The sequence below is a fragment of the Sinohyriopsis cumingii genome, chromosome 18 (genome assembly GCF_028554795.1).
Source record: "Sinohyriopsis cumingii isolate HCF-2022 chromosome 18, ASM2855479v2, whole genome shotgun sequence".
Taxonomy (NCBI): Eukaryota; Metazoa; Mollusca; class Bivalvia; order Unionida; family Unionidae; genus Sinohyriopsis; species Sinohyriopsis cumingii.
Window position 1 is genome coordinate 31330939 of NC_142978.1, and position 228954 is coordinate 31559892.

The 228954-nt window shown below is 35.3% G+C and overlaps 3 protein-coding genes across 4 annotated transcripts; 2 read left to right on the forward strand and 1 right to left on the reverse strand.

Annotated features, from left to right (window-relative positions):
* Positions 1–19449: 19449 nt before the first annotated feature.
* LOC149776322 (SWI/SNF-related matrix-associated actin-dependent regulator of chromatin subfamily D member 1-like) lies at positions 19450–154643 on the reverse strand. Of its 2 annotated transcripts, XM_089942816.1 has the most exons (17): positions 154485–154643; positions 106574–106697; positions 103457–103483; positions 64534–64663; positions 63318–63360; positions 61660–61782; positions 58920–58982; positions 46754–46813; positions 44322–44441; positions 41960–42061; positions 41075–41236; positions 38756–38853; positions 37407–37461; positions 34774–34854; positions 24470–24592; positions 22395–22496; positions 19450–20926 (listed from the first exon to the last, which is right to left on the reverse strand). In XM_089942816.1, exons 1-17 carry the CDS (start codon positions 154554–154556, stop codon positions 20873–20875), a joined length of 1539 nt encoding a protein of 512 aa, XP_089798942.1. In that variant the 5' UTR covers positions 154557–154643; the 3' UTR covers positions 19450–20872. The 2 variants fall into 2 exon arrangements, with proteins under 2 accessions (XP_089798942.1, XP_089798943.1); XM_089942817.1 differs by lacking the exon at positions 103457–103483.
* Positions 116318–141100, forward strand: LOC149776323 (steroid 17-alpha-hydroxylase/17,20 lyase-like). The gene is made up of 8 exons (XM_089942815.1): positions 116318–116454; positions 126865–127116; positions 128769–128971; positions 131177–131423; positions 132694–132868; positions 135232–135381; positions 135712–135816; positions 138194–141100. The coding sequence occupies exons 1-8, from the start codon at positions 116368–116370 to the stop codon at positions 138535–138537; spliced, it is 1563 nt and encodes a 520-aa protein (XP_089798941.1). The 5' UTR covers positions 116318–116367; the 3' UTR covers positions 138538–141100.
* A 37-nt stretch (positions 154644–154680) lies between the features above and the next one.
* On the forward strand, positions 154681–208287 carry LOC149776324 (cyclin-dependent kinase 5-like). The gene is made up of 11 exons (XM_089942818.1): positions 154681–154809; positions 162848–162936; positions 170698–170765; positions 173880–173997; positions 178395–178490; positions 180394–180468; positions 186880–186976; positions 193063–193132; positions 197398–197458; positions 199260–199340; positions 201451–208287. The coding sequence occupies exons 1-11, from the start codon at positions 154773–154775 to the stop codon at positions 201574–201576; spliced, it is 918 nt and encodes a 305-aa protein (XP_089798944.1). The 5' UTR covers positions 154681–154772; the 3' UTR covers positions 201577–208287.
* Positions 208288–228954: the final 20667 nt, after the last annotated feature.

The following is a 228954-nucleotide window of genomic DNA, read 5'->3' on the forward strand; positions in this document are numbered from 1 at the left end:
TCTCACAAACTGTTCCTCTTCGTTTGTTTATTACACATGTAAATCTCACAAACTGTTCCTCTTCGTTTGTTTCTTTTCTACACATGTAAATCTCACAAATTGTTCCTCTTCCTTTGTTTCTTTATTACACATGTAAATCTCACAAACTGTTCCTCTTCGTTTGTTTATTACACATGTAAATCTCACAAACTGTTCCTCTTCGTTTGTTTCTTTATTACACATGTAAATCTCACAAACTGTTCCTCTTCGTTTGTTTCTTTTCTACATATGTAAATCTCACAAACTGTTCCTCTTCGTTTGTTTCTTTTCTACACATGTAAATCTCACAAATTGTTCCTCTTCCTTTGTTTCTTTATTACACATGTAAATCTCACAAATTGTTCCTCTTCCTTTGTTTCTTTATTACACATGTAAATCTCACAAACTGTTCCTCTTCGTTTCTTTATTACACATGTAAATCTCACAAACTGTTCCTCTTCGTTTCTTTATTACACATGTAAATCTCACAAACTGTTCCTCTTCATTTGTTTCTTTTCTACATATGTAAATCTCACAAACTGTTCCTCTTCGTTTGTTTCTTTTCTACACATGTAAATCTCACAAATTGTTCCTCTTCCTTTGTTTCTTTATTACACATGTAAATCTCACAAACTGTTCCTCTTCGTTTGTTTATTACACATGTAAATCTAACAAACTGTTCCTCTTCGTTTGTTTCTTTATTACACATGTAAATCTCACAAACTGTTCCTCTTCGTTTGTTTCTTTATTACACATGTAAATCTCACAAACTGTTCCTCTTCGTTTGTTTCTTTATTACACATGTAAATCTCACAAACTGTTCCTCTTCGTTTGTTTCTTTATTACACATGTAAATCTCACAAACTGTTCCTCTTCGTTTGTTTCTTTTCTACACATGTAAATCTCACAAACTGTTCCTCTTCGTTTGTTTCTTTTCTACACATGTAAATCTCACAAACTGTTCCTCTTCGTTTGTTTCTTTTCTACACATGTAAATCTCACAAACTGTTCCTCTTCGTTTGTTTCTTTTCTACACATGTAAATCTCACAAACTGTTCCTCTTCGTTTGTTTCTTTTCTACACATGTAAATCTCACAAACTGTTCCTCTTCGTTTGTTTCTTTTCTACACATGTAAATCTCACAAACTGTTCCTCTTCGTTTGTTTCTTTTCTACACATGTAAATCTCACAAACTGTTCCTCTTCGTTTGTTTCTTTTCTACACATGTAAATCTCACAAACTGTTCCTCTTCGTTTGTTTCTTTTCTACACATGTAAATCTCACAAACTGTTCCTCTTCGTTTGTTTCTTTTCTACACATGTAAATCTCACAAACTGTTCCTCTTCGTTTGTTTCTTTTCTACACATGTAAATCTCACAAACTGTTCCTCTTCGTTTGTTTCTTTTCTACACATGTAAATCTCACAAACTGTTCCTCTTCGTTTGTTTCTTTATTACACATGTAAATCTCACAAACTGTTCCTCTTCGTTTGTTTCTTTTCTACACATGTAAATCTCACAAACTGTTCCTCTTCGTTTGTTTCTTTTCTACACATGTAAATCTCACAAATTGTTCCTCTTCCTTTGTTTCTTTATTAGACATGTAAATCTCACAAACTGTTCCTCTTCGTTTGTTTATTACACATGTAAATCTCACAAACTGTTCCTCTTCGTTTGTTTATTACACATGTAAATCTCACAAACTGTTCCTCTTCGTTTGTTTCTTTTCTACACATGTAAATCTCACAAATTGTTCCTCTTCCTTTGTTTCTTTATTACACATGTAAATCTCACAAACTGTTCCTCTTCGTTTGTTTATTACACATGTAAATCTCACAAACTGTTCCTCTTCGTTTGTTTCTTTATTACACATGTAAATCTCACAAACTGTTCCTCTTCATTTGTTTCTTTTCTACATATGTAAATCTCACAAACTGTTCCTCTTCGTTTGTTTCTTTTCTACACATGTAAATCTCACAAATTGTTCCTCTTCCTTTGTTTCTTTATTACACATGTAAATCTCACAAATTGTTCCTCTTCCTTTGTTTCTTTATTACACATGTAAATCTCACAAACTGTTCCTCTTCGTTTGTTTATTACACATGTAAATCTCACAAACTGTTCCTCTTCGTTTCTTTATTACACATGTAAATCTCACAAACTGTTCCTCTTCATTTGTTTCTTTTCTACATATGTAAATCTCACAAACTGTTCCTCTTCGTTTGTTTCTTTTCTACACATGTAAATCTCACAAATTGTTCCTCTTCCTTTGTTTCTTTATTACACATGTAAATCTCACAAACTGTTCCTCTTCGTTTGTTTATTACACATGTAAATCTAACAAACTGTTCCTCTTCGTTTGTTTCTTTATTACACATGTAAATCTCACAAACTGTTCCTCTTCGTTTGTTTCTTTATTACACATGTAAATCTCACAAACTGTTCCTCTTCGTTTGTTTCTTTATTACACATGTAAATCTCACAAACTGTTCCTCTTCGTTTGTTTCTTTATTACACATGTAAATCTCACAAACTGTTCCTCTTCGTTTGTTTCTTTATTACACATGTAAATCTCACAAATTGTTCCTCTTCGTTTGTTTCTTTTCTACATATGTAAATCTCACAAACTGTTCCTCTTCGTTTGTTTCTTTTCTACACATGTAAATCTCACAAATTGTTCCTCTTCCTTTGTTTCTTTATTACACATGTAAATCTCACAAACTGTTCCTCTTCGTTTGTTTATTACACATGTAAATCTCACAAACTGTTCCTCTTCGTTTGTTTCTTTATTACACATGTAAATCTCACAAACTGTTCCTCTTCATTTGTTTCTTTTCTACATATGTAAATCTCACAAACTGTTCCTCTTCGTTTGTTTCTTTTCTACACATGTAAATCTCACAAATTGTTCCTCTTCCTTTGTTTCTTTATTACACATGTAAATCTCACAAATTGTTCCTCTTCCTTTGTTTCTTTATTACACATGTAAATCTCTCAAACTGTTCCTCTTCGTTTGTTTATTACACATGTAAATCTCACAAACTGTTCCTCTTCGTTTCTTTATTACACATGTAAATCTCACAAACTGTTCCTCTTCATTTGTTTCTTTTCTACATATGTAAATCTCACAAACTGTTCCTCTTCGTTTGTTTCTTTTCTACACATGTAAATCTCACAAACTGTTCCTCTTCGTTTGTTTCTTTTCTACACATGTAAATCTCACAAATTGTTCCTCTTCGTTTGTTTCTTTTCTACACATGTAAATCTCACAAACTGTTCCTCTTCATTTGTTTCTTTTCTACACATGTAAATCTCACAAACTGTTCCTCTTCGTTTGTTTCTTTTCTACACATGTAAATCTCACAAACTGTTCCTCTTCGTTTGTTTCTTTATTACACATGTAAATCTCACAAACTGTTCCTCTTCGTTTGTTTCTTTTCTACACATGTAAATCTCACAAACTGTTCCTCTTCGTTTGTTTCTTTTCTACACATGTAAATCTCACAAATTGTTCCTCTTCCTTTGTTTCTTTATTAGACATGTAAATCTCACAAACTGTTCCTCTTCGTTTGTTTATTACACATGTAAATCTCACAAACTGTTCCTCTTCGTTTGTTTATTACACATGTAAATCTCACAAACTGTTCCTCTTCGTTTGTTTCTTTTCTACACATGTAAATCTCACAAATTGTTCCTCTTCCTTTGTTTCTTTATTACACATGTAAATCTCACAAACTGTTCCTCTTCGTTTGTTTATTACACATGTAAATCTCACAAACTGTTCCTCTTCGTTTGTTTCTTTATTACACATGTAAATCTCACAAACTGTTCCTCTTCAATTGTTTCTTTTCTACATATGTAAATCTCACAAACTGTTCCTCTTCGTTTGTTTCTTTTCTACACATGTAAATCTCACAAATTGTTCCTCTTCCTTTGTTTCTTTATTACACATGTAAATCTCACAAATTGTTCCTCTTCCTTTGTTTCTTTATTACACATGTAAATCTCACAAACTGTTCCTCTTCGTTTGTTTATTACACATGTAAATCTAACAAACTGTTCCTCTTCGTTTGTTTCTTTATTACACATGTAAATCTCACAAACTGTTCCTCTTCGTTTGTTTCTTTATTACACATGTAAATCTCACAAACTGTTCCTCTTCGTTTGTTTCTTTATTACACATGTAAATCTCACAAACTGTTCCTCTTCGTTTGTTTCTTTATTACACATGTAAATCTCACAAACTGTTCCTCTTCGTTTGTTTCTTTATTACACATGTAAATCTCACAAATTGTTCCTCTTCATTTGTTTCTTTTCTACATATGTAAATCTCACAAACTGTTCCTCTTCGTTTGTTTCTTTTCTACACATGTAAATCTCACAAATTGTTCCTCTTCCTTTATTTCTTTATTACACATGTAAATCTCACAAACTGTTCCTCTTCGTTTGTTTATTACACATGTAAATCTCACAAACTGTTCCTCTTCGTTTGTTTCTTTATTACACATGTAAATCTCACAAACTGTTCCTCTTCATTTGTTTCTTTTCTACATATGTAAATCTCACAAACTGTTCCTCTTCGTTTGTTTCTTTTCTACACATGTAAATCTCACAAATTGTTCCTCTTCCTTTGTTTCTTCATTACACATGTAAATCTCACAAATTGTTCCTCTTCCTTTGTTTCTTTATTACACATGTAAATCTCACAAACTGTTCCTCTTCGTTTGTTTATTACACATGTAAATCTCACAAACTGTTCCTCTTCGTTTCTTTATTACACATGTAAATCTCACAAACTGTTCCTCTTCATTTGTTTCTTTTCTACATATGTAAATCTCACAAACTGTTCCTCTTCGTTTGTTTCTTTTCTACACATGTAAATCTCACAAACTGTTCCTCTTCGTTTGTTTCTTTTCTACACATGTAAATCTCACAAATTGTTCCTCTTCGTTTGTTTCTTTTCTACACATGTAAATCTCACAAACTGTTCCTCTTCATTTGTTTCTTTTCTACACGTAAATCTCACAAACTGTTCCTCTTCGTTTGTTTCTTTTCTACACATGTAAATCTCACAAACTGTTCCTCTTCGTTTGTTTCTTTATTACACATGTAAATCTCACAAACTGTTCCTCTTCGTTTGTTTCTTTTCTACACATGTAAATCTCACAAACTGTTCCTCTTCGTTTGTTTCTTTTCTACACATGTAAATCTCACAAATTGTTCCTCTTCCTTTGTTTCTTTATTAGACATGTAAATCTCACAAACTGTTCCTCTTCGTTTGTTTATTACACATGTAAATCTCACAAACTGTTCCTCTTCGTTTGTTTATTACACATGTAAATCTCACAAACTGTTCCTCTTCGTTTGTTTCTTTTCTATACATGTAAATCTCACAAATTGTTCCTCTTCCTTTGTTTCTTTATTACACATGTAAATCTCACAAACTGTTCCTCTTCGTTTGTTTATTACACATGTAAATCTCACAAACTGTTCCTCTTCGTTTGTTTCTTTATTACACATGTAAATCTCACAAACTGTTCCTCTTCATTTGTTTCTTTTCTACATATGTAAATCTCACAAACTGTTCCTCTTCGTTTGTTTCTTTTCTACACATGTAAATCTCACAAATTGTTCCTCTTCCTTTGTTTCTTTATTACACATGTAAATCTCACAAATTGTTCCTCTTCCTTTGTTTCTTTATTACACATGTAAATCTCACAAACTGTTCCTCTTCGTTTGTTTATTACACATGTAAATCTCACAAACTGTTCCTCTTCGTTTCTTTATTACACATGTAAATCTCACAAACTGTTCCTCTTCATTTGTTTCTTTTCTACATATGTAAATCTCACAAACTGTTCCTCTTCGTTTGTTTCTTTTCTACACATGTAAATCTCACAAATTGTTCCTCTTCCTTTGTTTCTTTATTACACATGTAAATCTCACAAACTGTTCCTCTTCGTTTGTTTATTACACATGTAAATCTCACAAACTGTTCCTCTTCGTTTGTTTATTACACATGTAAATCTCACAAACTGTTCCTCTTCGTTTGTTTCTTTATTACACATGTAAATCTCACAAACTGTTCCTCTTCATTTGTTTCTTTTCCACATATGTAAATCTCACAAACTGTTCCTCTTCGTTTGTTTCTTTTCTACACATGTAAATCTCACAAATTGTTCCTCTTCCTTTGTTTCTTTATTACACATGTAAATCTCACAAACTGTTCCTCTTCCTTTGTTTCTTTATTACACATGTAAATCTCACAAACTGTTCCTCTTCGTTTGTTTATTACACATGTAAATCTCACAAACTGTTCCTCTTCGTTTCTTTATTACACATGTAAATCTCACAAACTGTTCCTCTTCATTTGTTTCTTTTCTACATATGTAAATCTCACAAACTGTTCCTCTTCGTTTGTTTCTTTTCTACACATGTAAATCTCACAAACTGTTCCTCTTCGTTTGTTTCTTTTCTACACATGTAAATCTCACAAATTGTTCCTCTTCATTTGTTTCTTTTCTACACATGTAAATCTCACAAACTGTTCCTCTTCATTTGCTTCTTTTCTACACATGTAAATCTCACAAACTGTTCCTCTTCGTTTGTTTCTTTTCTACACATGTAAATCTCACAAACTGTTCCTCTTCGTTTGTTTCTTTATTACACATGTAAATCTCACAAACTGTTCCTCTTCGTTTGTTTCTTTTCTACACATGTAAATCTCACAAACTGTTCCTCTTCGTTTGTTTCTTTTCTACACATGTAAATCTCACAAATTGTTCCTCTTCCTTTGTTTCTTTATTACACATGTAAATCTCACAAATTGTTCCTCTTCCTTTGTTTCTTTATTACACATGTAAATCTCACAAACTGTTCCTCTTCGTTTGTTTATTACACATGTAAATCTCACAAACTGTTCCTCTTCGTTTCTTTATTACACATGTAAATCTCACAAACTGTTCCTCTTCATTTGTTTCTTTTCTACATATGTAAATCTCACAAACTGTTCCTCTTCGTTTGTTTCTTTTCTACACATGTAAATCTCACAAATTGTTCCTCTTCCTTTGTTTCTTTATTACACATGTAAATCTCACAAACTGTTCCTCTTCGTTTGTTTATTACACATGTAAATCTCACAAACTGTTCCTCTTCGTTTGTTTCTTTATTACACATGTAAATCTCACAAACTGTTCCTCTTCATTTGTTTCTTTTCTACATATGTAAATCTCACAAACTGTTCCTCTTCGTTTGTTTCTTTTCTACACATGTAAATCTCACAAATTGTTCCTCTTCCTTTGTTTCTTTATTACACATGTAAATCTCACAAATTGTTCCTCTTCCTTTGTTTCTTTATTACACATGTAAATCTCACAAACTGTTCCTCTTCGTTTGTTTATTACACATGTAAATCTCAAAAACTGTTCCTCTTCGTTTCTTTATTACACATGTAAATCTCACAAACTGTTCCTCTTCATTTGTTTCTTTTCTACATATGTAAATCTCACAAACTGTTCCTCTTCGTTTGTTTCTTTTCTACACATGTAAATCTCACAAATTGTTCCTCTTCCTTTGTTTCTTTATTACACATGTAAATCTCACAAACTGTTCCTCTTCGTTTGTTTATTACACATGTAAATCTAACAAACTGTTCCTCTTCGTTTGTTTCTTTATTACACATGTAAATCTCACAAACTGTTCCTCTTCGTTTGTTTCTTTATTACACATGTAAATCTCACAAACTGTTCCTCTTCGTTTGTTTCTTTATTACACATGTAAATCTCACAAACTGTTCCTCTTCGTTTGTTTCTTTATTACACATGTAAATCTCACAAACTGTTCCTCTTCGTTTGTTTCTTTATTACACATGTAAATCTCACAAATTGTTCCTCTTCATTTGTTTCTTTTCTACATATGTAAATCTCACAAACTGTTCCTCTTCGTTTGTTTCTTTTCTACACATGTAAATCTCACAAATTGTTCCTCTTCCTTTGTTTCTTTATTACACATGTAAATCTCACAAACTGTTCCTCTTCGTTTGTTTATTACACATGTAAATCTCACAAACTGTTCCTCTTCGTTTGTTTCTTTATTACACATGTAAATCTCACAAACTGTTCCTCTTCATTTGTTTCTTTTCTACATATGTAAATCTCACAAACTGTTCCTCTTCGTTTGTTTCTTTTCTACACATGTAAATCTCACAAATTGTTCCTCTTCCTTTGTTTCTTTATTACACATGTAAATCTCACAAATTGTTCCTCTTCCTTTGTTTCTTTATTACACATGTAAATCTCACAAACTGTTCCTCTTCGTTTGTTTATTACACATGTAAATCTCACAAACTGTTCCTCTTCGTTTCTTTATTACACATGTAAATCTCACAAACTGTTCCTCTTCATTTGTTTCTTTTCTACATATGTAAATCTCACAAACTGTTCCTCTTCGTTTGTTTCTTTTCTACACATGTAAATCTCACAAACTGTTCCTCTTCGTTTGTTTCTTTTCTACACATGTAAATCTCACAAATTGTTCCTCTTCGTTTGTTTCTTTTCTACACATGTAAATCTCACAAACTGTTCCTCTTCATTTGTTTCTTTTCTACACATGTAAATCTCACAAACTGTTCCTCTTCGTTTGTTTCTTTTCTACACATGTAAATCTCACAAACTGTTCCTCTTCGTTTGTTTCTTTATTACACATGTAAATCTCACAAACTGTTCCTCTTCGTTTGTTTCTTTTCTACACATGTAAATCTCACAAACTGTTCCTCTTCATTTGTTTCTTTTCTACACATGTAAATCTCACAAATTGTTCCTCTTCCTTTGTTTCTTTATTAGACATGTAAATCTCACAAACTGTTCCTCTTCGTTTGTTTATTACACATGTAAATCTCACAAACTGTTCCTCTTCGTTTGTTTATTACACATGTAAATCTCACAAACTGTTCCTCTTCGTTTGTTTCTTTTCTATACATGTAAATCTCACAAATTGTTCCTCTTCCTTTGTTTCTTTATTACACATGTAAATCTCACAAACTGTTCCTCTTCGTTTGTTTATTACACATGTAAATCTCACAAACTGTTCCTCTTCGTTTGTTTCTTTATTACACATGTAAATCTCACAAACTGTTCCTCTTCATTTGTTTCTTTTCTACATATGTAAATCTCACAAACTGTTCCTCTTCGTTTGTTTCTTTTCTACACATGTAAATCTCACAAATTGTTCCTCTTCCTTTGTTTCTTTATTACACATGTAAATCTCACAAATTGTTCCTCTTCCTTTGTTTCTTTATTACACATGTAAATCTCACAAACTGTTCCTCTTCGTTTGTTTATTACACATGTAAATCTCACAAACTGTTCCTCTTCGTTTCTTTATTACACATGTAAATCTCACAAACTGTTCCTCTTCATTTGTTTCTTTTCTACATATGTAAATCTCACAAACTGTTCCTCTTCGTTTGTTTCTTTTCTACACATGTAAATCTCACAAATTGTTCCTCTTCCTTTGTTTCTTTATTACACATGTAAATCTCACAAACTGTTCCTCTTCGTTTGTTTATTACACATGTAAATCTAACAAACTGTTCCTCTTCGTTTGTTTCTTTATTACACATGTAAATCTCACAAACTGTTCCTCTTCGTTTGTTTCTTTATTACACATGTAAATCTCACAAACTGTTCCTCTTCGTTTGTTTCTTTATTACACATGTAAATCTCACAAACTGTTCCTCTTCGTTTGTTTCTTTATTACACATGTAAATCTCACAAACTGTTCCTCTTCGTTTGTTTCTTTATTACACATGTAAATCTCACAAATTGTTCCTCTTCATTTGTTTCTTTTCTACATATGTAAATCTCACAAACTGTTCCTCTTCGTTTGTTTCTTTTCTACACATGTAAATCTCACAAATTGTTCCTCTTCCTTTGTTTCTTTATTACACATGTAAATCTCACAAACTGTTCCTCTTCGTTTGTTTATTACACATGTAAATCTCACAAACTGTTCCTCTTCGTTTGTTTCTTTATTACACATGTAAATCTCACAAACTGTTCCTCTTCATTTGTTTCTTTTCTACATATGTAAATCTCACAAACTGTTCCTCTTCGTTTGTTTCTTTTCTACACATGTAAATCTCACAAATTGTTCCTCTTCCTTTGTTTCTTTATTACACATGTAAATCTCACAAATTGTTCCTCTTCCTTTGTTTCTTTATTACACATGTAAATCTCACAAACTGTTCCTCTTCGTTTGTTTATTACACATGTAAATCTCACAAAGTGTTCCTCTTCGTTTCTTTATTACACATGTAAATCTCACAAACTGTTCCTCTTCATTTGTTTCTTTTCTACATATGTAAATCTCACAAACTGTTCCTCTTCGTTTGTTTCTTTTCTACACATGTAAATCTCACAAATTGTTCCTCTTCCTTTGTTTCTTTATTACACATGTAAATCTCACAAACTGTTCCTCTTCGTTTGTTTATTACACATGTAAATCTAACAAACTGTTCCTCTTCGTTTGTTTCTTTATTACACATGTAAATCTCACAAACTGTTCCTCTTCGTTTGTTTCTTTATTACACATGTAAATCTCACAAACTGTTCCTCTTCGTTTGTTTCTTTATTACACATGTAAATCTCACAAATTGTTCCTCTTCATTTGTTTCTTTTCTACATATGTAAATCTCACAAACTGTTCCTCTTCGTTTGTTTCTTTTCTACACATGTAAATCTCACAAAGTGTTCCTCTTCGTTTGTTTCTTTATCACACATGTAAATCTCACAAACTGTTCCTCTTCGTTTGTTTCTTTTCTACACATGTAAATCTCACAAACTGTTCCTCTTCGTTTGTTTCTTTTCTACACATGTAAATCTCACAAACTGTTCCTCTTCGTTTGTTTCTTTTCTACACATGTAAATCTCACAAACTGTTCCTCTTCGTTTGTTTCTTTTCTACACATGTAAATCTCACAAACTGTTCCTCTTCGTTTGTTTCTTTTCTACACATGTAAATCTCACAAACTGTTCCTCTTCGTTTGTTTCTTTTCTACACATGTAAATCTCACAAACTGTTCCTCTTCGTTTGTTTCTTTTCTACACATGTAAATCTCACAAACTGTTCCTCTTCGTTTGTTTCTTTTCTACACATGTAAATCTCACAAACTGTTCCTCTTCGTTTGTTTCTTTTCTACACATGTAAATCTCACAAACTGTTCCTCTTCGTTTGTTTCTTTTCTACACATGTAAATCTCACAAACTGTTCCTCTTCGTTTGTTTCTTTTCTACACATGTAAATCTCACAAACTGTTCCTCTTCGTTTGTTTCTTTTCTACACATGTAAATCTCACAAACTGTTCCTCTTCGTTTGTTTCTTTTCTACACATGTAAATCTCACAAACTGTTCTTCTTCATTTGTTTCTTTTCTACACATGTAAATCTCACAAACTGTTCCTCTTCGTTTGTCTATTTTCTACACATGTAAATCTCACAAACTGTTCCTCTTCGTTTGTCTATTTTCTACACATGTAAATCTCACAAACTGTTCCTCTTCGTTTGTTTCTTTTCTACACATGTAAATCTCACAAACTGTTCCTCTTCGTTTGTTTCTTTTCTACACATGTAAATCTCACAAACTGTTCCTCTTCGTTTGTTTCTTTTCTACACATGTAAATCTCACAAACTGTTCCTCTTCGTTTGTTTCTTTTCTACACATGTAAATCTCACAAATTGTTCCTCTTCGTTTGTTTCTTTTCTACACATGTAAATCTCACAAACTGTTCCTCTTCATTTGTTTCTTTTCTACACATGTAAATCTCACAAACTGTTCCTCTTCGTTTGTTTCTTTTCTACACATGTAAATCTCACAAACTGTTCCTCTTCGTTTGTTTCTTTTCTACACATGTAAATCTCACAAATTGTTCCTCTTCCTTTGTTTCTTTATTAGACATGTAAATCTCACAAACTGTTCCTCTTCATTTGTTTATTACACATGTAAATCTCACAAACTGTTCCTCTTCGTTTGTTTATTACACATGTAAATCTCACAAACTGTTCCTCTTCGTTTGTTTCTTTTCTACACATGTAAATCTCACAAATTGTTCCTCTTCCTTTGTTTCTTTATTACACATGTAAATCTCACAAACTGTTCCTCTTCGTTTGTTTATTACACATGTAAATCTCACAAACTGTTCCTCTTTGTTTGTTTCTTTATTACACATGTAAATCTCACAAACTGTTCCTCTTCATTTGTTTCTTTTCTACATATGTAAATCTCACAAACTGTTCCTCTTCATTTGTTTCTTTTCTACACATGTAAATCTCACAAATTGTTCCTCTTCGTTTGTTTCTTTATCACACATGTAAATCTCACAAACTGTTCCTCTTCGTTTGTTTCTTTTCTACACATGTAAATCTCACAAACTGTTCCTCTTCGTTTGTTTCTTTTCTACACATGTAAATCTCACAAACTGTTCCTCTTCGTTTGTTTCTTTTCTACACATGTAAATCTCACAAACTGTTCCTCTTCGTTTGTTTCTTTTCTACACATGTAAATCTCACAAACTGTTCCTCTTCGTTTGTTTCTTTTCTACACATGTAAATCTCACAAACTGTTCCTCTTCGTTTGTTTCTTTTCTACACATGTAAATCTCACAAACTGTTCCTCTTCGTTTGTTTCTTTTCTACACATGTAAATCTCACAAACTGTTCCTCTTCGTTTGTTTCTTTTCTACACATGTAAATCTCACAAACTGTTCCTCTTCGTTTGTTTCTTTTCTACACATGTAAATCTCACAAACTGTTCTTCTTCATTTGTTTCTTTTCTACACATGTAAATCTCACAAACTGTTCCTCTTCGTTTGTCTATTTTCTACACATGTAAATCTCACAAACTGTTCCTCTTCGTTTGTCTATTTTCTACACATGTAAATCTCACAAACTGTTCCTCTTCGTTTGTTTCTTTTCTACACATGTAAATCTCACAAACTGTTCCTCTTCGTTTGTTTCTTTTCTACACATGTAAATCTCACAAACTGTTCCTCTTCGTTTGTTTCTTTTCTACACATGTAAATCTCACAAACTGTTCCTCTTCGTTTGTTTCTTTTCTACACATGTAAATCTCACAAACTGTTCCTCTTCGTTTGTTTCTTTTCTACACATGTAAATCTCACAAACTGTTCCTCTTCGTTTGTTTCTTTTCTACACATGTAAATCTCACAAATTGTTCCTCTTCGTTTGTTTCTTTTCTACACATGTAAATCTCACAAACTGTTCCTCTTCATTTGTTTCTTTTCTACACATGTAAATCTCACAAACTGTTCCTCTTCGTTTGTTTCTTTTCTACACATGTAAATCTCACAAACTGTTCCTCTTCGTTTGTTTCTTTTCTACACATGTAAATCTCACAAATTGTTCCTCTTCCTTTGTTTCTTTATTAGACATGTAAATCTCACAAACTGTTCCTCTTCATTTGTTTATTACACATGTAAATCTCACAAACTGTTCCTCTTCGTTTGTTTATTACACATGTAAATCTCACAAACTGTTCCTCTTCGTTTGTTTCTTTTCTACACATGTAAATCTCACAAATTGTTCCTCTTCCTTTTTTTCTTTATTACACATGTAAATCTCACAAACTGTTCCTCTTCGTTTGTTTATTACACATGTAAATCTCACAAACTGTTCCTCTTCGTTTGTTTCTTTATTACACATGTAAATCTCACAAACTGTTCCTCTTCATTTGTTTCTTTTCTACATATGTAAATCTCACAAACTGTTCCTCTTCATTTGTTTCTTTTCTACACATGTAAATCTCACAAATTGTTCCTCTTCCTTTGTTTCTTTATTACACATGTAAATCTCACAAATTGTTCCTCTTCCTTTGTTTCTTTATTACACATGTAAATCTCACAAACTGTTCCTCTTCGTTTGTTTATTACACATGTAAATCTCACAAACTGTTCCTCTTCGTTTCTTTATTACACATGTAAATCTCACAAACTGTTCCTCTTCATTTGTTTCTTTTCTACATATGTAAATCTCACAAACTGTTCCTCTTCGTTTGTTTCTTTTCTACACATGTAAATCTCACAAATTGTTCCTCTTCCTTTGTTTCTTTATTACACATGTAAATCTCACAAACTGTTCCTCTTCGTTTGTTTATTACACATGTAAATCTAACAAACTGTTCCTCTTCGTTTGTTTCTTTATTACACATGTAAATCTCACAAACTGTTCCTCTTCGTTTGTTTCTTTATTACACATGTAAATCTCACAAACTGTTCTCTTCGTTTGTTTCTTTATTACACATGTAAATCTCACAAACTGTTCCTCTTCGTTTGTTTCTTTATTACACATGTAAATCTCACAAATTGTTCCTCTTCATTTGTTTCTTTTCTACATATGTAAATCTCACAAACTGTTCCTCTTCGTTTCTTTTCTACACATGTAAATCTCACAAACTGTTCCTCTTCGTTTGTTTCTTTATCACACATGTAAATCTCACAAACTGTTCCTCTTCGTTTGTTTCTTTATTACACATGTAAATCTCACAAACTGTTCCTCTTCGTTTGTTTCTTTATTACACATGTAAATCTCACAAACTGTTCCTCTTCGTTTGTTTCTTTATTACACATGCAAATCTCACAAACTGTTCCTCTTCGTTTGTTTTTTTATTACACATGTAAATCTCACAAATTGTTCCTCTTTGTTTCTTTATTACACATGTAAATCTCACTGTTCCTCTTTGCTTGTTTCTTTATTACACATGTAAATCTCACAAACTGCTCCTCTTCGTTTGTTTCTTCATTACACATGTAAATCTCACAAACTGTTCCTCTTTGTTTGTTTCTTTATTACACATGCAAATCTCACAAACTGTTCCTCTTCGTTTGTTTTTTTATTACACATGTAAATCTCACAAATTGTTCCTCTTCCTTTGTTTCTTTATTACACATGTAAATCTCACTGTTCCTCTTCGTTTGTTTCTTTATTACACATGTAAATCTCACAAACTGCTCCTCTTCGTTTGTTTCTTTATTACACATGTAAATCTCACAAACTTCTCCTCTTCATTTGTTTCTTTTCTACACATGTAAATCTCACAAATTGTTCTTCTTCATTTGTTTCTTTATTACACGTGTAAATCTCACAAATTGTTCCTCTTCTTTTGTTTCTTTATTACACATGTAAATCTCACAAACTTTTCCTCTTCATTTGTTTTTTTTATACACATGTAAATCTCAAAACCTGTTCCTCTTCATTTGTTTCTTTTCTACACAAGTAAATCCCACAAACTGTTCCTCTTCGTTTGTTTCTTTATTACACATGTAAATCTCACAAATTGTTCCTCTTTGTTTGTTTCTTTATTACACATGTAAATCTCACAAACTGTTCCTCTTTGTTTGTTTCTTTATTACACATGTAAATCTCACAAACTGTTCCTCTTCATTTGTTTCTTTTCTACACATGTAAATCTCACAAACTGTTCCTCTTCATTTGTTTCTTTATTACACATGTAGATCTCACAAATTGTTCCTCTTCATTTGTTTCTTTATTACAAATGTAAATCTCACAAATTGTTCCTCTTCATTTGTTTCTTTATTACACATGTAAATCTCACAAACTGTTCCTCTTCATTTGTTTCTTTATTACACATGTAAATCTTACAAATTGTTCCTCTTTGTTTCTTTATTACACATGTAAATCTCACAAACTGCTCCTCTTTGTTTGTTTCTTTATTACACCTGTAAATCTCACAAACTGTAACTCTTAATTTGTTTCTTTTCTACACATGTAAATCTCACAAATTGTTCCTCTTCATTTCTTTTCTACACATGTAAATCTCACAAATTGTTCCTCTTCATTTGTTTTGTAATCTACAGTAAGGTTCCAAAAATATAGTAGATCATGAAATTGCCATCAGTACAATCAATGCAACTTCTGCATACTCTGGTAGACTTAATAAAGTATGAAAACTTGACATGATTTCATTTTAAAGCTGTAATTTTTTCTAGTTACTATACGCCGAGCAAGTTCTTATAGCAAATAGACCCTTGTGCAAGAGGAACACCTATGCCCCTTTTTTAAAGTGAATGTATGATATAATTATCATTATAAACTCATAGACTGGTGAAGCTGTTCTGTGGTTTCAATGGAAGGATAATTATTCATTGGTTTTTTAAATCTGTCATTTTCAGCAACCACAAAAATTAGTACTCGATGATAAATTGTGAATTCTATTAGTAAAAGCAAGTACATGGGTTGAAATTTACCAGTTCTTGAGAATACATGGTTCGCTGTGTGCAAACATTGGCCAATGCATAATACGAGTCCGTCTTTTCCGAGTACCTCAGCAAATGCTTCCTCTCAGTAAGCCATGTATTATATTTTTATTCTTACATGATCAGTTGCTAGGTACATAAATTAGAAACCAGATAATTACAAAATTTATTTGAAAAGGAACAAGAGTCCCTCAAAGGAAATATGATCTAACTATCCAAAAATAATATTCTGGAATTCAAGATGTGACCATTTCTACTTTTAGGTGCCAAGTTTGAAACCATCTCGGCTATTCTTGAATAACAAGATTTTCAAATTTGCTACTAAGAGATAAAGTGGATGTAAGATCAATATTTTCCTTTAAAACAAACTAGACACCATTAGAATACTTGAGGGTGACAACACCATATCGATATGGCCATCCATTCAGGAAAATAACGACAAAATAAAAATATTTTCATTGTGGCAGCTTTATTTGAGGTAAAATCAATGCCATCTTCTATCGGGGCCAAGTAGACCTCATAATTAGTCATCTGGTGAAACTCGATATTCATAAGACTTTGCATTTAAGAGCGGTGATAGCAACGTTTTCAAGATGACTGTAGAGGTGGCCATACTGTATATCAGATTGGCACAATTTTTATTCAAAATCACTTAGACACCATAAAAGTTTCCTGGTGACAACCGCATGGTGACATGACTTTCCATTCAGGAGGAATAGCCATAAGAAGATTTTCGAGATGGCTACTTTGGTGGCCATACTGGATTTCATAATGGTACCAATTTCATTTAGGACCAAGTAGACATCTCAGTGAAAACCCCATTTTATATGACCATCAAGGAGAAGTAGCAATAACAAGATTTTCAAGATGTATGCTGTGGTCACCATCCTGGATGTACAAGCAGAACAGATCTGAACTGCAACCAACTGGGCATCATAACACTTCTGGTGAAAACCCATATCAATCTGTGTTCAGGAGAAGTGATGACAAGATTTTCAGGGTAAGTGCTGTGGGAGCCATATTAGATGTAAGATCAGCACCATTTTCTTTTGGGATCAGCTAGACATTTTTAAGTGGCAATACCATTTTATTGTGACCAACTCTTCAGGAGTAGCAGCATAAGATTTTCAAGATTGCTGCTGTGGCTTTTGGATGTCTGAGCAGTGCTATTTTCAGTTATAACCAACTAGGCCATCACACCAGCCAAATCCTGCAATAATAATGACCTACAAAAAAATCCTGCTCATTAATATTTTATTTTGACAGTAAATCTGTAACAAATTTGTCATATCCTAGTCATGTTATATTTTATGAAATATACCAAGCAGGTGACCATACAAATTACAAATAAAATCTTTACTTTCATCTATTTAAGGAATAAGTTCTGAAAATTACTGAGAAAATCTGTACAAGTGGCACACAAAAAATGTTACTTGTATTTTTCTGTAATTCATCCCTCTGGCTTGAATAAAGTGCCCCCCCCCCTTTTAAAAAACAAGCAGTGGCCTGATAGAAAGGGTGGGAAAACTGAGACATTTTTTAAATATATTATTTTGGTGTCATGTGAGGTGGGCTAATGAATGGGGTGGCCAGTCTTTAGATGTATGTATGTATCTAATACTGTTTTATAACACCTCGGTACAAAAGTGGCTAAGTAGCACCAAAAGTAAGGTTCAACAAATGTAAAAATAAATGGTACAAAAATACTTCCTTCATTTAATGAAGAAAATATTGTTGTGCCATGTATTAATATAAAATTAGATGTAAGATGTTATAAAAACTCTGAAATTTTCCTTCTCTGGCTGAAAGTGTCAAGTCTGTAAATGTTTTACAAGATTACATACACTAGAAAAAAATGAAGGGCTTAAAAAAGCCAATTTTACAAAAGTTACCTTTGTCAAATAAGAGCTTTGAAGGATGTTTGCAATATATTAGAATACAGCATTTGAAGGATGTTTGCATTATATTAGAATACAGCATTTGAAGGATGTTTGCAATATATTAGAATACAGCATTTGAAGGATGTTTGCGATATATTAGAATACAACAAAGTATTGATACAAAAAAATTGGCATATTTCTTTGCATAGCTTTTAATCCTGGTCTGTAACGAGGCTTGATTGTCCTTTTGGTTTTCCAGCACATCAACAATTTGTAGATCATACCTTGCCAAGGTAAGTGAAGTGAAGTGCCATACCAATACAATGGTGAAAATCAACCTGTTTCCTTCTGACCAGGAGTCCTGCACTTTACATCGAGCCACCTGTACAACCAAGGCTGTTTATTTTCACAAACATGTCTTCTCATTAAATCATGTATCCATAATAACCTTAGGTTCAATCCTAGGTTTGTGTATGTGTGTGTGTGATTTGGATTTTTATGGCAGCTTTAACAATTTTTCATTCATACTGCTACAATGTCTGCAGTGTCGCAGTTTAGTGTGATGTCTAGCACTGGGGCATCATGCCCCACCCAGTCACGTTATCCTGACAACAGACCAACCAGTACTAACACTAATCTTTTAATGCTAAGCACCAAGCAAGGCAGCTGCTTGTACCATTTCCATAAGTCTTTGGTATGACTGTGCGGCTTCAAACCTGCAACCTGCCACATCCGAAGTGGACACTTTAACACTTAGGCACTGGAGAAGCCCAATCTTAGGTTCCAGCTGCTGCAATAATGCCTGGTGAATTATCTCAGGGTGATGATTTCATACAGTTTTTCAAGTTTATTCCACCTCAATTTCATGAATTGTTAGTATAATCAACTCTCGCTACAATGACATTCATTACAACAAAATCAAATTCTAACACCAAAATTATTGGTACAAATGCGGTCAACTGTAAATTTGGTCTTCAAAGAATATTCAGCTTTGAACTTTGACAACAATTTCCCAACAACAAACTGTTACCTTTATATACTCCTTGCAAACACATCATTCCTTGGGATTTGAAGTCACAGGATAGAAAATGTTGATGTTGATGTGGGGTTTAACGCCATTTTTCAGCACACGATAGGCTATACATGGCAGCCAGAATTAATGGTGGAGGAAGAACCCACAGGATAGATAATATGTTTATTATTTTAGTACTAGATGTCTTTTTAATGTAGGACAATCTGCACGAGATTTAAATGACAATTTTAGATCTGAAGTACAGATTTTTATTTCTCATTCTTCTCGCATGCTAACAACAATAAAACAATGCAGATTCTTCAAATTTAAGGAATGAATTTTTAATGACAGATTCATGACAAAATGGCTGGTAACAAAGCTTGGTTATCAGAATGAAAGTAGCTGTACAAGGTTTGCATAATAACCTCTGAATTTTCAACTTTCACCACTGAAAAATCTTACATTAACCCATGGATGTGTGTGCATGTGACATGCCCTGGAAAAAATCATTTCAATTAAACTTTTTATAGAAATTTCTGTAATTAAATAAAATATCTTTAAAGCACATTGGTTTGTTTTAATTACTGAATTTTAACCAATATTCTGTTCCAACATATGAAGATTTTACAAAATGGTTCCATTCTGGGTGTGCAATATGGAAACTGAATGCTATCAAAAATGTATGACTAAATGAGTATGATATAAAATTAAATACCAAACAATTCTTTCATTTGTTGAATGACAATGACATAATAACAACAAAATGATGACAATGTTGATCTAACAACATAACTTCCTGTCCTGACTTGTGTTTTAATGTAATTTATGCACAATTTGGACAATGAAAAATAAGAAGACCTTTCTTGATAAAAAATATTCTATAATTCATTCATGAACACAGCCTTACATCAACACAGCCTTACATCAACACACTGTGCACCAATAACAAAGATGGGGAAAAATCTAATAAATTTGTAGAGAACTGGAATTCTACTGACTTCCTCTCCTTAATAAAAATTTTAAAAACCAATACTGGTTTTGTTCACTAGTGACAAACTTCAATTTTTATACAGCTGCAAAAGTATAACTAGCCTGAAATTGCAAAAGTATAACAGGCTTAAAATGAGAGTGATTTTAGAATAAAGAAAGGTTTAAACACATCAGATTAAAATCATGATATCTGACACGAAAGATCTGAAAGGCACAGAAGTTCATATTTTGCTGACTCTGCAACATTCATTTATTTTTAGCAGCCTTTCAGATAGAGCTTGCAATTTGGTGTCAAAACAAGTTATCATAAGTAATGACAAGTTACCAGTGATGTTTTTTATTTTCATAAATATGAAAGCTTTATTTTGATTGGTGATCATATGCTAAACAGAACATGACCTCGTATTGGTACCAATCAGACCTTGACCGAATCAGATTGTATTTCCATGAAAAAGGGAATAAAATTAAAGATAAACATAGCTTATTGTCTGTTTTAAAAACAACCTCAAAGAAATGGTATGCACATTACCGGCTGGTTTTGTTTTGCTTGTAAGATTAAATGGACAAAGACGAAATGCAAACGCTCATTGTACTGTCGAAGTTCTTAAGTAAAAAATGTGTACAATTAAAGTTACAAACTCCTTGATCTAATTCATCCTTAATGCGATAAGAATCGGATAACAGCAAATCATGTGTTCCGTATTCCAAGTGCTTGTTCAAGCTCCATCCTTCTCTGCTGAACCTGGAGAATAAAAAAGAGAAAATATTAAACCGGCATTTACTGCCAAAATCAATTTCAGTCTGATAAACCATACATACTTGATTAAGAGTCAAGTCCAATGGAAAAAAATCAGACCATGATCTGCCATCGCACAAGATGCTGGCAGATCAGTCTAGTGATTATTCTACTGATTATTCCTATTACACTGCACAGATCTGGGTCTACTGATTATTCCTATTACACTGCACATATCTGGGTCTACTGATTATTCCTATTACACTGCACAGATCTGGGTCTACTGATTATTTCTATTACACTGCATAGATCTGGGTCTACTGATTATTCCTATTACACTGCACAGATCTGGGTCTACTGATTATTCCTATTACCTTGCACAGTTCTGGGTCTACTGATTATTCCTATTACACTGCACAGATCTGGGTCTGTGCAGTTTGTAGTTGGACTCGACATATAAGCAAGTATATATAGTAATAAACCTGTTCATCAATACAGTTCTTCAAATGATATTCTAAATACTAAAATCCTCTAAGAGTGTCCATTGGAGTCCATGTTGTAGATCAAAAATTAGTGTATTTTCGTTGATTACATAACTCAACTTTAACTAGTCTCCAATAGCCACTGTAAGCATTACCATGAAGAAAATTAATTCAAACCAAAGTGATCTTGGCCCGTTTTTGGTGCTAAACCACCTAACTACATAACTACCCACTCACCCACATACCTATTGTGACTGGGGATAAATAACATGAAACAAAAAAAAAAATGACAGAAACATTTCTTTCTATGATATCAAAGGAGAGGTAATATAACGAGCTGATAAAAAAAAATTATTTTTGCACTATTCTGTTAAAAATCATTGTTCTTAAAATATAAAAATTTTAAAAGGTGAAAGTCATAGACTTGAAATAACCTTGGAGTGACAGCCAACAGACAAACATAGTTCTTGTCATTAAATGCAGGAGATGGACATAAAATAACACGTATTGTGACTGTGCTTTCTGTAGACTTAGTTATCCTTTGTGTATATCCAATCCAGCAATCTGTGCTTCTGTAGTTTTTGGTATTATTAATGTGTGTCTAACCCAGCAAATCTGTGCTTCTGTAGTTTTTGGTATCCTTTATGTCTATTCAATCCAGCAATCTGTACTTCTGTAGTTTATGGTATTCTTTATGTATATTCAATCCAGCAATCTGTGCTTCCTGTAGTTTTTGGTATTCTTTACGTATATTGAACCCAGCAATCTGTGCTTTATCTAGTTTTTTTTAGTTTACTTATGTCTGTTCAATCCAGCAATCTGTGCTTCTGTAGTTATTGGTATTATTTGTATTATTTATGTGTATCCAACCCAGCAATATGTGCTTTCTGTAGCTGCAGGTATACTTTATGCATGTCCAATCTAGTAATCTGCACATTAAAATGTATGTCAACTACACCTTTATTTAAAAATTCAAATTATTTAAATCTTACCTTCCCATAGAAATATCGACACACTGCCTCCTGTGACCATGGCTGATAATAGTAATTGGCAAGCCTCTCTTCTTCTGGGTTTCCTGCCACATCAGTCATTGTCTGAAATACAAAACGTGAACACATAATAGAAATATATTTTTACTAGCAAATCTCCACGATTTATTACCATTTTCCTTCCTTTGTAGAGAAGTGGCTCCCTTGATGTTGTTGTAGTTTCTGCGAGCATACAGTATGGTAAGATAGTGTCATAATGGAATCTACTGACTGATCTGATAGTACTGATCTGATATATCTACATCACTGATGGTGATATCAGGTGTACAACTATGATAAAATTAAGTCCCTGATGTTTTCAGCAAGAAAATTAAGTTCAAACTCTGGACCTTAAAATCAGAAATTAGAGTACAGCTAAAACAATGAAATTTAGCAAAGATGAAGCAGGACCCAAGTGAAGAAAATCCTGCAAGTTTTATGATGCTATGTTTTTCCAAGTAAAGTCACAGACCATCCAAGTTTTCAAAGCTTTAGTTTCTTGCTCAAAAAACTTCATGAGCACAAGAATACAGATCAGGCCCTGAAGTCATATAACTGTCTGACAGTATTAGGCCCAAGAGTCACATACTGTCTGACAAGAATACAGGATTAGGCCCAAGAGCCACATTTCTGTCTGACAAGAATACAGGATTAGGCCCTGAAGTAACAGAATGTCTTACAAGAATACATGATTAGGCCCATGAGTCACACAGCTGTCTGACAAGAAAATAGGATCAGACCCTTCAGACACCTAACCATCTCACAAGAATACAGATCTGAACCTTGAGTCACCTGTCTGACAAGAATACAGGATCAGGCCATGGAGTCACCTGTCTGACAAGAATGATCAGGCCATGGAGTCACCTAACTGTCTGACAAGAATACAGGATCAGGCCATGGAGTCACCTGTCTGACAAGAATACAGGATCAGGCCATGGAGTCACCTAACTGTCAGACAAGAATACAGGATCAGGCCATGGAGTCACCTAACTGTCAGACAAGAATACAGGATCAGGCCATGGAGTCACCTAACTGTCTGACAAGAATGATCAGGCCATGGAGTCACCCAACTGTCTGACAAGAATACAGGATCAGGCCATGGAGTCACATAACTGTCTGACAAGAATACAGGATCAGGCCATGGAGTCACCTAACTGCCTGACAAGAATGATCAGGCCATGGAGTCACATAATTGTCTGACAAGAAAAAAAAAGGATCAGGCTCAAGAATCAAATAAGTGATTTCACATATCAAACTTGAGAATCAACATTAAAAATTGTTTTAGCGTTTAATTACAAACTCAGACTTCAACATTTAAAATTGTTTTAGAGTTTATCATTATCCTTGTCATTTTGCTGAATATACAAAGAATATATGGAGAGTTTCATGGCACACAGAAGACTAAAGTTTTGAAATATGAGTATGAGTTTATTTAATCTTCACATTCAGATAGTTTTAGGACAATGGGGACCAGAGCAGTTGCTGAATCCACCAATCTTTGATACTTGTGCTGGTGCAGGTATTGGGACTAAAACCAGGCTACATTATATAACGGATACAGTTTTGACACTATTATGGCAGATGGTAGTGGCTTCTACTGTACAACCTGTTCCATGCTGGAATTTTCAACATGGCTGATACAAGCACTATATCCATATTGCAAAGAAGATTTCTTGTAAAACCGCCGTCTTCCAAACATACAAAATACTTGGCTTTTAAAATACGTACATTTAGTGAGCAACAAGCAAAGAGTATATTCTAAATAAATTTCAGTAAAAGAAAGAAATTCTATGTCCATAAACTATAGATCTAAAACTCTGTAAAATTATCTGCCCTGGCTACTCTATGAATAAAATCATGGATGCATGATTTTCTTGCAATTAGCTATTTTGACTGACATCTTTTTTCCTGTTCACAGCTTTATTAATTGAGCTAATGACCATCCTCTGAAAATATGCCTCATGTTTTTTTAACCTGGTCATGATGCCTACATAGTTGTAAGGGAATGTCTCAATTACAGCATCAATCAGTCTCAATACCTTGAGATCTCGAGTCTGTGAAATGAGCCAGTTGTTGATGAACTCCTGTGGATCTTTGGCAAAGCTGAGGAAGAACTCCCTGTTGGTTTTCAACTGGTTGATGGTTTCCACAGTGTCATGAATCTGGAAGGAAACAAAAATGGATAATTCAGGTCTCTCTTGCATGATGCACTTAAAATTGTCTTCCTCAAATTTTTTTCTTAAACAGGTTTATGACTGCCTAAGCTGTCATGACATTTGCCAAAACATTCAGGTGACACACAATATTAAATATACTTCTAAATCTTAGATTCTTCTCAGGAAATTAAAATAATTAATTCTCTAAAATAAATTAATAGCACTGTAATCAGTACAAAATATGAGCACTGGTAGGGCCCCAACATGGACTCTCTGTTAAGTACTGGACTTGGATTGACAACAAAAATGCATCAACTTGTCACACATTTATGTATAGCATTGTTTTGCTTAACACTCCAATTTGTCTGAAACCTTCACTAAGGAATTGAGTCAGAAAAATACATTTTTAAGAAGTCATGGCCGTCTATAATGAGATATCTGAATTGGACTGCACCTCAAGCATGTGACAGCAAGATGAGAGACTTGTTGTTGTTGTTGGGTTTAACGCCATTTTTCAGCACAAGATAGGCTATACATGGTGGCCAGTGTAACTGGTGGAGGAAGAACCCTGGAAAACCCTGGAAAGAACCACTGACCTATGAAAAGCTACTGGAAGGCTTTCTCATGTACCCATGTTAGCCTAGCCTGAGACTCAAACTCACACAGACAGGTGAGATGGCAGAAATCCATAATGATGAGCACTTTGGACCACTTGGGTCCTCAAGATGAGAGAGTGCAGTACACTTTTATTAGCTGCAGTTGTGGAAAGCCAGTCAACATGGTAAACTTATAATGGGGTCAGTTTTGTGTTGTCCATTAGATCCTGCCAGAATTTTAGAGCTGATGAGTGCATTGTTGATTTTTTGAATATACTTGCAAGGAATACTTTTTTAGTAACTAATTTATGGGCTATCCTTGCTGCATCCATGCAAGCAAGTGCATGATGGTGAGCTAAAGAGTGCATCTCATGCAAGTATGATGATGAAGTCTTCACAGAATTTGTTATGCTATTATTCTTCCCTATTGTAACAGAAGCTCTATACCATACACATTTTCCAGGGAAATCCTATTCAAATCTAACTTGGCAAGGAGTAGTACAGTTATATTGGATGCAGATACACTGATTAGTTTCCCCAAAATAAATCTTAGTATCCCAAAAAGAATTCTTCAATTCACCATGTTTCAAATATAAAACAAAGAATAAAGTATTTCTGCATTTATATATCAGTGGCCTCATCTGGCATAATCCCAACAGCCAACCATCCTTCAGTTATCATGTTAAATTCAGCAAGCTCAGTTCATTCAAAGACTGAACAGTTTGATAGTGTAAGTATTAAAAAAGGGTTTCATCTGCTTTTTTGCAGCATGGTTGAAAATTTCCAGTGTTTTTCCATATGCAATATAGCTAGCCAACACATCATTTCCTAAAATTCACATTGTCTATGCTACTGGCATGCATTACCATGGCTGATTTCCTGAAATTCACATTATTCATGCTACTGGCATGCATTACCATGGCTGATTTCCTGAAATTCACATTGTCCATGCTACTGGCATGCATTACCATCACTGATTTCCTGAAATTCACATTGTCCATGCTACTGGCATGCATTACCATGGCTGATTTCCTGAAAATTCACATTGTCCATGCTACTGGCTGGCATTACCATGGCCGATTTCCTGAAATTCACATTGTCCATGCTACTGGCAGGCATTACCATCACTGATTTCCTGAAATTCACATTGTCCATGCTACTGGCATGCATTACCATGGCTGATTTCCTGAAATTCACATTGTCCATGCTACTGGCATGCATTACCATCACTGATTTCCTGAAATTCACATTGTCCATGCTACTGGCTGGCATTACCATGGCTGATTTCCTGAAATTCACATTGTCCATGCTACTGGCATGCATTACCATCACTGATTTCCTGAAATTCACATTGTCCATGCTACTGGCATGCATTACCATGGCTGATTTCCTGAAATTCACATTATTCATGCTAGTGGCATGCATTACCATGGCTGATTTCCTGAAATTCACATTATTCATGCTACTGGCATGCATTACCATGGCTGATTTCCTGAAATTCACATTGTCCATGCTACTGGCATGCATTACCATCACTGATTTCCTGAAATTCACATTGTCCATGCTACTGGCATGCATTACCATCACTGATTTCCTGAAATTCACATTGTCCATGCTACTGGCAGGCATTACCATGGCTGATTTCCTGAAATTCACATTGTCCATGCTACTGGCATGCATTACCATCACTGATTTCCTGAAATTCACATTGTCCATGCTACTGGCAGGCATTACCATGGCTGATTTCCTGAAATTCACATTATTCATGCTACTGGCATGCATTACCATGGCTGATTTCCTGAAATTCACATTATTCATGCTACTGGCATGCATTACCATAGCTGATTTCCTGAAATTCACATTGTCCATGCTACTGGCATGCATTACCATCACTGATTTCCTGAAATTCACATTGTCCATGCTAATGGCATGCATTACCATGGCTGATTTCCTGAAATTCACATTATTCATGCTATTGGCATGCATTACCATGGCTGATTACCTAAAATTCACATTGTCCATGCTATTGGCATGCATTACCATGGCTAATTTCCTGAAATTCACATTGTCCATGCTACTGGCAGGCATTACCATGGCTGATTTCCTGAAATTCACATTGTCCATGCTACTGGCAGGCATTACCATGGCTGATTTCCTGAAATTCACATTATTCATGCTACTGGCATGCATTACCATGGCTGATTTCCTGAAATTCACATTATTCATGCTACTGGCATGCATTACCATAGCTGATTTCCTGAAATTCACATTGTCCATGCTACTGGCATGCATTACCATCACTGATTTCCTGAAATTCACATTGTCCATGCTAATGGCATGCATTACCATGGCTGATTTCCTGAAATTCACATTATTCATGCTATTGGCATGCATTACCATGGCTGATTACCTAAAATTCACATTGTCCATGCTATTGGCATGCATTACCATGGCTAATTTCCTGAAATTCACATTGTCCATGCTACTGGCAGGCATTACCATGGCTGATTTCCTGAAATTCACATTGTCCATGCTACTGGCAGGCATTACCATGGATGATTTCCTGAAATTCACATTGTCCATGCTTCTGGCATGCATTACCATGGCTGACTTCCTGAAATTCACATTGTCCATGCTACTGGCATGCATTACCATAGCTGATTTCCTGAAATTCACATTGTCCATGCTTCTGGCATGCATTGCCATGGCTGATGTGATTTCCTGAAATTCACATTGTCCATGCTTCTGGCAGGCATGCATTGCCATGGCTGATTTCCTGAAATTCACATTGTCCATGCTTCTGGCATGCATTGCCATGGCTGATTTCCTGAAATTCATATTGTCCATGCTTCTGGCAGGCATGCATTGCCATGGCTGATTTCCTGAAATTCACATTGTCCATGTTTCTGGCATGCATAACCATGGCTGATTTCCTGAAATTCACATTGTCCATGCTTCTGGCAGGCATTATCATGGCTGATTTCCTGAAATTCACATTGTCCATGCTTCTGGCAGGCATTACCATGGCTGATTTCCTGAAATTCACATTGTCCATGCTACTGGCAGGCATTACCATGGCTGATTTCCTGAAATTCACATTGTCCATGCATCTGACAGGCATGCATTGCCATGGCTGATTTCCTGAAATTCACGTTGTCCATGCTACTGGCATGCATTACCATCGCTGATTTCCCGAAATTCACATTGTCCATGCTACTGGCATGCATTACCATGGCTGATTTCCTGAAATTCACATTGTCCATGCTACTGGCATGCATTACCATGGCTGATTTACTGAAATTCACATTGTCCATGCTACTGGCAGGCATTACCATGGCTGATTTCCTGAAATTCACATTGTCCATGCTACTGGCATGCATTACCATGGCTGATTTCCTGAAATTCACATTGTCCATGCTACTGGCATGCATTACCATGGCTGATTTCCTGAAATTCACATTGTCCATGCTACTGGCATGCATTACCATGGCTGATTTCCTGAAATTCACATTGTCCATGCTACTGGCATGCATTACCATGGCTGATTTCCTGAAATTCACATTATTCATGCTACTGGCATGCATTACCATGGCTGATTTCCTGAAATTCACATTGTCCACGCTACTGGCAGGCATTACCATCACTAATTTCCTGAACTTCACATTGTCCATGCTAATGGCATGCATTACCATGGCTGATTTCCTGAAATTCACATTATTCATGCTACTAGCATGCATTACCATGGCTGATTTCCTGAAATTCACATTATTCATGCTACTGGCATGCATTACCATGGCTGATTTCCTGAAATTCACATTGTCCATGCTACTGGCCGGCATTACCATGGCTGATTTCCTAAAATTCACATTGTCCATGCTATTGGCATGCATTACCATGGCTGATTTCCTGAAATTCACATTGTCCATGCTTCTGGCAGGCATTACCATGGCTGATTTCCTGAAATTCACATTGTCCATGCTACTGGCAGGCATTACCATGGCTGATTTCCTGAAATTCACGTTGTCCATGCTTCTGGCATGCATTGCCATGGCTGATTTCCTGAAATTCACATTGTCCATGCTACTGGCAGGCATTACCATGGATGATTTCCTGAAATTCACGTTGTCCATGCTTCTGACATGCATTACCATGGCTGATGTGATTTCCTGAAATTCACATTGTCCATGCTTCTGGCAGGCATGCATTGCCATGGCTGATTTCCTGAAATTCACATTGTCCATGCTTCTGGCATGTATTACCATGGCTGATTTCCTGAAATTCACATTGTCCATGCTTCTGGCATGCATTGCCATGGCTGATTTCCTGAAATTCACATTGTCCATGCTTCTGGCAGGCATGCATTGCCATGGCTGATTTCCTGAAATTCACACTGTCCATGCTTCTGGCATGCATAACCATGGCTGATTTCCTGAAATTCACATTGTCCATGTTTCTGGCATGCATAACCATAGCTGATTTCCTGAAATTCACATTGTCCATACTTCTGGCATGCATTACCATGGCTGATTTCCTGAAATTCACATTGTCCATGCATCTGGCAGGCATGCATTGCCATGGCTGATTTCCTGAAATTCACATTGTCCATGCTTCTGGCATGCATTACCATGGCTGATTTCCTGAAATTCACATTGTCCATCTCCTGGCATGCATTGCCATGGCTGATTTCCTGAAATTCACATTGTCCATGCATCTGGCAGGCATGCATTGCCATGGCTGATTTCCTGAAATTCACATTGTCCATGCTTCTGGCATGCATTACCATGGCTGATTTCCTGAAATTCACATTGTCCATGCTTCTGGCATGCATAACCATGGCTGATTTCCTGAAATTCACATTGTCCATGCTACTGGCATGCATTATCTTGGCTGATTTCCTGAAATTCACTGATCCCAGGGTACAAAAATTGTTCTTGGAAGAACATGGCATGTAGTTTACCATTATAGTGGAACCAGAATAAATTCATGCCATGTTTTCTTATAAAGGTTAATCCATTTTTGGTTAGCATTTTCATCAGCTATGTCCACCCTATATTTTCTTTTGGACATTATACAAATTGTACTGTTTACACTACAATAAATGCTTATCTGAGAAACTCTTATCAAATGATTACATTTTATCATGGCCTAGCTGATTTAGATGATTGTTTTGTGAATAATACCTTTTTTAAAAATCTCAAATCAAAACTTAGTCAGGAGATGTGTGTGTTATTGTTGTTGTTGTAGTGTTTAACGCCATTTTTCAGCGCACGATTGGCTATACATGGCAGCCAGTATTAATGGTGGCGGAAGAACCCGGGAAATCTCTGGAAAGAACCACCGACCCACAAGAAGCTACTGGCAAGCTTTTTGACATACCCACATTGGCTGAATTCGAGACTCAAACCCATGCAGACAGAGGTGAGATGGCAGTGATCTGTAACGGAAAGCGCTTTAGTGTGTGTGTGTGTATGTGTAAGGAAATAAGGTCAGATATACAAAAGAGGGGAAAATAGTTGCCATATGTACAGCAGCATGAGCTTGGCTATTTTGGTGTATGTGTGTGTGTGATTTGGATTTTAAATGTAGCTTTTTTAAAAATTCAGTCATATCGCTATGATGTCTGCAGTGTGGCAGTTTAAAATGTCTAGCACTGAGGTGGGCATCATGCTGCAGACATGTAGCATCATGTCCCGCCCAGTCATATTATCCTGACACCAGACCGACCAGTCCTAACACTAACCTCTTAATGCTGAGTGCCATGTGAGGCAGCTGTTAGTACCATTTTTATCAGTCTGTAATATGACTTACTTGGCTGGGGTTCAAACCCACAACCTCCTGCATCCAAAGTGGGTGCTCTAACCACTAGGCCACCAGAACAGTCCTTAGGAGATAATAAAGTGTGCATGTATTTTTGCAGGCAAGTCAGGTTTTTTATTGACTGTTGCTTTCTGTTAGTGTTGTCTTTAAAAAACTTTCATGCAGGGAGGAACAATAATCTCCCGATTTGTGGGGTCGCTCCACGTCTACCTCCCAATTTCATAATATCTTCCAATTTTTGCAGAGAACTCCCGATTATTATACTGTCTTTGATTTTCATTTCTTCTAAACAAGAAACGTCCTACATGTTCTGTTGTATCACCTGTGAATTATTATTGTGATGAAATAATTATTTTACTATGAAGAATTCGCTTCTTCACTAAATAGAAGGTTAAGTTTAAACATTATTCATGTAAATTTAATGATTTTTTTACCTCTACAATATCACAAAAATTAAAAAAATAAACCAGAACAAAAACTAAAACAATAAAATTGTCCACAATAAATTTCAATTCCAAGAATGATCACTACGAATGCTGTAACTCCATCTGCTATAGTGCCAATCCCACAAAAGAATCTTACGCACGCGAACACCTGGAATTTCTATAATGTATATATCAATGATAATTACCATCATTAAATTAAAAGAAGGAATGAAAATACATACCATGCAGCAAATGTGTCCTCAAAAAACTAATTCAGAATACACGTTTTATAATAAACAATACTAAATACTTTACAAGTTGACAATAAGGGAATAAGATCGGATATAAAAAGAGGGGAAAATAGTTGCCACATGTACGGTACCATGAGGTTGGCTATTTTGATACCTTTAGTTCAACAAAATTGGGAATCCTTTATTTGACAATTAATTGATGGTGCTTGCATAATACACAATAGTGTAGAACATGCTTTCTTTGAATTAAGGCAGAGGGCCAATTGTTTTCACAAAATAGTTGCAGGATAAGGATTAACTTTTAATTAGTCACTCTGGCTTTCTTGCTTGTTTATTTAAGACTAATCTTTAGCTATTGTGCAGTTTGACCACAGCTGACCAGAATATGAAAATAGGGCATGTCCTGAGGGGAAATAGGGCAAATCACAGGGAGAAACGGCAAGTCTTTTTGCAAATTTCACACATATTGGACCAGGAAGATCAATCAATATTTAGTGAAAACTAGGTCTTAAAAATGCCTCCTGATTTTAGGTCCCAGTCTCTATTTTTTTATTCAGCCTCCCTACTTGGCTTTTGAAAAGTTCATAGGTATGCCTTTGACCCTGTTTTACACAACTATGGTAATCACACTAAGATTAAAGAATAAAAGGCAATTACACATCATTGTACTTGTCTAGTTACCGGTCAAAATTCCCTCTTACCACATGCCATTTTCAGGGTTTTAATGATTATCTGGCCCGTACTTCTGTTACAAAACAAAAGAAATTTGCCGACAATTAACATAGGAGATGCCAAAACATCAAGCTTTACATTGTGTGGAAAGTCATGTTTGTTCAGCTAAAACACAAAACTAAAACTGACTGATGTTGATCTTGGTTGATCTCTATGAGAATTTTAGCCTTTATTATTACCACTCTTTGTGAACATGTAAATTACTATGGTAATGTGCCTTGTACAATTAAACATGCATACCGTTTAAAAAAAATTACCTCAATTTGTAGGATTGCTTATATCATTGAAAATGAGTAATTTGTGAGTGCGCGATTCAACATAAATAAAACAGCTATTAAGGACTTTGAAATGTTTTCTGGAAGAATGCAATTTGATGGAAACAATGAATAAAGCAAAATCTGCATTTAATATGTTTGGGAATATGTAAGGATTTAAGTGATGCAATGCACACTTTGCACTGTGCAAGTACTGTACATTATAGTTCAGCATGGTCTCCCTAGTAAAATCAACCGGCCCGCAAATTATGAAGTCTGTATTTACTGTTATTTAACTTATTGTTGGAGAAATCAGAAAATATACACATGCAAAATAATAACAGAATCAATCATGGTACTTTATAACTTTATAATAATTGTTGGGTCAGCGAAAGTTACTCTTTTTTACATGCCTATGTCTTAGGACATGGAAAAAATTATTGCTTTTACAAGATAATATATCTCTTCACCCCCACAGTGATGTTAGAATCCTGAAATTGGGGATTGTCTTGTTTGGTGATATCTCTACACACATACGAAATACAGTATCAGAAGATTCTAAATGATGTTTAAGTTTAGTGTGTGTTGTGCAAGTTTAATTTGACTGAGAGACCTGGCCCCCTATTCTCAAAACATTTTGAGTAAAAAACTAGAATAAAAAATCCCCAGGGGTCAAGCAATATATGCCAATGCTGCATATCAATAGACATTACAAAGCACAACCTAAAATGTGGTACATACTGAGTCATGTAAGAATAAAGCTGTAAATTAAGAATTATTTATAACCATTAAACAGAAAAAGTAACTTTTAAAACTTAAATATCATTTTGAATTTATATTTAGTATCGATGTGTGCATAAAAACAGCAGAATTATTGATGCACTGATACGTCTGTGAATGGTTTCAACCCAATAAACCAGAGCCAGCTGGGTACAAAATTGGGCACAAAACTCCAGCTTAAAGTTTAAAGTTTTTAGCATGTTAAATAACTTCACCCAGCGTGGTTCGAGTTATCTAATTTCAGTATCACATAATGATTTGTAACCTACATATGTCCATTTCAATGATATTGAATTAACTGAAATAAAATCATTAATTTCAATATTAAATTAACTGAAATATAAGCATTAATTTCAATGATATTAGATTAATTGAAATAAAAGCATTAATTTCAATGGTATTAATTAAATTAATTGAAATAAAAGCATTAATTTCAATGGTATTATTTAAATTAATTGAAATAAAAGCATTAATTTCAATGGTATTAATTAAATTAATTGAAATAAAAGCATTAATTTCAATATTAAATAATTTTAAGTAATACTAATCAATTTCAATGAAAGTAAATTATTCTCAATATAATTTGTTGATTTGGCATCAGAATTCAGTTTCTGAGTATGTGACCCGTTATGATGCTCAGAGGACATCTATGTTCATCACATTTAGAAAGCCATTAAAAGATCACAACTTTAGACTATCTTGAAAGTTCAGTGATCTAACCTTCTTTCTGAATAAACATTGGAGACTATCAAAACTGTGAGTGTGAATTTGAGATTTTTGCTCAGTAAGTTTCGAGATTACCAATCTGAACACTCATGACACTGTTCAGGAAGTTTCATGAACATTAAATCTGAACATTCACTGCATTGCTCATGATGTTTAAGGAGTACTAAATTTTAATATTAATGAAATTGCACAGGAAGTTTCATGAGTACTAAATGTGAACATTCATGACCTTGTTCATGAAGTTTCATGAGTATTAAATTTTAATATTAATGAAATTGCACAGGAAGTTTCATGAGTACTAAATGTGAACATTCATGACCTTGTTCAGGAAGTTTCATGAGTATTAAATTTGAATATTCATGACATTGCTCATCATGTTTAATGATTACTAAATGTAAATATTAATGAAATTGCACAGGAAGTTTCATGAGTACTAAATGTGAATGTTCATGACACTGCTCAGGAAGTTTGGAGGAAACTAAATTTCAATATTTGACAGGAAGTTCTGAAAATACTAATTAAAATCTGACCATTCACAATGTTGAATTAACTGTTAGATAAATAATCAAAGTCTGGTGAAGAAAACAACAATAAATAGTTGCTCACCTTATTATCAAGAGCTGTGATCTCCTGTTGACTCTGCGTGGACAGAAGGAAAGAGTTCATCTGCTGCTTCAATGTGTCATCCTGGAAATATCAATATAACAAAAGATTACCATCATTCATCAATTTAGTAGCTGAAGTTAGGAAAAAGTTATCAGGAAAAAAATGACAGAATTCTGTTAGTAAATATGTACTCATAGAATACCCTGCACAAGATATTAATATAATTCTCAAAATATGGAGAGATAACTCTAAAAGTATTATTCTGACAGTCGAATTTCATATTGGGCACATACTCTTGTCAGGATTTTCTATTGGACTTGCACTCTTGTCAGGATTTTCTACTGGACACACTCTTGTTAGGATCTTTTTTGGGACAAATACTTTTGTGCTGATCTTCTAAGGGACACATCCTGTTGTCAGGATCTTCTATGGGACACACTCTTCTATGGGATACATGCTTATCAGGATCTTCTATAGGATACATACTGCTGTCCGGATCTTCTATGGGACACATACTCTTATTAGGATCTTCTATGGGACACATACAGTTGTCAGGGATCTTCTATGGGACACATACTCGTCAGGGATATTCAATGGGACACATACTCTTTTACAGGATACAAATAATATCTAACAAATTTCATGAAGATATCTAAAACAACTCTGTTTATATAAACCTGACAAGTTCATGACGGATGGATGAATTGAGGGACAAACTTTTAAATACATGGTTCCCATGCTTTTCTAAGATCAATTTCCAGGTCATTTCCAGTGTTTTTCCAGGATGAAATTAATTTTTTTCAAGGTTCACATATGACCATTACTGAATGGAATAAAAGAACATTTTAGATTGTAAAACATGCATTTTCTAAATCTAAAGATGTTTCTCTTTCAAGACTCTCTAAAACACCTAAGTTGGAAAAGATGATCATGTACAAAACCACAAAACAAGTTTGATTATATTCCTATAAACTGTCATGTAAAGTCATTTCAATGTACAGAATAAAAATTCAAACAATATTTTGCTGACCTGGCAACCATTGTGGTTATGATGCGGGTCAGAATGTTATTTAGTAGCAAATAGACATATGAAGTCTTTCAGTGGTAATATAATCTCAGTTGTATAATCTGTTCTGGAGGAATGGTGATAATAAGATTTTCAGCAGGTCAGATTGGCAGAATTTTCATGTGGGACCAACTAGACATTGTAATACAGTATAGATTATTTATTACATTCTTGGATACAACATTTCCTTTGTTACAATATTAATTTCCCTGGCCTAATTCCTAATTCCTGTATATTCTAATGACTTGGTTATAATGTTCCTTTGTTACAATATTAATTTCCCTGGCCTAATTCCTAATTCCTGTATACTCTAATGACTTGGTTATAATGTTCCTTTGTTACAAATGTTAATTGGCTATAGTGTTTAATTAGTTTGGTTCACCTGAGAAAATTACCTAAATTATAACATTTTTATCACCTGATGTGCTGAAGACAGATAAACAATGTTAGTTAAGCAACAGTTGGAGCATTTGGGTAGTGAGCAAATAAAGAAAAAAACCTTAAACAAAAAAATGTGCAAACTAATTTCTTTGAATAGTTTTTGCCATGTTTTTTTGTGTGGTATACTGCTTTGTAGTTTGTTACTGTGGTCGAGTGAATAAAGTGTGATACCACATCATTTTTTCATTTAATTCATTATCAGATTAATTAGGATCAATTACCAAACTTCCATTGTTAATGACGGGATCATAATTTGCGCTGTTAAGTGAAATGCACAAAATGGATGGATTCTTGTCATAAAAACACACCTTTCAGAGGCAGAAATTGACTTCATCTTCTCATGCTAATATTTTATGTCTGTGTTTACAATGGCCACTGCTTTGATTCTACAGAACATCTGCTAAGTCAAGTCTTTAATAGGGAATGGCATAAACAAACGCTCACTATTGATAACTGAAACTTACTAGCCCATCGGACTATTAACATTATGAAAGTTACTAGTCCGACAGAAAATCTGCTAGCCTTGGGCTAGCGGACTACCGCTAATTTCGAGCCCTGCTACTATGCTTTCACACAAACGTCACATTCAATGACTAGGAGATTCCATGTTACACACCTACTATACTTTCGCACAAACGTCACACTCAGTGACTAGTATTGTCCATGTTACCCACCTACTATGCTTTCACACAAATGTCACACTCAATGACTAGGAGAGTCCATGTTACCCACCTGCTATGCTTTCACACAAATGTCATACTCAATGACTAGGAGAGTCCATGTTACCCACCTGCTATGTTTTCACACAAATGTCACACTCAAGCTCAAAGTTTTATGTTCTTAAGTCTAGTTTTCAGTGTAAAGCACAATTACTCCAAGAGTCACTTTAGAGCTGATGCTAGTGTACTACCCATTTGCATAAAAAGATTGGAATGCAGCTTATCTAATGTGTGAAAGGCATTAACATGTATATCTTGTCATGAATCAATGAAATAGAAGATTAGAAACAAGTCAGATATGCTTGAGAAATTCAAGTTCATTTGTGGTCATCGTTGTGACCAGCAGACTTTCTACACTTTGTATTTTACTTCTATAATGTATAAGAAATGGATCTATATCTACTTACGACTTCAACATCGATGTCATAACAAGCCGTCTTTCTAGCATCAGGCCCCTCAACACTGAAAAAAATGATCTTAATATTATTAAAAAGACAATTAAAGGTATTACTATTTATTAAAAAGGCCATTAAAGGTATTCCTATTTATTAAAAAGGCATTTAAAGGTATTTCCTATTTATTAAAAAGGCAATTAAAGGTATTACTATTTTTTAAAAAGGCAAATAAAGGTATTCCTATTTATTAAAAAGGCAATTAAAGGTATTTCTTATTCTTTAAAAAGGCAATTAAAGGTATTCCTATTTATCAAAAAGGCAATTAAAAATATTCCTATTTATTAAAAAGGCAATTAAAGGTATTCCTATTTATTAAAAAGGCAATTAAAGGTATTACTATTTATTAAGCTCTAATGCTCTAGAGTAGACAAACAATGTACTTGCGTATTTCTTGCAGAATAATGAACTAAAATTGCACAAATATATTTTTTGTAATGCATTTGACTTATCCAAAGCAATTTTATTTTAACATTTAATCCAAACATGTCAACATACTGATCTCAATGCGAACACTGACCATGTTTTATAACTGCAATTGATCACACAAACTACTCTGTATGTTTCAAATGTGTACTCTATTGCTGTGAGAACTTGCACTCAAACAGAGCTATATAACTGAATGCACCCTGAATCAGTCTAGTCACTAAACCATTTGAAAGGGAATGATTCATGTTTTTATGATTAATATCCATCTGGTATTTCAAGTTTGAGCATTTGTTTCTCAAAAAATTCTCCATTTATTACATTCTTATCTACAGCTCTGAGTAAGAGATTTGGACTTTTAACATAGCATTAACAATTTTTAAGCCATATCGCTACCATGTCTGCAGTGAGGCAGTGTAAAATGATGTCTAGCACTGGGGCATCATGTCGCAGACATGTAGCATGATGTGCCACCCAGTAACATTATCCTGACACATATGACCTCCCACATCCGAGGCGGATGCTCTAACCACATCTACAGCCCTGAAATTTATACTTTTTTTGTTTAAACTAAAAATTACAAACTCATTTCATGGAGAATGGTAAAACTGTCATTAACATAATTTGCAGTTTTCCTTACACTAATGCTAGCCCATTTTATTCATCAACAAGCAAGGTGTCCCTGTGATGTCTATAAAGTCTGAACTCAAAACCATCAACATAATGAAGGGTAGTTTTGAATCTAGGGTGAATAATCCTGGAAATAAACATTACCGTATTTACCATATATGTTGAGACACGATAAAATAATTTTAAAAAATTCTGTCCTGTTACATGCACACATCTGCTACACAGGTTTGCATATGGGTCTGACTTACGTGATGATGTGATTGATGACAATTGGGTCCGGTGGCATTAGAAGGTTGTGTAATTTCCCAGGAATCTCCGCAAACTTCATCCTCTTGCATTCAAATATCTAAAAATATGAAACAATATGACTGAATATAGAAATTTGCTTAAACAAATGTAGGTGATCATGACGCAAGTGATTACTGAATTTATCTATATATCAAATACAATTTCAAACAGCATATACACAAAATGTTGTTTAATACATTTAAATATTTTAGCTATAAAGTGTTCATGGAAATTAAAGACAAATTGGCCATTTTAACACCCAGACATCAGTGAGAGCAGCTCAATAATTCTATTTGATTTCTGACAAACAGTACAGACCTTGATTTATAGGTATCTTTTTTGAGAGTAGACCCCAATTTAACTAACATAGGTCTTCAAGTTATGACTGGAATTTAAGGCAACCAGATTCAGCACTCCAAAGCTCAGTCCATACTTTTGATGAAATCTAGCCCCAATATAGGTTCATTCTACACTATGCACTTGATTCTAATTTTGCATATTGGCGAGATGGCAGATGATCTGTAATAGTGAGTGCTTTAGACTACTGGGGACCCCTGTTTAGTAATTAAGGTGCAACTGTGGAGGCAAGAATCAATGAACTTAATGATGATTATTCGTATTTTTTATCATAGCATTTCAACAGAACCAACCGTTTGATATTAATTATTATTATTGAATTTTATCACTTATCAGATAAAAATGTTTAGTTAATAGTTAAAATTTCATGCATTCTGGATAAAAAATAATAAAGACAAACCAGATCATCTCTTAGCTATAACACAAATGAGGTCACTAAACAACAGTCTGCACACGGCCCAGACCAAAACTGTCTAGTAACAAGATCATATTTCCAATATACAAAAACTGACTGGCAGCAAGTGAAGAATAGGTGGAGTTTAGGGATAAAATCCAAGATATATGACTGATACAGAGACACACAATACACCCTAAGGGTCTTGAAGCCAGATACATGACTGATACAGAGACACACAATACAAACTAAGGGTCTTGAAGCCAGATACATGACTGATACAGAGACACACAATACACTCTAAGGGTCCTGAAGCCAGATACATGACTGATACAGAGACAAACAATACACCCTAAGGGTCTTGAAGCCAGATACATGACTGATACAGAGACACACAATACACCCTAAGGGTCTTGAAGCCAGATACATGACTGATACAGAGACACACAATACACTCTAAGGGTCTTGAAGCCAGATACATGACTGATAGAAACACACAATACACCCTAAGGGTCTTGAAGCCAGAGATATGACTGATAGAGAGACACACAATACACCCTAAGGGTCTTGAAGCCAGATAAATGACTGATAAAGAGACACACAATACACCCTAAGGGTCTTGAAGCCAGATAAATGACTGATATAGAGACACACAATACACCCTAAGGGTCTTGAAGCTGGATACGTGACTGATACAGAGACACACAATACAGCCTAAGAGTCTTGAAACCAGAAACATGACTGATACAGAGACACACAATACACCCTAAGGGTCTTGAAACCAGATACATGACTGATACAGAGACACACTATACACCCTAAGGGTCTTGAAGCCAGACACATGACTGATAGAGATACAATACACCCTAAGGGTCTTGAAGCCAGATACATGACTGATACAGAGACACACATACACCCTAAGGGTCTTGAAGCCAGATACATGACTGATACAGAGACACATGATACACCCTAAGGGTCTTGAAGCCAGATAAATGATTGATACAGAGACACACAATACACCCTAAGGGTCTTGAAGCCAGATAAATAACTGATACAGAGACACACAATACACCCTAAGGGTCTTGAAGCCAGATAAATGATTGATACTGGGACACAACAATACACCCTAAAGGTCTTGAAGCCAGATACATGACTGATAGAGACACACAATACACTCTAAGGGTCTTGAAGCCAGACACATGACTGATAGAGATACAATAAACCCTAAGGGTCTAGAAGCCAGATACATGACTGATAGAGACACACAATACACCCTAAGGGTCTTGAAGCCAGATACATGACTGATACATAGACACACAATACACCCTAAGGTTTTTTTTAAGCCAGATACATGACTGATAGAGACACACAATACACCCTAAGGGTCTTGAAGCCAGATACATGACTGATACATAGACACACAATACACCCTAAGGGTCTTGAAGCCAGGTTTGCAAAATACATGTTTAGGACCAGATTGTGACTACAAAATCAAGCTTTTGGTGACATTTCTACAAGGCTTATTTACCTGCTCCAGATACTTGTCACAATTAATGTATTCTCTCTCATTAGGATCCTGAAGTTTATTGGTTTTGACGTACTGCCAAAGTGCATTGATGATGACAGGACGTGTCTGCGTGTGCACACCCAGCAATCTGGCAAGACGTGGGTCCAGTTTGAACTGAGGGGGCTGAAAAAAAGAATTTAACAGCAACAGGTTATCAATCATGAATACAAGGAATGAGAGCTATTTTCGTTCAGAACCAACTAAATATCTAAATAAATATGGGAAAAATTCCATGTTGATATGAAGAAGAGTAGTAATGGCATGATTTTCCAGATGGCCACAATGGTGGCTCTACTGTAAGGTACAGCGGGAATTATCAAATTTTTTTAAATGATCGAATTTTTAAATTAAAATAAAGATTTAAAACTAATTTTCATGCTTTTTTCCTTGAAACACATGTAATACATTATGCCTTTGGCGACAGGGTCCATAGTGGTACTGCATTATACATAGAACTGTATTACAACAAAGCCTGTTATAATGACAGAGCTGTACAACCATCACATCACATAATGTTGTGCATGTAGAAATGTGTACATATTATTGGGTTTAGCATCACCAAAGCACCATCCTGGTCAATAGTGCCAAGCAAACATAGAAACTTAAGGCAGTTTTAAAAATTGGGAAAGAAACACCTCTAAAATCTTCAGAAAATTAACCCTTCCTGGTACAAATAAACACGAATACCTGTAATACGGAAGTTAGTGGGAAAGATATAAAATACTTTAACAACGTAAAAGAGAAGGTAAAATGGCAGAAACCTTACAATATAGTCAACGTTTTGTTACAAAAAATATAAATAAAAGATAGGAGGGAAGGCTCTATTGAAACAACCCAAAATTCAACCTGATAATCCAGCATCAGCAAGACTGTACATCGTACATTCTGGTCCCCTGGTCTCTTCACTTGAAAGCCATCTGTCTCCTGGGTGCTGGGCGTACGATGCCACTACAATGAGAAAGAGAGTATGTTGATTCCCAACATCTGGTTAAGATGCTACAGACTGATATGCATTCTATTGTTGTAGAGAAATCAAGGCTCTAAAAACAAAGATGGTTTCCAGGGTTAAACTGATATGAAATTATATAGATCAGATGGAACAACAGTGATATTGTCATTCATGGTCATTTCTGCTACTATAAACAGGCTGCTCATACTCAATAAACTTAATTTTTTATTTATATCCTTTTTTGTTCTTTTAACTTTTTCCCCTTATATGCCATTAGAGAATTTATTTTAACAACTGAAACATTATTTAAGGAATTACTGTGGCAATTTCCTAATTTAAAAGAATGTTCTACTGTTGGTTTCAAATAATATCCACAACAGAATACGCATGGGAGATAACTACTCTAACAGCTCGTTTACCACTATCCGAGTTGCCCCCCTTACATGAAAAAATTACCTGAAAAGAACATTGGCTTTGAGCTGTTAACAATTTTAGGAAACCATAGTTTTTAATTATAATTGGTAATACAGCCTAGATTTGGTAAAAGAGAATAGACAGGTCAAAAATACAATCTCACCATGTAGGTAAGATATGACAATCTAAACTTTGGTGAGATTTTGTGGAACTGGTAAAGGTAATGCCTTGTTCAAATTTTAATAATGACTTTTTGAGTGAAACCAAAGATCGTGCACAAATCCACACTCAGCAAACGTTTTACATGTAAAAGACTCCAGTCTAATGGGAATAAAAAAGAACTTATTTTTGTTCCCAAAAGCACTTTTTGCTGCATATGACTAAATAGTGTGTCTTCACACACTGACAAATGAGAGAGAAAAACAATGTATGATTTCTGGAACTGATATAGGGCAATTTGTCCAGCAGAGTGATGTCAGCTTAGTTATGATTTCATCATCCATGACTTCAAGGAATAACATGATGTAATTCATACTATGTATGATGCAATACCAGCTTCAGGTTGCATCATTCATTGTTTTGCCTCAAAAGCAAGTACTGTCCAAACCCAGGCTTAGATTTATTCATAGTTCTAGTCAAAAAAGTATTTCAGTCATTTCTTTTTTAAATTGGAATCCATTCCCTTTATAACTAATTTATCCACTGCCATTCCCAAGTTAAAGGTTGTATATACTGACGCAGTATCATATCTTTAAAACTAAAACCAATCAACAATTTTAAGCATCATTTTTGTTCTCAATGACCCAGAATTATTCAAGTTTGACTACATTTATTTTGGAGGCATTTGGCTGTAGACCAGTGTAATTTATCAATTTCATTTGTGTCTACTACTAATACACATGGATTTAGCTGATTTGTGACAAAAATTGTAAATGCAGATCCAGGCAAGTAGCCAAAATAAATGTACATTAAATACAATAAATATGTACCTTTTGCATACAGTTTTCTGTAATTATAGTATGTAAATACAGATTGCTCTTTTTATGCTCAGATTACACTTTTTTGGCACTTATTTTACTAATAATTACGTTTATGCCTCTCTTGGAGGTTGGCATGTGTTAACCTACAACAAAGCAGTTCAGGTTCACATTTAATACAATTTCTCTTTGACCGGGTACTCTGGTAACCAATCATTAGAATTGATGGGTACCTTGTAGAAATTTCCCCAAATTTTGACATCTTTATTTCATGTATCAAGTTCAGCAGTGTTGGAACATATTACATTCATATACAGACATGGACAGAGTATGTAAAATATCCACCCCCACGTTTTTAAAGTTGCATGGATGACTTGAAATTTTGTACTGTTAAGTGGCTACAAATATTGTAAAGATTGTGTGCAGTTTATACTTGATGTTAAGAAAAGCTCACAGGAATAAGAAGAGATCATTCAAATGTTTTCAAAAATTTCAAAGAAAAAATATGAGATGGATCTATAAAGAGTCACGTTATTGAGAACAATACACTAGCTTACATATAGCAATCTTGTCACAGTGACAACTAGCATATAATGGACACCAGTGTACAAGTACCATCCTCCATAGGCCCTTTTTAAATATAAATCATAAAATTTTACCTATACACTGAAACCACCTGCCAATAAAAATCATTTCTGTATTCCCTTCTGAGTGGTCATTATACACAGGCTTGATTACATGTACTAGAAATCTTCAGAGACACTTTACATACTTAAGAACAAATATTTCATTTTCTTGAAAATCGTTTATATAGAGTCTTCACTGTATCTTGTTACAACACAAAGGGAAGAATGAGGATGTTACTAACCTCCACCAGATGGTTGTCAGGCCCATACAAGTCCTTATCCAGTTCAATGACCAGGCTCTTGAAGAAGGATGAGAACTTCCTCTTCATTTTGCTTGTATCACTCAACTTGGCTGTGAACGACTAAAACAAACAAAAAACACCATTGGGAATGTTCCAAACAAAACTATGTCCAATTTGATTTCAAAATTATTGTACAAAAGAAATACACTGATTTATTTGTTCTTTTTTAAAAAAAAAACGATGAATGGACCTATTTTTGGAACTTTGGAGAATACCTAAAGATTATCATAATTTCCAAGGCAACATTGTCCAAAAGTACAAGAAATTTAAAATTTTACATTTTTTAAATTATTTTTATTTACAATAAAATTGTAGCCTCTTCTGTCATGTAAAGGCATAAACCTTCCCAATGCAATTAAAGTCTGATCCATCAGTATTTATTCTGGACTGAATCTATATACAGAAATACAGACAGAAAGACAACCGTCGGACTGCAATTTCCTTGTTTTTATTGCACACAAAGCTATAAAACAGGATTTATGCAGAACGTGATGACATGCATGCAACTCTAGATGCTCTAACTGTCACATGCTCAAAATAGTCCTCAGATGTAAAGTAGCATTTTAAACTGCAGTCAAGTAAAAAGTAGTTACTCATGTCATAATAACTAATGGACATCAAAACAGTTTGTATTATCAAAAATAGCAATATAAGCCAAAAATGTACCAGTCTGGGAAGAAGATATCCATCCACTAGAAATGTACCACTTTGAAAAGGGGGCCCCGAGTGGCCGAGTGGTCTAAAGCGCTCTCCGTTACGGATCACTGCCATCTCACCTCTGTCTGCGTGGGTTCGAGTCTTGGATTCAGCCAATGTTGGTATGTGAGAAAGCTTGCCAGTAGCTTCTCGTGGGTCGGTGGTTCTTTCCGGGGTTTTCCCGGGTTCTTTATCCACCATTAATACTGGCCGCCATGTATAGCCTATTGTGTGTTGAAAAATGGCGTTAAACCCCACAACAACAACAACAACAACCACTTTGAAAAGAAAAGTGATATTTATCTGCCAAAAAATTTGGGCAGGAAAGGTATTCATCCACAAAATATGTATAAATTTGGGAAAGAGATTATCTCACCAAAAATGTACCAATCTGGGAAGGAGAGGGATACTTATGCTCCAAAAATGTACACATCTGGGAATGAGATATTAACTCACCAAAAATGCACCGCTTTGGGAATGAAATATTTATCCACCGAAAATGTACCACTTTGAAGAGGAAAATGATATTTATCTGCAAAAAATGTACCAATTTGGGAGGAAAAGGTATTCATCCACTAAAAATGTACCAATCTGGGAAGGAGAGGGATACTGATCCACCAAAAATGTACAAATTCAGAAGGAGAGGGATATTCATCTCACCAAAAATGTACCAATTTGGGAATGAGATACTGATCCACCAAAAATGTACCAATTTGGGAATGAGATACTGATCCACCAAAAATGTACCAATTTGGGAATGAGATATTGATCCACCAAAAATGTACCAATTTGGGAATGAGATATTCATCCACCAAAAATGTACCAATTTGGGAATGAGATATTGATCCACCAAAAATGTACCAATTTGGGAATGAGATATTGATCCACCAAAAATGTACCAATTTGGGAATGAGATATTCATCCACCAAAAATGTACTAATTGGGGAAGGGTTACTGTGATTAACTCATAGTCTCTTTCTGAGATGCAAAGCCCTTCAACTCACATAAAAAAGAGATGATGATATTCTGACCTAGTAGTTAATCAGATAGGACTTAGCAATTTTACATATTTACTTCACAACTGGATTAGTCAGCATCCCATGGGACTTTGCAGATAATGAGTTACCTAACCCACAGTAATTGTTTGGTAAATTACAAGCTGTCAATGGATCAATTTTGAATGGTTAATGGATCAATTACAAGTTGCTGATGGATCAATTACACATTGTCAATTGGTCAATTATAAGATGTGAATAGTTCAATTACAAGTTGTCAATGGGTCAATTATAAGTTGTCATTGGATCAATTACAAGTTGCCAATTGCTCAAATACAAGTTGCTGGTGTTGGTGTTGTGGGGTTTAACACTTTTTTCAGCACACGATAGGCTATACATGGTGGCCAGTATTAATGGTGGAGGAAGAACCCGGAAAACCCCGGAAAGAACCACCAACCCATGAGAAGCTACTGGCAAGCTTTCTCACATACCCACATTTGCCGAATCCGAGACTCAAACCCATGTAGACAGAGGTGAGATGGCAGTGATCCATAATGGAGAGCGTTTTAGACCACTTGCCCACTCGGGGCCCCTACAAGTTGTTAATGGGTCAATTACAATCTGTCAATAGGTCAGTTACAAGTTGACAAGTATAATGTAATATATCAGTCCTTTGCTTACATCTTCCAGCAGTCTTCCTTCCACTCGAAGTTCCCAGGATGGCACTGACTCTTCTCCATCCTGTGTTAAAAAACATAATCTGACATAAAAATCTAATAGAAAAACAAATCAGTTTATACAATATGTAGAATGCTGTACATATGTATGCATAGGGTTAAATATGCATGTCAGCACTATAATAGCTATATAATAAAATTAAGTTCTAAAAATATAAGATAAACAAGTGGTTCAAGTGAGTCCAAGATTGCTCACTTGGTTCACACCTGCCTCATAGCCAAATGCAAGAGCATGTTGGCCAAGAAACCTGGATAAGTAGAATGCTTTCTGTTCCAATTTCTCCAGTGCTTTTGATTCCATGATGTTATGAAACAAATGAATCAAGGTTTTTCTAGCTTTTGTTTCTTCATATCTGATTGTATGTCAACAAAGACTCAACATAATTTGTCCCATACAGAAATGCCCTTACATTCAGGATGCTTGATGTCAAAATTGCTCAAATTCTTTAAAGCAATATTTTTTTTTTTTTTGGGGGGGGTAATACAGTTATGTAAATGTCTTCGAACTTCAGTAACAGCAGCCATATTTTATGGCAGAATGACATTTTTTGTATAAATCTCAATGGCATTCAAGATAGGAAACTTTCTATAAAATTTGGCAATAAACGGTTTTCATGCCAGGATGCCTTCTGTCAAGTTTGGTCAAAATCTATTTATTGGTTTTGGAGGTTTGTTGTATTTTTTTATTTTTAGTACTAGTAGCCATATATAATCGGGTCTGTACAAAAAAGAATATAAAAGATCTTCATGCCCAGAAGCTTTCTATTTAGTGGTTTTATCAGATTTTAATTGGAATCATTCAAACAAACTTGAAAGGATTTCATGACTGGCTGCTTTATGTCTAATTTGATCAATTTCTATTCAGCAGTTTTGGAGAAGTCACTTAAAGATTTTTGCATCTCCTCTATTCACGTAAGGTCCAATATTAATTATTTAATTTTTTTTCACCACAATTAAGATGTTGGCCAGATGTGTGAAATTTAATATAAAAACATTCAAGGAGGCATAAAAAGTTAAAATACATTACAAGCTATCAATATACTCGAGTATTAAATGTAACAGTAAATGTGTCATATCAATATATTAAGTATTAAATGTAACAGTAAATGTGTCATATCAATATATTAAGTATTAAATGTAACAGTAAATATGTCATATCAATATATTAAGTATTAAATGTAACAGTAAATGTGTCATATCAAAATATTTAAGTATAAATTAACAGTAAATGTATCATATCAATATATTAAGGTATTAAATGTAACAGTAAATGTGTCATATTAATATATTAAAGTATTAAATGTAACAGTAAATGTGTCATATCAATATACTAAATAAAGTATTAAATGTAACAGTAAATGTGTCTTATCAATATATTTAATTATTAAATTAGCAGTAAATGTGTCATATCAATATATTTAAGTATTAAATGTAACAGTAAATGGGTCATATCAATATATTTAAGTATTAAATGTAACAGTAAATGTGTCATATCAATATATTTAAGTATTAAATGTAACAGTAAATGTGTCATATCAATATATTTAAGTATTAAATGTAACAGTAAATGTGTCATATCAATATATTTAAGTATTAAATTAACAGTAAATGTGTCATATCAATATATTTAAGTATTAAATGTAACAGTAAATGTGTCATATCAATATATTTAAGTATTAAATGTAACAGTAAATGGGTCATCAATACTCAGGTATTGAATGTAACAGGAATGTGTCCTCTCAATATACTCAGGTATTAAATGTAACAAAATCTGTTGCATCATGTACCAGATGAATGAATAGCAAATCTGGTACATCATCATGATACAATGATGATGTACCAGATTTGCTGTTCAACCATCTCATTTTCTCTCTCTCTATTCATTTAGATACATAGTGACTCGTATTTGCTTTTAGAAAACAATGTAACTGAATTTCACCCAACAACAACATTTTATAAAAATCTGCTATTTTAAACCCTAATTATTAACTGACAATAAGCAAACTTCCTACCTAAAAAATATGAAACACTTAAATGACAGGCATTTCCAATTAAGCCAAACAATAACGTTTAATTTGACAAGGCCCTCATTGATGATGTTGCAAGAAAGTCTGATTGGAGAAAACAGATTTCAATTTCAACAAGTGGCTTTTTTTTTCCTTTCAAGCTTTTCCTTGTATTGTCTACATGTAGTCTGCATATTCTAAAACTGGGTTGCATTTACCCTCTCATGTAGGAAATCTTTCATAAAATACTGTTCCCACATTTCCGAATACCTTCAAACCATATTTTGATGTTCTGTTGTTATTGTTGTTGTTATAGGGTTTAATGCCATTTTCAGCACAAGATAGGCTATACATCGCGGCCAGTATTAATGGTGGAGGAAGAACCCGGGAAAACCCCGGAACGAACCACCGACCCATGAGAAGCTACCAGCAAGCTTTCTCACATATCCACATTTGCCGAGCCCGAGACTCGAACCCACGCAGACAGAGGTGAGATGGCAGTGATCCGTGACAGAGAGCGCTTTAGACCACTCGGCCACTCAGGGCCCCGTTTGATATTCTGTACCAAATTGTAGGTTTCTATAGTTCATGACAATGAATGATGACTGTACATGTGAGTTATGAAAAGGTCTCAGTTAAGTATTACCATCTCTGATAGACAAGGGTATCTGATTTCGGTGCTGATGTGCATTAAGATTTATTCAGTGGAGGTTATAAAACAACATAGTACAAATTAAAACTGCAATACACCATCACATAAAATATATTAAGGATATGTGAATGAATAAACATTTAATCATTTCCACTGTGGTCCTTACTGCATTCAGCATAGTTCAATGACATATGTTGATTTAATCTTTGAATATTGTGCACTGTATACACTCAATAGATTTGGGCATTATGACAACTGCATGGTCTTTTAAATCTGAATCTGTCCGTAAAATGACCTTTTATAAATTAATTACCTTAATATTCCAAAGCAAATTACAGTATTAAGCTAGGTTACACCTTAACACCTGGATATTACATAGTGTAGTGGGTGTGAAATCAGTGGCTTCTAAACACAGATAAAAAAAAAATGGATACATGTGTGTGCTGCAACTGTTTTCTAGTAGAGTCTTTGCTCAAAATTTTTTTAATGCTTAAATGTATGAAAAAATATATGCTGAGACAACCTTTGCTCCTTGCTAACATGCACAAGGTCAAACCTGGGTATATTGAGTCTATACAGGCATGCACACAAGTACATACTTCTGATCTAGAGATCACACATTGTCCACATTAAATCTACCTGAATCTCACCTGAACATCCTGTCATATATGTATCTTAATTCTTGCACTGATGATAGTGGAATAACAATTCTGTAGTGCTTATTTCTGGACAACAGAATGAAAACAATATTATCCAAGGTCAAGAAAATACAGTGAACCCAGTTCAGAAAATGTGTACCTACCCCAGTCAAGATTTAAAGTTCATTCACTTGGCTGAGACAAACAAGGTAACCCTGAATGTAGATCTATTTTTAACTAGCTATGTCCTTGCACTAGTAACACAAATTAGGTGTAGAATTATCTAGTACAGACAGTCCTAAACCAAACAGTTGTGACCGAATTTGACAAACCAGGCGACCCTGGCATTCACGTTCACATTACTAGTTAGTATAGGATTCACATACTAATTCAGTTTCCGTAGTAAACCTATGCAAACACCATGATATTAAAAATTCAATAACTTTAAATTTTTGAGTGCTCATGATTAACCTAAATTTATCAGTATAGATGAAACCTGGATGTTAACTTCTTTGTGGAGGAAAGGATATGAGCCATGGCATTTTTTGGACCTGCATGTGTTTGAATCATGTGCTTTCAACTCTGCACCAAAGAGTCAGGTACTAATTTTAGTAATGAGTGTTCCAAATTCAAAACTCTTAAAGAACAGAAATTCCATCAATAAAACAATATCTTTATTTTTTTTTTCTTCTTTTCACTTGCAACTACGATAAGCTCTCAAAAGATTCTTTTTCCTAAAACATAACTTACATTATTAACCAATTCTGGTCAGCCAAACCCATATATACTCTATTTTATGTTCACTCATTTCCAGGCTGGTTCCCATTGTTCCATATCATTAGTACCATGTGTTCAAACCACTAACCTTATTTTTACCAATTTATACACAACCTGTAACCACAACAGTTTTGAGTAGGTAGGTAGGTATAAGTACATGTATAGGTAGGTAGGTAAGTAGGTAAGACAAAATCCCAAGTTTCCTGAAGAGGGCCCTAGTATTTTCCTTCCCCTATCTGGGAAGACTAAAACTTTTTTCCTGAAATAAAGAGTAGCCATCCCCAAAAAAGAATGCCTACAAGCTCCATGGCCTATATTCTCTGGTACATTTAAGACTGTAATGTCTATAATTTGTCGGTAGGCTTTTCATACCACTTGCAGAAATAATTAAACCCATTATTAAAAATATTCATTATTACTGTCTTTATATTAGTTGCTTAAATTTGAACACTTTTTTGTTGGGAAAAAACGTTTTTGTACAAAAAGAATCTGAGGACTATATGTGTTATTTTTGGAAATTCATTATCTATCAAAATTACATTATATTGTTAGTCACATGTTAGTTTACAGGGATGTATGGAGTTTTATGACCATTTTGATCCTCAGGATGAACTGTATTCTGGATTGTAATGTCATACCATACATCCAGTTAAACTAACATTTAAAGAATTCATTACCTCATAAATATTACATAAAAATGATAAAATTTAGATAGCTGCCATTGTTGGCTATGCAGATGGTTGTTACAAACATCTCATTAGTTCTAGCAGTTAATTCCCATGGGCCAAAAAAATGCTCTCCTAATGAATGACACATCAGCAAAGTCTAGCCTCCCTTTTGGTGGATAATATCCATGGGTAAATAAACCACACAGTAACTTGTTTCTATATATATTAAAATCATTTATCATTGAATACATTTCACTCATTTATCCAATATTTGCATTTTAACTTCTGTAGCTGCAATTATCTGGTATTTTCTTTTACCAGCTGTCATGTGATTTATTTACACCCTGCTTGGAGCCGCATGATCTAGTCATGTCCTTCTTGGAGCTCTTACACTCTGCTAGAATACATTTAAATAGAAATACTGTTTTTTTTTACATCTTGATATGCCTAAAATTTTGTTTATGAGGTGATACAAAAAATAAAGATGATATAAAGGTACATAAACGCCTTAAATATTCTCAGCATGTTTTTTTTTTTGTTTCTAATTTCATGGTGTTTGTTTTTGTAATCATATCATTATGTTTTTTATCTTATAGGTGTTGTCTAATGTTGTAAAGCGCTTAGAGCTTTTAAAGATTAGGCGCTATACAAAGACCTCCTTATTATTATTACAGTATCTGAGTAAATACTTTTCAAGCTATTACAAAGGAACAATGTGTCCAGCTTGGCTTTTATTAACTTTGCTAATTTTTACCTGAAATTTTTTAAAGTCTTTATTGTCTCTTTCTTCTTTGTTGAAAACCTTTTCTTACAATGATTTTTGACATTAACCTACAAAGAATTAACTTTCAAGTTTCTAACTACAGAAATTTGGTCGCTTAAGAGATTTTAAATACAATTATATGTCATTCTGAGAAAACTGGCAGGTATGGAATGAAAGATCATATCAAGATTAAAAATTTCTAAATTTAGTAACTTGTCCAAAAACCAGTAAACAACCTAATGTAGATTACCTTGCCCTTACCTTTCCAAAACTACTGAACCCATACAAAGAGAATTTGAAGTGGGTGGAGTCTGGGAAGTACAAATTACCCAATCATTTTCGTATGTGAAGGGCACATTTATCAAATATCATCAAACAATTATACTGTCAAGGCAGCACTCGGTCAATGAACAAACTAACCCTATCTAGGGCAACTATGAAGAGATAAAATAGAAACAGAATTCCTGACCTGAGCGAGCTATTAAACTATTTTGGGCAAGTTCATGGTAAAATTCTTAATTAACTTTGTACTGTCATAATCATCACCTCAAGCCTCTGAAAACCTCAAAGTAGATTAGTTCTTCAGCTAACTGTGTTACCCTCATATAAACAAAGTCATTAGTATTGTTATTATTATTATTATTATTATTATTATCATTATTATTATTAAGACCTAATACCCATATAATCAGATTCATAATTACAACAAAATGATGTAGCAGTCTAAGTTGACGACATTGTTACAATGTATCTATAAATGTATACATTACTGAAGTAACAGGCAAACAAGCAGTGTTAAAGATGATGCAATAGCTCAGCAACAAATTCAGAGACTTTACCAGTCCTATTTCAACCTGCAGCTGAGAGGGAAAATGTGTTTACTGACTGTTTATTTAAACTGTGCTGATATTTACAATGACTGAAAAACCACCCCCCTGTAAAAATGGTAATTATAAGAACAAAAGAAAAGAACAACTTTAGCTTTCATGATTGTGCTTTAATAAACACTCCCCATCTGGAAAATGTAATGCCAACCTCCCTTGGGCATTAATTACAAAATATATGGTTACTCAAGCCTGTCTTAACTGCAGACATGCCAACACTCCTGTTTTTTGCAGGAGACTCCCTGAGTTCAACCACACACCCTGCACTATTATTTTTTTTCTCCTAGAAAAATTTGTTTCATCAACAACAAAAATTTGGGATAAATTCATTTCATTTAATGAAAAATGTTTTGGAAATTCCCAAATGTGTAAGACTGGAAGTGTGCAGTTCTTTGAAAAGCATGCAAACTTGAATCCATATGTTTAGTGACAGCTTCTACAATGTCTAAAAGAAAGGGAGATTTGGATGAAGTTGGAAAGTGAAAAAATATAAAACTTCTTTCCAAGCTTCTTATAGCCTGGAATTTCCATGCCTGACTCACGGAAGGGATAAATGTACAATGTTTTGCAAGATGTGCAATTCATGTTTCAGTGTTGCCAGTGGCAGGCACGATGATTGTGGTCGACATCTCCATTCACAAAAGTAAGTTTTTAATCTTACTGTTTATTTTTATGGCCTTAATTGTATGCTGCAAATTTTAATTTGAGTGCCAGCATTAAAATTATGATTATATTTAGCGAAATCTAGGATACAATGATAGATCGGTTAAATCAGGTACAGCTGAATAAAGAACAATTGAATTCATCTGCATATAATAAAAATACTAAGACTTCATTATTATTATTATTTAGCCATAAACCTGAAAATGTACTTTAACAATATGGATTATCAGCTCTTTCCTAAGAACGTACTTGCCTACGATATATAGTAAGATTGGGAAGAGAAACAAATACTTAACTGTGCCTGAAGTTTTAATAAAAAGTAAGAAACATTAAATGAATTCAATTTATATTCTGTTATCTTTTGTTTCTCAGCCATGATTTTAAATTTCATGTATTTTACTTCACAGGCACTTAACATCTGCACAGACAAAGAGAAACACCCAGGATGTGTCAAATTTTTTCAAACTTGTGGATTCATCCCTTAAAGAAGCTGTGACCAAAGCTGATCACTTTTTACTGGGTTTCTCGTTGAACATAATATCCCTCTATCTGCAGCCGATCGTGCAGGTGCCCTTTTCAAGGCTATGTTCCTGCATCCATCCCATTCAGCATACGACATCATTAAAAAAATATCAGTGTGGACAAAGACAACAAGTATTGTTAAGGAATTGGCAGCAGCTTCTACAGAAACTTTAGTTCAGACAATGAAAAGTGGGTCATTTAGCATTGTTACAGATGGCAGAAATGACAGGGGAGACAAGTTATACCCACCTGTTGTTCACTATAGTGAAAATGGAAATGTGGGAACAAAACTTCTAACATTATTGGAGTGCACAGAAATGGAAACTGGGGAAAACATCGCAAAAATGATTGACAACAAATTTGAGGAAAAAGGCATCCCTTAGAAGAATTGCACTGCATTCAATACAGACAGTGCCAATGTTATGATAGGAATGAAGAGTAGTGCCTATGGATTTCTGCTGCAAAAGCAGCCAGAGTTATATGCAACTGGTTGCATTTGTCATCGACTCCACTTGGCTTGTGAATGGGCTTACAATGAGCTTACTGTTAATGTAGAATCATTCTTCATGACATTTATTACTACATGGAAAAGAGCACCAATAGGATGCATGCATTCATACACAGTGAAGAAGAAGGAGGTGTTAATATCACTAAGGTGTGCAAGCATGGCAGTACTAGCTGGCTGTCTCTTGGAAAAATGACAAAATAGGTACTCAAGCAGTGGGATCCACTTACAGCCTTCTTTAAGGCAGAGTGCAAAGAGAAGTCTGCCAGTAAAGAAGTCAAAACAAGATAAAGTACGGAAGCCAGCCACTCTAGGAAGCAGAGACTTCTGGAAAATTTAAGGTCCAGGACGTTTAAGTTGAACCTCCTCTTCTTGGACTTCATCATTCCCTTTTTTGACAGGTTGAATCTTGAGCTGCAGTCAGAAGAACCAATGATCCACAAACACGCTGCCCAGATAAAAGAGCTTATCAAGCAGATTATGGCAATGTTTGTGAAACCTTCTGCCATGATCTTCAAGGATACAGAATCTGTCAACTTCCAGATTGGATACAACATCAAGAAGGATGAAGAAATAATGATTGGTCAAGCAGCTTCGAGCTTCATGCAGGAATGTAAACTTTCTAAAAAGAAGGCTGACTCGTTCTTTACCTCTATAAAAGCCTTCTTTACAAAAGCATGTAACTATCTAATTAAGCATGGAAATATTTCAGAGCCTCATCATAAAAATGCACTTGTAGCAGATGTGACAAAGAGGCCCTTCACTGGCTTCACAATGTTGGATTTCTTTGTGAAGTGGTTTCCAGCAATCATGACAGCAGGAGTTTGACTGTATCTGCTGCAGATACAGTTTTCTCAGAACAGGTTTAAGAACCACCTCCTGGAATGCTGGAGTCTAATTCAGCAGCTTTCTTGGACCAAACTTGGGTGAAGACTGGTGAGATTAGAGGTAACATGGGTCATGCAAAATTTGGACTTCTTGCCAAAGTGATGAGCCATGTCCTTGCCATCCCTTACAGCAATGCAACCTGTGAAAGAATATTTAGTTTTGTGAGGAAAAATAGGACTGACTTCAGGAGCAGTATGAAAACTGAGACACTAGAAAGTCTTCCTCTTGTTAAACAAGAAGGTATTGTTTGCTCAGAGAGACAGTTTGACGAAGTTATGTTTAAAAGATGCAATAAAGCAACAACCATGTTTCTCCATAAGGTAACTTCACATAACCATATATTTAGAGTTATTTCAAATGTAACAAAAACTGCACAGTTAACTGTGACATATATATCTTATTCTATGCACTTAATCATTTTCCTTTAAGAAATCCATTATACTTCTTTATTGACATTTTTTACTCAGTTGTTCGGTCTGACATTTATCTCCATTTCTGAGAAAAGAAGCAAAAGTTTGAGATTGCCATGTTGCAAAACATATTCTTTAATCTCCTTTAAATGTTCTATGTTTGCAGAATGTGAAATAACCCAAGGCAGAATTTCACCAACAGATGACTCATTGTCACTATCAGTCTGCTGTTGAAGAAGTACCCGATTTACCTGGATGCTATTTTGCAAGCGGTCTCCTCTTTTTCACTTCTTTCAATTACATAATTCTTTCTTCCAGTGTTAGAATTATTCTTAACTAATTGGAGGTTCTGCCATTGTTATTAGTGTTAATGTAATAATGACTAGATGTATTTCGTTTTTTATCAGGTTTTGGGGAAATGTGGAATAAATATATATTAAGTACCAATGAATGAAATCAAAAGACATAATTAACTCATCAAGAAACAATACATTTATTCTGAGACGAAGTTTAAATCACCAGCTTTATACCTCGATAAACAAAGGTTGCGACCATCTGCACCCAGGTAAACATATAGTGGCTTGATCAAACACCATAACAAAAGAAATTATTTTTAAAATAAGAACCCAGAAATGATTCTCACTTACTAGTATTAAAGACAAAGACCTCATTCACCCCCACCCCCCTTTAGGCATTATGGATTAACTGGAAAGACAAACAATGTACTCAACCATATAGTGAAGCCCTTTTAAAAGATTTCTTACTGCGACATCAGGACTACCGGCGTTGTGTGGGTTTTCACAAAGATAAAGAAAAAATACAAACCTCTAAATTGTCTGCATATGTCCAATCATTACTCCCTTTGATGAAAAAATGGTTAATCTTACTGGCTATTCACTTGACTTTGGCACTATAATGGCAGTTAGTGACATATACTTTAGTCTGGTTTACTGTAGTTTACAAGTGACACCATACGCTGACCTGTAAATTTCACAAAACTGGTAGCTAGCCAATGTTTTTTTAAATACCTTATTAGAACAGTCTTCACTATTTATGCAGTTGTTGTTAAAAAGGATTAAAGATGGTTAGTGGTGTTTATCTCGCTATATGGTTGTTCAACTGTAGTGTAATTTAATGTGCACTTTGTCTGCATACTACAATATCCTGAGCTCTTGTGTTAATAATGGATTAAGTCAAGGTCAGTGGTGTCGATTTGTTTTTTGCCGATGCAATCATTCATAGCAGTGTCAAAATGCATATTTTGCCAAGACATCATGGTTGCTGGTTGCATTCAGCAGGTAGACGCTCATAACAGAGCATTTATATTGTAAAATCAATCCGTGCATCATGATTGTGGTCAGAAATGACAGGTGGTCACTCATAGCAGAGGTCACTCAAGACAGTTTTTACTGTACTTTTCAATTCCTAAAGCCCAAAACATTCAACAAAAAAATAAAATAAAAATGCATTACACAGTAAACTGTAGCCATATTAAATGTAGCTTTTGTCATCAAAGATGCCAACCCATGAGCATGTTTATCAGGAATTTTAGTGTCAGTTATTTGGAATGCAGGCAGTCCACCAAGAATGGAAACAAATTTATAAAAAACTATACAATCATATTTCATTTTCCTAGGAGTTTAGCATACTTAGACACAGTAATAAAAAGTTCCAATGAGACAAAAGGTATATCCATTTCTTTCATTCCTGTAGCGTGAATTCCTTCAACCTTATGAGCAAAAAGCAACAACCATAAAGACAAGTTTTCCTCATTAATTTTTCTGCATCCTTGTCACCATTCTGCACCTTTTCACAGCACAAGTAACTGGTTTCTTGTTATGTACATTCTGCCTTTTACACTATAAAATTATGTTCTGTTTACCATTCTATGACTTGTGCTGAAGTAATTATTTTTACTTCTACCTGTGTCCACAATGAAAACTACTGTTCAAAATTATATCCAATCAAATTTCTGCAATTTTGTTGACATAATTCAGAACGCTGAATTTTCACAAAACATTTGTGTGTGTGTGTGTGTGTGTGTGTGTGTGTGTGTGTAGGATTTTTAACATAGCTTTAAAAGATTTTCAGTCATTTTGCTATGACGTCTGCAATGTGGATGTTTATAGTGATGTCTAGCACTAAGGCATCATGCCGCAGACATGTAGCATGATGTCCCACCCAGTCATATTATCCTGACACCAGGCCGACCAGTCCTAACACTAATTTTCTTATTGCTGAGTGCCAAGCAAGGCAGCTGTTAGTACCATTTTTGTATGTCTTTGGTATGACTAGGCTGGGGTTTGAACCCACAACCTCCCGCTTCCAAGTCAGACACTCTGACCACTAGGCCACCGGAGCAGTCCACAAAACATTTGTAATAATTCTACAAAATCTGGAATGGTTGGCATCTCTTGAATGCCTAAAACTAGTGACCATGACAAACTGAAGGTATATTCAAGTATAGGATTCTGAGTGAGTGTTCCCCCAGATATAAAAGTACCATAATTTGAAATGTAAATGCAACAGCAGAGTTGATTTTGATCAAATGAACATACATAAAAAAGAATGGGCTTATAGCAGGAACTATATGCCGAAAACTTGGGAATAAGTTTTCAAAACTAATTCATTTTCATTTAGTAGCCAATGTGCATGGATAAAATACACAAATACACTGCTTATCAAATCTCTCATTAAAATAAGGAAAGATATCATTAAGAAAAAGCTAACTCACCTCTCCCTCTGGTTTAGCTGGATAAAATGTGTTTGAAATGAAAATCCTCAGTTTCCTTTTTTGCTGTAACGAAGAAAAAACATAACTTTTATATAAGCTGAGAATCAAATTTTCGTAAATCATATATTTTTGCAAAATGTAGTTTATGTGGCATATTAACAACACTAAACTTTTGCTAATTAATGATCTTCTACATTTATACAGTATTACCCAGGATAAGACCTACAGGGTAACCTATATAATTTTGTCAAAAAGTAGGGGTATGCTTATTATCAGATGAATACAGTACTACAGAGTACAATTCAACCAATCTTAAGCAACCAGCTGTGGGATACAACAATTTTGGCTGTTTTATTGGAGGTAGCTATGAGAGGCAATGTATTATTAATTCATTTATTTTGAGTCTCGGTCTTGGAAGTTTTTTAAAAAAATATTATATTTATTCAGTCTTTGCATATATGAAATGGAAAATGAGTTTCACTGTTTCCATACAAGGATTTTTTGTTTTTAAGGGAGCATGCACTGGAATTTCTTGTGTAGACAAGGGTACCATAAATTGTATATATGCATGCCCTGTATTTAACAGTCAATTAGGAGGCACTAAATGTAATGTGCAGTAACCATTATTGTCTCATTAGACATAGCATGACTGTGAGCTGTGAAAATGTCACCCTAGAATCTATAGGTTTCTTTACTGCAGTAAATCAAGCCATCCACAAAGTTTTGTCAATGTTAAATAAAAGATATAATGTTGTTGTACAGAAACCATTTTTCTTCCTGCAATTGCCTTTTACTTTTTGAGCCCAAAACCAATAGGGTGTTTCCTTGCTGCAATTGCAAGCTATCCACAAAATTCAGCAATTATTTGATGTAGAACTAAAGTTACTGTGCAGAAACCATTTGTTTTTTCCCCACAATGACCCTGACCTTGGACCTTCTGACCCTAAAATATACAGGTCTCATACTAGGATGGTGGAATATCATGTCTATCTTGCCGAATCATTGAAACTCCGAGAAGGACTTTTGCTAACTCAAAAAATATGAGGCAAATACCCCAGATTATTCCAGGTGCATGGGCAGTAGTTCCAATTATCACTGATAATCAATTAACAACAGCAGCAGAAAGAATCAGAATCAGTTAATGGTGTGTGTGATTTAGATTTTTCACAGAGCTTTAAAAAAATTTCAGTCAATTAATGGGAACAGTTATGTTTATTTATTTATGTTTATTTAATTTATATTTTGTGTTGGCTTTTGTACTTTTCTATTGACTGACCTTTTTCCATAATTCAAGAATAGGTGTTTAGGCCTGCATGCTAATGTGCTAATGTCTTGTACAGTAAACAAGTTTACTAGGTTTGAGTTCTATACAGCCTTGATTCTGACTTTAGAATTTTCCAGAAATGAATTTTGTTGACAGTTTGATGGAAATTTCCATTAAGATGACCCTAATTCTGGTTCTGTTATCGTGCCTTAGGTTTTTATATCACGGTTGATTAAATTAGAATTACTCATTCCATATCTTAACAACAGTCTTAGTGGAATCAATTTAAGTTGTGTTTCAGTTAATATTTGAGATGATTTATTTATTTAAACTATTTACTGAAATTACAAAGTGCTCAATAATAAAAATTTTGGACTAAATCATTATTGTGAGATTTTTGTGAATTCATTCAAGGAGATTTTGGATTATATCATTTTGATACATCAAGACTGTTAGCACATAAATACTATTCCAGGCTATTAGCACATAAACACATTCAATATTGGAATTCATTCCAAACACCACTGGAATTCATTCAGAATACTTGATATATCTGGACTTATGATAGAACTTTAAGGACTATTTCAGATTTAAATCACAATACTGTAAAAGTTCTTTATAAATGTTCACTTTTATATTCTTGGGAAATAAATTATTCGTTAAAGTTTATAAAACTTGTTTCTTTTTGCTCTTTTCTGTTACTCTGTTTAAGACAACAGAGTCATACCACTGTACATATCTTTTCTAACCTAAGGACAACCAAAGATGAAACAAAAACAGTTGGAAGGTAAAAGTGGAAGTGTTGTACATTAAATTTCACTTTAAGGGGAAAACATTTTTGTCACAGAAGCCACTGTTAACATATATACTTGCTTATAAGTAGGGTCCAACTGCAAACAACACTGATCTGCCACTGTATGATGTGCTGACAGATTGTTCTACTAGGTCCATACAGTTTGCAGATGGATCTGAATTATATACAAGTATATACAGTATTGGTTGTATTAGATGAAGAAGCAGAATGAATAATATAGTTCATTAGTATTAGTAAACAATTTGTGGGATTACCATAAAAACGGTAAATACTAAATAATCTGGGGTTTTATAAGACAACTCAGGTAAGTAATATTATCTAACTTTGCCTTTAGCACTTTTGAAGTTTAAGAACTGTCAAATTAAGAATTTAGTAATATGTTTTTTTTTCTTCAAAGTTATTATTTTATGCCACTCTTGCACACAATGATGTTAAACTGGGAAGGGAAGTAAAAAAACCCCCACATATCTAGTACTTTAATGTTAAGAACCAGGCCTCTGAATCTGCATTTCTTGGCTTACTGGAAAATTCTTACACTCCAGTCTTGATCAGATGACAAATAAAAAGAGAAAACCAACAGACTATAGAAAACTTTACTCATGATAATAAGTGTCATAAAATATGAATTTCATATTACAAAAGTTACAACAAATAAATTCTACCTTTAATGGCCGTTTGAGAGCTTCCTGAATGTCCAGGCGTTTTCTCATGATTGTAGCATCTAATTTGCGTTCGAAGGCAAGCAGATCCATGTATGCCTGAGATTCTGGTACCAAGTCTCGAACCTACAACATAAAGACATTATATCTAACAAGGGGTCTGGCATACTTTGTGCTACCCAGAGTCTACCAACATGCCAATGCTGGGGTACTATTATGTCAAACTGATAGCTCACTGGGCTACTACCCTGATTCTTGTTCTATGTTTGTTTTTAAAATATAGCTTTAAAAATATTTCATCACTAAAACAGATTAGTGTAATCAACAAGCATATACCAAACAAGTACAAAGCTTTCAGTAATCCGCAGTTGCAACTGTAAACACTAATTATCATGCAGTAAATAAATTCAGACTGAAGTGATCCACACATAAAAATGTTGACCCTTTTTACAAAATAATGTTTGCAGTTATAACTGGCACTATATAGTCAGTAATGTGCTGATGTTCCATGAAACTACATACATACATACATACATACAGGGCATAAAAGATGAAACAATGAAAAAGAACATTCTTTTATATGATATAAAAGTAGAGGTACAAATAATGAGTTGCTAAAGATCTGAGATTAATGCTTTTTCTTTCTTATAAACAATGTTCTTAAAATCTGCTCAAGAACTATTATCACTTTTTCACCCTGAGGCCTTGGGTGTCTGAGTGATCTAAGGTGTTCGCCTTTAAAGACCCCTCAAACATCTCACTTTTGTCTGCACGAGTTCGAGCCTTGGCTACCAGTAGCTTCCCTTGGGTCGGTGGTTCTTCCGCCACGAAAATATTCTGGCCGCCATGTATAGCCTATCATGAGCTGAAAAAATTCACCAAAACATTGTCCACCCCTAGAAGTCGATTTTACGAGGTGAAAGTCACAGGCTCTGAGCAACCTTGTAGTAAAAGCTAGTATCTTATCTGAAGCATACATAGTTCATGCATCAGTAATGATCTCAATTAGCCACTAAACCTAAGGCCTGTAATCCACTCATTTCATTGTTTATCTGTTCACATATATGATTAATCTGCTGATGGAATGATAATGTTAATACAGAAAGTTTACCAATGAATACATGTATTTATTCCCAATTTACTGGTCAGAAAGGTCCTTTTGTGTTAGGCTTAGGATATATATTGCATGGAAGAATCTATGTGGTCATAAGATAAAAACAGGAACACTGGACCCATGTTAGACATGCACAAAATATAGGTCACAGTGACCTTTGGTTGTAAAACTAGTACTAACAGATATGCATTCAAGTATCAAGTTTTACTGCTAGGACACAAGCAGCACATAGTAAATGAACCTTAAACAAAAAAAAGAAAATTTGCTAAAGTAACTAAGGCATGGAATATTATATACATCACAGAAAACTCTTTTTGAAGTCAGCAAAGAGTAAAAAATTAACATAAATGCAAATCTTCACCAAGAATGTACAAATAATGAACATGTCTGTACAAAGATAGCCACAATGGCCCTATCCTAAAAGGGTCGGTGCTAAGAAAACCCCTTTAAACTGCTGCCATATATAAATGCTTTTATATATGTGGAGAACTGATGCTGGAGGCAGTAGAACTGCTTGTATCTACAACTTTAAAAATGGTTTGCATACCCTCTGAGGCAAAATTTTGTCTGCCACTTTTTTCTTTTTCTTCCTGAAAAGAAAAAGTGAATAAATGTAATACCAAAGAAATGTGTAAATATTTCAGAACCAGTGCAATAATTCTATGTTACTTAATTAAAAAAATGCTCTTGTATTAAATATGTTATGCATTCAAGAAACATACTAACATGTTGATACATACCATTACTATGGTCTGCAATATAGGTCACTGCATCTACCATCAATATTACATGCATATATTCTGATAATACTTGTAAACTGACTTCAAGGAATGTGCAATAGTCTTCTACGCTGGTAAATGAAATTTGTATGCAAAGCCTTCAGTATGAGTGAGTATGACCTTGGACCTTTTGCCCCCAAATGAACAGGCTTCTTCCCTCAAGTAATCTACATAGTCTGAGTGAGTATGACCTTGGACCTTTTGCCCCCAAATGAACAGGCTTTTCCCTCAAGTAATCTACACAGCCTGAGTGAATATGACCTTGGACCTTTTGCCCCCAAATGAACAGGCTTCTTCTCTAAAGTAATCTACATAGTCTGAGTGAGTATGACCTTGGACCTTTTTGCCCGCAAATGAACAGGCTTCTTCCCTCAAGTAATCTACATAGTCTGAGTGAGGCCTATGATGTAGAACTAATTCCATTGTGCGGAAACCATTTTCTTCTTTCAGTCAGTGACCTTCAATTGTGACATTTTGATCTAAAATGCTACTTGGTTCCTCCCTAACCCTACTGTAGTTAATACACAAAGCTTGGATGAGGTATGTCATATAAAACTAATGTTATCATGCAGAAACTAAGAAATGTTCTATTTGTCATCTTTGACTGCATAGCTTTCCATATATATATATATATATATATATATATATATATATATATATATATATACAGAATATCCCATTCAACACATAATTATCTATTTGTCATCTTTGACTAAATAACTTTCCATAATGTCTCATTCAACCCATAAATGTTCTATTTGTGATATAGACTAAATAACTTTCCATGATGTCTCATTCAACCCATAAATGTTGTATTTGTGATATAGACTAAATAACTTTCCATAATGTCTCATTCAACACATAAATGTTATATTTGTGATCTTAGACTGAAAAACTTTTCCATAATATCTGATTCAACACATAAATGTTATATTTGTGATCTTGGATTGAAAAACTTTTCAAAATGTCTCATTCAACACATACGCTTTCATTTGCTGCTGCTGTTGTTGTGCTGCCCTTGGGTCTGGAGGTCGCTTGCGGTCCATGGGGGTCTGCATTCCAGGGTGGGGTGGAGGAGGCATCCCTGCTGACATTCCAGGGCGGGGTGGCATGCCTATTAAATATAATAAAAATAATAATAAATATAATAGAAAGGATTCAGGTCATGACAATAACCAGAATTTAAATTAAACTGATCTATTTGTAATCTTCTTTCCTTTCGTTTTCACCAATAATTTAGAACAAAGTTATGCAAGCCACTCTTAAATTTAAACTTTAAAATTGTGCATCTGCCATTTTTTTTAAAAACTGTCTCTGTTATGACAAGTTTATGTTTACAGAAATCACTGCCTACAATTCCAGAATTTTTAAAAAGTTCATTTTGGAAGTGCCTCCATGAAATGCTATTTAATCTCCATCCAAGTGAACGATAACTGTTTACTTTCCTTACTGACCGTGGTCAGGTCTGGTAATCAAATACCGACAATGAAGCTAGACTGTTACTGTGGTTCAATGTCATCAATATCCTTAAATCTGATGATTCTGTTAGACATTTTTTCCTAAGGATGAACTCCATAAGATCATAACAAAACCCAGGGATAAGAATTATGAATACTATAAGAATGGTACCAACAGCTGCCTTGCTAGGTGATCAGCTTTAAGAGGTTATTGTCTTAGGACTGGTCAGCTTTGTGTCAGGATAATGTGACTAGGTGGGACATTATGCTACATGTCCCAGTGCTAGACATCACTATAAACTGTCACACTGCAGACATCATAGTGATATGACTGAATTTAAAAAAAAAAACTAAGTTAAAAATCAAAATCACACACACAAACTCCCACATTAAATACATCATGTCAGACACTTGATATTGTGCTGACAGAGGTGAGTTTTATGAGTGATCTGTAAAGGTTAGGGTCTTCGGCCACTCAGCTTCATGGAGCACCTGCATTTTAATGAAGTACATAATAGATATAATTCTGCTATGAATAATGAAATGTGATTCATGACCATACATGTCTTATAACAGGAACCATGTTGCAATGAGGGGCATTAAAGTGAGGGAGTCCTGTATTTAGAAGAATTCTTACCATAGTAAAACATTAGTTTTACAAAGAAAGACCTAAAAAAAAAATCACCTTTCTTGCAATTTTTGTTGCTGTGGGTGATAACAATTTTAATCATGGATATGGGTTAGTAAGTAAGGATGAAACACAAAAGTGGTCTGTGGAACCCGGTGCATTGATTTTTCTTCCCTTGCAAGTAAGTTGATACAAAATTTTAACGATGATGATTACAGAAAAGTGACTCATATATGTGACTCCATGCTAATGATTTGATTAGGTACTGCATGAAAGACAACAGCATCAAAGTCATGAAACTTGAAAATCAATCAGACACTAACTGAAGAGCTGTAGATAAGCAATGGCCATTTATGTTTACTGACGTCATGAACAGTGCAAAAATATGAAGCAAAATTCTATTTATTACAAACTGTTAAGAAATAATTCTGAATCTATAAATAACAGCTCTATTTTAACTGTTGTTTATAACTAATGGCAAGGCATACAAAACAGGTGTATTAATACACAACTAGTTCTTTTCTTGCATCTTAAATTAATAACTTTCACTTTTCTGTTACACAAAATAATTTTAACACATTAAACCCTGGAGGTTTTTGTCGTTTTCGTCTGAAATTTAAGTAGGAAACACATTTTGAAAGCTATTTCTAAATACATCCTAAAACACCAACTTCCAGGTGATCTTCCAATAACATACTGCATAGTTGTGTTAGAAACATAATTTTTCATTGGCTATTTGGCTAGCGCATGAGCAGAAGGGTGAATATTGGTGTTCCTCAAATATTTTTTTTTGCTTAATAGACCCATTATTTTCGTATCGAGACCACTCTTTATTCCAAATGCCCATCTTATCCTATTTTTTGCAAAGGTTCATCTGTCTGTTTGCAGTTCATATCGGTCTGCCTTAGATCTGAGACCAAAATGTCTAAAATCCAGACACAAAATCCGGACACAAAACTGGATTCCAAACAAGGACGAATTTTGGGTAGAAAAAAGTCGGGTCCAAAAAATAGTTTTTTTCATCTGTATTTTGTAGTGCAACTAGATATTCCAGATTATTTGGTATCATTGTTGAGCTACATCTGTCTACCTTTCTATAATACCATCCACTTTATTGTATCATGCATGACCTTGACGCTACAGAGCTCGGCAGTAGGCTACTACCTCGTGCCCCGTTAAGTCGTCGCTGGGGGTTAATGTGTTAAAGGAATAATATTAATGCATGAATGTTAGTAAAATCCCTAAACAGTCCCAATATGGATAGCACATCTGAATCAAGGGTCAGCTCAATCATATAAAATTAATAGGCATGTAATAAAGAGTATTAAACAGGTATATACTAAAGTTTTAAATAGGCATTTAATAAAGAGTATTAAACAAGTATGTAATAAAGTATTAAATAGGTATGTAATAAAGAATATTAAATAGGTATGTACTAAAGAGTATTCAAATTTTCTGACATTATTATTTTGTTACAAATTTAAAGAAGTTCATTAATTACTCATAATCTGAAACACCTGTTCAGGAAGATCATTTGCAAGATCATTATTGAATTTCAGGATCTGAGAACTGTTCAGAAAGATCATTTGCAAGTTCATTATTGGATTTCAGGATCTGAGAACTGTTCAGAAAGATCATTTGCAAGATCATTATTGGATTTCAGGATCTGAGAACTGTTCAGAAAGATCATTTGCAAGATCATTATTGGATTTCAGGATCTGAGAACTGTTCAGAAAGATCATTTGCAAGATCATTATTGGATTTCAGGATCTGAGAACTGTTCACAAAGATCATTTGCAAGTTCATTATTGGATTTCAGGATCTGAGAACTGTTCAGAAAGATCATTTGCAAGTTCATTACTGGATTTCAGGATCTGAGAACTGTTCAGGAAGATCATTTGCAGGATCATTATTGGATTTCAGGATCTGAGAACTTCAGGAAGATCATTTGCAAGTTCATTACTGGATTTCAGGATCTGAGAACTGTTCAGAAAGATCATTTGCAAGTTCATTATTGGATTTCAGGATCTGAGAACTGTTCAGAAAGATCATTTGCAAGTTCATTATTGGATTTCAGGATGTGAGAACTGTTCAGAAAGATCATTTGCAAGATCATTATTGGATTTCAGGATCTGAGAACTGTTCTGGAAGATCATTTGCAAGTTCATTATTGGATTTCAGGATGTGAGAACTGTTCAGGAAGATCATTTGCAAGTTCATTATTGGATTTCAGGATCTGAGAACTGTTCAGAAAGATCATTTGCAAGATCATTATTGGATTTCAGGATCTGAGAACTATTCAGAAAGATCATCTGCAAGTTCATTATTGGATTTCAGGATCTGAGAACTGTTCAGAAAGATCATTTGCATGTTCATTATTGGATTTCAGGATCTGAGAACTGTTCAGAAAGATCATTTGCAAGTTCATTATTGGATTTCAGGATCTGAGAACTGTTCAGGAAGATCATTTGCAGGATCATTATTGGATTTCAGGATCTGAGAACTTCAGGAAGATCATTTGCAAGTTCATTACTGGATTTCAGGATCTGAGAACTGTTCAGAAAGATCATTTGCAAGTTCATTATTGGATTTCAGGATCTAAGAACTGTTCAGAAAGATCATTTGCAAGTTCATTATTGGATTTCAGGATCTGAGAACTGTTCAGAAAGATCATTTGCAAGATCATTTTGGATTTCAGGATCTGAGAACTGTTCAGGAAGATCATTTGCAAGTTCATTATTGGATTTCAGGATCTGAGAACTGTTCAGAAAGATCATCTGCAAGATCATTATTGGATTTCAGGATCTGAGAACTGTTCAGAAAGATCATTTGCAAGTTCATTATTGGATTTCAAGATCTGAGAACCGTTCAGGAAGATCAGTCTCAAGTTCATTATTGGATTTCAGGATCTGATAATTGTTCTAAAGATATAATTTTTGTTCAAAATTTAAATTTAGAAAAAGAGTAGAGAAATCTGCAGACTCAGGACAAATCAACTAATTCAAAAGTTCATATAGAGAATGAAAAACATCCATAAAAATAATCTGACCTAATTAATGTTATTTGTGAAAAGCAATATGATAAGTTTAAATGTTCCACTCCCCTCCCCCAGCCAAGTTCAATATCCTTCACATTAACCATTCTAATTTTGCACCAGATGAAATTTTAAAAAAATTGTTGAAGAACTATATTTTCCCAACTATATTACTTGAAGCCATATGCCTGTAGGCTTTCATCCTGTTTTGCACACACGTTTTTGACAAAGATGTCTGTGATAGATACATAATTCAGTATGTTACTTTACTGAAATCAGGAGGTTAGGATCATGTGTCAAAATTCAATTCTGTGTATCATGTGTAAGATGAAACAAACAAAAAAATACAAATATGTGCATAACATACACAAACCCCCTTCCAAATATATAGCTGGTATAATAATTGAAGTAACCTTGATTCAAGATGCAGGAAGCTTAGGTCAAGCATCTAAGTAAAGCAAGGGCCATAATTAAGGCTAACTCCAGGTGCCAAAAAAAAGGGGTGAAAATCAAAGTTAGGTTAGGTCTTCTTGAAATTAAAACTGTGATCAAATTTGGTTTAATTCCATGTAGTTCTTCAAAGTTCTCATATGGAAACAAAAAACATGCTTTCCATGCTGCAAGAGACGAAATCTAAATAAAAACGAGACTTAACAAAGTCAAATTTTGATGGATACTAGTGAAAATAAAAGCTGACTCAGTTTTTTTTGTATATTAAGCCTCATATTAAATATATTTAATTTCATGTAGTCCTTAAAAAGTTTTGATTGGATACAAAAAGTAAAAGTAAACACATTTGGGAAGGATGTACATACTGACATACATGGGTAACACTGTACAATTACCGTTTTTCTTGGGCACTAAACATTCAGAATACTCAACCTAATGAGGGAGGATGGAGGATTTTTTCCCCCTGAGGGATTTAACTTAAGGGAAAAGATTTACCTCTGAAGAAGTAGCACTTCTAGATGTTTACCTCCTAAGAATGTATATCCCAGTATGACACTATGTAAAATATAAAACTTGACCTTTAATAACTGCAACATTCCTTACTTAATATTCATGAAATTTTCTCCAAAGCCTTGTCATCAATCATTACTTTTTTTTCAAGAAAAAAAAAACTTTTAAAATAAAATAGCTATGTAATTCAGAAGGCAGACTGTTATTTTGCTGTTGGTAAAGGTTGACTACATAACCTGGAGCCTGAACTTCATCCTATCCCCAAACCGTGCTACCCATCTGCCATGTAGTGAATCAAAATGTTCACAAGCAAATGACCAAGATTAAGCTGCCTCAAAGGCTAAAAGTTTTTTATTTGTGCCCAGATAATGCTAGATCAGTTACGATGGCATATCCCTAGGCAAGGCACTTTACTCAACTTCCTTGGTACAATATAACCTAAGTACTGATATGCTGTTAAAAGCAACCAAACAAATATACTCATGGATACAGGGGTTAATTAGGGATTTTGTTCATATGGGTTCAATTCTCAATATAGTTTTGCTTAAAAAGATCAACTCTGCAAATTTGCAAATTAAAAATGTGCCATTTTAACTGGAAAAGGTGAGATGAGTTGACTGAATCCCAAATCCCCTCTTGATCCACCACTGGGATACCTTCCCATGCTAACATCTGAGCTGCGGAAAGTTCAGTAAACTCCCAATTCATGTGTATTCAACTTACCCTCATATCGCATTTACATGAAATCAATATTCATAGCAGAAAAATAAACCCCAAGACGCATGTCATTAGCATATATGCGCTAACATGCAGCAATGGGTTCCAAAGCAGGAACCACCATTTTTTATGTGTTCAGATGGGATCAAGCTTCAGCTTCCCAATAATGGATGAATTTGAGTCACACACGAATTCGAGATAAGTGAGATTTTTCTGGAACACTGGGTATATTGTACACAGAATCTAATGTTAGATAACTGAGGTAAAATATATAAAAGTTTAATGTCTGACAGTAAGAAATATAGCACAAATCTTCAAACAATTTCTACTCAAATTTTTTGTGTGCCATCTTCATCTGACGCAAAACATCTCCAACACCATGCACACATGCAGCAGCATATGTATGTATAAGCAAAAGTCTTGAATCACTTAGTTTCTATCCTTTCTAACTTTTAATGAATTTTAGAATCTTTACATTGTATTTATTTTGTAGTACTTCATGTTGATATTTACTGTATGGGTTTATCTTCTTAACCTAAATTTGTTTGTACAATTCTTTATCTTTACACCAAAGAGAAGGTAGATAACCATATCACAATCGTTTCACGTGATCATTACCTTATGACCACACCTTGTTAACTAAATCTTTCAGCTTTCAGTGTATATAGTGAACTGTATGAATTTCCACTATTAGCAAAGTTAAATGTACTTGGAAATACAATTAAGGTGTAGATTTACCCCTGTGGTTTCATCTTTTGGGTTGGGGTATATTTATTTTGTGGCTATTGAATTTCTTGTAAAAAGTTCCAAAAGGATAAACTGGTCAATGTTTGTGCATGTGCATGCACACATTAAAGTGTGTGTATGTGTGTGTGTATTATAGTAAGCAATACCACAGACACATATTTGTATTGCCTAATCAACGGCAGTGCTTCAAAATTCTTAAGGGGCCCCAGGTGGCTGAGTGGTCTAAAGCTCCCTCCATTACGGATCACTGCCTTCTCACCTCTGTCTGCATGGGTTTGAGTCTCAGATTCGGCCAATGTGGGTATCTGAAAAAGCTTTTGCCAGTAGCTTCTCGTAGGTCATGGTTCTTTCCGGAGTTTTCCCGGGTTCTTCCTCCACCATTAATACTAGCCACCATGTATAGCCTATCTTTTGCTGAAAAATGTCGTTAAACCCTACAACAACAAAATTCATAAAATGCTGAATATCACAAAATATCATTGTATAGATAGAAATCTGAAAATAAACACTCCAAGTAATAAAGAACAAAGGGTGTGCTGGGTTGCCTAGGTAATAATGTGACAACTGTATATTAATAATCTCTAAATAACATTTACTATCAACAAATGCATTATGTACTGTAAAAAGAACAACATTGTAGAAGAATTTCACCAAGCTGCACCTTATTTATCTCCATGCTTTTGTGCAGGGATATTGTTATTGTAGGGTTTAATGCCATTTTTCAGCAGAAGATAGGCTATATACGTGGCGGCCAGTATTAATGGTGGAGGAAGAACCTGGGAAAACCCCAGAAAGAACCATCGACCCATGAGAAGCTACTGGCAAGCTTTCTCACATATCCACATAGGCCGAAACCACTACTCAAACCCACGCAGACAGAGGCAGGGATACTGTAATATCATTCACTGGTTCACCGTACAGACTCTTAATTTGACTCCAACTGCTAACTGCACAAACCCAGATCTGCTGTCACAATTTTAATACACTGGTAGATCTGGGTATGAGCAGTGTGTTAGGAATAATCAGTAGAACAAACAACATAGACTCTGATCTGCAGGCGCATTATGCTGTGGCAGATCAGGATCTATGTTGTTTCCAGTTTGACTCAACTTATAAGCAAGTAAATATGGTATACACCCATCAGACTGTAGGCAATGATACTCCTAAACTGTTGGTAGAAGATGATACAGACACCTCTTGTCACACACAAAGAAAATTATGTTGGTAAGAATTTTTTTCTGAACAGCACAATAATTGAGATCACATCAGTTTTTCCGCAACTGAAAATCTGCATGCCAATTTCCCCCCAGTCATAAATTGCTAACAAATTCCAAACATCTTGTGTACTTTTTTATTGACTTTATCAGTTTCTTTCACAGGACTGATTCCTTTCAAAAAATAACTGTATAACAACTTTTCTTTTTAATTACTGCAAAAGAGGCAGATGATGTGATTACATAATTTTACACTCAATCTCTACCGAGTTCATTGAACCAAAATACACCTAAGTACAAAACGATGTTATATTGATGATGTTATAATGTGATAATCACATAATTCTGAAATGCATAGAAAGTGTTGATTTTATAACAGTGAATAACCTTAAATAGAATATGAAGGAAAAACACAGATTTACTTTTAACAATTTCACTAAAATCTCACTAGCTGTGGAAAGTATTCCATAAGGAAATTTTCCAACAATATCAATTTTAAAAAGCAAAGGGACAAATAGCACAAGGTAAATTTCCTGATTAATTCCATCAAATAATCATACATAGCTCTTCAGAAACTAGGTGAACTAGTGATCAGATTTCTTGAAAAGATGTCCTCATTTATGGATATGTCAGTACACTAGAGATTATACAACCTTGCCCATGTAATACCTTGATGACAAACCAAAAAAACAAACATGTTACATTTAATTCAAGTCACAAGTGCAAGATAATTTTCATGCATTAAATGCTCTTTTTAATATAAAAAAGCCATCTTTCAGAAATAAATTATTATGAGAACTGTTCTTTAGATTAGGCCACGTGTGTGTGATCTGACGTGCAACAAACTGCTGAACCACTTATTTAACCTTGGGAAAGCCCATTCAGCTCAACATCTAGGACTAGGTCATTGAAAATTCCTACAGCTTTGACTCGGTGAATACATGTTGCTGATCAGTTTGGTATTTTTCGACACAGCAAGACAAAAAGGTTTTTTACTGCCGAGGCAAATAGAGTGAAGTGCCTTGCATATGTACATACCATAGTAGCTGAACTGAGCTCATCCAGTGGTAGGAATTTGAACCTGTACCCTTTACGTTGTGGGTCTTGCATGCTACCCACTCTGCCACTGTAGCTGCTTTGAGTGAAAACCGGTACAAAATACTGATATTCTGATGTAACTTTCACTGTGATGGTGGCTGCCAGTGTAGTTTTAGGAAAAGCTGTGGCAGAGCAACTATACGACAGTGGAGAGTTCCTCACAATCTGATAATGGGCTCATTTTCTAAAGAGAAACATTTTAAAAAATAATGCTTCATTTCTAATTTTAGCAAACTATTCCTAAACATTTAATTCACAATTTATCTAACTTTTTGTCAAACATGATGGATGTAGACCCTAAGTCACTGCGACATTGGCCTTTATCCATCTGACCCCCAAATCAAATGGTGTCTTTCTTATTTCAAATGTAAGCTATTTACAAACTTTGGTCATGGTATTTGATATCAAAAACAAGATTCTTCCTTCGTTCCATCATGTGATCTTGACCTCTGACCTTTAAATCCTGACATCAGTTGGTTTTTTCCTTGCCTCAAGTTTAAGCTATTCATTCTCCCTCTCTCCCTCCCTCTCTCTCTCTCTCTCTCTCTGTCTGTCATTCTGTGGACTGTTAATCAGCCTCTAAAGAGGGATCAGCCACATGGGTTCTCCTTCTCCATTCAGCAGTTACTAGTATTTTTTGCAGTGAGTCTGAATTTCTTCAGATCCTGTTGTACCACATCCACCCATCTTTTCTTCTGCCATCATCACCTCCATTGTCCATACACTTCGGCCTTCATGATTCTTCCAATGCAACTGGGTTTTACTCCATTGCACATGCCATACCACTGTAGTCTGGCTTCACAAACCTTTTCTGTGATACAAGTTACTCCAACTATTCGGCAGATGTATTCATTTCTTTTCCTCTCATTAAGTGAGATCCCAAGTATCCAGTGTTTTATCTACCCATGCGTCATGCATCAAATACGCAGACTTTTCCAATCTGATGCACAAAAATCATCGCTGGTGTGTAAATTGACGCACCCCAATGTGATGTTTTGCTGATTAACAAAAAACAAAGGTTCGGTCTAAATAGCATCGCTGGTACGTAAACTGACACACCCCAATAATATGTGTTGCTGATTAACACAAAATTAAGGTTTGGTCTAACTACTTTAATTGCTAGATTCCAACTCTCTCAAACAAAGAAAACATATGTACATGTATTTCTTATACTAATGTTATCATGAACAACTTAGTGTGGATCATGGAGCTTAAACCTTATGTGACCTGTCACTGTCACATCATTTGTAGCAATGGGATGTTAGAACAGTATAATCAAGCCTCATAAGAATGAGGCGGAAAATAAACACATTATTTTAAAGTGATTCTCACGAGAAACTATTATTTAATGCGCAGCTTTGTCATGCAATGAAGCAACAATTTCCATTCGCTCAACTGTATGCCTTGTGTTGTTCCAAGATACTGTTAGCGGTCGAGTGAAAATGGCACCCAAGGCAAAAAGTTAAAATAGATCCAAAACAAATAAAATTATCTTTTGGACCGTGTTTATGACCGACTGATGATAATATTATTGTTATCAACCCAGTGGAGCCTTCATCATCCAAAGATGAGGCAATGGTTATTCGGAAGATAAAATGTAATTGATGCAGCAATAGTTGAAAACACAACTGGCTATGTTTTTCAAAAAGAAGGCAACAGTGAAGATGCCTTTATGTTTTGCCATATATGTACAAAGGCTAAAAAAAATCCTGCATGACTAAATGTGCAAAAAACAATAACTTTCAGAACAGTACACTGCCAAGGCATGCTGGGTTGCCAGAATACAAACTGCTGATTGAAGGTCCAAAACACCAGGCAGATTTGAATGCAGGTTTACAAAAACATTCTTCTAAACAAGACATATATAAAGAAGCAGTGAAAGTGCAACTTAAGTGTGTACACTGGCTGAGTGTAGAAGACATCCCTTCTTTAAAATACAAATATCTTCTTAATTTAATACAGGACTTAGCGACTGAAGAAACAGATGTCACTGGCATTTTGAAGAATTTTGCCAATCAGTATGACTCAGCTACTACCTGTTCAGAGTTAATGGAGAGCCCTATTAAACATTGTTGAGGACAGTCTTTACACAGCCAACAATAAAAGCCTTGTCATATATGCTGAGATTATTTCTGATAACAAGAAACCATCAACAAGATTTTTTACAAATAAAGATCTGTTCAGATGCTTCTAGCAAGGGAATTGCCTTTGTGGCTTTAGTCACATTATATAACTAATATTTTTGTTGTGTATTTAAACAATATAATTAACGTTTAAAAACTACTGAAACCTGATCATTAGTTTGAATAAGACTCATGGGTTTGGATTCTGACACAGTTTTTTTGCCTTGATGAGTCAAATGATTTACATAAAGCCATTTGTAGATAAAACACTGAGTATCCAATATAGCATTCTCATTTCCGTTCTCTCTAGGAGTTCATTTCCTCTTTTGTGACCATGCTTCTGCTCCATATATCAACACGGGTCTTGTCATTTTTTTGTGATGTGTGATGTGATGTGATTTTGATTTTTAACGTAGCTTTAACAATTTTTCAGTCATATCGCTACGATGTCTGCAGTGTGGCAGTTTATAGTGATGTCTAGCACTGGGGCATCATGCCGCAGACATGTAGCATGATGTCCCACCCAGTCACATTATCCTGACACCAGGCCGACCAGTCCTAACACTAACCTCTTAATGCTGAATGCCAAACGAGGCAGCTGTTAGTACCATTTTTTAAGTCTCTGGTATGACTTGGCCGGGAATTGAACCCACGATCTCCCGCATCTGAGGCGGACGCTCTAACCATTAGGCCACCGGAGCCTTTCCTTTAACTCAAACTGGCATCTTCAGATCACAGACTCCATCTATTAAAATCTTTCCTCTTTTGCCAGGCTGTCTTGATCTTCTGCTTGACATCCTGCTTGCATCTTCCCTTAGCTTTTACCACTGATCCCAGATACCTGAAGGTCTCTACTTACCTCAATACATTTCCTTTGCTGTCAGTGATTACCATGGGTTCTTCAATCTTTGAGCATACCATGGTTAGCTAGCACTGATTCTAAGGTGTTTACTTTCTGAATCACTTTGCCATCTGGAGAACCTTGTCTGAAGGTTCACCACAGAATCTTCTGCCACAATCAGATCATCAGCGTATAGCATGTCCCATAGTACCTTTCACCTGGCAATTTCACTGATGGCATCCATTATAATTATGAACAGTAATGGATTTAGGCAAGATCCTTGATGAACACCAACTCAGATTTCCAATCCAACAATAAATCCACATTGCTTCACACTTGTTCTTGTTCCTTCATACAGTACATGGATTTAATGACTTGATTAATCATTTCTGTAACTCCCTTTTTCCTTAAACTCCAATAAAAATCTCTTGGCACTCAAAAAAAAAGTCCTTTCCAAATCCATGAAATTCCAGTATCTCTCATTGTTTCCTTCCAGAATCTTTTTTTGCGCCTTCATGATAATGAAAATTGCCTCAACTGTGTCCCTGCCAGGCAAGAAATCAAATTGTCATAAATATTTACCCTTCCTCTGATATGTCTTTCAACCACTCTTTCATACACCTTCAACACAATTTACTAAAGCCTGATCTCTCTGTAGTTTCCACATTCAAGTGCATTTCCTTTCTGCTTGCAGTTTGTCACCACCTCACTCTCTTTCATATCATCTGGTAACTTTTCCTGCCAAAGGGAGTCATTCAGGATTATGGGCAACCAATCTACACCATCTTGCCCAAGAGCTTTCAGCATCTCCACTTTAATTCCAGTTGGCTCCAGTGCCTTATTATTCTTCATCTGTTTTACAGCAGACTCAATCTCTCTAAGAATGATTTATTCTCTGGATGTTCCACCGGATCAATGTTCCCTGGCATTTTCTACATTAAGCAGTTCCTCAAAGTATAATTTCCATCTAGCCTGAATGGCATCCTCATTTGTCAATTTTTTTTGTCTTCTTAATCTTTGATCATGTTTACTTAATTATTTATCTCACCTGCTCTTTCGCCTGGCCTTTGCTATCTTGTATACCTTTGTCTCCCCTTCCCTGGTGTTCAGCTCCTTGTATATGAGCTTCACTGCATCACTCTAGGTGCTTGTTATTGCTCTCTTTGCTTCTTTGTATGTTGATTTATATGCCACTCTCAGGTCAACATCTACATGACTTTCCTACCACTTCTTAACTCATTCGGCAGATCCCATCTGTAGGCGTGATCCGGTTTCTGCATTCAATGGCTGATCCCATCTGTAGTCATGGTTTGTTTACTGCATTCAAAGGCCGATCCCATCTCCAGTCATGATGAATGTGTGTTTGATACAATGTCCCTGATTGGTTACAAATGTTTTTTTCTTTCTTCAAGAACTAAACAACTATTAAACCAATCCCAAATGATTTTACTTTGATTTGTTGCTTCTGAGGCATAGCAGCAGAGATACTGATAACTGGGGCTGAATGAGTTAAAGGCAACCTTATTGGTTATTGAATACTTAATCTCCTCTGCCCACAACCATATTTCTCATCCCTTTGTCATCTGCCTTCTTGTCATTCCACATATCTTCTTTGCTGAATCAACAACACTAAGTCTTGACTTTAATTTCTCCCGTGTCACCTCTCAGAACTTCCCTCATCCACATCTCCACTTCTTGTATAAATAAAGCCAGGTTATCTCCTTTCCATTTATAGTCCTTATACATTCTTTCTGCTTGGTCCTCTTTTCTGTCCATTTCACATGCAGCTGCATGTTCATGACCAGCTCACAGTGTCTTGTAGCAGCTGGCTCACCTGGTAAGCTACTGTAATTTATTAGGTCTGGTAAAGACACATGATGGAGAACTCAAGTTGCCAGCATTGTGCAGAAAAGAAATAGGGAACACATGGATGTGCATACAGACAGACAGACAACTTCATAACACAACATCCTGAAAGACTTTTGGCAGGTGCTTAGTAATTAAAAAAAACAACACTGATTTACATAATATTCCAGATACCGAGATCACCGTGTGCTGAATTCACGATATGAATATGTGTTATTCTTACGGATGGTGGCTGTAAAATGTAGGAAAACTGACCTTACTGATATCTGCACATACTGTATACAACAGGTTATATATGTCAATCCAGCCACAAACCCAGACCTGCGATCTATAATACACCAGCAGATCTGAGTCTATGCAGCTGTTCAGAGTAATCAGACAACAAACAAAGACCTTAATCTGCAAGCATATGCAATGGCAGATTAGAGTATGTGTTGTTTGAAGTTGAACATCACTTATAATCAAGTCTATATAGTTCCTAATTGTCCAAGCATTCCAAAACCATGAGAATTTTTTTTTTTGACATGATTTTTAGTTCAATACCTCTTCACCTCTAAGGGTCAGGATATATGAAAGCATATGAAACAGTATTCTATCCCCAACGGTCCATAAAACAGTACTGGAATGAGTACTTCAATAGAATTACTTTGTATTGGCTGTAGATCAGTATTCCTTGTATCAAATACTAAAAGAAAAGTCAATGTTGGCAAGTGATTTTGTATTCCACTATGATAAAATTATTTAAGCCACTACAATTTTCAAAAGATAATTAAAATGCCCAAAAGGCTGATTTATGGCAGGTTGTCAATCGCCACTGTTCTTTCAAGGTGTCATACATTCTTTTAGCAACTTCATTTTCTTTCACAGTAGTGTTAGTGCATTTATTAAAACAGCATACCTTTCATTTTTCAACATGCGTTAAGAAACACTGGTTAAATTGCTTCATAGTACATTTATTTTCTCAGATTTCATAGAAAAACAACACACTTGTAACAAATGACATCATACTGATAACACAATGATGTAGTGCTGATGTCATTTCTAGCTCCGTACTGGAGTTTTCTTTTTGCAACAGCAAACATCCACAATGCCATAAGCTGGCAGTACATGTTTGTACTGTACTTTGTTTACTTGGCTGATAAACTATTTCCAATCTGATTAACTGATTATTAAATGAATATTCTAACTGTATAGTTTATGTTTGCCATGAAGTAACTGTACAATGCCCTATTTGATTAATACTGAAAAAAAATACTGTCATATTTAATTGATGCTGAAAAAATACATCATATTTACTTGAAAAAATCCAACAAAACTCAGATTACCTTTGTTAGAAATTGCTGTTCATGTACTTGATATATGATATATGTTTTAGACTGGGTTCTGCTCATCTCAGTACTGTTGAACATGTAGAGATGAGCCAACAGTGAACCAGAGAAGAGATCTCAGTGCTTTAATCTCACCAAAGAAATTTCTTCCATAACATTGCATTACATTGGCCAGTCCATAAAAAACTTACTGTCAATTTAGAAAAATAATGAAATACCTGGCAATCATGATATATATGTAAACTGTTACAAGTTGGAATACTGCTGTCTTTGCTCATTAAAATGCTGTTTGTGGAAGTCTTTAAAAAGTATTCCATTATACCAGTAAGACCACTTTATACGCTGCTCTCTGCCAGCTAGCTAAACCACTTATAATGCAAAGGCAGGTGTGGATCCCATTTTATTTATAGAAATGGCAACAAGCTCCTATTTGTTTAACATTTTAAAATTGTGATGAAAACTGGCAAATGAAAACTTTATATACTGCTCAATGTATCAATGAAACATTAGTGTGTGCTATTTCAAAACGACACCATGAAACTTGCACATTTTAATAAGAAATCATATATTTTGAAATACTGTCTTTAACACAAATATTTTCTCAACAAATTACACAAGTACAACAAAATATTTGATCCATAAAAGATTGGGAAATGCCAACTGGTGGCAACACTTAAAAATAATAGCCAATTCAAAATAAAGGTCTTGTCAAGTTAAATTCATGTTTCAATTTTATTTTTTAATTTGGTTTCATTGTAAATATTATAAATGTGACATGTCCTCTAATAGTGAAATCTAATTAAGAGCTTAACTTGATGGTACTCTGGCATAATAACACGTGCTGGTTAATGGATCAGTTATCTCACCCTATCATAATAGTCTTGGCATCCGTCCATCTATGGGAGACAATGGCATAGCTCCAAAGTATGCTTTTGCTTATCCTTTTTTCTAGCTCTCTTTTCAGCTTGTTTTATTCTTCTCTCTTCCTCTGCGTTTTGAACTCCCTGCCTGACAGCTAGATGCCAACCTTAACGGTTGTTTGCACAGCTCTCCCAGTCGTTGACATTGATGTTTGCCGTCTTCATATCCTTCTTGCAAACATCTTTGTAGCGCAGATGTGGTCTTCCAGTTGGTCATGCACCTTCTGCTAACTCCCCATACAATAGGTCCTTGGGAATGCGACCTGGGTCCATTCTCTTGACATGGCCAAGCCAGCGAAGGTGCCTCTCGCTGAGAATGGAGAACATGCTGTTCATGTTGGCGCATTCTAGAACCTCTGTGTTGGGTACTTTGTCCTGCCACTGGATGTACAGAATGTGCCGCAGACATCTCAGGTGGAAGCTGTTGAGTTTCCTCTCGTGTCTTGCATAGGTGGTCCATGTTTCGCTGCTGTAGAGAAGTGAGCTGAGTATGCAGGCTTGGTAGACACGCAGTTTGGTCTTCTCTGTGAGGTTGGGGTTGTGCCAGACTCTCTGGTTAAGTCTGGCCATCACTGCTGCCGCCTTGGCAATCCTGCCGTTCACCTCAGAATCAAGGGAGAGTGAGCTGGAGATGTTAGACCCGAGGTATGTGAAGTTCTCGATAACTTCCAAGTTGTACCCATCGATGGTGACAGAGGGAGGGGAGTTTGTGTCCTGCGCCATTATGTTCGTTTTCTTCAAACTGATGGTCAGTCCAAATTCCTTACAAGCATGGGAGAGGCGGCATACCAGCTGCTGCAGTCCATCTTCCGTGTGTGATGTCAAGGCTGCATCATCGGCAAAGAGCAATTCACGGATGAGTACCTCTGTGACTTTAGTCTTAGCACGGAGACGGGCGATGCTGAACAGCTTGCTGTCAGCCCTGGTATGGATGTACACTCCCTCGCTGCAGTCCTTGAATGCGTACTGGAGATGCATGGAGAAGAGGATGGCAAAGAGCGTCGGCGCAAGGACACAGCCTTGTTAGACTCCGCTGATGACTGGGAATGCTTCATATGTTGCGCCACTGAAGCACACTGTGCTGTGCATGTTCTCATGGAACGACATAATGACAGCAAGCAGACGTGGGGGGGGGCAGCCGATCTTCTGCAGGAGTCTGAAGAGTCCACTCCGACTAACCAGGTCAAACGCCTTCATTAGGTCTATGAAGGCAATGTAGAGGGGCATCTGCTGCTCGCGACACTTCTCCTGCAGCTGATGTAGTGAGAAGATCATGTCTACAGTTGACCTGCCGGCTCGAAATCCACACTGGGACTCTGGGTAGACGTGGGAGGCTAGGATCTGCAAGCGCGCCAAGGCAACACAGGCGAAAGCCTTTCCGACGATGCTGAGGAGGGAGATGCCCCGATAGTTGTTGCAGTCGCTACAGTCTCCTTTGTTTTTGTACAAAGTGACGATGTTGGCGTCACACATGTCCTGTGGGATGTATCCCTGTTCCCAGCAAAGGCAGAGGAGTGTGTAGGGGCTGGAGCAGTGCTGGTTTTCCGCTCTTGAGGACTTCAGGCGAAATGCCGTTGCTTCCAGGCGCCTTCCCACAGGCAAGGAAGTCTTTAAAAAACATATGAAATAGTATTCTATCCCCAACGGTCCATAAAACAACAAATAACAGCAAATAACAGTTCCCCAAACCACCTATCATAATACATCACAGTAATATTACATCTGTGTGTAGGTCGGCCTAATTTCTTCTTCAAGTCAAAACACAGATAATCATGCTACTGTTTTTATTATTACAACCATATAGGACTGTACAGTCACTGCCATGTGTTTATTGATGCAGTGCCATTCAGAATAACTATTCATGATGAATTAACCAATGCAAACAATTCAATGGGTTTGACAATGGCAGATTATGAATGGAATTCCAGCTACGAAGCTGGCCTTTACTTGTAATGGATACACATGTTCTAATTATAAACTCCTGCATTACTGAAACATGAACTTCGAACTTCATCAGATTCAATAATATATAATTTAGCATGTAACATAATATAACATAATATACAATTCAATTAGATGAATATATGTGTAGGACAATGGAGGTATTTACTCTTGTGTATCATCATATATATGTGTAGGACAATGGAGGTATTTACTCTTGTGTATCATCATATATATATGTGTAGGACAATGGAGGTATTTACTCTTGTGTATCATCATATATATGTGTAGGACAATGGAGGTATTTACTCTTGTGTATCATCATATATATGTGTAGGACTTTGGAGGTATTTACTCTTGTGTATCATCATATATATGTGTAGGACAATGGAGATATTAACTCTTGTGTATCATCATATACATGTGAAGGACAATGGAGGTATTTACTCTTGTGTATCAGCATAAGTTGCTAAGCTTAAGAACCCACCCCACTTGTGCCTTCCCACCAAAATTTTGTCTCCTCCTTGCCTGAGTCATGGTCCATGTTTATGGACCCTGTTCCTCACAAGTTATCAAGGAAGAGCTGTACTGAGATACATCAGAATCAAGACTGTCCTTAGTAACTGGGGAATGATGTACACAAACACTCAAGCAAATAACAGTTCCCCAAACCATTTATAGGAATGATGCTTGTATAAGATATAAGATTTGATAAAACGTGCTTGCATGTAGATTTTAAATAAAATACAATACTCTCCTCAAACAATATGCATCTGCAAATAGTTGGATTGATAGAACATTGCACTAGTACTGGCTGACTCGATGGTAAATTTCTACATGCATGCATAGTAAGTCACTGTGACCTAATTTTGTGTACAGTAGTTCACAATAATGAAACAATGTTTCATATTCATGCCACGTGTAGACCTCAATAATTAAATTGAACACAGCAAGAAATCCTTTACCTTACCATGAGAAAATCACTTACACTAAAAAGTATACAACAAGCGTACATAAAGTAGTTTACTGTCTCATATTTGCAAACCTCAAAATAATAACATTTTTAAACACCAAAAAATTAAAACAATAAAGCTGCTGAGTTATGACAGGAAACTAAGAATTGCATGAAGACCTAAATATGTGGAAAGTATAATCCTCCTTGCCAATCTGTGGAAAATACAATCCTCCTTGCCAATCTATGGAAAGCACATTACATTTTTTGTGTCAATCTGTGGAAGCACAACCCTCCCTGCCAATATGTGGAAAGCACAATCTTTCTTGCCAATCTATGGAAAGCATAATCCTTCTTGCAAATCCGTGGAAAGCACACTTATTGCATTAAGCACAATCCTTGCCAATCTGTGGAAAAAACAATACTCTTTTGCCAATCTGTCAAGTACCATTCTTCTTGCCAATCTGTTTTATGTACAATGCCTGCCAATCTGTGGAAAGTACAATCCTTCTTGACAATATGTAGAAAGTGTAATCTTTGTTGCCAATCTGTGGAAAGCACAATCCTTCTTGCCCATCAATGGAAAGCGCAATTCTTCTTGCAAATCTGTGGAAAGCACAATTCTCTATGCCAATCTGTGCAAAGGACAATCCTTCTTCTTGCCAATCTGTGCAAAGCACAATCCTTCTTGATAATCTGTACAAAGCACAATCCTTCTTTCCAATCTGTGCAAAGCTCAGTCCTTCTTGCCAATATGTGCAAAGCACAATACTTCTTGCCAATCTGTGCAAATTTCAATCCTTCTTGCCAAAATGTGTAAAGCACAATCCTTCTTACAAATTAAAGCAGCATTTTAAGTTAGCCAGCTGAGCATTCAAAATAAACCTTGAAGCCCAGGTTAAATTCAGTAGTCAAAGTATGAAACTGCCTATATTAAGAACTTTTTCATTGTTATGAGTCATTAACAATTATTCTACCTGGTGAAATATATTTAGTCTTTTGGTGAAAAATTCAAGTCAATATGGCTTTCCATTCATCAGAAGTAACAACGAGACTTTCAAGGTCACTGTGGTGGCCATATTGGCCACCAGATCAGCACCATTTTCATTCAATACCAAAAAGACATTATGAGAAATCTTTAGTGAAATCTCTATGTTGATATGACCAGTCATCAAGAGTAGTTACAAGATTTTCAATATGGCATTTAGTGTGTGTGTGTGTGTAATGTTTCATGGCAATCCTCCAAGTAGTTTAACTGTGCCATGTTTACACGTCATGAGGTTATATTCTATTTTTGAGCTCCGTACTGTCAACATCATTCAAGAGACACCAAAGTTGATGGTATCACAGAAAAGTAGACGGATGTTGCTCTACAATGATACCAAATAATGTAGACTTTCTACTCGCCGAATACAGGGGCCCCCGAGTGACCTAGTGGTCTAAAGCGCTCACATTTACGGATCAATGCCATCTCACCCCCGTCTGTATGGGTTTGAGTCTCGGGCTCAGCCAATGTGGGTACGTGAGAATGCTTGCCAGTAACTTCTCGTGGGTCGGTGGTTCTTTCCAGGTTTTTCCATAGGTTCTTCCCCCACCATTTATACTGGCCACCGTATATAGCCTATCTTGTGCTGAAAAATGGTGTTAAACCCTACAACAACAACTACTTGCCTTACAAAATACAGCAGAATAAAATCCCCAATTTTTTTAGTATAAATTTACTGGTTGTCAGAACCACAGTTGCTGTCTCGATTTTAGACATTTTGGCATTTTATCTAAAGCAGACTGGTCCAAACTGCACATGGGCAGGTTAACCTTTGCAAACAGTTGGATAAGTTTGAGATTTGGAGTAAAATAAAAATGGCCAGGACATAAAAATGATGTGTCCTTAAGGAAAAAAAAAAGAAGTCCAATATAAGTTACCCATCTGCAAAGGACTGAGCAAAATAACCAATTCGAAACATCTTTAACACAACAAGGCAAATAAGAATCCAGCTAAATGAAAATCTCTTGTAACCAGATGTAACTGGATGTATTCAGAAGTAACCCAAACAGGTTTCCTAGCACCATTTCAGGTGAAAATCTCCAGTAACCAGATGTAACTGGATGTATTTAGAAGTAACCCCAAACAGGTTTCCTAGCACCATTTCAGGTGAAAATCTCCAGTAACCAGATGTATCTGGATGTATTTAAAAGTAACCCCAAACAGGTTTCCTAGCACCATTTCAGGTGAAAATCTCCAGTAACCAGATGTATCTGGATGTATTTAAAAGTAACCCCAAATAGGTTTCCTAGCACCATTTCAGGTGAAAATCTCCAGTAACCAGATGTATCTGGACGTATTCAGAAGTAACCCCAAACAGGTTTCCTAGCACCATTTCAGGTGAAAATCTCCAGTAACCAGATGTATCTGGATACATTCAGAAGTAATCCCAAACAGGTTTCCTAGCACCATTTCAGGTGAAAATCTCCAGTAACCAGATGTATCTGGATGTATTTAGAAGTAACCCCAAACAGGTTTCCTAGCACCATTTCAGGTGAAAATCTCCAGGGGTTAATGAGTTAAGAGGAGTTGTGATAATAAATATGTGTTAAAGGACTGGGTTAAAAAGAAGTAAAATAACTCACCACTAACTCCCTCCCACCCCCAAGCCTGAAAATCTACTAACAAATAATCTATTATAAAACCAGATGTAAAGGTGATGCAATACAGGCACAGGATAGGTATCTGAAATCTAGTCCAACCCTATGTTTCAGGCAGGCATTAAAAATTCAGAACAATTTTATTAAAAACTCGGTCAGGGGTGCAAACATGTGCCCTTGACAGAAACCAAACAACAAAAGAACTGAACTTTTGAGTACAAAAATAGAAACAAGTTGTTGTACACACATACTGATCTAGGTAGATACATTTTAAATTGATGCCTTGGTTTCCAGTTATTTCACAATTACATTCCAAATTGAATCTTGTATTGCCTTGAGGTTCTTTCTGTTCTTTTCCATATCAGAAGTGACTTAACTGTGTAAAAATAAACGTGCTTTAGTATACCATGTGTCTCACACACAACAAGTCTGGGAGGGTTATTTTTATATCAGCAATTTTCACTTTGTAAATATATCAGGACAGATCATGACCATCCTTCCTCACTGTGTCCATGCATCTTTCACTCAGAAGGGGAATGGGTGGAAATAAGCCTATGATTTTCTTTTACCTCAAGATATATAACAAGTTCTTTTTCAATGAATCTGAGCAAAACTATTTTTTTCCAGCTTTTTGAAAGCTGAAAATATTTATGAAGAGAATTTCCAGGAATTCAATATCAGGCCATTTATTCCTTTCAACTACTGAAACCATCTATGATACTCTTCAGCGATAACACACTTTTCAATAAGCTTCTGCAGTCAAGATACTGGACTCCAGATTGGTACTATTTTCATTTTAAATCAAGAACAAGTCATAAAAAAGTATTTTGTGGTCTACACTGATATGACTTTCTGTCTTGGAGGAATAATGATAACAAGATTTTAAAGATGGGTGCCATGGTGACCACACTGGTAATTAAACTAGCAACACTTTAATTTAATACCAACTAGACATCATAGGAATTCTTGGTGAAACCATGTCAATATAACCAGCCATCTATAAGTAGTATTAACAAGATTTTCAACATGGCCATCCTCAAAGCCTTATTAGGAGTTGTACTTGGGAACCATTTCCATTTATAACCAACCAGGCATTATAAATTGTGTTTCAGTGAAAACCCTGGGCTCATTATGACAAGAAATCGATCATAACAAGAATGTCAAGACAGCTACTGTGGTGGTCATATTGGATATCTATCTCACTCAGCAGCATGATTTCCACTTCGGACCAACTAGACATCATAAGAAGTTTAGTAAAAACTAAATGCTGATATGACTCTCCAGCCAAAAGTTAAAGTGATACTATTTTCAAGATGTATGTAGTAAGGTCATCATATATGGACACCAGATTGGCACCATTTTCATTTAGGACCAACTAGACATCACAAAATGTCTTCAGCTGATCAATTCATGTCAATATGACTTTCTGTTCAGAAGCAGTGATTACAAAACTCAAGACAGTCAGTGTGTTCGATATCAGATTAGCTACATTTTCATTTAGGACCAAATAGACATTACAATAAGTCTTCTAGTGAAAACCCTATGTTAATATGACCAGCCATTCAGGAGTAGTTAAACAACATTTCCAAGATGGCCACTAAGGTGGTCATTGTTAATGTCCATGCATCACCATTTTGATTTAGGACCAACTAGACCAAGCTGTATCCTGTGACCCGAAAAATGTTTGACATCACAAGGTGTCATGAGAGATAACAAAGGAGGTACGACCCTTGGGCCATCAAAAATTCCCTCATGGTGGTTTGAATTTGAGACCCCTGAACTAGACCATGATGTGTGTGCATGCTAAATTTCATGGCAATCGTACATGTAGTTTAAGAGTAGTGATAAAAAATGCTAATGTCTGATGTTAAAAATTTGTCAAATAACCCATCACTAAAAAAGATCCCCCCAACCCAAAGCCCTATAATCTACTTATAGAATTCAATCAACCTATTACAGAACCATGGGATATAAGGGTGATGCAATATTGACAATCAAGTGCTGATTACATAGATATGTGAATACATAGATATGTGAATGCAGTCTATAAAGAGTTCACAGGCACAAACTGATTTAAATCTAGTCCAACCCTATGTTTGAGGCAACCAATCAAAATTTGTGTCAATGCACCATAAACTCAGTCAGGGGTGCAAAAGATCCTGAACTAGGCCTTGACTGGGAAATCACATTACCAAACAAACGAACATAACTGCCTTCAGAGAACTAAAACAGAAACACAATGCTGTACACACATATTGATCTAGGTACATACATTCTGAACTCCTGGCTTGATAGCTATTTCAAAACTGTCTTACGAACTGAAGTTTTGTATTGCCTTGAGGTTCTTTTATTCGAGATAACAGTAATGACTAAACTGCGTAAAAATAAACCTGTTTCACCATGTATCTCACACACGTCTGGGAGGGTTATTTTTATATCAGCACTTTTCACTTAGGCAAATACAGGTATATCGGGACAGGTCATGACCTTCATTCAGCCCATCCCTCATTTTGCCAATGCATCCTTCATTCAGAAGGGGAATGGGTGGAAATAAGCCTGTGATTTATTTTTACCTCAAGATATATAACAAGTTCCTTTTCAATAAATCTGAGCTAAACTATTTTTCCAGCTTTTTGGAAGTTGAAAATATGAAGAAAAAAATTACAGTGCTCTCCTGCACTCTTTCCAACCCCAAATATAGATAGCTACTTCTTGTAGTCCACATTACATCTACACCGATTGTGGGTGGGAGATCATAGGTGGTAAGATGTATCAAATTCTGAATGGAGCAGGATGGGGGTTTTAGGGCTGGAAATATAAACTAATGAAGCAAAATGGTTTTCATTTGTCCTAGATGTCCTTAATGAACCAAGTAACCAGCTAGGACTCTGGTCCTAGAGGTCCTTAACAAACTGTGTAATTGACTAGGACTCCGGTCTCTTGCTAAATAAAGTATAAATAACATTCAATCTCTAAAAACATTAATAAATAAAAAACTTACAGAGGCAACATCTAAAAACTTATAAAAAACATAACGTAGGAGTGACCCTAAACATCTCGACTAGTAATACACCGCTCCCTCGATAACTCGCGCCCGGATAACTCGCGATCCCGCTTATAACGCGGTGTCCGTCTTGGCTCCCGATTTTTTTCCAGAGAAAATGTATTTAAAATATCTTTAAAATATGCTGAACATGAAAAAAGTTACGATAAGAATTGATAAATTAAACCTTGATACATTGCTCGTTTTATCATCGAAAATGGTGATTAATGCCCATAAAAATATAATCCATATTTTGAAATTTGCAAGTTCTAGAGAAGAATTAATTTCAGAGATCTCGAAAACGCTTAATTACGCGTATTTGGACGCCAATTTTTGATCTGGGACGCAGAAAAGGCGGGAGTCCTCCGCACGCATGTAATAGGTGCGCGGGAAAATTCAAAGATTTGCCGGTCCTGTTTCAGCCACCTGCTTTGTGGGAAAATGTGTTGATCAGTTTACTGTGCTGATATTTACAATGACAGAATTCAGTGACTGAAAGACTCTTTGATGTACTGTTGCTATTTCGTAAGAGTACATTAAAAAAAAAAAAGAACATGATGCAACAGCTAGGCGGCTAGTTCAAAGACTTTGACTTGGCGGCCGAGTGAAAAAATATACTGATATTTAGTGATTGAATTCAGAGGCAGAAAGACCCAGTTTTAAAATCCTAGCGAGACCTCTGTTTAAAGATATCATATATTATGTAAGTTTTTAGGATAAATAGTTGACATTATACTGTAAATAAACAGTCTGGTGAAATAGCGATCAATGAAAACTTCTGGTAAATGTTAACAGGTGGCAACAGAGAATGAAATAAACACCAATTAAACGACTTCCTGTGTGAAAGTCACGTTCTAATCCTTTAATTCCGTTTCAGTGTAAACATTATAATTACAACATAGTCTGTTCATTGAAAACATGAAAAGAGTCAATCGACCGTCACATCGAAACTCGTGAGTACTTCTGTGAGAACCTAATTACATGTACATGCCGGCTTTGTTTTGATCAACAACTTGGGGAAGTGTTTGTTGCATTAAAAAAAAAAATCGATTACAAGAGACCTCGGGTGCTGGATTAAGGGTCTTGGAGCTGCCTTTGACGTAAAGCAAAACAGTAACAGAGACAACGACGACGATAGTGACTTCGAATGTTTCAGTGAAACTGATGTCATTAATGCCGAGGCTGTTTGGGAGAAATTAGTACAGACTCATGGTCCTGAGATGGGCGTTTCTCTTGATGGAGGAGTGGATTTGTTCTGACAATGATTGCCCTACAGCCGCATACATGTCAGATGAAACTATAATTATTTCTATAGAGAACAAATTTGCAGCAGAAGACGATTCTAACTGGAATAACACAAGTGTTGAAAGTGATGCAGACACAGATGTTCACCCCCACCCCTCTGCACAGGAAGCAAATATTTTGATATTGCCATAAGGTGGCTGGAGACCCAAAATGTTGACTACGTAAAGCTCATGCAGTTGAGAAATCTGAGGGATTTTGCTCGGCGGCAGAGAAACCAAGGAGTAACACACAAAAAAAATTAACTGATTTTTTCAAAAAGTGAATTGATATTTGTCAAGCGTGGCACAAACGGCAAGTATTAACTTGTTCTAATTTACGTTGTTTTAAATTTGAGACCAATTAAATATGTTAGTACTGATTAACTCTTGTTTTTTTTTGTTTTTTTTCCATTTTACTTCTATCGCATTCAAATCTATCTATCTATCTATCGTTCGATCGACACTGTTTCTCGAAAAGAGTCGATCTTTTGTGTAAAAAAAAAATATAATTTGGCTCAAACAATAAAACTAGAATGTATACAATTCAACATAAAAATTAGTGACGTAGTACACAATGTGTTAAGTGGTACACATGTTCAGCGAACGGAAACCACGTGGAATAATGTTTTCGATGATCGCCTCAATATACTGTAATTTATCCTGAAATTTTTAATGTTGTCCTATGAGAAAATAATAAAGTACACCGTTATGAAGAGATATTTATTAACAGTTAATCTCAGAACGATTATAAAGTGAATATTCAACAGTATAAGCTGCCTACCCCCCCCCCCCCATTTTTCCGTTATGTCGTCAATCACTTTATTGGTTTTGGGCTTATTTTATAGGTCCCTCGATAACTCGCCCCTCGCTTATAGTGCGGTCGATGTTTCTGGACCCCGATGTGCGCGAGTTATCGAGGGAGTGGTGTACCATAATAACCTTGAAAATCTCTCTTCATACATGATTTCTACTAACAACCTCTATAAACAGCACAGAACACACACCCCCATTTTAGAATATTTTGAAAGAAAAAAATTGGCAAATGCAGCAAGAAACCAGCGATGTGAAGCACCAGGACTGTTCCCGAGCTCTCCTTCCCACTAATGACAGCCAACCATTCAACTGTAAGGGACCTTTATGGACCCACAGATTGAGGCCAAACTATCAGGGTTCCTTGAACCCATAAAAGCCTGGGGGAGGTGGCAAAATTTCCTTCCCCAGGAACAACTAGCAGGCTGAGTGCAGTCAGAAAAAAAGTGGCACATGCACAATTGTGCGCACGTCACTATAATTAAACTCAACAACAACAACAAGTTGAGCATGGCTATGCTGCGTCTATCTATAATTTTTGTAAACTGTAATTATTATATATAGCTGGATTTGGGGTATGTTCATATCGTCTATTTTAAGAAATTAAGAACGTAACATTTTATAGGATCTATGAATATATACTTAATTATGTGTTTATAAATTGTAGTTTCTAATGATAAAAATATTAGTAAATATGTTAACATGTTTTGCGCTCTTTTCCTACTGGACAGGTTGGTCAGGTGGTACTTTAGAATTAAGTTAATTCCCACTGGATGGGTTAAATCATGTTATATCAATGGTGGAGATTTGCGATTTGGCATGTTGGAGTTATAGTTACAATATGTGTGTTTTAGTCTTCTGCCTATATACAAGAAGCTGGACAATTTTCTCATTCTTGTTTCTTATGTTCTTGTTGAAACATCTAGTCTGCAGACATATCTTATGTTGCATTTATATATTATTTAAGAGGAAAAATATTTGTTTCAATCGAAACAGAAAGTGCTCTTTGGACTATAGTGTTATTTTAGAACCAGTGTGAATGATTCAAAGGAGCTGAAAATATCTAATATAAAAAATTCCCAGCCCCTTCCTCCACTCTTTGAAAGAATAAATGGTTGGCTCCTTATTGTAACTAGATACATGTATACACCACTCAAGGATGGATGATCGTAAGTGGCAAGATGTATCAAATTCTGAATGCAGCTGGATTGGTTGTTGTTGTTATTGTTGTTCTAGGGTTTAACGCCATTTTTCAGCACAAGATAGGCTATACATGGCGGCCAGTATAACTGGTGGAGGAAGAACCCTGGAATACCCAGGAAAGAACCACCGACACACGAGAAGCTACTGGCAGGCCTTCCCACATACCCATGCTAGCCGAGCCTTGGACTCAAACCCAAGCAGACAGAGGTGAGATGGCAGTGATCCGTAACGGTGAGCGCTTTAGACCACTCGGCCACTCGGGGCCCTAGCAGGATTGGTGTTGGGGTTTGGAAACATAAAATAAACAGATGTTTGCAAAATGGTTTTCATCTCCATCTGTTGTGTTGTTCATTTGCTTCATTTAAATTCTGGCTTGTTTTCTTCCTTTGGCAATTATGAAGGTGATTAATTTTCTTGACGGACTAACATCATGGACAGTAAATACATACATGTATATATAAAAAAAATTTAACTGCAAAGTTTTATATTCAACAGCATACATGGTAATTGGTTTTGCTCCAGCTTTAAATGAAAATGTAATTTAGGTATAGTTTTGGATACAGAATTGAGAATGGATGTTTTGTATATCTGTAATTTTTGTAATTTATATTCACGAACGCAAACCATAGTGATTATCTATAGCAATTTAGGTTTTGAGATACAGAGATGAACATGGCTACAAAATATACAAATTCTATACTTGCGCTAAGTCTAAATGTTCATAAACTACCTGAGGAATTTGTGTTTTTATATATATATATATATATATATATATATATATATATATATATATATATATATATATATACACACACACACACACACACACATTTAGTGCACACATAATAAAATTTTGCCAATTCAGCACAAACTGTAAACTTGTCCTACACTTCTGATCATTCTGCAAAACTGAAAGCTTGTACTGGGCCTCAAACTATGGCATTTTTTAGTTAGTCCAACATTATTTTCTTTTAACATAAAGTAAAAAAAACTCCAAAATAAGCAAATTAAAAAATGGTGACATGACCAAGTACTGAATTGTTAACACATTAACCCCTAGCGATGAGTTAATGTGGCAGGAGGTAGTAGCCTACTGCCAAGCGTTGTAGCGTCATGGTCATGCATGATACACTAAAGTAGGTGGTATTATAGAAAGGTAGACAGCTGTAGCTCTACAATGATACCAAATAATCTGGAATATCTAGTTGCACTATAAAATACAGATGAAAAAAACCTCATTTTTTGGACCCAACCTTTTTTAAACCCAAAATTCGCCCTGTGGTTGGAATCCGATATTGCGTCCGGATTTCAGACTTTTTGGTCTCAGATCTAAGGCAAACTGGTATGAACTGCAAACAGACAGATGAGCCTTTGCAAAAAGTAGGATAAGATGTGCATTTGGAATAAAGAGTGGACTCCATACAAAAATAATGGGAAGAATTTTTTTATTTTTAAAAATCCAACTTTTACCCTTCTGCTCATGCGCAAGTCAAATAGCCAATGAAAAACAATGTTTCTAACTCAACTAGGAAGTATGTTATTGAAAGATGACCGGGGATTTGGTGTTTTCGAGTCTATTCATAAATAGCTTTCAAAATGTGTTCCTACTCGATTTTCAGGTGAAAATGACAAAAAGCTCCAGGGGTTAATGTGTTAAACACATATGTTATATTTCTGAAATCCTGGTTTGATTCTTGCGACATAAAGTGACATACAAGGAATCAAGACCACATCATCCTTGTCCAAGTGTATTGCATCCTTGTCCAAGTTTACTGTGACACACAAGGAATCAAGACCACATTAATGTCCAAGTGTATTGAGATACACAAGGAATCAAGACCACATTAATGTCCAAATGTATTGAGACACACAAGGAATCAAGACCACATTAATGTCCAAGTGTATTGAGACACACAAGGAATCAAGACCACATTAATGTCCAAGTGTATTGCGACACACAAGGAATCAAGACCACATTAATGTCCAAGTGTATTGTGTTGCTGAGTGTAATTCATCTGACAGGGTGATATAATTGTGGCTTTGTTTTCATGACACAATAAATAAAAAAGCATATGTTTTAAACTGATTAACTGAACTTTAACACATTAGCCCCTAGTGATGAGTTAACATGGCAGGAGGTAGTAGGTTACTGCCAAGTTCTGTAGCGTCATGGTCATGTATGATACACTAAAGTGGATTGTATTATAGAAAGGTAGACAGATATAGCTCTACAATGATACCAAAAAATCTGGAATTTCTAGTTGCATTACAAAATACAGAGGGAAAAACATTTTTGGACCTGATTTTTTCTACCCAAAATTGGCCGATGGTCAGGATCCAATTTTGTGTCCGGATTTTAGACTTTTTGGTCTCAGAGCTAAGGTATGAATTGCAAACAGACAGATGAACCTTTGTAAAATGTAGGGCATTTGGAATAAAGAGTGGTCTTGATACAAAAATAATGGCTCCGTTTAGCAAAAACAAAACAACAACCGTTTACCCTTCTGCTCATGCGCGAGCATAATAGCCAAATAGCCAATGAAAAACAATGTTTCTAACACAACTATGCAGTGAAAGATCACCTGGGATTTTGTGTTTTCTTATCTATTTAGAAATAGCTTTCAAGATGTTTCCTACTCAAATTTCAGGTGAAAACAAAAACCTCCAGGGGTTAAGGTGTTAAAGTTCCACTACCTCAATTAGCTGTTACCTGTCAGTGATCCCAGTGAACTTATAGTCAAACACCTGCCAGTCATTGCAACATCCACTGATCAGATAAGGACAACAGGCCTTCCCATTAGCTCTTCTGACCTATGACCAGTAGATTAACCTGAACCCTTAACCTGCATTTAATAAATAGTCTATGATCTTCAACCAGTGCAAGAATTTATGTACAAATTAAGCTATTATTTGGGAGGGGGTGGAAATTAATCATAATTTACTTTCATTATAAGTTTATATGCATTAACCTCTACATGGGGATACATATTCAACTTAGAATAACCCAAGTAAATGCAGTCAACCAACTTACCATTTAGTTATTCTTAATTGCTTGGATCTGAACAATGTAAAACAAGATAAACCTTTTTAAAACATTAAATACATGTGCTCAAAGATTTCAATAGCAATCACCCTTCATTCTTTAAACCTTCAAAAGTATTAGTAAGCATAAGCAAGTACAAGTAAAACCCATTATAACGTGATACTTCAGGTCCAAAAAATAACATCGTGATATCAGTGGGATTGCATTAAAAATTTTTTTGAAAAACTTTTCAATAGAAAATGTGCATTGAAATTTCAATGTCATCAGTTTTAACTAACCTCTTGACCATGTATCATTTCCTTTCTTCGCCAGGTTTTATCAAACATCAAATATACTACAGTTCTGAATTGTATACATGCCAATATGGTGGAAGCAGCACATGGTGAAGTTAAGACAACATTAAACGCAGTGCTGGGGTTAAAAATCTGCTAGGGATATGAATAATCAGTTTTCCGAGTGCATGTATTTAGGATGTTAAAAATATTAGGGCAACTTGAATAAAAAAATGAAAGCCAAGCTGCCATCACATTATAAGCAGTATCACATTATAACGGATTTTACCTGTACGATGACAGCTGTTCAAATGAAGATAAGCAAGAGCATCATTTGACACGTACTTTCAAATTTTCTATAAATTCGGCAAAGTATAAAGATAAAATGGCAACACATGAATATTATAATCGTAAAAAATGAGCTGGTCCTAATGCTTGATGACACTCCAACTGATGGATGATACACAAGTATTTTTTATATTGTAAAATAAACCATGAAATGCAATCCAAAATGACCTATATAGTTTGCAGCATAATGCAGAAAGATGCATCTTTTCACATAATTTCAGCATTTCATTATAAACATTCCAAAACAGCCAATCTTTAAAACAATCAAAGTGAAAACATATCATAGTGACCTACTTCTGGTACTGATCATAATAACCCACTTCTGGTACTAAAGCATGCACGTCTCCTAAAAAAAGTTTCATGAGAGGTGGACTGGGCCTTGTATAATTGAGAAATATAAGTTACAATTACCTGATTTTTGTTTCATGTGGCATTCCAAAAGAAATGCATTGTTCCTTTTCCATTACCCTCCAAGGAATAATGCTTGAGAAACTAACTTAATAACTGTCAGCAAACTGGTCAGAGAAGCCTAGAATGTAGGTCACAGTATCATGCATTATTTGCATTTGATCCAGTTGCATATTAGCTGTATCTGATACAGCATTAGTCTCAGATATGCACATGTAATTCCTTTAATCAATGACTTTACCCTGAAAAAGTCCTGAGAAATAAAATTAACTGCTAGAATGAGTGTAAACTGAAAAACTTTCTGTTGTTTACAACTGTATAAAAACCTGTGTGATGTGTAATAGAAATGATGACATCAACCCAGATGGACAGTTCTGAAAGAGCTACATTATACTGAGGTAGTGGACATGTGAAACTTACTTTAAAAACAAAAATATTGTAATTGCTGTTATCTGTATCATTTTATTTCAACATCTCTCATTGTTGGCACCAATTCATATTATATGCAGTTTAAGAATACATCCTGTTGGAATAACAACGACTACTTCATTTTGCCTGTGTGTGGACATAACATACTGCTTTCATTAGTTTGGTAAAACTAACACCAATAAAAATATCTGAAAGGCGCATCATATGCCCACTCCACATTTAATAATCTGCTGTTTTGGGATTGGTTTAGTATGGTCAACTCCAGGAGACAATTTTCCAATGGGTTTCAATGACCTCGTCCTTAGTTCATGATATGGGATCTTGAGCTAAACTTACTGTACAGATACCATTATTATTATTGGTCTTAATATGAATGTGCCCTCTGACCTTAATCAAAGAATCTATATGTTTCTTTATTAACACAAGTGGAAACAATCCACATAAAACTGCCACAGTGTACAATGTGGGATCTTAGTCTACATCATTGGAAATTGTGTGCTTTACTAACAGGAAATAAGGTACCGTTTTACTCTGATATAATTAGTAGCAATGGCTCCAAAAAATCTGAATATTAGTCCTGGATATGACAGTCTGGGGTCACATGACTCCATAACATGCAACCATAAGTTGGAGCTATGGTTTAACACTGTTAAGAATGTATCTACCTAGATCAATATGTGTGTACAACATTGTTTCCTTTTTAGTACTCAGAAGGGCAATTACGTTCATTAGCTCTTTGTAAAACTGATCCCAAAAGTTTTAACTGAATTAAATATCAGACAACCATCTTACTTTATAATTTAATCTATTGGAAACTTGTTTACGACTACAATATGATGATCAAAAGTAATCATGTAAATTTAAAATCAACAACCTGATCTAAAATAGATGAAGCGCTAAAACTTTAATGAAATGGGATAACGACACCTAGGTGGCTACTGGGTACAGAAACTTTCCCTATTTTTGAAATAATCGAGCTAAAAGGTGCACTGACTGGGTCCGAAATGAATTACATTGTTCTGTCACACTGTTAGGGACTGTCAGAGTCTCTCTCTTATGACAAGGTGTTGTTTTGATGCATATGTAATATGATTCAATTTTTTCTGTTATGTTTAAAAAGTTGTACCATCATTTAATGATACCGTAAACAGTGTCAATGATGTTTTACACTACTATAGTTTCTAATCTGATGAAACTTATTAATAAATCTTCTTATCAATATCTTTATGGCTTCTGTTCTGAAATTCTTCCAGGAAACAGAGGAGAAAAAGTCCAGGGAATGGATTTTAACTGGATTCTAAATTTTAAAGGCAGCTGTTCCAATAATTGCTGAAAGTGTTACCTTCAAATGTAATTATAGTATAAAGACTGGACAGTTTCCTAAATTATGGAATCTAGCAAAAAATAAATTAAATAAAACAGTAATAATAATTTAAAGAGGGTGACACAATTAGTTGCATGGAGTTCTTCGTGGCTCTCTATTATATGCATATTTACATACATAGTACATAGCTGCATACACAATAAAGAAAGGCACATTTGAAATAAAAAGAAGCACAAATGCTGTTTAAATAAACACATAACACACCTCAATCAAAACACAAGTTCATATCAAAAGCCCCACAAAAAACATTAATAATAAGCTATATTTATATACTGACATAATGAACAAATAATTTTACAAGAACATGCTCCAAAGAAGTTCACTGTCCAGTTTAGTGACACAACAAAGTGAAAGGTCTGGGAATGTATGCTGTAGGTTGTAATATTTTTATAGAATCACACTGATTCCACTTTTCATCCAGTAAATTAAGATTAATATTAGATGTATTGATACTTGCACTTCCTCTCATTTCTTTTCGGGTTCCAAGTCTGTGGCACTGAATATTGAAAACTTTTCTTACTGAGTTACTTTTGGGGTTTGGAATTGAAAGATGGTTGGCTGAACCTGATCTTCAATTGAAGAGTGAACCTCATTATTCAAAATCTGAATTATGAAAAATTTCAACAACTGCAGAGCAATTTCCATCCTTCTTTCCATGAGAAATTCAACATAAAAAACAACCATGATTCTGTATTTTCATTTCTGAGAGAAAAAACTTCCTGATCAAAACCAATCAAGTTTCAAACAAAACCATTCTTGTGAAACAGATTGTGTCAGTGGTGGACATGTGATTAAAGATCTTACACAATGAAAAATTTGGTTGCAACAGTAAAAGTTTACTGGTCTATTAGACCATCACATTCTTCTCATGAGACCGAAAACCATCACTATTACAGCAAAAACACTGTTTACTTGGCTTGACTCATATATTTGAGCAACAGGTCTCAAAAGGTATCACTCAATAGTCTTATGTCATGCGTTTAGGCTCAAATAAACAGTAATACAAGAAAGATCGAAATCAACAAGCTTTGAAAAAAAATACAATAATTTATTTCCCTGGAAAAATTTTAAAAATTAAAAAAAAAAAAATGAACTTATGGTTTTACAGAATCAAATCCAAAAATAATCCAAGAATAATCCCCAAATAAAATTTCTGGAGTCCTATTAACAAAATGTTCAACTTATTTCAAGTTTGAATTCCAACGAAGAATCCAAGATGGAAGACGATGACATATGGTGAAATCTGTAGTGTTGACTTCTACAGTTGCTAGAAGAAACAAGAATTACCACTCTGGTTTCGGATAGCATAATAAATTTTCATTTAAAAAATGTCCTTGTTCCACAATTTTACATGAGCACATGTATTTTCCAGAAAAATAACAGAATTAATCCTTTTGAATCCAAGTAATTTGAAATAATTCCAATCCAATTAATTTGAAATAACTCCAAACAGCACAACATATAACTTCAGTGTAACAGCCCAGCTTCTACTGAGAATAAGTCTCCAAAACAAAGGTTATATGATCTTCTAAAACGTAAAAAAAGGGGTCATGTGATCATGTTCCGGAAGCTCATAGAAATAAGTACTTGTTAAAGATCACATCTACCCAGTTTGGCCCAGATGAAAACCAATCATTTTATTCTAAGAAATAAAAAATAATTTCTTTTTTTACATCTTAAACACAAAGTCCCATCATGACCTCAACAACAACAATCATTTTAAAATAAAAAAAGAACTTGTTTACATAGTTGCTACAAATTTTGAAACAAGGTCAGGATTTAGATCAGCACCTGGTGTTTATAAACTAAGTCATGGTCAAATTATTTTCTGAAAAAAGTATCATCTCTAGTGAATAAATTTATATTACAATATCATGTACATGTAATGAAAAATAATATTTTTTATAAAACTGACAAACAATTCAACTGAAATAAATATATATTAAATCAGATACAGCTAAATCAAATATACATAACAATAGTTATTTTTCTGAAGAAAAACCTACAAGTTATGGAGTGCCACAAGGATAAGCCTTAGGTCCACTTCTATTTCTATTTTTTTTTTTATCAATGACTTACCTTTAACAATTGAAAATGGTATACAAAGAATAGACCTTTGGGTAGATGATACAACTTTATCAGATGCAAATGAATCTCAAAGTGTATACTCCAAATCCTCAAAACATATTTCTGTCATGGTGTGATGACACTGGAATGCTACTGAATATGGACCAACCAAGTTTTGTGAATCACTAGCAAATGGATGCAATGAAGATTACGACATAACTATCTCAATCTTTAGTATATAATACCATCATACAAATGGTGAATAATGATAATCTATTTGGTGTATATGTGGATAACAGCTTACTCTGGAATGATCATATCAATCCACACAAAAAATTAACTCACACTTTGACTACTTGACAAATCAGAAATAACATTCATTTAAAATACCACATTATGTTTGATAAAGAGTTTGTTATGCCACCAATAACATTTTTATGGGCCAATTCTACTTGTACAAACATAAAAACTTAAAATTACAAACAAAGCTTTTAAAATCATACTTGATACTCCATGCAACACTCCTGCGCAATAAAACCGCCGATACATGAGAATACATTTCACAGAAAAAGAAAAATGATGCATGAATTATGTAACAAATCAACTTCAGAGTATCTTTATTACTCTTTATCCATTCTATAGAATGCTATTCCAAAGGAAATTAAAACGTTCAAACTGCACAATTCTTTCATGAATGGATAATTGCTTGGATAAAAATATAAACAGTTTAATATTCAGTGTCCACCATTTCTGCAGATATTTCCATGTTAAAATCTACATGAACCATCACCATTTCCTGCAGATATTTCCATGTTAAGATCTAAATGAACCATCACACATTTATCTTTCTATATTGTTATATTATTTGTATATTGTTATATTATCAGTTCAAATGTGTTGACATGGTTGAAAAGATGTGTTGTATATGCAGTTTTTATGTTTGTGCTTTGTTTAGCCACTAAAATGGCATTTGTATGTATTGATAATTTTAATAAATGTTGCACATAATAGATAGCCTCAATGCTGATTAGCTCTATAATTAACTGAGCCACTTGCTTAAATAATAATAATAATCATAATAATAATAGTATTATTGTTATTATTATTATTATTATTATCATTATTGTTATTATCACAAAATTTATAAATAAAACAATTCATCACTGCCATCCTCAGCAACAAAAATGATATCTAGCATAACACACAAGCTGCTTGCAAAAGTCGAGAGAAGATGTGGACTGAACAATGCAAGCCTGTAAAAAAACATATATTTCCTGGCTACTCCCCATCAATAACTTTACTCAACAATGTTTTAATTAAGATGTTTCTCTAGACATAGATATGCCTCTTGACTGTTAGGAATATCTTACACGAGATCTGAAGTCAAGTAAAGTTTAATGACGGAGGGGCATGGCCCGTATTCTTGAAACATTTTGAGCAACAAAACTAAGGTCAAGTTCAAACTAGGCAAATTTTGACCTTTTGTAGCTTTGAATACTGTAGGGAAAATGAAATTAAAGTCATGGAATTTACAGGATTTTTCTAACTTTGATTCTTCTACCAACATTGACCAGTTTTAATGAGATGGAAGAAGTGTTCAAAACTCAGCTAAAAATGCTACAGGAGAGAAAGGCTTAAAGCAATGTAAATTGAAGCCCTTCATGTGTGCTTTAGATCCTACCAAAGATGTAATAAAATAAGAGAAAATAAAGATTTTAAGTCTTAACAACGTTCTTTACTTGCAACTGATCTTTAGACTGGGCAGTTTTACATAATTTTAATGACTTGTCAATTATCCATGCTTCAATGAATACTGGAGCAAACTGGTTTTTAGCATCAACTCATGATCATTTAACTTTCACTTCACACACAATTTAAGATGGCTCAATGGTCCAAAACCTGATTCATAAACAGAAAAAGTCAAGAATAAAATAAAGGTTTCATTTCATAAATATGGTTAGGCTTTTGTTGCATAAATGCTACATTCCAATACAGTGTTTAAAAGTAAAAAATGGTGAAGGTCTGTAATGATTCTGTGGATTTCCTCACATAAAATTTACTCCAGCTATCTTCTTGAAACTTACTGTGAAAATTACTCAAGTGGCAGATTTTCCATAACTGCTGACTGCATTACCACCCCTGACTTGTTTGCATCTATGTACTGTGACATCATTCTAGAACAAGCCAGCCAGTTCAAAATGTAGAAATGTATCGACTGTATGGTCATATTATCAAGTAAAATTATGGACTTTGTGCAGTACATGTCCACAAATTGTCCTTTAAAAAAAAAAACAGAAAAGGGGTCATATTGTTTCAAATTGAGAAGTATAATGAAAAGCTTTCTGAGTAGGTCCAATCTGATATACTTATTTTCTCAACATGGCTTACATAACATGAAAGAAATTATGCCATACTTATGCATTAGAATGCATAATATTTCTTTAATTCTTGTCAATAACTGTCAACATTTGTTTTCTTTTCTTTTATTGACTACAAGTGCAGCAATAGTCATTGCAATTTCTTAACTTTCAAAGATTCACGATTCATAATTTGTCATAAATATTCTGCAATGTCATCACTATGTTAGCAAGTTCTAATAATGTCACTTCTACATGCACATCGGGGCAGGTAATGCCATTGCAAACTTGACCAAGAGTCACACTAGTACATGCAATCATTTGCAAAAGATGCTTTAGTAATTTAAAGTAACAATGAAGAAGTGGTTTTCTGGTATAGAAGAATCAAAAGTCAGTTTAAACAGAACTGTCCATAGCTGAGCTTTCAACACAGGAATCAGCCAAAAGGACTGATGTTATAGGCAATCAATAATTTTGAAAACCGATTCCATGTATCAAGCCAATTTAGAGGTTGAAGGCTTGAGCAAGTGCTACACATTCAAAATATTTTGAGAATACTGGGTCAAGAGATCATGAAATTTTTTAACCTGAGAGTCTGAGATTTTCTACTCATTTCATCACAAACAGATTTTGCCTTCGCAACAATTTGTTTTGGGCAAATGAGTAAAACTTCAGAAATCAAGTCAGAAAGTTTCATGAGTCTCAGTACTGATGCACTAAATTTTCTGGGCAGTAGCTAAATTAATTATTCAAGCGAACATACGTTCAAGCGAGGATCAGACCAAACTTACTTGTATTTTCCTTGGGTTTGGCTGTGCCTGTCAAGACACATAAAAAGCTTGTAGATACTTACCAGAACTGGTCAATATAGCAGAATCATGTGCTTTCAATGTGACAGTTTTTGTGAGAGAAAATTGTATTCAAACAAAAACAATTCTGATCATGAATTGGTCACAAGCTATAAATTCACGTTTGCAATATCAACTTCATAGAAGTTAGGCAAAAAAAATTGCAAACATTCAAAAATTTACTTTATTATACAGTATTGGAAAGTTACATAGACCATACAAGAATCTGAATATTTGTTTTGATTAAAAACCAATTAATGATGTTAGTGGTGCATGTTCATATGTTTCTAACAAAACACTGATACTGGATGAAAATGTTATTGTCTCATATGCAGTGTATTCATTAATTTTACAAGAACATTTATTGATTTTACTGAATCTAAGAAGGTGCTAGCAGCAAAATTGCCTGGGTAAATCCACAGACCCCTACACCTGGTGACACCAATGCATAAGCATGTAACAATAAATTGTTATATATATATATATATATATATATATATATATATATATATATATATATATATATATATATATATATATATCAATGTGTCTGTGTGTGTGCATATACAGTGAAACATCTTGTTATGTATATCTATAATGTGTTCTTAACTTTTGTCCAAGATTGTGGATTGTACTTTAAGATAATGGTCATTGTAAATTATGTTTACTCAGCTTACTTTTATCCATGATTGTTTGTTATAAATAATAATATAGTGACATAGTTTTTTGATCTTAGAATACTCAAGAAACAGACTTGTTTATTACTTTATCTGAATTTTCCATCAGAATGACAAATGAAAATGTATATAAATAGGGGTTTGATAAGCAAGTAATTCTTCTTATATCCGTCTGTCTGTGGGAATCATAATCAGAATTGCAGCTGTATTCAGATGTAATTCATCAGTAATTTATTTAAAATTAGTCAATGTCTGCAGTGTGGCAGTTTACAGTGGTGCATCATGATGCAAGACATGTAGCATCATGTCCCACCCAGTCACATTATCCTGACACCAGGCCGACCAGTCCTAACACTAACCTCTTACAGCTGAATGCCAAGAAAGGCAGCTGTTAGTACTATTTTTGTAAGTCTTTGGTATGACTCGGCCGAGGATCAAAACCATGACCTCCTGCATCTGAGGTGGACACTCTAACCACTAAGCCACTGGAGAGGTTACTAAGAAATGTAATTTAACTACTAAATTCTTGATACTAGATCATTTAGATTAGCAAATAATAAAGTAGGCTTATCAGTGTGAAAATGTCCCAGGAGCAGTGGAGGATAAAACAATACACACTGAAATGTATACTGACAATGATCAGGACCAACAACAGGCTAATCTTAAGTCTTTGCTAAATAAATAACAAAGTCAGGTTTAAAGATAAATTCGTAATAGCTTCTACATGAGCACATTTGTGAAAGATTATATTTATCAGCTTTTGATTTAATTGTGATTCATGTTAATTGTTTGCACTTATTAAAAAGGCATTATGTTTCACAGTTGCAAAACCCTATGTAATCCAAAAACATCTGCAGGAAAAAACATACTTTCGTGACAAGGGATTTTAAGTTTTGATGGGTTTCACTGTATATATTCCATGTGTGTTTAGAGAGAGTGACAGACAACTGTGGAGATTTTTTAAGTTACAGGAGACAGTATTATTATTATTATCAGAGAAAAGACTGTGTAACTGTATAACGTGCAACTTTTCCAATCTGTAATAGTTTTTCAACACCTACATGTACATTTTGCTCCGGAATAATCTAACTGAACAGCTGCATAATTCTCAAACTTCAACCGTTGCTAATTATATAATACCATAATGCACTTTATGCCAAATAAAAACCAACTGCCTTGAGGAAAAACTCGGAATATGAAACAGAATATATGAATCAGTTAAAAACATCTAAGAAAAATCACATCCAAGAATCTTTTGAAAGTCAGCCAGAAGACTGGTTTACATGCTTTATTCCAGGACATATTTTTCAAGCTGGGTATAAACCAGTCCGCTCAACTGAAGATAGTTCAAAGAAGATCAGCAAGAAATAACAATGGTGGTCACTTAGAAAATGTTCTCAAGACAACGATTGCAATTCATATCCAGATACAAGTAGGTGCCATCTGGGCAGTTGCTGGTTATCAAAGCTGGTCACATTTTTTTAAACCTCTGACCCACCTATGCAAATGAGTGGTGGGAACAGTGAAATTTCCAGCATGGAATTTGTAATAAAAGGGAATATTGACTGTTGTAATCAAGTCTGGAAGAGGCACAAAAAAACCCACTGCATACCAGAAAGAATGATAAGAATGTACCAGAAAACATTTTAGGAACCCTTTAGAAAGTTAAAATTATAACGAGCTATAAATGATGATCCCCTCATTTCCCGCATAAAGCTGTTCCAGGTCATACTTGTGTACATTTTTAGCACAACAATGGTTCCCTAAAACGGGAATTAAGTCTGACAAGAAGGTTAAGGACTGGTTTACTGCACACTCATTAGAAAAACTTTAATATATGCCCTACAAATATTATTGATTCTGCTGCTGGCAAAAATGTTACTGCTATCCAATGTTCCCCCTAAGCTGCGTGCGCAGCTTGTTTGATTTCTTAGTGCAGCTAAATGTATTCTGCACGCAGAGATAATTCTTTCGATTTCTCGTGAGCACACTTTCTTCTAATTGATTTCAGTTGTTCGTTGTTCAAAATATTTTCAGTCTTGACATGGTTGAGATTAAAATTCCAGATGTTTGATTTAATGGCATTAAATCTATAATGATTGTGACCCCCCACCCACTCTGACGCACCCTGCCTGAGGATACAATTTCCGTTAAAAAAAATTTGCTCAGTAGGTTTTGCAGTCTGCTCAGTGGCATTTGCTCGGCACTCACTAGTGTACATGCCTTAGAGGGAACGTTGCTGCTATCTCTCACTTTTCTATCAATGTGGGCATGAAAACAAATATCTCCTTTGCTTACTTTAAAGCCAAGACTAGAGATGTGCATCTGAACACCAGTGCCATTTTAACAAACACTTATGTCTAACAAAACCACAAGGACTTACTTGCATATGGATGAGGGGGCATTCCACCATGGGGTGGACCTCCGGGCATACCCATTCGAGGTGGTGGTCCACCAGGTGGCATGCTGGGGCCAGGCCCTTGGGAGTAGCCAGGACGAGGTGGACCCTGAATGAAAGAAATCAATAATGTAATTAATGATTACATAGGCTGCCTCTGTCAAGCTACTGCTAATCTCCAGTACAAACTAATTATCTAGCAGAAAATAACTAAAATGATCTTGGCCAGCATTGTAAGGCCAAATGTATAAAAGACATAAATAGCAATCAAAAGCATTATTTTCAATGATATCTAAGTAAAAGCAATATAATGAGTTAAGAAAAACCATAGAAAAGATATTTTTTCAAATCAGTATTATTCAAATCAGATTCATTATTGTCCACTCTAAGAAGTCAGTTTCTAAGGGGTCAGTATTTCCCTTTACCCGTATTGATGCTTCAGGGACCCACATTTTTATTTTACCCCAGGTTTTGATACAAAAGTTCATTCTTTTATTCAGTCTGACCCGCAGTTCTGACACCAAAGGGAATTTTGACTCCCAATCTTGCATCCCTAGGGAATACACTGTGGGTGGAAGACAGTTCAAAGCAAAGTATCATTCAACTGATCGGCTGTTATGGCATCCTACTGTTGTCTCTATTCAAATGGTTGTTTCTATTCTTTCTGATTTTTTTCTACAGATTTACCTGGATTCAAAAGAAAGCTGCATTAAAGCCTAAAGAGAAAATAAAATGTTCACGGAGTCACATGGTTTTTGTGGCTTATGCTGTGTAAATATTGGCTGCTGAGATTTATCCATCGTTAGACCTGTCCTTATTTTGTATTTATAGTAACTGTACATGAAACAGTTCAAAAGAACAGAAGTTTTCCTTGAGTGTGAAACCACATGTCACAGATTCATTATATCTTGATAGACACATATGTAGAGCACAGTCTATATTTAAAAAATAATGGCACCATGTATGAAGAGAAATGGGTTTTATTGATGTGATTCATGGGTGTTATATGACTGAAAAATTTATTAATGTACGTACAAGAACTGGATAGCGCAATGAATTTTGAACTGTGGTGTACTGCATGATTTCCCAACATACCACATTATATGTACCCTGGTATACTTCAATTATATTAGGGTCCAACAAATGAATGATCTGGTTATAGGGGTCAGAGACTTGTTTTTGGTTAATTTCCTTCTGGATAATATATCTTGCTCTGATTTATAGCAAAACAACCCACCCTATTCTATGATATTATTAAGAAACAGACATCAATCAACCAAAAATTACAGCATCCACCCCCAATAAAAAAAAATGAATTTTTGCTATGTGTATATTAATTGTTGTACAAGTTGTAATCTAAAACCTGTAACTTAAGTGGGATGATTAAGCTTGCACTTTAGCTGATACTGTAAAAGAAAGTACTCACATTATAGGGTCTGTTGACAAAACATGAAGCAAAGATATTCAAGCCTACAATTTTCTAGCTATACTATGGAAACAATAGGCAGGGAATGTCAACATCTGGGCAAGATATTCATCCAAGAGTAAATATTAAACATAGGTACTGATGTTGTTGTTGTTGTTGTTGTAGGGTTTAACGCCATTTTCAGCACAAGATAGGCTATACATGGCAGCCAGTATTAATGGTGGAGGAAGAACCCGTAAAAAAACCGGAAAGAACCACCAACCCACGAGAAGCTACTGGCAAGCTTTCTCACTTAACCACATTAGCCGAATCCGAGACTCGAACCGAAGCAGACAGAGGTGAGATGGCAGTGATCCGTAAACAGTGAGCACTTTAGACCACTCGGCCACTCAGGGCCTCCATAGGTATTGAACAAATGAATAAATAGTTAGTGGACTTGAGAAATTACTTAAGTACAGGAAACATGTGATCTCCTGAAAATAATAAGATGATTTGCAGTCTTACAAAGGAAATACATAGAATTAACACAGTCATTTAATATGCTAGTATTAACAAAAAACATGAGAAGGGTTTTTGTTTTATTTTCTTAATCTGAAATTTTGGTGAAAGCTGGATTATGCCTGAACATTTACATAACAATGCATTTGATCACTGCATTGGCATGACAGATGTAATATATGTGATTATAGGATCAGAAATAGTTATTGATGGTAACTAACAACATATAAAAAAAATGAAAAAGTACCATGGTACATAACACCGGGAAAAAAATACTGCAGTAAACCGGTATACAAGTAATAATGTGCACCTTATGTGTGTGTATCTACATATGTATGTATGTATGTATGTATGTATGTATGTATGTATGTATGTATGTATAGGTAGGTAGTTAGGTAGGTATGAATGGTTGGGGGGGATGGATGGATGAATGGATGCATGTATAGTGGAATATCCATGTATGCATTCATGTATGTACAATGCATGTAACAATACAATGAAGACATTTTAACTTCTTTGAGTGTAAAAAGAAAAACAATATTTGAAAAACTGAGCATCTTTTAATTATCATCACCACCACCATTACCACCATACTTTTCATTGGTGTCATGTTTACCCCGACCCAGAGTAGCCCAGTTTGAAACATGTATAATCAAGGTAATTCTGACGGGTCATTGTTTGATGTCGAACATTGCCGAAGGCTAGCACTAATCTGTTACGTAAGATTGTTGTGGCTAGAATAGAAGAACCAGACATCGGAGTTGCAAAGTCACAGACAGCCAATTATCACCTAGGTGTCGAAATGTTTCCAAGATCAAAAGAAATTGCCTGAAGAAGTGGGAGTGTCCTAACTTCTTTCCCCTGCAAACAGACAGAAGGTTGAACTGGCCGCTAAGACGATTGGACAGGGGCACAGCGCCACCCAATCAGAATCGAGATGGGGGGGGGGGAGACCTTGATTTGGGTAGAATGATATCCCTGAGTTTTCGGGCAAAAGTTAGTTCGCTGAGAGAAATTACCCAGAGAAGAGGTTAGCGTAACTCCGAATAGCCATTCGTTATTGGCGGGAAAATCTTAGAGCGGGAAGGTCTAAGTACAGAAAGCTTCAAAAGGAAGCTTTGAGGGACAGACCAGTTAAAGTTTGGTCCCGTTGTCTCGGATAGAGAGACGGAGGAAAGAAGGGAAGGAGAGAACTCAGGACAAGTTGAAGTCTAGGAGCGAATTGGAGGAGGAGATAGTAGAGAGGGAAACAGAGACAAAGGAGGAGTTAGAGGAACGGAAAGAAGGAAGAATCAGCGGGAATAGATGAGTAGATGCAAGGACAGAGGGAAAATCGAACTCACACTGTAAATCACGGGATGAATTAGGCTGTCACTTGGTCGAGGGAAAGACGAGTGATTGGAAGTTATCGGTTTTAAATTATCACATTTATTAAATTGTTATTGATTGAATTTCATCTTCGTGTTCTCTATAATTTAACCGTCGGCATTGCTGACTGGGGGCTCAGAGCTGTAATTCTACATCATCACTAATTTAACTTTCTAACCTAACGAGCCAGGGTGGAACTTTCAACTTAATTTAATTAAATTATATTGGGAGAACCCCACCCCAATACGACAGAACGTCACAGTGGGCGCTCCATCCGGGATTTGAATTAGACATAAATATTATTTTACGACCTAAAAGTTTATTTGTTAGGAAGTATTAGTGAACAGTGTGAGATATTTTCCATCCTGTGTATTTTGAATTTTTATGATTTTCTCATCTAGTGTTTGTTATATTTGATATTTGCATGTTTGGTAGATCTTTAATTACTTGCAGTAATTGTGAAGCAAATATTGAGCAAATATCTTACCTGAACGAAATTAGTTGTTGTCGACAGGTAAGTATTTGGCTGGGAACTTGTAATATCTGTCCATTGTTAGTAAGGTCGAGACAAGGTATCACTTCCTATTAGTATAACAATATGGCTACAGAAAGGCAAATGATCAAGGAGTACTGTGCCATGGCTTTGGAAGATCTCGGCTACGAGGGAGATCGCCTGGCAGCATTTATTGAAGAAAGAATCAAGGAATGGAAGGCAGAAAAAGCAGCGGAGAAGGAGCTGGCCAAGATAGCAGCGGACCGAGAAACCCAGAAAGAACTGGAGCTGGCCCGGATAGCCGCCGAAAGAGAAACACAGAAAGAGCTGGAGCTGGCTAAGATAGCAGCGGACCAAGAGTTGGCCAGGATATCAGCGGCCACAAAAGAACGAGAGCTTGCTCACACTCTCGAAATGGAGAAGGTCAGGTTAGCCACTAGGGACATAGATAGGGACGACGCCAGCACAAGTTCTGGAGGGACCGGACGACCTTTCATCGACCACCGAATGGTCCAGATAAGTATGCCGCGGTTCAGCGATAAGGAGGAATCTATCGACGATTTTCTTGTTCAGTTTGAGAAACTCGCTCACGCTCATAAAATTCCTGAACAACATTGGGCAATTAATGTCTCAGCTTTTTTGCAAGGTGCAGCTCGTGAAGTCTACCACGGCTTAGCTGCAGACGATGCTGACGACTATAATGTGCTCAAAAAGGCCCTTTTCTGCCATTATCGGCTGACCGCCGAAACATATCGCAAACTTTTTCGGGACTCGGCGAAAAAGGCAACGGAGACCCACTCTCAATTCCACACCCATGTTCGAGGGTTATTTGAGAAGTGGATGAAGATGGCCGAAGTCGAACGATCGTACGACGGGCTACGCGAGGTTATACTCAAGGTACATGTCCTGAGTACTTACCGTCGCGAGTTGACAGTCTTTCTAGCAGAGAGAGAGAGAGCAACGGACGCTCGAAGAGATCGCTAGCATGGCGGAGCGATACAAGCAGGCACACTCAAAAAGTGGAGGTTCCGGGGGTGCGGGCCGACCCCGACCCACTGAGTTGCGCCGTGTGGTTGAGGTAGAGCCGGCTGTCCGTAACCGTCAGGGCGACGGGAGGGTCGGAGGGGGATCTACAGGTAGGGATGCCGACCATAGACCTGGACAGGCCTCACCCACGAAAGCGGGACTTGCAGGTCGGCGAGGGCCGCCGATGTGTTACAACTGCAAGCGCCCGGGGCATATTGCCAGGGACTGTCCCAAGGGCAGGCAGACCCAGGTGAATGCCGTCGCTAGGAAGGAGCGCGAGCCGGAGGCAAGCTGTAACCCAGCCAACCTCGCGTCTGCTACTGTCAACGGAGAAGGTGCCACCATCTTGTATGACACTGGGTGTAGCGTCCCAGCCCTTGTCGACAAGAAGTACGTTAAGCCCGAGGATTACACAGGGGAGGTAATCGACGTTCAGTACGCGAACAGCGCGTGTGACTCATTGCCAGTGGCTGTCATTGACCTCGATTCACCGTACGTGAAGGGGAAAATTGAAGCTGCATGCTTGGATGGTTTGTCGCATGACGTCATACTGGGATGTCGTTGTGTGTTGCCACAACCGAACCCCGAAACCTGCACACCGATGCCGGTGAGTGCTGTGGAAACCAGGTCCAAGAGTCGACAGACAAAAGCGAAGCCAATGGAAGTTACATCGACACCAGTGAGTAACGTTCTTCCGGCCGAGCTGAGGAAGATGCAACAGGAAGACGCAACTCTGGCACAGTTGCACCAACACGCTGCAGCAGGGACGGAGAGAAAAACTCCGAATGGCGGGGTGAAGTTCGCATACAAGAAGGGGATCTTGTATCGCTACGCCAGGAATGGTAACGAACACTTTAAGCAAGTCGTCGTACCAAAAGAGAAGCGAGGGGAAGTGTTGAAACTCGCGCACGAGAGTCTCATGGGTGGACACATGAGAATTGCCAAGACGCGTGACCGTCTTGTCAAAGGATTCTACTGGCCAGGGGTCCAGGGAGACGTCAAACGGTCCTGTCTCTCCTGTGACAAGTGTCAGAGAATGGCACCGAAAACGGATCATCGACCCGTCCCCTTGGGGAGTACACCCCTTATCGATGAACCGTTTAGACGCGTCGCGATGGACTTGATCGGACCGATAAAACCCGCGTTGTCGCATGGAAATCGGTATATCTTAACGGTCGTAGATTACGCTACACGCTATCCGGAGGCCGTTGCGCTGCGTAATATTGATTTGGAAATCGTCACGGAAGCGCTGTTTGGGATTTGGTCAAGAGTTGGAGTGCCCGACGAGATCCTGACCAACCAAGGGACACAATTCATGAGTCGCGTGATGGCAGAGGTAAACCGATTGATGTCAATTAAGCACCTCACAACTACACCGTATCACCCTCAATGTAACGGACTGGTCGAACGGTTTAACGGGACCCTAAAGAACACGCTCAAGAAGCTGTGCGAAGGCCGCCCCAAGGATTGGGATCGGTATATTCCTGCCATGCTTTTCGCCTACCGGGAAGTACCTCAAGCGAGTTTTGGGTTCTCTCCCTTTGAACTCCTGTACGGGAGGACCGTACGCGGCCCAATCGCCATACTGAGACAACTGTGGAGGGACGATCACGCTGTGGAGGAGGTACGCACCACCTACCAATACGTTGCAGACTTGCGCAACAAACTGGAGGAAGTTTGTTCCCTCGCACAGGAGAACCTCAAGCGAGCGAAGGCGCGTCAGGCGAAGAATTACAACAAGCGCGCAAAACCATGCCAGTTTGAAGTAGGGGACAAAGTGTTGTTACTGCTGCCCAAAGAACACAACAAGTTGTAAGTTTCCTGGAGGGGTCCATACGTTGTCACCGAGAAGGTCGGAGGTCAAACATATTGGATACGGCTACCAACGAAGGAGAAACTGTACCATGCTAATCTCCTTAAGAGATACCGGGAAAGAGAGACCGCCAGCGATTTTGTTATCGCCACGATAGTCACCGAGGACGCCGAAGGCGATACGGAAGGTGCCAACACTGTTCCGAGCTGTCCGTTAACGAGGGCTGAGACACCCTCGGACGTGGAGTGCGACCCCATGTTGACTGCGGTACAGCGGGGAGAGATTGATACGTTGCTGGCCGGGTATTCCGATGTGCTTACAGAAATACCCGGGAGAACGTCGCTTGTCGAGTTCGGGTTAAAGCTGGTGGATAACCGGCCAGTCCAGCGGAAACCCTACTCCTTGCCCCAAGCAAAACGACAAGTCGTAAGGGAGGAGATCGAGCAGATGATTGCTCTGGGAGTGATCGAACCCACCGACTCTCCGTACAGCTCTCTGGTAGTCCTAGTGCAGAAGAAGGACGGCACCCATCGGTTTTGTGTCGACTACCGGAAGCTAAATCAGGTGACAGAATTTCAAGTCGAAATGCTACCTGACCCGGAACATATTTTTGCTTCTGTCTCGAAAGCGAAATATTTCTCCAAGCTGGATTTGTCCAAGGGCTATTGGCAAATTCCGGTAAGGGAGGAGGATAGGGCAAAGCTAGCTTTTGCTACTCCCGACGGGACCTACCAATGGTTGGTCATGCCGTTCGGGGTACAAAACGCGCCCAGCGTCTTTACTAGGATGATGCGGAAGTTGTTGGAACCCTTGCGCGATAGGGGTGTCCACAACTTCATGGATGACCTCTTGTTAGCCACAGCGACGTGGGGTGAACACCTCACTCTGTTAGCGGACGTTTTGGAGCGGCTGCGTCAGGGTTCCGGACATTGGACTATTTGGGACATACCCTGAGCCAAGGTACGCTGTCCCCAAATATTATTATTATATGGGTGCAAAGCAAATTTATTATGTTCATATTTAGTATTGTGCTAATATTTTCTATATTATTTTCCTTAAGTGACCCTCAGTCTTTGACTATCATACACTGTACACCATCCAACCACATGGACACACTGGTACATGTATTAACTTTTCACTGATCTTTGTCTGGTTCATGAGATATAAAAATGCCTCCAAGTCTTTTTATCACAGTTTGTAGAGAGATCAATTAATATGTATTATCAATGGCCTAATGTTGACCTTCAAACAAGTCAACAACAAATTTTTTTCATTTTTACCTTTGATTCAGTTTATTTCCAGGGTCTGACAGCTTGCATAATTGCTTGTGCCCATGCAAGTAAACTCACATGAATTAACCATTTATCTTTTCATGTTGTCATAATTGAAGAATTAGGCCAAATTACTTTTCAGTTAGAACAATGACATTACACAACCACGAAATAACTTGCCAAAAGTGCGAAGTGCAGTGTCTCCCTTCACTCTCATTTTTGTTTATCCAAGACCTCCAAATTTTTAATTTCAGTCCCTGTTCTGACACTAAGGTTTATTTTTTACTCAATCTGATACCAAGTTCTAAAACTAAGAGGAACCTTACACCCCTAGGGGAAGTGAAACATGGTAATGGTCTAAGCACAGCAAAAGCATGACCCTAGACTGCAAAAAATCAATTAGGTTTTCATAAGGGAAAACAATTTGCCATTTTTAAACAAAGCATGAGGTAAAACCAGCACATTAATTACAAATACACAAGACAGAAGGCCTGTATTGTGTTCATTCTATTTATGTATTATATTTCTTGACCTTCAAAGAATTGTTCTGACTTCCAAAAGCCATTTAAAATCAATATTAAATCCACCTGTGAGCCTGAGTAGGCCAAACACAGTTGGAAGCACGCCCACTAATAATATAAAGTTTCATTCCTTAACCACAATTGGCTTGAAAGTTTTAGAGCATTAAAACGGCAATGGAAAGGAAAACACTGAATTCTAAATGACAATGACCATGACAATGGGGTACCAGTGAGATATGCAACATACACTGACGATGTGCACGTATACCAAGTTTCAAAAATGTGCTAACAGACTGAGTGGGATGAAGAACAGGCAGCTATCACGTAGGCTCTTCAAGTCAATAACCGGTAGAGCTAAAAAAAAAACTTATCATATTTTAGTAATTTCAAAAGCTGCCATGTAAAAGAAAATAATGAAGTCAATTAAAGCATGTAAGAACTGGGAAATCATGATTTATGACCATTCATAAATTGGCCCAGACTTTCTGCTGCAGAAAACAGATGGGATTTAAACATATGTCTGGTGAAAAAAATACAGTTACCACCATTTTTCTTAAGTGTATCCGAAACAAGGAATTTATTATCTTCAATGTGTGTAAATATGAAGGACTTTTTTCATGCTAATTCAGCTATTACATTATGGACAATTTACATGGTGTGTGTGTGTGTGTGTGTGTGTGTGTGTACATCAAGGAAGCTATTTGGCACTTGCATGTGCTACAAAATGCTGTTTATAACCTAAAAAAGGTATTTTATAAACATTTATTAAAAAACTAATTTGGGCTAGTACACACTTTTCATCCAAGATACAAACATTTTTAGTGCAGATAAACTTGTGCAGTATATTCTGTTATTTTTGCATGTATGTCTTCAGATTTCTTGACCAAGATAGAATTCTAAATCTGAAAGTGCATAATGTCATGGAATTGAGCATCAGTTTGTTTCAATTAATTTATACAATAATGTTTGTTTTGTAATTTGGACTTGGCTGAGTTGCTCTAGTTTTAGGATAAATCATATTTTAGTGCCTATACCCTGTCATTACAAACCAATCCCCTTTGCACAAAAAGCCACATCCCACCACAGCCTGGAAGGTAATAAGAACCATCCCACTTTGCATACAAAGCCACATCCCACTACAACCAGGCAGGTACTAAGAACCAACCCACTTTGCATACAAAGCCACATCCTACCCCAGCATAGTAGGCACAATCAGTTTAATAATACAGTAATGGAATGTAAGATTAAATAAATCCTTTACCTTAGCACAAGGCCTTTACCTTCAATTCAAGGCAACCTTCACCTTCAAAGTAAGGTAGACAGAAGTACATGTTCAATAGTGGCACTGATTATATATGTGAACATGTGGGTATATAAACAAACACTTTTGGGGTTTTCATTCAGAAGTTTCATATCACACAGAAGAAGCATAACCACAGGAATGATTTTGGTAAGCACTTTTATTTCAATTAGTGTTAATGCGTCATTAATATAATTGTTTTCAAGTATTTGCCTAACAAAAGATGTTTCATGTAGACGATGCTTTAATCAATTTTTACTTTTTTTATGTTGTAATTATTATGCTAATAATTTAAATCAATCCCTTTCAAACTTTCTGAAGAAATTTGTTTGGTTGAATTCAAAATAAATAATATTGAGAAATTAAAATTAAAGTCTTCCAAAACAAAAATATTTAAAGTCTTCTCTTAATAAAAGAAAACTTTAAGAGAAAAAAAGAAACATGAACAACTTAACAGCTTGCCATCATAAATACCCATGCTTTTCAATGCATATTACAAACCCATCACCTGTTTGCAACCCTCCAGGTATCAGTGCTCAAGCCCCACCCTCCAAATAAAATAACTCCTGTTTTAATATAAAACATAACATGCATCTGATAATAGTTGAAAATGTCACTTAATTGAAACTTCTTGAAAATTTAATCCTTGATCATGATCATCCCTCCACAAATATTGGAGCCAATAATAAAAGATATATTGCAGGTAGTCAGCATATTTCCAACATGGCTACAAACCTTGACAATTCCCACTCTGCTGGTTTGGATGAGCAGTGGTTAATAGATGAATGGGTGAACATATATGGTATTTCTTAACTTCCCCCATGCATTTTGATATGTTATTAGAGAAATTATAAAAATATTAATATTTTACATCTAAATTATGTTTTAAGTTTTAAATCTTTTGTCTTATGGTAAAAAAAACAAGCATTCTCTTCAAAAATCAGTCTTATATAAATTTCACTTTACCTGCTTCCTGCTTTTTTCATTTCCTTTTATAAAATCTAATTTGCAAAAATTTCTCACTGTTTTAGTAAATGAAAGACAAATTCCAAAAATTTATATTTTATTGGAAATTATACTGACACCTGTACCATACCACCAATATAAAGATATTGATTTAACAGTGTCTTAGCATAAATCCTACAAAATATCAAGAAAGCTTTATATTAGCTGCAACATTTTAAACTCTACTGTAAAATTAGGATAATAAATGATTATTCAAACTAGTGACATTCAAATGTGTTGATCATAAAGAAAATTCAATGCAACTGGCTATTTTAAATTCTGACATTTCAAGATATCACGCAGATAAACAGCATATTTCATAACAATGAATGACCATAAGAAAACACATATAAAATATAGCTACCACACACACACACACACACACACATATATATATACACTTTGTTACAAGTTCAAATGCAAACTGTACAGATTTGAACAACAACAGATCGTCAACTTTTCTACTGATTTCATAATAATTCAGACCTGTCAAAGCGCCTGTTATAAAGGTCTTCATCTACTGGTTCTCTTTTCATTTAAATGCAACAATTAGAATTTCGTTCACTAATGAACACTTAAACTAAGGAAAGTGGTTATGTTGTTATGACTTTATGATCTTAAACTGTGTAACAAAAAAGAGTGAAGACCAAAAAGTTTTTTTAAAATTCAATAAACAAATTATTTCTCTAGAACAGAAAGTGAAAATGTAAAAAGAACTTAAAATGTAAAAAGTAGTGTGAATTAAACTCCAAATTATCCTAAAAGCTCTATTACAATGTCAAAAGTATTCAGTGGTCCGAATAAAAAATTCCAGTGGTGTTCTGAATGAATTTCAGTCTTGAATATGCTGATGTGCCAAGTCTTATATGTGCAGATGTGCCAAGTCTTGCTGTATCAAAATGATGAACTCTAAAATTTATATAAATGAATTCATAATAATTCCAAGAGTAATTTAGTCCTAAAGTCAACGAACATTTTTTTTTATTTCAATGAATAATTAAATAAATTCTCTCAAATTAAAACTAAACACAAGTTCCAGTACAGATGTTAATATAGGAATAGATAATTCTGATGTAAACAATCTTGTTATAAAAATCTAAAACACAATCAGAGAACTAGGATTGGGTCAAAAGTTCATTTCCAGAACATTCTAAGACATAAACAAGGTCAAGTCTTTTACTAAAATTTAAGCAAATTTCACAGCAAACATCAGGAAGACCAGAAATGTCAATGGGGAAAACCAATGTCTTGCACTCAGATCCAAGTAAACATGTTTAGTTACAAGTAATAATTATCTTAAAATATAATCTACAATTATAAATAAAATTTGCTTCAATGGACACACTGTCTACACTTGGTCATGTTTCTGTCAATTTTTGTTCCATGCTTCCATTAAAAATAGTCCCTCAAAATAACTGACACTCTAGTGGGTGAAAAGAATTTCACAGTATTCAAAATAAGACCATTTCTTTTTACTGCAACGGGTTGAAACCATCTGTATTCTTCAACAATAACAAGATTTTAAAATTAGCTGCTGCAGTACACATATTGGATATCAATTTGGCCCCATTTTCATTAGGACAAAGTGGACATCATTATAAGTCTTTGGTGAAAACCACCATTTCATGATAACCTTTAATTCAGTGGGATTGGTGACAACAATATTTTTTGGAAAGTCATCATTGCACCATTTTCATTTGGTACCAACTAGGTATCATAAGAAGCCTATTGCTGAAAACTCCATGTTGATAACAGCAATCCAATTGGAGAGAAGATGTTACAATATTTTCAGTATACGAGTTTCCATTAAGGAGTAATATTAACAAGATCTGGTGGCAGCCAGCCATGCTGGATATCATATCAGTAATATTAACAAGATCTGGTTGTAACCAGCCATGCTGGACATCATTCATATCAGCCTCATTTATATCCAAGACCACAATTTTAAAAATGAATAATTCCAGTTAGAATTATTTTATCAATCTCTCAAAAAATTCCAATTAAAATTATTTCATCTGTCACTCTTTTTTCTTTTATGCATTGATGTTCAGGAGAAATAAAATTAAAAATTAAAATTTTCATAAAGAAAATGAAAGGAACATCAGTTATCAATAAAATAAAAGATTACATCAATATTTATATATTTATGATAACACCATACTTCATTATCTAAAATACTCCCACCCCAACTAAAAACCGTACGTGTCCACTTTCAACAAGTGAATACAGAACCCACACGTCACTGTAATTCCAATGTATATGTATATGACCTTTAAACCCCGCCAAGGAACCACAGGGTACAACCCAAAAATACTACCCCTCTCCCTGATGGCTTCCACATTAAACTTTATGCACCAATTTTGGCGAATTTCCACCTAGCAGTATATGAGGACAGATGAATGGATTGATCAAGATTAGTTTGATAATACCAAAGTTTGGGAACAGAAAAGGAAATAAAAATGTTTTTGATACACTGTATATACTTGCTTATGAGTAAAGTCAAACTGCAATCAAGAAAGATCCAGATCAGGGTCTATGTTGTTTGTTCTACTGATTACTCCTAACTTCACAGACCCACATCTGTTGGCATATTATGAAATGGTAGATCTGGGTCTGTGCAATATATAGTCTGACTCATGAGTAATATAGACACTATAAAACAGATGAAACTATGATCCATTAGCTGTAACTGTTTCACATTATGTCAAACATGTCTTGTGAGCATGACTCAGAGCACTGTTCTGTAACTTCAATGTGGATTTATTGTGTAATAATTTATGAAATAATACAAAATATTTAAATATTAAGATAAAAACAGCAAAAATATTTTTTATTCAAAATGCCAAAAATCTTCCATTTTCAGATACCATATTTCACTGACACTTACTTTAATTTTCATCACTGGAGCTTTTTGGGGCAAAGCATTGTACATGAAATCAAATAACCAAATATTCATGAACATTAAAAATCATAAAAATTATGTACCGCTCAGAGCTATAATAGTACTTATTATTCAGCACAGTAATTCAAAACCAAAGCATGAATTTATGTATTATCTACTTAATTAAGTCGGCATACAAAGTTTATATTGAAATAATTAATTGCACATTAAGAACAGGACTTCGTAAGTTCCTTTTCAATCATGCAGCATTATGCTTTCATCTATCTTGAATGATATTTCTGATTAAAATAAGTTACGAGTAAACGTTTCTCAAAAATAGCACTAGTATTTCATTAGTTTAATGCCGAGTAGTCCAACTACAGACTCGCAGACCAAATTTGTCCCGCTGGTCATTTTTCTAGTGACCGTGCTCACATAAACAAGTCAGTTATATAATTACACTATAATTACTATAAAGTATATCATGTATGGACCAGGAACTTTACATTTTCGGTCAATGTGGCCCATGGTGATGAAGACGCAAGTGTATTCTCTTGTGAAAAAAAAAATATTGTCTAGTGGTAGCATTTCTGATCAAATATGAAACAATGTAACATGCATATTTAACAATGTAATATATATCATTATTTTCTTCAATTCTTCTTTTCTTTCCGTTCCTTTCCCCCTTATTTCTCATTATAATTCTGCCAAATACTGGGTCCGGTGTCACAACGGACCAAAATGAGTACAATGAGAAACTTTTGTCACTTGATACACAGCAGCAAGAAATATAAATGACTGAAAATCGGCCGAAAGCACAATCCATTTATTGCCTGTTCCAGCGTCACGTGTTTTTACAACAGCAACAATTAAAAGTATACAAACAATCATTAGAGTTAAAATATTTTTAACTTTTTTCCCTCAAAATTGTTGAAGACACGAATATATAGCATGTGGCATATATCTTACCAGACTTCCCAATATGTATAAATACAACTCATTTATAAAGACTCTTCTTGAAGTGGAAAATATGTAATTTACGAATTATACACACTGCTGACAAAACTAAACTGAAAATAAAAATTTAAAATTGTCGATTTTTAAACAAGGTACGAAATTAAGCAAATACAGGTATACAAATAGCTGTCCGAAAACAAGGTCTTTTTACTGTGACAATTTCCTTATCCAGCAATCACCACTGTCAACGGTGTTACATTTGCTCTGATTGGCTAGTCAACAAAAGTTGGCGGAGACAGCTTGACAGCATGAGCCCTATGCATGATCGTGTTATTTGGTGCAGGATGTACTATTTACCTTCACACCAAGTGAAATGCTTTCAAGTCAGCCAAAAGTCGGACAGACACGTGCGAATACATATATTCTCAACTCAACAGATTAACACACGGAATACCATGGGTTAAGGTCACCAGTAGATCTTCATATGCACACGAACAGCAAGTAAATACAAATTGTACTTCATAACACTATCTTTCGGCTAAAATCTTAAGTGTATTTGAGATCCCATTGATCGGAAACGGTGCACAAAACTACGTTAATAAATAAGCCGTATCACTGACTGGTTTTTAAAAGAAAATCGGCTTGGTCTGAGATACTGTGTTATTATTTCATTTATTTTTTTCTTTATCGTTTGTTGATCTAGATGAAGTGCATGGTGTACCACTGCAAAAACGTGTTCACATTATCTCTGAACTCTTGCATGTAAACTACTCTAACCTGCATTTACTGCACAACAAATTGGCACTGAGGGAGATTACTTATTGCTAAAGTCGATCACTCTTGAAACGAGACGTTATTATTATTATTATTATTATTATTATTATTACTTTAAGAGGGTTGCAATACTAGATGTATAAAAAAAAGCGACTGGTCGGTTGAGCTTCACAAAGACGTGATACAAGGCAGAGCATGGATGATGCAATATGAACTTCTATTTCTAAATGAGTACCAAGTTTACACAAACTATTTGGACACATTTAACTAGGTGGAGCTCTGTTTAAATATGACCTTCAAGTATCATACTAACTGGGTTAAAGTATATATATATCTACTCCAATGCTGGTGTACTCTATACCTGAATAAACAGCAATAATTGTTATCAACATGCCTTACAGGCTGTGTTATGCAACAGTTTATGAGAAACTTTAAGACTAAAGGTAAAGCTTTGATCCTTAGTGTTGATAAAGTTGAGTGGTAGAAATAATAGTTTTCTTACATTTGTATAATTTTACTGTTGCCATGTATATGGGTATTTATTTATTCCACTAGCTAGTTAGGATAAATGAGACTTGACTACTTGTCCAAATAAATAAATGTTTTTTTTTTTAAATTCCAAATATTTGTGAACTTTTGCAACAGTTTCAAATTGGCACAATTTAATATTCCTGTAGTTTTTCTAGCTCCACTGTGTATCAATGCTAAACAATTAACTGGCAATTATTCAAACTACCCAGAAATGATAGGTGGGGGTTGAACATAAGTGTTCATAATTACTGTGAGCCAAGGCTGGCCCAGAGACCATATAAGCAAACAAGGCAGTTGATCATGACACCAGGCTTTCTTTTTTTAAGGGTGCCTAATACTTTTTTCCCTCGGGGGGGGGGGGGGGCAAAGTCACAGTGCACCAAAAACCTTTGGGCCCACCCTGCTGTAGAACATTAACCTCGTCACCAATGAATTAAATTTCCATAAGACCCACACATTTAGAACAACATATGTCTCTCTGTTTGATGGCTAATCCCATAAACACTATATTGTAACCAACATAACTTGCATGCAACAAAAGGCTACTGTAAATTAAATCTTTGTTTTCTTAGGCTTTTCTATTTTCATCATTAGTTTTGGACCAAGCTAACAACTTAAATTTGCAGATGCTGTCATAAGTTAAAGTGAAATGACAACAGTGTACACTTAAACCCCTTTTGTATACTTGTGCTTGATAATTGAACAAAACATTCATCAAAATGGCATAAATATGGCCTGATATAGCTTTTGTGTGTGTGTGTGTGTGTGTTCTGTAAGTGTTCACTGACAAGTAAACAATATATTTTGTTTACAAATAAAATACATTTGTTCTTTAATATGTATCTTTTGTCCCTTTTATTGTTTGGCTTACAGCTCCTATCAAGGGTCTGCAGTTGACACTTGTTCAGGCTCTTCTGGACTACAGAACTTGACCCTATCCAAGTTTCCAACATTGCTGGACACTTCAAGTTTAGCATTCAAGTATTGAAAGTACAGATCAAAGGGTTTATGTAACTTTTAAGATACCAATAATATTGTTTCAATTTTATAACCAAGATCCATCAAAATACATGTACTGTCTATCCTTGCTTACAAGTCAAGTTCAACTGCAAACTGCATAAACCCAGATGTGCCATTACATCATGCACCAACAGATCTAGTTCTTTGCAGTTTGTTAGGAGTAATCAATAGAACAAACAACAGATCCTGATCTTCTGGCACAGTAAGCAATATCAGATCTGGGTCTGTTGTTTGCTGTCAGACTCCACTTACAGGCAAGTATATATCATAATTTGTATTCTTTTCTTCACCATTACCCTTGACAGATAAGTGATTAAAAGCTTAACAAAATGTATCCACAAAACTATTGATTCAATTACTTTTAATGAGCATTTTCTACTGGAATGTATCTGCAATGTTTCAAGTGCTACAAAGCAATTGTTAAGTTATATCGAGCGAGACACTCTAATCATTTCCTCTCATGATCAGGAACAGAGTTATGTCCCATAAGAAATTTTAACTGGCTCTTCAAGTCAAAAGGCATGAAGAGCTAAAATAGAAAAATGCTACCTTTTTAGAAACACAAACTATTCTTGCTAAGAGATGGTAGACAACATGTCATATGTCTCAAAGTGATGAAATACCTCCAAGCCATTAATTCATGTATCATAATAAAACAGGTAAAATTTTCCCATCTGAATGAGCTAATGTACATCACAAAAATAATCTTTCATATAAATTCTGGTATCATGAACTGAGCCTCAAAAAAAAAGAATCCATCCCTGATTGTCATGTTCTGGGACATTACCAAGCTATTAGCATAACATTATGGAACATAAGCAATAATGCGGTATTATACTAGATATTTCTGATTTCATTTTTTTGCATACATGATCTGAAGCATGGAATTGTTTTTTTCTCCATGTTATTATTTGTCTGCATAAGCATACACATGGGCAAAATCCTTGTTTCCCAAAGTCAGTAAATTAATGTTTGTATGTACTGATCTAAAATAAGAATTTAAAAATGCCCATGGATCTGCTCCACCTCTAGTCCCTGGGGTCACAATTTTGAATCAGCTACATATATAATACATAGTTGTGCTATGATTGCATGTTTAAATTTTTGGTACAACATGCAAAAGTATTACTTAAACTGCATCTCTTGTATATATGACCTCTGGTACTGCAGACCATAGGCCCCAAAACCAATTCCCTTTCATAAATGGTTATCACTTTTTATTATAATTTATCTGGATAACTATGTATTGGGACATCTTTCCCTTCTATGTATTTAGTATAACTGAAATTTGATATTTTTATCTTGATAAACAAAGCGAACTAAACAAATAATATTTCAAGAAAATAAATTGTGCAATTTTATAATTACAAAAAGGCAACACAAAAAAAGTTAGGCTGTATTTACAGCTTCAATGCAAAAAAGCCAACATAACTTTACAACTGGCACTTTTTAAACTCCTTTCATGCAAATGCCCAATATAGTCTGACCCACACACATAGTAAGATCTTTCAAATGTTTACCTAATTTATGAAGCAAATCTGTTATCATGACCTAGATCTTACCTACAGAGTGTATTTATAAAATTTCTCCCTTACTGTTCCTACTGCATTCTTCTTAATAAGATCAAGGTCTTCTTACTATAGTATACTGAATGGCTGAAGGACTCGGTTCAAATTTAAATCTTATAGTAAACATATGCACACAGACTGATATAAAAAATTCAATAACATCAAATTTCTGAATGCCCAAGACTACACCTATATTTATCAGTACAGACATTCTTGATGACAGTTTTTGTGTAGAGAAAGCAATACATGTATGAACCAGTCTTTGCTGAACCTCTGTATGAAATGTGTTTTCAATTCCACATCAAAGAGGCAGGTGCTAATTTCAGCAATGAGTTTTCCAAACTTGGGTCTGTAAAATTTATCAAGCAGCTGATGCAAAAACCATCCTGTATGTCAGATTAACATCATTTTCATTTAAACACAAGTAGGCACCAAAAGAAGCCTTCTGTTGAAAATCCCACATCCACAGCCATATTTCTGTTTTGGAGTGACTATAACAAGATTTTTTCTATACACCTGCCATGGTGGCTATATTGGCACCATTTTCATTTAGGACCAACAAGACATCATAATAAGTCTTCTGGTAAAAAAATCCATAACAACAGCTACCATGGTAGCCATATAAGATGTCAGATCAGCACCATTTTCATTTATGACCAACTAGACACCATACAAAGTCTTTAACACATTAACCCCTGGAGGTTTTCGTCATTTTCGCCTAAAATTCGAGTAGGAAACATTTTGAAAGCTATTTCTGAATAAATCCTAATAAATCAACTTCCAGGTGATTTTCCAATAACATAATGTCTAGTTGTGTTAGAAACATTGTTTTTCATTATTTGGCTCGCACATGAGCAGAAGGGTAAAAGTTGGATTTTATTTTTAGTTGTTTTTTTTGCTTAACGGAACCATTATTTTCATACTGAGACCACTCTTTATTCCAAATGCCCATCTCATCCTACTTTTTGCAAAGGTTCATCTGTCTGTTTGCAGTACATACCAGTCTGCCTTAGATCTGAGACCAAAAAGTCTAAAATTCAGACACAAAATCGGATTCTGACCACGGGCAAATTCTGGGTGGATAAAGATCATGTCCAAAAAATGAGGTTTTTCCCTCTCTATTTTGTAGTGCAACTTGAACTTCCAGATTATTTGGTATCATTGTAGAGCTACATTTGTCTACCTTTCTATAATACCACCCACTTTAGTGTATCATACATGACCTTGACGCTACAGAGCTCAGCAGTAGGCTACTACCTCCTGCCATGTAAACTCGGCACCAGGGGTTAATGTGTTAATGAAAACTCACAGGACCGTCCATCCATTAATGAAAAGTAATTAAAACAATTTTCAAGCTGGCCAAATATGACTAACATATTGGATGTCCAAGTGACACCATTTTCATTTAAGACCAATTTGACCTTGGGCTGAATGCTTGTGTAAAGTTTCATGGCAATCCTCCTAGTAGCCTCAATAGAGAGTGAAACCTTGTTCTAATGGACAGATGGACAACAGGCTATCCCAAGATCTTTGGGTTTATGACCAACTCAGCTAAATATTCAAACACATTAAAATTTCAAGAATGCTTCATTTGCTACAGTGTATAAACTTTGAAAAACAGATACAGCCTCTAAGCCAAAGTTTGAACTTCATTTGATAATTTCTGGGAAGCTAAAAATAACAACTGTTCACAAATGGGGGGGGGGGGGCATATCATATGTTCCATCACGGCTATGTGATCTAACAAGTCTTACATATGAAGAGTATTTTTGTAAACGTTAGTTACTCCTATTCTCTAGGTCGTCATTGTTTTCTGTTTTCCAGATAATTCTAGCAGTTTGTGCACTAGTGCTCTGCCTGTACTACAGCCTTCATGACCTATACCTGATCCACATCTGCAAGTTCCCTCCTGGACCCTTATCACTGCCTCTTATTGGGGGTCTACACTACCTAGACCCCAAGAGACCACATCACTCCATCAGAGACCTGGGAGCAAAATATGGTGGGATCTTCAGTTTACGAATGGGACCCTTGGGACGTGTAATATTCATCAATGATTACAAAATTATTAAAGAGGTACTGTGAATAATAAACTTTACCTAACTGTCCCTATTAAATATCCATACACACCAACTTTCTAGAGAGACCATTGCCAGGATAATAGCAGTATGATCATGAGGGAGTGGGGGTCACTGCATGCATCCTACATGTGTGTGAGTGTGATTTAGATTTTTAATGTATCTAACAATTTTTCAGTCATATCCCTACAATGTCTGCAGTGTGACAGATTTTATAGTGATGTCTAGCAATGGGGCATCATGCTGCAGACATGTAGCATCATGTCCCACCCAGTCATATTATCCTGACACCATAACGACCAGTCCAAACACTAACCTCTTAATGCTGAGCACCTAGCAAGGCAGCTGTTAGTACCACTTTATAAGTCTTAGGTATGACTCGGCCAGGGTTCAAACCTGCAACCTCACGTATACAAGGCAGACGCTTTAACCACTAGGCCACCAGGGCAGTCTGCATTCTACATTTATGTCGATACATATTTATATTGAATAAAAAGGCTTGATTAAAGCAACACTGAAATTTGCAAATAGTATTATAAAACAGTAGACATTAAAAAAAACCCAAATTTTCTGGCCTTTACATAATAACATCAACATAATAATAATATTGTCAGAATTCATGAATATTATTATAATTATGTCCTCAAAACTGCATAATATTGTGAGAAGCGCTAAAGAGATTTTGATATAATTTTTAATGTCATTTTGCGTTGTTTGTCCACTTCTGATCCACTAAGTTTGAATCAGTTCAAAGCAACACCCAATCGGAATTGAGATAGAGGGTGTGATAACAATTTCGATCCAAATTATAACTTCTAACAAGCGAAAATTTAGTCTCGCTTAGGAAGATTGCTGAGCAATATAGGGTTATGCATTAAATTTCACTTTTTTGTATATTCAATCATTTAACCACCAGCTTTGCTGACTGCAGGCCCGGAACTTTACATTTATCTTTTACTAATTAAACTTCCAACCAAAATCAAGCCTGGGTGGGACTTCTATAATAATTTAAATAAAATACTGGGAGCACCCCACCCCAACCATAACACTCCTACCATAGTGGCAGCATAACAATCTGTCACACCACACAAGGGATAAACAGAACTTAGAGACAGTAAAGTGCTTTGGGTATTCAAGACATAGATAGTTACATGGATGGAAAGGTGGGTGTGTATTGGATGGCCAAGAACACATTGCAGAAAGATTGGTTTACAATTAGAGAGTATTCAAGTCTAGATCTACATATAGCATAAATGAGTAGATAATTGACCTAACTTTAATGAACCAAAGACAATCATCAAGAATTTTATTCCTGTTGTTCACCCCATTTAATATCGGCTCTTCTTACTTGATTTACAATCAACTACAAAGACCCAGATCTGTTGCCATGTAATGTGCCAGTAGATATTGGTCTATGCATTTTGTCTAGAGTAATCAACAGAACGAAACAACATAGATCCTGATCTGCCAGCACATTATGTGACAGAAGATCAGGGTCTGTGCTGTTACCAGTTGTATGTATTATATTTATGTATTTATTCAACTTCTTGTGCATATATAGGATGTTACACGAATTGGTTTGCATCCTTAATACATATAAATATATTTTACAAGTAAAAGAATTTTTTTCTTTTTTTTCCCCTCACACAGGTATGTGAGAACAAATCATCAGCTGACAGACCACATCTTCCCTTTGTTGATATTCTGAGTTCTGGTGCTTCTGGCATTGGGTCTGTTGAATACGGCAAAAAGTGGAAAATTCTTACCAAGTGCTTCCACACAGCTCTCATAAAGATTGCCAGTGAGAGGGGACAATGCCTGGTAGACAAACAGATGGATTTTATAATGCAAAGGTAAATAACACTGTGATAGGTGAAGTAACCATACTATACTTAATTCCCTTTGATCTTGTCAAGATTATGAACAACATGTACAGTAGAAATAGTTGTGACCCACTAAAACAGTAGTTGGGAGCCATAGAACCCAAGTGTGCTGTAGACCAAACCATGTTATAAGCAACCAGGTCAGTTAACTGAAGAAAAGTATGCAATTACTCCAAATATTGGTGGTGGGGTACATATTTGCTTCATTGGCACAGTTACCATCTTAAATCAATGCATATTAAATGGGAATTACACCTGCAGTGAAAACAGAGAAGGAATTGGCCGTCATTTGGTCGATTGCAGTTACTGTTTCTCCTCGTCTACTTAACAGACCAAGCAAGTAATGTTTTTTTTATACATCTGTGGTAGCGTAGTGATGCTGCTGATAGAGATGCAGGTGTTCTGGTCTGATGACAAGGATTTAATTCTGACTGAAAAGAAGATGAATTTTACTAATCATCTACATAAAAATTTAAGTCTATGTAAATATATTAATTACCAGTGAGCGGCTGAAAATCAGACGAAAGATAGATTACGAGATAATGCCTAGTCTGGTTGATCTCCGCTACCAGAAATGTCAACAACAAATAAAAAGTGGATATCTCACAACATAACATTATATATGCTCGATGTCAACATAAGTGGATTATGATATAACAATGCACTATTAAGATGATTGGTCAATGTGGACAAAGAAATTGTTTATGTAACAATAGATAAATTTCATTGCATAATATATCAAGTTTGTTGCTTCCTTTCATGGGGCCTCTGAACTTCTCCACACCAAACCAGTGGTTGTATGTACAAGTTTGAATAGCCTACAATGTCAGCAATTAAAAATAATTGCCAGATGGTATATTTTGACACAAATAAGGAAACGAACATCGCAGTTTGCGACATTGTCAAATCCCTATGCGATCACAGAATAAACTTTACAGGTTATTTTTTCATACTTTTAAGAAGAAAAAACTACTTTTTCAAGTACGAGAAAAATACTTAAAAAATTATAGAAGCCACACCATGATTGTCTTGTACTATTCATCCACAAAATGATGATAAACTTTTTACGTTTTTTTTGTACTTTAAAGAGATTTTTTTGTGTGTATGAGAAAAATACATATAAAATTTAGGGAGCTACAACACAACCATGTTATATTTAAAATTCATGTTCTAACAGAGCATGCTATAATGGGCTCACACTGTTGTAAGGATCTGTCAAAATAGCTGACCCTTTTAAGCAGAATACAGTTTGTCTTTGCTGAAATTTTTGGTGAAAACAAAATACCCCTTTTCAACTTTTTTTTTACGAAGCCTAAGATTAGTTTATTAATAGTGGTCATTTAATCCTGCATTGAAAAAAATGGCAGGTTGCTGAAAATGGTGGATAAATACGGAAGCTATCAAAATTTGTTTGAAATTAATTCAAAAATACTGTTAAAAAGCCCCCAAAACAACAAGATTTAACGCTGCTGACAATGTTGGTATTGTGTTCAAAATAAAGTTTAAATTGAAGTTATTTTTTTTATGCTTTAACAATATTTTTAGATTTTTTTTATAGTGTGGTGGTTGTTTTTTGTTGTTGTAGGGTTTAATACCATTTTTCAACACAAGATATGCTATACATGGTGACCAGTAGAAATGGTGGAAGAAGAACCAGGGAATACCCCAGAAAGAACCACCGACCCGTGAGAAGCTACTGGCAAGTTTTCGCACATACCCACATTGGCCAAATCTGAGACTCAAGCCCATGCAGACAGACGTGATCCGTAACAGTGAGCACTTTAGACCACTCAGCCACTAGGGGCCCCTAATGTCTTTTAAAAAAAGCAAAAAGCCGTGATTAGAGACACAAAATTCTTCAAGAATACGACTCATTTTGCCAGATTATTAAATCAAACCTGTTTATTTTGTCATTAAAGTGTTGTAGTACTTCATGAAATTAGTGGTGTTACTGTAAAAATTTGTAAGCAACAACACCAATGTTATCTCCAAATTTATATTATACTAAAACATGTAACAGTGGGATTTCATTGCATCAGATTTATCCCGATTTGATGTGCACACATCTGTGAACAGCAACAACCCAGATCTGCCATCATACAAATATGCTGATAGATCAGGGTCGATGATGTTTGCTTTAAGGCTCAACATTAACAAATATATGACATTTTGCAGGATCAATGCTGAAGGAGAAAGACCATTCGACCCACGTGAAGTTATCAGCATCTCTGTTCTCAACTGTATCAGTGGCGTTGCATATGGAGAAATGTATAACTCTGCGGATGATGAAAACCTACGGCAGCAATACAAAAACCACTGGACGATAATGCGTGGCCTGCAAAGTAGTCATCTGATTAATCTCTTCCCTTTCCTTTGGAAACTACCAACTGCCTTCAACACTAAAGTGAGGGAGGTTTTAAAGGTAATTCCCCCCCACACACACACACAATAACACTTTTCCTATCTCTCTGTGTGCTCTCTGATCTAAGCATTACTGAGATTTACATGCACTCATGTTGTGGGCTATGCATAACAATCAGTATTTATGAGGGAGGAAGAACCCGTGAAGAACCACCAACCAATGGAAAGCTACTGTCAAGATTTCTCACACACCCATGTTTGCATAGACAAGATTCAAATACGTGGACAGAGGTGAGAGGTATCAATAATCTGTAATGCCAAATGCCTTAGACCACTAGGCCACCCAAAACCCAACTTATATACATTACTACATAAATCTGTGGACTAATTGAAATTATAATGTGTACAAAATGTTCAGCAACACTTGCATTAGTTATACAACAGACATTGTTTCACAGGTGATAACAATTTCATAAGTAGGGATTTTAAAGTTTGGTTTGGCGTGTGTGTGTGTGCACCTTTTACATGAGAGCTGTATTGAGGAACAGACACATTACAGAGAAATATCAAGAAATATTTGTGGCATAAATAACTTCCAGTGAAATGAACAAAGACTAAAACTTAAAGCTTTTTTGTCTTTGGCAATAGTGTGTGTGTGTGTGTGTGTGTGTGTGTGTGTGCGTGTGATTAGGATTTTTAATGTAGCTTGCAGTGTGGCAGTTTATAGTGACGTCTGGCATTAGGGCATCATGCTGCTGAAATGTAACATGATGTCCCACCTAGTCACATTATCCTAACACCAGGCTGACCAGTCCTAACACTAACCTCTTAATACTGAGTGCCTAGCGAGGTAGCTGTTAGTACCATTTTTGTGTTTGGTATGACTCGGCTGGGGTTTGAACTCACAACCTCCTGCTTCCAAGGCGGATGCTCTAACCACTAGGCCACCAGAACGGTCTTCGGCAATGGGACAATGTCATATGCATTAAAACTGTACATCACAAATGTGACATTACCACTAAATACCAAAAACTGTACAATACACCATTCCACAACCCTGCCAACTACTGTCACTCGATTCAACCCTGCCAACTACTGTCACTTGATTCAATCCTGCCAACTACTGTCACTCGATTCAATCCTGCCAACTACTGTCACTCAATTTTCTTTTTTGCAGCCTGAATATGAATTGAGGTACAATTTTGTGAAAATCTAAATTATGGAACAGTAGAAAAAAAATCGTAAGAATTTTCAAGTCCTGTGTACTTGCAATCACACAAAAATACAGTAAAATTATAATTAGTCACTGTTCTGTTGCTTTTTTTTTTCAGATGCGTGACAGTTTTATGAGTGAAAAGTACACTGAACACAAAAAAAAGCCATATAGGGACAACATAGATGACCTGATGGATGTCATCTTAGAAGTTGAAAACAGCAAGAAAATAACCAATGCTGAGATAACTCTTCCAGACTTATTCAACTCCCTATGGTGCTTATTCCTTGCAGGTAGAGCCAATATGGTTTTCAATCCTAATTTGAATAATAGTTCTTCTACTGCAGTGTATCCCCCAGGGGTGTAAAATTGAGGGTACAAAAAAACCCTAGGTGTCAAAACTGGGGGTCAGATAAAAAATGGGGGGGTAAAAATGTACTGACAAATTTTCATAAGACTCGTACTTTTTCAGCTTGAAATAGGAATATTGCAACTTGCACAACATTCTCTCTCTCTCTCTCTCTCCAAACATACAAATACACCAACATGCACAGTTAACAAACAAATGCATTGTCCATTCAAAGAATAATTTTATAAGTTCATTTTTCTTTTAAAGTCGTACTTTTAACAGTCTCCTCAACAATATTATAGCCCAACACATTACATATAAGCCAATACAAAAAGCCAAATAAATCTTTTTAACCCAATGGGAGTTAATTTACTGCCTTTCATCAAATGTGTTCTATCATAGGTTTCATTGTACTTCGTCCTGGAACACATTTATCCAAATATCAAGGAGGATACTGATTCATCTTCTTTCTAATAAGTTACACTTGAACTTTAAGATCTTTCTTTTATTGCAATAAAAGTTAAAAACCATCAAAATCTGCAATGACCCGCTGACTTTGTAATCCAAATAACGCGTCTCTGCAAGTTTACTGATTTCTTTGATGTGAAATAATGTCTTAGGTTATAATGTGTTCTCCAAATATCTTATGGCGAACAAGGGCCTATTTTAAAAAATTTTAAAATCCTGTCATGAAAGGATTATTCACTTTTGCAGTCTTTGCAATCATGCGATCAGAAGTCACACTGGTAATCATAATGAATATTCCAGTCAAGGGAATAATTTTCTCCATTTTTCGTTAAAGTTAGATCCATAGTTACTCTTTTGTGTTCTGCTTCTTTCACTTTCTTCGCTAATGCTTTTTAGTGCGTGACGTTTTAATCTGGAGACCACTTTCTAGTGCAATGAGCCTTGATGTTAAATATTTAGAACAGCTTGCTGAGCTCGATGGAAATCGCGAAAAGCTTGCAAGATTAGGGGAAGCTACTCCGTCATAACATTGCCTATGCTAGTCTGGTTCATTGTTTTATATGTTCCCTGCATTGCACTTTACTATACCAATAGAGGAGCGCAAGGCAGGGAGCAAACAAAGCAGAGAACCAGTCAATGCCTGTACGCGAAGTATATACGATGCTATCCATCGTCCAATGCATTGGGTATTAAAAAAATCATGATCATATTATGAAAATCCTTTGTGTCAAAAAACGCACGGTAACAAAATGTGTGCATCAATTTTCTCCAGCGTGCGTCCCTGACGCACAAATGTGCATAAAGGGAAACACTGTCTACTGTACATGGGAAAGTAAACCGTAATTATGTTTGTTATAGCAATATATTGCTTTTTTGTAAGTTTAATGTACAATAACCTGTTAAAACCTATTTGACAAATAAAACATCCATTAAGAAATTATTCTTTTTGAACTCTGCTTTTAAAGAAGCACAGGATTGCTGTGAAACTGCCCATACACGTGTGGATGTATGTACCTGTACATGTAATGTCCCTTAACTCTTTATACACTGTTACATGCAGACATATCAAACTTTGGCTTAATAATTCTAAAGATGTATATTGTGCAAATACTTTTCTGAGTTTTGATTGCACCTATAGGGATGGGGCTTGGGAGGTGGGTGGTCATTTAACATGAATTCCAAATAAATCTGGAGTTCCTTCTCATTAGATGTAATCAATGACCTACCTGTCAAGATTATTAAATATATTAGACTAGGACCCCCCGGTTGTTTATTTTTACTACATCAAAGAACTCAGCCGCTGGGTCATAACGGAAAAATTATTAAGTTCCCCACCCTATAACAATCTATACACTTATTGGGTAAGAAAAGACAAATTTAAACATACAACTGACACAAACCCCAGGCTTCTTCCCTATGTCAGTATTAATAACAATATGATGTTTTACAATGCATGTGTATGACATGATATAATCCCAAATCCCTTAAGTCATGTATATTTAAATGATCTGAAAGTGAGATGAGTTTACAAAAAGAGGGTGGGGGTGAGGGTGTTGTACCTAGGTGTGAGTAAATGATCTACACTTCAGTTCTGGAGCAGACCTGGCGCATAGTAAGAAAATTTGCCAGGAGTTAAAACAATGGTTTTGGTACCAGATGATGAAATATATCCAACATTAACATAGGAAAAGAAAATGTCCTCTATATATTTTGGTTCCCATTTATAACAAACTATACTGACGACACAGTGAGAACATGGCCCATTATTTTGTAATATTAAAGCCCTCTGCAAAATACAATAGTCAATAAAAGCTACATTTGTTGTGTTTCGTGATTTAGGTACAGACACCTTCACAGATGCTATTTTGTGGATCTTTCTCTATTTGATGAAGAATCCAAAGTTGCAGGCAGAAGCACAGAGAGAAGTGGATAAAGCTATCCGAGAGGGAAATACATTTTATCCACCCAGAGAGAAGCTTCCTTACACAGGTAATGTATACAACTGTCTATAATATCGTGTTTCGATTGTGACATGACTTTATTTAGAAAAGCATAGTGACATGGCGTGACCTCGGACATACAGATATGTTATTACATTATTCAAGAGAGTTCAGTGACCTTGACACATTCTATTTATATTTCATTCTTTTATGTCTATTAATGCTCTACACAGTAGAGTACATTGTAATGTTTATCACTAGAACTGCTTGCTTATTTGACATAAAAATCTCATCATACTAGTGACTAAAAAACAACTCCATCAAATAATGCTATTGGCACATCATGTTCCATCATGTTCAATTCTTCATTTTTTAACAGAGGCCTTTGTCCTTGAGGTTCTTAGGATTGTCACACCTGTTCATTTGGGAATCCCTCACTACACAAGCGAAGACATACAATCGGGGCCGTACAAGATCCCAAAAGGTACATTACAACTACAAAATACTGATGTAGATAAATACTATCAATACATTTGTACAGCTGAAGCAAGAAAACAGGCAACTTATAGGAACATAAATCTTTGACACTAGTCACACCTACACAGTATTTCCCATAAACCCAATTACTGTAAATACAACCACCAACTTGGAAACTTTGATGGCAAAATTTGTTTGGAATAAGTTTGGAATGAGTTGGATTCTGAATGCAGATGATCCAAGTGTCACAAATAAAATAGACAATCTGTCAATTATTGCTTCAGAATCAAATAATGCAATCTGATACATCAGTCACTTTCTTGATTTTTAAAACAAACAAAAAATAATTTTAAAAAATTATGTCACATATACACAAAGCACTAGATAACAATTTAAAAAATTGTGCATTATATTCCCTGGTACTGGATTGAACTAATTGCATTTTTCACAAATTTGTTTAGCTATTTATCATACACTGCAAATTACCAATGTACCAGACAAGATTGAGTCTTAATCACCAAGATACTAATGAAGCCTTCTGTAATGCATCAAAGACTATTTCAGGCTGTGTGTCATTATATGGGCCTACTATACTTAACAGAGTTATCAAGTATGTTTAATTCAAACATTCACAGATTATCTACATCTTGCATCATTAAAATACCTCACATTGATTAAGTGCACTATAATTAAAGATGGATTTTGCACTATAAACCTAAAATGAAAATTGTTTTGCACAGTTAAAATGTATTAAAAATTCTCTCTTTTCTCATTTTGGTCAAAAGGTTTGTATGTTATATCAAGATCTTAATTATGCATGTGAAGATCATGATGCTAGTAATACTCGTGAGTGTCCAAAAGAGTGCATACAAGATCATGGTGCTAGTAATACTCGTGAGTTTCCAAAAGAGTGTATACAAGATCATGGTGCTAGTAATACTCGTGAGTTTCCAAAGGAGTGCATACAAGATCATGGTGCTAGTAATACTCGTGAGTTTCCAAAAGAGTGCATACAAGATCATGGTGCTAGTAATACTCGTGAGTTTCCAAAAGAGTGCATACAAGATCATGGTGCTAGTAATACTCGTGAGTGTCCAAAAGAGTGCATACAAGATCATGGTGCTAGTAATACTCGTGAGTGTCCAAAAGAGTGCATACAAGATCATGGTGCTAGTAATACTCGTGAGTTTCCAAAAGAGTGCATACAAGATCATGGTGCTAGTAATACTCGTGAGTGTCCAAAAGAGTGCATACAAGATCATGGTGCTAGTAATACTCGTGAGTTTCCAAAAGAGTGCATACAAGATCATGGTGCTAGTAATACTCGTGAGTTTCCAAAAGAGTGCATACAAGATCATGGTGCTAGTAATACTCGTGAGTGTCCAAAAGAGTGCATACAAGATCATGGTGCTAGTAATACTCGTGAGTTTCCAAAAGAGTGCATACAAGATCATGGTGCTAGTAATACTCGTGAGTGTCCAAAAGAGTGCATACAAGATCATGGTGCTAGTAATACTCGTGAGTTTCCAAAAGAGTGCATACAAGATCATGGTGCTAGTAATACTCGTGAGTTTCCAAAAGAGTGCATACAAGATCATGGTGCTAGTAATACTCGTGAGTGTCCAAAAGAGTGCATACAACATCATGTAGTATATACAGTATATACTCATTAATAAGACCTATCCCGCTGCCAACTCGCAAATCTGCTGTCACATAATGGCAGATCTTGATCTTTGCAGACTCTGTGGATTAATCAGTAAATCAAACAGCACTGAAATAACACACAATCACTACTGCTGCGCAAATATTAACATGTTGTAGCATACTGCAAGGGGTCAATATGTATGTATGTATATACATATGTATGTATCTATGTACTCATATAAAACTGCCCCCACCACATGAAACTGAAATTACCCCCTGATGAAAGTGACAGAGCTGGAATTACTCCTGTGTGATAATCCTTGTGAAATCGCTAACACTGACAACGCCTGACAGTGGTTGTGCTTGATAAAACAAATGCAAGATTTGTTCTTCAGATAAATCAAGCCCCAATGTTATGGTGCCAGGAGACACAAATCATGCATATTTACCGTGTTTCACTCAAATCCAACTGCAAATTTCAGTGGTGCAGGTCAGTGCAGTTTGTTATGAGTAATCAGTAGAACAAACAAAATAGACCCTGATCTGCAGGTGCATTATGATATGGAAGATCAGGGTCTAAATCAACTTATAAGTGAGTATATTTAGTAGTCAATTCCAAGAACATTGCTGTCTTCAAAGCTAGTTTTAGCGGCCACTTCATTCCACATGTAAAGATTAGATCAATGAACATTTTTCATAACATATATATGTATATATCTTGAAATATCTTGTCATTTCAGAGACTCAGCTTTTCCCCGTCTTGTGGACAGTTCATCATAATGAAGAAAACTGGCCATGTCCAGAAAAATTTGACCCAAATCGCTTCTTGAGCCCTGATGGAGAGCTTATTTCCATGGAGAAGTTGAAGGATATGCCCTTTGTGCCATTTGGAATCGGTCGCCGTGTATGTCTTGGAAAAACATTGGTCATGGAGCTGCTTGTATTATTTGTCTCCAGCTTTTTGAAGAACTATACAATTGAACTACCAGAAGGAGAAAATCCTGACATGGAAGGGATTGCAACTTTGGGGCTCAAAACACACCCCTACAAAATGGTTTCAAGGAGACGTCATCTGCTACTGTAACTGTGTTACAGTTATGTTAATCAAAAATGTAATCAACAGAGGATAAGACTCTTTCAGAATGAGTACAATCAAGTCATGGCCAGAGTCCACACCTTGTCAAAAATACTGCAGACAATACTTAAGTAGCAAATTGCCTAAATTAAAGACAGCTTGATTACCTATTTCATGATACATCATTGATACACATATCAACCGAAGGTTTGACATTCTTAGAAGGATAGTCAATTGTAATGTAACATTTCAGATGTGTCCCAATTGATCACTCTGACGAATTCTCAATGTAAAGAATAAAAAGAGAAAATTATCAACTTTAAGGACTGTCAAAGGTTAAAGTAACTTGTAGAAGGTAACCACATTTTGTAACAATTCTTCACATCTGGTATCAATATATCTTGAAACAGCAAAAATTATCAATCCATCAGTGAAATGGTTCAACCCAATTTGTTCTATAAGATGCAAAATCATCTTATCCCAAAATTAATACTAAAGTGTTGATTTTTTTTTTTAGAGTATTAAAATCAAATTTGAATGCAACTGTACATGAAACAAAACGTACAAAAATTAATCAAAGAATACTTTCAATAAAGCTTAATACATTTAGACGTCAATGCAAAAATATTCTTTTTTCCCCTTTCATTTCATAAACAGTTTATTACAAATTATGGTATACATTCATGTACATTACCGTTATTTGCTCAAGTATCAAAGTATCACTGTGATATCTCCACGTATGGAGGAAATCCTGGTTTGACTTGTATTCTCAAGTCTTCTCTTTGATCATTTGCTTAGGAATTTTATACAGATTTTCTCCTTAGCTTCTACATTACTTGCCTCTTGGATTACTTCCCTTGCCAAATACATTGAAAATTATAAGTTTAATGCAACAGTCAAAAACATGCTTGGAAAGGGAAATCATTCTCATATCAAACTTTAAGGAAACTTGAATTTTGTAGCCAGTGCATTTTTTGGATATGCTAAACTAAGGGTTCTTTGTTGGAAACTCAAGTATTCAACAAAACTTGGAGTGAACTTCACTTCTGCTGAGCTCTAAACAAACAAAATTATTTGGTATTATTTTTGTCAATGTTGGAAGTAACTACAATCTAGGTTGAATTTGTTTTTACTTTAATAAGGGATTTTATGAACAACACAAAATACAATACCAGATAGTCTCCCAATCATCAAAGTGCAATAAAAGACGTGAAAAAATAGCAAGAAAAATGACAGAAATAAAGGAAAATTAATAGAAACCAGAAGCATATGTATAAACAATTCCCCCAAATATTCACATTGCAATAAAATAATTCTCAATTCTAGGGATGAGAGCCACACAAACTGAATTGTTGGAATCACCCTCCAACATATCTGCACAATGATCAAGTACTGTCCTTTCCAAGAAACATGGAACATTTGCTTGTATAGATATGTCCCATCATAAAACATGGGATGTGGTTATGTTGGGTGAAATACTTTTGCAACTTGGATGAATTGCTTAAAATGTAACCATTCTGTGCAATCTCAACACATTAAAATATATTTTGTACACATTTTAAGCTGATTTACTTAACATATGGCAATATGCTGCTTAGAGAACATAACACATTAGGGCTATATTATGCCAAGGAGATGAGTGCCATTTGCCTTTCCCAAAGGTGGCAGCTAACCTGGGCTGGGCTGGCCTGGTCAAGTAGCAAGACCACAACTCATGGAGTACAAGTCTGGGCTGCAGTGGCTCCTTAAATGTGATCAAAGATGCTGGACACAGTGCACATGCATTTTACAAGTACACATATATTTCTTTGTTTTTTGACATAATTCCAAGGTGATGGGCTTTAAGTGCTTTTCACAAATATAGCGTGGCAGCTAACCCAGGCTGGCCTGGGCAGGTATCAAAACCTCAGCTCCTTTTGGATTACAAGACTAATGCTCAATCAAATGTGCGCAGTGGCTTCTTAAATGCATCCAAAGATGCTGCAAACAGCATACGTGCAATTTACATGTGTATAATCAAGTTTTCACGTACAATCTTCTTACAGCTCTTCATTGATAGATGGTTATTATGGTACTGTGTAAAATTACATTTAATGTCTTTCATAAATTAATATGTATTTTACAGAATTGAAGCAAATTTTTGTATATATATATCATGTATGTTTTATGAACAGATTTTATTGATATTATATTTTACATTCCAACAGGCAGTGTCACTTGAGTGCAATTGAACAAAGAGAAGAGACAAAATACATTTTTAAAAACTAAATCTCAGCGAACTCACTCAATATGAAGTTATTCATGGGAGCCAAGAAAGTGGACCAACTTACGAGAGATGTTACCTTATACTGAGGTATTCTATACATACCACTAGTGGATCATGAAATGAAATCCACTATTATAGCCACCTTAAACAAAGATGCCTTATAATGAGTACACTATGCCTACTCTATGTGCAATGCATATGAGTACATATGGGGAGTGGCAGCGTTTCTGTATATTATGTAAGTTTCTATGTGCACTTCATTGAAAGATACTGACATTTTCTTTGATTAAAATTATTTAAAATATACTATTTTGGAGAGCTTCTTTTCAACATACTGCAGTGCCTATAATTGTCATACCCTTAGATTTATATAATACACCATCAATCAACAAAAAATAATTATTGTTTTCTAAACTTTTTACATATAGGTAACATAGTAAAAGGTTGCGAATCTTAAAAACTGAGAAAATAATATTTTTTATACCTATAATCAGTGTTGTACCTTGAGTGTGGGAGCATTTTTTTGCCAAATCCCCACCCTGTGGGCCCCACCCCAGCACTTTTTCATCAATAAAAACCCCATCTTTTCTTTAATGGCTATCCTACATTGGTGCTGCTTGCAAAGGCTAAAGGATATAAAAACCTGAAATTGGCCTTGAAAAGCCATGTTTAAACAATGTTTCTGGAAAAGAAAACATTTAAGGTTTGTGGAAGTCTGCCAAGTTGCAATGTAATCTCTCTGATGGCTGCAAGTGTAACACATTTTTGAGGTAAATCACACATATTGCAAGGAATATTCACAAAAATATACAATTTATCATTTGAATCGGTTATTAATTTGAAATTAAACAGAAAAGGATAGATTTTGTTATAATAAATGCTAGTGGTAATGAGTGAACACTAAACAATTTTTAAATTAAGCACAAGATCAGGACCAGAAATTTCAAGTTTAACAAGATTAAAACATTTGGTACAGATGAGAAAGTTATGGTGGTAAAACCGACAGCAAACAAGATTATCTCATTTTTACCAGTGCTTTGTTATGCAAGCTTCATTTGTCCTTTTAAAATGGTGTGTCCCTCAGATTTGGAAGGTGGGGGATACAGTGCTATCAGCAAGAATGTAATCAACAATTAATTACATAGCTCACCTCAATGAAGCTATTAGTAGTCAACTGTTGCCTCTGAAAACATTAATAATCATGCAGAAAATAAGTATTCTTAAGGATAAAATGTTAACCCATTTTCTGTAACTTCCTTTGCAATATTTTTTCTTTTTACTTCAACATATAGTATTTTTCAAATTTCAAACTGTCAGTACCATATGGCCAGTATTGTGCTAACTTCACAACTGAAACACATACATAAAGTATACCAACATACTAATCTCCCTCAATAACCTGCAAGCATCTGGGCCATTATACATTGACTGCAAGATCTGTGAGTGCAGGAGATAAGAAGGGAGACAACTGTTTCTTAGCATTAATGGAGATGGCAGCTAGTGCAAGAAACTTTCATTGATGCACAAGTATAATCATCTTGGTAATTCAGAAATTTTCTGTAATGGATTTTAATATTGATAGATATTAGATCTTATGAAACATTTTAAAAAAAATTAAATATAAGCATCAGTACAGATTGAGTTGTCTCCCTCTCAATATCAAACCCTCTATCCATCATAAGCAAGCACAAATTAACAAAAGCTTCATAACCAGAAATTACACACACGAACAGACACATCTGGCTTACTTAGGTACAATTTTATGTTCTGAGGTACAGCAACACAAGTAGGTTCTTTTAGTACCAAGGGTAATGAAGTAAAGTGACTGGCCCAAGGAACTGAAAGGGGCTGGTCTAATGGTAAGATTCAAACATGTACCCTTTCAGCTGCAAGTCTGGCATGCTAATCACTAAGCCACTGTAGTTCCTAAACCATAAGAACCAATGTCACTTGTTGAGTCAAATGGATAACAATTTGAAATGTAAATACTTCGTCATCAATAGCACAATGAAATTACTGTGTCCTTTATTTATATTGAACATAGTTGACATATAAGGCTATGGCACCATCCCATAACATATGCATCTTGAGGGAAAAAAATGGACTGACAAAAAGATACAAATCAGAAAGATATGTACATTAAGACAACAGGTAAAGTCATTTTGAAATGTATCACTGCAACATTTTAAGAACAATCTAGGTTAGTCCAAGGCTATACACTCAAATTGATCAGGTTAACCCAATGCAGTATAATATGCTTCCCAATAACTAGCAGACGATATGTCCATTTTACCTTGACAATGGGCAATCTGGCAGTTTCTCCTTTATGCAACCATCAAAACTGACCATTCTGAACAAGGCACACTGGGGCACAATTAACATATAATTTACTAATATATATGTAGTAACAGAAAGCCCGCGTCTTATAACGGGGATTTATTTCAACTTCCAAACACGATGTAAATCAGCATTAAATCTGCAAGCATAACACAAATATGTCCGATGTTGACATCATTCAGGATCTATCTATTCAGGTCTATTCTAAGCTGTGCATTTGCAGTAATGTTCATTATTTTTTTTATCTTGGAATTCAAACAAAAGGCCCATGACAGGAGATACTAATAATGATTATTGATGATGTTAATTTCAACAATAAATATTCACTTTTCGAGCAATATATACTATCAACCAGTATTTGCTGAGTCAAACTGAAGCAAAATATGCTAAAATTTCCATCTCAAAACTAAATTAACCATGACTTGATCAGTGGACATATTTATTTAAAGGATAAGGAACTATTAAAAAACAGAGACTCTAGGGATTCAAAGCATATAATGCTGCTCTCTGGGACCCAAGCTTCCAGATCAGATAGGAATCGGGGATCATACAGTTTTATTGGAAAAAAATTCAAGGATAATTAGGTACAATTCAAGGACAGAACACAGATTCTCAAGAAGTAACATTTAAATTTTATACATGATAAAATGCCTCTAAAACAGGTAAAGAAAAAAGAATAAGACAAAATGACTGTACTTGAAAGAACGCTGTATTTGCCACTAATTCAGTGGATCTATAAAGTCATACAAAATTTAAAGGACTGCAATGTAAACTGATCTGGTGTGTACTAGTACTGGCACAACAGAAAAAAATCCCGAGAAAAATAACAAACAAAGAAACAAACACACGATCAAGTCCTCAGAGTGTCAATAACAAAATGCGATAAGAGAAAGAAACTTCTTACATCGAAATCAGTATACTTTGCTAGCACTTTTGTCACCTTTGCAAAGCCAATCTCTATTCTATATTCCTTCAAGCCATGTTTCATAAAAGCAACAAGAACCTTGTTTATTGTGGCAGTTCATGTCTGATAAGTCATTTTCTTTTACTCGCTGGACCTTTTAAAAACAGATGATTAACATGCGGTAACTTTTTATAAAGTAACAAATAAAACCTAATCCAAGAATACATGTTCCAGGATGCTGTATAAGGGAAACCATTGACACACGCAATTAGCAGATGACATTCACTCACTGTCCATTAAAAACTTTGAACTCTGGTTTCTTTTTCAAAATAAAAACAAAAGCAAAATAAATGCATAAATATGACACAAATATCTTATTTTGTTCTCATTTTCATAAATTTCCAGGATATTCAAGGACAGTCAACATTTGGTCATAATTATAGCATTTTCAAGGGCATAAAAAAGGATTTTAAGGTGCATACAAACCCGGCAAATGAAATTATCAGAGTACACACATTTTCAGTGTAATGCATACCAGCATCTTCGCTAGTCAAGATTCTGATATGTTAACCTATCTGCTCCTTGGCAGATCGATCAAATACTTCTGTGCTTTGTCATAGCAACATCTATTGGATTTCCTGAGTTGCCTCCCTAAGAACGTAATGTCACCTAACCAACAGCGTGGAACAGCGGTGCATTGTACATCACCTGAAAATGGTGGAGGCAAGTGACTGCAAAAGGATATTTGTAAATTCAACATTGAAAGTATGACCACATATCAGAGAAAAGGCATTACAAGTGTATTTGAAGGAAATGTAATTGTGCAAACATAGACCAGCAGTGAAAAATTACTTATTTATGAGTCCATTCCAGCTGTGTTCTCCCTTTTTCTTGATCATAAAGGAAAAGTGATCAAATCTGAACAACATAATTTTGATTTGATGCAGGTCTGCCACTGCATCCATTGAAATTTAGACCCGAAGCACTATAATATCTGATTGATCCATCAAAGTGTAGAAAGGTTAACATAATGGTGGCTAATGAAGATGGCATCCCACAGAATCACATCATTTCCACCCCAAACACTCCACTTTTTATTTATATCTTTGGTCATCAATGCCAATCTGCAGAACAAACATAGGCAAATTGGCATGAAGCCAGTCTGACTAATTAAAAGGTAATACTTCTCTGATGTAATTTGAAGAAAAGAATGAAGTTCTACAGACTGTAAATAATTGTGTTTGAATTGGTGGAAATATGTATATAAGTCATGAAATTAACTAAAGCTTTCTCAGATTTCAAGTTTGACAATAATGTCAAACTATTAACGTGCAACAATAATAATAAAACTATAGTATGTATGATCTATCTATAAACTAGAGGACTATAGGTTGTACATATGCAGTCATAAACACAAATAATACTGAAGTTTGTGAAGCATGAAATATTAAGTCACAGTGACCTCTGACTAAGTGTGCAGTACTAACATAAATAAATCATATTAACACATTTTGTGATTGGAACACAACATCACTCACTATAATACAATAGACTGGGTCCATAACTGTTGACTGCATTATGTACCATACTATACTGAGAATAGCTTAATATACCAAACTGTGGTATATTGGGCACTATCAAAACTTCTTTATGGTGTTTTGAAAGGAAAATAAAGATATAAAACAAAGTGTCATTTTCCCCCCTCCTAATCCATATTGCTACAGACTATGCCAGTTTATTATGGTACAAATTAGTATTGCTACAGACCCTATGACCAAAATCATGCCGATTTTGGTCTTGGGGTCAGTAGCAATACTGATTTATACCAAAATCACATTATGAGGCAGGTTACATGGGGGGAGATTATGTAACTGGTCATCAGCTAAATAAAAAACTTAATATAAGCCAGCAGAATGTGATATGTAGGTAACTGACTTTCTGTTGCAAAGGGGTGGTACCAACAGAGATGCATCTAGTTTGGTGATTATAACATGAAAAGAGATAAGGAAATAAACATAAATCACAGAAATTAACCAGTGATACATGAAACATAGGTCAGTGACCAACTTTTGTGATAAAACAAGCACTTGTCAAGATGTGTCCCCTCTAAAAGTTTTACGTTGTCAGAAAAAAAAGTATTTATAAAGTGTGCAAAAACCCTAACCAAGAATGCATGTAAAAAGTGAGTTCCATCCCAGGGGGTAGGTGTTATCAAACTCTCTAAACAACAGCAACCTTATACTTGCTTATAAAATGAGTTCAGCTGCAAATTGCACATACCCAGATCTGCCATCATATAATACGCTAACAGATGTGGGTCTGTGAAGTCAGAAGTAATCAGTAGAACTAACAGCACTGACCCTGTTATGCAGGTGCATTGTGCTGTGGCAGATCAGGATCTTTGTTGTTTGCAGTTAGATTTTACTTCTAAGCAAATTTATAAAGTATCCTCAATGTTCAAAGGCGAGCTAACAAAAAAAAAAATGAAAATGTACAGAAACTATATTGGTATATTAATATAAATACTGCTCAAATGTTAAAATGTTTTCTATTTTATGTTGTAAATGCATTGTTTATGGGAAAGGGAAAATAATTGTTTTGTTCCCAACTTCAGCATTCCTTAGCAACCACTGAATTTCAACCAAATAAAATCTGTCAAACGATCCTCAAAAGACATTCACTTCATTGTGCCAGGACTGATTCCATCAGGAAAAAGATATCAAAATAAGGACAGTCTGACTAAAGCATTTATATTGTGCAGCAGTGTCAACTGACCTAGCAACACACTACATAGCAATGCTTGTCCTGGCAGTAAAACATTACTCATCAACCATCATAAACAACAGTGTTGACAACTAACACTGTACAACTAAGTTTTCACAAGAGATGAACTGACAGCAGGACCTTGTTGTTGTTATGGGGTTTAACGCAAATTTTTCAGTACACGATAGGCTATGCATGGTGGCCAGTATTAATGATGGAGGAAGAACTCGGGAAAACCCCAGGAAGAACCACCGACCCACGAGAAGCTACTAGCAAGCTTTCTCACATACCCACATTGGCCGAATCCTAGACTTGAACCCATGCAGACAGGTGAGATGGCAGTGATCCGTAATGGAGAATGCTTTAGACCACTCAGGGCCCCGACAGCAGGACCAACTGGAATGTAAACTAATATGGCAGGTATAACATAACAAGTGTTTAGTTTTGAGTTAAGCGGACAAGGTCAGATAAGAGCCAACTGTGACCAACAATTAGCGATAAATTAAAGTGTACCTGCAATTAATCTATTCATTTATTACTTGATCTGACCAAAAAATGGAACAGCAATGATCAATCAATTTGCATGAAATGTCCATTTTTGTTAGATGGTTATGAAAAGTGCCAAATTGGCTGCTGCTGCTGCGGGGTTCAATGCCATTTTTCAGCACACGATAGTCTATGCATGGCGGCCAGTATTAATGGTGGAGGAAGAACACGGGGAAAACCCCAGGAAGAACCACCGACCAACGAGAAGCTACTGGCAAGCTTTCTCACATACCCATATTGGCCAAATCCTAGACTCAAACCCATGCAGACAGAGGTGAGATGGCAGTGATCCATAATGGAGAGTGCTTTAGACCACTCGGCCGCTTGGCAAAAATTTAAACATGTTCTCAACAACACCTTAAATGTACGAAGTTATTTTTCATCCTCCCTTCAGTGATTTATGCTTATTTCTCTTGCACTATATTTTTATTTCTGTTTGTTGTTCTCATATTGCAGATTTGTTAGGAATAACTGATACCATTATCCATCCAAACAGGGGCCATGGTCTAAGACTTAGGCTCATAAATCTCTGACATCTCACCTCTCTGCATTGGTTAGAGTGGCAGACATCGCATCATAGTTATGTGAAAAATCTTTCCAATAGCTTCCCATGGGTCAGTGGTTCTTCCCTGCTCTTCTTTCACCAAATATACTGACTGCCATGTATAGCCTATAATGTGCTGAAAAATGGCATTAAACCCATAAACATATATTTTCATTTTTGTTTCAGTTTAAAAAGAAATGAAAAGTTTGTATCAACACTGAGAAACAGTAAACCACCTGAAGTTGTCAGAAAATTAAAGGAAAAGTGGAAAAATAATTTCTCTGGGTGAAAAATGCAAACGAACTGATAATATATGAGTGGTGTAAATAATCTGGAAAATTAAACCCATCTGTCGGAGATGGCAGTTCCAATCTCCAAAAAGTGCCTGAAACTTTGATGCTAAAAGTTTGTTGACAGATGACTTCAGAGTATACCAAGTCACCAGCTGTGATTATTCATCCTGGTGTTACGACTCTATGGTCATAAACTAAGTAACAAAAAAAAAGGCAAGAACCTGCATCTTTTGTAAAACTTAAATAATATAATTATCAAAGTGATAAATGGAAATGTGAGAGAAACTTACAGTATTATGAAGTTGATCCAAAATAATCCTGATAAAGTTCAATGAAAGTCCAAAAGAGTTAAAAGTTCGGTATAAATTTCAAAACCAGAAATGTACTGGTCAGCCAAGAACCACAATCTTGTTAAAGTGGCATTGTCTCAAACTTCACAATAGCTCCAGAATAATATTATAGTCAAAAGAAAATAAGCACTTTCTATTTCCACTGAACAGTCCAAACAAATGTTTTTCCTTGCAAATAATATCTAAGTACAACATAAAATATGCCTGCAGACTTGACAATACAACAGGAACACAAGAAATAAGAATGGTTCTGAAGTAGGAATGAAATCTGATTGCTCAGTTCTTGCCTGATATACACCTTCTATTATGACTATATTTCACAACATAGCCCCACATGACATACCACACTCATTTTAATGTTTCAAAATACCCATTCATGTGACATAACTCATCCAATAAGAATTAATTCTTCTAGAACCATCCTAATCGATCAGTCCAATGGGATAAGGCAGAATCTTGCAAACACACACATAAGCATCTATTTTGAGATCAGATGGAATTTTATACTCTTAATATTCCTAAAACACATCCTAGTCACATAAGCAAAATCTAGCTAAAAATAATCTCTACAATTTACAGCCATGAATAAAAATTAACAAAAATACAGATATACATAATGCTTGATATTTTATTAATACTGAAAAAAACTTTTAAACTTGTTTTAGTCAATTTTATTTAAAATTATTTTTGGAAAGAAATATAGAATAAGTTAAAAACAATAAGAATAATAAAAATCCTTTTTCTGTCTGAATATCCCAAATATACAAAAAGTCATAGAAAAGTTAGAAAAAGAAATACCTGCACAAAAATCAGTAATGACCATGGCAGTCTCACTGTCAGCTTGTCTGTCTCTCTTTATTCAACATAAAACCAGAACTTTTAAATATCAGTTTGCTCCAAAAACAACAAAAAATCCCATATATGAGCTCCTGACTAAAAGGCAAATGACTCTTGAGATTTTCATTTTGACTCTTGATATTTTGGGGTTCAAGGGTGAAATGACTCGTTAGTTTTGAAGTATATTGAGAATTAGCTTCAAAAATAACCCTGAAAACAATTTGTTTTCAAATACTGCTATGTCAACTGGTGCTTACAGGATTAATGTCATCTAAATGTCTAGCTCATTTCATGTTTATCATTCAAATATTCCCAAAGCCAATTAGTTAGGAATGCTGAACTTTACCCTGTTACTTTTTATATGTACAGTGATAGTCAAGATGCCCCCTCATGACAGCCAAATGTATTGCATGCATCAAAAAGCTGGTATTGATATAAACAGCACCAACATACATACTCTTGCAAATTCACAGGCACGTATTTTAATAGCCGACTGACCATTCATCCTTTCTGGAGCAAGTAAGTAACTGTCACTGCTTGATATTGGCAAGTTATCTTTCAATGATGAAAATGTACAAATTTGTGTTTTGAAACTTATGTATCTAAGTAACATTTTTTAAAATAAGAACAAAATTGGTGAAAAACAGTTTCTAACATAAAATAAGTTTTAACTGCCATTTCTTCAAAAAATCAGTCTGAAACTAAGTGAGCCTACCATGGGGAAATAATGGTAAACATAGCTGTGTCTATAAAGTACCATTGCATTATGCTGTCTGTTTTTGTAAACCAATGGGCAAATATATCACAAGATAATATACAATTCATAGAAACCAAAGTTTCAATATTATGTGATTGAAGGTACAGCCTACAAATGCATTTATGTAGGTCAAAAGTGTATCAGACAGTGCTATGTTCTGGAATTCAAGAAGCACTGTAAGGATAAGGTTGTTTTCTGGGTAACCAACACTAACATACTGCATGCACTACCATCATGCATAATTTTTCAATGGCCATATGCCATTCAGCATGTTGTATTTGCATTAAAGGCCATGTCGAGCAGTAGCATGGAAAATTGGTTTGGCTTTTCTTAAAGGTATGACTGTAGGTTATTCCTACAATGTAAGACCTCAGCCTTGATATAAATATTTTGGGTGCTGAGGTCTTACTGCCTAAATCAGAGGTGGGCAAACTTTCCAGTGCAAGTGCAGCATACACAAATTTACATCTTGTTGCGGGCCACATAGTTCATTAAGTAAAATAATTAATATTTGAAATAGCAAAAACAAAAGGTTTTTCTAAATAACATCATAATTAATTTTCAGTTGTTAATATCTGAAAACTTAAACTTCAAAAGAAGCACATTTATTTGATAAATAGAGTAACATAAACAGAGTCAATGCGAATGATGACTTGTTCCTAGGCTGCATGAAAACCCTTGGCGGGCTGCATGCGGCCCGTGGGCCGTAGTTTGCCCACCCCTGGCCTAAATAATGGTGCTGTGTAACATGTTTTGATCTCAACTGACATCGTAATGAAAATCAAATTCTCAGGAATATCTCACACAGCCACTATTGGCACTTCTCTACAAATTAAGGTTATAATGTAATATCAGACTTTACTTACCCTGATGTCCTTTTCCTAATAAATTCAAATTCGCACACAAGCAAATGTACCTGTTTTTAAAGCTAAGTTGGCCAACATTTCAATTGGCTGGAAAGTGATGGAAGCCGATAATGCCAAAATTGGGTTCAGTTGAAGTATTATTCTTTAACGAAGCAAATACAAATATATTATATCTGTAGTGCCTATTAGATATGGGCTGCCAAGTGTGTTAGATATTACTGAAACTTTTTACTACTTGTTCCAGTGGTGGTTGACATTGGAACTTGCTACACAAAGCCATTATTTGGGCTGTAAGATGTAGCACTAAAACAAAAATAACATGTGATAAGCCTTACATTGCTGGACTAGACTGTAGGCCAAACACTGGCTGGCTCTGCACAAAAATTCAACTGCCTTGGAAAAACATCACCAATTTATTACTCTATGTGAAATGTAGGTTGAAATATCAGTGTTGATTCTTAAATGGCTTTTGCGAGAAAGGAGTGAAGTATCCTCCCTTGTTGTTTTTTTAACAGTACATGTATGACGGACAGTGATGATTTTTTATATTTGTCAAGTGTGTCACAAACGGCAAGTATTATCGTGTTCAAATCTATGTCGTTTTAAATTTGTGGACCCATTAAAATCAAGTTGGTAATAATTAACCCTTGTGATTTTTTTATATATTTTACTTCTACCACAATCAAATCTATCTTTCTATCCTTCATTCGATTGACAATGTTTCTTGAAAAGAGTGTCGATCTTTTGTATATAAAAAAACATCTAAGTTTGATTAAACAAAAAAATAATAGAATGTTTCCAGTTCAACACACAAAGTAGTGATGTAGTACACAATGTGTGAAGTGGTACATGTGTTATGCGAACGGAAACCATATGGAATAATGTTTTTGATGATCTCCCCAATGTTTTTGGACCCCGATGTGCACGAGTTATTGAGGGAGAGGTGTATCACCATTTACTTTAAAATCTGTAAAATTTAAATTACTTAGGTTAGCACACGCAAAGACTACTTTCTTTTCTCAAAGCATTATTGTTATAGACCCCTAATTATGTATGTAATCATCATGTAATATCATGGACTGTCAAGCATATGCACAAATTTAAATAATTTAATTTATCTAATATTTAGATTTCTCTATAATTATGATACAACCTGATCACACAACATTGCAAATCAATTGCACTAGTGAAGTTTATAACATGTAATTCTCAGTTTTCAAATCAGATGGGGCATAAATTCATTCACATGTGTATAATGTATAGTACTTTCTGTGAGAATACTGTTTTACCATGTTGTTATATTGCCCATTTTTTTCAATGTCTATCTCCACTCACCATTGTATTAAATTAGTGTTAATATGTAAAAAGTGTCTTTCGTCAAACAAAAATTGGAATCTGCTTATCATTATTTGTTAAATACCTTATCTCATTTAATAACAATGCAGAAAATTGATTCTAAATCTGAAAGAAAGATATGATCAATTATAGCAATATCGGTCATAAAAGTAAACACATACAAAGACACATAGAAGAATTAAAAAGGATATTGGATATCACCGTACTGGACTATTTTCTTTTGTATAGCTTGTTAAGAATTTGCTACACATTTGTCTACCCAAGACTAGGTACGAGGAGCGTGCTTTTTAAGTCACACAATTTTGAATTTAATACTTATTGGTTTTACATGCATAAAAATACTTCTGATTTCCAATGCATATTATTTAGCTATTAATACATTAATCCACAATTTAAGACGTGTAAGTATAACAAGATGAAAATGAATAAATTGATGCAGAATATCAAAACTCTTTTAATATTTACATATAAACAAAGTGAAGACAAAAAAGAGATCAAAATATCTTTATTTCTTTTCTTTTAACATTTACACATAGAACTAAAATGAAAAATACAAATAAATAAAAAAGATATAATAGATTTAGTCTAATTTTCTATTCTTTTGCATCTAAATATAATAAATATACAATTTATATAAAAATCAGTCCACAAATGTGCACTGCCCCATCCCAAGAATTTTAGAGTCAACATCATGGATTTTCAATGAGTATATTGGTTAGGCTTTCTTGCAAGATGATTTTTCTTAGTGCAAATCCAAGGATTTCTTCTGAGGTTTGCAGGAAATTAGGTTCTTCAAGTTTTCACTACAGGCTCTCTTGAAAATCTGCCATGACACTGTACACAAAAGGTTTTTGATCTGGAGCTTCCTTCTCGGGGTATCTCTTTGTTGTCTGGGCCTGGGCTTGAAGTGGAAGTCGAGCTTGCATCAGACAAGACGATCTGTGTGGCACTCTGCACCAAGCATCACTCTGGTATGAAGGAAGTCTTTTAAGTCCCTCTGGCGTACTATGATGTAATCAGTTAGGTGCGAGTGTTTTGATCTAGGATGCATCCAGTTGTTTTCAGGCTATCTTTCTGCTGGAATAGGGTGTTTGTGATAGTGAGCTGTAATTCTGCGCAAAATTCAAGAAGCAGGTGCCCATTGTAATTGCAGCCACCCATGCCATATTTCCCAAGAATGGTTTCCCAGGCTTCTGAGTCTCGACCAACTCTGGCATTGAAATCTCTGAGGATGATTATTTTGTTGCTCTCTGGGACACTCTTGATAAATCTGCACAGGTCAGCATAGCATAGAATTTATCAATTTCACAAGGATCTGCCTGGAGTGTTGGAGAATATACACTGAAGTCAAGACACCTTTATGTTTTGCTATATATATACAAAAGCTAAGAAAAACTTGATGACCAAATGTGCAAATGACAATATCTTTCAGAATAATAATCTAGCAGGACATGCTGGGTTGCCAGAACTCAAACTGCTGATTGAAGGTCCACAACACCAAGCAGATTTGAATGCAGGTTTGCAAAAAACATTCTTCCAAATAAGACATAGCAGAGAAAGTGCTACTTAAGTGTGTACATTGGCCGAGTTTAGAGGACGTCCCTTTTTAAAAATACAGATCTCTTCTTAATTTAATATACAACTTGGCAGCTGAAGAAACTCATGTCAATGGCATTTTGAAGAATTCAAACAATCAGTATGACTCAGCTACTACCTGTTCAGACTTACTGGACAGTCTATGGACAGTCTTATACGTGACCTGCAAAATTCGTCATTTGTGACAGCAATGGCAAATGAAAGCACTGACATAGCCAACACTAAAAGCCTTGTCATATATGCTCAGATTATTTCTGTTGACATGAAACCATCAATAAGATTTTTCACAAATACTGAATGTTCAGATGCTTCTGGCAAGGGAATTGCCCTTGTGGCTTTAGGCACATTATATAAATAATATTTTCGTTGTGTATTTAAACAATATGATTTTTTTTTAAACTAATGAAAACTGATCACTGGCTTGAATAAGACATAGGTTTGGATTTTGACTCAGTTTTTTGCCTTGATGAGTCAAATGACTTACATAAAGCCATCTGTTGAAATAATAATAATAATAATTACAGTAATAAATTTAACCTACCGTAGGATAACCGGGTTGTTGATAAGGCCTCATTGGAGGTCCCTGGCTAGGGAATCGCTGTTGCTGTTGCATTCTTCTTTGTGCTATGTATCTTTTCTGATGCTTTTCCCTCAGATCTCGTATAATCTCGGCCAATCGATACCTAGTTAACGCTTATTGTACAGTTGAAGTTTTCAAAGCCTTTTATTAACCTATTTTGCATTCGTTTTAGCAACCTGATCAAGCGTTTGGAAAACGGAGAGATGCCGTATTAGAACTCTGAAAATATTAATTGAATTTGAGAAAATTATGCAGAAATATGAAAAGCTGGAAAAAATTGGGGAAGGTATATATCATACCTTTTTTATAATATCGAGCATTACAAGACTGACTAATAATGTAGGATATCAAGCAATATCATGAAAGTTATTTCATGTCCCTAAATTCGAAAAAAAATGTATAGAAAATTCACCGGACCTTCCTTATTCGCTGTACTGTATTATTACTTGCCAGTATGAGCAAGAAGAATACGCATAATATGTATGGTTCATTCATTTTTCACTCATACCACTCTCTTTAGTTATCGAAATTTACCTTCATTTCCTTTCCCAGAATGGACCACAAGGGTTCGTTACAAAGAAAATTAGGAGTCTAACCTGTAACAATATAACACAAGGGAAGACACTAGACCGAAAGGTAAGATCCGAACAACTTCGAGTCTGTAGTTCAGTGGTGAAATCAAAGACTATCCAAATGCAAACACAGTGCCTGGGCCAGTACTTGTCCAGATATCGAAATTGGCGAACAATTTTCTCCAGTATTTCACAGACTGAACGAAGTGTGTCGAACTGTTTTGAAAATTGAACTATTCTTGATTATGATTGGATATAGTTGGAAATTAGCAGATGCAATTAGGATAAACTAGCATGGTTAGAACTACGGAAGGGTGCTGATTCTTGTCTTCCCTTGTGTTAGTCCTACAATGTAAAACATAGCACATGTTGTTTTTGTTTTAGTGCTATGTATTACTATCCAAATAACGTCTTGTATAGCGTGTTCCGATGTCATTGACAGTGGAATGAGTAATCAAAATTTCAGGAACATCTCACACACTTGGCAGCCTATATCAAAACTCTTCCACTAATTTATGTGTAATTAATATACCTACTGTCTTTATCCTGGCATAATGAAAATATGATACTAGCAAATGAGTGCATTTTCATGTTTCATTGACATACATTTGAATTTGTTCCAGTGCGACGGTAGTCGAGGTATGCTGAAGTAAGTTCAAGTAGGTTCATGTTGGGGATATGTTTCTTGAACGAAACAAACCATTGCTTACAGTTCCAGTAGGCATAATATATTTTTGATTCATTTCATTACAGAATAATATTTCAACTTAACCCGATTTCGGCATCCCCAGCTTTCATTGCTTTCCAACCAACTGAAATGTAGGCCAATGAAACTTGAAAACAGGTCCATTTCTTTAGTGAGAATTTGAAATTATTAGAGAAAAGACATCAGAGTAAGTAAAGTCTGACTAAAACATTATGACTTGACTTTATAGAAAAGCATCGTTTAGTTGTCAGTTGTGTGAAATATTCCTGAAAATTTGACTTTCGTAACAAGGTTAGTCGACATCAAAACAAGCTAAACAGCGCCATTAATTAGGCTGTAAGACCTTGATGCCCACAACATAAATATCAACATCAAGGTCTTACATGTAGGACTACCCTTGTGTTATGTTGTTACGGATTAGACTATTAATTTTCTTTATAACTACATTTTATTTAATACAACTCATTATTTTAGGCAATACACACTTTTGAGCATAATTATTATAAATGAAAGCTGATTAGGTCCATGGCTCATTTGGATCAAGTTATGGGTGGATTCAGATCAAATGCCAGGCTGACTACAACAGGTTAAATATATTTTAATGAAAAACAATGGAATTTACATAACTGTTCAGTTATTTGCAAATTTATACCAGTCACCTTGCCCTGGGCAGAATGGTGAGATTACAGTATATAAAACATGCAGAAATAAAGCATTATGAATGGAACATGACCCATTTTTCCCTCTCTCTTTCAGTTGTGGTGATTCGCCCATGGGTAAATACATGGGAAACTTGAGCTTGCCCAAACCGAAAATGAAATGAGTTTGTCCCAGGATTTGGGCAAATGCATATTCCTAAACCCCATGATGGATATTGTTTATTCTTGGTATGAATAATTATGAAATTGTAACAACTTAATGAGTTATTTGCTCTCATGCCTCTTTTGGTTAAAAATCTTTATTTCCTTATATTTCGAGACCAACAAGTAGGTCTGCACTTTTTTTATGACAGTGGAAACCAACATTGTTGAGCCATATTCCATACTGAAGTTTTACACTGTTTTAACCTCCCCATCAGTTCTGACTATTGGACGCTTGCTAGTAATTAATCAATTGATTTCAACTCACCTTGGTATGCAGATAGTAACTAAAAACCCTCTTCTTTTGACCCACAGCATTAAATCCTTCAGAGCACTCACTTTTTAGTAATAATCCCTGTCAGAACAGAACACCTATGTATACATCTATTATTGACCTTATTTTTTAAATTGCTGATGCATGCGTAGAAGATTTCCAGACTTTGTTCTTGCCTTGGGGTCATGTGGCTTTCTTCAGACTTGGAAACATGTTTTAGCTCTAAATTCCATAAAATGTTCATATTTGAAGTCCAGAAATAGCCTTTGGTCATGCATACAACACACACCTGGCACATGCTGGTCCTGATTATTTATAGTTAGCAAAAACTGGATCAGGCTTAAGGTGCACTCTACATATATTATGAAGTACTGAGATAGTGGTGGGTGTAAGATAAAGTTGTTGACTTTTGCAACATACATAATGGAGAGAATGTTGGTATACCTCTGTTACTTTCATGTACTATGGCTGAAATTTCTTTGGATATTGTACTTCTGGAAATTTTACTTAATTTAAGCACACAGCTAACTAAAATGAGTGCTTGCTCCTTGTGCTGACAACATCAGCCTGAAATCGTCTATAGTATTCTATCTTTAGTAGTTATTTTAAAATAGGGAAAATGAATTTTGCCAGCTTCTGAAAGTGCAATGAATGAATTACTAAATATATAAATGTAAAAAGTTATGTGCCCTTTTTTCTCCACAATTTACCTGTGAAGTCCAGAAAGTAAAAATGACCAAGCGAAGCTTGTGGTTTTTTGATAGGTGCACATCTGAAGTAAGGCCAAGCTGTATACTCTATAACCCATATTACACCCATAAATCATACACCAAAATAAAGAGAAGTAAAGGTTCTTTGAACAGTACCTAAAATATACAATGTCATTTTTAAATAGCCCATATAACCAGCGAGGAAACCCAGGGAAATTCTTTTTCTTTGAAATTCAAACTTAATGTAAAATATGAAAGCCTAGAGTGCCACCTTTATGTTTTCTAATTTTAGAACTGGTATTGTTTCAAAACATGCATAAATGCTATTTATTCAATATATGCATATATTATTATTAGCTTTCAATCCTGGTTTAAAAAGGATGTGCTGGAAATAAACATAATTAAGTATGGCTTATACAAATATTTGTGAAAAAGCTCTGATTTGAAATGTGATCTAACTTGGCGCTGTCAGTTGCTGTTGCTTTGCATATTTGCCCTAACACTTCCTAGATTGAATTGTGCGGTTAAAATTTCTTTAATTATGTTAAGTATGTGTTATTGTGTGCCTGGATATTATTAGAGGGCAGAAAAATAAGTAGTAAAAGATCACATTTTAAAAGAATAATAGGTCTGGCCAAAACATTTAAACTTTTATAAATGAAGAAATCACTAAATACCTGTGGTTAATATATTGGTTGATATTTGATTGCAAGTATAATGTGTATATCTGTATAAAAATTAAAAACTATAAAGGAGCGCAATGGGAAAATAAATAAATTCACTTACATGTAAAATATTCAACTGGTATAACGTTGAAGTCTGATCGAAGTATACATGACATGCATGTTCGAATTGAAAATATATATTTTAAATCTTTAATACTTCAATTTATGGAGGTAAAAATTACACTTTCTTTCCAAAATAGTCCCATGGCCATGGTATAATGGTTAGTGTGCTTAAAATATGGAACCACATTAGGATTGTAAAGTGTCTTTACATGAGAACCATTTCTAAAGAATTTGTACTTTTGCTTTCATCAATGACATCATGTAACATGTGCTAAGTGATGCATTTTAACATACAAACCTTTCAGCTAGCCCATTCTTATGTACAGAATTCCTTGCATTTCTTTTTCTTAGTTCTTCTCTCAACTGAGGAATCATCATTACACTCAGTATGATCAATACATGTACCTAAATTTATTTTTAAAACTGACATTTATATGTGTGTATATCAGCTGCTGGACTAATAGTGGTAGTGCAACCTGTACATTTTCTAAGGGCAGATAACTTACCAATAGTCCTCACTGAGTTATTGGAGTTAATGGCAAATGCCACATTAGTTAAATAAAGATGTGACAATGAAGGACTGCTCCATGCCTTCATCAAGCCAGGCTCTTGAACTTTGAATATTGTGTGGAATATCATTCATATTTGTAATGGACTTGTAGTAATAAAGCATAAAAGTATCTCATTCCTTCAGTGAGGTGAGGGCAGTATTTCTGTAAGGAAGAACCTATTTATTCATGGGACAGAAATGTAGTGTTTTTTAAGGATTCTAAATTTTAAATCTTTAAAAGGCAAACAGTCTCTCTCTCTCTCTCTCTCTCAGATCTTGTGAAAAACATTTTTAAAACTTTGTTTTAAAACTCTTTGCATTTTTTATTTTCAAATGAAGGTTGATATTGATGATATCCTTGTACATGTACTTAAATGTAAAAAGACATATCTTTTGTATGTCAGCAACACCCTAGGTAAACCAGAAACCTCTCAAAACTTAAAACAAAACTTGGTCTGAAGCTTTTGCAGTTTTTAGGGGTTTCTTCTGTAGTGGTAGTGGTGGTGGTAGTAGTAGTAATATAGAAGATTACACATAACTGTCATTAGAGTCAAATCAAATCCATTTATTACAAACTCAGCTTTTATCATCAGATGTGGGAAAGTAATGATTTAAATCATCATAATTAAGGAATTTTTACACTTTTCTTCCATTGAAAACAGCTCATTAATTGCATGGTTCTTATAAATTTATTCATAGCAATGAGTGTTATTATTGTTATCCTTCAGAGTTTATATGGAATTTCTGAAAATAAAAGTTTTGAACCACATTTCTATAATTTTAAAAAAATCATGGAGTCTGCTATTAATAATAATAATTATACATGTATTAATAATAATAATAATAATAATATTATTATTATTATTATTATTATTATTATTGTTGTCCCCTACCCTTTAAGTGAAAAGCAGGGAACATAGATTATGTATTTACATCTGTCTCTCCATGACGCTTTTGTTTCCATTCATAATTTTAAGATAGTTTGTAATGCTACAACATTGACAAAAACAAACCATTCTAAATGTATGCATGGTTTGCAGAGAACCAAAGCAATGCTGTGTTTAATTGAAATGACTTGAAACTCAGCCTTGTCAGCTATTAGACTGAACAGCTAATGGCCATTATAATGTGCATGCTGTACCTCCCTCAAATTGTTTACTTTGTATGTCTTTTACTTCTTATTCCCACAAAATTCAGTGTGTAATATATTATGTCTGTGTTATATTGTTGTTGTAGGGTTTAATGCCATTTTTCAGCACACGATAGCTATACATGGCGGCCAGTATTAATGGTGGAGGAAGAACCCAGGAAAACCTAGGAAAGAACCACCAACCTACGAGAAGCTACTGGCAAGCTTTCTCACATACCCACATTAGCCGAATCCGAGACTCCAACCCACGCAGACAGAGGTGCGATGGCAGTGATCCATTACGGAGAGCGCTTTAGACCACTCGGCCACTCTGGGCCCCTATGTGTGTTATAAATATCTGACAGTTTTGGTAAAACATCAAGATGACTGTCATGGTATTGTTTCTTACTATTACATATTTATGTACATGATGAAAATATCAATAATGACAGACCACTCCAGTGGCCTAGAGTTTAGAGCTACCACCTCGAAGGCAGGAGGTCTCAGGTTCAGACCCCGGCAGAGTCATACCTAAGTCTTTTAAAAATTGTAATTGCAGTTGCCACATTTGGCACTCAGCATTAAGAGGTTAGTGTTTGGACTGGTCAACCTGGTGTCAGGATAATGTCACTGGGTGGCACATGATACTACATGTCTGTGTCATGATGCCCCAGTGCTAGGCATCACTATAAACTGTCACAATGCAGGCATAGCAATATGACTCAAAAATTGTTAATTCTACATTAATAATCCAAAACACACATACTCAATGATGACATGAGATGAATGGCATGGACTTGCATCTGACATACTTTTGTAGCATCAGCTTTAACTACAAAATTATGTATTGACTTAGAAACTTAAAATAGTGTTTCTTTTTAAAAAAAAGTGTTACTAATCAAAAGTTCTGCTATTTAAGCATGTCGTTTAAAGTTAAATTCTGCTGTTCAAATAAAGTTATCTCAGCATTATCGGACTGACTGTAAATCAGGTGATGTTTAATGTTGTGTAATGTGCGCTATTGCTGTTTCTTAGCAATGCCAAATACAGTTCGAAATCATGCAGGGCTGTGGACAGGATTTGTGGGCCCTAGGAAATATTCTCCAGTAGGCTTCTATAAATTACTATAATAAAAAAAAACATTTCTCTTAGATCATGGGTCCCATGACCATTGTGAGCCTCTGGAATTTCGTCCTAGTTGTCTGTTAAAGAGAGAGGCATCCATATAAATATATATATATATATATATATATATATATATATATATATATATATATATATATATATATATATATATATGCCTCTCTAAGTCATCTACTGATGTAAACTCTGCAGTCCTTGTTGTGATTAGGGAATGAAACTTGAAAAAATGTGTAGCATACAACATTGACGCTCTTCAAGTTCAAGGGCACATTATACTTTTGTTATCTACCTTTCCCTTCAGCTCTATAACTTTAAACCAGTTTGAGTTTAAGAGAATTCATTGGTATTTATATGGATGTTAACTGCAGAAGATTTGAATGTGAGTAACCTTGGAGTGCTTAACTTCAAGCTCAAGGTCACAGTTCACATGTCAATATTTTAGGTTTCAGTCACATTTTCTGGTTTCTAACTTTTAGTTTTTAGGTAAATGGATTAAGTTAAAGGTACTTATATATTGTCACTAGAAGATCTCTTGCACTGCACATACTGAGTCTTATTCAGTCAGGACATACTCTGCCTTTTCTGACAAGAAGAAACCTCCTATGCAGTTCACCACCTTTGAGAACTATATTTAGATCAATATTTGTTCACATGGCAGCAGAGGCTACAAAAGTTACAATCAGAACATCGTCTTCCTTTTCTGTGCACTCCATTGAAGATGAATCAGCAAACAAATGCATATGTTTTATTACAACTGCTTTAAGGTTATTTCTCAGCATAAGTGAAATGACTGGTCTTATCCTTAAGGTCAACATAATGGAAATGACTGAAGAATTCCAAACATGATCTTATCCTCAAATTGTAGATCACAGATCAGTATTTTAAGGTTTCTCTTTGTTTCTGCTTGAGGTACAGAGATAAACCATGGTTAGCTTGTATTTCTCTGTTTGATGGCATCTTTTGTATAGAAGCTGCAGTGGCTCAATGGGAATAGGTTAAAATTGCACCATCAGATTAGTTGCTGTCTTAATATGACCTTCAGTAAGGCACTCTACGCCAGTGTCCTTAATTGTGTTGCTGTGCCATAAAAGACCAAACCAAACCAATCATCTTGTTTTACATTCAAGGTCATTGATCAGTCTTTTAAACACATTTTCAGTGCATTTTCTTTAATGCCATCTGAATGGATGCAGTGAAACTTAGTTACTTTCCTTGTCTATCGAGTAATCTTACAGCACCATCTTAAAGGTCATTGTCACATTTCATTATTATGAACTTTTGTGACCTCAGTTCAGTGGAGAAAATTCATATTTTGTTTCTTTTTCTATTTCTTCTTCTTCTTTCATATTACCATATATACTCATTCATAAGAAGAGTCAAACTGCAAACAGCAAAGGTCCTGATCTGCCATCACTTAATGCGCCATCAGATCATGGTCTGCATTGTTTGTTCCATTTATTACTCCTAACAAACTGCACAGACCCAGATCTGCCTGTGCATTATGTGACAGCAGATCTGGGTCTGTGCATTTGCAGTCAGAATTGACTTATAAGTGTGTATATACAGTATTATTATTAACCTTTCATTTTCAGGCACCTATGGGACAGTATTTAAAGCAAAAAACAGAGAAACTCAAGAAGTAGTGGCCTTGAAAAGAGTTCGTCTTGATGATGATGATGAGGTATACAATTTTAGAATTATCAGCTGATTACACTCAGTATGCATACATGTACCTGTGACCACACTCAGTATGCATACATGTACTTGTGACCACACTCAGTATGCATACATGTACATGTACTTGTGACCACAGTATGCATACATGTACCTGTGACCACACTCAGTATGCATACATGTACCTGTGACCACATTCAGTATGCATACATGTACCTGTGACCACACTCATTATGCATACATGTACCTTTGACCACTGGATGATTCTGATGTATGCATACATGTACCTTTGACCACTGGATAATTTTGATGGACACATACAGTTGAACATGATAGAGAAGTTTTATGGATTGTACTTGACTGCATACAGAAAGTTTTATTACCAGTGATGCTATTTTTAATAAATGTCACCACTTTTTATACAAAATACTGGACTTCATTTGGTCTGTCATTGTGTGTATCCTTCATAGGTCATTGTCATTACTGTTTATAGGTCACTGGGGAAGTACATGACTAGCTGAGTCCGGTATATCGATATGGAGGGGAGTATGAGTTACCAAATTACAGTTTAACAATATATTTTGGATACATTTTCAATAAAGCTCTTTTTCCTGATGCCTGTTTCAAGAGATATATCTGTTTAGTTGTATACAATTATCCTGTTTGTATAGATTTCTAGTCTCAAGCTGATTTCCAACAATTTTTCTAGTGTTCCTACATGTAACACATCAACAGTCTTCCAGATTCCAACACTCTTCCAGCTCGATGCCAACAATATAGTATTTAATTTTTAAATCTGAAAGCAACAGGCCAGTTCATTAGCAATGAGATTCCAGTGTCTCAAATGCTGTTTCGTGTACAGCAGCATTTAGATATGGACTCTGAACCTTAAAATAGCAAGACGTTGATTTCTACTTTTAGTTTTTATTTCACTTCTGTAATTAATTTAGTATTCTAGAGTTATTTTTCGACAAGTTGCAATCTTGCCCAGTGGTTAGAGTGTCCACCTCAGATGCAGGTGGTCACTGGTTCAGACCACAGCTAAGTCATACCAAAGCAGGGTTCGAAACTAACTTTTTTATTAACTAGTCATGCGGGACTAACAGGACAAAAGTCATACTAGTCTGCAGCAAAATCCATTAGTCCTCAAATACATGTACATAACACAACAATAAAGGTTTATGCACATTATAAATTATAATCATTTGCGACCAGTTTGTCCCAAATCATAATCTGCTCCATCCAATTCTGAATAGTCATCCATATACAGTGGTCTTCTTTGTCTCGGTCCACAAGAGTTCCATAAATATATAGCTGGCACTGGATCTTAATCAACAATGTCTTCACTTCAAAAGTGAATCATTAACAAGTCATTCAATACACTGCTACACAATCTGCATCTCCAATCAGATTTCGTCATTTTCAATTCACTGAATCCCCACACTGCATCTGCAGACAAGGCTGGAAGGGTCAAACACAATATCCACCAGTGCAAGAATGTTAGTGTGACTTTCTTGAAATCTCATGTTAACATCATACCATTGTAAGTTCTCTACCTGGCATCTACAAGTATAAATTAAACTTTCCACTCCTCTTCAAAGGTTCTTCAACCTTGTCTGGATAGAAGCCTGCCATTGTCATTATGGGGGAGAAAATGTTCCAACAGAGTAGTAAGATCCTCATCACCAAATCCAATATGATTTGAGTCTATTGGCCATGAATGAAAATTTGCAAAATGTGTGGCTTTCAATATATCACATTGCTGTTTGTCAAATCGGGCATCCAAGTGTTCTGCTAAACTGTTGATCATGTCCTCTCTAGCATGAAGTGATAACTGTATTGATGTAAGGGAAGTTTGATCTTTTAGTACAAAATCATGAAATTCTTTTATAGGTCCATTACCAATATCCTGCAGAAACTCTTTTAACCTAGGTCCATCTCTTAATTTCAACTGTTCCAAGACACCAATTGTTGTAAGGACTCTCAGGTACACTTCAGACACCAAACAAGACTCATTTTGAAGAAACAGTGACAACTTGGACAGTAAATTTATGACATCTGTCAAGAAATGGGCATAAGTAACAAGATGCAGATCTAGCAATATTTTCAGATAGCCTGCTGCTTTCCCAGTAGCTTCAGATGTTCTAGGTAAAGGCTGATCAGTTTTAGTCAACATCTGGAGGGTGGCTGACTATTGCTGGATATGATTTCCACAACTTGTCCGAACTCTGCCAATGTGCCAACCATCTAGTTCCACCAACACGAGTAGGGACAATCATGGTGATTCCCAGCACCTCACATGCACCAAACAAATCACTTCTATTTAAAGGGTTATTCCAATATAAATACTAAAGTCCTGTTAACAGCTCCTCAACCTTTACATGGATAGGCTCTTTTGCAATGGCAGCTTTGTAAGCCAATTCCAAACGATGAGCATGGCAATGTATTCCTACAAGACACTTCTGCAATTCTCTATATCTAGCAATAACACCATTGTTTTTTCCAGTACTGACAGCAGCTCCATCAGAACCAAATCCAACAAGTTTACTTTTGTAATCAGGCATTGCAATTGATGCAGATCATCAATAGCTCCTAAAATCCCATCAGCATTAGCTTGTGAAACCTCTGTCATACCCAAAAATGAAGTACATATTTGCCCACCCATGGCAGTTCTCACATAAACAACTTGTTCACGGAACCCTTTATCAGTTGAACCATCAGTGATAATACTAATAAATGGTGCTGATTTATTCTTTTGTTCAAGTTTATTTCTTGCACACTGCAATAAATTCTGAAAACACTTGTGTCTCAATGTCATTGACATATGTTTGACCAACATCAATTCCCTTTTTGATATCCAATAGAAACATCCACATATAATCGCTAAATGGCCTTCTTATTTTTACTAGGATGTGTACATTCCTAAACAGAATTGACATTCTTGCAACAACGTTTTCGTTTAGCATCATGATGATTTTACTTGCAGATGACTGTCCTCTGGGTTTCGATAATTCTTGACTGATGATCATGCATTTCTGATGGATTTGTGATTTGGTTTCATGGTATACTATTATTTCCAACCATAAATTGGAACATCCAACTACAAATGAGCTTTTTTTTCATCCTCCATTTTGTAATGCTCTCTGCAGATGCTGCAAAACATGGTATTTACTTCGAGGTTAAAGTTAAGTCACAGTCGACCACATTTCCATTTCTCTAGAAAAGTTCGATTCCTACTTTATCGTACTGTTTTGTCGCGTTCCCTTTTTTCCTTGTTATTGTCAGCCTTCAGCCTTTTGGTCGTATTTTCCACACCTTGTACAAATCGCCACATTGTTCTCTTTGCTTTCTTTGTTTAACTGTGATCTTAGTCAGTACAAGAATAATCCTTTGCACACTATTTGTAATGCTTAATATAAAGCGCTTAGGTGATCTGGATTTACATTTGGGTGTTACAACAAATTCAGTAACAAAAAATGGCAAGTTATTTGTCCACATTTCTGTTATGGAATTCATTATAAAAATACCAGAAAAACAAACTTTAAAATAATTACATGCATTCATTTTTTATTAGTCAGGTGGACTTGTATTGGAACATATTTATTAGTCTGCGAGGAAGACGTCCGTTAGTTTTGAACCCTGCCATAGACTTATAAAATCCTGTCGTGATAGACCACTAGCATTGTGACCTGTTATGAGAGACCATACTTTTTGGGCAGAAGAGGTGGTCTTTCAAGACAGGTTCTACTGTACTAACAGCTGACTCACTTGGCCCTCAGCATTAAGAGGTTAGTGTTAGAAATGGTAGGCCTGGTGTGAGAATAATGTGACTTGGTGGGACATCATGCTACATATCTGCAGCATGATGCCCCAGTGCTAGACTGCCACACTGCATGCATCATAGTGATATGACTGATTTTTTTTTTAAAGCTATGTTAAAAATCTAAATCACACATATATATACACACACATATACACAGTCTACAAGTTGCAATTGAAATAGTAATATTAGAACAAGCTTAGCTATAAATCTGAACTATAATTTCAGTAACTCATTTTAGGACTTCTGTTTTGTATTTGGTAACATTCTGTAATTTAGTGAATTCTTTACTGGTATTTATCATCTAGAATCCATTTTTGGAGTTTGAAATATATATCTAATTTAGACTTAGTACCTTATCTCTGAGAAGATTTGTTTGCAACTCCAAGCTGTACAAATGTAAAAGAGTTTGCCTTGACATCATGATATATTACATTTATACAGTTTTGTTTGAGTAATCAGTGGTGATGATTTTCTTGCCACATATCACTAAGTACATGTAATTTGCGTGTGATCAATAAATTAGTTAATTTTCTCTTCAAATACCATGGTTATACTATTTTCTCTCCGAATATCACACTCATTCCATTCTATAAATATACGTGATCATTTTTAACAAGTATATTTCTTTTCAAAAATCAAACTTTCCAAGACTGAAATTCTTTGTGTCTCAGATTTCTGTTGGTTTATATTATTCCTTACTTCAAGTTGCATTCATTTTGTATACAGTTAAAGGGACACAACTTTTTCTACTGAAAACGGTCACAAAACAAGTTGGCTCACTTGATCCATTGCTATCCCAATAACTCTTGTCATTATTTTCAGCAAGAATTGAAAGCACTAAATCATCTTTTGCCCAAGATTATCATTTATACTGTTATAAAGAATTTATTACTTAGTCTCCTTCCCCTTTGCCACATACTTATAATAGGGAAAGATGGCCCAAAGAGGACTCAAGTCATACACATGCAAAATTTTAGTCAGATTTGCCCCTCAATAACTGCAAACAAGTGCAAAATCGACTGTATATGAAAAATACTAAAATTTCAGATCCAGATTCAAAGTTAACATCTCTTCTGCCATGAAGGATTCTCAAGAGACATGCATATATATATATATATATATATATATATATATATATATATATATATATATATATATATATATATATATATATATATATATATATATATATATATTATATCTTGAATATTTCAAACTCAAAATCTGTCATAATTCTTATGCAGATTATTACAATATGGTTTTTATAAATATAGTGTTAGTAGTGTCATGTACTGTTGTTTTAAAAGGTCTTAGAGAAACAAAGTACTACAAATGAAAAAACTGTGATATGCATTGCATAGGCATATAAGGGTATATGTTATTTGTTCTGCAGATTACTAGTGAAAAATGCAGAGACCTAGATTTTACAGTGCATTATATGTGTAATGTATATATTATATAAGTCTGTGCAATTTGGATTTGGACTAGGCTTATAAGGGTTGTTGTTGTTGTTGTAGGGTTTAACGCCATTTTTCAGCACACGATAGGCTATACATGGCGGCCAGTATTAATGGTGGAGGAAGATCCCAGGAAAACCCAGGAAAGAACCACCGACCCTCGAGAAGCTACTGGCAAGCTTTCTCACATACCCACATTGGCCGAATCCTAGACTCGAACCTACACAGACAGAGGTGAGATGGCAGTGATCTGTAATGGAGAGTGCTTTAGACCACTCGGCCACTTGGGGCCCTGGCTTATAAAAGGTTGCTCCGCAAATATGTACTTGTCACAGTGATGTGATGTGATTTTGGATTTTTAACATAGCTTTAAAAAAAAAATATTAAGTCATATCGCTACAATGTCTGCAATATGGCAGTTTACAGTGATGTCTAGCACTGGGGCAGAGGTGTAGCTAAAATAAATAAATTCCTTTGTATGAGGGCCTCGAGGTAGATTAGTTCTTAGCTAATTGTATTACCCTCTTTAAATAAGGTCATTATTATTATTATTATTATTATTATTATTATGCCGCAGACATGTAGCATGATGTCCCACCCAATCACATTATCCTGACACCAGGCCAAACAGTCCTAACACTAACCTCATAATGCTGAATGCCCAGCGAGGCAGCTGTTAGTACCATTTTTGTAAGTCTTTGGACCGGGATCGATCCCACGACCTCCCGCATCCAAGGCGGAGACTTCTAACAGAGTGACAGGTGTAAGGTGAAGTTGTTTCCAATTGCAACATGCACAATGGATATATGTTTGCATATATCTATACTACTTTTATGTACTGTGGCTAAAATTTCTTAATATGTTATATTCTGTTCAAAATGGCTACCTCTGTATTCTTAAAATATCAGCCTGAACTTCTTCAAAGTACACTAACTTTAGCAGGTATTAAAACAGGGAAAATAAATTTTGCCAGAAATTGCATTGAATAAATTACAAAATGTATAGAAACAGGAGTTGTTTGCTCATTTCTTAATAATTTACCACAAGTCAAGAAAGTAAAAATGTGCACATCTGATATATTGCCAAGCTTTATACTCAATAATTTAACTTAGATTAATCATGCACCAAAGTAAATAAGATTAAAAATTCTTTAAAAATACCTAATATATACATGGTCTTTTTAAATACCTGGGATAACCTGTGACAAGAACCTGGAAAAATCTTTTTCTTTAAAAATTAAACCATATACCAAGTTTGAAACTGTAGAGCACCACCTAAGAGAATATACAGTGGCAGTGACATTCTTTTGCTTGCAGCATTGGTGCCTTCAACAGTTTTATTGGATTTGCATAATGTTTTTCATTTGCTTATATTTCCTAAACCCTTGCATATTGTTTCATCATACAGGAATGAATCATTATGATGCTACAACAGTAATTCTATAATGTACTTGCTCTCCCCTTTCTGTACCTAGGGTCAAGGTTCAGTCAGAACATTTGTGTCATGGTTTTCAGTTCTATTTCTTTTATAGAATCTTCATTTTGCTATATTTGTTTATCCATAAGAAGGTTTGAGTAATTTCTAGTCTTTTTAATTTTCTCATCCATCTGGTATACAAGTATACATTTTCTGAATGGTTATAGAAGTTTAAGCATAATGAATTATAATTCAGCAGAGTTTCTCAGAAGTAAGGAAAAATTATGATATCAGAATTTGAGACAATTTAATTCTCAAATAATGTGTTTGAACAAAGATTCCAGTGGTATTTAGAAACATCTTGACATGTAAGTTTGTGATTATTTAGCTTTATTTATGTTCTAGTGAACATTTTGTAATACAATATTTTGATAATATGCCATTGTGATTTAAGTGTATAGTTGAAATTTAATTGTTCATGTGTATCAGAGATTACATTTTAAACAATTGTAATTTAAAACCTAAACATTATACATAAGTTCATGATATGGTTGACTGATTCCTATATAAGTTCTTAATATCACAAATTTTGAGGAAAATATATATAATAATGTTGAAATATGAATGTTCACATTTTTTAGAAGAAATTAAATTTGAATTAACATAACATCTATTTCTATTGGTTAATTCTTGATTTCTTAATTGAGATAAATTGTCTTTCAAGATCTACATAAATATATAATTTTATATTTATCTCTTCTGTATAGAAATGGAAATTTGAAAATAAGATGGTGCTTACTTGTTCTGTGATTAGCCAATCAAATTGCCTTAAATTTTAATTAGAGGAGTAGCTATCAGACTTTTTAACCATAGAGAAAAGACACATACATGAATACTTGTGCAAAGAGAGTTTTGAAAATTGAAGTAAATAAATGTTTTAACAACAGAAGGAATTTATTAATATCTCTGTTGAAGTGTATGTTATTAATGCTAACAATCATAAGCAAAAAAGGCCACCATAAAATACTGTAAATCTGTTTTGGTTTCATAAAACTGATTTTTTTCTTCTTAGGGTGTTCCAAGCTCTGCTCTACGAGAGATATGTCTGCTGAAAGAGCTCCGACACAGAAATATTGTAAGGTATGACTCAGAATTTAAAACCATTTTAGTCTATGGATCTTTAGATCTCCACTTGGCTCTTAATTCCAGGACATCTGTCTGTTTCCATGGCATCATTGCCATGAATCTGGTGTTTTTTAATGTGAAAATCATTAGAGAAATGTATGAGAGGGATGTGTCAATTATGCATGAGAGGAAAATGAAAACAAAACATTTTCTATATGTACATGCTTATAAGTCAAGTCAGATTGCAAAGATCTGCTGTAGAATAATGCACCTGCAGATAAGAGTCTAAGTTTATTCTACTGATTATTCCTTACAAACTGCACAGACCCAGATCTGCCGGCACATTATGCGACAGCATATCTTTGTCTGTGGATGTGACAGTTGAACTCATCTTATAAGCGAGTATATAGGTTATGTAGAGGAGTACTAGCATTGACAGTGGCATACACACAGATAAAAGTATGTACATTTGCTCAGCCTCTCTTCATGTCAACCATTCTTTCTACATTTGCAATATGATGAAACAATATAATTATCATATGGTAATAACTGGGTAAACTGATTCCAATATTATTATCACACAGTACTTCACTGAGCTACCTGATTTCAGTGTTATCATCACACAGTACTTCACTGAGCTACCTGATTTCAGTGTTATTATCACACAGTACTTCACTGAGCTACCTGATTTCAGTGTTATCATCACACAGTACTTCACTGAGCTACTTGACTTCAGTGTTATCATCACACAGTACTTCACTGAGCTACCTGATTTCAATATTATCATCACACAGTACTTCACTGAGCTACCTGATTTCAGTGTTATTATCATATAGTAGTCAATTGAGCTACTTGATCTGAGTGTTATTATCATATTGTACTTCACTGGGATACCTGATTTCAATGTTACTGTCATATAGTAGTCCATTGGGATACCTGATTTCAATGTTACTGTCATACAGTAGTCCATTGGGATACCTGATCTCAATGTTACTGTCATAGTAGTCCACTGGGATACCTGATTTCAGTGTTACTGTCATATAGTAGTCCATTGGGATACCTGATTTCAATGTTACTGTCATACAGTAGTCCATTGGGATAACTAATTTCAATGTTACTCTCATAGTAGTCCACTGGGATACCTGATTTCAATGTTACTGTCATATAGTAGTCCATTGGGATACCTGATTTCAATGTTACTGTCATAGTAGTCCACTGGGATACCTGATTTCAATGTTACTGTCATATAGTAGTCCATTGGGATACCTGATTTCAATGTTACTGTCATAGTAGTCCACTGGGATACCTGATTTCAATGTTACTGTCATATAGTAGTCCATTGGGATACCTGATTTCAATGTTACTGTCATAGTAGTCCACTGGGATACCTGATTTCAATGTTACTGTCATATAGTAGTCCATTGGGATACCTGATTTCAATGTTACTGTCATAGTAGTCCACTGGGATACCTGATTTCAATGTTACTGTCATATAGTAGTCCATTGGGATACCTAATTTCAATGTTACTGTCATAATAGTCCACTGGGATACCTGATTTCAATGTTACTGTCATATCATAGTCCACTGAGATAACTGATTTCAATGCTACTATTATATAATACTTCACTGGGATACCAGATTTCAATATATGGTTCAGATATTTACAGAATACTTTTATAAAACTTTAATTTGAAAAGGAATCAACATTTCATTGTCAAGATAACTTTAGTCTGAATTTATTTTCTCTGAAGTTATTAGTATGTACAATGGCTGCTGGTGACTGCTAAATGCTTCATTGCAGCAAGTTATAAAATTGTTCTTTATACTCTGGTCTGTTAAGGAGAGAAAGAAAAATATCCTTCATTATGCATAATTGTTGGATAGGAAAGTTATTCTCTCAGGATTTGAATTTTGAGGCTTTGGCAAGTGTCCGATGCAAAAAAATTGAACCCCCAGGTGGACTTCTCCTGCCCTACACTGTCGCATATTTTTTATATACTGCACCACAGCATTAGTGGGGGCATATAGTGTTAGACTTGTTCACCTTTCCATGCATAAATACATATGTCCTTCTTTTATACCATCTTTAAGTTATGCATTTAGGTCATTTTATGCACTTACATAGAATAATGGGTTGTCTCTGTTCTATTAACACATTTCTAATTCCTGAGTTTTTCATCTAAAAGTTTGAAAGACCTGGTTTCACTGGAAGTTCATTAGCTCTCAAAACATATCATAGCATCTCATATTTTGATGACCTTTTTTCTGACATGGATACAAACTTTACAAGAGAATACATCTTTCGGTGGCTTCATGACCACAACATTTTCTTACACTTGAAGTCAGTGTTTCCCTTTACCCTCATTTGCGCTTCAGAGACCCCCAAGTTTTTAATTTGACCCCCAGTTTTGATACCAACATTTGTTGTTTTTTTACTCAGTCTGACCCCCACTTTTGAAACCAAGAAGATTATTACTCTCAGTCTTGCACCCCTAGGGGCTACATTTGTCAGCAGTTTTCCATGTGGATAGAAAAATTTGCCAAAAATAGGATCATTAATAGTTGTGAATTGAAATAGAGATACCTACCCTAAAAATAACTCCATCATTTGACTAATTTTCTTTGTTTCAATCCATAAATCCTAATAAAATCCTTACTTACTGTTCTGATGAGATAAATTGACTTCCCACCATCTCCAGTTTATTTGTTTTAGTCAGTGACTTGAAAACTCTCCCAAAATCAAATTAAGAACAGGTTTCTTAACACTAAATTAAGTCTCTGATTTTCCCCAGTCAGCTTCTGTTGTCTGTCTGATATTGTCTTTGTTCTGCAATACATTTCTATCATGCATCTTATGTACAATAGTGCAATGGGACTGAATTAGAGAGAAGTATATTAAATTACATAACACAGAAACTTTCTGTCAAGGAATTTCTTGGTCGTTTGCCTGGTTAGCAGAGTGGGATAGAATATATCATTGATATTTTATTTGCGTTTGTGAAATAAAATAAATGGTATCAGTCTAGATGGAACAAATTTCTGAACAAGTGATGAGTTCTTAATTTCAAAAACACCAATGACTCCAAAATATAACCATCTGATTTTGTTTACACATTCTTTAACACCAGGCTACATGATGTTCTTCACAGTGAGAAAAAACTTACGCTTGTGTTCGAGTATTCTGACCAAGACCTGAAAAAATATTTTGACACCTGCAATGGCGAGATTGACTCAGACACAGTCAAGGTAAGAAACATAATACTCATAGAATTTACATAAATGCTAAATTGGATATGAAATTTATGATGCAAGTCAAAGATATGAGAGCAACGTTCAGTATATACTGTATTCCCACATTATAGCACTGTCCATGAAAGCCATGGAGCATATCACCTTATAGTGAGATAATTTTATAATGAAGTACATGAAACAATACTCTGTCATTATAATGCTGTCCATTGGAGCCATGGAGTATACCACTTTATAGTGTGACTGCCTTGCAACTAAGTGCATTATACAGTATTACTTCATTATAATGTTTTCCTTGGGAGGCATAGAGTACACCACTTTATAGTGAAATTATCTTATAATGAAGTGCATTATACAATAATCATACATAATGTTACCCTTGGGAGTTATAAAGTATACTGCCTTTTAGTAAAACCACTATATAATGAGCACATAATGTAATATAATTCTACTACCAATTCAGGAAATGGAATCCATGACCATACCTGCTTTATAGCAGGAACTGTGTTATAATCAAGGGCCTTATAGTGAGGGAGTGCTGTACAGTTATCCCAAGTTTTATGAATTATGTCTGAAGAAAATTAGTTTAAGGCAGCAAAGTATACTTCAGATAACTGCTCAGACTTTACAGCACTATATTTTAGTTGGATATTATTACAGTCGGTCATGGTGGATATTATTACAGGTGTTTATGGTGGATATTATTAAAGGTGGTCATAGTGGATATTATTACAGGGGGGTCATGGTGGATATTATTACAGGTGGTCATAGTAGATAGTATTACAGGTGGTCATGGTGGATATTATTATAGGTGGTCATGGTGGATATTATCACAGGTGTTCATGGTTGATATTATTATAGGTGGTCATTGTGGATATTATTACAGGTGGTCATGGTAGATATTACAGGTGGTCATGGTGGATATTATTAGAGGTGGTTTTGGTGGATATTGTTACAGGTGGTCATGGTGGATATTAATACAGGTGGTCATGGTGGACATTATTACAGGTGGTCATGGTGGATATTATTACAGGTGGTCTTGGTGAATACTATTACAGGTGGTCAAGGTAGATAGTATTACAGGTGGTCATGGTAGATATTATTATAGGTGTTCATGGTGGATATTATTACAGGTGGTCTTGGTGGATCTTATTACAGGTATTCATGGTTGACATTGTTACAGGTGGTCATGGTGGATGTTATTACAGGTGGTCATGGTGGATGTTATTACAGGGGGGTCATGGTGGATATTATTACAGGTGGTCATGGTGGATATTATTACAGGTGGGTCATGGTGGATATTATTATAGGTGGTCATGGTGGATATTATTACAGGTGGTCTTGGTGGATATTATTACAGGTGGTCATGGTGGATATTATTATAGGTGGTCATTGTGGATATTATTACAGGGTGGTCATGTTGGATGTTATTACAGGTGGTCATGGTGGATATTATTACAGGTGGGTCATGGTGGATATTATTATAGGTGGTCATGGTGGATATTATTACAGGTGGTCTTGGTGGATATTATTACAGGTGGTCATGGTGGATATTATTACAAGGTGGTCATGTTGGATGTTATTACAGGTGGTCATTGCCAGATTGTGGAATACAATATGGACATGTGACAGTATGGCACCATTAAGATGTAAATGCCATGTGATGAATATGTAGAATCTCAATGGAACAAACACAGTGTGTAAAACACCTCGGATTGCTCAGATTGTTTTTTAACACAAATGTAAGCAATATAGACCCTGATCTGCACCAACAGATTAGGGTCTGGCAGACAAGTGTCTATGCTGCTTATGGTTTCAACTGAACAGTGTAGACACACATTTGCCATCCCATACTGCACTGGCTGACAAGTGTCCATTCTGTACATTCTGCTACTGATTTCAACATTGTAGACAGAATTGCCATCCCATAATATCCTTGCAGACATGGGTCTATACAGTTCATTCTAGTAATAATTTCAGGTGAACATTTTAGACACAGTTTTTCCATCCCATAATGTCCTATCAGTACCATTGTTGAAATTTATCAATGTACTTTTTTATGGCAACAGATGTTGTCTTTGTTGTTCACAAATGAGTGATTTGGGTTTAGGTTTATGTACCCATTTTGGTCATCACACCATGGATTTGGACCATCTGATTTCAAATGAGCACACACTAACTATTGTAATCAGTTCTAACTTATGGGCATATTTTTGTTACATTATGGCAGTTGCTACCAGGTACATATATTGACTAAAGTGCAACTATAACAACTGATAATTTTGCTAGTTTCTAAAACATCACTTAAACTGCTAAACGTATCAAAACGAAGTTGAAATAATCCCTATAAATGTACATGAGAGCCTATGCATAAATGTCTTCACACCATAGTGGACATAAAGCCGAAGTGGTTACTAATATTGTAGATCAAAAAGGTCAACTTTGCATCTACCTGTTTAAGAATCAATAAAAAGAAAGGAAAATGAATGCTTTGAGCATGGTAAATGTTTGGTGAAGTTTTGGAAGGTTAAAAAAAACGTTTTATTGTTGTTGTTGTTTTACATATTTGTAATTACATTAATATAATTTATGTAATCCCATCAGTTAGAATTGCAATGTATAGTTTCTACTGTGATCTTTTCAAGTCATATGACTAAAATACATAGTGTATTGACTCAAATTGATATATAGACCTTAATGATGTTTTGATGGATAACTCTTGTCTGCTGTACAGTATGGTTACTTTAAAGTAGAAGTAGAGATACAGTTAGTTGTCTTATGGATAAGCCCAGCAGGCTTTTTTTGGTAAATTTTGTTTGGTGAAAGTAGAAGTTTAATTAGTTGCTTATCTAGTGAATAAAGTCCAGGAGGCCTTTCTTGTAAATTTTGTATGATTAAAGTAGAATTAAAATTATAGTTATTTTTATTATAAATAAGACCATCGGGCCTTTCTTGTAAATTTTATGCAAATGCTGGGTTTTGATCTCTCAGTGGATAGTGATTTCTTGGTAATTATTAGCAAACGTTTTGTAAAAGTTACAGGTGGGCTAATTATCAAGCATCGGCTATTATCTGAGAAATACAGTAGTACTAGAAGTAGGCAATATTTGTTTGGCATATCCAAAGTTACTTGCATTATATTTGGCTTTAGAAGAAAGATTTCACAAATCAATGTTATGGAGATTAAGGGACTTGGCTGTTATGATATGACATCTGTCTCATGCGGCAAAATAAGCAACATGAACAATCTTTGACCCACTTTGGTTGATTGGCTTTTATTTGAAAAGATTTTTGATTGGTATAACAACATAGCAAACATAAAGCAAGTGCCAATAGGACCTTTCTTTACAGCAAGTCAGTTTTAATGGATACATTAGGTATGTATTTATATGGTACATTATTACTGACCCATTTAATCTTGATGCTTGATCTGGCATGTGATACATCCTTATTCCGTATCACGCACAGATAGAAACTACTTAAAAAAATTTTTTGATACTTGCATAGATATTTTTAAACACAGCAAATTGTCTTATGTTACACGTTTAGGCTTGAATAAACAGTAACACAAGAAAGGGTGAAAACAGCAAGCTTTGAAAAATGTAACAAATAATTTATTTCCCTGGAAAAATACTGTAAAAATGAAAAAATAAGAACTTACAGTTTCAAGAATCCAATCCAAAAATAATCCATGAATTTTTTTTAGAAGTCCTAATAATAAAATGTTCTATTGAATTGAGTTTGAGTCCCGATGAAGAATCCAAGATGGAAGGCGATGATGTATGCTGTATCCTGTTCAATGTTGTTGTCTACATTTCCTTGTAGAAACACAAGAAATAATCCTCTGGTTTTGGAAATCCAAATAAAAATTTTCAGAAATGTCTTTGTTCAAGAATTCTGCTTGAGCACTCAAAAATATTTCCAGAGAAACAAATTAATCCTTTTAGAATCCAAATGATTCATATAAACATTAAAATGTAATTCCCAAAATAACGCAATAAAAGAACACCTTTACATCTCAGTGTTTAGAAGCCCGATTGAGATTATTTCTCTAAAACAATGGTTTAAAACTTGAATTTTATGCAAAACAGATGCCCAGATAAGGGTCACGTATTCATGTTTACATATTTAAAAAATCACATAGTCCCTGTATGTCCTTAATAAGAACCAATCATTTTACTTAACTTTTTGTCAAAATTTTTACAGAGCTATTGCCCCTGTCTTGGGCTCTTGCCCATGCATTTTAAATTAAGTTTTTTATTTTAAAATGTACTATGTGTGTGGGGGAATCTTTTTTATATTGAAACACTTTAGAATTTTTCTACATTTTAATTGTAAGAGTTGTTGAATATCCTGCTGGTAATGGAATTAAAAGGGTATTCTCTTTATTGCAGTCTTTCATGTACCAGTTACTTCAGGGGCTTGCATTTTGTCACAGAAATAATGTGTTACACAGAGATCTGAAGCCTCAAAACCTCCTGATTAACAAGGTAATTTTCATTTATTTATTTGAATGATACATTAATACAGTCTGACCCCAATATAACATGGTGGTCAGGGTCCATAGAACCTGAAGACCAGCTAATCTGAAAAAGACTTGTATATTGACAACTTACATTCATGTAATACAATCCATGATCCGTTAAGTACTGTACTTGATAATATAATAAATCCATGAATTTGAGTATAGATCACAAGTTGTAAACTTCATATATGACTTACATCCCATAAGAAAGCACAAATAACATGTATACTATATATATATAAAATGGTAGTCCTCATTTTGATCTTTATCTGATTGTCACATAACAATTCACTACAATTGTGCAAGTAGTACATGGCTGTAGCTGTTTTCATCCTATATGTACATGTACTTAAATTGGCCTAGATTTTGATCGGCTAGAGACAGTATCATCTTGACGAGGCTACCCAGGGGATGAGGCTATTGATAGGGATATGAAAACTTGAACAAATTAAAAAGTTTAATATACATCTTCGCAAGATACCTCCATCTTCAATTAACTTGATGGCCATATATCTGTGGTTTCAAAAGATTGTAAATTTAATTTGCATTTCTTGCCACCATTGGTAGTGATCTTAGCAAATATGAAACTTTATGGCACAATAAACATATTCCTGTCACTTTGGAAAATACAACAATCTATCAGATTCCATTGTTTTTATTTAAGTTTGGTGTCCACTCCCTTTGATGAATGGTTATTTGTTTTTATTGAAGATTGTAATCGGCTTTCTTTGAAGAAGGGTTCAGATGTTATTGAAGTTACCACTAAAGGACAGCTTTGGAGAACCAAATAAATGTCTGTTTCTTATTGCAGGGGCAACATCAAATAAATACAGAACATTGATTGAGGATGATTGTATTTTTAATTTGCTTAGTATTTATACAGAATGATTGGTGCTTCAGAGGTGATCATTTTTTTTCTTCTGTGTGTCAGGGAAAAAATTGCCAGATGGTATATTTTGTTGCCAGTAAGGAATATAAATCACAATTTGCAGTGTGGCAAACCCAACTTGATCCCTGGATAAACTCTTTACACTTTATTTTTCATACTTTTAAGAAGAAAAAACTTTTTTTCTAGTAAATACATGTATATGAAATTGATGGAACCACGCCTCAATTGTCTTATATTAAAATTCATACACAGTCTCTTCCCCAAAATTGATAATAAACTTTTTACATGTTACTTTTCATACTTTTAAGAAAGAAAAAAATGTTTGTGTATGAGAAAACTACATGTGCATGAAATTTTGGGAGCCATGTCACAGCAGTGTTATATCGGAATTTGTGTTATAATGGAGCGTGCTCTAGTCATGTCACACTGTATATATGTTCCAATCTTGGCTTCTGGTCCTTAACTAAATATAAATGCCAATCTTCTGAAAGAATTTTGATAAAATTATACAGAAATTATTCTGGCATTTAAGTTTGTAGAAATCCAACATCCAATGTACTTCTGCCATTACTAAAACTGGAAAAGCATAAAAATGATGAAATGGCTATCTTTAAACTGATCATCAGAAATTGATATAAAAAATCATCCTCGCCTGAAGGCTTTTTAGGTTTGTAAAAATAAGGACTTAAATTTGGACTTATAAGTGAGTATGTATGGTAGTCCAGGTTAGACTGGTTGTCTAGAGCAAAACTCCAGTCCATACCAGCCTGTAATGAAAATAAAATGAAAGAATATGATTGGTCAAAATTGAGTTCACCTTTGAACATATCAATCAAATCCCTATGTTTGAATTTGAAACTATAAGAATTTTTTATGCAATTTGGGTCAAAACTATTACTGAGCGATGGAATCTGTGCTTTAAATAGGCAATATAGACTTCAATAGACTTGATATTGTTTTTTTTATTATTTATTTGCAGAATGGAGAGTTAAAGCTAGCTGATTTTGGGCTTGCAAGAGCCTTTGGTATTCCTGTCAGATTTTATTCTGCAGAGGTAAAATTAATATAGTGAAACATCTCAGTACAAAAACTCAGGACCATGTTGTCATTCCAAAATATGACTGGATTATATCCCATAGTCATTTGATAGGAAATTAAACACAGCATGCTTTAATTTACACATTCACTAGTTATCTTGCGTGCTTTAGAATTGATAAGACAAAGGTATCAGTCATTCTTGTGTCATCATGTCTAATGTTTGCTTAAAAGTTTTTCTGTATGGCCATGAGTCCCAGACTGTAGAAGATCGTACAGCAGAGCAACACATTTAGGTTATTTAATATTGAGGCAACTGGAGTAAAGTACCTTGCCCAGTGAAACACCGTGATAGCTGATCCTGGCTGAAACCCAAGTGTTTCTGCCATTATCATTGTATGGTTGGTCTTTCCTTTTTATCTCACCTCCACCAAGGGTCAGCCAATTTTAATCAAAGGCACAAGGCATAATGATAATGGACCCTTTATTACTTATCCCACCTTGGCCTTTTGCTCTCCAAATCACAACAGTAAGATATCAGTTTACAGCTGTAAGTGTCAGCCATGTAGTAATTACTCAGTACACATAATTGTACTGTTCATGCCAATGGTGGAACAGTTCTGTCCCCACTAGACTGGTTATGGCTGGTTTCTCTGATGCTTGGATAGAACGCATAAAAGTATTTTTGAAAAGCTGTAGATTTCAACTATAAAAAGGCATATGCAGTAGCTGGCCTTTCAAATGGCATTTTTGTTGTACTGCCAATAAAATCACATGCATCCTCAGCAGGGTCAGTGTTATTTGAAATTTAAAACACATCTGGATTAGACTGGGGTGCAAGTAAAACATTATTCATTGAAATTTCTCATAATAAATTATGAACAGTTGAATTTGAAAGCTGACACTTTAGCAAGGTGCAAATACCATTGACTGCATGTCTGTGATGGCCATATTCTGCCACAATGTTTGATTATTCTGCATTGCCCATGGCCTTTTCTTGACTATTGGCTTGATTATTCTGCATTGCCCATGGCCTTTTCTTGACTATTGGCTTGATTATTCTGCATTGCCCATGGCCTTTTCTTGACTATTGGCTTGATTATTCTGCATTGCCCATGGCCTTTTCTTGACTATTGGCTTGATTATTCTGCATTGCCCATGGCCTTTTCTTGACTATTGGCTTGATTATTCTGCATTGCCCATGGCCTTTTCTTGACTATTAGCTAGCAACATCTGCAAATGCTTGGAGTAAATTTTGGTCTCGAGAAGCTCATGTTAGTGGAATATTTACACTTAGGACCAAAAATTTCTTTCAATTTTCAGCTATGAGGGCCTTTGGTTTACTGAGCTAATTTTGTTGAAATTAAATGAAGAAAATATGTGGTGTTGAAACAATATTTTGGTTTCAAAGTTATGATTTGGTCTCTGAACGTTTCACATTATATTAATATATCTGTATTCAGTGCACACTTTTTTTGGTATTTATTCACTCAAATATAAGAACACTTTTTTTCTAAGGGTTTCATGAAATGTTTTATTAGAAAAATATTACATTGGTAATAAAGTTTGGATACAGGCAGATAATCTCTTCTCATTAAGAATAAATGCATGCAACTTGATTTTCTTTATAAACAAATACAAAAATTGAAAATTGAATTGTGCTATCAGATTGTGTAAACAAGGTGCAGAGTTTGCCTTATAGAGTTTGCCTTACACTCAGTTAACTAAATTTAGTTCCTGTAAATAGAATTGGGAAGAAGCGTTTAATATCTTTCTTTAGGATAAGTGATATTTTAAGTCAGTTTTAAAGGTTTGCACTTTGATTGTCCAGTGCTTACCCACCCCCTTTAATAATCAAATCACATACATCATTCAGTAAGGGTCAGAATATTTGACTTCATGGAAAACTAGTTATTATAAATCCCAAACCAGTACTCAAGATAGTCTGCATTTGTTTTGAAAAGACTGATGTATGCATTATGCAGCTGTCAGGCAGCAAAGTGACAATTTGGATCTGTCCTCACCCATTTTTTCTGACAAGCAAAGGACTTTCAGAGTTTATTGTTGAGTTTGATAGGCAATTGACTATCAAAGTGATTTGATACCTGGATCAGCAAATGACTGATAAAATGACAAGTGGACTGCCAAATGACTGCCAAAGTGACTTGCTAGGTAAATAGGCATATGACTGGCAATTTGGTTAAGAAAATAATTGGCAAAGTGATTTGATAGGTGAATATGCAGATAGCTGACAAAGTGACTTGTTAGGTGGATAGGCAGACACTGACAAAGTGACTTGATAGGTGGGTAGGCATACAGATGGCAAAGTGACTTGTTAGTTGGATAGACAGACAGCTGGCAAAATGACTTGATAGGTGGATAGGCAGACAGATGGCAAAGTGATTTGATAGGTTGATAGGCAGACAGCTGTAAAAATGACTTGATAGGTGGATAGGCAGACAGATGGTGAACAGCTGGCAAAATAACTTGATAGGTCGATATGCAGATAACTGGAAAAGTGACTTGATGGGTGAATGTGGAAATGACTGGAAAAGTGATTTGGTGGTTGGATAGGCAAATGACAGGCAAAGTGAATTGGTGAGGTTTTCTATCACAGCAGAGCCAGAGGGGGTAAATATGCAACAGAAGCAAAATTTGTTACAGATATCATCAAACCTATCTATAAAGGTCACCTTGGGGACATGCAGAAAAGTAGTCCTTATATGCTGGTAAATATGTAAAAGCTAATTAACAGCCTCTTTGCAACTGACTTTTGCAAACAGGTGTCTGCAATAGAGAGGGGACTACAATGTAATTTGACTTCAGTAAGCAAATTGAGAAACAATTGACACTTTAAAAGCATATTACAACTTTTACAATTCCTATACTGAAATAAATGTTTTTTTACTTCAACAAGTCTCATAGGCAGATATGCTATACCATATTTATCTTTTAAAATACACCCTGCAAAGCAGTGAAGATCCAGATCTGACATTGTATAATGAAGCCACAGATCAGGGCCTTTGCTGCATGCTAGAATAATACGTAGATCAGGCAGCATAGACACAGATCTGCCATGGCATGATACAGCCACAGATCACGGCCTTTGCTGCATGCTAGAATAATATGTAGATCAAGCAGTGTAGACACAGATCTGCCATGGCATGATACAGCCACAGATCAGGGCCTTTGCTGCATGCTAGAATAATACGTAGATCAGGCAGCATAGACACAGATCTGCCATGGCATGATACAGCCACAGATCACGGCCTTTGCTGCATGCTAGAATAATACGTAGATCAAGCAGTGTAGACACAGATCTGCCATGGCATGATACAGCCACAGATCACGGCCTTTGCTGCATGCTAGAATAATACGTAGATCAGGCAGCATAGACACAGATCTGCCATGGCATGATACAGCCACAGATCACAGCCTTTGCTGCATGCTAGAATAATATGTAGATCAAGCAGTGTAGACACAGATCTGCCATGGCATGATACAGCCACAGATCAGGGCCTTTGCTGCATGCTAGAATAATACGTAGATCAGGCAGCATAGACACAGATCTGCCATGGCATGATACAGCCACAGATCACGGCCTTTGCTGCATGCTAGAATAATACGTAGATCAGGCAGCATAGACACAGATCTGCCATGGCATGATACAGCCACAGATCACGGCCTTTGCTGCATGCTAGAATAATATGTAGATCAAGCAGTGTAGACACAGATCTGCCATGGCATGATACAGCCACAGATCACGGCCTTTGCTGCATGCTAGAATAATACGTAGATCAGGCAGCATAGACACAGATCTGCCATGGCATGATACAGCCACAGATCACGGCCTTTGCTGCATGCTAGAATAATATGTAGATCAAGCAGTGTAGACACAGATCTGCCATGGCATGATACAGCCACAGATCAGGGCCTTTGCTGCATGCTAGAATAATACGTAGATCAGGCAGCATAGACACAGATCTGCCATGGCATGATACAGCCACAGATCACGGCCTTTGCTGCATGCTAGAATAATACGTAGATCAAGCAGTGTAGACACAGATCTGCCATGGCATGATACAGCCACAGATCACGGCCTTTGCTGCATGCTAGAATAATACGTAGATCAGGCAGCATAGACACAGATCTGCCATGGCATGATACAGCCACAGATCACAGCCTTTGCTGCATGCTAGAATAATATGTAGATCAAGCAGTGTAGACACAGATCTGCCATGGCATGATACAGCCACAGATCAGGGCCTTTGCTGCATGCTAGAATAATACGTAGATCAGGCAGCATAGACACAGATCTGCCATGGCATGATACAGCCACAGATCACGGCCTTTGCTGCATGCTAGAATAATACGTAGATCAAGCAGTGTAGACACAGATCTGCCATGGCATGATACAGCCACAGATCACGGCCTTTGCTGCATGCTAGAATAATACGTAGATCAGGCAGCATAGACACAGATCTGCCATGGCATGATACAGCCACAGATCAGAGCCTTTGCCATACATATAGAATAATAAGTGGAGCAAGCCATGAGACACAGATCTGCCATGTCATAATGTAGTCACAAAACCAGGCCTTTTCTGTATATGTAGAATATTAAAAAGAACCTTTGGTGTAGACACAGTCTCTCATTGCATAATGTAGACATATATCAGGGCAGTCACTGTATACTTAGAATAATAATGTTGTGATAGATCAGGGCCCTATCTCGAATAATACTGCCTGTAAGTAGAACAAGTAGTGTATGCATAGTCTGTCATTGCATAATGCAGTCGATGGTAAGGGCCTACCCTATACTACGTAGAACAAGTAGTTTGGCATAGATCTGTCATTGTATAATGCAGCCACAGGTAGCAACTTACACTGTGAACTTAGAATAATGAGTAGAATAAAGCAATAGATCAGGGCCCTATGTAGAATAATATTAAGTTGAACAATAGTTGGACGTAGATCTGTTATTGCATAATGCAGTCAAAGGTAAGGGCCTATACTGTACACTTTGAATAATGAGTAGAATAAGCATTGTAGACCTAGATTTGAAATTGAATAATTCACCTGCAGATCAGAACCTGCGCTGTAGACTTATGAATATGGTAGTACAGGTGATATATACCCTGATTTATCATTATGTGATGCAATATAGATCAGGGCCTACACTGCACACTTAGCATAATAAGTATTACATGCAGTCACAGATCAGAGAGTATGCTGTACAAATAGTAATATAAGTAGAACATGCAGTCACAGATCAGAGACTATGCTGTACAAATAGTAATATAAGTAGAACATGCAGTCACAGATCAGAGACTATGGTGTACAAATAGTAATATAAGTAGAACATGCAGTCACAGATCAGAGACTATGATGTACAAATAGTAATATAAGTAGAACATGCAGTCACAGATCAGAGACTATGATGTACAAATAGTAATATAAGTAGAACATGCAGTCACAGATCAGAGACTATGATGTACAAATAGTAATATAAGTAGATCATGCAGTCACAGATCAGAGACTATGATGTACAAATAGTAATATAAGTAGAACATGCAGTCACAGATCAGAGAATATGATGTACCAATAGTAATATAAGTAGAACATGCAGTCACAGATCAGAGACTATGATGTACAAATAGTAATATAAGTAGAACATGCAGTCACAGATCAGAGACTATGATGTACAAATAGTAATATAAGTAGAACATGCAGTCACAGATCAGAGAATATGATGTACCAATAGTAATATAAGTAGAACATGCAGTCACAGATCAGAGACTATGATGTACAAATAGTAATATAAGTAGAACATGCAGTCACAGATCAGAGACTATGATGTACAAATAGTAATATAAGTAGAACATGCAGTCACAGATCAGAGACTATGCTGTACAAATAGTAATATAAGTATAACATGCAGTCACAGATCAGAGACTATGCTGTATGCTTAAAGTAATTAGTAGAAAAGGCAGTCTAGTCCCAGATCTGTCATGGCATAATAATAATTAAAACAAGAAGCCTAGAACTGTCTCTGCCATTGCATAATGCAGTCACAGATTAGGGCTTATGCTGTATGCTTAGAATAATAAGTAGAATAAATGGTGTAGACCCTGATCTCCTGGCACATTGTTCAATTGCAGATCAAGATCTGCATTTCTAGCAATTCGGTACTCATTTTACACAGATAATTTGTAAGAAGCAAGGTTTCATTATGGGATTATGGTGAAGTCTTTGCTGGACTGCCCAGTCTGATGACAAATCTGCTCACAAGTGACCTATGATAGTCTGTGTGTAATAAACAAATCATAAAAGATGCACAGATGTTTGCAGAAATCAGTTGACAAAACTTGTGATCATATGATAAACTGTTTGGTCAGTTAAGAAAGATTTCTTTCAATATTTTGATTCAGGTGGTGACACTGTGGTATCGTCCTCCGGATGTTCTTTTTGGTGCAAAGATGTACTCTACTTCTATTGACATGTGGTCTGCAGGATGTATCTTTGCAGGTACTGGAATTCTTACATAACATTAATCTTTGTCCTGATGATACGATAATGTAAAATTCCAATACCAGATAACAGATTTTCATCATCTTCTTCTTCATCTTCATCTTCTTCTTCATCTCATTTTGGCATGGAGAAATTGTAAAAACATATTTATGTGAGATCTTGAAAATAAATACCATCAAAATTTATTATCCACTAAATAATGATAAGGCCAATATTTATATAAAAAAAAACACTCATTGAAAGCCGGAGATGAAAAGTTCTCTATTTTGTTTCAAGAGAAACTTTCTGTAATCTTTGATCTTAACACTGTTGTTCAGAATGGCTTAACACTAAAGTTTCAATAAAGTTTTGTAATATCTTTTCATTACATTGGTTTGTTGTTAAAATAAAAGGTTGCATATGGCATAGGGTAGCCAATATTTGAAAAGATTTGACCAAATTACTTCCCTTCCATCTCATAGGTAGTCAGTATAACATGTGGAATGTACAGTTTGCAGCCAATTTCTGGACATGAAAAATAATTTGTGCAATGGATAGAGAGCAGTTATGGATGTAATAACAAAAATAAACCATTTTTGGATGTAATAACAAAAATAAACCAATTATGGATGTAATAATAAAAGTAAACCAATTATGAATGTAATAACAAAAATAAACCAATTATCGACGTAATAACAAAAATAAACCGATTATGGATGTAATAACAAAAATAAACCAATTACGAATGTAATAACAAAAATAAATGCTGCAATCAGGGCTTTAAAACTTGTCAAAATTAAATAACTCCTTTCAGATGAAAAATATTACTGAATTGTTAAAGTTCATGAAATAAAGATCAGTTTTGTATCATACTGTGACATAACACTTGGCAAAGTTCTATAACATGTGACACAAAGTAATGCTGGTTCACTGCAGTTATGTGGAATGTCAGACTTGTGTTATTCATTTATGTGGTAAATTGAATGCCAGAACTTGTGTTCATCTTATTCATATATGTGGTTAGTGCCAAACTTGAGATCTTCAGTTATGTTGTAGATGGAATGCCAAACATGTGTTCTTCAGTTATCTTATAGATGGAATGCCAAATTTGTGTTCTTTATTTATATGGTTTTCTTTTGTTAAGTGGGAAATGGAATGCTGAACATGCGTTCTTCATTTATGTTGTAGTTAGAATACAAAATGTGTTCTTCAGTTAGGTTTCAGATGGAATGCCAAATTCATGTTCTTCGTTTATATTGTAAATGGAATGCCAAAGATGTATACTTCAGTTATATGTTAAATGGAATGCCAAATGTTTTCTTTTTTTATGTTGGAAATGGAATGCTGAACATGTGTTCTTCAGTTGTGTGGGAAATAGAAGGCTGAACATGTGTTCTTCAGTTGTGTGGGAAATGGAAGGCCAAACATGTGTTCTTCAGTTGTGTGGGAAATGGAAGGCCAAACATGTGTTCTTTAGTTGTGTGGGAAATGGAATGCTGAACATGTGTTCTTCAGTTGTGTGGGAAATGGAATGCTGAACATGTGTTCTTCAGTTGTGTGAGAAATGGAAGGCTGAACACATGTTCTTCAGTTGTGTGGGAAATGGAATGCTGAACACATGTTCTTCAGTTGTGTGGGAAAGTGGAAGGCTGAACATGTTTTCTTCAGTTGTGTGGGAAATGGAAGGCTGAACATGTGTTCTTCAGTTGTGTGGGAAATGGAAGGCTGAACATGTGTTCTTCAGTTGTGTGGGAAATGGAAGGCTGAACATGTGTTCTTAAGTTGTGTGGGAAATGGAATTCTGAACATGTGTTCTTCATTTGTGTGGGAAATGGAATGCCAGATATGTGGTCTGTAGCTATGTGGTAAAAGAATGCCAAACTTGTGTTCTTCAAGTGTGTGGTAAACAGAATGCCAAAGATGTGTTTTTCAGCTACATAGTATATGGAATGTCAGATCCTTATGAAATCTATGAAACTCAAAGAAGAATACAATATGCCGCTTGCAGCAATCACCTTGTGCCATGTAAGATTTAATTTATTTATTTCATAAACTTCAACTCTAATTAAAAAAAATTATCTTAGATCCTATTTTATCCATATAGAATTGAGTAAGACTTCATTGGACTGTTGATTACTTTTGTTTGAGCAATTTTTTAAACTCTTTTACCTCTAAGTACATCATTTATTTTGCTATAGGTAAGTAAATTTTAATGCAAGCATAATAAGGTATTACATTCAGTTACAGAATGGATTCTAGCTTATAATATTGGACATAGATCAGCACCAATGACTTCTGATGGCAAAAATTGGTAAACATAAGGACAGGCTTCAAAATTGTCAGTTCCCTAATTAATAGTTTTATCTGCAAATAATTGCTATCTGAACATTTGAATTTGGTAATTTTAACAAACACTGTTTCCAGCATAGCAAGTTGTGTTTAGTACCAGTAAATTGATGAAAAACACAGTCAAAGAATTGTTTTCAGAAATTCCTGTAATTACCACAAGAGTTTGTGTACATATCTGCAGACTTAAAAATTCCTAGAAAGAAGAGTCAATTAAACAGAACCTCACAGCCTCCTGCTCTATTACTGCAAAATATTTGGGATTTTGTTTTACATCACTATGATATTCCAATCCTTCAAAATACAGTGCAGCCTCCCAAAGCTGTCATGAACATTTTACAATCACCTCTCAGTGTCTGAATATACCAACTGTTATTATCCCCATGCTTTTAAAAAGGCATTGGGAATATTGTACCACCCTATATCTGTCCATCTGTCTGTCTGTTCAGACATTGGTCTGTCCCTCTGTACATTTGCTGTCTTTGTCCAGACATTGGTCTGTCCTTCTATCCATCGGTCTGTCCCTCTATCCATCTGTCTCTCTGTCTAGACATTGGTCTGTCCCTCTATCCCTCTGTCTGTCTCTGCCCAGACATTAGTCTGTCCATCTATCCCTCTGATTGTCAGTTGCTATCCAGATATTGGTCTCTCTATCCATCTGTCTAAACAGTGATCTGTCCAGCTGTCTTTGTTAATTTATCCATCTGTCCAGACATTGGTTTGTCCATCTATCCATCTGTCCATGTGTCTGTTTCAGTCTAGACAGTGGTCTGTCTATCTGTCTCTCTCTATCCATACATTGGTTTGTCCACCTAACCATCTCTTTCATCAGCCTGTCAACACATCATCTAAGCCACTGGGTTGAAATTCACAAAACTGTAGTTACATTGCCACCGTAATGACCATCTGTGAGAGGGGTATCATCCTTGTCTTTGCTTCAGGCCTGTAACATCATTCATGTCTGAGCTTGAGTTTGAGATTACATTTCCACTATCAGCCAATCAGAAACTGTAGCTTAATACCGAAATCGAAATTCAAAATGTTAACAATAGAATGTCACTCTGGTCATTGTTTAAAATAGAAGGCACTCCTATAGCTCAGATACAGGGAAAATGTGCTATAAATAGCAAGCTCTCCCACTCCATGACACATGATTGGTTTATTTCTGTCATTTTTATCATGCATGTTTAAACAATATGTTCTCTAAAGATAGAGCATTGAGTAGTGGTCAGAATACAGCAATGTAAAGTTTGCATAAAAGCCGTCTGCTCAGTGACTTGCTTTAGCCCATACTACCATGTACCATGTTATAGACCATGTACCATGTTGTAGACAGATATTGTCAAAATGGTTAACTGAAAAACAGACCTAGAAGTGTCTGACCTCGTTGACTCTCTCCTAGAAAGAATAACACCAGATGCAGATGTTTTCTTATAAAACTGACTATTTTAATCAAAGTAGAAAAAGATCTTTCTCAGCAATAACCATTGAAAGAAAATATGAGCAGGGCTGTCATCAGCAAGTAGTTAGGAAGAAAATATGGACCAGGAATGTAAGTAGAACAGGATTGGTTGATGTAGAAGAAACAGGATTCAAATTTGGTTGATGTAGAGGAAACCAGATTACTTGGTGGATAGTTACTGAAGGAAACTAATCTTCTTTGATGAATGTAAGATAGTGAAAGGAGAAACTCTTTAAAGTATTTTATATGGAGAAGAGTTTGAGAGAAATGGGTACCCTGATGTCTTGTCATCCCAACCAGATAGATTTAAAGTTCGATAATATGGGGTTGCTTAATCTATTATGGAGTTAGAACAATATCAATTTTAAATAGGAACATAAGTGTCCAATAATGTTGACAGTAAATTAATATCAGTGTTTGCCAATCATCACTACATCTTCCAAGGTAATAATGTACCTGTGTACAGGGCTTATAAAATCCAGCAATATAAACACAGATCTTTTGTAGTATGTATTCTGGCCAGCCCAAAGTTCAGATTTAAATGTAAAATAAAATTGGACATTACTTTGATAGCTGTAAAATATTTTTTTTACTGAATCAGCTCAGTTTAAAACATAGAAATTGCCATCAAAGATAAATGTCTTCAGAAGCTTAAAGAATATTTTCTGACATTATGATCAGTTGTTAAGTTTTTACCATCACTTTTGGCAAAAAGCTGTACCTTTCAAAAGTAACATCATTTGTGATTAGTTTAAACAGAATTTGAAGCTCATGCTCAAGCTGGTAGTTGTCAAAGTTCAAATAAAAAACAAAAAAATCAGTTAAAATGACATTTTAAAATACTTTATGATAATTCTTCATTCATGCAACCGTGACTAAATGAGGCATCATATATATGAAGGTTCCTGTTATACGAACTATGGGTCACTGTCTGGGTGGTGTGGGGTTGAGTACGAGTTATTGGAATACTGAGTGAAATAGCAAGCCATTTCAGTTATTTTAGTTTTCTACTTACCTTTCAACCCAGTTAAACAGCCACCATCTGTAAGGAGCCAGATTTGTTCCATCCCTTAGGTGACTGGTGAAGAGAGGTTACACTGTATTTGATATTGGACTGTTTCATGTAAACTGTATGAGTCAAAGATCTTCTTGATTGAAACATCATGGAAAGCATTCCACAGCCAACAGACTGCCTCCGTTAGTCACATCTCTCCCGCAGCCAACAGGCTGCCTCTATCAGTCTCATCTGTCCCCTGCCAACAGGTTGCCTCCATCAGTCACATCTCTCCCACAGCCAACTGGTTGCCACAGTCAGTCTTATCTCTCCCACAACCAAATGGTTGCCACAGTCAGTCATATCTCTCCCACAGCCTGTTGTGTCTTCATCAGTCACATCTCTCCAACAGCCAACTGGTTGCCACAATCAGTCATATCTCTCCCACAGCCAGCTGGTTGCCACAATCAGTCACATCTCTTCCACAGCCAGTTGTCTTCATCAGCCACATCTCTCCCACAGCCAAATGATTGCCATAATCATTCATTTCTCTCCCACAGCCAACTAGTTGCCATAGTCAGTCATATCTCTCCCACAGCCAACAAGTTGCATTCATCAGTCACATCTATAGTAAAAGTCATATAGGTCCTGTACCCATTCAGAGCCAACTATTTCAGTAATTAGTGCTATTTTTTAGAATTTGTTTACACGTACCTTTAATTGTCAATGATTCACTTTATTTGGATCCTCATACATCCAAATTCCTTTGGAAGGGATTATTTACATCCCAAAAGAAGTACATATGGCAAATTCAGTGTTAAATATATGTGAATGCATTTGGACGAGGTCAGTCAGAATGTGTGATCCTTACTATCCTACCATTTGTTATGTTAGACCCAATGACCTTTTTTCTTGACCCAGTTAGTACCTGGCTACCATTGTAAAATTCCATAGCAATCAATAATTTTGATTTGGAGCTATCTGATGACATTTAAGATGAAGATCAATCAATAATCAAGATTGAATAGACTTTGGTTAAACTATTTTAGTATTACATTTTGGAACAACAATTAATATTTAATTCAATTTTTAATATTTGCTCATACATGTCTGCATTGAGACATACTCTAGGATACACAGCCTTAAGCCCAAGGGGGGGGGGGGTTGAAATTAATGCATATGGTGTGTCAGACAAGAAAATGAATATACAGCTGTTGTTTGAAAAATGGAATGGTTATATATAAAGAGGTCAGAAATATAAAATGAAAACTTTATGCTAATATCCTTCTGTCTCTTTGCCAGAAATGGCCAATGCTGGACGCCCTCTGTTCCCAGGCAATGATGTTGATGACCAGTTGAAGAGGATATTCAAGTATCCTTTTGAAGAAATAAAGATTAAATAACTTACTATAAATAATGTAAAACACAACTTGTTCAGATACCATTGGTCAAACGTTTATGAAGACACATTGGAACTGCATGATGAGTCCATTTTAATTTTCATTAGTCTTCATTGGTAGACTACATTTGGGCAGTAGCTCCTTGTGCATTCTGTGGCTGAGGTGAAAGATAATAATTAATGGAGCCAAAATTTCACATTTTAACTCACCCAGTCATAAGATTAAGTGAGCTTATGATACGTCCTGTGTCCATCGTACATCATGCGTCTGTCCATCAGCAATTGCTTGTTACCATAGCGAAGTCATGATTTTTATCAAACTTAGAATTTACGATTATATCATCAAGATCTGGCTTAGTTTCATTAATGAGGAAGAATTGAGTTTAATCAAACTTGTAATGTGGATTTACATCAGGCATGTGCAACCTATAGCCTGTGGGCCAGATTTTGGTCCTTGACCTGATTTAATCTGCTTATTTACATCATAGGCTGTGGCTTTAAAAATTGTTTATCCAGCCTGCAACTTGGAGGAAGTTGTGTATGCCTAGTTTACATGATCAAAATATGACAAGGTCAGTAATGAACGAGAGCAATGCCTGTTTATTAGGTGAATAAATGAATTATTGAATTCGCGAGGTGTGAGCACATTAAGTGCATGTACCTCAGATTTATGACTGCACTGCAGCCTGGTAATAGTTCCTGGGATACGGAATCAGTGCCTCATCCCCCAGGCATTTATGTGCCCAAGGGGCACTGTTAATTTAGCCCCAGGTCGTGGGTCCATATAGATCACTAATGGCCTGAGCGGAGGGCTGATATGAGTGGGAATGGACCCAACACACTCTCATGTTTTGAAAATTAAAATATGTTTCACTTGATTGGACGAGTGGGAATTGTGCTCACTCACTCATGTGATTATTGGGAAACATTTGCATGCTGAAAATTGGTGTCTGTCCATGGCAAGGGAGGAAAAATGTGGGAAGGCAGGCAGCTGTCCATTGTTTCCAGGTTGCTGGTCTAAGGTTCCGCTTTTTTTGGTGTAAATTACATTGAAATTGAAATTTACATTTTTTTTTTTTTTTTAAAATAAATGAATAGATTAAGGGTTATTGTGGTTTATTGTTCCTGTATGTGTGGGTTTAGGGTTGTTTGATTTATTTTTCTTAGTTTTATTGATGAAGCTATTAGGATGTTATTTTATTTCAGGCTAAGTCTATTTTATTAAGACAGATATCTTTGCCAAATACTCAGGTCACTAAGACATGTCATCTGAACTTATTTTTTTTCTCCCCTAATTTTAAGTTTGTTGGCCTGACTACTAGTTATTTAGGTTTTAGGTTTTTAATTAAAGTAATCAGTTTTGGAAGGTAAGTTTAGTGGAGGAGGGGGGCATTTAGTATTTGTTAATGAAAGACGGGTTTCTTTGCTGAATACTCAGGTCTCGTTAGACATATCAAAGTCATCCAGTCTTTTGTTAACTGCCTGACAAGTTGTTTGGGGCTGGTTGTATCCTATTTTTAAGTTCAGTTTTTTCTAAAAAATGTAATATATTGTAGAATGTTAATTGTATGTTAGGGTTTTTTAAGTCTGCTTTTTGGAAATTGGTTCTTGCTAGTTGGAATTTAGTTAATTAATTAATTAATTAATTGAAAACATATTGCAGGTCTTCTACGGTGTGAAAGTGGTAGCAGTTTATGTTTACAGGTTTGGGGCCTATGTATTTACCAAAACTGCCTGCTAATTTGGTTTTACTGTCATTATTCGGTTAATTATTTTTTGGTCAACACTGTTACATTTGGGTGGTTTAATGGACCTGTTAACTGTTGTTAGGATGGAGTGTTGTTTCCTACCTTTAGGGGTGGAATTCCAGTGTTCCTGCCTTTTTCTTATTGATATAAGTTTTTATGAAGCATTGAGCTTCTTTGATGCTATATATAAGTGTGGCTGGGTTGGGGTCTCCTAACTTACTTTTTGCAACTTTATTAGCCTGTTCATTGCCAGGGATTCCTATATGTGATGGCACCCACATGAACTTGACTATTTGATCTCTTGTGGATAATTCTTTAAGCATATGAAAGGTCCCAGCAAAGAACAACTGTCTTTAATTAGTGTTTCAGGTTTTAATTGAGTTTATTACACTAAGGGAGTCGCTAATAATGAATGCTTTTTGATGTTATTGCTTTTGATCCCATGTGATTCAATAATTGCCCAGAATTCTGTAATGTATATAGAGCAATGGTCCGGTAGCCGGGTTCCCATTTGGATGTTATATTCAGGGATTACTATTGCAGCTGCCGTTCTGGGTGGCTATTAAGCTGTTTTGGACCCATCTGTGTATATTTTAATAAAAGCAGGATAATTGTCCCGTATGTCATTTGCAATTATGGATTTTAGTTTATTTTCTTGTTCCAGTTTGTTTCCGTATTCTGTGGCGATGGTGTTTATCCTTGGTTTGGTTTGTGTCCAAGGGGTTTGGTCAGGTCGTTTGGTATATTCTTCCTCTTGTTCAAGTATTGGAAGTTGTTCCCTAAGTTCTAGGATTACTTTGCCACCTGCTATGTTTGGAACTAGTTTTTGGCTAAAAGTAATATTACATCTGCAAATGGCAATTTTAGTGGGATGCGTGTTGGGATGGTTAGCTAATCGAATGGAGTATCTGAGTAACATTTCCTGTTGTCTCAGTTTTAGCGGTAGTTCCCCAGTGAGGACTTGAGGCTTGTCCAATGAGGTGGAGGGAAGTGTGCTTGTGCAAACGATTAAAGCTTTTCTTTGGATGGCATCTAGTTTGTTTAGGAGTGGTTGTTTTGCTGAGTTATACACTTGACAACTGATTTGGATCTTACAAGGGCTTTGTAGATGGTAAGCAAAGTTTCTTGGTTGGATCCCCATGTGGTACCTTTGAGGTTTCTCAAGAGGTTTAAGTTTTCATTACAGCTTTTTATAAGGATATCTATATGGTGTTCCCAGATTAGGTGGCTGTTAGGTGATTAGGTGATTTGAATCAATTAATTTAAATATTTTACCATTCTGGAGGCTATATTCTGATCCAATTTTGATCTGAATTACAATATATGCTTACATCATTAGGTTTTGGACATGCCCAATATTAAGCAAGAATCACATAAACTAATGAGGTGATCATGCCTCCGATGTACTGAGCTGGAAGCTATATTTCTGATCTGACTTTGATCAGACTTGAAATATTGGCTAATATCATCCAGATGTTGGATGGGTTTGATAATGAGCAAGTGCAACTCACATAAATGGGATCATTTTGCATCATATTGTCTAAGCTTGTTACCACTCACGAGGTCATATTTCTGATCTAATTTTGATCAAACTTAGAATATGTGCTTATATCTACAGGTTCTTGGACTATGTCATTGTGCTTCAGTCCACTTGCTGATTCAGCTGCATGAAAAACTGACCACTTCCAGCAAGTCCTGACTTCAGAGTCTCCGCAGTAGTGATCTTCTCATATTGGGAGTGCTTTGGCATGATCAGTACTCTTGCCTTTGTCACCTTGAGCTCTTCCATCAATGATGTCAATGGTAGCTGAAGCATTCCAAATCCAAAATCCAATCAGAATTTGCCCTACATTTATCTTGTAATTGCATTGGCAGGTTGTGTAAATAGCAAGTCCATCATGCATTGGCTGTGTGTTATATACCTTGTGTAGCAAGTCCATCATGCATTAGATGTGTGACATGCATCTTGTATAGCAAGTCCATCATGCATTAGATTTGTGACATGCACCTTGGGGGGCCCCGAGTGGCCGAGTGATCTAAAGCATTCTCCGTCATGGATCACTGCCATCTCACCTCTGTCTGCGTGGGTTTGAGTCTCGGGCTCGGCCAATGTGGATATGTGAGAAAGCTTGCCGGTAGCTTCTCGTGGGTCGGTGGTTCTTTCCGGGGTTTTCCCTGGTTCTTCCTCCACCATTAATACCGGCCGCCATGTATAGAATTTCTTGTGCTGAAAAATGGCATTAAACCCCATAACAACAACAACAACAACATGCACCTTGTGTAGCAAGTCCGCTTTGTACACTTTGGGTAGCATGTTCATGACCACTGATCCATGGCAGCTCCCCGGTTTGCAGTGAGATGTGTGCTATACACTTTGAGTAGCATGTCTGTCTTGCAAAACAGAGGCCCATGGCAGCTCACTTGGTTTTCTAGTTGAATATGTGTTGTACAAGAGTAAAGACAATAACTTATTTTCCTTAACTTTGATAGACTTTTAGGAACTCCAACTGAAGAAACGTGGCCAGGTCTTACACAACTGCCTGACTATAAGGTATGTTTTTCTTTCATTCCTGTATATGTCATAGTTTTCTCATGTGATAAAGGTATGTTGAAATTATAGAATCCATCATATGTATCTGTGTAGGATAGGAAAACTCCACTGGAGGGTCAGAAGTTTGTGTCACACATGAGACTGTCAAATGTCTGACTCCAAATTTTGATCCTGAGGGAGGAAGTATTTTATCTTACACTGAAGCAGAATGATGAGTTCTTTTCTCTGAACCAAAAATTGGGTCTTGGATGATAATTAAAATATGCCCAAAAATTTGGTCAAAAAAAAACAATTTTCTGTCCAGGTAATTCTAGTCAAAGCCAGAATTTGGTGCAAAAGATGAGATCAAATTAGTGAGTCTGTATGTAGGATAATGAGGCAGTAAGATGGATATGAATGAAGAAAATTAATATACAGCTGTTGTTTGAAAAATGGGCTGGTTATTATTCATAATAGAAATGCACTTAAAAACTAATGCTTGTAAAATGCCGGCACTAAAATTCGTACTTGTGTCTTATTTATTGATCTTAAAATTAGAAGTCATGCAGGTCATGGATTTATTCATTTCTGGAATAGTTATTTACTTTCCCAGTATTACATGCTTTGACTCATTACAGAATAAAAAATTAGCAGTTTTCAGCAATTTCCTTATTAGCTAAAAGGACGGTGTCCAATTTTCCTGGCACAGTTATTTTAATGAACAAGGAAACTAAAGCAAATCATGATATAGTTGGATTCAGCAGTGACTGGTTCAGAGTATGTAATGCTGGAATGATCAGTATTGTTTCCAGAAATTAAAATATATCTAATGATGCAAGCACTTGTGATAATACCCAGCTTACTTGGTCGTGAGCCTTCCATACTGCTCTTTGAATTCCATGTGCTTGAATTACCTTCCCCCTCCAGGATTTATTTGAGACATTTGAGTCTACATATTTTCCTGCGATTATGCTACTTTGGAAATATTTGCAGTAATGTCTTTGCTGAAGGTTTCATCTTTGCTTTATAATTTCTATCAATTATCATCACATATGTGCTAACAGTTCATGCCTAGTCGAATCAAATTCAGTAACACATTTCTGTCAGCCAGTGAAATGTATTGTCTTATGCATCTTTGGTAATGGGTGCACACTATTGAAAAAGCTTTGGGTGTGCTTGATTGAGTCAGTCTAAAATCAGCATTATTTATGCCTCCTGTATTCACCATGGATACAGTGATGGTGCAGATGAGGGGTTGGGAGGGGCAAATTGCCTCTGGGAAACCAGGCAAAGGGGTGCCATCATGAACTCTGCTTTTGTAGCTGAAATGTTTGATATTATTTAACATTTCACCGCCTTTGAATAATGGGGGCATTTCTGCACATATGTTGTAATGAGGAATGGTTGTGGTAGGATGGAGGGAGGTTGTCAACTGACATAAAAACTGTTCTATGTAGCAAAGTGATGTTGTCATTAAAGAACATTTCCCCCGAGGTGCTTTGAGCCATCACCCACCCAATTGCACAGAGTGAACTTTCTTGTACCATATATGAAAATACAAGGGTTGTTGGTGCAAGGGCACAGCCTGTAATGAACCCTTCAAAAGGTGCACACATTAGAATAAGTAAAATAATAGTTATGGACAAATGGTTGCAACATAAAAGTGACTGTTGCCTTTTGACTATTAACTGTATATTGTTGTGGGGTGTTATATATACTATTTGTATTTGTCTTTTTTTTTTTTGACAATTATGTAAGATATATAGGAATACAATAACCATACAATAAAAGTAATTGATTTTTGAAAATATTTATCATTTAGGCATACCAGATATACCATGTTACCACAACTTGGCAGCAGGTGGTTCCTAGATTAAACAGCAAGGGCCGAGAATTATTGCAGGTAATAATCACAATAGTTGTAAATTTGCTTATCATAAAATAAGTGCACCTGACCATAATTTTGCCATGTCACATGTCTTTTATTTTCCAGATAAATTGTAGGTGTTAAAATTTAAATTGTAAAAGTCACTTTGTCACAGGTGTTGAATTAGGAATGAGGTTATCCTTTAAACTTACTATGAATTTCAGGTATCAAAATGTTTAATGTGGAAGTCATGTTGTCTTATGTATTGAATCAGAAATAAGCTTAACATTTCAACTGGCCTGGAATTCAAGAATTTATTGTCCTGAACTAGAGACAAACTTGCCCTTTTAACTGAACTTTAATTTACTGTAGTACATACATATCTTAGAGTAATTTCAGGTAATAAAGTATGGTTGAAAATGCTCAACTACTGTTTATACTTGCTTTTCAGTCTAACTGAAACCTACATAGACCCAGATCTGCAATTGCATAATGCACCATCAGATCTGGCTCATTGTAGTTTGTAAGGAATGATCAATTTAAAAAAATCAAGATAGACCCTGATCTGCTACTGCATTATATGATGGCAGACCAGGGTCAGTATTGTTTGCAGTTGGAACTGGTTTATAGTAAATATATATAGTAAATGTTGGAACATGCTTAGAGGATTTTCCACCATATTGTGGCTAATTTAGTAAAAATATCACCATGCACAGTTTGGGCAGGAGTCATAAAATGGAACCTTACACAGGAGTCATATACATGCACTGTACACAGGAGTCATACAGTTGAACTGTACACAAGAGTCATACACATGCAGTGTACACGGGAGTCATACAATTGAACTGTACGCAAGAGTCATACACATGCACTGTACACAGGAGTCAGACACATGCACTGTACACATAAGTCATACAACTGAGCTGTACACAAGAGTCATACACATGCACTGTACACAGGAGTCATACAATTGAACTGTACACAAGAGTTATACACATGCACTGTACACAAGTCATACACATGCACTGTACACAGGAGTCATACAATTGAACTGTACACAAGTCATACACATGCACTGTACACAGGAGTCATACACATGCATGGTACACAGGAGTCATACAATTGAGCTGTACACAAGAGTCGTACACATGCACTGTACACAGGAGTCATACAATTGAACTGTACCCAAGCAGTCAAACCATTGCCTGTAATAACTTTGGTTAATTCAGCAACAACATAGACATGGATTGACATTCACTATAAAAAGTAGTATGCATATTATTTGTCCTGACAAAAAGCTTGCCCAGGGGTCATACATGGTTCAAGATTTGAGTGGCATCAGACAAAATATTGCAGGAAACCTGCTATCCTGCTCTCTGTGTGCAGTACTGCTGTGGTGCTATATCCTGTGAACAAGGATTCGTTGTAAATTGGTTTATAATACACAAAAAGACATCATGATAAATATGGTTCTTGTGAAATCGTTACAGTATAATATATTAAAAGCATCCAAGAACAGAAATCACATTAACTAAATTAAGTAGCAATTTCACAAATAAAATTCACTGCATAAAATATGATACATTACCATTCCTATGTTGTGCTAGGAAACATTTTATACACAGACTTAAGAAGCAGCTGGTTATTTTTGACATAAAAAAAATATACTTTCATAATATATATAATTTTGTTAATTTAATTTTGCACTTTATTTTATTAGGATTTTTTAAAACGATTTTTAATAATGTTCTATTTTTGCTTGGTTATTAATTGTAAATATAGTAAAACTAAATCCTGTTAAAATTAACTGCTTTAACACAGCATTGAGGAAATACAAAATATTGGTTTGTTTGCTAACACAGAACTCCCTCACTACAAAGTACCCCAGTATAAACCAGTCCCATTTACATGGCAGTTATGGTCATGGATCCAATTTATGTTATAAAATATAAAAGTCACCCACCACCTAAAATGTGGTCTGATTTTATGGCTCCCATGAATGCATTATAGTGAGGGGAGTATAATATTTTAGAGCAAGATAGCAGCCAAAGATTTAACGTGGGCCAAAAAGAAGGCATTTCATTAAATTAGTATGAATTAAACTATCTTTGATTAATTCGTTTTGTTTTCTTGTTTTAATTCACAGAGGCTTTTGGTTTGTAACCCCTCAGAACGTCTGTCAGCAGAAGATGGGCTGGCGCACAGTTATTTTGCTGATTTAAGCCCAGCAATAAAATTCCCTGATGGACCACAGTCTGCCTTGGTCAGATGATTGCTGTTTGGATTACCATTCTGAGATGACAGTTCCAGCTGAACAATATCAGAAAGGAGAGTAAGAATTAAGAAAGAAAGAAAGAAAAAAGAAATAAATGAGATGGCTTGGCTGAAAGGAATTTTAGTTGTTTTTGTCTTCTCTGCTTCATTTGTAAATGTGCAATACATGTGACATTGGTGATGTTAGCATGCTCAGTGTTAGTCTATTCCAAGTAAACAAATGTTGGATATGAAAAGAAAAAAAATTGGGAAAAAATTCCCAACCTTCTCCTAGGTTGTGCATAATAGTTTTTCATGTCTCAGACCAAAACACATTGTCTGGTTTACTGTGCTCAAAGACTAATGCAAAAGAAAAAATATTTCTTTAACTAAAAATATTTAAATATAGAGTTAGATATGGAATCAAAGTGTGTGTCACCAAGTGTGCAGTATATACTGTATCTACTGACAAGTCTAACTGTAAACTGTATATATCCAGATCTGCCATCAAATAATGTGCTGGCAGATCTGGGTTTATGCAGTATGTTAGGAGTAAACAATAGAACAAGCAACATAGATCATGAGGGCACATTAGGATCAATGTTGTTTTTCATTTGGACTTAACTATTTATCTCTGCATTAATGGCATCCATCTTTGAACACTATAGACCCATATATGCTCTCAGATAATGCTCTAACACATCAGGGTTTACACTGTTCTATTCATTATTTCACATGAACACATGAGTACCATTCAGTGGCACATCTGGGTCTATTCTGTTTGTATCTGATTAAATAGACTAATACATTTTGGCATGGGTCCAGCGAGTACAACCATATATACTCGCTTACAAGTCAAGTTCAGCTGCAAACAGCATAGATCAGGATTTGCCAACACATACTGTACTGGATAATCAAGGTTGTTGCTGTTTTGTTTTACTGATTACTACTGCATCGACCCAGATCTGCCAGTGTTTTATATAATGGCAGATCCAAATCTGTGCAGTTTGCAGTTGGACTTGTAAGCTTGTGTATATGCTAACTGAACATTAAAAAAAGAAAGGAATAAAGTCAAGTTTGGTCTGTTTTCTGTCCCAGCAGTATCACAGAGTGTCACAATGCAACACAATGTTTTTATTTCCTTATCGATACAAGCTGTATCATCACTTGTGCTGTGGGCAGTTTGCTTCATCTACAGTCACAATAGCATAGATGCTAGGTCGCTGCTGGATTATAGGATTTTCACAAAACTATGGAAAGTTATGCAACTTTTAAAACCCAATAGTTTGCTGTGCCCATTGTACAAAATTCTTTCCTTTTAAAATAAATAATTTTTTGTCAAATCATTGTGTTTGTGTATTTCTACCCATGATTTCTTTTGGTCTCTCTAGGTATACAAAGTGTTTGCATGTTTGTTCAAGCTCTATTGAGGTTTATGCAGAAACTATTGAGGGGTTCCAATTAAATTGTCGTCTAGATGGTTATTGCAAATTCATAAGTTGATCAGCCATGATGGAAATTTCCCTATCATAAAAAGTCAGTAATGTAACATATTCCACAACAGTGAATATGTTAGATTCTATTAAACTTATATATCTCAGTCAATATGACTAGCATATCTCACATCCTGTTTACAAAGGTCAGGTTCACTGACACTCAGAGTAAAATGGGTTTTGTACAATAGCTTTTACTGTCAAACTTTGGCTTGTACTTAGAGTAAGAATAAATCTGTAGCTTTTGGGATCAAAGGTACAGTTCAAGATCAGTCTAATCAGAAAAGAATAGTTTCTGCACAGAAGTTTTATACAAGACTGCACATTTGTCCAAAGGTCAAGGTCACTAGGACCCACTAGACAAGAATTGTATCATCCATATTCACATTGTACAGTCATACTGCATACTGTAAAATATATCTTGCTGCATATGATGAAATTTGAGCCAAATACTAATTGCAAATAAACAGTCTATGCATTTGGTATTTAGTACATGCATAATTTCATCATTTTTGCTTTCAAGTGCAGTGAGGTCCCATATATTCCACATCTGTCACTCCGTATTAGTGATGTAAATATTTGGAAAGATCACAGATCATGAGTTGCTAGATATGTTACCTGTGCAGTGCTACAACAATAAATTCCAGTTTCATCATTCTTGTTTTTAAGCGTAAGAGATCTTTATTTATTTGATATGTTATTTGGTTTTTGAAGTTATGTAGTTATATTTTGGGCACGATTATAGATTATTAGTTAGGATGTGTGTTACCTGCCCAATGCATTATCAATAAACAGCTAAACTTACATCAAAATGTTTATGATACAGAAAGCTATCTTTAATTAAATAGCCTTATCTGAAGCAACAATTTATATATATATATATATATATATATATATATATATATATATATATATATATATATATATATATATATATATATAGAATAATAATAATAAAAATGAGGACTTTGTATAGCGCCTAATCTTTAGAAGCTCTAAGCGCTTTACAACATTAGACAACACCTATAAGATAAAAAACATAATAATATTATTAAAAAAAACAAAAACAAAAACAAACAAAAAAATATATATATACATGTATAGTTATGATATGATAAAAATCAGTGTACTCAGTTGATATGTAAATTTGTGTACTGTACATATTTTTGAGTCTGAGTACAGACTGGCCAGCAGAGCTATGTCTATGCAGTTTGTTAGGAGTAATCAGTTGAACATATAGACTCTGATCAGCTGGTGCAACAGCTATGTGATGGCAGATCAGGATCCATGTTGTTTTGAAGTTGTCCTTAACTTGCGTTGTTACTTCAAGCACACTTTGATGCCTGAGACATTATGCCTTTACTCCAGATGATGTCATGAATTCATCTCTGAGGTGATATTACATGTATGCAATATAAAATATATGGGATGGAGGTGTTGTATTTCATATCAATAACATTGTAGTATTAAGCATGGTGAGTCTTATGTAAATATGGATTAGCTACTGACGATTTTACCTTATGGATGAAGGAGGCAGGGATTTACATTCCAGTTGCATAATATATTTTTGGTCCCCCATTGAAGGAAGAAATCAATGTAATTGTCTTAAAATAACATTCCAAGCTACATAATACTTTTTCAATTATTAATTAGAGTACTAGACTCTAAAAACAGGACTTCTCATGGATTCAGCAATTTCTTTTCATCTGGAAGACCATCATTCCCTTTAAGGGACTCATTTGTTTATTGCACGAGTACTGTGTAATTAGGTTTGTCACGAGTACTGTGTAGTTAGGTTGATAAACCCATATTTTGTCTGTGTATATTGCATCATGTAATAAAAACTAAGGCAAAGACAGTGTGTCTGAAATGTAATACTCTACTTAAGAGCTATTTTACTTAATTATAGTACTCCCTTATTATAACACTGTTAAGGAAAGCCATAGAGTATAATGTCTTATACTGAGACCACCTTATAACGAAGTACATGATACACATTGTACTCCCATATTATAATGTTCTCCAGGGAATTTGTATAGTATAATACCACCTTATAGTGAGACCACTTTGTAATGATGTACATGATAGATACAGTATTCCCTCATTATCATGCTGTCCATATGAGCCATACAGTATACCACCTTATAGTGAGACCACTTTGTAATGATGTACATGATAGATACAGTACTCCCTTATTATAATGCTGTCCATATGAGCCATACAGTATACCACCTTATAGTGAGACCACTTTGTAATGATGTACATGATAGATACAGTACTCCCTCATTATCATGCTGTCCATATGAGCCATACAGTATACCACCTTATAGTGAGACCACTTTGTAATGATGTACATGATAGATACAGTACTCCCTTATTATAATGCTGTCCATATGAGCCATACAGTATACCACCTTATAGTGAGACCACTTTGTAATGATGTACATGATAGATACATTACTCCCTCATTATAATGCTGTCCATATGAGCCATACAGTATACCACCTTGTAATAAAGTACATGACACATGTAATTTTACTATGACTTAATGAAATGGGATCCATGATCATGCTCATCTTATACCATGTCATGAGGGTCATTATAGAATATCATATATTAACTTTATGGATTAGCACTTTTTATTTTTCATCACATGATAAATGTAGTTTCAAACTGATAAAACTCATTTGAATATTTTCAATTATGTGTTTTCCTAGGTTTGCATTAAAATAGAAATTATTCAACACTTTTATCTAATATCCTCTTTAAATGTGAACACAGTCTTTACCAACTTGTCTTTATCAAAGTAGGATGTGTGTGTGTGTATATATATATATATATATATATATATATATATATATATATATATATATATATATATATATATATATATATATCAGTTAAAAACCTATTGCTCATAGCCTGAGATGGAGATTCTGTTACAAACACATTTTTGTTGCCTGTAACAATATAGTTTATGTGCCATTGTGTGTTCAGGTTTTGTAATGAAAAAAATGTCTTGTTAAATATGTATGTAGCATATTTTGATTGTATTTAACAGATTGATGTTGTTCAGGATACATTTGTATGGCATTACTTTTTTTTATAGGAAGATTCTAATATCAATTGTTTCTTCAAATTGTTCATTATCTTCATTGTTGTACACTGCCTGTCTCATATTTGTTGCATAATTGTACATTATTTTACTTTAAAACTTTAAATGTTTTTGTAAATAATTACATTGACAAGCTTTTGCATTGTTCTGTTTCAAGATAGTACCCTGCTATGAAAATGTTGTATTGCAACATATTTTTGTTGGGGGGAGGGGGTCATTTTATTTTGTCCACTCCCACACAGTAGCAGAATGACCTTCTTGAAGGTCATATCTAAGCTTCTAAATCACAATACCATATATATGATGTCTGGACTTGCTGCTGTGTGCAACATCTGCTTTGTTTATTCTGCATCAAAGGTTCAGTTTCCTAAGCATTTGTTTGATTTGGCATATTTGCTTGAAAACTGGTTGGACATCATTCTCTCTATTATTCTGCATGATTTCGAGAAAAAAATCATAATTGGGTCAGAGTAATATTGCTGTCTTCAAATTAACTAAGTACTCCCTCTTAATGACATTTTTCATGGGAGTCTTAAAAGTGACCCACATTATAAATGAGGCAGATTTATACTGAGGTAGACCAGAAAAGTGTCAGTTCAGATCCTATCATAGGGCCAAACATGTTGTGTCATTGGGTAAGGCATTTTACTCCAATTGTTTTGGCACCAAATAACCTACTTGTGTTGCTGTGCCTCAAAGCACCAAACCAAACCAAGCCAAACTACTGAAGATGTTCATTGAAAGCTATGTCCTCATAGTTCATTATAGGATTGAATTATTGTGGTAGGGTATTAATGAAGTTTAAATTTTTTACCTGTAACCAAATTACTCACAGTAACTAAAATCTCAAGGTCTTCATGTTAACTTTGTGATTGATTAGGTAAATGTTAAACTCTGATAATTACTCTATCATTATCATTTAATCCTTATAATTCCAATTTCGTCCTTTCTGTCATCAACAAAACATTTGATCATAAGTAGGATGCAGTTTTTTTCTGGAAGAAACATTACCTGATCACATTACATTGTGATAACTTTATTTGATACCTCCGAATCCAACTCTTCTGTAAATATGGAAAATTATATATACATGTAGGAATCTTACTCGATACGCCACCTTAGAACATTGAAACCAAGATAACTAGAAAAAGACAACCATGCACAAATAAAATTATCTTTTGCAGCGGACACATCTTCTTTTAAATCATTCGCTAAATTTTCTTAATAGCCTATGACTTCTCTAACAATGAAATATCCTGGATATAATCTGCGCTTACATAAATTTACGTAAAATAACATATGTCATTATGGCTCATCAGTTTCTAGGTCAATGCAGATATTTTCCAGTATCAGCAACAAGCTGAAATAAACTAGTTGACACATAATAAAGTTAAATGGTTGAATTTCTGTCGAAACAGCCATGTAAAGTTTCGCAAACATAACCATTTTTCTGTTTTAATTTTCTTGTTTATGTTTTGTATTTGCCTTTGAAAAAGACTCATTAAAGAGTTGAAAGCACTCATGCTAGCTAGATACTAGTTTTGCACTGTTCCTTGTCAGTTTAATGCATTTAAAAGGAAATAACTCTTACAGGTTAATTCCCCTTTCTAACACTTCACACAAAATCTGTGAAAGATTCTGGACTTCTGCATGTTAGAGGCAATTTGCAAGAGATATAGGAGTGCTCCAGTGGTCTAGTGGTTAGAGCATCGGGCCCTGGATGCAGGAGGTCATGGGTTCGAACCCCAGCCAAGTCATACCAAAGACTTACAAAAATGGTACTAACAGCTGCCTCGCTTGGTGCTCAGCATTAAGAGGTTAGTGTTAGGACTGGTCGTCCTGGTGTCAGGATACTGTGACTGGGTGGGACATCATGCTACATGTCTGCAGCATGATGCCCCAGTGCTCGACATCACTTTAAACTCCCACATTGCAGACATTGTAGCGATATAACTGGAAAATTGTTAAAGTTATATATTATATAACAAGAGATGTAACAATGCAAAGTTGTTCAAAAATAATAGAGGAGCCAGTTCTTGTGTCTATCACATACTGAATCAATATGTTTTGACCTTATTCTAAGTTGTGAACAAAGGATGGAAAAATAAAATTATTGTATGCACTTGTTTGCTTATTCTCTTTTCATTACAGAGATGACAACACAGTGCAACAAATGCACAAGCTTCAAAGTATTATAGATCTTTTGTATAGCATGCCTGGTCTGTTCTAATTGCTCTTTGTAAAGAAAAAAATAGAATAAGGGCTGCAAAAATAGAGCAATATCTATTTTTTCTCAGCATGAGGTACTCAGTCTGCTTCCCACATCAGAATCTCTCACAGGTTTCATGAGGTATGCCACCTCCATCCCCAGTCAAAGTTTACAAGATAACACCAGATCTTCAATTGGAATGAGAGACAATTGCAACAAAGAGTTGGAATCCCATATAATCTCTCTAATAATTTAGGCTGTATCATTAAGATTGCCAGTGACAGAACAGGAAATTTTCCAAGGTAAGCCTTTAGCTCCGTCAACGAGATTGTCATTGACAGAACTGGAGATTTTTCATGATCCCATAAGGGATAAGCCTTTAGCTCCATCCGCGAGGCATGACAGTTCTAAGTAAAATATCACCATACCTCTGATGGAGTGTGAGGGTGCAGAGTCATACCTATAAGGTGTAAATTTACAATTCTCCATACTCCATGCACTACAACATTGTTGCCTGATGTAAGGGCTTATTATTTGACTCATATGGCGGTACCAAACAAGACGTAATTTGACTTGTACGAACAGATGGTTGGATGTCTGTGCCACCCTAACACTTTACAAATGTGCAATATATGACTACAGTGGTCACGATTTGCTTATCAGAGACTGGCGAACTGACCGATTGTCCACATATTCCAACATGTATCTTATCAGAGCGAAACTGATTAGCAGGATCATAGCAAACCGACTTTATTCATAGAGTCGTCTGGCTGAGCCAAACCGGCTTTGCTGATCCAGCATTCTAGTATGCCACCACTTTTAACAGTATATCTTGCCATAAGGTATGCATGCCAATGATACGGCATCATCACTGCCATATGGAATGCTCTACCCATGGAAACAAGACGGACAATCCCAAACTAGACAAAGGAGAATGAAATGGAAATGCCTGAATCATCCGATCAGACAATAGAACAGATGGAATCCAGCTTTAAGGCAGCTATAGAGGAAATATATCATATCCTGCTTCCAGGTGAATGTCCACCTGTAGTAGTCCGATAAATCAGCCCCACAAATCTGTGTTGATACTGATGGACGATATGTAGGTCTGATGTCACCTGTTCATTAAAATGTGCAATTTTGCTTCATGAAAATCTTTCTGGAACAGACCTACGTACACTAAGCACATACCGGTAATTGGTAACAGCCATCAAGTGCGAAATTCAAAACAGACACAGGACAAACGGTTGTGTTATTCCATGTGGATTTATAAGTCGCCAAAGATTTGATTTGCTTTTAAAATATAATGTACTTGTCACCAAAATACCCCTTCATGCAACAGTAGCTGCACAGCCAAGAGAAATACTGGTAAATGCATAAAATGTACACCGATGTGTGCAGATCAATTTGGATGCAGATAATTGCAGCTTTTAATGAATAGGTTATATCTGCCCCTCCCTCGCAAATCAATATCATCACGGATGAACGGCTGATTTATCCACCAACACCTGTGGATACAAGACTCATTTTGTTTCAGACTTGGATCAACCTTTTTCCACAAAATAATTGGATGCTTCATGTCGTGTCAGGTGGCCTCAGAATATTGTATATCATGCCCCTTCATGACAGAACCCTAAGAGATCCAATGAAAGCAGTAATACTACAGAAGGAGATAAATCTTTTTTTCATAAAGCCGATGGATGAAATTGTACAAAAGATGTATACTCAATACTTTTACTCCAGACTATTCTTGATCACGAAGACCAACGATTGGCCTTTGCAGGCTCAACCAATTCATTTTGGCCCCAAAATTAAAGATAGAGACAAACAAGTTCATCCGTCTTATTGTAGAATGCAATGACTACACGATCAGCTTAGACCTGTCCGACTCGTATTTTCACATTTAAATACATCCAACTCCGCACAAATATCTTCGCTTTGCCTATCAGTGCACAAAGGCTCAGTTCTGTATTCATCCTTTTGGCCTCAATCTAAGCCCTTGGGCCTTTACAAAAACATTAGACTGTGCAATCTTTGGTTCAGGAGTAACAGCAGGGAAGGTGAACAGACCATTTTTAGAAGGGTCCATTTGCGAAAATAAAGTTTCCTACGAAAAATTAAAATACAAGGTCAATAACACCAAACAAGCTTCTAACAGACCGAGATTTTTCTAATTAGGTTAGCTAATTGTGTTACTTTATTTTTGAAGTTTGTGTTTTCAAATTTTTATCCATGTTTGTTTACCCACCCGGTCACTCATTTTTTGTCGTCACACTCCCTGCTGCTGTGTGGGTATGGTGTAATTAAATCATTAGTATATCAATAATGGAGTCTTACACAGCTAAATTAGCTTGACAGTCAGTAGAGTCAATTAAGAAATATCTTCCAGTTCGTGATTCTATCAAGTAGCAGCTACAAGAGCATCAGGAGTTTAAAGTTACCAAAAGTCTTCTTCCCATTTTGGAGCGAACAGCTAAAGCAACTGGAAAAATAATAATAAATAAATAAAAAAATAAGACTTCCTGGAACACTTCGTTGATGTCTTCCATGTACAGTTTTGATTTACTCAGTGCTACTAAGCGCTTAAATATAAAATCAAATATCCAGGAAACCGGTATCATTAATCTCGATAAAAACTTACGCGAAAGGTACTCATTGGGTTGCATCCGAGTGGAATAGATTATTTCGATTCGCAAGTCCTTGAAGTATTCCAAGGTTAGCCGTAATGACGCGCACACTTTTTAACTTTGGCGAATCAACGAATGTGATCTTTCTTTCCCTGATCACGGTGAAGATCCACATGAGGGCACATATCGAGTTGGCTAGTATCAACATGGCGGTTGCCAACTGTCCCATCTTTCTCCGGCAGCGCACACAATATGCGAGCATTTCTGGTGGTGCTGGAGGAGTTCAATAATTATGGACGTCGTTCATTTATCTGCAACAAGAGTGATTAAAAAGATGGAGTTCCACTGGTCCCAAATACCAGACCATTTTCGCGCGCTGCTGATCGACCTGACCGGAATCACGACAATCTCAACATTAACGTTTACGATGAAATGATATGGACAGAGAAACGAATCCTAAAATCCTCTTTAGCCACGGGATGCACAAAACACTGACGTGATTAGCCTGACTCAGCGGAACTCCACCATCGCGATAGTGATCCGCAAAATCTCAGCTTCATCGTCGTCTTCTGTGGGCCGACACCCACGCCATGAACGGTGCCGCCTATATTTACTGGTACGAGTTCTACTCCCAGAAAACGAGACAGGACCAGGAGCTTAAGCGGAAATTGGCCACAAAGGTGGAGGGGAGGTAGCCAACAGCAACCACGTCACTGATTCCGACCCGAACGACCTGGTTGGGTATCTGAAGGCCTTAGGTGTTGACCTTTTTTCACTGTTGACCCACCGGGTCAGTGTAGAGGCGCTAGGAGACTTTGCCATTCAGATGGCAGGCTGCGTGAAAGTGGCAAGTCGTTCGATAGTACGCAGTCGAGAAGGCCGCCAGTTAGACCCTTTGATTGTGATAAAACTTGGAATACAGGTTTGTATTATTACGAATCCAGATTAACTTGATAATGTGTGATATTCGCATATATTAATGAGGTGACATTGCACCTGATAGGGTGAGCTTGTGACTCATCTTGAGACCATATTTCTAGTTCGATTTTGATTAACCTTGGAATACAGGTCTATTTTGTCATAATCTCTGAAAATGTTGATAATGAGCAAGATCCACGGTAACAATGGCATGAACTTGCATCTGACTGGCTGAGCTTGTCAAAACTCTAGCAACTCTATTTCTAATCAGATATTTGTAAAGTTGTTGAAAATCTTATTTCGTCAAGAAGTTCAGTGAGTATGATTATACAAAAAATCAACATATATTTACAAGGTAATATTGTACCTGTCTGACTGAGCTTTCTACCGCTCTTGAGACCGAATATTGCCAATTAATATTGCTCAGAATAAACTTTTATCATCATGTCCTTGAAATGGTTATCTAATGAGGTGATCTTGTGATTGATTGGTTGAGCGACTGGCTGAAAATTTACTTCTCTAGAGACTAGATTCTTCCTCAAACGTCTTTGATAAAACTTGGTAAATCATCAGGATATTCAATGAATTTGATAATGGCTAGTAGCGTACTAGTGGGGGGGGGGGGCGGACGGGGCGGTTGTCCTGAGCTCCAGAGCTCTTGGGGCGCAAAACCCGTGGTGTGAGAGTTCATGGGGCACCAAAACCCCTTTGGGCGCTATTTGCCCTTAATACGCCACTTATTATGGACAAGAGACTATGCATACTAATTATGTATTTATGCCTGAAAACAATTTTTTTCTGACTGTAGTAAATAATGGGTACAATCGACTTGATATAAAGGTTTGGAGCCGGCTTAATGAAAGTTTCAACTGTTAAGTTTGTGTAAGTCTGTTAAGCGATAAAGGGCCCACTCAGGCCTCCTGCTTAAATGAGTAAAGTATTTTTAATGACCAGTCAAAACTTTTGTATTTGACCTGTTGTTGGGTGCTAATAACAGATATGACTACATTTTGCTGCTTTTTTGTGCTCATGTATGTCAAACCTGAATGATTCCGCAAACTCCACATAATTTGTACGTAAGCATGGATTAATGTTGATTTAAAACCTTCCATTCCCATTCATATTTATGTCATGCTTTAGTAATTCCACTAATTCCATATAATTTGTATGAAATCATAGACTAGTGTTGATTTAAGATCCTATTTTGCCGTTCATATGTATACGTCCTACGTCATTAGGTCGATCGTTTCATCCTCACATGTACTTATTTACTCATGTAAATATCGCTGTTTCCTCTGACGATAAGAAATCAGAAATGTGTTGTGCAATGATATTAATCACATCGAGGGGTATTGTCGACTTTCTCAGTTGTATACTGATGCTGGACAACTATTTTTGCGTTAATAATTATAAAGAAACAAATATAAAATTAAGTATAATGGCTGACAAATGTTGTTAAGCTTCTTGATGTTTCATCGTTTCTCCGTACCATATTTGGTCCATGAGAACAGCGGAAAGCTAGACGCAGACTTAACAAGTTAAACAATGATTTAATTGACTGATCGATCGAATCATTGACTGAATATCTGATTAATTTATTTGTGTGTAACGGCAGATCAACACGTCGAGGGTTTTAACGTACCAAGGAATTTGGAGTACAGTGTTTTCCCCAAGGACGCGACACTAATCGGTAAAACTAAAATTAGACAGTATCTGATTCTGTAATAAAAAGTTTTTTTAAAAATATTTTATTATTAAATATGGAACATATTATATTAACTGAGACACAGATAGATATAAGAAACTTAGAACAACTTTTTAACGTTTTCAAATATAAAAATATATATCAGAAATAATTACACCACCACATAATGATGATATTTTAAAAGTCACGAAAATTAGGCCTTTCATGTTTTACATATATTATTTACAAAAAAAAATTATCTTCTGAAGAGACGTTTTGGTATAAAGTTTGGGGTCTAGGATTCTCTGTTCATAACATTTAAGTCAAATTATATATATGAAATATTCGATGGTCACACTTACTAGTTTCTAGCTGACTGATTTCCGATCTAGACTGGTTCATTATAAAATGTTTTAGATACTCTGCATATTGCGTGTATATATATATATATATATATATATATATATATATATATATATATATATATATATATATATATATATATGTCAGAAAAAGTTAAAGGTGTACATATAAAATATAGTATAACAAAATGTTCAAAATGGATAACAAATTCGAGAGCGACATTTAACTATGCTTTTGGTGAAGACGGTATCCTTTATTACCGAGTGGCATGATCATGAACATTGGTAGTACAACACAGTCTACAGAAATTGAACTATTTGCTGAAACCTGGATTTAACCTTACCGTTAAAACCGATGTAGAAAAGAACGGGATTCCAGAAGCTGATGAACAATATGTGATAGTATGACACGGATTTGTAGAATATCAAAGTCCAATAATAAATAAAAACAGAAAATTATTATTCTAAGAAGTAAACACGATATTTACTAAAATATGAGCTCAAGGCCTATCGTAGAATGTTTTGGAAGAGAATTTGTTAACAATTTGGTGGAATTTTCCATCGGAAATGTGTGAATTTCAGAACCATCTATAGTGTCGCAGGTCAAGTGGGGTTTGTATGAAAAAAGGTTTAGTAAACAATTTTTCATTCATGTTTCATATCAGTCCTTCTGAATCTATAATCAGAGGATATAGTTATGTTCAGATATAAAATTCGAGAAGAATTATTTATTTAGAATAATTCATTAGAATTATGAAATACACATTAACTTTTTGGACAAAAATCACTATTTTGAGACCATTTAGAGCTCATTCAAAAACATATTGGATTGTAGTTCATGTGGCTGTGTGTGCTGTGCGAAGTCTGTGTATATTTTGTGAGATTATAGTAATGATTTCTTCATTAGTGGCGCCAGCATGGTCGTCTTCAACAATGTTAAATTGCTGTGTTAAAGTTTAGAAAGTCATACGTTCTACATCAGTCGATGTATTCAAGCGAAACTCTTTGATAGGATCATTATGGGTCAGTGTTTCCCAAAGTGTGGTACTCGTACCACCAGTGGTACGCAAACGGGTTTCAGAGAGTACATGGCAAAAAATAAATCACTCAAATCCGCACTTAAAAAAAAAAAAAGTAAAGAAAGAAAGCTACGGTATTGGGAGAAGTTGTACGCCGATAAGACCGGTGTCCCAAAAAGGCTACGTGAATGTTATAAGTTTGGAAAACACTGTAATAGGTACAAAAATTCATACCTCGATAATCCTAGGAGTTTGTCCTGTCTCGTCTGCTTAATCATATTAGGGAACACTGCTAAAGTTTGCTTTCTCAATTACTGCGGATTTGAATTGACATTTTCTGATGTTAGTCCAATGGGGTTGAAAGTTTATATGTTGATATGCTAGAAAGTATTTTCTTACTTTTCTTGCCTGCTTACACAAAAAGCTTGGTTCATCATTGTGAAAAATGTCAACGTTTTGTGAAAGTCATACAGCTTATAAATTTGTTGCTGCATTTAGCTGAAACATTGGTATAATATTAACATATGTTTAAATGTTTACACGCTGAAATACTATAATATTCGCACACGCTTTCGTTAGCCAAGGTTCCGTTAAGTTAACCCTACCTACACCTTGGCGGATCGAGCAGATATGTATGTGCTTCGGGTCTGTGAATTTCATTAGATGCGGCGGCAATAACTGCATCTAATCAAAATTAAGTTGTTCGGATTTGAACACTGTTCCTATACGATAGAGACAAGGAGAGCACACAGCTTGGACGGACTCATAAATAAGCAATTTTACACTGCCGGTCCATATTTTTACAATTACCGTTTTCTAGAATACACCTGTAGCAGTTTCTCTCAGGTACGTAGTCATATTTTACAAATTATCCTTTTGAATTACAATGTTCATACCTGTTTTAACATAAATTCATTATCCATAATTTCAGATACATTTGTAGGAACATTTCATTTTGCTCTCCGATTTTAAACATTTGTTGCACATTTTGACTATATAACTTTAGCGAAAACAATATCAACAATTTGCATTTTTCATATGTCGATATATCCTTCTTTCTCATTTACTTTCGCAAGGCTAATAGTTCGTTTATAACACGAGTACAGAAAGTTATAAAACAAATTCGATAAGAAAATTATAACACGAATTCGATACGTCAGCTGATTTGTAATGCTGAATATTTTAAACCAGAAAAGTGTTTTAAAAAATGGAAAACAGTATTTTAATGTATTCAGAGGAACTTAACAAAGCTATCATAACGATAAAGGAGTGTAATTAATGAGAGACAGAATATTTGTTCATATTTGGGTGTAAATATAGTACAATATTCAGATTAAATAACTTGGCCAATGACGTTTTTTTTTTCGTTTCATTTTCTTTTTGACTTTTGAAACATCAAGTATCGGACGGTACATCCAAGAACTTTCAACATGATTTTTCTTTGCTTATGCTAACACGTAATAACTCAAATTTGCTGGGGTCTTTAGACAACATTTCTGATCGCCACCAGCAAATTCATCTAGAACAGCCTTCTTAAAATTAGTTTAATTCTGTTTAAGAAAGTTAAAATATGCATCAAATATGCAAGTTTTAAAGATGCAATTATTTCACAGATTCCGTCCTATTTCTTTGGTTCGCCTTTTAAATAAATATTGATTCACGTGACCGGATGTAAAATTGCAAACACTATGATTTAAAAAGAAACTGCTTGTAAGAACATGCTCTACAAGTCAATAATAAATGAATGCTCACAAATATTCATATTTGTTGTCTTTATCAGTCACTCTTTCTAACTTAGCATCATTTTATACTCGATTTTAACCAGACGTATGTTTATATAATATACGTATGCGAACACACATTCATTCGAGGATATACATACCCATGCACCAGATGAAAGGAAACAAACATACATACATACAGACAGGCAGATAGGTGAGAGCCACAAATGTCTTATACATGCAGAGTGTCTAACATCGACTTTTCTCCAAATTGTTTACTCTAAAAAATTTCCAACCGTTCATGGAAATACAATTAAAATAATCAAGGAGACTCGTACGTTCGCCTGTCTGTTCAAGCGTGGTTGACATCTGTGCATTTTGAAAAAAACTCAAGTTATTTCATGAAAATTATAATGAACATTAATAGTAAAGTTTGTAGGTATATAAGTGTGAGACTATAACTATGAAACATGTTTGTGTGTATATTAGTGTGATGCTATAAGCATGAAAAAAGTTAGTATGTATATTCGTGTGAGGCCATAAGCATGAATAAAGTTTGTGTGTATAGTCACGTGAGGTAATAAGCACGAATAAAGGTTGAACGTATATTCATGTAGGTTATAGGCAAGAATAAGGTTTTTGTGCATATTCATGTTCGCTATAAGCATGAGTAAAGTGTTTGTGTATATTCATATGAGGCTATAATCATGAATAACGTTTGTGTGTATATTCATGTGGGCTATAAGCATAAATAAAGTTTGTGTGTATATTCAGGTGAGACCTTAATCATGAATAAAGCTTGTGTGTATAATCAGGTGAGTCCTTAATCATGAATAAAGCTTGTGTGTATATTCAGGTGAGACCTTAATCATGAATAAAGCTTGTGTGTATATTCAGGTGAGGCTATAAGCATAACTAAAATGTGTGTGTTTTGTATACATATTCATGTGGACTATAAGCATAAATAAAGTTTGTGTGTATATTCATGTTAGCTATAAGCATGAATAAAGTTTGTGCGTATATTCATGTGAGGCTATAACCATGAATAAAGTTTGTGTGTATATTAGTGTGAGGCTATACGCATGAATAAAGTGTTTGCGTATAATCATGAATAAAATGTGTGTGTACATTCATTTGGGCTATAAGCATGAGTAAAGTTTGTAGGTATATTTGTATGAGACTATAACCATGCAAAAAGTTTGTGTGTATATTCGTGTAAGGCTATAAGCATGAAAAAAGTTTGTGTGTATATCCGTGTGAGGCTAGAAGCATGAAAAAAGTTTGTGTGTATATCCGTGTGAGGCTAGAAGCATGAATAAAGTTTGTGTGTATATTCGTGTGAGGCTATACACATGAATAAAGTGTTTGCGTATAATCATGAATAAAATGTGTGTGTACATTCATTTGGGCTATAAGCATGAGTAAAGTTTGTAGGTATATTTGTATGAGACTATAACCATGCAAAAAGTTTGTGTGTATATTCGTGTAAGGCTATAAGCATGAATAAAGTTTGTGTGTATATCCGTGTGAGGCTAGAAGCATGAAAAAAGTTTGTGTGTATATCCGTGTGAGGCTAGAAGCATGAATAAAGTTTGTGTGTATATTCGTGTGAGGCTATACGCATGAATAAAGTGTTTGCGTATAATCATGAATAAAATGTGTGTGTACATTCATTTGGGCTATAAGCATGAGTAAAGTTTGTAGGTATATTTGTATGAGACTATAACCATGCAAAAAGTTTGTGTGTATATTCGTGCAAGGCGATAAGCATGAATAAAGTTTGTGTGTATATCCGTGTGAGGCTAGAAGCATGAAAAAGTTTGTGTGTATATCCGTGTGAGGCTAGAAGCATGAATAAAGTTTGTGTGTATATTAGTGTGAGGCTATACGCATGAATAAAGTGTTTGCGTATAATCATGAATAAAATGTGTGTGTACATTCATTTGGGCTATAAGCATGAGTAAAGTTTGTAGGTATATTTGTATGAGACTATAACCATGCAAAAAGTTTGTGTGTATATTCGTGCAAGGCTATAAGCATGAATAAAGTTTGTGTGTATATCCGTGTGAGGCTAGAAGCATGAAAAAAGTTTGTGTGTATATCCGTGTGAGGCTAGAAGCATGAATAAAGTTTGTGTGTATATTCGTGTGAGGCTAGAAGCATGAATAATATTTGTGTGTATATTCGTGTGAGGTAATTAGCAGGAGTTTCAAACTTCACATGTTCCGTGTTTGTTTGTTTGGGATTTTTTGTGGGGGTGGGGTAATAAAAAATTGATAAGTAAGGTGTCTAATGAAATGTGTTGAAAAGTTTCATGACAGCATCCCTGTGTTAAAACAGGTCATAACTTTATACGTGTTTTATGTGTACTATTGGAATCATACAGGGATGTATAGCAATTCCTCTTCTATTTAGTCTTTTAATCAATGACTTGGTCAATAAGTTATGAAAATTTGATTAACCAGATATAGAGGATAAATTCCATTTTTTAAAATGATTTGTACAATTTACCCAAAAGTGCACCAAGTATATTTACAAGATTAAATGAATTATATTTCACACGAGAAACAATTTGCAATTTATTTTATGTTAAGCCGTGAATTACTGTATTCTCAAAGGGGAATAATCTTTATAATAAGGTTGGAGTAAAATAATGTATATTCTCATTGCTCAACAATGTAACTAATAACATTATGACAAAATAGTTTGAAGTTGTTCTTGGACGCATTCGTATTCGAGTGGTAAGTATGACCAACGAACTGAGTGAAAATCCAACAACATGCAAATTCTTTTTTTGTTCTCAATTTGCTATTTTATTGTCTATTGGGAAGGATAATTATGCTTCTGTTTATATTTTCTATGCGAGTTTTCACAACACAGAGCAGAAAATAAACGGTAAACCTTTGACATCGTGCGATCCAGTAAGTAAGCTTCTACTTCAATCTGTTATAAATATTGGTACAGTATTTGCACACTCTCCAGTTTGATTGTACCTATTGGCGTTTCAAACCACATGGAAGCTCTCAGTGTAACCAAGCAAACAGTCTGCTGGCTCATTGTCCTTTTCTGGTTTCTAGAACGGTCAATCTCAGTAAAAACTGTGTCGTCTGCGTCCAATATTTACAATGTCAAGTTGTAATATTTCTAAGACAAATGTTGAACAAAATTAAAGGAATGAACTCCTGTATACATGTGTTCAAAGATATGTTACTCCAAAATTTACAAAATTAGTGAGATTATCAAAGACATGAACTACACAGCTATTGCTTGATAACACAGACTCACCTATGCAAATATGGCGACCACGTCATCAATGAAAGTTCCGTCACTCTGAGCCATTTTCATTAAATGAGTAACGCTGCTATTTAGCAATTTACCATCCAATTTTTGGATATTATCCCTACGTCGATGAACTCGGAGGTCAAGTCTGTATGTTTAGAGCAACACATTAGTTCCGAACACATGGCCTCATTACTTTGTTTCCTGACTTACTGAAGTAAATCAAATAAAGATCTTAGAATTAATTTTAAACTAAGCACAATTCTTTCAACAAAGGGAGTTAATATGTGTTGTTACACAGCCGACTCTTACTGGAGCACTTCCGTTGTCAGATCTTCATTTTCGGAGGTTCGTAATTTCGCAAGTTGTAAAGCTCTTCCATTTCTGCGGTAATTAAATTTTGCTAGTAATTCGCAGTCCCATAATATCTAAATAGAAGCGATTGATTTGAAAAATACCCCCCTCTAATTTTGTTATTACCCCACCTCCACCAAAAAATCCCAAACAAACAAATACGGAACTTGTGAAGTTTGAAACTCCTGCTTGATTCGAACCGACACCAGCTTGACAGTGTTTGGAATCCCGAACAACAATCAGGTTAAAAATTAAAATCGGACGAATGAAATTACTAGGTTTTGTGCATTTTGTTATATCCTTGATGCCTTCTGCTGTTAAAATCGGTGGAGAAGGTGGTACAACCAAATGGGCGTAGGGTTTGCGAATACTAAATCCAGTCGGTGAGAGCACTGAAAAATGCTTACTACGAGTGAATGACGGCAATATTTCTTCTCATGTGAGTAAAACTAAAGTATTTTCACGAGTGGCGAAGTATGAAAATACTGTGTTTAATGCAAAAAAATGTTTCTCCAATTTCAACCATTTTGTCAACCGTAAATGTATTCGAAAAAAAAAAAGAAGAATCTATTCGAACCATCTCTGCTATTTCTACGATTGGATTGATGGAATTACACATATCGACATATATTGCAAGTATGATTCGCAGGATTTACCTTAAGCTGCGAATGGTGGTAAGTGTGGCCATCCGTCACGCAAGAGCATCAGGTTCAAATCACAAAACAAACTTGTTTTTTTTATATAGTTATTTTGTTGTATGCGTGTTTGACTTGAATTAGGAAAGATGACTATGTTATAACTGATATTTGTGGTGAGAATACATACAAAAGACCTCAGAAAAGAAACGACAGCCAGCTGACATCGCGAAGGACACCGTTAGAAATTTGCTTCTTATGTATGTTATACTTGTTGTTAACCAATGAAATATAACCGTTGGTCACTCGATACAAGCAAATAGCTTCTACATTTGTGATCAGAGAACTATCCTTACTCTGGCGCAGTAGAATAAGTACTTTTAGAAAAGACTACGAGCCAGCTGAAGCAACTAATTAAAAACTGAATTGTACATGCTAAGGGTTTTAATACTATCGTAAATACAAGAGCGGATCAACTTACGACTATGGGTTTTAATACTATCGTAAATAGAAGAGCAGATCAACTTACGAATATGGGTTTTAATACTATCGTAAATACAAGAGCAGATCAACTTACGACTAAGGGTTTTAATACTATCGTAAATACAAGAGCAGATCAACTTACGACTAAGGGTTTTAATACTATCGTAAATACAAGAGCGGATCAACTTACGACTAAGGATTTTAATACTATCGTAAATACAAGAGCGGATCAACTTACGACTAAGGGTTTTAATACTATCGTAAATACAAGAGCAGATCAACTTACGACTAAGGGTTTTAATACTATCGTAAATACAAGAGCAGAATAAGTTTACGATATTGCTGCAAATTATGATGTAATTTTTTTAAAATTTAAAACCGGAATATGCTGGATCTTTAACAAAAGATGACTGGATTAAAAATGTATATCTCGTCTTTAGTAATCAAAGTTCTCTCAAAGATAATGACCCTAATTTTCAAAGATTTCAAGATGAAGTAAGACAAAGAGAACAACCACAATATCTTAAACCTGAAGAAAAACAACAACTGTCTGAAAAGGAAATTTGAAGCTTTTATTATATATAGATTTACACCTTATGATTTAGTAACTATTGAGGGTATAGAGAATTTGTCTGAGTTAGTAAATATGGCTGCAAAATATAATGAAAAAGATAAATAATTAAAAGCAGCTCATAAATCTTTGTCAGAAAATCAATGGATTGCAGGTTTAATTATCGTCAAATATGGTTATCAACTTTTTAATGATGAAGATTTAGTTGAAGCATATGTAGCTAACATAACAAAAAGAAAAGAACAATTACAAAAGAAAGAACAAGATGTTCTTAGTGGAGTGCTTGGACCTCCTGAACCAAACACTGGAAGTGGTTTAGGAACTTGTCAGCTGGTCTCTCCATGATATTTGTCAAAGTTAATACTAATCATCCTCAGGACATCATGGAAGTTGAGGGTGATATAAGAAACGCTGCAGTAGCTGCAGCTACACCAGCAATTGTACCAGTCAACGCAACTTACAACTTGGGATTTACCGTACGTAGATCAATCTTAAAAGGTGATCGTACAAGATTTTCACGCGTAATTCCACTGTCTCATATATCTGTATTTTGTAGAAATGTCAGAAAAGTTATATTTGGAGCGAAAGACAGAGTTGTACTTGTAAGAAAAGCTAATGATGATGATGCACTTAGGCGCCCTATCGTCGATGGTGGTAAAGTAATATTGACAAAACTTTCACTGTGGATGCCAGTAATGACACAATTAATTGCTTAAGAAGAAAGATAAATTACTTTTATGAATTCAGGCGGAAAACCATTGCTATCATGGATGACAATGATTACAAAACATTCAGAGTAATGTTGCTGGACTATTTACATGGCATATTGCATCGCAACAAGGATTTTCTGCACCAATACATATTTTTATTGCTTTACAAAATGCTGAACGACTATATTCACCATTATGTAGTCATATGATATTTGACCATATTATATTTGACGACCTTGCAGTTAGTGAAGTTTCTTTATGGATAAATGAACATCAAGGACCATCTGAAGATATGTTGTTAGATTTTGAAAATAAACATGTAGCACGTCCATATCATCGTTTAATGACGTTTATGTGACGTGATCAAAATATAGATACCGGTTTACAAATATCACAGATTGCACAACACTGTATCTGATCTATTACTTTTCGCTGGAGGATATCGACTTATTTAAACAATCTGTCATTGATATTCACTTTCGAGCTTGTGTAAATCCAAGTGATGATGTTAATTACAGAGCAACTGCAGTTATACTCGGCGATAAAGCAATGTTACTTGTAGGTACTGGTAGACGAATGAGTGTTATTGACGCACCGATAGAAAACATGTAATTAAATCGCTCACGATATTTATAATGTCATATCACCATGTTAGTGTCGGTCTGACTCATGGTCACATTAAAAAGCTTCAATCAGATTCAGCCAAGACCTGTGGAATAAAAATATCACTAAAAAAGGATCAGATCACAGGTGGCCAAAATAAACTATCATTGTCAGAACGTCAACTCAGACATTTCAACCGATTATTGATATGAAAAAGGTCTGAGACTTCTGGGAACACTTCGCTGATTTTTCCTATGTCAAATTTTGATTTACTTGATGCTGCCAGAAAATTAAATATAAAAAAAAATTTCAGAGGTGTTTTTATGCGTGATCAATTACCAAAACAACCAAACAATATTGAAACATGCATTATTAATCTTGATAAAAGTTCCGGTCCTGGTATTCATTGGGTTGCATACGCGATTGATCTTTTGGAGTTATTTAGCTTGATTCTTATAGGTTGGCTCCACCAAAAGAATTTTTAAATTACGTAAACACAATAAAAACTCTAATTTTGTATTCAACATTACCAACACAAACAATAACCGATCCACCAATATGTGGCCGTGAAGTAATTTCTGTACTCGACGCTGTCATAGTCATCATTACAACCTCATAATTCGTGCACGATTACACACGTCGACGCGTCGTTTTAAACAGATCTTAAAATATAATGGCTGATATTTACAGAAGAGTTTCCTCTTAACAAAAACAAAAAAGCGAAGGAATAACTCACGAAAATGTAAATAAACAGATTAGTGATGAAATATCTGAATTATTAAATCTTGCAAATGTAGATCCAACGAAGTGGTTGTAATTCAAGATAAGCAAGGAAAATTAAAGACAAGCAATCTTTCATTGAAAGATATCGTTAAAATTAATGGAGTAACTGAAAATAGCATCGCTGTGTTTGAAAGTAATGGAAAAAATTAAACCCGGAGTTATTATGTCAACGATATTAGATAATTTTCGTGGTCTTGTACAAAAATCCGGTGATACTATGACTGGTTCTCTTAATATGTCTAATAACAAAATACTGATCTTGGAGAACCAGAATTAGACAATGATGCTGTAACGGAAAAATACTTCCTTCCAATGATGAACTCGTTAGTTTCAGTTAATAATGAAATGGCTTCATTTAGAACTGATTATTCTAATCATGTACAATTGTTTATGAGTTCTCGTAGAAACATAAATAGATATATCAATGAAGTTTTTGGAAGTCTACCAGCCATCAATATTAAACTCTCTGACATAAACAAATTACCGACAGTATGGTATATACAGCAGCGTCTGGACAAGCATTATGGTCACCACTTAATAAAACTATCCGACATCGCGCTGAGGATACCGATATATACAGGCCCTCAGTACTTGGCGTTAGGACATTTACAATATCAACCTCAATTTCACGTCGTTATCCACTCCTGACTCCGTCAGTTGGATTTCCTGTATCTATGTTAATGATGTTGGAGCAAAACGACGAGGAAACATTTACTGTGGAACCCGATGAAGAAGAAAAAAATCGGATTGACTTACTATTGGTGTTTTGAATTGGTAGCTAAATTCCAACCTACTTAAAATATAATGAGCATTCTTCCCAGTTTAACGTTTTAGATATAATCAAGCACGTGAATGGCAAAAAAAAAAAAAACTAAAAAATATTGTTGACGAGTATACAGTAAAAATATAAAAAAATATCGCAGACGTTTAGTTATTGTTGACATAATTGTGCATTCGGCGTCTGCTGTTATTGCTAAAACCGGCGTATTTTATCAACAATAACACCATTGCTAGCGATGGCACCAGCAGTTGTAACAATCTTTGTTTCAGCTGCAACAACAATTGCTGGCCTTCTTAATATTATTGCAAAAAAATCACGTACATGTTCAAATGCAAAATTGCATGAGTATATAATAAAATTACACACAGCGACGCTAGCATACTCCAAATTATCATCGTTAATATCATCAAGCCTTAGTGATGGAAACAGATGTTGAGTTCACGGAGATGATTAAAGTTTACAAAGAAACAATGACTGTGATAGAATCCACGCCTGATTTAGAAAGTCAGGATTTCGAAAATAGTAGTAGTAGTAGTATTAGTATTAGTAGCAATAGCAGTAGTAGTAATAATAATAATAATATTAATATTAATAATATTAATAATAATAATAATGTCAACTCCGAACGAAATACCTAGCAAATTGTCGTGAATACAAATCCGTCAAAAACAACGATGACATCAGTAAGCTCAACTAATCCTGAATTTAGCGTTAACTTTCCAACTGCAATTGCAGCGAAAGAAATAGCGCTAGAACAATTACGAGTATATTACAGCTGGCCAAATATCAGATCAAAATCTTTCGGTGGATTTCCAGCAAATAATTCGCTTGTATTTGCAAACAAAAATAAAGACGATGGAACTCCTGATTGGCAAGTTGTCGATATTCCTACAGGTAATAATCAGATTGGACAAATCAACGATGAATTCCAGCGCAGAATTAAGCCTATACTAGAAAGAGAATCAAAAATAGCTATTACTGTTCGCGAACCAACATTATCAGCTGCGATTTATATATATATATATATATATATATATATATATATATATATATATATATATATATATATATATATATATATATATATATATAGTTCAACCATTAATCAGATCTGTTTTAGGATGGCCTGAAATCCCGCCTGTTTATCAAGGATAGCCAGAACAAAAGTTAAATGAATTCTTCGTGAATGAAAAAACAAAACAAGTTATAACAACTCCAAAATATCGAGAAGAAGAGTTTCCATTACACCCGATCTTCACTATTTATGTCCTGCTTCTATGGTCAAAATGAAAAATTTTGTACATACTACTGTTCGAGAAGAAACATTCGGATCATTATCTGATAAAATTAAAAATGACTATGTCCATATCATTAACAAATTTATTCTAAAAGTATGTTCTGAATATCCTACTGATAATCTAAAAATAAAATTACTGAAACAATACAACATTTAAATCATACTATATCAGATATTAATTATATTAATCAAAAGGTGTTGAAATTATAAATCCTGCAAGTATTGAAGGCTCTAATGAAAAAGTTACCTATAAAGAAATATTTCTCGATTATTATAGATTAACCGAAGCAGAATTATCAACATTTGTAATAACAGAATTTGAAACCGGCGAACTAAAATAAATCAATCAATGATATTATCAATGAAAACTTTCCAAAAAATGTTAGCTGCATGGAAAAAAATAAATCCACCGGCAGGTATTCTCAAACATAACAATGATCTGTATGGTGAAGGTCGTCAAATTTCACCATGAAATTGTAAATACACCATCAACATAGTTAATTTTGTATGTGATGCAATTGATGGCAGCTATCAAATAGATCTTGAAAAATCCAATCAGGCGCTGCAAGGATATATTCTGTATTCATTTACACCTCAAGTACCTCCTGGATATTTGATTTTACAAGAACCCATTAATCCGGTTTATCTACGTTGTCATAATCCGTTATGATCAATAATACATTTCAAACTTTCTGACCAGACCGGACACATTCATGACTTAAGACAAGAAATTCTTAATATTAATTTATATGCAAGATCAAAGATCTTCGCCTTCGTGAGATTATAACAGAATTTTTTTTCCATTACTTATTCTAGGTAAATAGTACATACAATAATGGAAATCAGTCAGATTTTGTAACTTGATGGGGTAATAGGTATTCTAAATTGTGAAAATCTTATCAAAAACAGAAGAATTGGTTTTCTTCTGCATAATAACAGACTAAAAAGAAACTGACAAAGTCAAGGATAAATATTAACTTTCACTAGCCACGACAGGGATCCCATTTGACCTAACTTTCATTATGGCTACTTTCACTTTCACAATCCCCTTAGTGATGCTGTTACTACAGTCACTGACAGTACCTTCACTTTCTGACATAAACTTTTTCAACTGCCTCATGCGTGTGTTAATAATCTTTTTCGTCTCATATTCGTCAGCTAATTTTGATCTAACTTTTTCAATCGCACGTGAGAGTTTTTTTTAAACTCTTTATCTTTAACTATAGCCAAGGATTGAAACATAGACTATTTGATGAGCTTGATAAATCTGTACTCTACCGGTAATAAATATAATCGTAATATCAATAAATCAGACCTCACTGTACTAACTGTATATATCGAATGGAAACTAGTCTTGCATTGGGTGAACATACAACAGAGTGTGTTCAGGTCTGGACGGCTATGACTGTTAATGAAAATTTAACTTGAAGTAAATGGAATCTTTAGAGAGCTTATCCTATATTCAACTTCATAAAATAAAGGTTGTTTTCTTAACGGAATTTGATTCCTTTTTTTTAAAAAAAAATTGAGTTTGGGACACTCATTACTGAAATTAGTATCTGTTTTTAGAAAACATGTTTCAAACACATGTAGATAAAATATGTCCCAGCGCATATGGTTTGGTCCTCACAGAAGCTTCCATCAAGGATGAATCTATACTGAGAAATATAAGATTGATCGTGAGCGTTCAGAAATGTAAAGTTATTGGATTTTAATGTAATGGTGTTTCCATGGGTTTTATTTCGGGAGCTGAATTAGTATCGAGATTCCTAAAGCGGCTGGATTCGTCAGTGGTGATCATATGGATGGGGGATGGGATGTATCACCGAGAGTACACTTTGAACTGCACTCCTTTTAAAGCAGACAACGGGCAAACGGGCATTTATTTCAACAAAATGCGTTGATTTTCAAAGCCAGAACAAACTTGGACTTTTCAAAGTATAAATATCGCACGTAAGTCTGCAATCGTGGAGCATTTTATGTAGCGGAATCAATAGAGATGAATATCTACTTTATACCCCACACACCTCCATTTGTTGTTCCTTTCCAAAAAATCATATTTAGCAAAGAAGGAAGTTCCCTATCAACTGTATGAGCGAGGAGATAACTATGAGAATCAACCAGATAGTCCTCTGTCAGAAAATTGCATACATCTAATTTGATTTGGTTTGGTACTCTACGGCACAGCAACACAACTTTGTTATTTAGTGAAGAAAAGAAAAGGACAGAACACACAATAGCAATTTCTTTTTAAATGAGAAAAGAAAATAAAACCCACAGCATTTTACGAACTAAAGTCGCTGCTTACGTTCAACATCTTTCACGTAAAAACGAGAATGGAAGCGATACCAAAATACCCAAAGTCGGAGAAGATACAATACAATGTTTCTGTGAAAGACTTAGAAAGGTTTTGTTGATATTGCATCAATAATTATCTTTTTTACTATTATTATCATTTATGATATTCAATTGCTCTTTGAGTATTTAAAATCATAATAGTAGTGAAGGGGGATATTATAGCCTCAATGGGAATTAGCATTAAAAACACCCCTGGGAACATATAGCCTCAATGGAAATTTAACATGGAGAAAAATCGTGGGAACATATAGCCTCAATGGGAATTTAACATAGAGAAAAATCGTGGGACGATATAGCCTCAAGAGGAATTGAACATGGGAATTGGGACTGTATAGCGTCAAAGGAATTTAAACAGGGTGGGACTGTATAGCGTCAAGGGAAATTGAACATGGGAT

What these genes read in the sequence shown, in the direction of transcription:
- LOC149776323 (XM_089942815.1), top strand. Translation starts at nt 116,368, where the DNA reads ATGTGGGTATATAAACAAACACTTTTGGGGTTTTCATTCAGAAGTTTC. An exon ending in TAACCACAGGAATGATTTTG is followed by an intron (nt 116,455 to 126,864) that starts GTAAGCACTTTT and finishes TCTGTTTTCCAG; the next exon opens with ATAATTCTAGCAGTTTGTGC. An exon ending in AAGTGAGGGAGGTTTTAAAG is followed by an intron (nt 131,424 to 132,693) that starts GTAATTCCCCCC and finishes TTTTTTTTTCAG; the next exon opens with ATGCGTGACAGTTTTATGAG.
- LOC149776324 (XM_089942818.1), top strand. Translation starts at nt 154,773, where the DNA reads ATGCAGAAATATGAAAAGCTGGAAAAAATTGGGGAAG. An exon ending in TTGACTCAGACACAGTCAAG is followed by an intron (nt 173,998 to 178,394) that starts GTAAGAAACATA and finishes TCTTTATTGCAG; the next exon opens with TCTTTCATGTACCAGTTACT. An exon ending in TCAGATTTTATTCTGCAGAG is followed by an intron (nt 180,469 to 186,879) that starts GTAAAATTAATA and finishes ATTTTGATTCAG; the next exon opens with GTGGTGACACTGTGGTATCG.
- LOC149776322 (XM_089942816.1), bottom strand. Translation starts at nt 154,556, where the DNA reads ATGCAACAGCAACAGCGATTCCCTAGCCAGGGACCTCCAATGAGGCCT. An exon ending in CAAACCCAAGGAAAATACAA is followed by an intron (nt 64,664 to 103,456) that starts GTAAGTTTGGTC and finishes TATATTTAATAG; the next exon opens with GCATGCCACCCCGCCCTGGA. An exon ending in CTCTCAAACGGCCATTAAAG is followed by an intron (nt 58,983 to 61,659) that starts GTAGAATTTATT and finishes TCTTCGTTACAG; the next exon opens with CAAAAAAGGAAACTGAGGAT.